Source organism: Colossoma macropomum, unplaced genomic scaffold (assembly GCF_904425465.1).
Source record: "Colossoma macropomum unplaced genomic scaffold, Colossoma_macropomum, whole genome shotgun sequence".
In the NCBI taxonomy this organism is placed as follows: domain Eukaryota; kingdom Metazoa; phylum Chordata; class Actinopteri; order Characiformes; family Serrasalmidae; genus Colossoma; species Colossoma macropomum.
This window is the reverse complement of record NW_023494808.1, coordinates 3,151,348-3,439,705: the sequence shown is the minus strand read 5'-3', so window position 1 is coordinate 3,439,705 and position 288,358 is coordinate 3,151,348. Positions and strand designations below refer to the sequence as shown.

Sequence of the window (288,358 nt, the reverse complement as noted above, 5' to 3'; positions counted from 1 at the left end):
TCTGTCATTATTTAAAAATGGTTATTTTAAATACTAAAACACAGTATTTATCTTATTATTCACCACCTACACTGTAATGTAAATTTACAGTGAATTTTCAACAGCAAGGTACTGTAATTCTGTTTTATATATATATATATATATATATATATATATATATATATATATATATATATATATATATATATATAATACACATTATACACACACACACACATACATATATATATCTATATATAATTGCTCTTCATAGGCTGCCTAACACAGCACTTCTCTGGTTATTTGGAACGTGAGCGTGTGACATTTTTTCTGAAATCGCCTCAGACTGCCAGCTATGCTTCACATGGACTCAACATTTCTTTGTAACTTTTGATGTTATTCTTGGTGTAGGCACGTTAATGATTAAGTCTCGTTTTATGAGAGAAATGTGTTGCTGTTCGCTTGTGTTATATATCGTTTTAACCTCCCGAATATTAGCTAGCAGGTGTTCATCATGCTACCTTAGCAAGCTTGTTAAAGCCTCGCCGCTGGCCGTACACCGCCTTCCCGGCGAGGCAATGAGCTGAAGAAGCGGCCCGAGCTTCGACTTGGGAGGCAGAGCTTGGCCAGAGGCGAGGCTTTAGCAAGCCCTCTCCGTCCTATCTGCAGTGCTCAGACGACAGATTCAAAATGAAAAATACAGAAAGTGAGTTAGTGAACATGCCTGACGTGTACTTTATTTATCTACAAAATAGCTAGCATTAGCTACCTAACATTACTGGTAATAATTGGAAATCGCAGTCGTGCGAGTTAATGTAGGTTCAGTGACTTTAGCTGCATTTATTTAGCTACTGTGACACCCATGATGTGCATTTTGGGGCTCTGAGAAACTTATGGACATGCTGGTGTTTGCTTAGGCTTATTCCACTGTTAGTTGGTGACACGATCAAAGACCCATCAGAAAATGAGGTATGGCAACTGGTACTTCAGCTTAGGCAAATTGTAGAAATGATTTGTGCTCCTGCCATCTCAATGGGGCAGATTATTTGTCAGTTTTGATAAGTGAATACATAGATTCTCGTTCAAAAGCATGACCTAAACATCCACTGAAGCCAAAGCATCACTACCTTTGCCATTATCTGGAACTAATTACTCACTTTGGGCCTTTGGACGTTAAGGTTTAAGAGAAAGCACACGTACTTTAAACAGTATGCCAGAAGACTACACAACTTGTGTGCTACTTTAGCTGAACGGCAGCATATGTTTGTGTAAGTCAGCGCAGTCTGTTGGATTACTATCCTCTGTCCAGCTATACCTTATGTGGTTTACCTGTAATTGTCTTGCATCACTCCCACCTCTCCTTACAGACATGTCAGAATTGACCAGACTGATTAAGGAGGCTATCATCTCAGTCCTCCCTAATCTTCCAGAAGATTGAAATGGTTGCCAAATGGTTGAAAAATTGATAGGCTAGAGACTAGAAAGTACAGACGATTTGGCTTTTGTGAGAAAGGAGGACATTTTGGAGCTTCTACGGCCAATACAGTGCTGCAAGCTGCTCGCAGTTTGGAAACAAGGTAGAGCTGATAGTATGTTATAGTACATTAAGTGAATGTAAATGTCATTAAATGGACAGTGTTTTTTTGTATAGAATCATTCCTCTTGTTTATCAATATCTCATTATAAGAAGGAACTCTTAATTGAATTTTTTTGTTTGTATACCTAGTACCACAGTGCAGCACCCCAGTTCGTCCAGTCATAACCAGCTCATCTGCTCTAAGCTCAAATTCTTCAACCACATCTTCATCCATAACCTGGCCTGAAAGCTTTGTTATCCCTTGGGAGAAAATGCCCTCTTCCTTACAAGCTGCCATTTTTAAAGACGACCCAGTCCTACTGATGAACTGAGGAAGTCAGAGGCTAACCCCACAAGGTCTCAGTGCAAGATAATTGCTCACAATATTATTCAACAGTACCCGAAAAGCTTTGCTGACTACTTGGATGATGGCAAGACAATGATGGGAAAGTGGCTATGAATCACTGTTGACACAACTCAAGGTTCATGTAGAACATGTTAACAGGGGCAACACCCTTGCAAAGCGCAGAGCTCCAAAGTGCGATAATGAATCTCTTACACCCAAGAGAAGACCGAGGACAGTTGTGGATGTTTACGGTGGCAACCAGAAATTCCACCAGAGGAAACAGAAGAAGGGATGGAAGAGAAGAGGCTACAGATGGCTGAACTTCATTCAGAGTGTGGTTCGGCTGCTGCTGATAAAGCTGAAGTCGACAGTCTCCTGAAGAGCCCCTACTTCTTGCAGCGTAGGACAATTAATGCTGATCCCGCTCCTGCCATAAGAGATCTCCGAGCACAGTGGCCGTTGTTATTTGTGCCGAAGTCTTTAAATTCACATTTTGAGCTGCTTACCGGTGTCCCCATCAGATAATGGAGCAGGCAGTTGAGGAAAGAGGCAGACTAATTATTGACTACTTCAAGACCAAACCAACCAATGATGATGTTAAGAAAGTCCTTGGCACACATGGAGAAGAAGAGGTTGCAGCTCTCGTCATTGAACTGCTCATGGCACATTTTAAGGAAAAAACAGAGGACCTCATACTTAAGACAGAGGTACCTAATGCATTTTAATTTGGGATAAATTAAATAATCTTTATACAACCATTTGATATCTAGTGATGTTTTTTCATTAATTTAGCCTGACAACTGAACCTGTTACTTAGAGGGGTAGTTTTTGTTTTTTTGTTTCAAGCACAACTTGCCCAGCTCTGTACACAAAATTGATTTGATGATTGATGATTTCCAAAAGCATCTACAATATAAGACTGTACATGAGACAGAGTGTTTGTTGTTGTGAGTTGGTGTATTGTTATATTATCAACATCTGGAGGATTTTGATTTTAGAAAATGTATGTTTTCTGGATATTGACAAATTAGTTAGCATGCAGAGATAGATAAATTGTGCTCAAATGTGAAATAAGGTGAACTTCCCATTTTAATATTTTTAGTTTATTGTACTCCTTAGTGCTGCTAGACTCTTTGGCATAAAGGATTTCTTTAGAAATTAAAAACTAGGCTGTATGTCTGGTCACCACTCAGTTTGTTTACAGACACTGCTTTTTTGCATTGTGTTTTTATCTTGCAGGAGACAGCTAGTGCTGCTAACACTGAAAGGACCCTTGACCTGGCAGAGAGCCCACGGTTGATCATTGTTGGTATGGCAGACTCACTATCTTGCAAGGACATGCTAAGAAATTATGTTTGAGTTAATGGATGAATTAATCAATTTTGTTGCTTTTAGGTGAAAGGCTTAGTGGACAGAAAAGGATGGTTGGAATTGAAGGCCAGGTGGTGTGTGAAGGGGTGCAGCCCACGTTTTCATCTGGACTGGCAGCACTCTTTGCGTGCTATTACAACTTTAACCTCCAGTATCAAGAGGGTGCTGCCTGTACTCTTGAATTCAAACAAAGGTAAAAATATGGTAATTACCCTCCCAATTACTAGGTGTACAAATAAGTTTTAAAGCGTTTTTGTGTAAAGTATAATTATAGGTCAAAATTCAAACATTCTCCTGCTCTGTTGCCATTTTATTTAAAAAAAACCCTAAAAATTAAGTATTACTACATTATATGTTCACGATCACTAACATTGAAATCACCATCTTTAAATCATCTAAACCAAAACTCACACATGCTTTTGGATACAGTATTATCCCCAAGAACAGAACAAATCAATGCACATGCTTTTGCAGCGCAGGTGGTCAGGACCCCCACAGGACCACCACAGAGCAGGTATTATTTAGATGGTGGGTTATTCTCAGCTCTGCAGTGACACAGATGTGATGGTGGTGTGTTAGTGTGTGTTGCTCATAAAGCAACTTGCAGAACCTTATTAAGTTAACTCATTTAAAAGTGGGAATTCTACAGATTTTGCAAAATTTCTGCATTATTAAATCATTAAGCTTTAAACAAAGTCAAATGATTTTGTAATGATTTCTTGTAATACGCCTTGGTGATGCTAATTTGAGAAGGATTGTATGCTTTGGCTGTCTGGTTCCTGTTACTACCACTGTGAAAATTCTGACTCTGGCTCTGAAATGTAATGATTTGTCTTTTCAAAGATCAGATTTGTCCAGACTAAGGTCTTCTCTGTTGTTATAGATGTAAAAGCTGGACAATTACAGAGTGGGGCAGAAAGAATATTGATGCCTTTTAATTTTAGTGTTGAGAGAACCTCAGATGACAAAGAAAACCAAGAATTAAATTTTCAACCAAATGAAACCTCACATTTCACTCAAATACCAAATAACCTCTCTTATTTTTGATACATTATGAGAATAACCAGTTTACTAGAATATACAGTTATGCTTGGAAGAGTTAAAAGTAAAAAAGGAATAGGGTGGTCAGCATCAAGATGGATGGATACAATCAGAATAATAATGTACTGTTAAGAAACCTTGGCTTTGTTTACTTGTCTGTTTAAATTTTATTATGCGTTATTGATTTCCCATTCTTGAGTACTGTAACATCAAGGGATCAAAGTTCAAGTCATGGTGATAACAGTAATTAATCAGTCCTCAACCTCCCAGCCTTGAATAGTCATTAGAACTTTTGACTAAATTGTGCTGATGTTTAAAAACGGTTCTGCAAGTTTTACAGTGTAACCCTCATAATAACTCATTTACATGTTGGTGTTGAAAACTTACTAAAAAGATGTTTAGAATTCTAGTACTGAGTTTTGAGTAATTTGGGATTTTGGTTTATATGAATGGTTCACCTGGGTTTACTACAGGCACTTATCACCTGTATTTCTATAACAAACAACATCAAATGTATACTTCTGCAGCAAAATTTAGAAAAATTGAACTCTGTCTTGCTTACTGCTGCAGAAGGCTGCCAGCAGAATTGTTTATCACTGCTTCCTTGAAAACAATTGAATATCTGGTCTAAACTTTGTCTACCTACTTCAATGTTGTCATTTACTTGTCAACATGTAAATACTGAATGTAACATCAATAAGCATATAGTCGCTGCCCAAAGAAAAACATATAATCGGGTAACATCCAAGTAATTTTAGAGCATTTTTATTGGTTCATTCATCATGACATGTTCACAGAATGTGAAAATATACATGTTTTTCTTTGGAAACTTTGGTTTTTCTTTCTTTTTTCCAAAAATTTCTTCAGGATCAACCCAGAGAGAGGATTAAAGGCAGGCAGAGGCAAGAGAACCGGGCAGCTAGTTCAGAAAAAGGCTTTGGCCATCAATCCACATGTTTGTTCCCTGATGAAGAAGCTTACAGAATTTGAGTGGGACTTCATCTGAGGTAGCTGTTGCTACTTATTTATTCACTTTACTCTCCTTTTTGTTTGTGCTCCTTTCTTTGTGCTTTAGTTTTGACCCATTTCTAATCCAGGGGGCTGGGACACAGGAGTGAAACATTTTATCCCTGTGTGTGAGATGGAATGAACAACTTGGATGCTGCAGATGAGCTGGTGTCCACTAACTTTGGCCATATTCTGTATTTGAGATTAATTAACTGATACATTCTGTTGCTATAAGCATTCAACCCTGTTGTGCTGTCAGGCTTTGAAGTTGGCTTTGAAGTTGGAGAAGTGCTGGCGATGTAGTTGTACTGAAACGATTTGGACTATTTGATATTCAAGAAAAGATTTTTTATTATTGTGTATTCTTGTCTATTATTTTCAGGACAGACCTGTATGAAAATCAACGAAAGGAATTTTCAGTTGCTATTGCCCATATTGTTAGTGTGAGTGGGCTATTGTTGAGCTCAGTTTTTTCTTTGTGTTTTTTTTTTTTTTGTTTTGTTTTTTGTTTATTCCAGATCCAAAGCCTTTAAATATGTATCACTGTAGATACATGATTTAAATAAATAAAGCAGAACTGTGAAGTTGGAGTTTTTGAGTAATGTCATATCTTGGTGCCAGTAATTTCCTTTGAAATATGCATACAGTAACAGCCTCTTAAAATTACCAGATTATGTAAAATTACAATAATGCCCAGACAGTAAAGTGCTGTAAAAGGCAAGCCAATTCAGTAATTATACTGTAATATGGCAATACAGTAGCACAATGTAAATTTAAATTAGAAACTGTAAATTTGCAGTATGTTACTGGCAACTGTGATGCCAGTAAATAACTGTAAAATTTACAGTAGGAAAACAAATGCTGTAATAAAATAATATAGCAAAATCAGTGAATAAAAGAAGTTACAGTTCAGCTACTGTAAATTTCCAGTACTGTACTGGTGTATGCCATCAGTAAATTACTGTGAAATTTACAGTAGTCAAGGAAATACAATAATTTTACTGTAATAAAATAATAGAGTATCAAGCTGTAAATTAAATTCACAGTATAGCCACTGTTAATTTACAGTACTGTACTGGTGTCTGTGCTGCCAGTAATTTACTGTAAAATTTACAGATTTTTTTTTTACAGTGAAATCTTAACAGTGACCATCACAGTTCCATTCTAAGATCCCTGTTCATTCTGGGCTTCACAGTAGTACAGTTCAGTGTGGTCAGCAGTGATGTTGATGTAGCTATATTTCTGTCCAGATCCTACAGGTGAGGTTCCACCTTCTTTAAACCAGGTGTAGATCTTCACAGGTGGGTTTGCATCACTGCTGTAGGTCAGAGTCACTGAACTGCCCTCCATTATTTCACCAGAGGGATTGATGGACACTGAGATGCTGTTTCGAGGATCTACAGTGAATAAGAAAAAGACATCAAATTTGAGTTTCGCGAAGTTAAATAAAAGAGATTGAAATGATGATAAACTTACACAGAACATTTAACTGTACAGCAGTGGAGTTTCTCTCTCCATGTTCATTCCGACTCTGGCATGTGTATTCTCCACTGTCCTCAGATCTGATGTTGGGAATGCTGTAGGTTTTTCCTTCGTCTACTGATGTTGTTCCCTTAAACCAGGTGTAGATCTTCACAGGTGGGTTTGCATCACTGCTGCAGGTCAGATTCACTGAACTGCCCTCCACTGTTTCACCAGAGAGACTGATGAACACAGAGATACTCTTTGGGGAATCTAGAAATAATTAAATAATTTGTTATATGGTATGTGTGCAGGTTAGCATATTTTAAACTTTTATATTTTGAAACATTTATCACATAGTTGAATATCTTGCTTAAGTTATTCAAATGCTGATTTTAAATGAAATACCACAGAGATAACCAAGCCCTGAAAGCCAGGATTGATTTTTATATATTATATATATATATTATATTATTTATATATATATATATATATATATGACTCTGAGGTTGTGAGCGGTAGACTGGAAATGTTGATATCCTCTTACAGCACAGCTATAACTGCCTGCATCCTCACTGCTGACTGTCTGCAGGTGGAGCTGGTTGTTCTTGATGGTCTTTGTGGTTAAAGGATGTCCATTTTTGTACCAGATGAATGTTGGGTCAGTCAGACTGCAGGTGGTTTTACATGTCAGATCTGCTGTTTCTCCCTCTGTCACTTCTTCAGGAGTTTCTACATGGAGCTCTAAGATCAAAAGTGCTTCTAGACTGTTCTCTAAACTCAAGCCATAAGAAACAGTCAAACTGGATTTCCAACAATGCCTTTATTTCATCAGGAGGTTGAGGAGAGTCACCCTGCTGAAGAGTTGCACCACAGTCTGATGTGGCAGCTCCACTGATGCAGAAATGAAGGCCCTGCAAAGTGTGCTGAAAACTGCCTATCACTGCAGCTGACCTCCCACCCATACAGGACATTCACAATCAAAGATGTCTGAGGAAAACCAGCAGTATCTCCTCAGACCCCACACACCCCAGACACTTACTGTTCCACCTGCTGCAATTGTGGATGAGATATCAGACCATTCGAGCCAAAGCCACCAATTTCAACAACAGTTTCTACCCTCAAGCTGTTAAACTGGTCACACTCACAGCACCCAAAAGATCATGAATACAAACACTATTTGACCTCTGTTCACACTGCACTTTAATTCTGAACTCTCCCTATGTTATTGCTGACTGCTTCGCTGTATATATAGAATAAACACTTAAATTAACACCCATAACATTGTTTACTGAACACTTAAGTTTGATTTACAAACTGGATCTACTTTTCAAAATGCTGCATTTATTTACCATACATTTTGCACATACATTGTACAAACTCTCTAAGCTCCATGTCTTAAGTTTATTCTGTATTTATTGTTTTTGTAGCTATTGTGTATAAATAATGTCTATTATCCCATCAGTACATTTGATCTCTTGAGAGTAAAGTTGAATGTAAATAATTTTTACTGTACAGTAAGCTACAACAATTTTTGATAAACTACTAACAACGTTTTGAACAAAAGAAAATATCTTACTGTTCAGCAAAAAGGCTCATCTCCAATGTCCGAATGAGGAGGTGAGAACAGAGACAGCACTGAGATTATAAACATGTGGTTAAAGCGTCTTTTTACATGTGTAACATTGAACGTGTTGGATTTTACACATGTACTGATGTAGGACCAGTTCCTCCTCTTCTCCTGCTACTGTATGAAGCAGTAATGATCACTGGTGTATTTATCAGTGCTGATCTCAGTACAGTGTTACCCAGCTGATAGAATAAACATCATCAGATCATCTGAAGAACAGAGTGTGTGACCTGCTGCATGTTCCAGTACTATTTTTAACAAGTTCTCGTTGAAACGACCATGCAGTGTCCTCCATGGTGGAATCCAAGATGTTATCTTAACGTTAGTTGAGGGATCAAGTGGATGTTGACTTCAGCAGTAAAACTTCCTCTTAAATCATAGCAACCTGATGCATTTCCTTTTGCAACCCCACCCAAAACAAAATTCAGACAAAGCTGCTTACAAGCCACATCAATAAAATAGAAAGCTTAATATTTCAAAACTAAAACCTTCAGTTTGCTATTTTCACACTGAGGTTCATGTAAAACATGTACACATTACACCACAATTCTAAAAAAAAAAAAGCTCATTAGCAAACAAAGCAGTCATTCATGAACTGTGTTTTATATACATTTTTTTTTCTTTTACTACAGCCACAATTCTCTCACATATCTGACATTTCTCTATTCCACTTTTACCAGTTTCTCCACATAGGAGTCTGTTTAGTGTCTGTACTGTCACTTTAAGAGACAGTAGGGTTTGAGGTCATCACTGGTCTCTGGACTGTCTGTCTGCAGTTTGTGAGTTAACAGGAAGAGAGTGCTGTTTTATCTGCTGTGTGAAATTAGAGACACACTATTTTAATGTTCACATGCAGTTACAAACGTTCATTAAAGCTAAAAGAAAACATTTAGATGTAAAATGCTGAATTCAGTGAACACTTACAATGAACACTTGGAACTTTCAGAACTGTGTCTGTTTATCTGCTTATACAAAAAATCATTTTTAAGTGGGCTCTATGGAGAAGAGCTGATGCAAATGCAGAATGTAGTGAGGATCCTGATACAACAATGAATTAGTTATGTCTGCAGAAAATTAACATTCATTATAAAGTTGTTTTACCAAGCTGCCCATTGGGTTATGTTTTATTATACAAAAATGATTTCCACTCATAGCATTTCATTATCTTCATAGAGGAAAGACGATCTGAATGAACTCATGCAGATATGTTTATATTTACAAAGTAAGGTACAACAAAAGTACAACAAATATTTGAATTCATATTACACATTTTAAAAAACTGATAAAATCTTATGTTACAGTATGGCATTATAAGCAAAATGACACTAAAATGAAATTCTCTGTACAGTTTTAGATTCTCTCAAACATATAAGCGTGACAGCCTGGGACAACTAAAAATGATATGCATATTTACATGAGCTAAAGCTACAGTACATTAGTCCATATGTTACAGTGAATACATCACGAGTAGTTACGTTGATGCTGCATGCATTATTAATGTTTAACTACATGATTATTACGGACATTATAAGAACCTTTGCTGAATAAACAAATCATATTAATTATGTTTATTTACTGACAAAAACAGAGTCTTACAACAGCACCTTGGACAACACTGTCACCCATACACAACTACATATCACAAACCTTAGACCTAACAAGGTATGCAGAGAAACAGATGGACTACAGTCTGTAACTGTAGAACTACAAAGTGCACCTATATAGTAAGTGGAGCTGATAAAATGGACAATGAGTGTAGAAACAAGGAGGTGGTCATAATGTTATACCTGGTCGGTGTATATCTGTACTTTATGTAGTTGTGTGTTATGTGCTGCTGTTTTGTGATGCACCGTGTGGCCTGAAGAATAACTTTGAAATTAATAACATAAAACTAGTGGATATGTATATTTTAAAAGTGAATTTGTGTCTGTATGTCCCTGTAGGTCTGTTTATAGTATGAAGCTTGGCTGCTGCTGCTGGGGCTCTCATAGCATGTCTGAGGTTACTGAGAGAGCACATTCATATGTGTCATGACTTTAGCTAGGCCAGGTGCTCAGAGGCCACATCCGGGTGTGAATGATGTCATTTTCTCTGAAAGTATGAGATGAACAACAGCAGCAGCATCTTTGTTTTCTGGACATAGTTTAAGCTGTTAAGTAGGATCCCAACGCTGTTCCTGGAAATCTAACGCCAGTTTAGTTTAATTTCAGTGCACCTGGCTCTGACACCAAGATGCTCCTGAAGGCCTTGATTACATGGATTGGAATTTTGTTACATTATCCTGTAATAATAATAATAATAATAATAATAATAATAGTTTGGTTGTCTGAGTGGGTGAAGCTAGCTATGGAGCCCTCCAGTGGCCTGGCACAGAAACAGCAGCTCTGGGAACCAGCACAGAAAGAGCGGTCCTAAAAGCTGGCATTGGAACAAGACAGGGAACCACCACTGGAGCAGCAGCTGCTCTGGAAGCCAGCACGGGGGCTGCACAGGGAACCCCCACAGGAGAAGCAGCAGCTTGAGCAGCCAGCACTGGATCAGGATGGGTAGCTGCACAAGATACCAGCCCTGGAGCAACCTAGAGGACTGAAATAGGAGCCCTGTGTAAGCAGGCTCTGGAACCCTACATGAAGCCAGACCAGAGTCAAGCACTGGAGTGGCCCAGGAAGCGTAAACTGAAGTGAAACTGGAGCCTGGAAGCTGGAAAAGGATCTGTCCAAGGAGCAGGAACATGAGCGTCAGCTCCAGTAGTAGCTTCCACTCTAGAGGAGGCACCGAGAAGAGCCACCTCAAGACAGCAGGACCTGCGAGCCACTACAGGCAAGGTAACTTGGGGTCGCAGGATAAGGGCAGATGTCTATGGACCATTGCTTGTACCCTTGATGGTGCCACCCCAGGGACAAGAGGGCCTCTAACCCAGTGACAGTTCAATACTTTCTTTTGAGAGTGTATAGTATCAGGAAAAAATCATCATCATTCTACATGACCTGCTGATGACCTTTTAGAAAGCAGGTCCAGGTCTCACTCTGTTCTTCAGATCTGATCAAGTTTGTTGTCTTTGAATTGTTAATACTGTACTGAGATCAGCACTGATAAACCTACCAGTGATAAACTCTGCTTTTTGCAGTAACAGGAGAAGAGATGGAACTGGGTAAATTATACCAGAACATGCTCTGCACAGAAGACATCACAAACACAATATGACCAGCACATAACTTCGCAGGAGATTCAAGAGAAGCTCATGTTTTGCTGCAGCCGAGAAGGTCACATGCTTCCTGTAGGAGGAAGGATCATGTTAATGAGCCTGGGTATTTTTATTGAGCATGAGATTAATGTTGACCACATGTCAATCAACACAAGTCAGTGCTGCCTGTGTTCTCACCATCTCCCATGAAGATGCTGGAGAATTAGAATTCAGAACCATTAGCCAACTGTGTTTTGCACAAATAAGAATTAGACCACCGCATTTAACCCATCCGTGCAGTGAAACATGCACACTTGCCCGGAGCGGTGGGCAGCCCTATCCACGGCACCCAGGGAGCAGGTGGGGGTTAAGTGTCTTGTTCAAGGGCACTTCAGTCACATACTGTCGGCTGAGGGGATCGATTCAGCGACCTTCTGGTCACAAGTCTGGTTCCCTAACCTCCAGCCAACCACTGCCCCTAATGATGAGACTCGTTAAAGGACGGTAAGGTCATTTTTTTATATTACTAAGTTTTTATTCACTATTAGAAACATAAACATGGTTTTAGATTTATTTTAGAAATGCCTATTTAGGACTATATGCATATCCTCAGTCTGTAATGAGTCTTTATCAAGTTCAAGCCAATATTTTAACATTCCTACAAAATCACGTAGGTATGGTATTCTAGGCTGACAGTTAATTCCTCAGGCAAACACTAGGTTTTTAGTATGTGACAATAATATTGAACGTGTCGTTTGGAGAACAGTTACTCACTGACATCATCTGGGTTTGTCCAGTGCTACTGGGCGCTCCTGTGGGAGTCTAAATGAATGAGTTCCTATTGGGCTTTTGTGCAAAATCATAGTTTGTGCTGAAAGTACACTTTCTTTAAAACACACCATTAAACATTCTCCATTCACCCCTCTTCAATGAGGACTTGCTCACAGGCACCCTCTAGTGTTTTGTCATGTTTTTGATATAACAAGACACACAAGTCCTGAGTCAGGTGATGCACCAAGGAGTTCTGGGAATTGGAGTCCTGGGTGGCCCGCTGGCTGTAGTGTCTGCAAAAAAACATCAAATTTGCCTCAAAATGGGCGTAGAAAGTGTTCAGCTGCCTGGAAGTGCAGCGCTGATGTTATTCACAGAACGACTTTCCCTCTTAAAGTCTGTTATTGTGTTTAACTCCTCCCCCAGGCTTCTTGCGTTGGTGGTATTGAACTGTGATACCAATTTAGCCCTGTACTCTCGTTTGGCTGCTCTTGTGGTTGCTGGCATTTTTATACTCATCCTTGTTTCCTGACTTAAAGCAGTGGTACATGCGTTCAGAGCTGCACTGATTATAGACATTTTATACCACAGATTTCATGTTTGATTTTCATTATCAGATTTTGAGACAATTACAACACAACATAACACAACAACAGATTAATAAGAAGGTTTATTCTGATCTAGAGCTGCTGTACATTAATAACACTAAATGAAACCTCACCTTGCAAAAACTTGAAGATGTCTACACTGGAAATGCAAATGTGGTCATTAAATACAAACATAAGCAAACTATAAACCTGACAGCTAACAATTTGAGAGAACTAGCTACACATTTTACAGGTGTGTAACTCATTTTAAAGCAGTATCTGTAGTTCACAGTGAATTAAAAACATGGTACCAGTAATGAAAACTTCTTGCAGAGCAGAAATGCAGTAAACATTAGAGGAAGAGTCATACAGCTCACTGTTCTCCACCTCATGGATTAGTTTCTCCTCATCTGTTTTTGGCCAGTTTAATCCTGTTTTGAAAATCATGGCTATCTAAACAGTATTTAAGGTGGAACAGCAGCAAAATGCCATGCAATGTGACATATCAAAAATAGAAATGAGGTGTCAGTGAAAATGTGTAATAACTAGTAAAAGTTATTTGCATTATACAAGATTTTTCATTACAAATTACATTATAGTGTGGGGGGTAAATCACTCTTATTTCTGGGGGGAATAAATATCTCTTTAAACCTCAAGCACAGCCAGAATCAGGACCCAAACCTGGATGATAGCAGCCAACACTCCCAAACACAGTACCTTCCCAAACTGCTTTCACATAACCTGAACATTAACATCACATACTTGAAAAGGCAACTGAAAACCTTTACTCAGTGTTTTAGGAACTAAATACAACCTGGTTAAGCTTGTGCAAAGCATCATGAGAACAAAAGCGACAATAACACCACAATATTGCTGCCATAAATATATGCATGGAAAGAGTCTGAAATTCTAACATGAAGTTCAGAATTTTTAAATATGTGGTCCAGTTTGTCCACCTGTTGCTTTAATGACAGTGAGCACTCGAACTGGTAGTGAACTCAGTTTGTGCAAAAGCCTCTGATTCTATATTTTACACTTGTAGCCTGTTATTTTACTGTTATTCACAGTTTTATTCATAGTTCCTATTGTTTTGTTCCTGCATTGTATTTGCACTTTTGATGTTATGTCTATTTTATCACTTTACAATTGTAATATGATCTTAGATCATAAATGAATAAAAGTTATACACATTAAATTATACTTTTTCTTATTATTGTTAATTTTATTATAATTTTTTATAACTACATGTGAATGTATGTGTCAATTTCCACAATAAATATCCAGTTTGTCAGAGCAGAGAAACAGCGCCCTCCCCCTGTCAATTCACAAACTGCAGACAAATACACCAGTGTTGACATCAAACCTCACAGACTCTTAAAGTGACAGTAGAGACACTAATTATACCTCTGAATAGAAAATATTAAAGAAATATCTGGTAAATAACTATCAAAATTAGCACAGTTATTCAACAACATACAACTCTGTTTCCAAAAAAGTTGGGACGCTGTGCAAAATGTAAATAAAAACAGAAAGCAACGATGTGCAAGCAAATTTAAACTAGATTTTTAATTGAACATAGCACAAAGACACAATATCAAATGTTAAAACTGAGAAATTGTACTGTTTTTTGAAAAATATATGCCCATGTTTGAATGAATTTGATGGCAGCAACGCTTTTTAAAAGAAGCTGTGATGGGGACGTGTTTAATGCAGTGCTACCTGAGGGCCTGAAGTTCATGGTCGTCCACTACTGATTTTTTGTACAACCTCTTACCATGATATTACCATGTGATTACCCAATTATTTCTGATGTGTAAAGTAAAATGCTTCTTTTCTGCTTTGTGGTTTTCAGGATTGATAATACACTAAACTGGTTTCTTTAGCAGCTAATCAGACTTGAAGGAAACATTCAATCAGACTGATGAAAAGTAAACAGTGAAAACAGAAGAATATCACTGTTTGACATGTAGGGGGAGCTCTAACACTCTCTAATCAACCTATAGAGTCTCATGTAGAGAGAGAGAAAGAGAGAGACACACCCCCCCCACCCCCCTCTCTCTCAGTCTACTCACTCTGTTTATTCATCATATTGATTGCTTTTCCAGAACAATAAGAAAGGAGTGAAATTAGATCATAAAATCATCTGACAGGAAGCAAATATCCATGTAGATTTACTACAACATTCAACAGAAGTGCAAAATGTTTAACATGATGAAACAGCATCAAACACACGTCAGCTCCACTCACTGTTTAGTCAAATATGACTTTTGTTTATGTGCAAAAGGTTTGGGGTTTTTCTCACAAGGCCGTTTCACAAATTTACAGAATGAGTGAAATTAAACCTCATAAACAACAAACCACTGGAAAGAGGAAGTTGCCATCACCATGGCTACAGATACTGAGCTCACTGAGCAGAGCTGTAATCATGTGCAGTGTTAGAGCTTCTTCATTTAAAAAACACCAGAATAAGAGTGTATAGACCAAAACAGCCACTACAGCATCTTACAGACAAAATTGGTTTTATGCAGTAAATAATACAGTGCATTTTATTCTTAAAATGATATGAGAATGGATTAAAGATGAAAGATATCTACCATTTTGGTAACAAAAAAGCTCCAAGCTATTTGCACATATCCAAAAACAATATCTGAATAGATATAGTGAGGTGGAAAAAAACTTTCCATGCTGTTTTATTCATCTTTCTAAAGATGTTGTGCTTCCACAGTGTGTTACACTTTGGTGAGGTCAGCAATATGCAGACATGTAGGGTGAGAGACCTTGAGGTGAGCAGGTTTAAAAGCTTTTGAGACAGATTTGTATGAAATTCAGACTGTGCATGTACTGTAACTGGTGAAATATCTAGAGATCATATCTGTATTTTAACTCACATCTGAATATCTTCTTCTCCACCATGTTGGCCTGAGAGCTGTAAACAAACCCATCCACTCTGACTGGTCCTAGACTTCATCTCAAGGAATTGTGGGAATGCAGCTGAGGATCAATCAGAGTGGATGGGTTTGTTTACATCTGTCAGACAAATGTGGTGGAGATAAGAATCACATGAGGACTTTATAAGCACAAGTGTGCTACTTAACACAGGGCTTATATCAATGTTTATTGTTTTTAAACATGTCATAGAAGAAGCTGCTTCAATTATTTGTCATGAAAAATTCTGTTCAGTACATTATATAACATTATTATGTTAATTCTTGTAATTATCATGACAGATGCCATAATGTTTGATGTTATGACAGCTTATGCTGATTTTAGCTAAATGTATTTTAGTCAGCCTTCATTACGTAATCTGCCCTGAGAGTCGGTCTCAGAGCAGCTCTCCCAGCTCAGGAAACAAACATGCATGAACACACATTCAAACAAAGTAAAAGGAGGAGGAGCATTCGCTGAGGAAGTAGAGGTCAGAATGAGAGTTGCACTCAACTAAATACTTTAGATGTTAGATTAGAAACAGCAAAACTGATCTCAGATTCTACTCACAATGATGGCTGCATTAAGGAGGAAGTGGCTGACTGGTTACTAAGATGGTGTTAAATTCTTTGGTTTCCAGGACAGGCCAGAGAGGGGTGGGGGTGGGGTAGCAAGTCTGAGAAAATGAGAGAGAGAGAGAGAGAGAGAGAGAGAGATGGTTGGGCCTCTGTCACGTCAGGAAGTCTTAAAGCTCTCATGATAACCTTAAGCGTCATGTATAAAGACACTGCTCACTTTGTCAGGTATAAACTGACCTGTTAGATATTTGAATCATGACCATCATCTGGATCATCATCTTCATTCTGACGCCTGCTGAGTTTTTCCTCTCACATCTGTGTTGAGTTTAAGATGATCTTTACAAACTCAGAGACACACAGTGTGTTAGATCAGTGACTGATAAAGAACAGAATATTTCCTCTTTCTCTCACTCATATTTATCACTGTTACTGTCTTAGTGAGACGTTTCTGTGTAGAGTTTCAGTCACTCGTGTTCTACAGCTGACATTTCAGACTAAACAGTCCTGAGTAACGTCTCAGCCTCAGAGTTTGTTTATTACTCCCTCATACAACATGTTCTCTTTTACAGCTGGAATCAGTGCTGTAACTACTGTAACTGGACACAGAGGACAGTCAGTTCAGATTAAATGCTCCTATGATTCTGGATATGAGAACTTCATAAAGTATCTCTGCAGAGGAGAATGTTCTGCTCTGCCTTGGGGAACTAAACACATTCCTGTTCAGTCTGGATCTGCTGAAGATCAGAGATTCTCTCTGGATGATGACACAGCAGCCAGAGTCTTTACCATCACCATCACTGATCTGAGAACAGAGCATGGAGGAACATACTGGTGTGGGATAAAGAGGCCTAAAGCACTTACTGATCTTTACACAGAGATGCTATTACTGGTTAAACTGGGTGAGTGACAGACAGTTTGGACTGATATCAGTGGTTAATAAACAGAGAAACAAATATGATAAATTGTCCTGTGTGGTCAGTGAGATTTTAATGATAAAAGATGAATTAATAGCATGTCTCTATTTCTCTGCTTTGTGCTTTTCTGGATTGATAATATACTAAACTGTTTTTTAGCAGCTAATCAGACTTGAAGGAAACATTCAATCATTCACCCAGACTGATGAAAAGTAAAAACAGAAGAATATCACGGTTTGACATGTAGGGGGAGCTCTAACACTCTCTAATCAACCTACAGAGTGTCATATAGAGACAGACACAGAGAGAGAGAGATACATCCCCACCCCTACTCCTGCCCCCTTCTTTCTCAGTCTACCCATTCTGTTTATGTGGAGGGTTCATCACATTGATTGCTTTTCCAGAATAATTAGAAAGGAGTGGAACTGAATCATAAAATCGTCTGATAGGAAGAAAATATTCATGCAGATTTACTACAACATTCAACAGAAGTGCAAAAAGTTTAACATGATGAAACAGCATCAAACACACGTCAGCTCCACTCACTGTTTAGTCAAATATGACTTTTTTTATGTGCAAAAGGTTTGGGGTTTTTCTCACAAGTCCGTTTCACAAATTCACAGAATGTGTGCAGTTAAATCTCATAAACAACAAACCACTGGAAAGAGGAAGTTGCCGTCACCATGGCTACAGATACTGAGCTCACTTAGCAGTTCTGTAATCATGTGCAGTGTTAGAGCTTCTTCATTTACAAAACACCAGAATAAGAGTGTGTAGAAGAAAACAGCATCTACAGCATCTTACAGACAAAATTGATATGCAGTTAAACATACAGTGTATTTTATTTTTAGATTAATGTGTATGGATGAAAGATGGAAGTTCTCTACCAATTTTTTGGAATTTAAACTTTATTAGATACTATCTATGATTTTATGAAAAGGCTTTGTGAGAGAAATCCACAAACTCTTTTGCACATATCCAAAAATAATATCTGAATAGAAACAGTCAGGTGGAACTAACCTTTCCATGCTGTTTTATCCATCTTTCTAATCATGTTGTTCGTCCATAGTGTGTGTCACTTTAGTGAGGTCAGCAATATGCAGACGTGTAGGGTGAGAGACCTCGAGTTCAGCAGGTTTAGAAGTACTTGGGACAGATTTAAGTGATTTACAGACTGTGCATGTACTGTAACTGGTGAAATATCTAGAGATCATATCTGTATTTTAACTCACATCTGAATATCTTCTTCTCCACCTTGTTGGTCTGACAGCTGTAAACAAACCCATCCACTCTGACTGGTCCTAGACTTCATCTCAAGGAGTTGTGGGAATGCAGGTGAGGATCAATCAGAGTGGATGGGTTTGTTTACATCTGTCAGACAATCATAGTGGAGATAAGAATCACATGAGGACTTTATAAACACGAGTGCGCTACTTAACACAGGGCTCGTTTTTAGTGTTTTGTAGTCCACTCTGGTAGCACTCTACTAGAACCCAGCTACATAAGCCTTACATAACCATCCATAAACATGTCATAGAAGAAGCTGCAATTATTTGTCATGACAGATTCTGTTCAGTATAACATTATAAAACATTTTTATGTTAATTCTTTTAATTATCATGACAGATGCCATAATGTTTGATGTTATGACAGCTTATGCTGATTTTAGCTAAATGTACTCTAGTCAGCCTTTATTACTGCTGAACATAATCTGCCCTGAGAGTCGGTCTCAGAGCAGCTCTCCCAGCTCAGGAAACAAACATGCATGAACACATTCAAATAAAGTAAAAATACTATAAACTTGAAACTAAACTGTGATACAAACAAAGAACTAAACTACAGCTTAACATCACAGAGTCTTCACATCCAACAACACTGAAAAGCTGATAATTAATTTGCACCTCAAATTGGCAAGACTTGCATGTGAACATTCAAATGGAGGAGGAGGAGGATTTGCTGGGGGAGTAGAGGCCAGAATGAGAGTTGAGGACGGAGAAGCTAATGTTTATTTTTTCTTCTTATTCCCTGCCCTGCAGATTAAATTCCCACCATTAGATATGATTAATCTCTACCAGATTCACGTTGAGGTTTGATCTTTGTGCATCAGTGAGTTCACAAATGTGTTCTTTTCTAGCAGCAGGTTTGTGAATGTCTGTGTTGTCGGTCAGGCTTTGCTGCAAAAAAAATAAATGAATTTAAAAGACTTTTTATCCTGATTCAGAATCAGTTTTGTACACATTCATAATGACTTTAACTGTTAGATTAGAAACAGTAAAACTGATCTCAGATCATTTTCTGCTCACAATGACAAAATCATTCAGGAGGAAGTGGCTGACTGGTTACTAAGTTGGGGTTAAATTCTGTGGTTTCCAAGACGGGCCAGAGAGAGGGTGAGGGGGTGGCGAGAGAGAGAGAGAGAGAGAGAGAGAGAGAGAGAGAGAGAGAGAGAGAGAGATGGTTGGGCCTCTGTCACTTCAGGAAGTCTTAAAGCTCTTATGATAAACTTAAGCGTCATGTATAAAGACACAGCTCACTTTGTCGTCTGTAAACTGGCCTGTTAGATATTTGAATCATGACCATCATCTGGATCATCATCTTCATTCTGACGCCTGGTGAGTTTTTCCTCTCACATCTGTGTTGAGTTTAAGATGATCTTTACAAACTCAGAGACACACAGTGTGTTAGATCAGTGACTGATAAAGAACAGAATATTTCCTCTTTCTCTCACTCATATTTATCACTGTTACTGTCTTAGTGAGACGTTTCTGTGTAGAGTTTCAGTCACTCGTGTTCTACAGCTGACTTTTCAGACTAAACAGTCCTGAGTAACGTCTCAGCCTCAGAGTTTGTTTATTACTCCCTCATACAACATGTTCTCTTTTACAGCTGGAATCAGTGCTGTAATTACTGTAACTGGACACAGAGGACAGTCAGTTCAGATTAAATGCTCCTATGATTCTGGATATGAGACCTTCATAAAGTATCTCTGCAGAGGAGAATGTTCTGCTTGGGGAACTAAACACATTCCTGTTCAGTCTGGATCTGCTGAGGATCAGAGATTCTCTCTGGATGATGACACAGCAGCCAGAGTCTTCACCATCACCATCACTGATCTGAGAACAGAGCATGGAGGAACATACTGGTGTGGGATAAAGAGGCCTAAAGCACTTACTGATCTTTACACAGAGATGCTATTACTGGTTAAACTGGGTGAGTGACAGACAGTTTGGACTGATATCAGTGGTTAATAAACAGAGAAACAAATATGATAAATTGTCCTGTGTGGTCAGTGAGATTTTAATGATAAAAGATGAATTAATAGCATGTCTCTATTTCTCTGCTTTGTGCTTTTCTGGATTGATAATATACTAAACTGTTTTTTAGCAGCTAATCAGACTTGAAGGAAACATTCAATCATTCACCCAGACTGATGAAAAGTAAAAACAGAAGAATATCACGGTTTGACATGTAGGGGGAGCTCTAACACTCTCTAATCAACCTACAGAGTGTCATATAGAGACAGACACAGAGAGAGAGAGATACATCCCCACCCCTACTCCTGCCCCCTTCTTTCTCAGTCTACCCATTCTGTTTATGTGGAGGGTTCATCACATTGATTGCTTTTCCAGAATAATTAGAAAGGAGTGGAACTGAATCATAAAATCGTCTGATAGGAAGAAAATATTCATGCAGATTTACTACAACATTCAACAGAAGTGCAAAAAGTTTAACATGATGAAACAGCATCAAACACACGTCAGCTCCACTCACTGTTTAGTCAAATATGACTTTTTTTATGTGCAAAAGGTTTGGGGTTTTTCTCACAAGTCCGTTTCACAAATTCACAGAATGTGTGCAGTTAAATCTCATAAACAACAAACCACTGGAAAGAGGAAGTTGCCGTCACCATGGCTACAGATACTGAGCTCACTTAGCAGTTCTGTAATCATGTGCAGTGTTAGAGCTTCTTCATTTACAAAACACCAGAATAAGAGTGTGTAGAAGAAAACAGCATCTACAGCATCTTACAGACAAAATTGATATGCAGTTAAACATACAGTGTATTTTATTTTTAGATTAATGTGTATGGATGAAAGATGGAAGTTCTCTACCAATTTTTTGGAATTTAAACTTTATTAGATACTATCTATGATTTTATGAAAAGGCTTTGTGAGAGAAATCCACAAACTCTTTTGCACATATCCAAAAATAATATCTGAATAGAAACAGTCAGGTGGAACTAACCTTTCCATGCTGTTTTATCCATCTTTCTAATCATGTTGTTCGTCCATAGTGTGTGTCACTTTAGTGAGGTCAGCAATATGCAGACGTGTAGGGTGAGAGACCTCGAGTTCAGCAGGTTTAGAAGTACTTGGGACAGATTTAAGTGATTTACAGACTGTGCATGTACTGTAACTGGTGAAATATCTAGAGATCATATCTGTATTTTAACTCACATCTGAATATCTTCTTCTCCACCTTGTTGGTCTGACAGCTGTAAACAAACCCATCCACTCTGACTGGTCCTAGACTTCATCTCAAGGAGTTGTGGGAATGCAGGTGAGGATCAATCAGAGTGGATGGGTTTGTTTACATCTGTCAGACAATCATAGTGGAGATAAGAATCACATGAGGACTTTATAAACACGAGTGCGCTACTTAACACAGGGCTCGTTTTTAGTGTTTTGTAGTCCACTCTGGTAGCACTCTACTAGAACCCAGCTACATAAGCCTTACATAACCATCCATAAACATGTCATAGAAGAAGCTGCAATTATTTGTCATGACAGATTCTGTTCAGTATAACATTATAAAACATTTTTATGTTAATTCTTTTAATTATCATGACAGATGCCATAATGTTTGATGTTATGACAGCTTATGCTGATTTTAGCTAAATGTACTCTAGTCAGCCTTTATTACTGCTGAACATAATCTGCCCTGAGAGTCGGTCTCAGAGCAGCTCTCCCAGCTCAGGAAACAAACATGCATGAACACATTCAAACAAAGTAAAAATACTATAAACTTGAAACTAAACTGTGATACAAACAAAGAACTAAACTATAGCTTAACATCACAGAGTCTTCACATCCAACAACACTGAAAAGCTGATAATTAATTTGCACCTCAAATTGGCAAGACTTGCATGTGAACATTCAAATGGAGGAGGAGGAGGATTTGCTGGGGGAGTAGAGGCCAGAATGAGAGTTGAGGACGGAGAAGCTAATGTTTATTTTTTCTTCTTATTCCCTGCCCTGCAGATTAAATTCCCACCATTAGATATGATTAATCTCTACCAGATTCACGTTGAGGTTTGATCTTTGTGCATCAGTGAGTTCACAAATGTGTTCTTTTCTAGCAGCAGGTTTGTGAATGTCTGTGTTGTCGGTCAGGCTTTGCTGCAAAAAAAATAAATGAATTTAAAAGACTTTTTATCCTGATTCAGAATCAGTTTTGTACACATTCATAATGACTTTAACTGTTAGATTAGAAACAGTAAAACTGATCTCAGATCATTTTCTGCTCACAATGACAAAATCATTCAGGAGGAAGTGGCTGACTGGTTACTAAGTTGGGGTTAAATTCTGTGGTTTCCAAGACGGGCCAGAGAGAGGGTGAGGGGGTGGCGAGAGAGAGAGAGAGAGAGAGAGAGAGAGAGAGAGAGAGAGAGAGAGATGGTTGGGCCTCTGTCACTTCAGGAAGTCTTAAAGCTCTTATGATAAACTTAAGCGTCATGTATAAAGACACAGCTCACTTTGTCGTCTGTAAACTGGCCTGTTAGATATTTGAATCATGACCATCATCTGGATCATCATCTTCATTCTGACGCCTGGTGAGTTTTTCCTCTCACATCTGTGTTGAGTTTAAGATGATCTTTACAAACTCAGAGACACACAGTGTGTTAGATCAGTGACTGATAAAGAACAGAATATTTCCTCTTTCTCTCACTCATATTTATCACTGTTACTGTCTTAGTGAGACGTTTCTGTGTAGAGTTTCAGTCACTCGTGTTCTACGGCTGACTTTTCAGACTAAACAGTCCTGAGTAACGTCTCAGCCTCAGAGTTTGTTTATTACTCCCTCATACAACATGTTCTCTTTTACAGCTGGAATCAGTGCTGTAACTACTGTAACTGGACACAGAGGACAGTCAGTTCAGATTAAATGCTCCTATGATTCTGGATATGAGACCTTCATAAAGTATCTCTGCAGAGGAGAATGTTCTGCTTGGGGAACTAAACACATTCCTGTTCAGTCTGGATCTGCTGAGGATCAGAGATTCTCTCTGGATGATGACACAGCAGCCAGAGTCTTTACCATCACCATCACTGATCTGAGAACAGAGGATGAAGGAACATACTGGTGTGGGATAAAGAGGACTAAACCACTTCCTGATCTTTACACAGAGATGCTATTACTGGTTAAACTGGGTGAGTGACAGACAGTTTGGACTGATATCAGTGGTTAATAAACAGAGAAACAAATATGATAAATTGTCCTGTGTGGTCAGTGAGATTTTAATGATAAAAGATGAATTAATAGCATGTCTCTGTTTCTCTGCTTTGTGTTTTTCTGGATTGATAATATACTAAACTGTTTTTTAGCAGCTAATCAGACTTGAAGGAAACATTCAATCATTCACCCAGACTGATGAAAAGTAAAAACAGAAGAATATCACGGTTTGACATGTAGGGGGAGCTCTAACACTCTCTAATCAACCTACAGAGTGTCATATAGAGACAGACACAGAGAGAGAGAGATACATCCCCACCCCTACTCCTGCCCCCTTCTTTCTCAGTCTACCCATTCTGTTTATGTGGAGGGTTCATCATATTGATTGCTTTTCCAGAATAATTAGAAAGAAGTGAAATTAGATCATAAAATCATCTGACAGGAAGCAAATATCCATGTAGATTTACTACAACATTCAACAGAAGTGCAAAATGTTTAACATGATGAAACAGCATCAAACACACGTCAGCTCCACTCACTGTTTAGTCAAATATGACTTTTGTTTATGTGCAAAAGGTTTGCAGCATTTTTCTCACAAGGCCGTTTCACGAATTTACAGAATGAGTGAAATTAAACCTCATAAACAACAAACCACTGGAAAGAGGAAGTTGCCATCACCATGGCTACAGATACTGAGCTCACTAAGCAGAGCTGTAATCATGTGCAGTGTTAGAGCTTCTTCATTTACAAAACACCAGAATAAGAGTGTGTAGAAGAAAACAGCCACTACACCATCTTACAGACAAAATTGATATGCAGTTAAACATACAGTGTATTTTATTTTTAGATTAATGTGTGTATGAATGAAAGATGGAAGTTCTCTACCCATTTTTTGGAATTTTAACCTTATTAGATACTATATGATTTTATGAAAAGGCTTTGTGAGAGAAATCCACAAACTCTTTTGCACATATCCAAAAATAATATCTGAATAGAAACAGTCAGGTGGAATTAACCTTTCCATGCTGTTTTATCCATCTTTCTAATCATGTTGTTCTTCCATAGTGTGTGTCACTTTAGTGAGGTCAGCAATATGCAGACGTGTAGGGTGAGAGACCTCGAGTTCAGCAGGTTTAGAAGTACTTGGGACGGACTTAAGTGATTTACAGACTGTGCATGTACTGTAACTGGTGAAATATCTAGAGATCATATCTGTATTTTAACTCACATCTGAATATCTTCTTCTCCACCTTGTTGGTCTGACAGCTGTAAACAAACCCATCCACTCTGACTGGTCCTAGACTTCATCTCAAGGAGTTGTGGGAATGCAGGTGAGGATCAATCAGAGTGGATGGGTTTGTTTACATCTGTCAGACAATCATAGTGAAGATAAGAATCACATGAGGACTTTATAAACACGAGTGCGCTACTTAACACAGGGCTCATTTTTAGTGTTTTGTAGTCCACTCTGGTAGCACTCTACTAGAACCCAGCTACATAAGCCTTACATAACCATCCATAAACATGTCATAGAAGAAGCTGCAATTATTTGTCATGACAGATTCTGTTCAGTATAACATTATAAAACATTTTTATGTTAATTCTTTTAATTATCATGACAGATGCCATAATGTTAGATGTTATGACAGCTTATGCTGATTTTAGCTAAATGTACTCTAGTCAGCCTTTATTACTGCTGAACATAATCTGCCCTGAGAGTCAGTTTTAGAGCAGCTCTCCCAGTTCAGGAAACAAACATGCATGAACACATATTCAAACAAAGTAAAAATACTATAAACTTGAAACTAAACTGTGACACAAACAAAGTCAACCAACCGACCGAATCCTCACATCCCACCACACTGAAAAGCTGATAATTAATTTGGGACCTCAAATTGGCAAGACTTGCATATAAACATTCAAAAGGAGGAGGAGGATTTGCTGGGGGAGTAGAGGCCAGAATGAGAGTTGAGGATGGAGGAGCTAATGTTTATATTTTCTTCTTATTCCCTGCCCTGCAGATTAAATTCCCACCATTAGATATGATTAATCTCTACCAGATTCACTTTGATGTTTGATCTTTGTGCATCAGTGAGTTCACAAATGTGTTCTTTTCTAGCAGCAGGTTTGTGAGTGTCTGTGTTATCAGTCAGGCTTTGCTGCAAAAGACTTTATATCCTGATTCAGAATCAGTTTTGTACACATTCATAATGACTTTAACTGTTAGATTAGAAACAGTAAAACTGATCTCAGATCATTTTCTGCTCACAATGACAAAATCATTCAGGAGGAAGTGACTGGTTACCAAGATGTTGTTAAATTCTGTGGTTTCCAAGACGGGCCAGAGAGGGGGTGGACTGCAAGTGAGAGAAAATGAGAGAGAGGAGAGAGAGGAGAGAGAGAGAGAGAGAGAGTTGGGCCTCTGTCACTTCAGGAAGTCTTAAAGCTCCCATGATAAACTTCAACATCATGTATAAGAACACTGCTCACTTTGTCAGGTATAAACTGACCTGTTAGATATTTCGAATCATGACCATCATCTGGATCATCATCTTCATTCTGACGCCTGCTGAGTTTTTCCTCTCACATCTGTGTTGAGTTTAAGATGATCTTTACAAACTCAGAGACACACAGTGTGTTAGATCAGTGACTGATAAAGAACAGAATATTTCCTCTTTCTCTCACTCATATTTATCACTGTTACTGTCTTAGTGAGACGTTTCTGTGTAGAGTTTCAGTCACTCGTGTTCTACAGCTGACTTTTCAGACTAAACAGTCCTGAGTAACGTCTCAGCCTCAGAGTTTGTTTATTACTCCCTCATACAACATGTTCTCTTTTACAGCTGGAATCAGTGCTGTAATTACTGTAGCTGGACACAGAGGACAGTCAGTTCAGATTAAATGCTCCTATGATTCTGGATATGAAACCAACATAAAGTATCTCTGCAGAGGAGAATGTTCTGTATGGGGAACTAAAGACATTCCTGTTCAGTCTGGATCTGCTGAAGATCAGAGATTCTCTCTAGATGATGACACAGCAGCCAGAGTCTTCACCATCACCATCACTGATCTGAGAACAGAGGATGACGGAACATACTGGTGTGGGATACAGAGGACTAAACCACTTGCTGATCTTTACACAGAGATGCTATTACTGGTTAAACTGGTGAGTGACAGACAGTTCAGACTGATATCAATGTTTAATAAACAGAGAAACAAATATGATACATTTTCTGTGTGGTCAGTTAGATATGCTGAATTAATTTTATATTGTCTCTATTTCTTTTCTTTAGATGCCCCTCCTGCTGTCTCTGACTCCACATATTCTCCTACATCAGTGCAGACACAATCTACACCTCTCTCCAGTTTTCCATCTACAGGTATGAGTTTTTATATTTGCATATCCATCAGATCATCCATCAAACCAGTAATGCCTGTTGATGTATTATAAAGTCTGCACTATGACAACTCAAAATTTACTCATCCTCAAAAAATAGCTTAATAGAAAAATCTCAGTTTGCGTTACATCTCACTTAATTGTTTCAGTATAATAATCTTTTTAAAAAGGACGATTTAATCAAGGCACCTGATATGAGCTTGGAGTTCTGCTCTCACACATTTATAAAGTAAATAAATAAATAAATAAACTAATCAGTTATTATTTATTATGTACTAAAATAAATGAGTATACATTTTAAACTGCAAACAATGCCATGTTTAACATTAGGCACATTAATTAATTAGTGCTGGTCTATGCAGTTCTATTCTTCATTACAGGTTAAATTAGTAACGTGTATCGTATCGTGTAAATGACTACATCATGGATGTGAAATGGATCATTATAGAGAAACTTACATACTCAGATTTCAAAACCTAACACTGGCCCTAATCCTAACCCTAACCATAACCAAACCTTAATCCAGTGAAGCTCCAGGTACAGGATGGTGTCAGTGTGTCTATAACAGCTTGTTGAAGACGTTGATGGTCTGTAGTAAAGCTGTTACCTGTTCAGTTCCGCTCAGATTAAACATCTACAAATATAAACTTGGACTCCAAACAAAGTGAAAAACAGCTGAATTATGAAATATGTTGTTGATGTTACTGAGAGTCTGCTGAGTTCTTATTTTATCTAAAAAGGACCACTCAACATAAAGTGTCACCGTAAATCTGAAATTTTACACCATTTTTATGTACATTTTGTTTTATTTATGTTTTCCAATGTGTTAAATCACTCAAAAAGTGTGTGCTAAAATGTGTGTAGAGGATGTCTTAACTGATTTTCACTTAGAAAATCAACAACACATTATTTGATCAGAGTACCAAAACTTTTGCATATGACTTTTATTACATTTAGAAGCATTAAACTCTTTAGACATCTGGTTCCTATCACCACCACTGTAAGCAGTTCTGACTCTGTCAGTTATTCTTAAACAGAGCATTTCACACCAAATCACTCTATCTTTGTTGAGATATTAATGATGGAGAGTCTGATTAATGTATGAAATAACTGAAGGTTAGAGTGTCTCTGTTTTCTGTTCTACAGGAAGTTCTGCTGACAGTGTTCTCTTCCACTCCACTCCATCACTCTCCATCAGTACATCTGTATCTCCAGCTACAAGTAGGTTCAGATCCCATAAACCTCTACTAATCTCATCTTTTTTCTACCCATACTTTGAGATTGATTTCTACTTGTGTGTGTGTGTGTGTGTGTGTGTGTGTGTGTGTTTGTGTGTCTGTGTGATGTGTGTGTGTGTGTGTGTATTTGTGTGTGTGTGTGTGTGTGTGTGTGTCTGTGTGATGTGTGTGTGTGTGTGTGTGTGTATTTGTGTGTGCGTCTTTGTGTGTGTGTGTGTGTGTGTGTGTGTGTGTGTGTGTGTGTGTGTGTTGCATGTTACTTAGATGTGTTTTATCACCTGTGAACACCAAATTTAAAGCTAGAACTGTCTTAAGTAGTATTAAAGTCTGGATAAGTGACTGTAAACCACTGTTAGCTTGGTGCAAACAGTGCTAACATAACACTACAGCTCCCATTAGTGGAAATTAGCATTACTGGAGCAAAGGCTGCTTATGAAGTTGTATCTGTATTAAACACTGCTATATAATTATATGTGCTATGATCAAATGTTTATATGACATCAAATTAAAGTTCATGAAAGGTTCAACTTAAAATATAAAAGTGTTGATACTTGCAGATACCCTGCTTTATTGAATGTGATATCTTATCATGTCATATTGCTCTTTAAAGTTCAAATTTACTTCATTTTTTTTTTTTATTGATACAAACAGAGCAATCACAGGTTTACAGCCCATCTTACCCAAAAAGGTCCCATCTGCAGCCTATTTTAGACCCATTATTGTCCACATTGGCCAACATAAACAGGGTCCCATATATATAAATCTGGGTTGCCCAAAAAGAGCTCAATTATCAGTGCATTTATTAACCCATTTGGCACCTACATGGGCATGTTGACTGGGAATGCGTTTCAATTCAGGGTTTCTTCCAAACTTCCTTATTTACTGACAGAAGTAAATCATGTGAATGCAGAAGTAACACAAAATCCCAAATACCTGTGATCTCTAATGCTTAAATTCTGTATAATCACTGATTCCAGGTTTCATCATTCTGTATGTCTGTGTTGCACTGCTGATCTCAGGAATTGCTCTTGGTGTTTTAGTCTTACTCTGTAAAAGGAGGAAGCCTAGAGGTACGTTAGCAAGTTTCTCACCTGCCACTTGTAAGAAATACTGTTATATATTGATTACAATGTCCACCATTTCACATACTGTACAACAGTAAATGCATTGTCTCTCTTTGTAATGAAAGCTGCAGGGGTTCAATGTTCTTTCAATATTGTTTATATCCATGATATGCTCAAAAAAGAATATTGTGAATATTGTGTATCATGGCGTCATCCATAGGCCACCCCATCACACTACTGGTGTACTTATCATGGTTGTTTTTGTTGTTTAATTAGTTAAATGTGTTTGTGTTGGTTGTGTTTTATTGTGCTCTGTTGCGGGCTAGTTAGTGTGGTTATAGTGTTCCTTCAGTGTTCTATGGCTCTTAGTGACCTTCCCCGCTATGTTCCCTGTGAGTGAGTAGTGCTGGGCATTAGTAGTGCTTGCTGCCTGTGGAAATGTCTGTTCATAAAAAAAGAGCATTTTTCTGTACGCAAAATAGTAACCTAGTAGCGTTGACCATGGCCTTCTGGCACCACTTCAGCCATGTGCGGAGAAGTAGATAGTGTGCTGAGTAGACCCTGAAGGAGTAGCGTGTGAGCTAGAGAGATTTTGTTTGGGCTAACCCTTGAGGGGGGTGCTGTGTGGCGTCTGACATGGGCCACACTGTCGTGAGGAGCTTAGGGGGTGTGGCCATGCAAATTGGCTCTCAGGAGCCGCCTCACTACCGGTATAAAAAGAAACACTTGTTATGGTTGTTGTTGTTATTTATTTAATTGAAATGTATTTACATATTGATTGTGATTTATTGTTTTCTGTTGTGGGCTAATAAGTGTGGTGTTAGTGTTCATCATCAGTGGCTGTTGATGACCGTCCCCGCTGTTTTCCCTGTGAGTCAGTAACACTGGGCTGGGCATTTCTTGATGTCTGTTGAAGTGCCTGTTTAAAATAAAAGAGCATTTGCCCATAGACACATGGTTTTTCATGTCTTTTTTTTACATCGATGCTACAAAACTTTGGCTCTCCACTACTCACACATAAAAATCAACAGAACAACACCACCAACAATGACAACATCAGCAACATAACTGTGCTTTTTTGTTTTCCCTCCAGATGTTCAAAGCTCAGCTACAACTCAGAGAAATGCCAGAAGAGATAAGGTAAGTCAACACTGAACATTGAAAATATAAAATGTATCCTAGAAAATATGAAACTATTGTACTTCTATTATCATTACGGCTATTTTTATAGGACGTACCTGATTGTGAAAACGATACACCTGGAAATCAACACTCTATGGCAATGAGAACACTCTACCAGAGCCTAAATCCCAGCACCAACCGATCAGAATCAGCCTACCAGAGCCTAAACCACAACACCAACCAATCAGACTTAGTCTACCAAAGCCTAAACCCCAAGACCAACCAATCAGATTCAGTCTACCAGAGCCTAAACCCCAACACCAACCAATCAGAATCAGTCTACCAGAGCCTCAACCCCAAAACCAACCAATTAGAATCAGCCTACCAGAGCCTAAACCACAACATCAACCAATCAGACTTAGTCTACCAAAGCCTAAACCCCAAGACCAACCAATCAGATACAATATAACAGAGCTTGAACCCAACACTAACCAATCAGATTCAGTCTACCAGAGCCTAAACCCCAAACCCAACCAATCAGGTTCAGTCAACCAGAGCATAAACCCAAAGGCTAAACAATTAAATTCAGTCTATCGAAGTCTAAACCTCAAAACCACTCAGACCTTATACTGAAGCACTGATGAATCTGAATGTGATAATTTAAAGTTGTAGTTTGTATAATTTTCTCAGATTTCTGTAAAGACATTGATGTTAGTCTTAAAAGTTTTCCTTGAGTGTTGGAGTTAGTTAAGAGTTGAAAGTTGTTCATTACAGATGTGTAACCTGCCTATTGGTTGACTCTGTAACTTCATTTGCCCTGATTGGAGGAAGGGTGTTTCAGCCATTGTATTGTTGTTTTTAAATTGTACTTCCTGTTCTTTATGTATGTAAACAACAATGCACTCATTATTCTCTTCAACCCTGATGAAGGCCTTTGTGCTGAAATTCATTGGTTTTAAATAAAGTGTGGAATATCTTCAGTCATCAAGTGTTGCTGGTTTCACTCTTTTCTATATTTTTTGCTTTTAACAAGTTCCTTGTTGGACAGTGAAGTTGTGCCAGGTCACTCTTTTCCAAGATATTTAGCAGTTTAGATGAAATTTAATCCTGTAGGGATCCAGCATGCACCCCCACCCGCCAGCAGAGGGTGACAGCTGCAAGGTGCCCAGCCTGAACTGCCAGCCACCAGCAGAGGGCGATGACGGCAAGGTGTCCAGCCTGCTCCACCGGCTCCCAGCAGAGGGCGACGGCGGCGAGCTGCCATAACTTAAGGGAACTCCAATTCCCAGAATCTCTCGGGCTGATTAGGCCCAACCTGACACACCTGTGGACTCCTCTACTTAAGCCTGTGGCAAACAACAGCCCTTTTTCACACCTTTGTAGAGGGGTGACCGGTATGCTACTTAGCCCAGATGGGTATGTAAACAAAAAAAGCAAAGAAAAGAGTGATCAAAAAAACAAAAAGAGAGTAATTGCCCCGAAACTACTCAAAAAAAAATATATAAAATAAATACAAGAAGGCTTGAGCTACAAACGGTTCCAAGACATACAAAAGGTGTTTGCTCCACTGAGAGGAAACAAATGAAAGTCTTCCCTTCATAATTACAGCGGAATTGTCTTTTGTTTTCTCATTATCTTTTATTTCAAGTTTCTAGTTCAGCATTTGTTTGAGCTGTTTTCAGCGTCTCCTTTGTTTGCCGTTTTTCCCACCTTTTTATTTCCTGTTCCTTTAGCTTTTTTTTACCCATTGCTTCCTGTGCTCCCCAGTGGCATAGCGGTAACTCAACGGGCTGCCGATCTGTACATTGGTGGTTTGAGCCTGGCTCTGGGTCACTTCAAACCAAACGTGCCAAATTCACACTCCGTTGCCTCAATAAATTTATTTAACACCCTTTCTCATGGTTTTCATCTTTGCACTTGGGTCCGCCTTCCTGCCATCCTTTAACAAATCCTGGAACATTCTCTGATATTGTGCCCAGTGCTGACACAAATCAATAATGATATTTACTAAAACAGAACACAGATCAACAATTTTTTGTAGTGTTTAATTCATATTCAATTTCTTTCTGTCCTCTAGAGGTGGAGATTTGTAGTGACAGAAAAGTAAAGAAGAAATCCATAGAAATCTTCATTGCTTCACACATCTACCATCCAGGTCATGGTGGATGTAAAACTGTACATGTTCTAATTAATGAACCTCATTGTTGATTGTGTCATTGCTCAGAAGTTGCTGTGTGTTCAGAACACTGATCCCTCAGGTAATGAACTCTAACTCTCCACTCTCTCTAATACTAATGCAGCAGTCAGCACCTTCACCCAGAGCACTGCAGAACCTGCAGAGTTCAGTTCCACTGTTCAACATCTGATACAGTCTTCTGTAGAGGATCAATGAGCTTCAGCATTATTTTTACACTTTCTGACATTTTAAATTTGATATTTAAAAATATCATATGAAGCTCATCACTACACTCAACACTCAGAGCTCTGTTGGGATCATTTTGTTGTTCACTACACAAATTAGTAACCCATTGGTTTCAATGTTTCATAAAGAACTGTTGTCAATAAAGCACAAGAAAAAGATTTCTAAATAGCACAGCATTTCAACAAATTAAGATGAGAATATATCTAATCCATCTAATGAAACAATGTTTACAAAAAGTGAGAAATGAATATTAAATGGTAAAGCTTTAATCCTCTTCACTACAGACAGCAGCTGCACCTAAAACAAAGTTCTGCTTTCACTGAAATTTCACTGAAAATCTAAACGTTTTTTCTAACAATGTTAAACTGGTCACTGTGCTGAGTTCAGCTCTGCTGATATTAAACTATAGCTAGAATAAAATAAACATTTTCTACTGCACATTTATGTGTGTTTAATCCATCATAATCCTGTCCACATCATTCTAAATTTCTATTGTTATGATCTCATCAAACCTCGTCAAGAAAATAGATGTAAACGAATTTGTCAAGCTAATAACTGGGTAATTAACTGGCTACTTATTGTTAAGCAGTAATTAAAGATGTATGCATTTCCAGAGCAATTTTATTTGTGTTTTATACATCATAATATTTTGCTCAACCCTTAACTGAGCATTGAGATAAACTGACTCTTTAAAGTAAAGTGAAGGTTGCAATATAAGGAAAGCATTTGTCAACATTGAATTTCTTCAGATTTGCTTAGCAAAACATGTTTAGTGTTTTCTTGTATTATTAAGACATCATAGAAAAGCAGCACATGAGAATAAATGAACTCTTTATATATATATATATACATATATATATATATATATATATATATATATATATATATATATATATATATATATATATATATATATATATTCCTTTATGAACAAACATTATTATAAAACAAACCTCAAAATAGTGTGAATCCAAACTTGTAAGTGGTGAATTAAAGCCTCAGGCAACCTTAAGACACAAGTGCTCTCTAAATCTGTGAATGTTATCTTGTGGGCACACAATATGCACATCTAAAGTTTGGCAAATGAATAACATGTGACTGTCTACATTAATTTCACCAGAACTTCTCTTAACATCTCTTTACTTTCACTGATATTGCTTATCAAACTGAGAGAGATTTTATCAAACAGTCCTGAATGGTCCTACTTTAAGGTCTGAACAACCCAGTGAGTGAAAGTTGGGAAATGGACTGCACACAGCACACTGCACACAACTGCTAGCCTAGTGTTAATGTAACATTAGAAATCCCATAAAGGTGCTTACAGAAAATAGCATTTGTTTCAAAACCTTGAATTCCACTTTGCACTTTACTACGGACAAATGTTTTTTCCCCGGAAAACAAACTGAATTTTCATGTTTTTTGGAGACCTCGCTCCACTGCAGCATTCCAGACTCTGCGATTCTGCTAGAAAGACTAATAGCATTCCAAGCAGACTGAACAGATGATGCCGTGTGCATTGGAGAAAAATGCCTGGTGCAGCAGTGCAGGGACTACTGAATAATTCTGCTCACCAGTTTCTAGCAGTTTCTCCTTTCAGGAGTATGTTTAGTGTCTGTACTGTCACTTTAAGAGACAGTAGGGTTTGATGTCATCACTGTTCTCTCGACAGTCTGTCTGCAGTTTGTGAGTTAACATGAAGAGGGTGCTGTTTTATCCGCTGTGTAAAATTAGGGACTTGAATTGTTTTAAGGTTCACATGCAGTTATACATTTTTATTAGAGTTAAGAGAACATAGAGATGTAAAAAAACTGAAGAATTCAAGTAAAACACTTAAAAACACTTACAGAAAACATGTGACATTTATATATAAATTGTAGCATCTGCTTATAAAAAAGACTATGTTTTAATGGGCTCTGTGGGGAAGAAGTCACGTAAATGCAAAAACTAATGAGGATCCTAATAGAACAATAAATCCATCTGCAGAAAATGAGCTTAATATGTATAAAACCATTTTACATGGCTGCATATTTTAATATACTTTATTAAACAGAAATGTATAATTATAAACATACAGAGAAGCAGAGCTGAGCTCCCCCAGCATGTGAATGTGGTGAGAGAACACAATGCAGATCACTAACAGCCTCACACTGATCTTAACATACTGAGTATAAGAGCTGATACACAACATTTATATCAGAATGATTTCAGCTCTTAGCATTTCATACTCTTCATAGAGAAAAGATGCTCTGCACTAAATCATACAGATATGATTATATTTATAAAAGAAAGGAAAGCTTTTCAATCATTTTAGCAGATATTTGGATTTACAGAAATTAAGTAAAATAGCAGGCTTTATTATAACAATTTGGCATTATAAGCAAAAAAAAAAAGTACTATATGAAAATAAAATGAAATTCTCTGTAGAGTTTTACAGTCTCTACATGGAGCTATGAGTAAATACAGAGGAAAAAAAGAACTTCATTAGTTTTACATCTTAGGAATTTAGATAAAATAAAGAGATCATTTTCTAAATAAAGAAATGACAGAAATTCCAATTAATCTCCAAATAATCAGAGCTCCAGAAACACTGAGCTCACAGATATCATAGAGAAACATGAACAACAAAGAAACAGACAACCTCAGAACAAACATCCACAAACACAGTTCAATACAACATCCTTAATCTTAGTCCTAATCCACCATGTTCACTCACACTGGATCATGATGAAGGGATCTAAAGTGAATCCACTGTATATGGAGTTGATCACCTTCTCTGTTACTGAGTATCACAGTTTAATGTGTAGAACTCACTGCTAGAGTGTCGGACCCAGGAGAACTGGACTGAGGGTCCAGAGCTGTGTACGGGTCATCAGGAGAACTGGACTGAGGGTCCAGAGCTGTGTATGGGTCATCAGGAGAACTGGACTGAGGGTCCAGAGCTGCGTACGGGTCATCAGAAGAACTGGACTGAGGGTCCAGAGCTGCGTACGGGTCATCAGGAGAACCGGACTGAACAGCCTGTGTGAGGGAAAGAGAGAATGAAGCAGAGGAGGAGAAATGAAGACATCCAAAACAATTAAGCTCCTATTTGCATAGGAATCAAATACACGAAAAATTTCAATCTGGTTTTAGGCCACATCATAGTACAGAAACAGCACTAGTAAAAATTGTAAATGATCTATTATTATTTTCTGACCAAGATCATGTGTCCTTGTTAGTCCTCCTTGATCTTTCCACATATAACTAATTTTACTAGAACAGCCTTCCTGCATCTCCGCAATATTGCTAAATTGAGAAATGCATTTTCTCTACAGGATGCAGAAAAGTTAGTGCATGCATTTATTACTTCAAGGCTAGACTACTGTAATGCCCTGCAGGCTGGATGTTCCAGCAAAAGCCTTAACGAGCTTCAGTTGGTCCAGAACGCTGCAGCCAGAGTCCTTACAAGAATCAGAAAGTTCGACCATATCAGCCCAGTTTTATCAACCTTACACTGGTTACCAGTTAAATTTCGGATTGATTATACAATTCTCTTACTGACTTATAAAGCTCTAAACAGAGTGAACTTCTCTCTCACTATGAACCATCACACCTACTTCACAAGGTACTGGCTTACTATTAGTACCCAGAATTAATAAAGTTACGCCAGGGGGGAGAGCTTTCTCATACAAAGCCCCCCAGCTTTGGAATCATCTTCCTGTTAATGTTCGGGACTCAGACACAGCCTCAGTGTTTAAGTCTAGGCTAAAAACTTACTTGTATAGTCAAGCCTTTGGTAATTAGTTTTCCCTGTTAGTTCTATACCTGCCAGAGTCTCTGCTAACACTGTAATTTGTGATCGGTCACCCATTACAGAACTAACTCTGTGTGTTTTTCCTCTTTCTTTTCTTTTGCCGAGTTGAACAGCTGCCCATCCTGATGCTGATGCTGCTGCCTCTTCTGCCTTGATCGGGTGCAAGTGCTCGCCGTGCAAACCTCACCCCCACAACTTGACCCCACTGATGCTGCTGCTGCCGCTGCTGCTGCATGAACTAAACTATTCAAATTAATTGTTTGCTCCACCTTTTTCCCTGTTCTTGTACTATAATACTTTATACTAACAATGTTTACTATCCGGTGTCGACCAGAGGAGGATGGGTTCCCCTTCTGAGTCTTGGTTCCTCTCAAGGTTTCTTCCTGTTTCTCTTAGGGAGTTTTTCCTTGCCACTGTCGCCACTGGCGACGCTCATGGGGGCTTGGACCCGGATTTCTTTTTGTAATGCTCATTTCCTTGTAAAGCTGCTTTGTAACAACACCTGTTGTAAAAAGCGCTATATAAATAAGCTTTACTTACTTACTTACAAATCTGTATTAATATGTTTTTTACTTATTTTACTCATACTAAGTAAAAAAATCATCACTGTAGTTTCATATAGAGCTTGTCTTTCAGACAGTATACCTTTTGGGTAATAATGCATGGCTGTGTGTGATGGAATACGTAGTATTAGTAAGTAAACTAAAGAATAATGGAAAGAATAAAAAAATAATATGAATCTCACCTCATCCAGAAAACTACAGTGAGCAGAGCTGCATTTCCACAGAGACTGACTCCAACAACTACATACAGAACCACTGAACCACATGTAAATCAATGTAAACAATAATGCAACACTAAAGAAAATGTAGGAATGTATTTCTCTTAATATTCACCACCTATTCTTCACAGTGACCTTCACAGTTGTAATTAGAGCTGCATGTTCATTCTGAGCTTCACAGTAGGACAGTCCAGTGTGGTCAGCAGTAATTCTGGTGATGCTGTAACTGTGTCCAGATCCTACAGGTCAGGTTCCACCTTCTTTAAACCAGGTGTAGATCTTCACAAGTGGGTTTGCACTCTTTGGAGAATCTACAACAGATGAAAAATGTAAAAGTTATAATACTTTCATGTTTACTAAGTTCCAGCTGAATTTAAGTTTAACCCCTTAAAAAGCCAGGTCCCAAATTATCATTACACACTTCAAAACGTAAATAGCTGAGCCACATTGGATTGAAGTCCCTGTATTTACTAAAGAATAAGCCTGAGTAATGAGGGTTTTAAGGAGTTAATACCAGAATATTAACTCACATGCAACATTAATCTGCACAGCAGTGGATCTTCTCTCTCCATGATCATTCTGACTCTGGCATGTGTATTCTCCACTGTCCTCAGATCTGATGTTGGGAATGCTGTAGGTTTTTCCTTCTCCTACTGATATTGATCCTTTAAACCAGGTGTAGATCTTCACAGGTGGGTTTGCATCACTGCTGCAGGTCAGAGTTTGACGAGAGGGACTGATGGACACTGAGACACGCTTTGGAAGATCTAGAGACACAAATGATTTGATTTCTTTAATGTTAGTATTTTATTTAGAAATCACAGAAATTACAATAGTGTTTTTCTAGTGCTTGAGGCTTATCACATTTCTGTGAATATTGCTTTGTAAGTTTTCTCATTTTGATATACTTTTGAGGTATAAATAAATAAATAAACAATTAAATAAACAGTTAAACTCACATCTGACTCTGAGGTTGTGAGCAGTAGAGTGGAGGTGTTGATATCCTCTTACAGCACAGCTATAACTGCCTGCATCCTCAATGCTGACTGTCTGCAGGTGGAGCTGGTTGTTCTTGATGGTCTTTGTGGTTAAAGGACGTCCATTTTTGTACCAGATGAATGTTGGGTCAGTCAGATTGCAGGTGGTTTTACATGTCAGATCTGCTGTTTCTCCCTCTGTCACTTCTTCAGGAGTTTCTACATGGAGCTCTAAGACAATAAGAGAACCATCAGATTAGGAGAGAAAAGCTGTAAAAAACAGTGAATCTTATTCATCAAAGTTATAAACGAGTGCAGATTTAACTAAACTGAATGGTGTTTGATCTTCTCTGCTTCTGATTCAGGAAACTGCTGTACACCAACAAAACAAGCAGTGATTTGGGCGCAATTGGTAAATCAGCTTCAGTTCATGGAAACAAGCAAGTATTTTATTAAAATATCATTTGCAAAAAGGCAAGACCCCATTTGGCTTTCATATATATATATATATATATATATATATATATATATATATATATATATATATATATATATATATATATATATATATACACACATATGTTATTTATATTAAAGTTAAAAATTCCTGCAGATGTTTTGGAAGTGAGCCAATGAAACAAAAATATTCAGCATCTCAGGAACCATAGGGGGAGTTACTGGTTGAGTCTTAGCTCTACTGCTCTCCCTACTGGCTAAATATTATATATTTTTATAGTGTTAAATTTACTGCAAGTAAACAAAATAAAATTTGAACAAAGTGTAGCTCTTTTTTCTGATGGGCTGATATGATTGTATATTTTGATTATTTTCATAAAACACTGGGTGACAGTGATAGCCTTGCAGTATATGAGCTTTGCTTTGTATTTTATGGATAAAGTTATTTGCTATTAGTAGTTTACAGTAAAAGACTGTCATTTGAATGTATAGACAAATCATTTGTTTAAATTACTGTGGACATTAAAAAATACATTTATTTTAGTGCCAGAATTGCTGTGTGCAAAGTTATTAGTATTACCATTCTTTTTCAATTTTTAGTTTTAGTGCTAAAATAATTGATGTTATTGAAAATAATTGCTCTAAATGTTCATAACTGAATGACTGTTCTTAAAATCAATAACTAAACAATAAGCCAATCATTTTAAAAGATTAATATTATACATGATTTGACATGGAAATGGTCAAAAGGAAAGGATGAGGAACAGATACAATGATGTATTAGTGAATCAGAACAGAAGCTGAACATCATTAGAGCTGATTTGAATGATAATTCAAAGCCCAGGGTCTTTTAACTGTGTTTATCAGTGCTGATCTCAGTACAGTGTTACCCAGCTGATAGAACAAACATCATCAGATCATCTGAAGAACAAACTGACTGATCTGCTGCACATTTCAATATTGGTTTTAATGGACATTCCATTTCTATATGAAGTGAAATGAAAACCTCGGATGGGTGAGAGATCGAGTGAAAAATGAAACTGAGCTATTTTAAGTGTAATTATTTCAATTTTCTTTAACTGACTAACAATATAAGAGTTTGTTAGTACAGAATGTATTTTTTTTTTTTTCAATGGAACTGGTATAAGTTTAACTCTCAGTGAAAATCAGTCAGACTAAAGTGATGTTATTTACTAAACTAATTTACCGATAACAGAAGACAGAATGGGAGGAAAAATTAGACAAATTGAACTGTGAGTAAAAATTGAGCGATAAAATAATATTTTGTCTAACACTCTGTTGAACCACCAGTAAGCCAACCAAAAAAAAGCTGAGGAAGAAGCCAGAGGGCCACCAAATTTGCCAACAATGAGCTACTATCCTATTACAGGCATGTTGACACTTAAACATATCAAATTGCAGTTCGTATGTTAGCACCTTAGCTAGCACGTTACTAGTGGTTAGTTTGTTGTTAGTGTGTTAGGATGTTAGTTAGCACATTAGCTAGAGCTTATCACTGTACCTCGTAGTAAGCACATTAGTGGGTGGTTAGCACTTAGCTTGTTCCTCCACACACTTGTACAATCACTCTTTTCTGTCAGTCAGCAGAAATAATGCCATGAGAAAAGTCCAGTAAGCAAAGGGACTGCGTGTTCAGGCCTATTCAAACTGCTTTCTAATGATTGTGCTGTGAAGCACCGTTGAAACCACATCCTCAAGTTTGCTGATGATACTACAGTGGTGGTAGAAAAATGTTGAGTGAGCATACAGAGAGGAGGTGGAGCAGTTTACACACTGATGCAGAGACAACAATCTATATTTTAATGTTGATAAGATTAAATAAACGATTCTTGACTTCAGGAGGACTCACAGTGATCACTCTCCACTGCACACCAATGGATCTATCAATGGAGTCAAAAGCTCCAAGTTCCTTGGAGTTTACATCACTGATGACCTCACTTGGACCCTTAACAACACCTGAGTAGCTGAAGAAATGCAGTAGCCTCTTCACTTAATGCAGAGGATGAAAAAAGCAAACCCCCCTCTCCCTTCAAAACTCACTACTTTCTATAGGGGGACAGTAGAGAGCATCATGACCAGCTGTTTCATGGTCTGGTATAGTACCTACACTGTCTCAGGCCGTAGAATCCCACTGCAGATTGTGAGGACAGCTGAGAAGATCATCAGGGTGTCTTTACCCATCAACACCTCCTACCACAAACACTGCATGCACAAGACTGCCAGCATTGTGGACAACCCCTCCCACCCCCCCCTCATGGACTCTTCACCCTCCTGCTGTCTGGCAGAAGGTACCAGAGCATCAGCTCCACCAATAAACTCTGCAACAGCTTCTTCTCTGAGGCAGTCAGTCTACTTAACACACTGTTGTAGACTGATCACAATTAATCATCACTGCACACCTGCACTTTAACTTCTTTAAGTCTTAATCTTTCAGTGATCGTTTCAATTCATGTATATTGTTCTCCAGTCCTGTCTAGTTACAAAACATGTATTTGCCTTGTTTACCTTTTGTTCTGCTCATTTATTGTCTGGTGTATTTATTAAATATTCTGCACTTGTTCCACATTGTTGTGTAACTGCAATTTATGTAGTTATTAATAACACAAAACCAACTGATATGTATATTTTAAAAGTGAATTGTTGTCTGCATGTTCCTGTGGCCTGTTTGTAGAATCAAGCTTGGCTACTGCTGCTGGGGGTCTCGTAGCATGTCTGAGGTTACTGAGAGTGTCAGCGACTGGCACTATGCCTGAGTGTGAATGATGTCATTTTCTCTGAAAGTATGAGATGAACCCCAGCAGCAGTAGCACATATCTTTCTGGATTTTACTTTTAGAACTGAGATCATTATGATTGGAGTCTGATATGCTGATTAACCTAATGATTCATCTTTGCCTATAGTTACTGACTTTCAAAGGGGATCTTGTTGGGCCCCACCCTGTTCCTTAACAGTGTTGGGGTTAGGATAGGTACAAAAGTGTGAAATGGGAGTTATTTAGGTCAGTTGCACGAGGAAGACAACTTTACTTGGGGCAGTCCAACACTCTTAGTCACAATAGGCAGGAGTCAAAACACAGGCAGGCATCATCAGAGACATAAGACAAGGAGAGGGTCAAAACAGGAAAATAACAAACAGAAAACATGGCTTAGTGCTATTAAGAGTTATGGTTTGGCTCCTTAAATGCATGACAGAGGGTGGACCCAGACCAAGTCAATAGAGGGGACAGTGCAGCACCCGCAGTGAGTGTTGCCTGAGTGGGACACGGGGAAGTTGGCTGTGAAGTCATCCAATGGCCTGAGACAGAAGGAGCAGCTCTGGGTGTGAGCACAGAAGGAGCAGTCCTAAAAGCCAGCACTGGTACAGGACAGAAAGCCACCACTGGAGCAGCAGCAGCTCTGGAAGCTGGCAAAGGAGCTGCACAGGGGATCCCCAAAGGAGAAGCAGCAACTCGAGAAACAAGCACTGAATCAAGGTGGGGAGCCGACACAAGATCTGTATGATGAATCACAACCAGACGAGCAGCAGCTGGGGAAGATGGCACCGGATCAGGATGAGGAGACACAGAAGTGAACCAGCACTGAAGAAACCTGGAGGAGTGAAACAGGAGTAGGCTCTGGAACCCTCCTGCCACTGAGGACATTGCTGCAGGCCCTCCTGTCCCCAAGGATGTCACTGTAGGCCCTCCTGCCACTGAGGATGTCGCTGCAGGTCCGCCTGCCTCCATAGATGTTGCTACAGGCCCGTCTGCCTCTGTGATTTGGTTTCAGGATGACTTGCGGTGATCACTCTCCACTGCACATCAATGGCTCAGTGGTGAAGATTGTGGTTTTTGCATCACCAGTGACCTCACTTTGAACATTAACAACACGTGCCTAGCTAAGAAAGCCCAGTAGTATCTTCACTCCATACAGAGGATGAAAAGAACAAAACTCCCCCTTCCATTCTCACTCCCTTCCACAGGGGGACAGTGGAGACTATTATGACCAGCTGTTTCGTGTCTGGTGTGGGAACTGCCCTGTCTGGGTACGCAAAAGGCCCTACTGTAGATTCTGAGGACAGCTGACAAGATCATCAGGGTATCTTTACCCACCATTGACACTTCCTACCACAAATGCTGCACCCACAAGGCCGTCAGCACTGTGGACGACCCCTCACACCCATCTCATGGACTCTTCACCCTCCTGCTGTTTGCCAGAAGATACCAGAGCATCCATTTCACCAACAAGCTGAAATAGCTTCTTTTGTGAGGGAGTCAAACTAATGAACGCACTGCTGTAGACTGATCACTCACCCCATCCCTGCACACCTGCACTTTAAATTCTTTAAGTCTTAATTTCAAACTGTTCAAACTGCTGTTCAAACTACTTTATCATGACCGTGTTGTGAAGCATAGCTACAATCACATCCTGAAGTTTGCTGAAGATACTACAGCGGTGGTGGAACAATGATGAGTGAGCATACAGAGAGGAGGTGGAGCAGTTTACACACTGATGCAGAGACAACAATCTTTTAATGTTGATAAGATGAAATAAATGATTATTGTGTTCACATCACTGATGACCTCACTTGGACCCTTAACAACACCTGACTAGCTGAAAAAGCTCAGGAGCATCTTCACTTCCTGCAGAGGATGAAAAGAGCAAACATTACTTTTCTATTCTCACTATCTTCTATAGGGGGACAGTAGAGAGCATCATGACCAGCTGTTTCACTCTCTGGTATGGTACCTGCATCTCGGACCATAGAATCCCAATGCAGATTGTGACAGCTGAGAAGATCATCATCCCCCCCACCCCCCACCCCTCTCATGAACTCTTCACCCTCCTGCTGTTTGGCAGAAGGTACCAGAGCATCAGCTCCACCAACAGACTCTGCAACAGCTTCTTCCCCTGAGGCAGTCACACTACTGAACACACTGTTGTAGACTGATCACACACCCCTTAATCATCACTGCACACCTGCACTTTAACTTCTTTAAGTCTTAATCTTTCAGTGCTGCCAGCATTGTGGATGACTCTGTGTTATGTGCTGCTTTTTTTTTTTTGATGCACCATGTAGCGTAAAGAATAACTTATCGATTTACAACATAAAACTGATTCATATGTATATTTTAAAAGTGAATTGTTGTCTGCATGTTCCTGTGGCCTGTTTGTAGTATCAAGCTTGGCTACTGCTGCTGGGGTTCTCATAGCATGGCTGAGGTTACTGACTGAGGCTGCACATTCATATGTGTTAGCGACTTTAGCCATGCCTGGGTGTTGATGATGTCATTTTCTCTAAAAGTATGAGATGAACTCCAGCAGCAGTAGCACATATCTCTCTGGATGCTATTTTTAGAACTGAACTCATGATAATAAAAGTCTGATATGCTGATTAACTTAAAGAATGATCTTTGCCTATGATTACTGACTTTAAAAGAGGACATTATCCTCAGTGACTTGTTAGTACTATACAGAGATCAGTACTGATAAACCCTCCATTGATAAGTACTGCTTCATGCAGTAACAGGAGAAGAGATGGAAATGGATAAATTATGCTGGATCATGCTCTCCACAGAAGATATGACAAACAGCTCTAACATTAGACATGAAAAATAAAAAGTCATAGTTTTACTAGTACAGAACTTTTCAGGAGTTTTAAAATGAAGCTCATCTTTTGCTGCAGCTAAGAAGGTCACATGCTTCCTGCAGGACGAAGTAGCATGTTAATGAGCCTGGGCGTTTTTATTGAGCACGAGAACTTACAGTGAAATATTGACCACATGTAAATTAAAGTATGTCAGTGCTGCCTGTGTTCTCACCATTTGTCATGAAGACGCTGGTGATGAGCCTCGTTAAAGGACAGTAAGATCATTTCTTTATATTAAAGTTTTCATTCACTATTATAATGATATACATAGCTTTAGAATGTTTAGAAATGCTTATTCAGGACTAGTAGATTCAAAGACATTTCGGTCAGGAAAGTATTTCTTGGTTGCAAAAAAATTTCGAGCCAAAAAATGTTTTTGAAAAATTTTCATAATAATAATAATAAAATAAAAAATAGGTGTGATATTCTAGGTTGACAGTTAATTCCACTGGCAAATACTTAATTTTTAGTACGTGGATAATATCATTGAACGTACATAGGAAAACTGCTACTCAGTGTCCAGTGCTACTGGCCGCTCCTCAGGGAGTCCAAAATGAATGGGTTCCGATTGTGCATTTGTGCAAAATCATAGTCTGTGATGCTAAATCAATTTTAACAGATTTCTAAACATCATATAATATTTCAGTGCAACTGTTACATTTTTAGATGCTTTTGAACTTGAGTTATAGGACTTTCTAAGAGTCTTCTGTGTGTTCTTGATCTGCTTGCCAACCAATCACCACTTAGTAGAAGTAATGCCAACCAATCAGCACTCAGTATGAGTAGCTGTATCTGTCTATTCACCCCACTTCAATGAGGACTTGCTTACAGGCACCCTCTAGTATCTTGTCATGATTTTGATATAATGAGAGTAATAGGAAGTGGCCAGGCTCTCCTTATGCTGACTCTGATAATGTAAATCTATCCTGATATATTTTGTTTTTAGAGTTTTTTAAATGACATGTTACATTGTGATTAATATTGCTTCTGTTTTTATTTCTGAAGAATTAACATCACAGTAGAATGTTTTGGTGGGAGTGAACTTTATTTATTAACTCTGCTGTCTCTTCAAGACTGACCTTTCAGTGTCTTCATCTTGAGCTTGTTGGCCCCTTTTAAGTAAATAGGCAGGGCTGCACACAGTTTGAATGCTAAGTCACTGTTAGTCAGTGAAATGTTACATTCAGGCGTATTGTGGATGCATATTGCAGTTACATCATGGTACTTTTGAGCGAGCTGTGCAAAGCATCAAGTAATCCAGCTTGAAAAATGACCCAAAATCCACTTCTTTTCCTGATATATTATCTCTGTCTTTAGAAGGGTCTTGAGGGTCTTAACATGATCAGTGGTGTGTTTTGGTGTATTTGTTGGGTTTCAGACAGCAGGAAGGGGAAGGGGGTTTGTCAGTAGTGGGTTATTTCAGAATTAGAATTAGAATTAATTAGAATTGCTCCACAGCCTGTAGGACTTACAAAAATTAATTGATCTTAACTAGCTTTACCTAATTAACTAATGATTTTACAAGAAATAGTATGTGTTACTAGATTTATACAAGTAAGCGTAACAGATAAATAAACCCCAAAATATAAGTAAAATTGTTACATTTTAAAGAGTACATACATGGTTTTTGCCTGGTTACAATACAGTACATGTTTGACATAAAAATACATAAAAATAATGAAACTTAATGAAATTAAATTTGTACATTTCAAATAGCAGACATTAATGTGATGACATCACCCAGAATGGCTCTTCCTCTGATCTTTCTGCTCATAATTATGGGTGAGTCATCAGATCTAAATGTGACATCATCATTACAACAGTATACTTATGTATATGATTAAGTAAGTATAAAATGATTGAAGTTGAATTTGTTTATGGTTAAAAATACAAAATTATATTGAAAATTAGTGCTTCTCTCCAGCTCTCTACCTCAACTCGCAACACTTTCAGAGCTGTTCTCACCTTGTGGGTTTCTCTCAGAATCAGCTCAGTGTTGTAGAGGAGCTGCTGGAGTTGGAGAGGAGAGAAGTGAAGCTGTAAGCTACAGTAACTCTGACTGTCTTATGGGCTCCAGACTCTGTAATCAGCTCTTTCATGCATCATATGTTTCAGGAGCTTTTGGAACAGAGTGGAGTGTGAAGTACAACCAACAGGAAATATGTGCTTTAAAAGGATCCACAGTGTTTATGAATGGAACTTATACTCACCCAGAACATCTTACAGTGACAGAGACTTTTTGGGGCATAATCTAGTTCCAGGGGTGAACTTCTCCCTCAAACCGAGTGATGTAATGAAGAAGGATGAACATCAGTTCTGCTTCAGAATCAAAACAAATGTAGAAAAAGAAAGATGGTTGGGTTATCCTGGAGTTGAACTCAGAGTTACAGGTGAGTTAAGTTTTTCACTGATCACACACAGCTTTAGCTTCAGAGGAATGTTCCTTACTGATGAAGACTCTGCCTCCTGTTGCTTTTTTAAATCAGTCATTACATAAAAGCCTTTTTAATTACACACACAGGTCATTTTCATTTTCAGTCCTGGTTGAGTCCTGCATTGTTTTCTCTGCTTTAAAGCACTTTTTTTTATTTACAGACTAATTTTCTTTTGGGACCTTTTCATACGTTGAAGTTGATTTGAATTTTTTTTCTTTGGTTGTTATTATTATAGGATTTATTCATCTGAAACCAATATTAGTTTTGTAACTATTAAGCAATAATATGAAGATTAATGTGTATGTTATCTAGTGAAAAAGTGATGAATTCAAAATTGGCCCCACCTCAAGATGAAATGTTGGAATCAAAATGCTGCAGAAGTGAAATAGACAATGAAAACTAATTGCAACCATTTCACGTTTTAATCCCTTTATTTCACTTTTTAATCCCTTTATTTCTCAGTGTACAGTAAAAGTAAGAAAGGACTTGAAAATCTAAGCTTTTGTAAAAGGATCACTAACTATATACAGCTTTTCTTTACTGATTGGATGTTTCTCTAATTGTGTCAGACCTCTATGTGGAAACACGTGCAAAAGCACTGAAGCTGAAAGAAAAAAGAAAAAAAAAATGCTGAGAGCACAAATGTGTCTGACTACCTGCAGCTTTTCATTCCTTACCTAATGTTTATCTTACTGTCTTAGAGCTCCGTGTGGAAACTCCTGAAGAAGTGACAGAGGGAGAAACAGCAGATCTGACATGTAAAACCACCTGCAGTCTGACTGACCCAACATTCATCTGGTACAAAAATGGACGTCCTTTACCCACAAAGACCATCAAGAACAACCAGCTCCACCTGCAGACAGTCAGCAGTGAGGATGCAGGCAGTTATAGCTGTGCTGTAAGAGGATATCAACGTCCCCAATCTACTGCTCACAACCTCAGAGTCAGATGTGAGAGTAATTCATATTCTTCACCTGATACCACAGATGTTCATGTTTGATCCAAGTTGCTTCATGTGAGTCTCGAGTCTTTAGCAGGAAATTTCAGTCTTGTTATTAGCTGCACTTTTCAGGATTGATACAGCTTTAAATATCGAGTTTTTCATTACAGAAAAATCTTTAGTCTGAGGAGCAGAACTGAAGCTCTACACGCAATAAAAACAGCACTTAAAACAACAATGGTAAAACAGCTTAAAATGGTTGAAGTTTTTTGTATTTGGTAAGTCTGCTTGCTTGCTTGCTTAATAACTAATTCATCTGAAAAAAGGCATAAATTCCAAAGGATTGTGATCTGTAACTTACTGAACGTTTGCTAGAAAAGCAAATGAAAATGAAAGGCAAATCTGAAACTGTGCTGAACCTGATGCAGCTGTGAGCTGCAAACTAATTAATGCGTGTTTGTTTTTTTTTCTGATTTCTGTCTCTGGTCTGTAGTTGCAAGCACTTAAGATCACTTATTAACAAACAAACAAATAAAAAATAAAAAAAGTGAAAACAAGAAAAAAATAAAGTTTCTGACATCATGGCAGTGACTACTGCTGCCAAGGTACTAACATAAATTCACTACAGTACCCAAAATCCATTGCCTTCAAACCTCAACTCTGGGAGTGACCATAATAAAACTAAAAGGCAAAATCATGCAAAATAAGGTTGGAACCAAAAAGCTTTATTTGTTTGTTGCATCAAGATTCAGAGTCCGAAATGGAAGTCACTTCAGTTTGCACCCGGTTTAAGTCGTGAGTCAGTTAAGCATGTGTCTGATCGAGAGTCAATTTTGTGCTTGTTTAAGTGAAGTCAAGAGTCGGCTAAGTGCAGTCGAGTCGAGTCATGAGTGAGTCAAGTTCCATTTCTTCTTCAGGGTGTAAAGAGGAAACAGGATAATGAATGTCTAGGTAACATACAGTGACTGTAATTTAAAAAAAAAAAAGATCCTCCAAAGAATGTCTCAGTGTCCATCAGTCCCTCTGGACACATAATGGTGGGCTTTTCAGTGACTCTGACCTGCAGCAGTGATGCAAACCCACCTGTGAAGATCTACACCTGGTTTAAAGAAGGTGGAACCTCACTTGTAGGATCTGGACACAGTTACAGTCCTCTACAGAGTGGATCTTACTACTGCGAGGCTCAGAATAAACATGGAGAACAGAGATCAGATCTAGTGTCAGTCGATTTAACAGGTGAGTCACACAACTCTATGAGTTTGTATTTGAATATGTTCCAGTTTCTGTATCACACGATTAATAATTAATTATTTAAGTCATTCATTGTGCTTCACAAATGATGATACTTTATGCAGTTTCTGGTTATATATGTGTTTGTTAGAGTATTGTTGTTCTCAACAGGACACTCAGTGATTCTGTATTCAGTTGCTGGAGTCGGACTTTGTGGGGTTGTAGTTTTTCTCACTGTTTTTTTTCTGGATGAGGTGAGAAAATTATGCTGAGAACATTAAGTTAAATACAGTTGATATTGTTATCACTAATTAAAATTATTTTGTTGAAAAAAAAGCATATAATAGCCTTGATTATTTTATGGACTCTCTGAAGCAATTTATTTTTTTTTGGTAAAAATCTGGTGCTCACCTGCGAATACCTGGAAAGGTATTTGATACATAAAAGGAATGCTCCACATACTTTAAGCGTCTCCATATTATTTTAATAGATTACTTTTTATTTCTTTCTCTTTTTTTGTGAGCAGGAGGAAGAGGCAGAGCAGAAATATGGATGAACCAGACTATGCAGTGAGTTCTTACAGTATTCTAAATATCAGTTTGACCTTCCTGGTTCCCTTGGCTAAACAGTGGCCCATTCCTGACCAGTTCTCTAACTCTCTGTTCTGCAGAACACAGGCCTCAGGGTTAAGCCTCCTGATGACAACTCTTGCAGCGTTAATGTCTATGAGAATATGCCAGTGAGTCAATAATATTTTTAAAAACCTAATACATTGTTATTACACTACACACCAACTATATTATAGAGGATGAAGAAAATGAAGATTTCACTCTTTTAAAATTAACTAAATTTTGTTTTGTTTTTGGTTTATCTACTCTCCATTCTTTTACTGGCCACCATAAATATAGATATGTTTAATATATTCTACACATTAGTATACCTAATATACAGTATTATAACTATTAAGACAATACTAGCTATAATTATGTGAGAGGGAGTGCTGTACTGTGAGATATTGGTTATATGATGAATCTTTGAGCATTTTATTGAGGTTATACTAGTTTCATGTTTGATTTTTATTAATAGTTTTTTATTAATAGATTTTTAAAAGTTTATCACGAAACATTAATTTACACTGCATGAATAAAATAGCCCTGATCTAGTGCTGCTGAGCATAAAGACTACTGGAAGCATATTCATCAGACAAAATGTAAACAAACTATAAACCTGTCAGCAAACAGCTTCAGAGAACCAGCTACATATTTTACATGTGTAACAGATTTTAAAGCAGTATGAGAAACTCAAACATGGCACCACTGACTAAACCTTCCAGCAGGCTAACAATGTCCTTATAAACATTAGAGGAAAGATCATACAACTCACTGTTCTCCACCTCATGGATCAGTTTATCCTCATCAGTTCTTTGGCAAGATTTTCAAAGACAACAGACTTTCCTGCAGTATTTCAGATGGAAATAATGATTTGTATCTGACCTGTTCTCTAAATCTCTGTTCTGCAGAAAGCAGGTCTCAGAGCCCCGCCTCCTGATGATGACGACTCATCCAGTGCTCAAGACTATGAGAATATGACACTGAGTTCGAAATGTTTAGCTGTAATTACAAAACACTCCAACTACATTTTAGAGAATGCAGAAAGCAAGTATTGACACAGATCTCACTCCTTTAAGATGAAGTGAATTATTTATCTACTCTTCATTCTTTCACTGGTCAACAGACATGATAAGGATTATTCGTCCACCTTGAGTGTTTTGTTGGGATTTAATTCTTTATTGGGGTTTCATTCTTGATATTTATGAATAGACTATGACACAAAAATGGATTACTAAGAAAGTTTATTTTTATTCTGTGAAGAAACAAAACTGAGATCTAGCACTGCTGCACATAAACACTACTGAATGAAGTATCATAACACAAAATGTTCAGGATGTTTACACTGGAAGCATATTCATCAGACAAAACATAAACTATGAACTTATCAGCCAACAGCTTAAATAAACAAGTTTTATATATGTGATTTACACATTTTAAATCAATATCAGAAATTCACAATACATTAAATCATGTGACCAAAAACTTACAGCAGGCTAACAATGTCCTTATAAACATTAGAGTCATACAGCTCACTGTTCTCCACCTCATGGATTAGTTTCTCCTCATACGTTTTGGCCCAGTTTATCTGTGTTTTGATTAAAGGTAGCAGGCTTTACTGCAGTGTTTGAGGTGGAACATCAGTGCAGTCCAAGTCCTGGTGTCCTGAGCTGAAATATGACCCATATTGACCTGTTCTCTAACTCTCCGTTCTCAGGATACAGGCCTCAATGCTCCACCTCCTGATGATGACTCATCCAATACTGATGACTATGAGAATATAACAGTGAGTCCCAAACATTAATGTCTTATTACACTGTAATTACACCACAATCCATCTGTATTCTTAGAGAAAAGGAGAAACAAGTGATGACACATATTATAGTACTTTAAGATGAAGTGGATGATTTATCTATTCACCATTCTTTACTGGTCACTGGTAAGGATGAAAATAGCAATATTTTTAACACTAGTTCTACATTAGTGTAACTGTACAGTCTTGCTTTGCTATAATTATGTTAAAGTGAGTGCTGTACTGTGAGAAACACTGAAGGCAGTGTAGATCAGCCCCTCAGTGTGAATATGTCACAGTATAGCATAGCCTCAAGTGCATTATTGTAATTGTACCACATATCACAGATTTAATTTTTGATTTTTAATATCTTGGAAACTTGGAAACTTCTTGCAGGCCAGCAATGCCGTTATAAACATTAGAGGAAGAGCCATACAGCTCACTGTTCTCCACCTCATGGATTAGTTTCTCCTCATCTGTGTTTGGCCAGTTTAATCCTGTTTTGACAAATCATGGCTATCTAAACAGTATATAAGGTGAACACCAGCACAATGCCTTACAATGTGACATGTCAAAAACAGAAATGGGGTGTCAGTGACAATGTGTAGTAAAGAGTAAAAGTGCTTCTATTTGCATTATACAAGGTTTTTCATTATAAATTACATTATAGTGTGGGGGGTAAATCACTCTTATTTCTGGGGGGAATACATATCTCTTTAAACCTCAAGCACAGCCAGAATCAGGACCTGAACCTGGATGATGGTGGCCACAGTACCTTCCCAAACTGCTTTCACACAACCTGAACATTAACATCACATACTTGAAAAGGCAACTGAAAACCTTTACTCAGTGTTTTAGGAACTAAATACGACCTGGTTAAGCTTGTGCAAAGCATCATGGGAACAAAGGCATGCTATAGCACTACAATATTGCTGGCAAAAAATATGCATAAAAAAGATTTTTTTATTTATTTTTTTTTTTTAATATGTGGTCCAGTTTGTCCACCTTTTGCTTTAAAGACAGTGAGCACTCGAGCTGGTAAAGAACTCCACAAGTCTGTGTAAAAGCCTCTGATGAGCAGATCAATCTACCTAAGAGTGGTCCAAACATGAGCTTTAATGAAAAGATAAGAAATAAAAACTCTTCTTATATAAAGGCAGTAATGTGGTCAATGTCACAAAACTTGCTTACATTTGAATAGTGACCTAAAAAAAAGTGCAGAATATTTCTTATTTTTAACTTGTCTTCACTCTTCTTTGTTTTATTTTTTTCAAATGTCTAAATCTTCTTGTTTATTTTCAGGCTTAAAATGAAGATCATCCCAGATTGTCCATGGGGTCTCAGACTTTTCTCAACAAGATTCTCTTCTTTTCAGATGGAACTTACATCATATGCTTTCCTCGGTAATATCACTCATTAAAATGTCATCAAACTGTATCTGTTCCTTTTACACATTCTACATTTTAAGCTTGTGCTCTCTTATTTCACTGTTTTATTCACAGTTCCTCTAGTTTTGTCCGTATATCGTGATTTTTACTTTGTGACATTTTGTCTTATTTTATCATTTTACAGTTGTAATTTTGGGTCATAAATGAATAAAAGTTATATATTCAATGTTTTTATTAAATGTATATTTTCTTATTATTGTTATTTTATTATTATTTCCATGACTACATGTGACTGTATGTGTCGATTTGCACAATAAATATCCAGTTTCTCAGAGGAGAGCGCCCTCCTCCTGTCAATTCACAAACTGCAGACAGAGACACCAGTGATGAGGTCAAACCTCACAGACTCTTAAAGTGGCAGTAAAGACACTTATTATACCTCTGAATAGAAAATATTAAAGAAATATCTGGTAACATTTGAAAAATGTAAATAAATTTACATTTTGCAAATGAAAACAGAGCAATGATGTGAAAATCATTTAAACTTTTAAATTTAAACATTTAAATATTTTTAATCAAAATAGCACAAAGAAAGCATATCAAATGTTGAAACTGAGAAATTGTTTTGTTTTATAATATACATACCCATGTTGAATTTGATGCCAGCAGCACATTTCAAAAAAGCTGTGATGGGGACGTGTTTAATGCAGTGCTGCCAGAGGGCCTGAAGTTCATGACCAGCCAGTATTGGTTTTCGGTCTTGTCCTTTACAAACAGAGATTTCTCTGGATTCTCTAAGTCTTGTGTTCTGTACATGATCTTTGCTCTTTTATATTGATAAACATTATTCTTGAATTGTTGCATTATTTATGTGTGCAGTCTTTCACAGAGTGGTGAACTCCTCCCCATTTTTACTTCTGAAAGCCTCTCTGAGATGCTCTTTTATATCCAATCATGTTACTGACCTGTTGCCAATTATCCACTAGGTGTTTTTCAGCATTACAGAAACATTATCAGGCCTTTGTCACCCCGTCTTTACTTTTTATTTACTATTTTATATACATTTTAACTTATTATTTTTCATAATATGTTTAAATGGTCAGGTGCAGTATGAAGTTCAAACACAGTTACAGGCTGTAATTACAGTGAAACTAAATGTGTTTGCAGCTGTCAAATCCAAACTTACTTCTCTCTATCTTGTTTCTCAGTTACTGTATCTCATATCAGGTGAAAATACCAGTTCATCAGAATAACCTGGCTTTCTGCACTGAAATGATGACTAAATTACTGCATTATATTCACTCATAATTGTTCTATTAGAGTAACGCATATTCCCGCAAGACAGTGCGCGAGCAACAAGATGGCGGCCTACAGATACAGCTCATAGTTTGCAAATACGCCTTACCAAAATCCAGAGCTTCAAACAAAAGCTGCGATACACATAGAGGTCAGTGACATCTTACAGTCCATTGACAATAAACTGTGCGATGCGAGAATCTCACTTGTTGAAGTACTCCACAAAGAATTCCAAGTGCTTTGTGTCACGACTGGCTCAACATCATGACAAATCAAAGGGAAGCACACAGTGAATATGAAACAATGATTTTAATGGGAAATAAACTTAAGGGTCTGGTGCAAAAATCTCAAGGACAAAACTGTAGGCCAAAATAAACAGAAGCATAATAACCAAAATAACAAAAGAAAACTGGCCCAAAAAACCAAAATGCCCAGGACACAAACAACGAAACAAAAGAGGAGCTCCCCCACAAGCACCCCACACAGGTGTAAGTAGTGTTCTTGATGAGGCCTTCAGCCCCACCCACTACAACTCCACCTGTAATGGCACAGGCCTGTCACATTTGTGATAGCCTGGAGTTCAGCCAGCAACAAATCACTGAGCTATCTAAAGAAAACAAAATCCTACAGCATTCCGTTAACAACCTCACGTCCCACCTGTCAACCGTAATAAAAGAAAACAGACAAATGAAGGAGACAATACTAGAGCTACAGGCTCATAGTATGAGAGACAATGTCGTCCTTTCTGGCATTCCTGAAAATCCATCCAAAGACCCCGAGAAAACCTTATAGGAATTCTTAACCACCAAACTAAAACTCCCACCCGATACAGCTAAGAACATAACATTTTACCGCATCCACCACCTCGGAGGGAAAACGCCCAAAACAAACGTCCAAGACCCATTGTCGCCAAAGTGGAGCACTATAAACATAAACAACTAATGATGAGCAAAGGAAAGGTGCTCAAAGGAACAAACTATGGGATTAATGACCAATTCCCTCGCGAAATATGCAAAACTCTTCATTGTAAGAAAGCAAATGATAAAAAAAAGGTAAAAGAGCAGTTATATCTGTGGATAAGCTGTATATTAAAGGGAATTTATTTAGAGATAAGGACACGACACCCTGGCTATATTAAAGAAAGTGTGCTAAGGATGAATGTTCTGTATGGGGAACTAAAGACATTCCTGTTCAGTCTGGATCTGCTGAAGATCAGAGATTCTCTCTGGATGACGAAACAGCAGCCAGAGTCTCCACCATCACTGATCTGAGAACAGAGGATGCAGGAACATACTGGTGTGGGATAAAAAGGACTAAAGCGCTTACTGATCTTTACACAGAGATTCTATTACTGGTTAAAACTGGTGAGTGACAGTCAGTTCAGACTGATATCAGTGGTTAATAAACAGAGAAACAAATACAATACATTTTCCTGTGTAGTCAGTGAGATATTGATGCTATGAGGTGAATTAAATTTATGCTATCCCTATATATTTTCTTTAGATGCCCCAGCAGAGATTTTATCTTTTCAAATTAATAGTGGATTATACCATTTTTCTAAATTTCTGTATAATTCAATCAAGAAGAAAGTCAGAGTGGTTTGGTGTGAAATTGTTTATTATACAGAAACTTACAGACTGATTCCTTCAGAGTGGTGATGAGAGAAACCAGTGATTGGAATGTGTACAAATACAGATATTTTATTAACTATACAAAAACATTTTTGTCTCCTTTGGTGTCCTGATAATGACATTTCTGTAAGGTGGCTTTCACAGGCATTAAACTCTACAGGCGTCTGGTTCCTAAAATCAGTCTGACTTAGTTTGATCTTAATGATGAGAGTCTGATTAATGTATGAAATAACTGAACTTGAGTGTCAGAAGAAGAGTGTCTCTGTTTTCTGTTCCACAGGAAGTTCTGGTGACAGTGTTCTCTTCCACTCCACTCCATCAGTCTACATCAGTACATATGTGAATTCCAGGCTCACTCAACTGCCTCCTTCTCCTGATACAAGTAGGTTACAAACTTGCCAACATAAGAATTTTTACTAGCAGCGTTTTAATGAATGTTCATAGTTTATGAACAAATAAAATTAGTCAAACGGTTCTTTAATCAGAGGAATACTGAGAATATTTAACTCAGCCAGGCTGTCCATGTGGGGCCGATGTAGGTTTTAACTGGGCTGTGTGTGTTTTACCTGAGCCTGAGCTTGTAGAGGGTTATGAACATGAGCTAACAGTTAGACTACAGTCATGGACCTCATTGGGGTCACAGTGGTTGGCCCAGTTAAGCTTCCCATCCTTATCCATGTGTAGGTCTCACATGGGCCCTATTTGCAATAATTGATTGATTCATTGTTGTTTCTGGTAGTTGATAATGTCCTGTATGTAGTTTCATAACATTATGAATTTAACACAACTATGGCAGAACTTAAACCTGATTATAACATTTAGTCTACTGCTGTGTCTGCTATTCCAGCCTGCTTTATTAGATTTAATAGAACATTCTAGGCACCTCCCACTTTAAAAAGCTTAAAGCGAGCCTTCAGCTGCTAAAGAGTATAAAGTTAGTGCTCCTTAAGATAATTTAACACAGCCAGCTAACCAACTGGCTAGGTTAACTGCAGCTAATTGTCTAACATTGTTTTTCTTAGCTGTAAGTAATGATATGTTTTAGTAATTTATATTTTGTTGATGCAAGGAGCTTAATTAAATTACATTTAATTAAAATCAGGTTCATTTGGAGTTTTAATACAAATATGTAAAGAATATGCTTTGCAATATGCAATTTGTCAGATAGCCAATAGGCTAACAAGCTCCCCAGATTATTTTCAGATTTAAGCTTTGAGTTATTTGCTTAATGATTAACTGACAATTGCAACATACCAAGTCTAAAAAAAAGTTATTTGGATGCACTTTATCAGCTTTGAAAGCTCATTTTAAAGCTAGGATTGTCCAAAGTAGGTTTAAACTCAGTGTGGATAAGAGACTGTAAACCACTGTCAGCTTGGTGCTAACATAAAACTGTTTCCCATTGTTGGAAAATAGCATTTTTGCAGCAAAGGCTGCTTATAAAGTGTTATCTGTATTAAGCATGGCATATTATTTGTATGTGCCACAATTAAATATTTATAAGACAAAAAAGTAAAAGCTTAATTAAAATACTGTCTCTGAGACATTTAATCAACAAAGTCTAAAAATGTTGGTACTTGCAGATAACCTGCTTAATGTGGCAACTTATCACAATAATCACTCTTTAAAGTTGACATTTGTTCTGTTTTTTTTTCCTCTTTTATAAGATGTGAAACAGAAGACTCATAGGTTACTATACTGTTATTAAGATGGAAGTATCACAAAATTACTTCTGTATTTTTAGTGAAGTGCGCTAATGAAAATATGCTGACTTGATGTTCTGTGTTTGATTATGTTGTGATTGAAAAGTGATGCCTGTTGACAAATACACATCGTGGAAGGGTTGGTGCCATTTAAAGATCAATGTAATTCATGTGATCACATATCTGGGGCTCAGGTTTACAGCCCATCTTGCCCATAAGAGCTCCACTCTTGGCTCCATTAGTGGCCCATATGGATTAATATGAACAAGGTTTCATATTAATTAATCATTGTTGGGCCCAACTTGGTTGCCCAAAGGCGTCCTAACTGTCAGCCTACTGTTAAACCCTGAGGGAGACCCACGTGGACATATTGGCTGGGAATGCTTTAGCAGGGTCAATTAAATATCTATAATCTTTGAGGCTTCAACTCTGTTTAATCTCTGATTCCAGGTTTCATGATTCTGTATATCTGTGTTTCACTGCTGGTCTCAGGAATCATTCTTGGTGTTTTGGTCTTATTCTGTAAATGCAGGAAGCCTCAAGGTACATTAGACAGTTTCTCATCTGCCACATTTGAGTACAATATTCACTATTTTACATGCTCTGCTATTATGCTCTCTTTGTCATGAAACATGTAGGCAGTCAATGTTATTTCAGTATTGATGATGATATTGATTTCCATGATATACTCAGAAAATAATATTGTGATGTATTTTAGCCCTTCCCTACATAAAAAATAAGCAAACAACAACAGCGACAATGTCAGCAACAAAACTATCATTTATTCATTTTTTCATTCAGATGTTCAAAGCTCAATTACAACTCAGAGAGATGCAGGAAGAGACATGGTAATTCAACAGTGAATGTTTGAAATATATTATATAGCCTATGTGATCATTATGCTGGTAATGATATTTGGTTATTTTTATAGGATGTAATTGATTATGAAAACGATGCACCTGGAAATCAACAATCCATGACAACAAACCCAGTCTACCAGAGCCTAAACTCCAACACCAAACAATCAGATTCAGTCTACCAGAGCCTAAACTGCTGATATCGATCAATCCTGATACTCCATCTCTACTAAAGTCAGAACACAGATTCATACTTTTTGCAGCCTTTCAGTCATATTCCACATTATTCCCTCTAGAGGTGGATGTTTGTAATTACAACAAAATAGAGATCAAAATAGAGATGTCCACTCTCTCTAATACTAATACAGCAGTCACCACCTTCACCCAGAGCACTGCAGAACCTGCAGAGTTTAGTTCCATTGTACAACATCTGATACAGTCTTCTGTAGAGGATCAATGACCTTTAGCATTATTTTTACATCCTCTGACATTTTCAATTTGATTATTTTTACTCAAATAATCACATGAAGCACATTTGCATGTCTCAGTGCTCTGTTGGAATCATTTTGGTGTGCACTCAATCTGATAATGCTTACAAAATGGAAATCAATTAACTGCTACATTTGCTTATACTGCTACATTTGTTCATATCTCAAAACTGTCAAATTAAGATTTAATACTTCTGCAGAAAATTAAGTTCCCAATAAGTGACAGTGACAAAAAAGGTTACTATACAAACACCCACACACTGCATACTGCATAATTTTAAACACACAACTGAAGTTTCAAAAAATGGTAAAACAGAGATGATTGGAGATAAATGGAGATTTGGGTTTCAAATGCATCTAATCCAACTAATGATTTGATATTTATTAAAAGTGAAAAAAAAATGAAATATTAAAGTGTAAAGCTTTTATCCTCTTCACTACTGACAGTTCAGTTTCATGCACAGTAACAACAAAGAACAGCTCAACACTTCAAGAGTTTCACTATTTTCTTACTGTGCTGTAAATCACAGAGATCTTCCACATTCTGAGTTGGTGACCTACAAAACAAAGAAGTTGAAACTTTAACCTTTAATGTCTAAAAAAACAGAAGTTTAAGAAAATTAGTTTATCAGAACAAACCATAACTTCACACTTTTCCATCTTTAATAAACATGTTCACCACTACACTACATTTATTTAACAACACCGTGTTTATCCAGCAGATGATGCTGAGCTGAGAACTGAATTATTCAAACAGTCCATTTAGATTTACAGTGAATTAGTAGAATTATTATGCCTTTATCTTTAACTTTATCAGCTATGTCTTCTCAAGGAAATAGCTGTAAAGAAACATATCAAGCTAATAACTGGATAACCAACTGTCTGCTAGTTGCTAAGCAGTAACTAAAGTTAAGCACTTCTAATATAAGATTTTATTAACCAACAGAGGGAAAGTTTGGGAAATGGAATGCACACTGCAGACTACTCCTAGATTGGTGCTAAAACAACACTGGAAATCCCATAAAGGTGCTTACAGGAAATATTTTATTTCTAAGCCTTAATTTTCTCTTTTACTAAAAAAGTTTCTCTGGGCTGCTTTATGTAAAAGCTCAGTGAAACTCACCCAGTGGCAGCAGTGTGGTGGTGGAATGTAACACTGGCATATTGGGGCTCCCCCTGTTGGTCATTGCTGGTCACATCATCATGCTGAATCCCGACTGTAGCATACAGAACATCATCAGCTCTAGAGTCAGCAGAAGCAGCAGCCTGTACAGGTCTGGATCTGCTGTGTGTAACGGTGCTGTAGAAGACATCATCCTGAGAGTGAAGCATCCATAGAGAACAGTTTAAATGTCTAATGTTCTGAAAATGTGACAGAAAAGACTCTTATCTTACAAACACTTTCTTGAAGTGTTTCAAAGGTCACCTAGTAGTCGACATAATATAAGGTCATTTGGATTGTGCCATATTACCTGTACTGTACTGTACTGTACTGTACTACTATTATTTTGTGAGTTCAGACCATGCCTTTACCATGATGGTAGTATGAAGGAAGACTAATTGAGGGAGGGGGAGAATTCTGAGAATTTGAGCAGGAGTTCTGAGAAGCTCCCCCCCCCCATTGCTGTAGTGGGGCTGATGTAGGATTGAGGAACAGGGAGGAGATAGGGAGGTGGTGGGGATTGTGAACGCTTCATCACAGGAACTGAAGATGAGGACGTGAATTTATAGGGTGTTAGATCGAAAGTAGGAGGGGTTTCAGGCATGTTCCTCCCTCCAAACTTCAATTATAACAAAACTACATTTTGGGAGTTCAGACCATGCCTTTAACATGTGGTGGTAGTACGAGAGAGAAAGACTGATTGAGGGATGGGGGAGAACTCTGGGAACTTCAGGGCTGGAGTTCTGGGCAGGATCTGCCAGTATCTAGAAGGCCAGACCCCAAAAACTCCAGGATGATCTCAGAAACTGTTGAGAACTGTTGAGAAACTCAGAAACTAGGACTGAATGATCTCCACGTGATGAGAAGGACAGATGTCCAGAAATCTGTTTTTCAAGAACTGATCTGAAATGACAAACACTGTAGCAGGTTGGGTAGAAACTGGTATAACTGTATGCCAGTGGAATATGGAGGAGCTGGGTTCAGAATCAGGTTGGTCTAACATTTGAGTATCTGAGGCATAGTATGGTTAGTATGGTTCGGTAGAGATCAAAGCAGAAAAGTGTAGATACAAGGCAGAAAAAATACTATTTAGGTCTAGTTACATTAGCCATTTACATGGTGCTTGGAGTAAGTACTTTGTCTATTAAAGTTGTAAGCTGAGATGTAAAATGGAGCAAATAAATTTTACTCGGTGTGACATGGTGGCACGCTGCATAAAAGACATCCAGGTCTGAACCCCTGATGAGCAAAGGGTGACCAAGATGACAACGGCAAGGAAAGTGTAATCTAAATGTACCTGTTTTGGTTCACTACAATCAGTTCCAGTGGCTCTTTTCGTCATTCTGTGAAAACAGGATCAAATAATGAATACATTATAATTAGTTTAAGGGCAAAATTCTTTTATATGTTAATACATTGTTACAAGGCCTAACAAGTCCCTTTGTCACATGGTAGGAAGATTTGTGCTGCATTTTACTGAACTGCAGATGCAGATTAAGACAGTAATAAGGAGAAAGATTCCTCCTCCCACTGCAATCCAGACTGCAGACAAACTCTGACCTGCAGCAGAGAAGATCATTTATGTCATTTTTTTTCTGTCGTTATTTTAAAAGTCGACAGTGGAATATATTATTTCTCTTTTTATTCACCACCTACTCTTAACAGTGACCATCACAGTTCCATTCTGAGCTCCATGTTCATTCTGAGCTTCACAGTAGTACAGTCCAGTGTGGTCAGCAGTGATGTTGATGATGCTGTCATTCTGTCCAGATCCTACAGGTGAGGTTCCACCTTCTTTAAACCAGGTATAATTCACAGGTGGGTTTGCATCACTGCTGCAGGTCAGAGTCACTGAACTGCCCTCTACTATTTCACCAGAGGGACTGATGGACACTGATATGTTCTTTGGAGGATCTATAAATACAAACTATTTGATTTTCTTTAATATTAGTAGTTTTTAAGAATCAAAATATTCACAGTAGTTTTTTATTTTTTTTTTTCAACTAGTTGAGATTTAACAAGCAAGAAGATTTGCATGCCATTTTTCAGTTTCTCTAAATATTGCTGACTATGTTATCTCAAAAAAATAAATATTACTACTAATAATACTACTACTGCTAATAATAATATAAATAATAATAATATAAATAAATAAATAATAAAAACTCACATCTGACTCTGAGGTTGTGAGCAGTAGAGTGGAAATGTTGATATCCTCTTACAGCACAGCTATAACTGCCTGCATCCTCACTGCTGACTGTCTGCAGGTGGAGCTGGTTGTTCTTGATGGTCTTTGTGGTTAAAGGACGTCCATTTTTGTACCAGATGAATGTTGGGTCAGTCAGACTGCAGGTGGTTTTACATGTCAGATCTGCTGTTTCTCCCTCTGTCACTTCTCCAGGAGTTTCCATATGGAGCTCTAAGACACTAAGAGGACCATCAGATTAGGAGAGAAGAGATTTTTATTTTTCAAAGTTAGTAACAAGTGCAGATTTAAATGTCCTAAATGATGTTTGATTTGCAACAATCAGCCCTAACAAAAATATAATATAACTGAAGTGTGCACTGCATGTTTAATGATGGTCAATCAATATAACAAAAATATTCAGCAGCTCATGAGACATAAAGGGAGTTTTTGATCAGGTAGTAAAATCTATGGCAAAAGCTTAAATGTCTTTAAAGTGTTAAAATTACAGTGATTATAAAGAATAAAACATAACATGAACAAAATGTAGCCTCTTATTCAGATGGTGAAGGTGATTATTTTTAATAAAACACTGGCTGCTTGAGTGACAAAATTGCAGAATATTAGCTTCTACTGTACTAGATAAACAATAATTTGTATGGAACTGTACATATTTACTGTATCAGTAATGAGCTCATTTTCAAATGTGATCTTACATAACTTTGATGAATAAAGTCCAATGAAGAAAACATGGGGGAAAAAAAAATGTTCATAAAATATTCATGTAGACTTTGTAGCATTTTTTTACAGTTTGAATAATTTGTAAGTTATCTTTTGCATTGTGCAATATTTTGAAAGACAAAATAAAGAAAAGTTAAAAATGTTTATCTCTTCTCTTTTAAAATGACCATTTTTGAGACACCAGTTTTTGTTCCCACAGTGATAATGTTTGTGACGGATTCCTTCTTTTCTCCCTCTGAGTGTCTGTTTCTTCCCCTCTGTTGTAGCCATGTGTCTTTTGTTTTCTTGTACCATGTGTTTTTGTTGTTGCTCTGAGTCTCCTCCCTGGTCCTGCCCCCTTGTTATCTGTTCCACCTGCTTGTAGCTCCGCCCCTCATTAGTCCCAGGTGTGTCTCATTTCCCCTCTGTGTATTTATACTCCTGTGTTTGTTCAGTCTTCGTCTTGCATTGTGAATGCAATCTTGTCTCTTGTTTGCTTGTAGTTTGGTTTTGTTTTGTTTTCGTTATGGACTCTCATTTCAATAAAAACTCGCATTTGCATCCCGCCTCCATGCCTCAAACGTTACAGAATGCAAGACCACACAGGGAAGCAGCGAGTTTGCAGGACCTTATCAAGGAGAATGAGGTCAGACTTCAGGAGAGCTACCATCTGCTCTGTCGGCTTCAGCTGTTGCTCCCTAGTAAGGAGAAAGCCTCAGCCATGGACGTCACAGCAGGCCCGCCAGCCTCAGCCATGGACCTCACAGCAGGCCCGCCAGCCTCAGCCATGGATGTCACAGCAGGCCTGCCAGCCTCAGCCAGGGACGTCGCTGCAGGGCCGCCAGCCTCCGAGGACGTCGCTGCAGGGCCGCCTGCCTCCGAGGACGTCGCAGCTTCCCAGCCTGCCTCCGAGGACGTCGCAGCAGGCCCGCCTGCCTCCGAGGACAGCGCTGCGGTCCAGCCTGCCGCCGAGGACGTCGCAGCAGGCCCGCCTGCCTCTGAGGACGTCGCAGCGTCCCAGCCAGCCTCCGAGGACGTCGCAGCGTCCCAGCCAGCCTCCGAGGACGTCGCAGCGTCCCAGCCTGCCTCCGAGGACGTCGCAGCGTCCCAGCCTGCCTCCGAGGACGTCGCAGCAGGCCCGCCTGCCTCCGAGGACGTCACAGCAGGCCCGCCTGCCTCCGAGGACGTCGCTGCGGCCCAGCCTGCCTCCGAGGACGTCGCAGCAGGCCTGCCTGCCTCCGTGGACGTCGCTGTGGCCCAGCCTGCTGCCGAGGACGTTGCTTCCAAGATCCCTGACCTGCTGGTAGCCTCTACATCCCCAGACCTGCCAATGGCCTCAGCGTCACCAGTCCCAGTTCCTGCTCCCTGGGCCACTCCTGCTTCTGCACCCTGGGATGCCACAGTTTCTGCTCCTGCACCGTGGGCCACTCCTTTTCTCATTTCCTGTCCTGGTTCGGTGCTGGCCTCTCAGCATTATGCTCCGCCGCCAACCTCCCAGCGACCCCCTCCTATGCCAATCTTTCAGCGTCCAGTGACGGCCTTCCAGTGTCCTGCTTCAGTGCCGACTTTCCAGTTCCCTGCTCGGTCTGCCACCCAGTTCCTTCGCCTGCATGAACTTCATTCTGTGTTTTCCCCCAAGTCTCTAGTCCATAGTTTTGTTTTTGTCCCTATAACCATGTATATATCTGTACCCGTCTCAATCAGTGTTCCTGTTTCTGTGTTTGGTCTTATTATACCCATTCCTGTCCATATTTCTGTCCCTGTTCCAGTAACCATGTCTGTTCCTGTTTCCATGTCTATGTTAACTCCGTCTCCTGTTTTCACTCCACTTTGGTTTCCAGTCTCATCACTGTCTGGTCCTGTCCAGTTGCGTGTTCCATCTCTTGTCCAGCCCTTTGTTCCGTCTCTTTCCGCTCATGTCTCATCTGTCTCGTCCTTTATCTCATCACCGGTCCAGTCCCATGTTCAGTCTACTATCCATTCTCGTGTCTTGTCATTTCAGGAGTTTCCTGTCCATTCCCCTATCCAATTTCCTGTGTACTCCTCTGTCTGGTTTCCTGTCTGTTTCGTCATTGTCCCTTGTCCAGTCCCTTGCATGGTTTAGTGTATTACCCCGGTCTAGTGTCCTGCCCCCTGTATAGTTTCTTGTTTATGTTCATATGTTCTCCCGGTCCCTCCTCCTACCCGGCTCCCACTTTAGATAGCTTTCGTTTTTCGCGCCTCGGGAGCTGCGTGTTAGGAGGGGGGGTTCTGTCACGGATTCCTTCTTTTCTCCCTCTGAGTGTCTGTTTCTTCCCCTCTGTTGTAGCCATGTGTCTTTTGTTTTCTTGTACCATGTGCTTTTGTTGTTGCTCTGAGTCTCCTCCCTGGTCCTGCCCCCTTGTTATCTGTTCCACCTGCTTGTAGCTCCGCCCCTCATTAGTCCCAGGTGTGTCTCATTTCCCCTCTGTGTATTTATACTCCTGTGTTTGTTCAGTCTTCGTCTTGCATTGTGAATGTAATCTTGTCTCTTGTTTGCTTGTCGCGCTTGTAGTTTGGTTTTGTTTTGTTTTCGTTATGGACTCTCATTTCAATAAAAACTCGCATTTGCATCCTGCCTCCATGCCTCAAACGTTACAATGTTATTTATAACATTTGCTGAAGAATTATTTTCAAGGTTCAGAACTTATTGAACGTTCTTTAAATCAAGAACTTTTAAAAGATATTTTTCTAGGATTTGACGTGGAGAGGGTCAAAATGAAACTCATCAGATAAACTGAATCAGGAGTAAGAACAGAGAAAATGTTGTAGGAGTGAATCAGAACAGAACCTGAACATCATTAGAGCAGATCAATAAAATCAGTGATGAAAAAACATGAATATTCAGAGCAGTCATGAATCAGAAACATTACTCTGAAACCAGAGCTGTGTCTTATAGCTGGACAATGGGATGATTAACTCACCTGTAACTCTGAGCTGAACTCCAGGTTTACCCCACCATTTTCCTGTTTCTTCATTTGTTATGATTCTGAAAACATAATCATGTTCTTCCTTCTTCATCACATCACTCAGTTTGAGGGAGAAGTGTTTCTGTTCATCAGTTAAATACTCAACTCTGCCTGAATAATCTGGGTCTTTAATCAGATCAGTCAGCTTCACACCCTTAACTGGGTCTATGAACCAAAAGGCTGCTCTCACTGTAAGATGTTCTGGGTGAGTATAAGTTCCATTCATAAACACTGTGGATCCTTTTAAAGCACATATTTCCTGTTGGTTGTACTTCACACTCCACTCTGTTCCAAAAGCTCCTGAAACATATGATGCATGAAAGAGCTGATTACAGAGTCTGGAGCCCATAAGACAGTCAGAGTTACTGTAGCTTACAGCTTCACTTCTCTCCTCTCTAACTCCAGCAGCTCCTCTACAACACTGAGCTGATTCTGAGACAAACCACAACAAACACTGACTCACCAACAGTCATGAGCAGAAAGATCAGAGGAAGAGGAGGAGCCATTCTCAATGACCTCATCACAGCAGCCTTTTTATTTTGTCTTATTATACGTTTTTTTTATACTTATTGTATTTTAAAAAAAACAGTGATTAAAGTGACATTCCTGAGTATTTATGACCAGCAGGTTCTTCACAAGGGAAGGTCTATACTGAGCAACATGGATCACCTTCTTCATTCAGAGCTGTTCTCCCCCACAGTGCAGATTTAAGGCATCTTATTATGTTCCTCAAACAAAAACAGAATTTTGCGAACATTTTATTTACAATATATTTGTTTTTATGTTATTTCTTAAGAATCATGTGATCATGTATGTTCTCCAGACTTTCCCCCAAAACAATCCCACAGGAGACAATAAAGATAAACTGAACTTCTTTGAAACTGAAATGGTAGAAACATCAGTCTAAACACAAATACCTAAGTATGCACTGTATCTTTTTCATAAACTGTTAAAATATTCTGAATCAAACTTATATCTTACTGTTCAGTAAAGAAGCTCCTCTTCAATATCCAGATGATAAACGGTGAGAACAGAGACAGAACTGAGATGTAAAACTAGATGTGGTTAACAGATAAGTAGACAGATGAAACTCCCAGAGTTATATGTGGTCATCATAGCTGCAGCAAGAGATGAACTTTACCTTAAACTTCTGCAAGATGCAAAATTATTAGTCATTTAATCATTTCATCATAATTGTGTTATGGTAATCTGATTGTAAAGAACACAAACTTATTACATTTTGAAAACAGCTATTAAAGTGACACTTCTGGGTATTTATGACCAGCAGGTTCTTTACAAGTGAAGGTCTATATTGAGCAACCTGGATCACCTTCATTCAGAGCTATTCTCCCCCACAGTGTAGATTTAAGACATTACATTTGTTCCTCAAACAAAACAGGATTTATCATACATTTTATTTGCAATATATGTGTTTTGTTTGTTATTTCTGAAGCATCATGTGATCATTTATATTCTCCCGACTTTCCCCAAAACAGTCCCACATAAGACAATAAAGATAAACTGAACTTGAAACTGAAATGGTAGAAACATCAGTCTAAACACAAAGACCTAAATTTGTTCTGTTCTAGAAGCTCTTTAAAACTGGACATGCACTGATGTAGGACCAGCTCCTCTTCTTCTCTGCTACTGTATGAAGCAGTAATGATCACTGGTGTGTTTATCAGTGCTGATCTCAGTACAGTGTTACCCAGCTGATAGAATAAACATCATCAGATCATCTGAAGAACAGAGTGACTGATCTGCTGAATGTTCTAGGACAGTTTTTAAGGGATATTCCATTACTGTATGAAGTGAAATGTTTTAAATGAGACCTCAGATGGGTGAGTTTAATTATTTGTGTTTAACTGACTAACAATGTCAGAGTTTGTTGGCTTAAAATGTATTTTGACCCAGAAGTGATGTAAGTCTAACTCTGAGTGAAAATCAATCAGGTTAAAGTGGTTTAATTAAGTAAAGTCAACATGTCTGCTTCTCTGTCTGATCATGTGGAAGAAAAACACTGGACTTTTCCTTTCCCTGCTTTCTTTCAGGCTGATAAACAGGCAATGCAGTGTTTTTACAGAAACTTACACTGCTATTTGTAGCTTACTTTTTTTGTTAGCATGTTGGTTAGCATGTTAGCTCGTTCATTACTTTGAGGTTTTGTATATTAGCATGTAAGCTAGCATGTTAGTTTGCAGTTAGCGCATTCCCAGATAACAAGTATATATCAGTCTCCAGGCTGGATAAGTTCGGCACCCAGCTGACTGTATGTCACTACTTGTCCACCATCATACATTGACGGTCTAACTAGTTTAGATGTAGTGTGATATTCTGCTTAATCACAAGTGGGCCACCTGGACAAAAGCTGAGGAAATTGACCAGAGGGCTGCCACATTTGCCATCGGTGGGCCAATAGTGGCCCACTACCCTACTGCAGAATGGGTTAGTTCAGGCATTAGCACATTTTTAGCAACTTAACTAGCATATTAGTTCATGGTTAATGTGTTAGCACCTCAGCTAGCATATTAGTTGACAGTTGGTGTGTTACCACACTAATTAGCATTAGTTTATATATGTATCTATCTATCTATCTATATATATATATATATATATATATATATGTATGTGTGTGTGTGTGTGTGTGTGTGTGTAAGTAACTATAATGTACTGTTTTTGGCAAGTAAAGGACAAATAAATCAAAGCCCTCTGAAGTTTTCACATATTCCTTTATGCAGCTATAGAACATGACATTACTGATCCAGGTTCAAGATCATGGAGTCACATTAAGAAATTACTTTTAATTGTGATTCGCAGGCCAAAGGATCTTCATTGCTGTTAAAGTTCTTGAACAATAAACGAAAGCAAGAAGGCACAATCATGGACTGCTGTGTCATCAGAGCCTTGGAATTGCTCTAATCCCCACCCTCCACAGCACCCTTTTACAACACTCTTGTCTTGCGACCATGTCAATATTGTTTCTCCAGGATATCTTAGTGACTACTGTTTGGGTCTTTGGGCTTTTTAATGGGAAGTTCATGGTTCCTCTAATTGTATCCCACCATCTTGATGTTTGACTTTTCTCACAACATGCCCAAAATAAGCTTCAGTTTGGTTATCTTTTCAGAATTGACCCAAAGAAGACTGCTGGCCCTGACAACATACCTGGCTGGGTGCTCAGAGGATGTGCTGACCAGATTGTAGCTGTTGTAACAGACATATTTAATGTCTTTCAGAGCCAGGTAGTGTCCAACTACCATCCCTGTGCCAAAGAAATCAACTGTGTCTTGCCTCAATGACTAACATAGTGCTCACTCCAGTCATCATGATGTGCTAAAGAGCAGTCTTGTCCACACTGGATACACTCCAGTTCACATATCACCCTAACGGGTCTACAGAGATGCCTTATTCTCTGTCATTCACCTTTCACTGACGCACTTGGACAAAAAGACAAAAAGAATCGTAAGAAATTTACTGGACTTTAGTTCAACATTCAACACAAGCACCCTTCAACTTACTTATTGGAAAGTACAGACCATCATGATGAGCAGTTCCACTGTCTGGTATGGGAACTGTGCCGTCTCAGATGCAAAGGCCCTACTGCAGATTGTGAGGACAACTGAGAAGATCATCAGGGTGTCTTTACCCACCACTGACACTTCCTACCAAAAACGTTGCACCCACAAGGCCACCAGCACTGTGGATGACCCCTCCCACCCCTCTCTTGGACTCTTTACCAGAACATCCATTCCACAGACTCTGCAACAGACTCTGCAACAGCTTCTTCCCACGAGGCAGTCAGACTACTGAACACACTCTTGTAGACTGATCACACAGGCCTTCATCATCACTGCACACCTGCACTTTAACTTCTTTAAGTCTTAATCTTTCAATGATGCTATTTGACCCCAAGTGTATTATTTTGCAGTCCTGTCTAGTTACATCACATGTTTTTGCCATGTGTATTTATTGTTCTGTACATTTATTGTTTGGTGTATTTGTTGTATATCCTGCACTTGTTCTACGCTATTGTATATCTGTACTTTATGTAGTCCTGTGTCATGTCCTGCTATTTTGTGATGCACCATGTGGCCTGAAGAATAACTTTGAGATCAATAACATTAAAACTAATGAATATGTACATTTGTGAATTTGTTTCTGTTCCTGTGGTCTGTTTGTAGTATCAAGCTTGGCTGCTGCTGCTGGGGCTCTCATAGCTTGTCTGAGGTTACTGAGTGTGCACATTCATATGTGTCATTACTTTAGCCTGGCCAGGTGCTCAGAGGCCACGTCGGGGTATGAATGATGTCATTTTCTCTGAAAGTATGAGACGAACTCCAGCAGCAGCAGCACATATTTTCTGCATTCTACTTTTAGAACTGAACTCATGATGATTGGAGTCTGATATGCTGATTACCTTAATGAATCATTGTTGTCTATAGTTACTGTCTTTCAAAGGGGATCTTTGTTTTCTGGACATAGTTTATGCTGATAAGTAGGATCCCAACCCTGTTCCTGGAAATCTACCACCAGTTTAGTCTAATTTCAGTGCACCTGATGGTGCCGCCCCAGAGACAAGAGGGCCTCCACCCCAGTGACATTTCAATACCTTTTTTTCTGAGAGTGTACAGTATCAGGAGAAAATCATCATTACTCAAAAGAAAATACTACATGACCTGCTGATGACCTTTTCAGAAAGCAGGTCCAGATCTCACTCTGTTCTTCAGATCTGATCAAGTTTATCCCCAGTGACTTGTTAATACTGTACTAAGATCAGCACTGATAAACCCACCCGTGATAAATACTAAACACTGCTTCATGCAGTGACAGGAGAAAAGAAGGAACCGGATAAATTATGCTGGAACATGCTCTGCACAGAAGACATTACAAACAGCCTTAATATTAGACATAAAAATAAAAAAAAAGTCATAGTTTTACTAGTACATAACTTTGCAGAAGTTTCAAGTGAATCTTTTGCTGCAGCTAAGAAGGTCACATGCTTCCTGTAGGAGGACGTAGCATGTTAATGAGCCTGGGTATTTTTATTGAGCATGAGAACTTACAGCTAAGTGTTGACCACATGTAAATTAAAGTACGTCAGTGCTGCCTGTGTTCTCACCATTTCGCATGTAGACGCCGGTGATGAGCCTCGTTAAAGGACGGTAAGATCATTTCTTTATGTTAAAACATTTTTATTCACCATTAGAATCATAAACATAGTTTTAGGTTTTTTAGGAATGTTTATTCAGTGCTAGGAAATGCTTTTAGATTCAAAGCCATTTCAGTGAGAATGGTGTTTTTCTTGGTTACAAATTTTAGCCTTGGTCCATTAGGAGTCTTCATCAAGCCAATATTTGAATTTTCCTACAGAAAACACTTAAGTAAGATATTCTAGGATGACAGTTAATTCCACAGGCAAATCACTTCATTTTAGTGTGGGCATAATATCACTGAACATGTAGTTTTTTTTATTGTTATACAGAAAATACAATTTTTTAAAAACGCATTATTGAATATCATATTTCAGTGCAACTGTTACAATTCTGAGTGCTCTAACAGTGTCTTATGTGTTCTTGATGTCAGTGAGAATGAACTGCTTTTCTCAGCTAATATGATGATCAGCTTGCCAGCCAATCAGCTCTCAGTAGCAGAAAAGCCAACCAATTAGCACTCAGTAGGAGTAATGCCAACCAATCAGCACACAGTAGCAGTAATGCCAACCAAACAGTATTAATTGTGTATCTTCGTTCACCCCTCTTCGATGAGGACTCGCTCACAGGCACCCTCTAGTGTCTTGTCATGTTTTTGCTGTAATTGTTATGTTATTCAAAAAAAGGAGCAGAGGTTTAACCAGCAGGAGCACAAGAAAAAGTGAAATGCAAGGTGAACAAAAACTAACAGCAAACAGTATTCACTACAAGCCAGTTGCATAGCATAATACACAGCAACCGTCAATATGAAGTTAAGGGAAATTCCACACAATTTTCGCAAATTCATTTTAAATTAAAGTGTAAGCCAAAGTTATTTAAAGTGTATTGATGTGAAATGGTTCATTGCTGATACTTACATTTCTTAACAGTGGATGCAGCTGTGTGTTCAGCCTCTATGATATACTAAAAAGGCATAACAGGATAATTTCACTATAAAAGTTTTTCTCTGCTTATTGGATAATTCTGCACCTGCAGCACTGATAACATTACTGTTTGTAACAACATTAACCACTTAATCAAGAACAGGTTCTCCTTGTCTGTTGTCTTATGAAGCTGTGACACATACATTTGAAATGCATTGAAGGATCGAAATGTGCAAATGCACAAATTTTAGAGACACAGCAAAGGACTGACTTTGCTGACATTGTTGCAAATGGTAATGCGTAAGTAACTGAGTGTGATTGTTGGGCGAGGCATCATATAACCTGCATTTCCATTCCATCAGCCAATATGTATGTATATGCATAAACAAAGCTGTGAAAAAAATCCAATACAAATGATTTCTATAAAACATATATCATCACTGGAAAAACTCCCCAAAAACGTGACCAAACAACATTTCATATTGGAAGAAGCTCTGTATTTCCAAAATATCTTTAGTTACTTAATTGGGTTTTTCCACATATATTTTTGCAGCTTTAAATATCACAAAAATGCCATACGTCTTTCTTATAATCTGTTGTCTCATTGATGCCATGTACTTAATTTTTAAAAATATAAATATGACAAGGACATAATATTTGTATGTATCAGACCTATTTTGAAATACTTCAGTGTAGTTTACATTCAGCTTTCCCTCCTATTAATGCAGACACAATAATTTTCTTAGAGCTGCCTTTGAAACATCTTATTTAAGCAATATCTGAACATTTAAAGTATTACTTAGTTATTAATAAAAATAAAATATCACAGGTCACATCAACATATGCATTCTTAGCAGCAAAAACTTTAATTAAAAATCAAGTTAATAGCGAAGACATGCATGTCAAATTGAAATGCAATGCCATTACATGAATTAAGGTTTAAATCCTAGATGTCATGATCTTGTTCTGGCCTGCCCTTCTGCTGTTTTAAGACAATACAGTAAGCATAGTTTTCAAGATATTGTACTATTTTGCTTGCATTTTCTGTTAACATGTCTAAAATAAAATTAATATAAAGTAGTTATTGCATTAGATTCAAAATCCAAAGGCTGTGCATGATTAATGACACCTTGCTGCACCACACAATTGTTTATAGTGTTGTATGTAATGAGCCTGTGCCCACTCCAGCCTAAGATTTCTGTTCTTGGCTGACAGAATTGAAAACTGATATATGGTTTTCTGCTGCTGTAGCCCATCCACCTCAAAGTGTTCTGCATTCTGAGGTGCTTTTCTGCTCACCACAACTGTACAGAGTGTTTATCTGAGTTACTAAAGCCTTTCAGTCAGTGCGAACCTGACAGGCCATTCTCCGCTGACCTCTCTCACCAAAAAGGTGTGTCTGTCTGCAAAACGTTCCCTCATTTTTTAATTTTTTTTTTTTATTTATTGCACCATTCTGAATAAACTCTAGAGCAGAGGTGCATAACTCCGGTCCTGGAGGGCAGGTGTTCAGCAAAGTTTAGTGATTTACCCACTCAAACACACTTGATTACACTTGTCTGTTTGAGTAGGGAAACCTCCAAACCATGCTGGACACTGCCCCACCCAATAGTTGAATTTGTTTATGGTTAAAAATACAAAATTATATTGGAAATTAGTGCTTCTCTCCAGCTCTCTACCTCAACTCGCAACACTTTCAGAGCTGTTCTCACCTTGTGGGTTCTCTCAGAATCAGCTCAGTGTTGTAGAGGAGCTGCTGGAGTTAGAGAGGAGAGAAGTGAAGCTGTAAGCTACAGTAACTCTGACTGTCTTATGGGCTCCAGACTCTGTAATCAGCTCTTTCATGCATCATATGTTTCAGGAGCTTTTGGAACAGAGTGGAGTGTGAAGTACAACCAACAGGAAATATGTGCTTTAAAAGGATCCACAGTGTTTATGAATGGAACTTATACTCACCCAGAAGGTCTTACAGTGACTGAGACATTCTGGACTTTAGATCCAGATAAGATAACTGATCTGAGTAAAGACCCAGATTATTCAGGCAGGGTTGAGTATTTAACTGATGAACAGAAACACTTCTCCCTCAAACTGAGTGATGTAATTAAGAAGGATGAACATCAGTTCTGTTTCAGAATCAGAACAAATGAAGAAAAAGAAAAATGGGTGGGTACACCTGGAGTTCAGCTCAGAGTTACAGGTGAGTTAAATCGTCAGGTTTTCACTGATCACACAAAGCTTTAGTTTCAGAGAACTACTAATGTTTCTTATTAATAAAGACTCTGACTCATGTTGTTTTTCTATTAAATCATTACATTAAAGCGATTTTTTATTACACGCACACTTAATTTACATTTTCAGTCCTGATTTAGTCCTGGACTCTTTACTCTACATTTTCTTTTTTTTATTTACATACTTATTTTCTTTTGGGCTCTATCACACATTTAAGGTCAGTTGATCGGTTATTATTAAGGGATTGAAGAGCTGAAATAGACAATGAAGACCAATGGCAACCATTTCATACATCTTAATCCCCTTATTTCTCAGTGAGAGTATGAAAGAACTTGAAAATCTAAGCTTTTGTGAATGGATGACTGACTATGTATGCTTCTTTCCTGATTAAATGTTTACTCCATTGAGACCTCTCTGTGGAATTGTCGGGACTAAGTGCGATTCACGCTCGCTCAAAGCCCCAACATATGGAAAAAATTATACTAATCTGTTCTATAACTATATTTCCATTCTTCAATTAATCTAATTGCTGGTTCTCATCATAATCGCAAAATAAAATAAAGTTCAGTCAAAAATAAAAGAAAGTTGAAAAAAAGACTTCAGCCGTAGAGTTCTTTGTGAAGGAAGGAAAAGGCCAACTCTTCTTTTATTGAGCTTCAGGTGGCAAGATGGCTCCCAGACAGCCAAATGCAAAGTACATTACAGAAACATCATTTTTTACACCCTGTTTGGTGGCGATGAGGCAATCGCCCCCTCCCTCTCACCTTTTCTCATTTCACTTTGGTTCCTATTGTTTCCCCATCCTTACACTTCAGTTGGAAACCCTTATTTTCAACCGCACGTGTCCTTGATTTTTTAAAAACTTGCATGCTCAGCTATCCTAAGCTGCCCCCATCTTCTCAAGGTTTTTAATTACATTTTATCTTTTTAAACTGGTTCCAACACTGATACTGTTTAGTTTCCTATCAGCTTTACCTCCCCTCTCACAGGCCAACTTGTTCTTGCAACAAAGCACACTAGTTTCTAGAAGCTTCTGAACTTTAGGTACTCTCCATTGCGAAATCCCCTGACCTTCACACAGCATGGCCTTTCCTTAGTGAGAGGATTAATACACTTTTGTCACTGAACTTTTAGTATATGATTATGGATTTCTTATTGATTATAATGGTAATATATTCATTATCCCCTGACAGAAACATCTGCAGAAGCACTCAAATGGTTGAGAGCACAAGTGTATCTGACTATCTGCAGCTTTTCATTCCTGACCTGATGTTTTTCTTAGAGCTCCATGTGGAAACTCCTGAAGAAGTGACAGAGGGAGAAACAGCAGATCTGACATGTAAAACCACCTGCAGTCTGACTGACCCAACATTCATCTGGTACATAAAATGGACATCCTTTAACCACAAAGACCATCAAGAACAACCAGCTCCACCTGCAGACAGTCAGCAGTGAGGATGCAGGCAGTTATAGCTGTGCTGTAAGAGGATATCAACATCTCCACTCTACTGCTCACGAATCTCAGAGTCAGATGTGAGTTTAGTTCATGTTCTTCACTTTATGCCAGAGATATTCAGAGATGTATGAGCCAAGATGCTTCATGTGAGTCTGAGTTGGGTCTCGAGTCTTTAGTAAAGAATTTCAGTCTTTTTATCAGTTGCAGTTTTCAGGTTTGATCCAGCTTTAAATATTGAGCCTTTCATTACAGAAAACACTTCAGTCTAAAGAGCAGCATTGCACACAATAAATAGGGTGCTTAAAATAAAGATTATAAACAACTTAAAATGGTTGATTAGGCTGTACATTATAAGTGTGCTTGCTGTCTAGCTTAACAGCTAATCCAGCTGGAAAAAAGAGTAAATGTTAAAGGAGTGTGATCTATAACTTACTAAAATTTTGCTAGATTATCTGACTAAAGCTAAAGTAGCTGTTGCCAGATTTGTGCTTTTTTTTTTCTTTTGAACACTGCATTTATGCATGTAGAGCTTCATTCTGTCCATCTGACTGATTGTTTTGTTATAACAAAAGGTAGATTAGAATCTGTGCTGAACCTGATGCTGCTGTGAGCTGCAAACTAATTTTTGTTTATTTTTTCTGATTTTTGTCTCTGGGCTGTAGTCACAACCACTTAAGTTCACTCATCAACAAGCAAACCAATAATAATAATAATAAAAACAAGTGCCAATATGAAAAAGATAAAGATAGCTTTTGACATCATGGCAGTGACTACACTGCAGTACCCATAATGCAATGCCTTCAAACCTCAACTGTAGGTGTGACCATAGTAAAACAAAATCATGCATGTATAGTTGGAACCAAAAAGTTCTATTTGTATATTTGCTTAAAGATCAGTGTTTCTAGTTCAATTAGTTTTGTTCACGCTTTATCTATTTAGCTGTAATTTGGCACGTTTTAAGTTTGAAGTCTAAGTGGAGTCACCAGTCAGTTACACTGGTGAATTTTCTAGATTTCTGCATAAATTTGATCTAAAACTTCTTCATCAGAATTTCAAGTCCTAAAAGTACATAAAGAGAACCAAATTAAATGAATAAGACAAATATATCACACTTGGCCATTTATTTATTGAGGAAATATCAGTGAGTGGCAAAAGTATGTGAACCTTGCTTTCAGTGTCTGGTGTGACCCCCTTGTGCAGCAATAACTGCAGTTAACGTTTCCGGTAACTGTTGATTAGTCCTACACATCAGATTGGTGGAATTTTAGCCCATTCTTACATACAAAACAGCTTCAACTCTCTTATGTTGGTGGGTTTCCTCACATGAACTGCTGCTTCAGCTCCTTCCACAACATTTCAATAGGATTAAGGTCAGGACTTTGATTTGGCCATTCCAAAACATTAACTTTACTCTTCTTTAACCATTCTTTGGTACGACTTGTGTGCTTAAGGTCGTTGTCTTGCTGCATGACCCACATCCTCTTGAGTTTCAGTTCGCGGACAGCTGTCCGGACTTTTTCCTTTAGAATTTGCTGGTACAATTCAGAGTTAATTGTTCCATCAATGATGGCAAGCTGTCCTGGCCCAGATGCAGCAAAACAGGCCCAAACCATGATACTAACACCACCATGTTTCACAGATGGAATAAGGTTTTTATGCTGGAATGCAAAGTTTTCCTTTCTCCAAACATTTAAACCAAAAAGATCTATTTTGGTCTCATCCATCCACAAAATCCATTAGCATTCTGGCTTGTTCATGTGACCTTTAACAAACTGCAGATGGGCAGTAATGTTCTTTTTGGAGAACAGCGGCATCTCCTTGCAATGCTGCCATGCACACCACTGTTGTTCCGTGTTCTCCTGATGGTGAAATCGTGAACATTAACATTTGCCACTGTGAGGCCTTTAGTTGCTTAGAAGTTATCTTGGGTTCCTTTGTGACCTCGCAGACTATTACATGTCTTGCTATTGGTGTGATCTTTGTTGGTCATCCACTCCTGAGGAGTATAATAGTGGTCTTGAATTTCCTCCATTTGTACACAATCTGTCTGACTGTGATTGGTGGAATCCAAACTCTTTAGAGATGGTTTTGTAACCTTGTCCTGCCTGAGGAGCATCAACAGCTCTTCTTCTGAGGTCCTCAGAAATCTCCTTGGTTCGTGCCATGATACACTTCCACAAACATGTGTTGTGAAGATGAGACCGTAATAGATCCTTGTTCTTTAAACAAAACAGGGTGGTCATTCACACTTGATTGCCATCCCATTGAGTGAAAACACCTGACTCTAATTTCACTTCAAATGATCTGCTAATCCTAAAGATTCACATACTTTTCACACTCACAGATCTGAAATACTGGATAATTTTCTCAATAAATAAAAGACCAAGTCTAATATTTTTGTCTTGTTTGTTTAATTTGGTTCTCTTTATCTACTATTGAGACTTGGGCAGAAATACAGAAAAAAATACAGAGTTCACAAACGTTCAAGCATCACTGTAAGTGTGTGTTGAGGTGTGAGTCAGTTGAGCACATGTCCAGTTTATGTGTCAGTCAAGTGCACATTTGAGTAGAAACACAAATGAGTAAAGTCCGAAATGGGAGTCAGTTAAGTTTACGCCTGTTTACATTCAAGTTGTGAATCTGTTAAGCACAAGTCTGATTTGAGAGTCAATTATGTGCTTGTTTGAGTGAAGTCGAGAGTCAACTAAGTGCATGGGTGATGCTGAGTCACAAGTGAGTCAAGGACCATCTCTGCTTTATGCAACAGTGATGGAAACCCACCTGTGAAGATCTACATCTGGTTTAAGGGATCAACATCTGTAGGAGAAGGAAAAACCTACAGCATTCCCAACATCAGATCTGAGGACAGTGGAGAATACACATGCCAGAGTCGGAATGAACATGGAGAGAGAAACTCCACTGCTGTACAAATTAATGTTCTGTGTATGTTGATCATGAATTCTAAGGTTCCATTAAGTGATTTCCAGACACTCACTTTCCTCAAAGTTCTTTCTTCTTGTCTGCTGTAGATCCTCCAAAGAATGTCTCAGTGTCCATCAGCTCCTCTGGAGATGTGCTGGTGGGCTTTTCAGTGAATCTGACCTGCAGCAGTGATGGATACCCACCTGTGAAGAACTACACCTGGTTTAAAGAAGGTGGAGCCTCACCTGTAGGATCTGGACACAGTTACAGTCCTCTACAGAGTGGATCTTACTACTGCAAGGCTCAGAATCAACATGGAGCTCAGAGATCAGATCCAGTACCAGTCAGTTTAAATGGTGAGGCAGACGACTTCATGAATTTGTATTCGAATATGTTCCAGTTTCTGTATCACACAATTTATAACTATTTATTTAAGTCATTCATTCTTTGGGCTTTACAAAGGTTTTTGTGCAGTTTCTGATTATGTATGAGTTCTTTAGAGCACTGCTGTTTCTACAGGTTACTCAGTGATTCTGTATGGAGCTTTTGGAGTCGGACTTTCTGGGGTTGCAGTTTTTCTCACAGTTTTTTTCTGGATGAGGTGAGAAAATTATGCAGAGATAATTAAGTTAAATACTGCACAGTTTTTTATTGAAAAACAAAGATCATTATATTATTATTATTTTTTTTTTTGAGCAGGAGGAAGAGGCAGAGCAGAAATATGGATGAACCAGACTATGCGGTGAGTTCTTACAGTATTCTAGATATCAGTCAGTCAGCAGTTTGTCATTTAACCCTCCTGGTTCCCTTGGCTAAAAAATTACCCATTTCTGACCCGGTTCTTTAACTCTCTGTTCTGCAGAACACAGGCCCCAAGATCAAGCCTCCTAATGACGACTCTTGCAGTGTTAATGTCTACGAGAACATGACAGTGAGTCAATGATTTTTTTTTATAAAATGATCACATTGTTATTACACTACACTCCAACTATATTTCATAGGATGAAGAAAATGAAGTAATGTAAGCTGTTGCCCATAGCCGGAAAAAAATGATTTGTATCTGACCCGTTCTCTGATTCTCTGTTCTGCAGAAAGCAGGTCTCAGAGCCCCGCCTCCTGATGATGACTCATCCAGTGCTCAAGACTACGAGAATGTAACAGTGAGTTCCAGATATTTAGCTGTAATTACAAAACAATCCAACTACATTTTAGAGAATGCAGAAAGCAATAATGACACAGATCTCACTCCTTTAAGATAAAGTGAATTATTTATCTACTCTTCATTCTTTCACTGGTCCATAAACATGATGAGGATTATTCATCCGCCTTGAGTGTTTTATTGGGATTTAAAAACAGTTTCATTCTTGATATTTATAAATGGACTATGACACACAAAAAAAATGGATTAATAAGAGTTTATTTTTATTCTGTGAAGAAACAAAACTCTGATCCAGCACTGCTGCATATAAACACTACTGAATAGTATAACACAAAGTGTTCAGGATGTCTACACTGGAAACATATTCATCAGACAAAACACAAACTATGAGCTTATCAGCCAACAGCTTAAGAAAACATAGTTCATATTTTCTATGTGATTTACACATTTTAAATCAATATCAGAAACTCACAGTAGATTAAATCATATTATCACTGACCAAAACTTCCAGCAGTCTAACAATGTCCTTATAAACATTAGAGTCATACAGCTCACTGTTCTCCACCTCATGGATTAGTTTCTCCTCATACGTTTTGGCCAGTTTATCTGTGTTTTGATTAAAGGTAGAAGGCTTAACTGCTGTATTTAGGGTAGAACATCAATGCAGTCCTGGTGTCCTGAACTGAAATATGACTCATATCTGACCTGTTCTCTAACTCTCTGTTCTCAGAACACAGGTCTCAATGCTCCACCTCCTGATGATGACTCTTCCAGTACTGATGACTATGTGAATATAACAGACGACTATGAGAATGTAACAGTGAGTCCCAAACATTAATGTCTTATTACACTGTAATTACACCACAATGCACCTACATTCTTAGAGAAAAGAAAAAAAAGTAATGACACAGATTTTAGTACTTTAAGATGAAGTGGATGATTTATCTACTCACCATTCTTTTACTGCTCACTAGTAAGAATTAAAATATCGATATTTTTAACACTAGTTCTACATTAGTGTGACTGTACAGTCTTGCTTTGCTATAATTATGTTAAAGTGAGTGCTGTACTGTGAGATAAGCTGAAGGCAGTGTAGATCAGCCCCTCAGTGTTAATATGTCACGGTATAGCATAGCATAGCATTATTGTACCTGTACCACATATCACAGATTTAATTTTTGATTTTTAATATCAGATTTTGAGACAATTATGATACAAAAGCACATTGATAAGAAGATTTATTTACTCTCTGTGAAGAAAGATAGCTCTGATCTAGAGATGCTGTACATTAATTACACTAAATGAAGCATCACCTTGCAAAAAACTTGATGTCTACACTGAGGTCATGAAGAGCAAACATAAATAAACTATGAACCTGTCAGCTAACAATTTGAGCGAACTAGCTACACATTTTACAGGTGTGTAACTCAGTTTAAAGCAGTATCTGTAGTTCACAGTATATTAAAAAACATGGTACCACTAATGGAAACTTCTTGCAGGCCAGCAATGTCATTAGAAACTTTAAAGGAAGAGCCATACAGCTCACTGTTCTCCACCTCATGGATTAGTTTCTCCTCATCTGTTTTTGTCCAGTTTCATCCTGTTTTGATAAATCATAGCTATCTAAACTGTATTTAGGGTGGAATGCCAGCACAGTGACATGCAGTGCAACTTGTCAACGTGCTTCTATTTGCATTATACAAGGTTCTTAATTACAAATTACATTACAGTGTGGGGGGTAAATCACTCTTATTTCTGGGGGGGAATAAATATTTCTTTGAACCTCAAGCACAACCAGAATCAGGACTTGAACCTGGATGATGGTGGCCAACACTCCCAAACACAGTGCCTTCCCCAACTGCTTTCACATAACCTGAAAAAAAAATTGCATGAGAAGTGTCTTTGAAATTTTAACATGAAGTTCAGAATTTTTAAATATGTGGTCCACATTTTGCTTTAATGACAGTGAGCACTCGAGCTGGTAAAGAACTCCATAAGTTTGTGTAAAAGCCTCTGATGAGCCGATCAAATCCACCTAAGAGTGGTCCAAACATGAGCTTTAATGAAGAGACCGAAAAACTATTTTTGTACGAAGGCCATAAAATAGTCAATATCACAAATGTTGCTTTAGTTTGAATAGTGAGCTAAAAATAGTGCTGAATCTTCAATATTTCTTTACCTGTCTTCAGTTTTCCTTGTTTTAATTTTGTCAAACTACTAAACTTTTCTGTATTTTATTTTCAGGCTTAAAATGAAAAACCATCCCTTTTTTCCATGTGGTCTCAGACTTTTGGACCCCCAAAGCACAAGATTCTCTTCTTTTAAGATGGAACTTACACCATATCCTTTGCTCAGTAATATTACTCATTGAAATGTCATTAAACTGCATCAATTCATTCTACATATTCTATATTTTAAGCTTGTAGCCTGTTATTTTACTGTTATTCACAGTTCCTCTTGGTTTGTTCCTACATGGTATTTTTACTTTTTGACATTGGGTCTTGTTTTATCATTTCAGTTGTAATATCATAAATGAATAAAACACATACAGTTAATATATACTTTTTCTTATTGTTGTTTTTATTATTATTTCTATGACTATATGTGAATGTATGTGTCAATTTGCACAATAAGCATCCAGTTTCTCAGAGCAGAGAAACTGCGCCCTCCTTCTGTCAATTCACAAACTGCAGACAGAGACATCAGTGATGACATCAAACCTCACAGACTCTCAAAGTGGCAGTAGAGACACTAATTATACCTCTGAATAGAAAATATTAAAGAAATATCTGGTAAATAACTATCAAAATTAGCACAGTTATTCAACAACATAACAACTGTTTCCAAAAAGTTGGGACACTGTGCAAAATGTAAATAAAAACAGAAAGCAACGATGTGCAAATCAATTTAACCCTGTATTATTTTCAGTAAATATAAAGACAGCATATCAACTGTTGAAACTGAGAAATGTTTTTCTTTTTTGAAAAATATATGCCATGTCCATGCCAGCAACGTTTCAAAAAAGTTGTGATGGGGACGTGTTCAATGCAGTGCTGCCTGAAGGCCTGTAGTTCACGGCCATCCACTACTGATTTTTGCCCCATGAATACAAAGATTTCTCTGGATTCTCTAAATCTTTTAATGAAATTATCTTCCATACGGTGATAAAAAATAAAAGTTCTTTGCTATTTTATATTAAGAAACATTATTTTTGAATTGTTATAACCTATGTCTGCACAGTCTTTCACAGAAAGACTGTGAAGAATGTGTGAAGTTAAACCTCAAACAACAAACCACTGGAAAGAGGAAGTTGCCGTCACCATGGCTACAGATACTGAGCTCAGGGAGCAGAGCTGTAATCATGTGCAGTGTTAGAGCTTCTTCATTTACAAAACACCAGAATAAGAGTGTAAAGAAGAAAACAGCCACTACAGCATCTTACAGACAAAATTGATTGTATGCAGTAAAATATGCTGTGTATTTTATTTTTAAATTGATATGAAAATTGATGAAATATGGAAGATATCTACCATTTTTTTGGAATTTTAACTTTATCACAGACTTCCTGTGATTTTGTGAAAGGTTTTAATGAGAAATGCTCCAACTCTTATACATGTATCCAAAAATAATATCTGAAAATATATAGTGAGGTGGAACTAACCTTTCCATGCTGTTTTATCAATGTTTCTAAGCATGTTGTGCTTCCACAGTGTGTTACACTTTAGTGAGGTCAGCAATATGCAGAAATGTAGGGTGAGAGACTTCAAGGTCAGCGGGTTTAAAAGTTTTTGGGACAGACTGGTGTGATATACACACTATGCATGTGCTGTGACTTACGAAATTGCTGCAGATCATCTGTATTTCAACTCATATCCAAATATCTTCTTCTCCACAATGTTGGCCTGACAGCTGTAAACAACCCATCTACTCTGACTGGTCCTAGGCTTCATGTCAAGGAATTTTTAGGAATGCAGGTGAGGATCAATCAGACTGGATGGTTTGTTTACATCTGTCAGAAGATGTAAAGAATCACATGAGGACTGTATAAACACAGGTGTTACTAGAACCCAGCTACACAACATTGACATAACCATCCATAAACATGCCATGGAAGATGCTGTCATTATTTGTCAAGACAAATTTTGTTTAGTATAACCTGATATTACATTATGTTAATTCTGGTAATTATCATGACAGATGCTATAATGTTTGATGTTATGACAGTTTATGCTGATTTTAGCTAAATGTACTCTAGTCAACCTTCAGACTTCTGAACAAATCTGCCCTGAGATTCAGTGTCAGGGCAGCTCTCCCAGCTCAGGAAACAAACATGCATGACCACATATTCAAAGCAAAGTAACGATATTATAAACTTGAAACTAAACTGTGACACAAACCAAGTCAACCAACCAACCAACCAACCGAGTCCTCACATCCCACCACACTGAAAAGCCGACAGTTAATCTGGGACCTCAAATTGGCGAGTCTTGCATGTGAATATTCAAATGGAGGAGGAGGAGGATTTGTTGAGGAAGTAGAGGCCAGAATGAGAGTTGAGGACGGAGAAGCTAATGTTTATTTTTTCTTCTTATTCCCTGCCCTGTAGATTAAATTCCCACCATTAGATATGATTAATCTCTACCAGATTCACTTTGATGTTTGATCTCAGTGCATCAGTGAGTTCACAACTGTTTTCTTTTCCAGCAGCAGGTTTGTGAATGTCTGTGTTATCAGTCAGGCTTTGCTGCAAAAATATGTTTTATCCTGATTCAGAATCAGTTTTGTACACTTTTATTTGAAACAATTAGAAACAAAACTGATCTCAGATCATTTTCTACCCACAATGACGAAATCATTCAGGAGGAAGTGGCTGACTGGTTACTAAGATGGGGTTAAATTCTGTGGTTTCCAAGACGGGCCAGAGAGAGGGTGAGGGGGCGGCGAGAGAGAGAGAGAGAGAGAGAGAGAGAGAGAGAGAGAGAGAGAGAGAGAGAGAGAGAGAGAGATAGAGATGGTTGGGCCTCTGTCACTTCAGGAAGTCTTAAAGCTCTTGTGATAAGCGTCATGTATAAAGACACTGCTCTCTTTGTAAATTTGTAAACTGACCTGTCAAAGGTTTTAAATCATGACCATCATCTGGATCAGCATCTTCATTCTGATGCCTGGTGAGTTTTTCCTCTCACATCTGTGTTGAGTTTAAGATGATCTTTACAAACTCAGAGACACACAGTGTGTTAGATCAGTGACTGATAAAGAACAGAATATTTTCCTCTTTCTCTCACTCATATTTATCACTGTTACTGTCTTAGTGAGACGTTTCTGTGTACAGTTTGTCACTTGTGTTCTACAGCTGACTTTGTGCAAAGTGCAAACTGTTTAACATGAAACAGCATCAAACACACATCAGCTCCACTCACTGTTTAGTCAAATATGACTTTTGTTTATGTGCAAAAGGTTTGCAGCATTTTTCTCACAAAGCTGCTTCACAGAAAGAGGAAGTTGCCATCACCATGTCTACATATATACTCTGAGCTCACTTAGCAGAGCTGTAATTACAGACAATACAGCATCTCAGACAAAATTGATTGTATGCAGTAAATCATAGGGCATTTTATTTTTAAAATGCATGTGAAAATAGATGAAAATATGGAAGATACTTTTTTTTTTCTTTTGAAATGAACATTATTACACACTGTGATTTTGTGAAAAGGCTTTGTGAGAAAAATGATCCAAACAAGTCATATTTGACTAAACAGTGAGTGCACATATGCAAAAATATCTGAATAGATGTAGTGAGGTGGAAATAACCTTTCCATGCTGTTTCATCCATTTTTTCAAACATGCTGTGTTTCCACAGTGTGCTACACTTTAGTGGGGTCAGCAATATGCAGACATGTAGGGTTGAGAGACCTTCAGGTTAGCAGGTTTAAAAGTTTCATATTTTTGCTCACATGCAGTTATCTTCTCCACCATGTCGGCCTGACAGCTGTAAACAAACCCATCCAATCTGATTGGCCCTAGACTTCATCTCAAGGAATTGTGGGAATGCAGGTGAGGATCAATCAGAGTGGATAGGTTTGTTTACATCTGTCAGACAAACGTGGTGGAGATAAGAATCACATGAGGACTGTATAAACACAAGTGTATTAGTTGAGACTGGGCTTAAATCAATGTTTGCTGTTTTATGGTCCACTTTGATAGAAATCTGCTACTGAACATTGACATAACCATCCACAAACATGTCATAGAAGATGCTGTCAAGACAGATTCTGTTCAGTATAACATTATATGCCATTGTTATATTAATTGTCAGATGCCATATGTTTGATGTCATGACAATTTGTCACATACTGATTTTAGCTACATGTACTCTAGTCAGCCTTTATGACATCTGAACATAATCTGTCATGAAAATCTATTGTAATGAATAAGGTGTAACAGGTTACCTTGCAGGAGGTGGGGCTTGAACTCAGACCATCTGGGTGGTGTTCCAGAAGTCAACTGGGTGAGCCACCACAGGGTTTTAGAAGGCAGGACCCAAACGCTAAGCTTCTGTGTGGTTGGAAGGTATGATTGAAATAACATAAAACCACAGAAACCGGGACTCAAATGCACGGCGCCGCGTTGATAAACAGGCGCTCTACCACCGCACTATAGAGGCCGTCTCACGTAGCGCCTGAAAACAGGTAGAAAACAAATGGCAGTTTGAAAACCCACCTGGACTGGCTCTCTCAAACAGGGAGAATTGGATTGGGTGGTTGATTCCCCCTGGTGGCCGATGGTGGCCTAGCCCTGGAGCCAACCCTTACATAAGGTGAGGCAGGAAGCATGAGTGAGAGTTTCACTGTAGGGAATCTAACAGTCTATTTGGAAAAACTTTGGATGGTTTCCATTTACACTTGTCACTAAAATGAATCTGCAGTTTGAATAGATAAGATCTGTTTATACTTTTCTCACATAAAAAGCACATCAACAAATTCATCATTTCTGTTTTAAATTTCTTTACCTTTTTTGTTGTTACAAGCTTGGTGCTAAAATCAGCCTCAGTTTTTTGCTTCATAGTTTATCTTCTTAGTTGCCAGTCAGCGCTCGGCAGACGCACTTATGTACATGTGACTAAATACAGATAATAATGAATGTATTCCATTTACACTCATTAAGTGTGGTCAAAATCATCTCTGACTACCTCCGATTGTGGTTTGAGTGATCCGATTGCATTCACAATGCGTTCTGTGGGTGTTTACATCTAGATTTTCACGCAGTTACCTTTTTTCTTGTTACATGAAACACGAACAATATCCAATCACCAATAATCTGATTGTTCAGTCTCAGTTTAGCTCCCTCAAATCAGGAAACAAGGAGGCACAAACACACTTTTAAACAAAGTAAAGAAAATATAAACTTGAAACTAAACTGTGAAACAAACCAAGAACTAAACTACAGCTTAACTTTATAGACTCTTCACAACCCACCACTCTGAAAAGATGATCATTAATTTGGGACCTCTTGCATGTTAACTTTGACTGTCTACAGATTAAATTCCCTCCATAGACAGAATTAATCTCTACTAGATTCACTTTGATGATGAGTTTACAAGTGTTTTCTTTTCCAGCAGCAGGTTTGTGAATGTCTGTGTTATCAGTCAGGCTTTGCTGCAAAACAGACTTAATATCCTGATTCAGAATCAGTTTTGCACACATTCATAACAACTTTAACTGTTAGAGGAACATACTGGTGTGGGATACAGAGGACTAAAGCACTTACTTAGGATTTCTCAGAGATTCTATTACTGGTTACAACTGGTGAATGACAGACGGTTCAGACTGATATCAGAAATATGATACATTTTCCTTTGTGGTCAGTGAAATATTAATGCCAAAAGATGAATTAAATTTATGCTGTATCTATTTCTTTTCTTTAGATGCCCATCGCTCCACATATTCTCCTCCATCAGTACAGATATAATCCACATATCACTCTCTTTTTCTCTCTGCAGGTATGAGCTCTTCCTCTCTCTGTTTTCTTACTTGTGTCTCCATTAGATAATCTATTAAACCATTAATGCCTGTAAGTCTATTATAACTTCTGTACTATGACAACTCAAGATGAAGTATAAACCTAATAACTGCAAAGAGTGCCATCTTTAACATTAGACACATTAATTAGCATCTGTGTATGTAATTCTATTCAGATATTGTTTATTAGAGGTAAACAAAATAATAGCTAGTGATAATGCATAACTTCAACCAATGTAATCAATCATATATATATATATATATATATATATAAATGTAAATTGCCTCACACATCTACCATCCAGGCTGTGTTGGATGTAAAGCTGCACATTTTCTAATAAGTGAAGCTCATTGTTGATTGCCTCATTGTTCAAAAGTCACTACGCTCTATACTCTCTCTAATGCTAATGCAGCAGTTGCCAAGGTGGTAACTCATGTTTCATTATACTGTACCCTGTATATGTCCAAAGAGAGTAAAGTTGAATATAACTGATTTTTACAGGGTACAGTGTACTGTAAGCTATGAGATTATTGATAAACTACAGTATTCTGAAATAAAGAAAATATCTTAACGTTCTGTAATGAGTCTTATGTCCAACATCCAAATGATCAAAGTGAGAACAGAGACAGCACTGAGATGATAAACATGTGATTAATGCATTTTACTGTTGCACTGAACTTCCTTTTATAGGATGCATGTGTCGTTCTTAGCTGCAGAAAGAGTGTCTGAGATGTGTCTGTACTATCAGTGCAAATATGACGTCTTTCTGTTTTACATGTCTAATATTAAAGTTATTTGATATTAAACATGTAATGATGCAGGACTTTATCCAGTTCCTCCTCTTCTCCTGATACTGTATGAAGCAGTAATGATCACTGGTGTGTTTATCAGTGCTGATCTCAGTACAGTGTTACCCAGCTGATAGAATAAACATCATCAGATCATCTGAAGAACAGAGTGACTGATCTGCTGCACATTTCAATATCATTTTTAACTATTTTAACAATCAAAACCAATTTAACAAAGCTTATTCTTTCAAAACCACAACTTTCAATTTACTGTATTCACACTGAGATTCATGTATAAAACTACTCCATCTGTTATAACTGACTGATGATACAGCTTCATTACTTTACTCTGCCAGCTTGAAAGTTAGTAAACTAAAGACTACACAGATCAAGAGAACAAAACAATGTATAAATTACTCCATAGTTAATAGGAAAAGCTTATTAGCAAACAAAGCAATTATTTACCACATATGGTTGTTTTATGCACATTTTTACCACACTGCTCTCTAAGATCAGATATTTCTCTATTCCTCTTTTACCAGTTTCTCCATTCAGGAGTCTGTTTATTGTCTGTACTGTCACTTTAAGAGACAGTCGAATTTGAGTCATCACTGTTCTCTCAACAGTCTGTCTGCAGTTGGTGAGTTAACAGGAAGAGGGCGCTGTTTTATCTGTTGTGTAAAATTAGGGACTTGAATTGTTTTAATGTTCAAATGCATTTACACATTTTTATTAAAGATAAGAGAACATAGAGATGTTGAAAACTGAAGAATTCAAGTAAAACACTTTAAAAACATCTGACACATATAAACTGTGGCATCTGCTTATAAAAAAGATCATGTTTTTATTGGGCTCTGTGGGGAAAAGCTCATGTAAATGCAAACATTAATGAGCATCCTGATAGAAAAATAAATCAGTTCTATCTGCAGAAAATGAGCTTACTATATATGAAACCATTTTACAAGGCTGCATATTTTTATATATTTTATTAATCAGAAATATACAATCATGAACATACAGAGATGCAGAGCTGAGCTCCACCCAGCATGTGAATGTGGTGAGAGAACACAATGCAGATCACTAACAGCCTCACACTGATCTTAACATGCTGAGAATAAGAGCTGTTACACAACATTTATATCAGAATGATTTCAGCTCTTAGCATTTCATACTCTTCACAGAGAAAAGATGCTCTGCACTGAATCATACAGATATGATTATATTTACAAAGAAAATTAAGCTTTTCACATTTTAGCAGATGTTTGGATTTATGAAGGTATCTACACGGAGTAATGAGTAAGAACAAAGAAACAACATAACATCTGTAGTTTTACATCTGTCATGGAAATCCTGACATCAGAACAAATCACAGGTTTTAAAAAGGAATAGTATTTATTTATGAAATGAAAGTGTTACAGACCAGACAGTGAAGAGATGAGAGCGGGCTCTGAATCGGTTTCCCTTATATAGGGATTTTATACCCTAAACTAGGTGTTGGCTGGATATCAAATAAGGCAGGTTTGACTGCTGTTCTAATCAGTCTTTGGCAGATTTCTGTTAATATAGCCATATTAGGTTGTGAATACATGCAGCATCTTCAGGTCATGCTGTACATGCATGACCAGAGATGCTCTGACTAGAATATCTTATGAAAGCAGAAGTAATGGGGGGTGTAGGACAGGTGACCGAGGTCAATCGCTATATGAGGATACATCCTGTTTTTGTATCTAGGCAGCTAAGCACTTCTATCAGTCAGAGGACAAGGTATTTTGTCCATGATCTTTTGCCTGTACATAGCCTTACACTCTGCAAGCAATAAAGCAAATACATGGAATTGATACAATTTCCATAACACATCTTAGCAGGAACTGAGTTTAAAAGCTAAAATAAAGAGATCATCATGTCTTGTAGATGAAGAACTGATACAGACTCAGACATTCATGTTTATCACATAAAGAGAGCTCCAGAAACACTGAGCTCACAGATATCATAGAGAAACATGAACAACAAAGAAACAGACAACCTCAGAACAAACATCCACAAACACAGTTCAATACAACATCCTTAATCTTAGTCCTAATCCACCATGTTCACTCACACTGGATCATGATGAAGGGATCTAAAGTGAATCCACTGTATATGGAGTTGATCACCTTCTCTGTTACTGAGTATCACAGTTTAATGTGTAGAACTCACTGCTAGAGTGTCGTACTCAGGAGAACTGGACTGAGGGTCCAGAGCTGTGTACAGGGCATCAGGAGAACTGGACTGAACAGCCTGTGTGAGGGAAAGAGAGAATGAAGCAGAGGAGGAGAAATGAAGAACTCCATTTAGTTTTCTGAGTTAGGAATTCTTTACAGATCTAGAGGGAGGATTTGTGAAGAGACACTTACTGCAAGTGTGTGGTACACATCATCAGAGGACCTGGCTGTGGGCTGAAGAGCTGTGTACGTGTCGTCCTTAGCATTACGGTCAGCGTTCTGGACAGAGGATGGTTAGAGAAGGTGTAGAGAGACTGAAGGAGTTTAGCGATCATTAAATAAGTTTACTGTAAGAACTTTTACTGAAGTAGAGAAAATAACTTCATCATGATTTACTGAATGAGAACAGAAGCTCTGTAACTTTAAACAGCACCATCACCTCCTCACAGCTGCATCACACAAACCTCAGTCTTATTGAGCCATCTAGTGTAAATGTTTTGTAATTACAGACATGCTTTACTACATTAAGCTTTTGATGGCAGCACTTTACAGTTACCGTAATGATACAATTATAAAAGCGATAAGTTACACTACTCTAAAAATTTTGAAAAAATGAATGTTAAAAAATAAGGGAATTGATCTTATAACTAATTTGTTATTGAGAAATGTCTATTGTTAAGGAATAAGAAATAATTTAATATTTATCAAAAATAACAATATAAATTTTAGATTTATTTATCTTATTACTACAAAATTACCATGTTATTACCATATTTACAACTCATTAACAATTTATAAATTATTACTAATGTGTTCATGAATGCCTGGAGGTTTACTGAAGCTCACCTCATTATCTTGCTCTTCTAGGTTTCTGTTTTGTCTTTTAGCTCTAAAGAAGAGAAAATCTGTTTCAATATATCTTTATTACTTATTTTATTCATGCCGAGTGAAAATGTATAAACTTGGTTATTTGTAGAGACTGTCTTTCAGAAAATCTCTATTTGAGTATTAAAATTAATAGAAATACTTCATGTGTGTGATAAAAAGAACAGTATTAGTAAGTAAACTAAATAAAGAATAACATAAATAATAAGTGAATAATATGAATCTCACCGCATCCAGAAAACTACAGTGAGCAGAGCTGCATTTCCACAGAGACTGACTCCAACAACTACATACAGAACCACTGAATACAGAACCACTGAACCACCTGCAGTGACACACACACACACACACACACACACACACACACACACACACACACACACACACACACACTGCAGTGTCAGTGTCACACATCGGGAGGACTTCATTTGGACTACATTGGGAGATCACGTGTCAGAGCAACTTCCCTCGGACTCGGAGTTTGTAACAGACTCCCTTGCCCACAATCCTTCAGGAGATCAAATGACATCAGACAATCGCTTGTGCACCTATCAGTGCTCGCAATCTTCAGACTATTAATGTTGTGCGCCTGTGTATGATATCATATGATCAGATTAGTTTAGTATTTAAGCCCAGGCTTAGTTTGAGACATTGCGAGGTATTGCTTCACTAAGAACTTACTAAGCATTCTATTCCAGTTGTCTGTGCCCTGTTATGACCTCTGCTTTGTTTCCCTGACTTTGTCTTTTGCCTAGCCCTTTTTGTACTTTTGCGCATTGTTTTGGATCTGTGTTTTTTGATTATTTGGCTTGTTTTTCGATCACGACTTTTGCTGATTCCCTTTGTTCTCTTCTGCCTGGTGTAATGATCACGATTGTGATCCTGTTGTATTTTTTGGATCTGACCCACAACTGTTTTCTGACCACGGCTTTGCCTGACGCTAATAAAACTACTTTAGCACATTTTATCCGTGACTGTCGGAATTCTGTTGACCCGTCACAGTCAAAATGTAACAAATATAGTCAACAAATATAAAAATTGATTTCAATAACTGTATTTGAAGAATATAAGCAATAATAAAACATTAAAGAAAAAATATTATTTATCACCTACTCTTAAAGGTGACCATCATGGTTCCTTTTAAAGCTCCATGTTCATTCTGAGCTTCACAGTAGTACAGTCCAGTGTGGTCAGCAGTGATGCTGATGATGCTGTAATTCTGTCCAGATCCTACAGGTGAGGTTCCACCTTCTTTAAACCAGGTGTAGATCTTCACAGGTGGGTTTGCATCACTGCTGCAGGTCAGAGTCAATGAACTGCCCTCCACTATTTCACCAGAGGGACTGATTGACACTGAGACATTGTTTGGAGGATCTATAGCAGAAGAAAAATTGAAAAGATATAATATGTTTATGTTTACTAAGATTCAGCTGAATTTAAGTTTAAACACTTTAACAGTCAGGGGCCAGAATTTTAACATAACTTCAAAATGTAAAAAATTGCTCAGCCAGATTGGATTGACATCCCTGTAGTTAATGAATTATAAGCCTGAATAATGAGGATTTTAAGGGGTTAATACCAGAAGATTAACTCACATGTAACATTAATCTGCACAGTGGATCTTCTCTCTCCATGTTCATTATGACTCTGGCATGTGTATTCTCCACTGTCCTCAGATCTGATGTTGGAAATGCTGTAGGTTTTTCCTTCTCCTACTGATGTTGATCCCTTAAACCAGGTGTAGATCTTCACAGGTGGGTTTCCATCACTGCTGCAGGTCAGAGTCACTGAACTGCCCTCCACTATTTCACCAGAGGGACTGATTGACACTGAGACGTTCTTTGGGGGATCTAGATAATTATTTGATTATTATAATTACATGATTTGTATTTGAAAGTTTGAATATTATTAAACGTGAAACATTTATTACATATTTAATATCTTGCTTAATTTATGCAAACAATGCTATTAAACAAGACAAACTGTTAAACAAGCCTGGAAAGCCAGGATACATTTTTAAAGTCAATAAATTTATTTACTCAGGGGGAAAAAAAGATGACATGACTCACATCTGACTCTGAGGTTCTGAGCAGTAGAGTGGAGGTGTTGATATCCTCTTACAGCACAGCTATAACTGCCTGCATCCTCACTGCTGACTGTCTGCAGGTGGAGCTGGTTGTTCTTGATGGTCTTTGTGGTTAAAGGACGTCCATTTTTGTACCAGATGAATGTTGGGTCAGTCAGACTGCAGGTGGTTTTACATGTCAGATCTGCTGTTTCTCCCTCTGTCACTTCTTCAGGAGTTTCCACATGGAGCTCTAAGACAATAAGAGGACCATCAGATCAGGAGAGAAAAGCTGTAAAGACAGTGAACTTCATTCATCAAAGTTATAAACGAGTGTAGATTTAATTAAACTGAATGATGTTTGATCTTCTCTGCTTCTGATTCAGGAAACTGTTGTACATCAAAACAAACAGTGATTTGGGTGCAATTTATAAATCAGCTTCAAGTTCATAGAAACAAACGAGAACCTTATTTTCATATCATCTGCAAAAATTAGGCCTCATGAACATATAATTTAAAAGAAGTGTGTCCTGCAAATGTAAAGATGGTGAATCAATATAACAAAAACATTCAGCAGCTGATGCAACATAAGTGGAGTTTGTGGTCGAGTACAGAAAGCTTTGAAATCTATATAGTGTTGAAACTACAATGACTAAAAAGAATAAAATGTGACATGAACAAAATGTAGCCGTTTTTCAGATCTGAAATTGATGTGATTGTTTAGTGTGATTAATTTTATAAAACACTGACTGCTTGAGTGACAATACAGTATATGAGATTCTACTGTACTCAGTAAACTATGTTTTGTATTGACTGGCAGTATATTTTACTCAAATATTAAATCAGTAATGAGCTAATTTTCAGTTGAGACCTCACACATGTTTGATGAATAAAGGCCAATGAAGGAAAAAAACAAACAAACAAACAAACAAACAAACATGAAAATAAAAAAAAAATAACTGTTCATAAAATATTCATCTAGTCTGGAACATATTTATATATTGTCCTTACATCTCCTTTTTTGTTTTGTTTTTTTACTTTTTTTGAATATTTTAAAAAATATGTCTTTTGCACTGTGTAATACTTTCACTATAAACAGAGAATCAGAAGTAGATTTTAAAAATGTTATAAATATGTAACTCTTCTTTGGTAAAGTTACCATTTTTGAAACAAAAGGTTTTGTTCCAGCAGCGACAATGTGTGTGTTATTTACAACATTTGCTGAATAATTGCTCTAAATGTTCATAACTTCAACATGAAAATTCTTTAAAGCAATATCTAAATAACAAGTTTTTTGAAAGGATTCATGTTTTTCCATGATTTGATGTGGAGAGGGTCAAAAATAAGATGAGCAGATAAACTGAATCAGGTGTAAGAACAGATAAAATGATGTAGAAGTGAATCAGAACAGAAGCTGAACATCATTAGAGCAGATCAATAAAATCAGTGATGAAAAAACAACATGAATATTCAGAGCAGTCATGAATCAGAAACATTACTCTGAAACCAGAGCTGTGTCTTATAGCTGGACAATGGGATGATTAACTCACCTGCAACTCTGAGCTGAACTCCAGATTTACCCAGCCATTTTTCTTTATCTACATCTGTTATGATTCTGAAGCAGAACTGATGTTCATCCTTCTTCATTACATCACTCAGTTTGAGGGAGAAGTGTTTCTGTTCATCAGTGAAATACTCAACTCTGCCTGAATAATCTGGGTCTTTACTCAGATCAGTTAGATCGACCCATGGAACTTCTAGGCACCAGAAAGTCTCATTCACTGTAAGACCTTCTGGGTGAGTATAAGTTCCATTCATAAACACTGTGGATCCTTTTAAAGCACATATTTCCCGTTGGTTGAACTTCACACTCCACTCTGTTCCAAAAGCTCCTGAAACATATGATGCATGAAAGAGCTGATTACAGAGTCTGGAGCCCATAAGACAGTCAGAGTTACTGTAGCTTACAGCTTCACTTCTCTCTAACTCCAGCAGCTACTCTACAACACTGAGCTGATTCTGAGAGAAACCACAAACCACAACAAACACTGACTCACCAACAATCATGAGCAGAAAGATCAGAGGAAGAGGTGGAGCCATTCTCAGTGACCTCATCACAGCAGCCTGGAGGATATTTTTAGTTAATGACAGTTAAATTATTTTTTTCTACATCTTCATCCAAAGTCGTTAAAAAGTCCAAAACGTTAAATGCTGACACTGTAATGAAATCTGTGTTTCATTTAATCAGTTCTTCATTTGTTTCATAATTATGTGTTATGGTAACCTGATTGAGGAACAAGAACTTATTATATTTTGAAAACCGTTATAAGTGATGTTTGAGTATTTATAACCAGCAGGTTCTTCACAAAGAAAGGTCTATACTGAGCAACATGGATCACCTTCTTCATTTAGAGCTATTCTAACCCCACAGTGTAGTTTTAATGCATCTCTTTTTGTTCCTCAAACAAAAACAGGACATTTTATTTGCATTGCATATGTTTTGTTTGTTACTTCTTAAGCATCATGTGATCATATGTTCTCCAGACCTTCCCCCCTAAACAATCCCACATGAGACAGTAAAGATAAACTGAACTTCTATGAAACCGAAATGGTAGAAACATCAGTCTAAACACAAATACCGAAATTTGTACTGCATCTTTCATAAACTATTAAAATATTCTGAATCAAACATACATCTTACCGTTCTGTAACGAGGCTCCTCTTCAACATCCACGTGATAAATGGTGAGAACAGAGACAGAACTGAGATGATAAACTAGATGTGGTTAAAAGATAAGTAGACAAATGAAACTCCCAGAGTTATTAATACACTCATTCCTCTTATAGAATATATGTGGTCATCTTAGCTGCAGCAAGAGATGAACTTTACCATAAACCTCTGAAAGATGCAAAATTATCTCTCAGTGAAACTATGATGTCTTTCTGTTTTAGATGTCTACTGAAGTTCTTTAATATTAGACATGTACTGATGTAGGACCAGTTCCTCCTCAGATGGGCAAGTTTAATTATTTTCCTTGTGTTTAACTGACTAACAATGTCAGAGTTTGTTGGCTTAAATGTATTTTGACCTAGAAGTGATGTAAGTCTAACTCTGAGTGAAAATCATTCGGGTTAAAGTGGTTTAATTAAGTAAAGTCAGCACATCTGCTCCTCTGTCTGCTCATGTGGAAGAAAAACACTGGACTTTTCCTTTCCCTCCTTTCTTTCAGGCTGATAAACAGGTAATGCAGTGTTTTATAGTAACTTCCACTGTTATTTTTTTCTAACTTTTTTTTGGTTAGTATGTTGGTTAGCATGTTAGTTGGTTCATAACTTTGAGATTTTGCATTTTAGCATGTAGTCTAGCACGTTTGTTTGCATTTAGCACATTCCCAGATAAGAAGTCAGCACCGAGCTGCTGTGTCTTATCCACTCGTACCAGCACAACACACACTAACACACCACCACCACGTCAGTGCTACTGCAGTGCTGAGAATGATCCACCACCCAAATAGTACCTGCTCTGTGAGGGTCCATGGGGGTCCTGACCACTGAAGAACAGGGTAAAAGGGGGCTAACAAAGTATGCAGAGAAACAGATGGACTACAGTCTGTAACTGTAGAACTACAAAGTGCACCTATATAGTAAGTGGAGCTGATAAAATGGACACTGAGTGTAGAAACAAGGAGGTGCTCATAATGTTATGCCTGATCTGTGTACATCTGTACTTTATGTAGTTCTGTGTTATGTGCTGCTGTTTTGTGATGCACCGTGTGGCCTGAAGAATAACTTGTAGATTAATAACAAAACTAGTAGATATGTACATTTAAACATTGAATTTGTGTCTGTATGTTCCTATGGCCTGTTTGTAGTATGAAGCTTGGCGTGTAACTTTATATATGTCATGTCTTTAGCCTGGCGGGTGCTCAGAGGCCACATCTGGGTGTGAATGATGTCATTTTCTCTGAAAGTATGAGACGAACAACAGCAGCAGTAGCACATATTTTCAGGATTCTACTTTTAGAACTGAACTCATGATGATGGAAGTCTGATATGCTGATTAACTTAATGAATTGTTGTTGCCTATAGTTACTGTCTTTCAAGGGGGATCTTATTTTCTGTACGTAGTTTAAGCTGTGAAGTAGGATCCCAACCCTGTTCCCAGTCCAGTCATGAAATAAATATTCCACAGTCAACTGTCAGTGGTATTATACCAAAGTGGAAGTGATTGGGAACGACAGCAACTCAGCCAAGAAGTGGTAGGCCACGTAAAATGACAGAGCAGGGTCAGCTATGCTGAGGCGCAAAGTGTGCAGAGGTTGCCGACTTTCTGCAGAGTCAATCGCTATAGACCTCCAAACTTCATGTGGCCTTCAGATTAGCTCAAGAACAGCGTAGAGAGCTTCATGGAATGGGTTTCCATAGCCGAGCAGCTGCATCCAAGCCTGTTACGTTCCTCCCTAAGGGTGTAAGGGTTTACAAAGGGTTTACAAAGAAACAAGCCATATCTCCAGGGGTAAGCCAGGCCAAAATAACAAACCAAATCCACTAACTCCACCCACAAATCTGACTAGCTACTCATCAAACCAAAATCAAACAAAAGACAGGCAACTAACCTATCAGCTGGAGGGGCTTCTGTGGCAGCCTTCAGGGTCAGGGACAGCTCCACCTAGTGACATGGAGGGATACACAAACAGACACCACAAAACAGAAAGAACAAGACACATAGGCACAGCCATAACAAAGCCTTACATCACCAAGCACAATGCAAAGCGTCGAATGCAGTGGTGTAAAGCGCAGACACTTGACTCTAGAGCAGTGGAGACGTGTTCTCTGGAGTGACGAATCACGCTTCTCCGTCTGGCAATCTGCTGGATGAGTCTGGGTTTGGTGGTTGCCAGGAGAACGTTACTTGTCTGACTGCATTGTGCCAAGAGTAAAGTTTAGTGGAGGGGCTGTTATGGTGTGGTGTTGTTTTTCAGAAGTTGGGCTCGGCTCCTTAGTTCCAGTGAAAGGAACTCTTAATGCTTCAGCAGATCAAGAGATTTTGGAGAATTTCATACTCCCAACTTTGTAGGAACAGTTTGGGGACGGCCCCTTCCTGTTCCAACATGACTGAGCACCAGTGAACAAAGCAAGGTCCACAAAGACATGGATGATCAAGTTTGTTGTGGAAGAACTTGACTGGCCTGCACAGAGTCCAGACCTAAACCCGATACAACACCTTTGGGATGAATTAGAGCGGAGACTGTGAGCCAGGCCTTCTCGTCCAACACCAGTGTCTGACCTCACAAATGCGCTTCTGGAAGAATGGTCAAGAATTCCCATGAACACACTCCTAACCCTTGTGGAAAGCCTTCCCAGAAGAGCTGGAGCTGTTATAGCTGCAAAGGGTGAGCTGACATCATATTAAACCCTATGGATTAAGAATGGGATGTCACTCAAGTTCATATGCGTGTGGAGGCAGATGAGCGAATACTTAGTGTATAACATTGTTGTATTAATTCTGGTAATTGTCAGATTTCATAATGTTTGATGTCATGAAAGTTTGTCACATGCTGATTTTAGTTAAATGTACTCAGCATTTAAGACATCTGAACATAATCTGTCATGACGACTTATGAGAGCCTCCATTTCCACTTGTCTCTAAAATGCATCTGCAGTTTGACTAGATCAGATCTGTTTGTACTTTTCTCACATAAAAAGTACATCAACAAATTCATCATTTCTGTTTTAAATTTCTTTACCTTTTTTGTTGTTACATGCTTGGCGCTAAAATCAGCCTCAGTTTTTTGCTTCATAGTTTATCTTCTTAGTTGCCAGTCAGCGCTCAGCAGACGCACTTATGTACATGTGATTGAATACAGATAATAATGAATGTATTCCATTTACACACATTAAGTGTGGTCAAAATCATCTCTGACTACCTCCAAGTGTGGTTTGAGTGATCCGATTGCATTCACAGTGCGTTCTGTGGGTGTTTACATCTAGATTTTCATGCAGTTACCTTTTTTTCTTGTTACATGAAATACAAACAATATCCAATCACCAATAATCTGATTGTTCAGTCTCAGTTTAGCTCCCTCAAATCAGGAAAAAAGGAGGCACAAACACACTTTTAAACAAAGTAAAGAAAATATAAACTTGAAACTAAACTGTGAAACAAACCAAGAACTAAACTACAGCTTAACTTTATAGACTCTTCACAACCCACCACTCTGAAAAGATTATAATTAATTTGGGACCTACAGATTAAATTCCCTCCATAGACAGAATTAATCTCTACTAGATTCACTTTGATGATGAGTTGACAAGTATTTTCTTTTCCAGCAGCAGGTTTGTGAATGTCTGTGTTATCAGTCAGGCTTTGCTGCAAAACAGACTTAATATCCTGATTCAGAATCAGTTTTGCACACATTCATAACAACTTTAACTGTTAGAGGAACATACTAGTGTGGGATACAGAGGACTAAAGCACTTACTTAGGATTTCTCAGAGATTCTATTACTGGTTACAACTGGTGAATGACAGACGGTTCAGACTGATATCAGAAATATGATACATTTTCCTTTGTGGTCAGTGAAATATTAATGCCAAAAGATGAATTAAATTTATGCTGTATCTATTTCTTTTCTTTAGATGCCCATCGCTCCACATATTCTCCTCCATCAGTACAGATATAATCCACATATCGCTCTCTTTTTCTCTCTGCAGGTATGAGCTCTTCCTCTCTCTCTGTTTTCTTACTTGTGTCTCCATTAGATAATCTATTAAACCATTAATGCCTGTAAGTCTATTATAACTTCTGTACTATGACAACTCAAGATGAAGTATAAACCTAATAACTGCAAAGAGTGCCATCTTTAACATTAGACACATTAATTAGCATCTGTGTATGTAATTCTATTCAGATATTGTTTATTAGAGGTAAACAAAATAATAGCTAGTGATAATGCATAACTTCAACCAATGTAATCAATCATATATATTATATATATATATATATATATATCTATATATATATATGCACGTGCCAAAAGTTATGGGACAGGAACTAGTACGGTGTAGGACCCCCTCTAGCCCAGCGAAGTGCAGCAACTCAACATGGCATCAATTATTTTCTTTTGATGGATTTTAATAGACATATATTATATATATTTTTATAATATTTAATAGACATATATATTATATATATATATATATATATATATATAAACATTCCTGCGAAAGGGAGATTTTAGAGGCATTAAACTCCTTAGATATCTGGTTCCTATCACCACCACTGTGAACAGTTCTGAATCAGTAAGTTTGTCTACAAAGAAGATTTCACAGCAAACCACTCTGACTTAGTGATGTTAATTGTGTTAATCATCTTAACGATGGAGAGTCTGATTTAAGTTAAAAATAACTGAAGTTTAGAGTGTCTCTGTTTTCTATTCCACAGGAAGTTCTGCTGACAGTGTTCTCTTCCACTTCACTGCATCAGTCTCCATCAGTACATCTGTATCTCCATCTACAAGTAGGTGCAGATGACTCACATATTCTTGGCTACTGCAGAATACAGTGATGCTGGAAACTTGCATAAGATCTTTTACATATTTTGCCAGCTTACTTACAATGGACACTTAAATCTTCTTACAAAGCATAGTCTACAAATGTCTCTGCTTTTCTGACCTGCTTCATTTGAAGTAAGGATAAGTAACCAGTTTCCATGACTGGTTAAAAATTGGTTAAAAAGACAGAACACAATGTTGCTATTCCCATCCCCAACAGCAGGTGCCTTCCACCTTAAAAAGCATGATGGCTAGCATCCCACTAATAGAATTAAGAAAGTAGTGAAACTTAAAACAATTTCAAAGAGCTAAATGGCTAAGTTAACCGCAGTGAGCTAACATCCTATGTTTTTTTTTTGTTTTTTTTTTTTTCTTAGACATGTGTACATATGTATGTATGTATGTGTATATATTATATATATATATATATATATATATATATACACACACACATATGTGCACATGTCTAAGAAAAAAAAAAAAAACATAGGATGTTAGCTCACTGCGGACTGAAACATGCCTAGTAGCGAACAATCTTCATGAGCATGAATAACAGCTGTGATTCGATTTGGCATAGACTGGACAAGTTTTCTGAATTGTGCACTTTGGCCAGAATTCGTCGATGCCCATCCTAGTTGTTCCAGGTAGTCGTACAGATTTTCAAGAGGATTCAAATCTGGGGATTTTGTGGGGTCACTCCAGATGTCTGAATGCTCCTGAAGGTTCATCATGCTAATCCGACACATTTTCAGACCTGTGAAAGCAAGAATTGTCATCTTGGAATGTTCCTCAGTAAGATGATGAGCAAAAGGCGAAACCAGGTTGTCCAGCAGCTCATTGTCAGCATTGTAGTTCAAATTCGGCATTGTAGTCACCTCAACCAAAGGACCCATTTCTGTGTAATTAAAACACCCCATAACATCACTGAGCTTCTCCAGCTTGAAACACACCCATTCCAGGTTTGATCATGTTGTGATTGAAAAGTGATGCCTGTTGACAAATACATATTGTGGAAACACATTTGTGTTTAAAACATTATAGAAATTTACATGTTGGCCTATGCTAGCTATATGTAATATGTGTGATAACTCATCCTGGGCCCAGGTTTTTTGCCCATCTTGCCCCTAAAAGTCCCTCTTGCAACCTATTTTGGGCCCATAAGTGGTCACACAGTCAGTGTCCCAAATGCATAAATCTGGGTTTCCAAAAGAGGCTTCAATTGTCAATGTGTTATTAACCCATTTGGCACCCACATGGATATGTTGGCTTGGAATGCTTTGGCAGAGTCCGTTTTATTTCAATTCAGAATTTCTTCCAAACTGCATTATTTAATGACAGAAGTAAATCATGTTAATGTGGAAGTAACACAAAATACCAAATATCTATGACCTCTGATGCTTAAACTCTGTTTGATCTCTGATTTCAGGTTCTGTCATTCTGTTTGTTTGTGTTTTACTGCTGGTCTCAGGAATCGCTCTTGGTGTTTTAGTGTTTTTCTGCAAATGGAAGAAGCCTAGAGGTACATTAGCAAGTTTCTCACTAAAAATTACTTATATACTGACTACAATGTCCACCATTTTACATTCTGTGCAACATTAAATGCATTTGAACTTTTCTATTTGTAATCAAACATGCAGGAGGTCAACGTTCTTTAAATACTGTTGATATCAATATGCTCAAAAAAGAATACTGTGAATATTGTCTATTGTGGCATCCTCCGCACATTTTCCAGTATAAAACAAGACAATTATTATGGTTGTTTTTGTTGTTTAATTAGTTAAAATGTGTCTGTTTGGGTGTGTTTTATTGTGTTCCACATTGGGCTAATTAGTGTGCTTTTAGTGTTCACCACCAGTGGGTGTTGTAAGGCTGTTGGTGACCTTCCTTACTGTGAATCAGTAACACTGGATTGGGCAGTTCTTACCGGCTGTTAAAGTGTCTATTCAAAATAAAACAGCATTTGCCCATATGCAACATATTTTCTGTGTATTCTTCTATGCCAATGCTACATTGGATGCATCAGAAGAGGCATATGGCCACCAAGCTGTAAGAAGACCTATGCCTGCCCCCTCCCACAAGTATCTGTAATGCTTTCACCTCCAGGGCCAGACACAGCTGTGTCTCAGTGCCCACCCAGCATTACAGCTGGATGGTGGCCACCACTGCAATGCACCTGTGTCTAGCACTGGAGGGGAAAGCACTACAGATGCTTGTGGAACAATATGATAACCTAGTGGTGTTGACCATGGCCCTCAGGTGCCACTTCAGTCAGGTGCTGGCAGAGAAGGAGACAGTGTGTCGAGTGGACCCTGAGCAAGTGGCAGTGGAGTGACTGGTATGCAGGCAGTGCAGGAAAAGAGGCCATTGCTCCAGTCAATTCGACAAACCCTCACCAGTGTCAACAACTCAGAGGACAATGGAGAAAACAGAAGGTGTCTGAGAGGAGGGCCACCAAGCGCTGGCCAGGACAGAGCTTAGGGTGTGTAGCCAAGCAAAGTGGCTCTCAGGAGCTGCCTCAATACTGGTATAAAAAGAGATACCTGTTGCGGTTGTTGTTGTTGTTGTTGTTGTTATTTATTTAATTAAAATGTATTTACAAATTGATTGTGTTATATTGTGTTCTGTTGTGGGCTAACAAGCGTGGTTTTTGTGTTCATCATCAGTGGCTGTTGATGACCTTCCCTGCTGTTGTCCCTGTGAGTCAGTAACACTCAGAATTAGTCTACCAGAGCCTCAATCCCAACACACAGCAATCAGATTCTGTCTACCAGAGCCTGAACAACAACACCACCCAGCTAACAGATTGTCTACCAGAGCCTGAACCCCACAATGAACCAATCAGATGTAGTCTACCAGAGCCTAAACCCAACACTATCAAATCAGAATCAGTCTACCAGCGCCTAAACCCCAACACCAACCAATCAGATGCAGTCTACCAGTGCCTATACTGCAACACCAACCTATCAGATTCAGTCTACCAGAGCTTAGTCCCAACACCAACCAATCAGATTTAGTCTTCTAGAGTATAAAACCCCAATGCCAACTAATCAGATTCAGTCTACCAAAGCCTAAACCCCAATCAATTAGATTCAGTCTACCAGAGCCTAGTCCCAACAACGACCAATCAGATTGAGTCTTCCAGAGTATAAAACCCCAACCCCAATCAATCAGATTCAGTCTACCAGTCTATACCCCAAGACCAACCAATCAGATTCAGTCTACCAGAGCCCATACCTCAAGACCAACCAATCAGATTCAGTCTATCAGAGTCTAAACCCTAGTTTTTCATTTGTAACTAGTTTGATGCTCCTATTTAGAAAATAATTGTGCCCTAAATGTCAAATTGGCAGTTTGGCACAATTTGTCTTAAATTACTTTAAAAAAAATCTGTCAGTTATAAATCATTTGTGCTTCTGTTCATGTATGTAGATTTTGTCTGCTTGTGGAATAAAGAATAATGGGAAACTTCCTAGCAGTCTTAGCAGTTTCATTAAAGTTCTTTTTTTCTGTAATAATTCTTTTTTCCCTTTGATGTCATGTTGATCTTAAAGGTTTTCCTTTCTTTTATTTTGAATGTTAAAATTCAGTAAGAGCTGGCTGTTTCAGACAATTTATCATTGTTTTTAAAGTACTTCCTGTTCTTTTTAAAGTACTTCCTGTTCTTTGTGTTCAACCCTGATGAAGGCCTTTGTGCTGAAATGCATTGGTTTGAAATAAAGTGTGGAATATCTTCAGTCATCAAGTGTTGCTAGTTTCACTCTTTTCTATGTTTTTTTTTGTTTTTTTGTTTTTAACAAGTTCCTTGGACAGTGAAGTTGTGCCAGGTGGCTCTTTCCAAGATATTTAGCAGTTTAATGTTCACATGCTGTGTTGAGTAAAGATTTCAGATAAAATGTTCACTCTTCTTACTACAACTACTGAAACACTCAAACACTCTACAAAGGAAAGAATTACATGGCTAAGAAAATGACATCACAGAAAGTGAGCTGTTATTGGTCTGGACTGGGTTCGGTCTTTCTTTGCATTTGAAATTTAATCCAGGAACATTCTCTGATATTGTGCCCAGTGCTGACACAAATCAATAATGATTTTTACTAAAACAGAACACAGATCAACATTTTTTCGCAGTGTTTTATTCATATGCAATTTCTTTCTGCACTCTAGAGGTGGAGATTTGTAATAGTTGTGATGACAGAAAAGTAAAGATGAAATCCATGTAAATCTTCATTGCCTCACACATCTACCATCCAGGCTGTGTTGGATGTAAAGCTGCACATTTTCTAATAAGTGAAGCTCATTGTTGATTGCCTCATTGTTCAAAAGTCACTACGCTCTATACCCTCTCTAATGCTAATGCAGCAGTTGCCAAGGTGGTAACTCATGTTTCATTATACTGTACCCTGTATATGTCCAAAGAGAGTAAAGTTGAATATAACTGATTTTTACAGGGTACAGTGTACTGTAAGCTATGAGATTATTGATAAACTACAGTATTCTGAAATAAAGAAAATATCTTAACGTAATGAGTCTTATGTCCAACATCCAAATGATCAAAGTGAGAACAGAGACAGCACTGAGATGATAGACATGTGATTAATGCATTTTACTGTTGCACTGAACTTCCTTTTATAGGATGCATGTGTCGTTCTTAGCTGCAGAAAGAGTGTCTGAGATGTTTCTGTACTATCAGTGCAAATATGACGTCTTTCTGTTTTACATGTCTAATATTAAAGTTATTTGATATTAAACATGTAATGATGCAGGACTTTATCCAGTTCCTCCTCTTCTCCTGATACTGTATGAAGCAGTAATGATCACTGGTGTGTTTTTACCAGTGCTGATCTCAGTACAGTGTTACCCAGCTGATAGAATAAACATCATCAGATCATCTGAAGAACAGAGTGACTGATCTGCTGCACATTTCAATATCATTTTTAACTATTTTAACAATCAAAACCAATTTAACAAAGCTTATTCTTTCAAAAACACAACTTTCAATTTACTGTATTCACACTGAGATTCATGTATAAAACTACTCCATCTGTTATAACTGACTGATGATACAGCTTCATTACTTTACTCTGCCAGCTTGAAAGTTAGTAAACTAAAGACTACACAGATCAAGAGAACAAAACAATTTATAAATTACTCCATAGTTAATAGGAAAAGCTTATTAGCAAACAAAGCAATTATTTACCACATATGGTTGTTTTATGCACATTTTTACCACACTGCTCTCTAAGATCAGATATTTCTCTATTCCTCTTTTACCAGTTTCTCCATTCAGGAGTCTGTTTATTGTCTGTACTGTCACTTTAAGAGACAGTAGAATTTGAGTCATCACTGTTCTTTTGACAGTCTGTCTGCAGTTGGTGAGTTAACAGGAAGAGCGCTGTTTTATCTGTTGTGTGAAATTAGGGACTTGAATTGTTTTAATGTTCACATGCAGCTACACATTTTTATTAAAGATAAGAGAACATAGAGATGTTGAAAACTGAAGAATTCAAGTAAAACACTTTAAAAACACTTACAGAAAACATCTGACACTCATATATAAACTGTGGGATCTGCTTATAAAAAAGATCATGTTTTTATTGGGCTCTGTGGGGAAAAGCTCATGTAAATGCAAACATTAATGAGCATCCTGATATAAAAATAAATCAGTTCTATCTGCAGAAAATGAGCTTAATATATATGAAACCATTTTACAAGGCTGCATATTTTTATATATTTTATTAATCAGAAATATACAATCATGAACATACAGAGATGCAGAGCTGAGCTCCACCCAGCATGTGAATGTGGTGAGAGAACACAATGCAGATCACTGACAGCCTCACACTGATCTTAACATGCTGAGAATAAGAGCTGTTACACAACATTTATATCAGAATGATTTCAGCTCTTAGCATTTCATACTCTTCACAGAGAAAAGATGCTCTGCACTGAATCATACAGATATGATTATATTTACAAAGAAAATTAAGCTTTTCACATTTTAGCAGATGTTTGGATTTATGAAGGTATCTACACGGAGTAATGAGTAAGAACAAAGAAACAACATAACATCTGTAGTTTTACATCTGTCATGGAAATCCTGACATCAGAACAAATCACAGGTTTTAAAAAGGAATAGTATTTATTTATGAAATTAAAGTGTTACAGACCAGACAGTGAAGAGATGAGAGCGGGCTCTGAATCGGTTTCCCTTATATAGGGATTTTATACCCTAAACTAGGTGTTGGCTGGATATCAAATAAGGCAGGTTTGACTGCTGTTCTAATTAGTCTTTGGCAGATTTCTGTTAATATAGCCATATTAGGTTGTGAGTACATGCAGCATCTTCAGGTCATGCTGTACATGCATGACCAGTGATGCCCTGACTAGAATATCTTATGAAAGCAGAAGTAATGGGGGGTGTAGGACAGGTGACCGAGGTCAATCGCTATATGAGGATACATCCTGTTTTTGTATCTAGGTAGCTAAGCACTTCTATCAGTCAGAGAACAAGGTATTTTGTCCATGACCTTTTGCCCATACATAGTCTTATACTCTGCAAGCAATAAAGCAAATACATGGAATTGATACAATTTCCATAACACATCTTAGCAGGAACTGAGTTTAAAAGCTAAAATAAAGAGATCATCATGTTTTGTACATGAAGAACTGATACAGACTCAGACATTCAAGTTTATCTCCAAATAATCAGAGTTACAGAAACACTGAGCTCACAGATATCATAGAGAAACATGAACAACAAAGAAACAGACAACCTCAGAACAAACACCCACAAACACAGTTCAATACAACATCCTTAATCTTAGTCCTAATCCACCATGTTCACTCACACTGGATCATGGTGAAGGGATCTAAAGTGAATCCACTGTATATATGATATATATGGAACAAACATTGATATATATGGAATGAACATTGATATATATATATATGGAATGAACATTGATATATATATGGAATGAACTTTGATATATATACAATGAACTTTGATATATATGAAATGAACATTGATATATATATATATATATATATTGAATAAACATTGATATATATACAATGAACTGTGATATATATGGAACGAACATTGATATATATATACAATGAACATTGATATATATATAAAATGAACATTGATATATATATATATATACAATGAACATTAATATCTATGGATTGAACATTGATATATATATATATATATATATTGAATGAAAGTCGCTGTTGAAGGGTTGAGGATGGCCAAGAAAAACTGTACATCAATAAATGGGCATTAACAAACTCCAGGTGGAGCTTAAAGGAAGGGAATTCTGATAAAGTGACCAGTATCTATACACAGTGATCCTGTGGACAGAGTGACCTGAGAGTGGCTGATATATGATGTGAAGACACAGATGGGTGGAGTTTCAATATATACATAATTTGACATGGTGCAGAAGAAGAGTCAGATGAGGCCATAACTTCTGTTTGAAAAATGCTCTTTTATTGAGAGCAAGGGAAAACAATGGCACTTGAAAAGTGACTGAAAATTGAGGTAGGTCACTCCTAGCCCTACTCTTTCTTCTGATGGTCACCAAACACAAACGCACTCTCCCTAACTCTGAGCTGGACACAACATAACAGAGTAAACACAAACACACACTGTAACATTATATATATATATATATATATATATATATATATATATATATATATATATATATATATATATATATATATATATATTTTATTTTTATTTTTTTAATTATTCAAATTAACCAGTGACTGACCAGAGCTCTAAATGTCAGACTAGCAGTGCAGCACAATGTGTATAAAATGATTTACACTCAGTGTAAATCACTCATGTCTGTTTCTGTGAATGAAGTATTTTTGTATATTGTGCTGCTTTTAAAGTAGAACTCATAAACTTCCCTGCAGTCTGATGTTCAAATGCTGTGTTGAGTAAAGATTTCTAATAGAACCTGCACTCATCTTACTACAGTTACTGAAACACTCAAACACTCTACAAAGGAAAGAAATACACAGTTAACAACATCAATCACAGAATGTGAGAATTCCAAGCTAGGTAGATTCCCTATGGGACCTTGACCCTTGGACCTTTGGACCAGAGGCCCCCTAACTTAAACATTCCAAACTTGCAAAGTCAGATAACACATGGAACTCAGATACTACAATTGTTTAATTCAATTCCCATGTTTTCAGTGTGATTCTGCCCTCTACAGGTGGAGATTTGTAATGTCAGAAAAGTAAAGATCACATCCACAGAAATTTTAGTGATGTGGAGGTGGGCGGTGACGGGGAGGAGGAGCAGTGAGCTCCTTCTTCCTCTTTCAGCTCAGGTGTTCATGCTACCCTTAATGAGATGCTTTGGCAGAGTGGGCACATTTTAAAAGGAGAGAGAGGATGGAGAGGAAAAGCAGAGGGAGAGACGACCAGCCGCTGAAAAAAGGACTGAAAAGTTGTTGTGTAAGAAAAGAGCTGAAAAATCTAGTTAGAACTCACTGAAGTGTCCAGTAGTTATGCTTTATGTTCTTGGTGAAAATTAAAGGAAAATGCTTGCTGTGGCCTCTTGCATCCTTCTTCCTCTTGGGTTAGCACATATTGTGTTACACTGATATTTTACATTGTATCTTTTGAGTCATATTAAAAAAAACACAAAGCACATTTGCAGGTCACACTCAGTGCTCTGTTGGGATCATGTTGGTGTACATTACACAACTTGTTATCTCACTGGTGTCAGTGCAACACCATGACCTTCCTTCTGTCACCAGTTACTAATGAATTTAATGAAATGAATCTGATAGTGTTTAGAAAATGTAAATCAATGAACTGCTACAAAATAGAGTTTAATCAATAAAGACATCTTTATTCACAGAAATCAATAAAGCATTTAAACTCCATGAAGTCAGACTTCAAATAATACAAAGTCAGAATTCATAACTCAAAATAGTCAAAATAAAAATTCATAAATCCCGAGAGAAATATGTTTGTCAAAGAGCACTGAATAAAAAAGAATAACACGATTACTAAATAAAACATTGCTTACTACATAAGTGTAAGAAATACAGATCAGTTAAAAATTGATAAAAAAGACTGGAAAACAAATAAAGATTTGGGTTTCAAATACATCTAATCTAAATAATGTGTCCAAAAAAATGAAAAAAGTGAGAAAATGAAATATTAAACTTTAAAGCTTTCATTTTTCCATGTACAGTAACAACAAAGGCCAGCTCAAGACTTTGAGTCCAGCAGACCAATGTGCTCTCTCTCTCTCTCTCTCTCTCTCTCTCTCTCTCTCTCTCTCTCTCTCTAGCAGTTCTCAGCAGATCTAATCTTTTCTTACTGTGCTGTAAATCACTGAGGGATCTTCCACGTTCTGAGTCGGTGACCTACAAACAAAGAAGGTGACACTTTTAAATTTTAAAACCTAGTTTAAAGTAAGTTAACAAGAACAAATCACAGCTTCACACTTCCCCGTCTTTAATAAACATGTTCACCACTAAACTACATTTATTTAACAACACAAACACAGTTTTATCCAGCAGATGATGCTGAGATGAGAACTGAATTATTCAAACAAGTTCTGCCTCTGAAATTTCACGGTAAATCCAAACGTTTTTTTTTTTTCTAACACTGTTAAACTGGCCACAGTGCTGAGTTCAGTTCTGCTGATATTAAACAATAACTAGCATTAAATAAACATTTTCTTCAGCATCTTTACTTGTTTATAACTCTTCCTAATCTTTTCCACATTATTCTAGGTTTATATTATTATGATCTTTTAAAACCTCATCAAGAAAATAGATGTAAACAAACTTATCAAGCTAATAATTGGCTAATTAACTGGCTGCTCATTGCTGAGCAGTGACTAAACTGGCATAAGTATTTCCAGAGCATATTTCTTTGTGTATTATGCATCATAATATTCTGCTCATCCCTTAACTGAGCACTGAGACAAATCGACACATTGCTGTGAAGTGAAAATTACCATTTGAGTAAACATTAGATTATCAGATTTATTTTACAAATCGTGTTTTTAAATGGATATTTTTAAGAGATCAATAGAAAATCAGTCCTTATCTTTGAATAAAGACGTTTTAAATATACATTAAAAAAAATGTCCTTAATAAACCAGCATATTATTATAAACCAAACCTCAAAACAATGTAAATCCAAAATTGTGAAGGGTGAATTAAAGCCCCAGGCAACCTACAAGCACGAGTGGAAATGCAATGCACACTGCACACGACTGCTAGCCTTTCTCTGGGCAGCTTTATATAAAAGCTCAGTTAAACTCACCCAGTGGCAGCAGTGTGGTAGTGGAATGTAACACTGGCATATTGGGGCTCCCTCTGCTGGTCAGTGCTGGTCACTTCATTATTCTGAATCCTGACTGTATCATACAGAACATCAGCAGCTCCAGAGTCAGCAGAAGCAGCAGCCTGGACAGGTCTGGATCTGCTGTGTGTAATGTTGGTGTAGAGGACATCATCCTGGGAGTGAAGCTTTCATGGAGAACAGTTTAAATGTATAATGTAATGGAAATAAGACAGAAAAGACTCTTATCTTAAACACTTTCTTGAGTTCCAAATTGAAATGCTGTTTTCTGTCATTCTCCAATAATAAACAAACACAGGCTTTAAGTGAAACTGTCACCTACTAGTGGGCAGAATATGTGGTCATTTGGATGGTGGCCACCTTACCTGTGCTTTACTGACCTGCACTAATGGCTTAATCCTGTATCTTTCTTTCTAAGTATCAGCACTGGCTTTTGTCTCTGGTAGAATCTGAGCTCAAGTGTAGTTTGGACTCCAATTTTATTGTACTTACTAAGATAAATTATCTGAGTTGACAACAGAGCATTTTTGTACGTCACTCTGGATTAGAGTGTCGGCTAAATGTCATGAATGTAAATGTACCTGTCTTGCTTTACTGTGATCAGTTACAGCAGCTCTTTTCTTCATTCTGTGAAAACAAAAGAATTAATATATTCTAATTAGTTTAAGGACAAAATCATTATCTGTTAATGTATTGCTACAACCACTAAAAGTTTGTTCATACTGTAGAATAATGTGTGCAAAATTTTGCTAACCTGCAGATGCAGATTAAAGCAATAATAAGGAGAAAGCTTCCTCCTCCCACTGCAATCCAGACTGCAGACAAACTCTGACCTGCAGCAGAGAAGATCATTAATATCACTTTAGTGTGTCATTTTTTTTAAAGGTGGACATGGAAAAACACAGTATATATCTTATAATTCACCACCTACTCTTAACAATGATCATCAGAGTTCCCTTCTGAGCTCCATGTTCATTTTGAGCTTCACAGTAGTACAGTCCAGTGTGGTCAGCAGTGATGCTGTAATTCTGTCCAGATCCTACAGGTGAGGTTCCACCTTCTTTAAACCAGGTGTAGATCTTCACAGGTGGGTTTGCATCACTGCTGCAGCTCAGAGTCAATGAACTGCCCACTGCTATTTCATCAGAGGGATGGATGGACACTGAGACATTCTTTGGAGGATCTACCATAGAAGAAAATTCGAAAAGATATGATACCTTTTTATGTTTACTAAGATTCAGGTGAATTTAAGTTTAACCCTTCAAATATTCAGGGCCCAAAGTTTTTTTATGCACTTATTTTACTCTTGAATAGCTCAAATGGACTGGATTGAAGTCCCTGTAGTTACTGAATAATAAACCTGAGTAATAAGGATTTTGAGGGGTTGATATTTCAGCATTAACTCACATGTAACATTAATCTGCACAGTGGATCTTCTCTCTCCATGTTCATTCCGACTTTGGCATGTGTATTCTCCACTGTCCTCAGATCTGATGGTGGGAATGCTGTAGGTTTTTCCTTCTCCTACTGATGTTGATCCTTAAACCAGGTGTAGTTCTTCACAGGTGGGTTTCCATCACTGCTGCAGGTCAGAGTCACTGAACGGCCCTCCATTATTTCACCAGAGGGACTGACTGAGACTGAGACATTCTTTGGGGGATCTAGATGATTATTTGATTATTATAATTACATGATTTGTATTTGAAAGTTTGAATATTATTAAACATGAAACATTTATTACATATTATCTTGCTTAATTTATGCAAACAATGCTATTAAATAAGACACTGTTTAACAAGCCTGGAAAGCCAGGATACATACAAGTCAATAAATTAATTTACTCTGGGGGAAAAAAGTAATGAGATGACTCACGTCTGACTCTGAGGTTGTGAGCAGTAGAGTGGAGGTGTTGATATCCTCTTACAGCACAGCTATAACTGCCTGCATCCTCACTGCTGACTGTCTGCAGGTGGAGCTGGTTGTTCTTGATGGTCTTTGTGGTTAAAGGATGTCCATTTTTGTACCAGATGAATGCTGGGTCAGTCAGACTGCAGGTGGTTTTACATGTCAGATCTGTTGTTTCTCCCTCTGTCACTTCTTCAGGAGTTTTTACATGGAGCTCTAAGACAGTAAGAGGACCATCAGATTAGGAGAGAAAAGCTGTAAAGACAGTGAACCTTATTCATCCGAGTTATAAACGAGTGTCGATTTAACTAAACTGAATGAAGTTTGATCTTCTCTGCTTCTGATTCAGGAAACTGTTGTACATCAAAACAAGCAGTGATTTGGGTGCAATTTATAAATCAGCTTCAGTTTATAGAAACAAACGAGAACCTTATTTTCATATCATTTGCAACAATTAGGCCTCATAAATACATAATGTAAATGAAGTGTGTCCTGCAGATGTAATGATGGTATATCAATATAACAAAAATATTCAGCAGCTGATGCAACATGAGTGGAGTTTGTGGTTGAGTACAGAAAGCTTTGAAATCTTTATAGTGTTGAAACTACGATGACTGAAAAGAATAAAATGTGAAATTAACAAAATGTAGCCGTTTTTAAGATCTGAAATTGACGTGATTGTTTAGTGTGATTGATTTTATAAAACACTGGCTTCTTGAGTGAAAATATTGCAGTAAATGAGATTCTACTGTACTCAGTAAACTGTTTTTTATTGACTGGCGGTATATTTTACTCAAATATTAAATCAGTAATGAGCTAATTTTCAGTTGAGAACTCACACATGTTTGATGAATAAAGGCCAATGGGGAAAAAAAAAAAAAAAAAAACAAACAACAACAACAACGACATGAAAACAAAAAATAAGTGTTCATAAAATATTCATCTAGTCTGGAACATATTTATATATCATCCTTACATCTCCTTTTTGCATTTTTTTCTTACTTTTTGAATAATTTAAAAATGATCTTTTGCACTTTGTAATACTTTTATTATAAATAGAGAAACAGAAGTAGATTTTAAAAATGTGTAACTCTTCTTCGATAAAGTTACCATTACCATGTTCCAGCAGCATCAATGTGTGTTATTTATTACATTTGATGAATAATTGCTCTTAATGATAATAAATTTAACATTAAAGATCTTTAAATCAATATCTAAATAATAAGACTGTTTTTGAAAGGATTAATGTTTTTCAATGATTTGACATGGAGAGGGTCAAAAAGAAAATGAGCATATAAACTGAATCAGGGGTAAGAACAGATAAAATGATGTAGGAGTGAATCAGAACAGAAGCTGAACATCATTAGAGCAGATTAACAAAATCAGTGATGAAAAAACAACATGAATATTCAGAGCAGTCATGAATAAGAAACATCACTCTGAAACCAGAGCTGTGTATTATAGCTGGACAATGGGATGATTAACTCACCTGTAACTCTGAGCTGAACTCCAGGTGTACCCAGCCATCTTTCTTTTTCTACATTTGTTATGATTCTGAAGTAGTACTGATGCTCATCCTTCTTCATTACATCACTCAGTTTGAGGGAGAAGTGTTTCTGTTCATCAGTGAAATACTCAGCTCTGCCTGAATAAACTGGGACTGCACTCAGATCAGTTATCTTATCTAGGTCTATGAACCAAAAAGTCTCTGTGACTGTAAGATGTTCTGGGTGAGTATAAGTTCCATTCATAAACACTGTGGATCCTTTTAAAGCACATATTCGCTGTTGGTTGTACTTCACACTCCACTCTGTTCCAAAAGCTCCTGAAACATATGATGCATGAAAGAGCTGATTACAGAGTCTGGAGCCCATAAGACAGTCAGAGTTACTGTAGCCTACAGCTTCACTTCTGTCCTCTCTAACTCCAGCAGCTACTCTACAACACTGAGCTGATTCTGAGAGAAACCACAAACCACAACAAACACTGACTCACCGACAATCATGAGCAGAAAGATCAGAGGAAGAGGAGGAGTCATTCTCAATGACCTCATCACAGCAGCCTGGAGGATATTTTTAGTTAATGATAGTTAAATTATTTTTTTTTTACATCCTTATCCAAAGTCATTAAAAAATCCAAAACTTTAAATGCTGACACTGTAATGAAGTCTGTGATTCATTTAATCAGTTCTCCATTTGTTTCATAATTGTGTGTTATGGTAACCTGATTGAGGAACAAGAATTTATTAAATAAAACAGTGATTAAAGTGACATTTCTGAGTATTTATAACCAGCAGGTTCTTCACAAAGGAAGGTCTATACTGAGAATCATGGATCACCTTCTTCATTCAGAGCTGTTCTCCCCCCACACTATAGATTTAAGGCATCTCAAAATGTTCCTCAAACAAAAACAGGACATTTTATTTGCATTATATATGTTTTGTTTATGTTACTTCTTAAGCTTCATGTGATCATTTATGTTCTCCCGACTTTCCCCCAAAACAATTCCACATGAGACAGTAAAGATAAACTGAACTTCTTTGAAACTGAAATGGTAGAAATATCAATAAACACAAATACCTAAATTTGTACTGTATCTTCATCATAAACTATTAAAATATTCTGAATCAAACATACATCTTACCATTCTGTAATGAGGCTCCTCTTCAATGCCCAGGTGATAAATGGTGAGAACAGAGACAGAACTGAGTAAAACTAGATGTGGTTAAAAGATAAGTAGACAAATGAAACTCCCAGAGTTATTAATACACTCATTCCTCTTATAGAATATATGTGGTCATCTTAGCTGCAGCAAGAGATGAACTTTACCATAAACCTCTGCAAGATGCAAAATTATCTCTCAGTGAAACTATGATGTCTTTCTGTTTTACATGTCTATTGAAGTTCTTTAATATTAGACATGTACTGATGTAGGACCAGTTCCTCTTCAGACCTCAGATGGGCAAATTTAATTATTTTCCTTGTGTTTAACTGACTAACAATGTCAGAGTTTGTTGGCTTAAATGTATTTTGACCTAGTAGTGATGTAAGTCTAACTCTGAGTGAAAATCAATCAGGTTAAAGTGGTTTAATTAAGTAAAGTCAACACGTCTGCTTCTCTGTCTGCTCATGTGGAAGAAAAACACTGGACTTTTCCTTTCCCTCCTTTCTTTCAGGCTGATAACCATGTAATGCAATGTTTTTATAGTAACTTCCACTGTAATTTTTTTCTTACCTTGTTTGGTTAGCATGTTAACTGGTTCATTACTTTAAGGTTGCATGTTAGCATGTAAGCTAGCATGTTAGTTTGCAGTTAGCACATTCCCAGATAAGAAGTTAACACCCAGCTGACTTTATGTCACTACTTGTCCACCCCCACACATTGAAAGTCTAGCTAGATTTGGTCTGATATTCTGCTTAATCTTGAGGTGTATTTCAAAAAATAGTTTTATAAAAAGAAGGCGAAAACACTCTTAAACTTCCAGTATAAGTTGAGGTTTGAAGTCCTCTGTATTATCTGTCTTGCAGGATTTGGAATGTTTATGTTAAGGGGCCCCCTGGTCCAAAGGTCTCCCTTAGTTACACATAGATGAGATCAATTTAAAAAGGACCATATGTTCAGTTCCCTTTTTCGTAAACAAGCACCCTATATGTGGTTCAAATCTTACCTTAGTGATCGCTTTGAGTTTGTTAATGTAAATGGTGAACCATCAGCTCTCACAAGAGTAAAGTATGGTGTTCCACAGGGCTCTATCTTAGGACCCATGTTATTTACCTTATATATGCTACCACTAGGTACCATCAGAAAACATTAGAAAACATGGCATCAGTTTCCACTGCTACGCCGATGATACACAATTGCATATTTCAGCGAGAACAGAGGACAAAATTGAACTTAATAAGATAGAGGACTGTGTAAAAGACATTAAAGAATGGATGTCAAGTAACTTCCTCTTGCTAAATTCGGACAAAACAGAAGTTATTCTTCTTGGTCCAAAAGCTGCTAGGGATAATCTGCCTAAGTTAACTCTTAATCTCGATAGTTTCTCAATTGCACCAGGCACATCTGTAAAAAGCCTTGGTGTCACGATTGATCCCAGTCTGGCCTTCGATGAGCATATTATCAATATTACCAGAATAGCTTTCCTCCACCTGCGTAACCTCACCAAATTAAGAAATGCACTGTCGCTACAGGATGCAGAAACATTAGTTCATGCCTTCATCACATCCAGGTTAGATTACTGTAACGCTCTGCTTTCTGGTTGCTCCAGCCAAAACCTTAACAAGCTTCAGTTAGTCCAGAATGCTGCAGCCAGAGTTCTTAGCAAAACCAGGAAATTTGATCACATTAGCCCAATTTTGTGTACCTTACATTGGTTGCCAGTTAAATTCCGCATTGAGTACAAAATTCTTCTACTGACATATAAAGCTTTGAATGGCCTTGCTCCTCAGTACCTCAGTGACCTTATTTCCTATTATCAACCGACATGCCCACTTAGATCACAAGGTGCGGGCTCATTAGTAGTACCCAGAATAAATAAAGTTACGTCAGGGGGAAGAGCCTTTTCATACAAAGCCCCCCCAGCTTTGGAATAGCCTACCAGTCTGTGTTCGGGACTCAGACACAGCCTCCATCTTAAAGTCTAGGCTAAAAACTTACCTGTTTAGTTGAGCCTTTGGTTAATTTGTTTTCCTAACTATGTCCTTCTTATCCCCCCTCCCCCCCTATCCCCCCTTCCCCCCTCTCTTTCCCTGAGCTGAGCGGCTGCCTGTCCTAAGAGGGTCTGACGTGACTGATGCGGCCGGCGCACTGCACAGTGGTGTTAAACTGTATCCACTTATACTGTTTTGTGTCTGTGCTGTTATCCGGTGTCAACCAGAGAAGGATGGGTTCCCCTTTTGAGTCTGGTTCCTCTCGAGGTTTCTTCCTCCTGTTGAGGGGAGTTTTTCCTTGCCACTGTCGCCAAGGCTTGCTCACCGGGGCGTGGACCCGGATTCTTTGTAAAGCTGCTTTGTGACAACATCTGTTGTAAAAGGTGCTATATAAATAAATTTGACTTGACTTGACTATAAGCAGCAGGATATTCTGTTCTGGAGGGGACACTTTAGAATTGGCATGGATCCCCTCTCAGGTACTTTATAGTGCTTCATATGATACTGTTTTACTTTGTAATAAACATCTTATACAAGTAATGCAGTGTGAGCGGAAACTTCATCATCTTCACATCATCGCTACTTAAGAAACAACAACAATCACCAGTGGGCCACCTGGACACAATCTGAGCAACAAGCGAGTGGGTCACCATATTTGCCATTGGTGGGCCAATAGTGGCCCACTACCCTACTGCAGACTGGGTTAGTTCAGGCATTAGCACATTGTTAGCACCTTAACTAGCATATTAGTTCACGGTATATGTGTTAGCATCATTGCTAGCATGTTAGTTGACAGTTCACAGTTGACAGACACAGCAGTGCTGCTGGAGATTTTAAACACCTCAGTGTCACTGCTGGACTGAGAATAGTCCACCAACCAAAAATATCCAGCTCAACAGCGTCCTGTTGGCAGCATCCTGTGACCACTGATGAAGGACTAGAGGATGAATAACAAACTGTGCAGCAGCAGATGAGCTATTGTCTCTGACTTTACATCTACAAGGTGGACTGACAAGGTAGGAGTGTCTAATAGAGTGGACAGAGAGTGGACACAGTGTTTAAAAACTCCAGCAGCACTGCTGTGTCTGATCCACTCATACCAGCACAACAAACACTAACACCACCACCACGTCAGTGTTACTGTAGTGCTGAGAATGATCCACCACCCAAATAGTACCTGCTCTGTGAGGGTCCATGGGGGTCCTGACCACTGAAGAACAGGGTAAAAGGGGGCTAACAAGGTATGCAGAGAAACAGATGGGATACAGTCTGTAATCAAAGAACTACAAAGTGCCCCTATATAGTAAGTGGAACTGATAAGATGGACAATGAGCATAGAAACAAGGAGGTGCTCATAATGTTATGCCTGATCTGTGTATATCTGCACTTTATGTAGTTCTGTGTTATGTGCTGCTGTTTTGTGATGCACTGTGTGGCCTGAAGTACTTTTACATTAATAACATAAAACTAGTGGATATGTACATTTAAACAGTGGATTTGTGTCTGTATGTTTCTATGGCCTGTTTGTAGTGTGAAGCTTGGCGTGTAACTTTTATATATGTCATGTCTTTAGCCTGGCGGGTGCTCAGAGGCCACGTCTGGGTGTGAATGATGTCATTTTCTCCGAAAGTATGAGATGAACAACAGCAGCAGTAGCACATATTTTCGGGATTCTACTTTTAGAACTGAACTCAGGATGATGGGAGTCAGATATGCTGGTTAACTTAATGAATCTTTGTTGCCTATGGTTACTGACTTTCAAAGGAAATCTTGTTTTCTGGACATAGTTTAAGCTGTTAAGTAGGAGCCCAACCCTGTTCTTGGAAATCTACCACCAGTTTAGTTTAATTTCAGTGCACCTGGCTCTGACAACAAGATACTCCTGAAGGCCTTGATTACATGGATTTGAATTGTTACTTTATCCTGTAACAACAACAACAACAACAAGAACAACAGCAAGAACAACAAACAAGTCCAGTCATGAAATAAATATTCCAAAGTCAATGGTCAGTGGTATTATACTAAAGTGGAAGTGATTGGGAACGACAGCAACTCAGCCACGAAGTGGTAGGCCACATAAAATGACAGAGCAGGGTCAGCAGATGCTGAGGCGCATCGTGCGCAGAGGTTGCCGACTTTCTGCAGAGTCAATCGCTGTAGACCTGCAAACTTCATGTGGCCTTCAGATTAGCTCAAGGACAGTGTAGAAAGCTTCATGGAATGGGTTTCCATGGCCAAGCTGCTGCATCCAAGCCTTACATCAACAAGCGCAATGCAAAGCGTCAAATGCAGTGGTGTAAAGCTCCTCCACTGGACTCTAGAGCAGTGGAGATGTGTTCTCTAGAGTGACGAATCACGCTTCTCCCATCTGGCAATTCGATGGACGAGTCTGGGTTTGGTGGTTGCCAGGAGACCGGTACTTTGAATGGTGCATTGTGCTAAGTGTAAAGTTTGGTGGAGGGGGGATTATGGTGTGGGGTTGTTTTTCAGGAGTTGGACTCGGCCCCTTAGTTCCAGTGAAAGGAACTCTTAATGCTTTAGCAGACCAAGAGATTTTGGACAATTTCATGCTCCCAACTCGGTGGGAACAGTTTGGGGATGGCCCCTTCCTGTTCTAACATGACTGTGCACCAGTGCACAAAGCAAGGTCCATAAATACAAGGATGAGCGAGTTTGTTGTGGAAGAACTTGACTGGCCTGCACAGAGTCCTGACCTCAACCCGATAGAACACCTTTGGGATGAATTAGAGTGGAGACTGTGAACCAAGCCTTCTCGTCCAACATCAGTGTCTGACCTCACAAATGCGCTTCTGGAAGATTGGTCAAAAATTCCCATAAACACATTCCTAACCCATTTGGAAAGCCTTCGTAGAAGAGCTGAAGCTGTTACAGCTGCAAAGGGTGGGCCGACATCATATTAAACCCTATGGATTAAGAATGGCATCTCAGTCAAGTTCATATGTGTATAACATGGTTGTATTAATTCTGGTAATTGTCAGATCTCATAATGTTTGATGTCGTGAAAGTTTGTCACATGCTGATTTTAGTTAAATGTACTCAGCATTTATGACATCTGAACATAATCTGTCATGACTCATGAGAGCATATTGTAATGAAAGAGGTGAGGCAGGAAGCATGTGTGTAAGTTTTATTGTAGGGAATCTGAGAGTCTGTTTACACCTTACATTAACATTAACATTCTGTGTCTGGATTGTATTTGGAAAAAACTTTGGATGGTTTCCATTTACACTTGTCACTAAAATGCATCTGCAGTTTGACTAGAGGAGATCTGTTTGTATTTTACTCACATAAAAAGCACATCAACACATTTATCATTTCTGGCTTATGTTTCTTTACCTTTTTTCTTGTTACATGAAATACAAACAATATCAAATCACCAATAATCTGATTGTCAGTCTCAGTTTAGCTCCCCTAGATCAGGAAACAAGGAGGCACAAACACACTTTAAAAACAAAGTAAAGAAAATATAAAGTTGACATTAAACTGTGACACAAATCAGGAACTAAACTACAGCTTAACTTTACAGAGTCTTCACAACCCACCACTCTGAAAACATGATCATTAATTTGAGACCTACAGATTAAATTCCCTCCATAGACAGAATTAATCTCTACCAGATTCACTTTAATGTTTGATCTCAGTGCATCAGTGAGGTCACAAGTGTTTTCTTTTCCAGCAGCAGGTGTGTGAAATGTGTGTGTTATCAGTCAGGCTTTGCTGCAAAACAGACTTAATATCCTTATTCAGAATCAGTTTTGTACACATTCATAATGACTTTAACTGTTAGATTAGAAACAGTAAAACTGATCTCAGATCATTTTCTACCCACAATGACAAAAGTCTGACTGGTTACTAAGATGGTGTTAAATTCTGAGGTTTCCAGGATGGGCCAGAGAAGGGGGAGGACGACATGTGTGAGAATATGAGAGAGAGAGAGAGAGAGAGAGAGAGAGAAGGAAATGGTTGGGCCTCTGTCACTTCAGGAAGTCTTAAAACTCTTGTGATAAGCATCATGTATAAAGACACTGCTCTCTTTGTAATTTGTAAACTGACCTGTTAGTTATTTTAATCATGACCATCATCTGGATCATCATCTTCATTCTGACGTGTTGAGTTTAAGATGATCTTTACAAACTCAGAAACACACAGTGTGTTAGATCAGTGACTGATAAAGAGCAGAATATTTCCTCTTTCTCTCACTCATATTTATCACTGTTACTGTCTTAGTGAGACGTTTCTGTGTAGAGTTTCAGTCACTCGTGTTCTACAGCTGACTTTTCAGACAACATTCAACAGAACTGCAAACTGTTTAACTGGATGAAACAGCATCAAAGACGCACAAGCTCCACTCACTGTTTAGTCAAACATGACTTTTGTTTATGTGCAAAAGGTTTCCAGCATTTTTCTCAAAGCTGCTTCACAAATTCACAGAATGAGTGAAGTTAATCCTCAAAAACAGCAAACAGCAGAAAGAGGAAGTTGCCGTCACCATGTGACGGCATGTCTACATATATACTCTGAGCTCACTTAGCAGTGCTGTAATCATGTGCAGTTTTAGAGCTTCTTCATTTACAAAATACAAGAATAAGACTGTATAGAAGAAAACGGACACTACAGCATCTCACATACGAAACTGATTGTATGCAGGAAATCATGCGGTGCATTTTATTTTTAAATGCATGTGAAAATGGATGAAATATGGAAGATACCTATCTTTTTTTTTTTTTTTGGAAATGTAACACTATTACACCCTTTGTGATTTTGTGAAAAGGCTTTGTGAGAAAAATGATCCAAACTTTTTGCACACAAACAAAAGTCAAGACATACTGATTTTAGCTACATGTACTCTAGTCAGCCTTTATGACATCTGAACATAATCTGTCATGACGACTCATGAGAGCCTATTGTAATTAATAAGGTGAAATGGGGTACCTTGCCAGAGGTGGAGTTTGAACTCAGACCATCTGGGTGGTGTTTCAGAAGTCAACTGGGTGAGCCACCACAGAGTTTCAGAAGGCAGGACCCAAACGCTAAGCTTCTGTGTGTTTGGATGGTATGATTGAAATAACATAAAACCGTGGAGACAGGGACTCGAACCCACAGTTCGAGCTCTAACACCACACTATAGAGGCCGCGTCATGTAGCACCCGAAAACGGGTAGAAAACGAATGGCAGTATGAAACCCCACCTACTAAGTTTAGGCGGGAAAACAAACAAAGGACGCCAGGGGAAAGACTGGCTCTCTCAAACATGGAGGAAAGGCTAACTGAAATAAACTACTTTCCCGACAGAAGAGAATGCCTGAAGGAGAACGAAGAGGAAAAGGGACAAACTTGTTCCTTCTCTTGCTTTCCTCTTTTTAGGAAGAAAGACACAACTTGAGAAAGAGGATAGGCTCGAGAAGTGACAGAGAGAAATAAGCCCCCTGGTGGCCGGTGGTGGCCTAGCCCTTGGAGCCACCCCTAACATAAGATGAGGCAGGAAGCATGAGTGAGAGTTTCATTGTAGTGAATCTAACAGTCTATTTGGAAAAACTTTGGATGGTTTCCATTTACACTTGTCACTAAAATGCATCTGCAGTTTGAATAGATAAGATCTGTTTATACTTTTCTCACATAAAAAGCACATCAACACATTCATCATTTCTGTTTTGAATTTCTTTACCTTTTTTGTTGTTACAAGCTTGGCGCTAAAATCAGCCTCAGTTTTTTGCTTCATAGTTTATCTTCTTAGTTACCAGTCAGCGCTCGGCAGACACACTTATGTACATGTGATTAAATACAGATAATAATAAATGTATTCCATTTACACTCATTAAGTGTGGTCAAAATCATCTCTGACTACCTCTGAGTGTGGTTTGAGTGATCGAATTGCATTGACAGTGCGTTCTGTGGGTGTTTACATCTAGATTTTCATGCAGTTCCTTTTTTTCTTGTTAAATGAAATACGAACAATATCCAATCACCAATAATCTGATTGTTCAGTCTCAGTTTAGCTCCCTCAAATCAGGAACCAAGGAGGCACAAACGCACTTTTAAACAAAGTAAAGAAAATATAAACTTGAAACTAAACTGTGAAACAAACCAAGAACTAATCATAGCTTAACTTTATAGAGTCTTTACAACCCACCACTCTGAAAAGATGATCATTAATTTGAGACCTCCTGCATGTTAACTTTGATTGTCTACAGATTAAATTCCCTCCATAGACATAATTAATCTCTACTAGATTCACTTTGATGATGAGTTTCCAAGTGTTTTCTTTTCCAGCAGCAGGTTTGTGAATGTCTGTGTTATCAGTCAGGCTTTGCTGCAAAACAGACTTAATATCCTGATTCAGAATCAGTTTTGCACACATTCATAACGACTTTAACTGTTAGAGGAACATACTGGTGTGGGATACAGAGGACTAAAGCACTTACTTAGGATTTCTCAGAGATTCTTTTACTGATTTTCCCAAATGCAATCACTCACTTCACCAGTCATTAACATCTACTTCGCGACCCATTTTCCACACACTGAATGAGAAATTCACTGCACTGTACCACCTCTTCTCAATCTATTAATCCTATCGCACCCCTCCCAGGTATTTATTGCCTGATCATACTCATGGAGTGCCATCTGCAGGAGCCTGAAGTTACTATGTGTATTGTGTGTTACTTGAATATGTTTTATCAGATGTAAGTGTCAATTTAAAAGTAAGAATAAACTCAAGTAGCATTAAACCCAGACTGGATAACACTAACTGTAAACCACTGTTAGCTAACATAACACTACAGCTCCCATTAGTGGAAATTAGCATTATTGTAGCAAAGGCTGTTTATGAAGTGGCATCTGTATTAAACACTCGTATATGTGCTATGATCAAGTGTTTATATGAGAGAAAGTTAAAGTTCATGGAATCCTGGTTCTGAGCCATTTCCTCAACTTAAAATGTGTACAAGTTTTGATACTTGCAGAAAATGTGGTATCTTATCATATTGCTCTTTAAAGTTTTTAAAGTTTCATTCATGCTTAAATTTTTATATTTTAGTGCAGTGCACTAATAAAACTACAATGACTTGGCATTCCAGGTTTAATCATGTTGTAATTAAAAAAGTGATGCCTGTTGATGAATACATATTGTGGAAACACATTTGTGTTTAAAATATTAGAGAATTTTACATGTTGGCCTATGCTAGCTACATGTAATATGTGTGATAACTCATCCTTGGGTCAAACAGTAATTTTAAGCCCATCCTGCCCATAAAAGTCCCACTTGCAACCTATTTTGGGCCCATAAGTGGTCACACAGTCAGTGTCCCATATGCATGAATTTGGGTTTCCAAAAGAGGCCTCAATTGACAGTGCGTTATTAACCCATTTGGCACCCACATGGATATGTTGGCTTGGAATGCTTTGGCAGAGTCCGTTTTATTTCAATTCAGAATTTTTTCCAAACTGCATTATTTAATGACAGAAGAAAATCATGTTAATGTGGAAGTAACACAAAATCCCAAATATCTATGATCTCTGATGCTTAAACTCTGTTTGATCTCTGATTTCAGGTTCTGTCATTCTGTTTGTTTGTGTTTTACTGCTGGTCTCAGGAAACGCTCTTGGTGTTTTAGTGTTTTTTCTGCTAATGGTAGAAGCCTAGAGGTACATTAGCAAGTTTATCACTTGCCACATTTAAACATTACTTATATACTGACTACAATGTCCACCATTTTACATTCTGTGCAACATTAAATGCATTTAAACATGATTTTTTTTTTCTCTATTTATAATGAAACATGCAGGGGTCAATGTTCTTTAAATACTGTTGATATCAATATGCTCAAAAAAAAAGAATACTGTACTATACTGAAAAAATAGAATACTATTGTGGCATCCTCCGCAAGCCATGCTGCCACATTTTCCAGCGTAAAACAAGACACTTATTATGGTTGTTTTTGTTGTTTAATTAGTTGAAATGTGTTTGTTCGGGTGTGTTTTATTGTGTCCCATATTGGGCTAATTAGTGTGCTTTTAGTGTTCACCACCAGTGGGTGTTGTAAGGCTGTTGGTGACCTTCTTCTATGCCAATGCTACATTGCTGTCAGAAGAGGGATATAGGACATAGGACATAGCCTGGAGAGAGTTAAAACAGAGCCCTACGCCTGCCCCCTCCCCCAAGTATCTGTAATGCTTTCACCTCCAGGGCCAGACACAGCTGTGTCTCAGCGCCCACCCAGCATTACAGCTGGATGGTGGCCACCACTGCAATGCACCTGTGTCTAGCACTGGAGAGGAAAGCACTACAGGTGCGTGTGGAATAACATGATAACCTAGTGGTGTTGACCATGGCCCTCAGGCACCACTTCAGGAAGACCTTATTCTGAAGCCTTGATGAATCTGAATGTGACAACAATTAATTTCATTTAAAGTTGTTGCTTTTCTTTTCTTTCTTTTCTGAATTTGAATTTGTAACTAGTTTGATGCTCCTATTCAGAAAATAATTCTGCCAGTTTGGCACAATTTGTGTAAAATTACTTCCAAAAAATCTGTCAGTTATAAATCATTTCTGCTTCTGTTCATGTATGTAGATTTTGTCTGCTTGTGAGATAAAGATAAATGGGAAACTTCCTAGCAGTCTTAGCAGTTTCATTAGAGTTCTTTTTTTCTGTAATAATTCTTTCCCTTTGATGTCATATTGATCTTAAAGGTTTTCCATTCTTTTATCTTGAATGTTAGAATTCAGTAAGACCTGGGTGTTTCAGACAATTTATGGTTGTTTTTAAATTGTACTTCCTGTTCTTTGTGTTCAACCCTGATGAAGGCCTTTGTGCTGAAATGCACAAAGGAAAGAATTACATGGCTAAGAACATGACATCACAGAAAGTGAGCAGCTATTGGTCTGGACTGGGTTCGGCCTTTCTTTGCATTTGAAATTTAATCCAGGATCATTATCTGATATTGTGCCCAGTGCTGACACAAATCAATAATGATATTTACTAAAACAGAACACAGATCAACATTTTTTTTTGCCGTGTTTTATTCATATGCAATTTCTTTCTGCACTCTAGAAGTGGAGATTTGTAATGATTGTGACAGAAAAGTAAAGATGAAATCCATGTAAATCTTCATTGCCTCACACATCGCTAATCCAGGCTGTGTTGGATGTAAAGCTGCACATTTTATAATTAGTGAAGCTCATTGTTGATTGTCTCATTGTTCAGAAGTCACTATGAGTTCAGAACATTGATCACTCAGGTAATGAACTCTAATTCTATACTCTCTCTAAAGCTAATGCAGCAGTTACCACCTTCATCCAGAGCACTATAGAACCTGCAGAGTTCGGTTCCACTGTACAACACCTCACACAGTCTTCTGTAGAGGATCAATCTTCAGCATTATTTTTATAATGACATTATAAACATTTTGTCAAATCTGACATTTTAAATTTGATAGATTAACTCATATTTGAAAAGATCACATGAAGCTCATTAGCAAGTCACACTCAGAGCTCTGTTGGGATCATTTTGTTGTTCACTACACAAATTAGTTGATTTCAATGTTTCACAAAGAACTATTGCCAATGGGATACTAATGAAATTGAATATTGTAAATTGATGCAATTAATCTGATGTAAATGTAAATGTAAATTAAAAATATAAATTTTAATCAACAAGAAAGTTTTTATTCACAGAAATCAAACAAACATTTAAAAATCATGAGGTCAGAAATTGGAAATCCCATGACCATAGCATGGTGAACATCAGCAGCTCCAGACTTTGTTTTTACTTATTAATAAAAACCTTATTTCTTTTTTTTATTTTATGTCTAATATTATTTTACTTACATACGTATACCTTATTAATATAATGAAGATGGCTAATTAAGTGATGGGTGCCCAGATTACTGTCCTGCAAACAAGCTCTTACTAGTTTTTAATCTTTTCAAACAGATTTTAAATGCACAGAGCATTTTATTTTGGGGAATAAACTTCTACAAATATTACAAACAACTGAGAGAAACAATAATTACTATGTAAAATGATTTTATAGAAAATGTTATTGCTGACACTGAGCTAGCTTAAATTATTTACTACACTAATTTACAAAGTATACCTAAACAAAGGAAGGAAGGAAAAATAAGTAAACTGGACTGTAAATGGAAAATGAGCAATGACAAGTGGATTTTTGTCTATTACTCAGCTTAACCACTGGTGGGCCACCCGGAAAACACTGCCAGCTTTGCCATCAGTGGACAAAAGTGGTCCGCTATCCTCTTACTATCAGGGTTGGCTTAAGCAAACTACACCTGTCTACCTGTCTACAAAAGACAATCTTTAAAGGATAATGTAAACTAGTGCAAAGCTTTTACACTTAACCTACACCTGGACTCCACTGCAGTACCCATTGTTCAAGCTGGAGGCCTGGAGGCACTCGTGGTCTTTCCTTGAATCAAGCTGACCAGAAGGCCCAGCCTACTACTGGCAAATGTTGGTTTTTTTTGGGGGGTTTTTTTTGGAAAATAAACTGATTTTTCATGTTTTTGGAGACCTGGCTCCACTGCAGCATGCCAGACTCTGCAATTCTGCTAGAAGGACTAACAACATTCCAAGCAAACTGTACAGCTGAATTCCTAAAAACAAACAGAGGCAGCTGTGTACTTTCGAGAACAATGCCTGCTGCAGCAGTGCAGGGACTACTGAATAATTCTGCTCACCTGACCTGAAATTCCTGATGGTAAGATGCTGCCTGTTTTATGTACACAGGGAACTGACAGTATCAAAGTGATACAACATAACGACAGCTCCTGAGATGGTTTAACCCATAACAATCTAGGGGTTAATGTACATTAGCAACCACAGGCTTTCAGGTAGATGGTGAATGAACATGTTACATTTTCTCTGGATTTGTCATGAAATGTGTGGAAGATTTAGTCCAAACAGAGAACCTTCACAGTATTCCAAACCAAAAACCCTGAATGAACAGTGAAGTCCACCCTATGCTTAATACATGTGATGCAGCCTTCATATCTAGTAAGAGGGAAGATCTGAAAGCAGCCAGACAGAGTCTGAAAGCTGGCATCAGGGTTGCCAAGAATGTATATAGGAGGCAAATTTAAGCTGACATTGTCAAGAACTCTGTTCATGTTTCAAGAAATCCAGGCAGTGAATGACTACAAGAGCAAAGTCAACATCTCATCAGCCACAGATTCCTCCTTCCAAAATGAACTCATCTCCTTGTATACCCACTTCAAGATCAGCTGAACTCAGCCTCCAATCCTTTTGCAGAAGTGATGGTACTTACAGTGTCTACAGATGAAGTGAGGAGAGTTCTGTTTAAAGTGCACTCATGCCTAGCTGTCAAACCCGATGGAATCCCTGGATGGGACCTAAAAGCTTATCAACCAGCTGCCTGTCACTATCAGACATTTTCAGCCTCTCTCAGGCAAAGTCTATTGTTCCCACCTGCTTCAAAACCACAATCATCATACCTTTACCAAGGAAACCTAATATCACATGTCTCAGTGATGACCACCTAATTGCACTCACTTCTATCATAATTAAGGGCTTTGAGTGGCTGTTCTTGATTCATCTCCACAGAGCTCTGGAAACTCATTACTTCACCTACCATGTGAACAGATCCACCAAAGATATGGTCTCTCTGGCACCTCTACACAGCATTTAACCATTTGGAGGCAGGAACACCTATGTAAGAATGTTGTTCACTGATTTGAGCTCAGCATTCAGCACAGGTATTCGCTGATGATACAACAGTAGTGGACCTCATTAATAATAACATGGAGGAGTAGAGAGAGGAGGTGAAACTTCTCCAGAGTGGTGCACCAACAACAGTCTCTCCATCAATGTAAGCAAAATAGATGATTGTTGATTTCAGAAAGGGGAGCAGAGTCTGAGCCTTCTGTATTTATTGTTCATTTATTGTTTTTGTACTTATTGTGTATATATAGTGTTTTTATCCCAACAGTATGAACTCGTGTCCTCAGCTTAATGTTTATGCACCAATGCAAGTAGCACAAACATGTTTCATTATACTGTACCCTATATATGTTCAAAAAAAGGAGAGTTGAATGTAACTGATTTTTACAGGGTACAGTAAGATATGATATTATTGATAAACTACTAACAGTATTCTGAAATAAAGAAAATATCTTAACGTTCTGTAATGAGTCTCATCTCCAACATCTAAATGATCCAAGTGAGAACAGAGACAGCACTGAAATGATAGACATGTGATTAATGCATTTTACTGTTGCACTGAACTTCCTCTAATAGGATGCATGTGACATTCTTAGCTGCAGAAAGAGTGTCTGAGATGTTTCTGTACTAACAGTGCAAATATGACGTGTTTATTTTTATATGTCTAATATTAAATATATGTAATATTAGACATTTAATTACGTAGGACTTTATCCAGTTCCTCCTCTTCTCCTGCTACTGTATGAAACACTAATGATCACTGGTGTGTTTATCAGTGCTGATCTCAGTGGCGTTACTACAGAGAACAAACCAATTTATAAATTACTCCACAGTTAACAGGAAAAGCTTATTAGCAAACAGAACAATTATTTACAAAAATTGGGTGTTTTATCCACATTTTTACCACACTGCTCTCTAAGATCAGATCTTTCTCTATTCCTCTTTTACCAGTTTCTCCATTCAGAAGTCTGTTTAGTGTCTGTACTGTCACTTTAAGAGACAGTAGGGTTTGAGTCACCACTGTTCTCTCGACAGTCTGTCTGCAGTTGGTGAGTTAACAGGAAGAGGGCGCTGTTTTATCTGTTGTGTGAAATTAGGGACTTGAATTGTTTTCATGATCACATGCAGTTACACATTTTTATTAAACATATGAGAACATAGAGGTGTTAAAAACTGAAGAACTGAGGAATTCAAGTAAAACACAAACACTTACAGAAAACATCACCATGTCTTGTACATAAAGAACTGATACAGACTCAGACATTCAAGTTTATCTCCAAATAATCAGAGCTCCAGAAACACTGAGCTCACAGATATCATAGAGAAACACGAACAACAAAGAAACTAGAGGAAGGATTTGTGAAGAGGCACTTACTGCAAGTGTGTGGTACACATCATCAGAGCACCTGGCTGTGGGCTGAAGAGCTGTGTACGTGTCATCCTTAGCATTAGGATCAGCGTTCTGGACAGAGGATGGTTAGAGAAGGTGTAGAGAGACTGAAGGAGTTTAGGGATCATTAAATAAGTTTACTGTAAGAACTTTTACTGAAGTAGAGAAAATAACTTCATCATGATTTACTGACTAAGAACAGAAGCTCTGTAGCTTTAAACAGCACCATCACCTCCTCACAGCTGCATCACACAAACCTCAGTCTTAATGACTCAGTCTTATTGAGCCATCTAGTGTAAATGTTTTGTAATTACAGACAAACTTTACTAGATCAAAGGTTTGATGGCAGCACTTTACTGTTTGGGTCATGATCTGATATATTATAAAATGATAAGTTACACTAAACTAAAAATGACATGGTAATTTTGAAATTGGAATTGATCTCTTAACTAACTGTTATTAAGAAATTGCTATTGTTATGAGGAATGACAATATTTATCAAAAAATGAAAAAAAGAATATAATTTCTAGGTTTATTTAGCTTATTACTTCTAAATTAACATTTGCCATAATATAATATATAATATAATTATTGCCATAATATTAAAACTTCATTTGTAAATTACTACTAACGTGTTTAAAAATGTCAGGAGATTTAATGAAGCTCACCTCATAATCTCGCTCTTCCAGGTTTCTGTTTTGTCTTTCGCCCCTAAAGAAAAGAAAATCTGTTTCAATATGTTCACTGACTTTACTCATGCAAATTGAAAATGTATAAACTTACTATAAAGTTATTTGTAGAGACTGTCTTTCAGAAAATAGATATTTCGGTAGTAAAATTAATGACAATAACTTAATTAATAACTTCATGGCTGTGTGTGATAAAAAGAGCAGTATAAGTAAGTAAACTGAATAAAGAATAATGGAAATAATAAGTAAATAATATGAATCGCACCTCATCCAGAAAACTACAGTGAGCAGAGTTGCATTTCCACAGAGACTGACTCCAACAACTACATACAGAACCACTGAATACAGAAACACTGAACCTCCTGCAGTGACACACACACACACACACACATACATACAAACACACACACACACACACACACACACACACACACACACACACACACACTGCAATGACAAAATGTAACTGAGTCAACAAATAATAATAATTAAAAAAAAATCAGTAACTGCATTTGAAGAATATAAGCAATAATAAAACACTAAAGGAAAATTAGGAATATAATTCTCTCATTATTCATCACCTACTCTTAACAGTGACCATCACAGTTCCATTCCGAGCTCCAAGATCATTCTGAGCTTCACAGTAGTACAGTCCAGTGTGGTCAGCAGCGATGTTGATGATGCTGTAACTGTGTCCAGATCCTACAGGTGAGGTTCCACCTTCTTTAAACCAGGTGTAGATCTTCACAGGTGGGTTTGCATCACTGCTGCAGGTCATATTCAATATATGTGAATATTGCTTTGTATTTTTCTCATTTTGAAAAACGTTTGAGGTAAATAAATAGATAAATAAATAAATAAATAAATAAATAAACTCACATCTAACACTGAGGTTGTGAGCAGTAGAGTGGATATGCTGATATCCTCTTACAGCACAGCTATAACTGCCTGCATCCTCACTGCTGACTGTCTGCAGGTGGAGCTGGTCGTTCTTGATGGTCTTTGTGGTTAAAGGATGTCCATTTTTGTACCAGATGAATGTTGGGTCAGTCAGACTGCAGGTGGTTTTACATGTCAGATCTGCTGTTTCTCCCCCTGTCACTTCACAAGGAGTTTCCACATGGAGCTCTAAGACAGTAAGAGGACCATCAGATTAGGACAGAAAAGCTGTAAAGTCAGTGATCCTTATTTCTCAAAGTTACTGAAACATGTAGAAAAATTAGCCAATAAAACAAAAATATTCAGAAGCACATGAGCCATGGGGGCGTTTAGCGTTGATTTGCAGGTCTACTGCTCCCCCTACTGGCCAAAGATTAAATATCTTTATAGTGTTAAAATTACAAAAAGTGAAAAATGTTAAATAATTATTTACTTCTATGTTAATATTTCTGATGGTTTGACATGGATAAAGTCTAAATGAAAATGAGCAGATAAACTGAATCAGGTGTAAGAACAGATAAAATGATTGGGAGTGAATAACAGAACAGAAGAAGAACAGAAGCTGAACATCATTAGAGCAGATTAACAAAATCAGTGATGATAAAACAACAACATGAATATTCAGAGCAGTCATGCATAAGAAACATTACTCTGAAACCAGAGCTGTGTTTTACAGCTGGACAATGGGATGATTAACTCACCTGTAACTCTGAGCTGAACTCCAGGAAAACCTGTCCATTGTTCTTTATCTACATTTGTTTTGATTCTAAAGTAGTACTGATGTTCATCCTTCTTCATTACATCACTCAGTTTGAGGGAGAAGTGTTTCTGTTTATCAGTTAAATACTCAACTCTGCCTGAATAATCTGGGTCTTTACTCAGATCAGGTATCTTATCTGGATCTATGATCCAAAAAGTCTCTGTCACTGTAAGATGTTCTGGGTGAGTATAAGTTCCATTCATAAACACTGTGGATCCTTTTAAAGCACATATTTTCTGTTGGTTGTACTTCACACTCCACTCTGTTCCAAAAGCTCCTGAAACATATGATGCATGAAAGAGCTGATTACAGAGTCTGGAGCCCATAAGACAGTCAGAGTTACTGTAGCTTACAACTTCACTTCTCTCCTCTCTAACTCCAGCAGCTACTCTACAACACTGAGCTGATTCTGAGAGAAACCACAAAGTGTGAAGAGCTCTGAAAGTGTATCAGCAGAGTGAGGGAGGCTGGACAGAAGCACAAACTAACAACTCTCAGCACAGTTAATATGGTGAATGTCTAGACATTATGAAGTAAACAGCGTATTTCTGCATAACAGATTTGTACAAAGAAAATATCCAGTGCGCTGCTGTAGTGACGATGTTACAGGAGGATCTGCTGACTCACCAACAATCATGAGCAGAAAGACCAGAGGAAGAGCCATTCTGAGTGACATCACAGTGAAATACAGCAGAGTTTCAGTGATCTTCAAAAATAAGATATGAATTTACAGTTTAAAGTCACTGAGAGAGCAGAAAGATGGAGAAAGAGACAAAGAGACACATGAGACGTTTTTGTCAAATAAAATTTTTTTAAACCACTAACATGATTTTTATTATCATGGATGTATCTAATTAACCATTTACTGAGGAATATTTTCCACATAATATTTTACACAGCAGAAGATATTCAATAAACACATGCATATTAAAAAAAAATAACTCCTTCTTTCCTCGCTGTACTGAGTGTTATCTACACTGTGAGAACAGGAAGTGAAGACTGAAGAAACGTCTCTGAGGTTTTAAGCTGTTTGAGTAAATGTGTTTATTTTATATTTTGTTCTTCTGCTTTTTTGCTCCCTTGTTCTCTTTTTGTGCAACAGCTGGTCAGTCTAAAACCAACTGTTGGTCTAAAACCAACTGTCTTTCAGCTCAGTCAGTACTTTTAGGACTTTATGTCCTAATCAGCTTGCTGTAAGCTGTGCAGTGAAGCCAAATACTCTAGTGTTGGTAATTAATTATAATGCAGTCATTAGTAGCCAGTTTATAGTTTACAAACTAACATTCATTTTTATAACCAGTTTGCTTATTACTTAATTGAAGGATTATCTAGTACAGTAATTACTTTTACAGTAAATACTGCAAGGCAAGATAAAACATTGACACACATGTAGTAGGAAGGATTACAATCTCCATTTATTCTGGTGAGGAAATCATAGTGAGGTGTATTAAGATGCTCTGCTGAATTGTTTAAATGTTTACAATTTCTGTAATATCCTAATAATGGTCTATTTATTAATCACTTATGCAGACAAACTCTCTCAATATTTTGACCTTTATCTACAAAATCTAGTTTCAAATGATAAAATAATGGTTCTGCAGTGGTAAAGTGTTGGTGTAGACAGAGGTAGAGCTACACCTCCAAAAGTGGCGGTGCAAAATAAATAAATAAATAAATAAATAAATAAATAGATAAATAATTTTTTATGATATTGCAACTTTTTATTTGCTTCGTGTAGTTTTCACTGCAACAGCTGAACGGGACCAAATTCTGTGTTTTTTTTTTAGTTTTTATACCATATAGCATACCTGCTTTTTGGAGGTGCTTCTGATTTACTTTCCTGTTCAATCATGTGAAATTTGATGTAAATATGTACTTATCATCCTTTTACACCAAATATTTTTGTAATATTAATATTCAAAATCAATGTAAACTGAAAGACAGAGTGAAATATTATTATTATTATTTATTGTTGTTTCTGTTAAAACGTGTCTTTGGGCCTGTTTGTGTTGCTGTTTTAAGTCCACTCACTTTAGTGGTTTGTCGTGTTTTCTGCCCCTCTCCCACCCTCTCAGCACAGACACATTTATGGACTGCATGGCTAGCTTTTAGCCTCATTTTTCTAAGTATAATTGCTTTTTGAGTCATTTTTAAATGAATTTAGCTGTAGATGTCTGATTATCACCACTAAACTCAGAGTCAAGGAGGACTGTTTGAGACACAAAGAGAAGTGGAGTACCACCTCAGTGACAGTTTTGTACCTCTTTTCCTGTACCTGGGGCCATATTACAGGAACTTCCTTGTTGTCTTAAGATCTGACAGGTCAAGATAAGACTTTTCAGAAATTCATGTTACAGAAGAAAATCTTATCTTGATTTAGGAATCTTATCTTACAGCATCTCATCTTATCTCAGGTTAAGAAATCGCAACTTATTCGATCGAACACTACAATTAACTGTCATGTCTGTCTTAACAACAGACCACATGTGCACAGCTGAAACGTAAACTCACAATCAAAGTAATCAAGCTAGTTAACCAGGCAGCCAACTACTGATACTGATATAGAAAAAAAGGTCAAATAAAACTAAAGTGCGATAAACTGAAAGTTAAGAATATTGTGTCAGTGCTTTGTGCTGTTTATCAAAGCGTTGCTGCTCCACAGTTTCAGTTTCATTTCCCAAACAATTTAGCTGAGTGCGCTAATGTTATTCATCCTAATAAACAGACACACGTTCAGCTCCGTCTCCTCATTATTCACCACCACCACAGTAATATTTTATCATCAACATTAACACATAAAGGTAATAAAAGGGGATGGTGGAGATCGAGTCTGCAGTGTCTGGGGTTTTTAAAATGCTGTTAAAAAAAGGTCAAAGCACAGTTTTCAGTTTAGAAAAAATGTAGCATCATTATGCTGGTTATAGTGGACTACACAGCACAAAACAATAGAAACAGATGGTTAAAGCAGAAGTTAAGACTCTGGAGTTGTCTAAAAGTTAGGACAGAATTTAGGAAATTTTGTCTAGTTAGGATGTTTCTGTAATACTGTTTTCCTATCTGGCCTTGCGATAGACTGGTGACCAGTCCGGGGTGTTTCCTGCCTTCTGCCAAATGACTGCTGGGATGGGCTCAAGGTCCCCCTGCGACCCAGAAGGATAAGTGGCTTAGAACATGTGTTTGTGTGTTTTCCTATCTGGAGTTAATGGATAAGATTATGAACTTAAGAACTGTTGTACTGTAATAGATTCTGTCCTAAACTCAGTCCTAACTAAAGTTGTCATGGTGATTAAGCAGATAAGGAAAAATTTCAGACTTAAGAAGTTTCTCTAATATGGCCCCTGGTTAATATCTAGAACTTTGTGTAAACCCTGTAAAAGAAAGTATTACCACACTTTAAAAAATATTTTTCTTGTTAGGTTTTCAGGTTGCTCACTTACTGAAATTGATTTCTTAATTCTTCTCCCACCTTTTTAACAACTAATCAGTCTTGATGGGAACATTCAGTCAGACTGATGCAGAGTAAACTCATGTAGGAGAGACACAGAGAGAGAGATACATACACACATCAGTTCAAATACTATTTTTGCTTATGCGCAAAGGTTTTGGTGTTTATCTTATGTAGCTATTTTACATATTCACAGAATGTGTGAAGTTAAACCTCTTAAATAGCAAACCATTGGAAAGAGGAAGTTACTGTAATGACTACAGATACTGAGCAGTGCTGTACACATATGCACATTTAGTGCTTCTTCATTTACAAAATGCAAGAATAAACATATAGAAGAACACAGTAACTACAGAATCTTACAGACAAAATTGACTGTATGCACTAAAATATGCAATGGATTTTTTTTTTTTAAATTGATGTGTGTATGGATGAAAGATGAAAGATATCTACCACTTTTTAAATTTAACTTTATTACACGTTTTTACACAAGCTTTGTGAGAAAAAGGCGTTGTGCACAAAAATAATATTTGAATAGACATGTTGTGCTTCCATGATGTGTTACACTTTAGTGAGATCAGCATGCAGACATGTAGTGTGAGAGACCTTGAGGTCAGTGGGTTTAACAGCATGTTTTTGGGACAGACTTGTGTGATGTACATGCACTATAACTGACAAAATTGCTATAGATCATATCTGTATATTTTTAAAATATCTGTATATCTTGTTCCAGAAGAGTGGAAGCTGTTTTTAGCTGCAACGGGGGGGGGGGTGTCATTAAAGCTCCTGTAGGTGTAACATGTAGGTGTCCCAGTACTTTTGTCCAGATAGTGTATGATGCAGCCTTCAGATCTGGTAACAGGGAAGAGCAGCCAGACACAATATGAAAGCTGCCATCAGCGTTGCTAAGAATGCATTTAGCATGCAAATTTAAGCTGACTTTGTCAACAACTCTCTGCATGTGTCAGAAAATCCAGGCACTGAATGACTACAAGAGCAAAGTCAGCAGCTCATCAGCCACAGATTCCTTCGTCCAAAATGAACTCATCTCTTTGTATAAACTCTTCAAGATGAACCGAGCTCTGCTGACCAGTAAAGTCTCTGGTCCTGCTGCAGAAGAGATGGTACTCACACTGTCTATAGATGGGGTGAGGAGAGGTCTGTTGAAAGTGCACACATGCAAAGCCAGTAGACCTGAGGTCATCCAAGGATGGGTCTGAAAAGCATGTGCCAGCCAGCTGACTGCCACTATCACAGATATTTTCAGCCTCACCCAGGCACAATCTACTGTCCCCACCTGCTTTAACGCCACAATGATGATAGCTACACCAAAGAAACCTAAGTTCACATGCCTCAGTAGTGATCACCTAATTGCACTCACTCCCATCATAATAAAATGCTTTCAGTGACTGTTCTTTACTCATGTTAAAAACTGCCTCCCCAGAACTCTGGATTCTCAAAAATTTACCTACCAATTAAACAGATCTACAAAAGACATGATCTCCCTGGCAATTATACACTGCATTGAACAATCTAGAGGCAGGAACACCTACATAAGAACACTGTTCTTATGAGCTCAGCAGTCAGCACAGTTATCTCATCTAGACTGGTCTCCAAGCTCAAAGACCCCTAGAAACAGTCACACTGTCTGCAGCTGGATTCTGGATTTCCTCACCAGCAGACCTCAGTCTGTTAGAATGGGTGACCAAACTTTCACCAGTCTCACTCTCAGCATTAAAACAGGCTGTGTTTTATCAGACAGACATGCTGTACGCCCTGTACACCAACCTGCATCTCCAAGCACAACTCCAACACCATCATCAAGTTTTCTGATGATACAACAGTAGTGCACCTCATTAATAAGAACATGGAGGAGTAGAGAGAGGAGGTGAAACTTCTCACAGAGTGGTGCACCAACAACAGTCTCTCCAACAATGTAAGCAAAACCAAAGAGATGTTTGCTGATTTCAGGAAGGGGAGCAAAGCACACACATCTCTGAGCACTGACCATTGAGGATCTCACCCTGTCACTCAACACATCACACCTCATCAGAATTGTCTGCATCACAGTCGGGTATGGCAGCTTCACTACTGCAGAAAGGAAGGTCCTGCATAGGATGGTGAAAACTGCCCAGTCCATCACAGCAGCTGCCCTTCCACCCATACAGGACATTTACAATAAAAGATGTCTGAGGAAAACCAGCAATAATTCCTCAGACCCCACACACCCCAGCCAGGTCCTGTTCCACCTGCTGCCATTGTGGATGAGATATCAGACCATTCAAGCCAAAGCCACCAATTTCAACAACAGTTTCTACCCTCAAGCTGTTAACCTAGTCACACTCACAGCACCCAAAAGATCATGAATACAAACACTCCTTGACCTCTGTTCACACTGCACTTTAATTCTGAAATCTGTCCATGTTACTGCTGACTGCATCTCAATATACGTGGAATAAACACTTGAACAAACATCCATAACATTGTTTACTGAACACTAAAGAATAATTTAAAAACTGGATCTACTTCTGAGAATCCTGCACATATTGTAAATATTTTGGACATATGTTGTACACATTATCTAAACTCTAGTACACTTCTTTGTCTTTAGTTTATTCTGTATTTATTGTTTATTTATTGTTTTTGTCCTTATTGTGTATATCTAATGTTTGGTATCCTAGTAAATGTGAACTCATGTCCTTTTCTTAGCATTTATGCACCAGAGAAGTAGCCAAAATGTGTTTCATTATACTGTACTCTGTATATGTATAATGAAGTAAAGCTCAATAGAAATTATTTTTATTTATTCAATATTTTTGATAAACTTTTAATATTTTGAACTAAAGAAAACATCTTACTTTTCTGTAATGAGGCTCATCTGCAGCATCCAAATGATGAATAGTGATAACAGAGACAGCACTGAGATGATAGACATGTGGTTAACGTGTTTTACTGTTGATGCATTATACTGTTGCACTGTAGTTCCTCTTATAGGATGCATGTGACATTCTAAGCTGCAGAGAGAGTGTCTGAGATGTTTCTGCACTATCAGTGAAAATATGATGTCTTTCTGTTTTACATGTGTAACATTGAATGTGTTGGATTTTACACATGTAATGATGTAGGACAGTTTCTCCATTCAGGAGTCTGTTTAGTGTCTGTACTGTCACTTTAAGAGACAGTAGGGTTTGACATCATCACTGGTCTCTGGACTGTCTGTCTGCAGTTTGTAAGTTAACAGGAAGAGGGCGCTGTTCTACTCTGTGAAATTAAGGCCTTAAACTGGGTTGACGAGGATGCCATTTTATCTTCTGTGTGAAATTACAGACCTAAACTGTGTCAATGTTCTCTTTCAGACACACATCTACATTAGAGTTAATAGAATATAGAGATGTAAAGTGCTGATGAATGTTTGTGAAAAAACAAAATAGTTGAGATATGATAAGAAAAAAAAATAAAGATGTATAAAAAATGAGACAGTTCATACAAATTTACAAGTGTTGTTTTTGTTTTTTTTTGTTTTTTTTTGCATCTTCTACTTTTTCTAGTTGGATTCAATGTAAATGCAAAAGTTAAATGAGATCATCATATTTTTTTTTTTTTCACTTTGGAAATTGGTCCTGAATATAAATGCAGCCAAGGTTCTTATACAAGGTTCTTTAGTTTTAAATATTTTATTATACATAAATGTACAAACATAAACATACAGAGATGCAGAGCTGAGCTCCACCCAGCATGTGAATGTGGTGAGAGAACACAATGGAGATCACTGACAGCCTCACACTGAGCTGATACACAATTTATATCAGAATGATTTCAGCTCTTAGCATTTCATACTCTTCATAGAGAAAAGACGCTCTGCACTAAATCATACAGGTATGATTATATTTACAAAATAAGAAAAGCTCACATTTTAACAGATATTTGTATTTACAGCAACTGGTAGGTTGTAAAAATATGACGCTAGTATGTAACTTTGTCATTATATCATCACAGATATCATAGAGAAACATGAACAATAAAGAAACAGACAACCTCAGAACAAACATCCACAAACACAGTTCAATACAACATCCTCAATCGTAGTCCTAATCCACCATGTTCACTCACACTGGATCATGATGAAGGGATATAAAGTGAATCCACTGTATATGGAGTTTATCACCTTCTCTGTTACTGAGTATCACAGTTTAATGTGTAGAACTCACTGCTAGAGTGTCATACTCAGGAGAACTGGATTGAGGGTCCAGAGCTGTGTACGGGTCATCAGGAGAACTGGACTGAAGGTCTAGAGCTGTGTACGGGTCATCAGGAGAACTGGACTAAACAGCCTGTGTGAGGGAAAGAGAGAATGAAGCAGAGGAGGAGAAATGAAGAGCTCCATTTAGTTTTCTGAGTTAGGAATTCTTTACAGATCTAGAGGGAGGATTTGTGAAGAGACACTTACTGCAAGTGTGTGGTACACATCATCAGAGGACCTGGCTGTGGGCTGAAGAGCTGAGTATGTGTCGTCCTTAGCGTTAGGGTCAGTGTTCTGTACAGGGAATGGTTAGAGAAGGTGTAGAGAGACTGAAGGAGTTTAGGAATCACTAGTTTAATAATTTACTGTTTGAAACAAATCATCTCGATCATGATGTACTGACTGAAACCAAAAGTTAAGTAGCTCAGAACGGCACCTTGGACAGCACTCTCACCTTTTCACAGCTCCATCCTAAAACACTTAGTTCTATACTGCCATTTAGAGGAAGAGTTTTGGGTAACACTTTATTTTGCAGTGACATTTTTTACATGAACAATTTAACTAAAATTTATCTGTTGAACAGAGAGCAGTTAATTGGTTCACAATATGTGGGTTATTTCTGTTAAGACAGTTACATTGTGTCAAGACAAGACAAGATCCAGATTAGAGCCTGATATTTTTTGTCATAATTTTATTTTAAAATGTAAGGATTTTAAATTATTTGTTATCCTATTTTATCCTATCTGTACTAAAACCTGAACACATATGCTTTTACGTTAGTTATGTTTTTAAGTTTTTAGGTTAATTTTTATTTTGAATTGTCACTGTCCTATAATCAAAGCACCCCAAATAAAGTATATTTCCCAAATATCACCCCAGTAAAGGAAACTAGGTAGTAAGACAATATTGCAAGATGGCAACAGTAAAGGGTAATTTTTGAGCTCATTGTACTTTTGTCAGTCTTATTCTGTCAGTCAGTCCATCAGGGTGGAGCAGCAGAGCTCTTGGCAGAGAATTTGCAGTGAGGAGAACTGACACTTCATAAAGTCAGATGCTAGAAGGCTCATGAGAAAATCCAAAATGCATGGAACTCTATGGGGCTTTTGTGAACAGTTGTAACATGTAAATGGATAATTTATTCAGACAAATACACTCACAAATACACATTTTCTCAACAGAGAACAACATGAAGTGTTTCGGCAGTGCTGTCAATTTTTTAACTCCAGTTGCAGGACTTTCTAACAGTATCTTATTTAAACTTATGACATCAATGAAAATAAACATAGACATGTAAAACAGAAAGACATCATAGTTTCACTGAGAGATTATTTTGGATCTTGCAGAAGTTTAAGGTAAAGTTCATCTCAAGCTGCAGCTGAGATGACCACAGATATTCTATAAGAGGAATGCATGTATTAATAACTCTGGGAGTTTCATCTGTCTACTTATCTGTTAACCACATCTAGTTTTACATCTCAGTTCTGTCTCTGTTCTCACCATTTATCACTTGGACATTGAAGAAAAGCCTCGTTACTGAACGGTAAGATGGATGTTTGATTCAGAATATTTTAATAGTTTATGAAAAAGATACAGTACGTATTTAGTTATTTGTGTTTAGATTGATGTTTCTTCTATTTCAGTTTCAAAGAAGTTCAGTTTATCTTTATTGTCTCATGTGGAATTGTTTTGGGGGAAAGTCTGGAGAACATATATGATCACATGATGCTTAAGAAATAACAAACAACACACATATATTGCAAATAAAATGTTTGCTAATTCCTGTTTTTGCCTGAGGAAGAAAATGTGATGCCTTAAATCTACACTGTAGGGAGGAGAATAGCTGATCCATGTTGCTCAGTATAGACCTTCCCTTGTGAAGAAACTGCTGGGCATAAATACTCAGAAATGTCTCTTTAATAGCTGTTTTCAAAATGTAATAAGTTTTTCTTTCTCACAATAAGGTTACCATAACACACAGTTATGGAAAAATGAAGAACTGATTAAATGAAACACAGACTTCATTATAGTGTCCACATTTAAAGTTTTGGACTTCTTGGGAAATTTAGATAATGATTTGGAAATATTTCATTTAACACTTTGCTAAAAATATCCTCAATTCAATTCGTTTAAGTCAGTTCAATCTAATGCCCTATAAATTCACACCCTCACCTTACTTTTCTGTGATGAAGTGTTCTCAATCATTTATCTGATGCCAGTGCAGCTACAAGCCACTCTGCCACAGACCTCAGCTCTCTGTCCTGAATTCCCTTCGGCCATCTGCCTGCTCCTTCTGCAGAAACAGTCCCCTCCTCCTCCATTCAGCTCCAATATGTCTCAGCTCTGCAACTTCTGACTCCACTCAGCTCCATCTTGGATCGGCTTTAACACAACTCAGCTCTACAACTAATTTCTGACTCTACCTGGCTCTGCCTCAGATCAGCTCCAATGTACCACAGCTCTGCAACACCTTTCTAATTCATCTCGGCTCCATGTCAGATCAGTCTCATCTTGGATCTGCTTCATTTCAGATCGGTTCCATCTTGGATCAGATCCAACACACTCAGCTCTGCAACTCATTGCTGTCTTAACTCGGCTCCACATTTTTCCCTCTGGAATAACATTGGTTTGTTTGTGAAGGTGCTGCCTGTAACTTGCCACTCTACTTGTCATTTCGGCCGTTCTTCTATTTTGGTTTTATTAGATCTTAGTGCAGCCCTTGATACCGTTGACCACAAGATTTTAATCCAGCATCTTGAATGTTGGGTTGGCCTCTCTGGCACAGTTTTAAAATGGTTTTAAATCATATTTACATAATAGGCAGTTCATGGTTTCACTTGGAAATCATTCATCAAAAAGATTTGCCATTTCTTGTGGAGTCCCTCAAGGTTCAGTCTTAGGGCCTTTGCTTTTCTCTTTGTACATGCTACCTCTAGGTAATTCACGATTTTTATTTTAAGACAGTTTTACGCAGGTTGGTTGTCATGATTTGCTCAACATCATGACAAATAAAAGGGAAGCAAACAATGAATAAATGACGAAAGGATTTTAATAAGAAATAATGGTCTGGTGCAAAAAATCTCAAGGACAAAAAATGTAGGCCAAAATAACTCCAAAATAAAACAAAACAAAAAGAAAAAAACTGAAGCATATTACCCAAAAGAACAAAAGAAAGCTGGCCCAAAAACAAAACTGCCCGGGACACAAACAACAAAACAAAAGAGAAGCTCCCGCCACAAGCACACCACACAGGTGTAAGTAGTCTTCCTGATGAGGCCTTTAGCCCCAACCACTATAAGTCCACCTGTAATGGCACAGGCCCATCACATTTGTGAACCTCTGCTCCTCTTTGCTGAGAGACTCTGCCTCTCTAAAATACTCTTATACTCAGTCATGTGTGTTAGTTGCAAATTGCTCCTTCAGCTGTATTAGTACCACTTACTTTTCCAGTCTTTTGTTGCCACTGTCTCAACTTTTCTGAGATGCATTGCTGCCATTAAGTTCTAAATGAGTTAATGTTTTTCAATAAGTGGTAAAATGTCTCACTTTCAACATCTGATATTTGTTCTATGTTCTGTTGTGAATAAAATATGGGTCTATGAGATTTGCAAATTATTACATTCTGTCAGCAGATAAATAAACTTAGATTCTTGTTTTGGAAGATGACCTCAGTTAAGATGCTGACTGGCTGTAAATGATGTAATTTCCTCTGTAGCTATAATATGAAGCCCAGCAACAGAAGCTGATCTTTGAATAAAGCAGTGAAACATGCATAAACAAAGTTAATGTAATTAAATGTGTTCCAGTAATTGTTAAAAAATATTTATCCTAAACTTCATAGTTATTGGCCTAGTATTTCTTCATTATTCTGCATTAGTCCTATGCAGAGGTATGGTTAGTGCCTGCACTGTTACTTTAAGTGGCCCTGAGGTTTGACGTCATCACTGGTGCGACTGTCTCTCTCTGCGGTTTGTGAATTGACAGGAGGAGGGCGCTGTTTCTCTGCTATGAAAAACAGGGGATGTTTGTTGTGGAAATCAACACATACATTCACATGTAATAATAGTAATAATAATAATCATCATCATAATTAATGTATGTAAGATTTATTTATTTATGATGCAAGATCACGTTACAATTTTAAAAAGGATAAAATACAGGTCGTGTCAAAGAGTGAAAATGAAATGTAAAGGAATTATTTTTATTTGGCATTTGTAGGAGTGCTGGATACTGTTTGATGACATTGTAATGAGTGATATTCCTGAGCAAATTAAATAAGTTTATAACTTATAATAACTTATAACTTATATAATAACTGCAACCAGACAAATCAGTTCACAGAACAAAATAATTGTATGTTTTCAGCTCTAAGCATTTCATAGAGAAAAGACAATTTACAGCAAATCATACAGATATGTTCTTATTCATTTGGGTTTACATTTTTTATCGGTGAAATCTAAGGTCCCCACGTAAAGACTGACGGTTTTACATATTTTAAAATAGATGTTTCAAAGTAATCTCACTCGGGATTGCTGTAGTTTTTATTGAAAATGATGGTGATGGTCTCAGTGATGCTTCTTTGAAGTCTATAATAAAATGATACAAAATACAGTGAGTTGGAGCAGAGCATACACACACACACACACACACACACACACACACACACACACACACTCACACACAAAGCTTTCAGTTTGTGCTTTAGCTTAGCAACTACACTAATATACAATTTTTAAATATTAAAACACATTTAGTTTTAATCTCTCAATGTGAAGCATTATATGGTTGTAATATATCTGGATGATGCTACTCTGAACAAAGATATTTAAGATATCACTCCACTTCAGTTTTTGACTGCAGGGAGTCACATACCACAGATGTTCCACCTTAAATATTGCAGTTAAATCACAACACAGACAAACTGGCCAAAACAGGTGAAGAGAAGCTGACATGGAGAATAATGAGCTGTATGACTCTTCCTCTATTGTTTCTAAAACACAGTTAGCCTGCTGGAAGGTTTAGGTTGTGATACTATGCTTTTAATCTACTGTGAGCTCCTGATATTGCTTTTAACTGTGAAACACACATGCTAGATATGTAGCTAGTTCTTTCAAGCTGTTAGCCGGTATGATATCCTGATGTATTTGCAAGGCAAGACTTTTATATGGATCATGTTTATGCAGCAGCTCTAGATAAAATATATTTTTCTTTCTAAAGTGGAAATAATTTACTTAATCTGTTTTTGTGTCATAACTGTCCAAATTTAATAATGTAAATCAAGAATAAAATTGTGCCATACTATGTGGTACAATCTCAAAAGTGCTCTAATCCTCACCATCCAGTGGCCAGTAATAGAATGATAAGTAAATAAATCATTTGCGTCTTCTCAAAGTCACATCTGTCCACTGCTGGTCCTCCACTGGTCAGAATCAGGACCTCAGGTACTGCTCTCAGTCTACACCTGTGAACTACCACCTTACACACACCTTCATATTGAAGCAGAATTAAAGGATCCTGATATCTAGAGCTCACCACATAGATTTGTTGATCCATATTTCCATCCTGCCTCTTTCTCTTGTTCTCAGAAAACAGCCAGTAATAATCCAATCAATAAACATCAGCACTTATGATACAAATATGAAAGTTTGCAAGAGTGCAATGTTAAATAGACTGTTCATGAAAAATAAAGCTTTTTCGTTGTTATTCTTACCTCCAAAAAACTACAGTGAGAAAAACTAAAAAAATGAAACAAAGGACTCCAACAGCTACACACAGAATCACGGGGTAGCCTGTATAGGGATACACAAACAAGCAACATTCATAAATGAATAAACAGTAATAATAATATGAACAACATAATAATATGATCTACAAAAGAGATCATACGTTCAACTCTAACCGTTAATCTTTCACCTTTTAAAGAGACCGGCACTCCAGCTGACCTCTGAGCTCCATGATCATTCTGAGCTTCACAGTAGTACAGTCCAGTGTGGTCAGCAGTGATGCTGATGATGGTGTAATTCTGTCCAGATCCTACAGGTGAGGTTCCACCTTCTTTAAACCAGGTGTAGTTCCTCACAGATGGGTTTGCATCACTGCTGCAGGTCAGAGTCACTGAACTGCCCTCCGTTATTCCACCAGAGGGACTGATGGACACTAAGACGCTCTTTGGAGGATCTACAGCAGATCAAATAATGATAAGATAAAAATGATAATGATATTTCAGGTTTCTGGGCTTCTGCAAATCATCTAATACAACTTAAAACAATCGCAAGAAGCTTACAAAGAACATTTAAATGCACAGCCGTGGAGTTTCTCTCTCCATGATCATTACGACTCTGGCATGTGTATTCTCCACTGTCCTCAAATGTGATGTTGGGAATGCTGTAGGTTTTTCCTTTTCCTGCTGATGTTGATCCTTTAAACCAGGTGTAGATCTTCACAGGTGGGTTTGCATCACTGCTGCAGGTCAGAGTCACTGAACTGCCCTCCACTATTTCACCAGAGGGACTGATGGACATTCTTTGGAGAATCTGGAGACAGATATGAAATTGTTCAAATTACTACGACATGATGCTACCAAGACATCTATTATCATTTGTCCTGCTAACACCACTGGTTAGTATTTACAGTATGTAGTGTAGTGAACAATATGAATTAAACTCACATCTGACTCTGAGGTTGTGAGCAGTAGAGTGGAGATGCTGATATCCTCTTACAGCACAGCTATAACTGCCTGCATCCTCACTGCTGACTGTCTGCAGGTGGAGCTGGTTGTTCTTGATGGTCTTTGTGGTTAAAGGACGTCCATTTTTGTACCAGATGAATGTTGGGTCAGTCAGACTGCAGGTGGTTTTACATGTCACATCTGTTGTTTCTCCCTCTGTCACTTCTTCAGGAGTTTCTACATGTAAGTCTAAAGCCAGGAAAAACCATCAGGTCAGGAGAGAAATGTGGCAGCTGATCAGCCACTTTTCAATGGTTTCCCGGTTCTGATATTAAATATGTTAGACCAGCATACATTAAATATCTAAGATTTATCAATATATAATAGCAGTTTATCAATTTCTCTTTATTTAAATCTGTATGAACAAATCAGAACACTCAGTAATCAGGCAACGATCTGATTCTGGTCTGGCTAAAGTGAGATGATCGGCTGTGTCTCATACATAGAAAAGTCTATCTTACCTGTAACTCTGAGCTGAACTCCAGGTGTACCCACCCATCTTTGTTTTTCTACATTTGTTTTGATTCTGAAGCAGAACTGATGTTCATCCTTCTTCATTACATCACTCAGTTTGAGGGAGAAGTGTTTCTGTTCATCAGTGAAATACTCAACTCTGCCTGAATAATCTGGGTCTTTACTCAGATCAGGCTTCTTATCTGGATCTAAAGTCCAAAATGTCTCTGTCACTGTAAGATTTTCTGGGTGAGTATAAGTTCCATTCATAAACACTGTGGATCCTTTTAAAGCACATATTTCCTGTTGGTTGAACTTCACACTCCACTCTGTTCCAAAAGCTCCTGAAACATATGATGCATGAAAGAGCTGATTACAGAGTCTGGAGCCCATAAGACAGTCAGAGTTACTGTAGCTTACAGCTTCACTTCTCTCCTCTCCAACTCCAGCAGCTACTCTACAACACTGAGCTGATTCTTAGAGATAACACAAAGTGAGAAGAGCTCTGAAGGTGTTGCAGCAAAGTCAAAGAACTGGTACTAGAGAGAAGCACAAACTACCAACTGAACACAGTGTATAATGTGTAGCTCCAGACATTAATAACTTACTTCACTAACAACTTAGTTCAAGTTTACTTCTACATCACAACTATCCATTTTGCTGTTGTAGTGGTGATGTTTTAATAAGATGTGTTGACTCACCTACAATCATGAGCAGAAACAACAGAGGAAGAGACACTCTGAGTGACACCATCGCATTAAAGCCTGCAATAATAACACATAAGAAATATACTCTTGCAGAGAAAACTTTGAAAACCAATTCATCAATTGTACAAGCACTGCTCCCTCTGTATATAGAAATTAACATTTCTTTATATTTGCACTTTTAATAATATTTATTATTTAAACATACAGACGTGTATAGAGGTTTGTGAAAGCTCCACCCAGTATGTGACTATGCTGAGAGAACACAATGCAGATCACTAAAAGCTGCCTCATAGTGAGTTTAACATACTGAGTTGATAAACAACATATATATCAGAATGGTTTTCAGGTTTTTGCATATCATACACATTAAGGAGAAAAAAAAAATACATTCTGTACTTTCTCATATTTATACCAGGGATTCAGGTTCTCAAAACTGCAAAAACATTTCTGTTTAGTTCTTTTTTTTTATTTTCCTCCATTTTGCATTTATTTTGAAGCTTGTCCTCTTAACAATTTAAGATTTTTTCTTTCGAGTAACGTCATGTTCCAAATGTGCTAGGAGTTTATAGGATGCATGTGACTGTATCCAGAAAAATAAAATATTGAAGTTTGCGAAGGGCCCATAAGAATAAACCGAGGTAGAAAATATCAGAGGTGTGGACTCGTGTCATATGACTTGGACTTGAGTCTGACTTGAGTCACAAATTTGATGACTTTAGACTTGAGAAAATTGAGAAAGACTTGGGACTCAACTTTGACTTCAACACCAGTGATTCTGACTCTATCTTGGACTTAAGCGTTATGACTTGGAAAGACTCAAAGTGGAAGAAACGTGGAGAGTCTGACTGCAAATGGGACTCTACACAGTTGATTATTTCTCATAGGAATGGATTCTTTTCATGCCATAAATTGAATAAACAGCATTGTTGTCAAATGTCTATTACTAGGCTTACGCTTGGTTTATTTTACTTCAGAAGAGAACTGAAGCATTAGAGCTTGCAAAGCATCGACAGCAACAATGCACCCTCGCTCAGCACTTAAACTCCAGTCTTACTTACCAGATGAACTGACCGTTTTTCTCATGGTAACGAAACCGAAGAAACACAGCTCTCTATGTTTGACCAATTTTAATAGCTTCTGCAGGTAAAACAAGCTGAAGTTGTTTTTTTGTTTACCAGCTTCATATTGTAAATTTTCCATTCAAACTTAAATGGTGCAGCAGTTATATTCCAGTGCCTGACTGCTGCACCATTTATAGTTCAATGGAAAATTTAAATAAGAAGCTGGTGAAAAAAGTCAACCTAAGTCATGGTTATCTGTGTACCATGGATTTTGTATTTTAGTTGGAAAGGTAACAAAAATAAGTCCACTGCTATATGTCCATGGCACGTTCCTCCTTTTGAGTGAGCAGATAAACTCTAGATTTGGGAAGAGTAACGTTGTCAACTAGATCAATAGCGCAGTCATAAGACCGGTGTGAGGCAGTCTGGTGGCATTACCCTTATCAAAAACTTCCCTGAGATCTACGTATTCTGAGGGAATGTCTACGTTGGTTTCTGAATTGGGGCTTTCAATACTGGTAGATCTGACTTTTAGTGTGGGGTGAGAGATACAATTCTGTGAACAAAAATCTGACCAGAGACTAATTCACGTTCAGACCAAGAGATGCGGGGGTTGTGTTTCTCTAGCCAGGGCAAACTTAAGATGATGATTTCTGATTTCTAAGAAAATTTCTGATGTATCTAATACTGGAAAGGAAATGAGTTCTGAGTGGTTTCTAGTCTTATAAGTTCAGTTTTACAGGTGATGGCTACAGCTTCTACAGGACTCCCATCCAAAGCTGTTATATTTAAATGAGTCTTCAGCGATTTCACTGGGATATGACAATCTTCTACCAAGCACACTCGGATGAAGTCACCCTCATCTCTGGACTCTATCAAGGCTGGAAAAACAGAAGACTCACATTGGGAACAGATAGTTACAGGTAGTACAAATGATTAAACCAGCCCCTTTGTTAAAATATTAGCCCACTACATTGTATTAATCCACATGCTTTCCAAGGGGTGGCACCCAATGTCTCTGCGGACAATGTGGCATTCACGTAGAACATGATCGGTGCCTCCGCAATACATGCATAGATCTTCTCTCCTGTAGTGTGCCCATTTCACCGGTGAGAGCCTTGATAAGTGACACTGCATTGGTTCTTCATGTTCCAAGTTTACACTAGTCTCTGTGGTGACTGCACATCTTCTCACAGTTATTTGAAAATGAGGGGTTTTACTTTTCCTGATCTTTCAATCATGAATGAGACAGTCTAAATGAAGGGAATAAGTTACCAACTGATCCAAAGTCAGATCATCATCTTTATACACGAGATTGGTGAGAATTTCTGGGTCCTTTATGGAAGATGACAAATAATGCTGGCTCATTCCATCCACTGCTAGCAGCCTGCATAAGAAATTCTAAAGCATATTCAGAGACAGCGCAATTCCATTGCCATAAATTCATTAATACTTCTCCACTCACTTTGCCCTCATATGGATGATCAAACACCAGACAAAACTCTTTAAGAAATTGTTCATAGGATAAGGTACATAAACATGGCCAGCTAGCAGTAGCCCACTCCAATGGTCAGAGAGGCATGATACAACAAGCAGCATTTTTGCCTGAGCTGAACTCTGAGGGAAGTTCTCAAAAAAATACAGGAAACTGATGGAAAAACCTGTCCGGATTATATACTCTCTCTCTTTGTGTGTGTGTGTGTAAAATTATACAGGATATTGTCATTAACTTGCTCTGCAGTTTATACCGTCCTTCCCCGTGAGGTCAGGTTCATGCTTTCCTGTGAATGTTTTAGTTCCCTTGGACTGTGTGTGTGTGAAAGAGAAACACTGCTCACACATACAAGGAGGAGGCATGAACGCTTAACTTTTTACATGTTAATATCATTACTGTTGAGGAACAACAGTGGTGTTACTTTCTAATTGCACAGCAACAACAACTCAGACCAATTGTTTTAGGAATGCCTGAATCAGAAACATGCTGCTGCTAGTGCCCAGAAAACATGTGAACTCAATGGTTTCAAAGATTTTAAATGTTAAAAAAGGAGGCCACTCTCCTTTTTTAACAGTAATAACACAGAAATTATATTCTCTTCAACTGTTGAATGTCCTGTCTGTGTGCTCTCAGATACTGATGTTAGATGAGATGGTAAAAAGATGGAAGCAGAGAATTTATAATGTCTAAAGCCTTGAGATTAATTCAGCCACTCCAAAACCTTAATTTGGTTTCTCTGAGACATGTAGAGGCTGATCATTGTCCTGCTGCATAACTTAACCGCACTTGATCTTTAGGTCACAAATTGAAGTTCAATATAAGTAATTCATAAGTAATTCAAAAAAAAAAGATTTGGTCTAGAGCTTGCTTTCAAGTTTCTGCATGCTCTAGAAGTATAATTGGACTGTAAAAGTGCAACAAGACTTTAAATCTGAAACTCACTGCAGTATTCTTGTAGTCTTGATCACTGGATATGTCAACATCAGGAAGGGTGGTAAGGAAGAGGGGGTCTACATTCTACAGAATAGAAAGTAGAATAGATGAATAATTAACATTATAAACACTTTTACTGTATAACTGCTCTCACTTTACAAATAAGAGCTGCTACACTCATCACACTTCCACATTAAAGTAGGATTTAGGGACACTGATATCTAGAATTTTATAAGAGCACACCACATAGAGATATTCATCTGTGTTTCCATCCTGCCTCTTTTTTCTGCTCTTAGAAAAAGTCAGCATTAATCCAAAAAAAATAAGTGTATTTCTTTTTTCTATAGGTTTTTTCTTTGTTAATGAAACTGATATTTGACAAGATAAACAAACATGGAATGAAACAATTACTGCATTTCACATGCTAATATTTTATATTTAATGTAAAGTTCAAAGTGATTCTCACCTTCTCCAGCAAACAACAGTGAGAAAAGCTATGATTTCACAAAGTCCGACTCCAACAGCTACATATAGGATCATGGAGTAGCCTGATAGAAACACATACCAACATACGCATATGTAAAAAGAAAAACTAAGTCTAAAGAATGAATGAGAAAATCATGTGAATCATGTAAAACAAATAAAATAAAGAAAAAGTCACACGGCGTGAGATGTGGTGACCTTTTGTTGGTACCAATGTCGAATGCTTTGAGCTGTTGGAGGTTCACTGCCATAGTGACAGTCAGAAACTCTATGACCTCCTCTTTCAGTTGGCTTGTAATTGGTTCCTTGGTGACTCATTGTTGTGAAAATATGGTGAAAAAAATATTGAAAACAATAAACAAATAAACAAAATCTTTTTGAATCACCCTGTATATGTATTTTCCAAATCAGTCTCCATATTTATTTTTCTGATTGATTCATTTCACAGCATGGCATATCAGCTTTATGAGAAGGCAAGAATAAAAGAAACTCACATCTGACTCTGAAGTTCTGAACAGTGAAGTGGAGATGTTGATATCCTCTAACAGCACAGCTATAACTGCCTGAATCCCTGGAAAAGGACTATGATTATGGGGGCGGTGCTGCAAGGCTCTACAGGAAAGACAGCTGGGCAATGTTTCATAGCAAGGCAAGGCTGGCGAAGTTTTTATGTTTCCTAGTTTTTCAAACATGCCTTTTATATACTCCAACTGGCCACTTCATTAAAACCACCTCCTTGCTCCACTGACAATATAGGAGCACTCTGTAGTTCTACAGTTACAGACAGTAGTCCACCTGTTTCTCTGTATACTTTCCTACCCTGTTCTTCAATTGGCCCTAGGGTCAATCCGATTATATTTTGAGGTGCCACTGTACTTCAAGTTTCAGAGGGGAATGAACATACTACCATTTTTTTCACATGAAAGCGTCCCGGGCAAATAGGAAAAGTGTGTGTGAGCATCTGAGTGTGTGTGTGTGTGTGTGTGTGTGTGTCTGTGTGCAAAATCCTACAAGTTATTGTCATTAACTTGATCTGCAGTCTACATCACCCCTCCCCGATAGGTCAGGTTTATGCTTTCCTGTGAAAATTTTAGCTCCTATGTACTCTGCGTGTTTGTGTGTGTGTGTGTGTGTGTGTGTGTGTGTGTGTGTGTGTGTGTGTGTGTGTGAAAGAGGTATACTGAACGCACATACAAGGAGAAGGCAGGAACTCTTAACTTTTTACATGTTAATATCATCACTGTTGAGGAACATGATAAGACAGTTAAGGGAAGCTTGAAGTAGATATTAGATAAACTGTGTTTAAACTAAAGCACAAAGTGGTGTAAAAGTGTTCTAGAAGAGTCAGAGTGGAGTCTAGAGCACTGTTTTATGGTCCTGAGCAAACTTTGTGAAGGAAAAAGACATTGAGAGGTGTGCTCAAGTGTTTCAGCTTCACTATATTTCACAGTTTAAAGTCTTTCTCTTATTTTGCCCTTATATTGTATTTTACTCTTTGAAATTATGTCTATGTTATCATTTTGCAATGTGATCTTGAGTCATAAATAAATAAAAACTCATATCTGTTAAAATCTGTATTTCTTCTTAAAGATTCACAGTTTCTCAAAGCAAAGAAACAGTGCCCTCCTCCTCGCACTTCACAAACTGCAGACAAAGACAGTCAGACCAGTGATGATGTCACACCTCACAAGTGACAATGAACTGGAATTAGTATTGGTGAGAGCCAAATATCAAAATCTATTGCTGGGGTGAACTTTATAGCTACAAAGGAAATGATATCATTTACAGCCAGTCAGCATCGAAAATGAGGCCATCTTCCACAATAAGATGATGTGAGGAAATCATTGGCTGTCGGCTCTCCACCCTGAAAGACCTTCCCTCATCTAGGATGAGGAAAAGGTAGGGGGAAATCATGCCTGACCCCTCACACCCTGGTCACTCTCTTCCAGACTCAAAATAACCATCTTCTCCATAGCTTTTCAACAGAGTCAAGTCAAGTCAAGTCAAGTCAAGAGGTTTTATTGTCATTCCATCTATGTACAAGTACACAGTGGAGTGAAATTACATTTGTCGAGGAACAACAAGGTGCAACAAGGAACAAAAAGTACAAAAGTACAAAATTACAAAGTGTGAATGTGCAGACAGTGTGCAAACAAAAAATAAGCTAAAAACAATAGAATAAATATGATAAATTAAACAGACATTAGACACAGTAAACAGACCGGACACTGTAGCACCAACACAGCACAGATTTCTGGACATGAGGTAGTGGAATAAGGTGCAGACATATTTAACATGATGTGATCTGTAAGTTATGTCAGATAACATACATAAACACAGCAGTTACTGAGGTAGTAAAACAATTACTGAGGTAGTGAAAACAGTTTAAACACAGTGTAAACACAGTATTAGCAGCAATGTTCCAGATAGATAGTGCAAGTAGAGCATCAAAAGAGGTGTGTATGAGTGTGTGTGTGTGGGGTGGGGGTGGGGGGGGAGGTTAGTTCAGTCCTTGTGAGTTTAAAAACCTGATTGCTTGAGGAACAAAGCTGTTGCAGAGTCTGGCAGTGATGGCACGGATGCTTCGGTACCTTCTGCCAGATGGCAGCAGTGAAAAAAAGTCTGTGTGAGGGATGGATGGGGTGGTTCACGATGCTGGTGGCTTTGCAGATTCAGCGTGTGGTGTAGATGTCCATGATGGAGGGGAGAGAGACCCCGATGATCTTCTCAGCTGTCCTCACTATGCGCTGTAGGGTCTTGCGGTCGGAGGCGGTGCAATTCCCAAAACAGGCAATGATGCAGCTGCTCAGAATGCTCTCTACAGTCCCCCTGTAGAACATGGTGAGGATGGGAGGGGGGAGATGAACTTTCTTTAGTCTCCATAGGAAGTAGAGGCACTGCTGGGCTCTCTTGGCTATTGAGTTGGTGTTGAGGGACCAGGTGAGATTCTCTGTGATGTGGACACCGAGGAACTTGGTGCTTTGGACGATTTCCAGTGGGGCATGGTCACCCCGCACTCTTCGGAAGTCAACAACCATCTCCTTAGTTTTGTCTACATTCAAAGACAGGTTGTTGGTTCCGCACCAGTCTGTTGGCCGCTGCACCTCCTCTCTGTACGCTGACTCATCATTCTTGCTGATCAGACCCACCACAGTAATGCCATCAGCAAACTTGATGATGTGATTTGAGCTGTACTCTGCAGTCAGCAGGGTAAAGAGCAGCGGACTGTTCACATAATTATTGTGACACTTGATTTGTCATACCCTGTTTTAGCTGTTTGTTATTTTTTGCAGGTTAGCTGGCTGTAATATCATTACAAAATTGATCATCTGGAGGAATTGGAGATTATCACTCTGTGAATTTATGACGCTGAGTGGAAAAACCCTTTTCGCACCTTCAATATGTAGCATTTTACCCACAGGATTTCAATGTGTTCTGTTTTATAGTGAGGATAGACCTACTCGTACATGTATTTATATACAGAAAGATGCATTCTTTACATAATAATTGGTGAAATAACTGAGATAGACATGCATTTATATAAGCTGTGGTACTGTCATCAATCAGTATCACTGAAAACATCACTAGCAGTAATATTGTTGTTGCATGTATTGTTAATGTGTAACTACATTACAGACACTATTATAATTTTTTAAGAAAGATTTAATTGTACTGTGCTGTAATTGTACAGCACAGCTCCATGGAATGATTTGTGTCACTGGTCTGAGGGTGTTGGATATTGTATTACTTTTGAAGTTGTGAACTTACCTGCAGTCTAATGTTCAAATGTGTTGAGTAAAGCTTTCTAATAAAACCTGCACTTTTCTTACTACATGAAACACTCAAACACTCTACAAAGGAAATAAATACACAGTTAACAACATCAATCCCAGTGTGTGTGTGTGTGTGTGTGTGTGTGTGTGTGTGTGTGTGTGGAATTTCAGTTTAGATTAATTACAGTATTGGATTTCTAATCCATCATTTTCTTCTGATATCACTCTGATGCTGATACTCATCAATACTGATACTCAATATCTACAAATATAAAATATTTAGTATTTCATCAACCTCTCTACCAGACTAAATCACTCTGCTCACTCTAGGGTTTTTATACAGCTAAACAGGAAGTGATGTAACATCAGGAAAAAATTCACTATAAAATCTCACCAGACCAAGGCTACTGTTTTCCTCCCTGAATGAAGACATGCCTACCTTTCTCTGGAATCTATTTACAGGTAAGTACATTTTCCTTTCTTATTTCATTTAGTTACTTAATTAAACCTTTTCTAGACTTCCCTCTATTACTGTTCAGAAATACAACAGTGCTTAAACTGTTTAATTGCTAAAACAAGTAACATGAACTCTTAACATTTTTAAATAAAACAGTTCATACTCAACATTTTTTTTTTCTATTTTCTTTCTACTTTCATTCAGTTGCTTTTGTTGAGAGTTCAACTTCAACTTTCCATCTTAAACACTGTCAATTAATAAAGGCTATTCAAACAGCATGTGTCTGTCTGTTTGAATATGAAATGTCCCCATTAAATAGAAAGTCCATGTATATTTATATTGTGGAGGAGAGCAGCTCCATCACAGGTTGTTAATGATCTGATTAGCTCAATCAGGTGTAGAATACTAAAATGCACAGGGTAGTGGGCCTTTAGGATCAAGAGTGTGAAACACTGCTTTAAAAGCCCCAGACACTGCAGAGAAGATCTCCTCTTATCACCTTTAAGTGTTAATGTTGATGAAAACTCATCAGATAATATATTACAGTGACAGTGGTGAATAGTGAGGAGAGAAGTTGAGAAAGTTAAACGTGTCTGTTTATTACTTTATCAGTTTATTGCACTTTAATTGTGTTTGACTTTTTTCACATCAATATTAGTACCTAGCTGTCTGGCTAAGTAACTTGATTATTTTCATTACATGTTTATGTTTCAACTGTGCGCATATGGTCGGTTGCTAGGTAACAGACATGACGGTTGATTGGTGGCTTTGATTGAGTTAAGATTTCCTAACTGGAGAGGAAATAAGATACTGTAACATAAAATTCCTAAATTAGGATAAGATTTGCTTCTGTAATATTTATTTATGTAAAATCTTATTCTGACCTGTCAGATCATAACATAAGACAAAACATAATATGGCTCCTGGTCCTAAGTGAGCCTTCTGAGGGGACTGAGAACAGAGAACATTTTTGAGTAATTTTCTTTTAAGATGAACACATGAAGGTACAATTCAACAATTCATCCAATGAAGGCAAAAAAGGGAAGAAAACAAGGAAATCTGTGACAGATTCAGCCAGTACCAGCATGCTCTTAGAGCTGCTGGACAAAACAGCTTCAGCTTTTAACATTTACACTCACACTTCATTACTGCTCTGTGTTCTAATATGATATCTTTACACTGAACAGTTAGAGCATCTGCACTGAGAGCAGGTTTGACTGGAAAGAGAGACAATCCACATCCAGAAAGAGGAAGACAAACTCGGTGCTTGTGTAAAAATGACGTCTTCAGAGATTATAGACTGATCATCTGTTCTTTGGGTTTTACTGTATCATGGTAAGTTACACACAGTGGTTGTTGATATATTGCATGTATGTACTGATATAATCATCTGCTACTGGTGCTTATAAAGTCATTTCTTATGATGGAGACCACAGTTAGTCAATTAAGAATTTTTCACACCAAGTCTTGACATATTTTTAATGGAGTTGAACCTCCAGTGAGTTTTCTTAAACACTGTGAGAAAACAGGAAGACCTAAATAAAGAGAATAAAGTGTGGAGTTCACAGCCCTGTACAGGAGCTGAGATTGACTCTAACTGTATTTTTGTATGTCATTGCTGGAATTCAGACACTGCTTCTGCTCAGAGCTCCTCTCATTATTTACAAACTACAAGGACCCCACTGACCTCGAGCAGTGTTTGTTGATGGTGATTTGGACTGACACCATAACAACTTGGTTTTACTGTGGTTTAGTCTGATTTTAGTGCATCTGTACAATGCAGAAAACTAACCTTGCAATGATGAAAAATTTAAACATTGCAGTTTGTCAATTTCAGATTTCTTGTGAAAGATGGAATTAATAATAACTTTCATAACTTCTTTGTGTCAATTTTTTTACTTAAAAAAGTATGTTGCTGTGTGTGTGCAGGTGTCTGCTGGTGCAATACAGCTTCCTCTTTACATCAGTCTCATTTGTTTATTTTATGTATTTTTGTATTGTTTGTGGTATGTTTTGAAGTGCCTCACTGGCTGAGTTTTACACTGTATTCAATGAGACAGATTATGGGACAGACAAGAGTAGAACGGGACAGACAAGAGTAATCTTCCGCAATGGCACAGACGCTTCCCAGGCCAGCTGTCTGAGTGATGCTACACTGCAGCTATAAGACTTGGTGGGCTTTATAGAATTGAAATTTTAACAATATCTGTATAACTAAACAACTTTCTGAAGACACTGTACAGATTTCCTGTTGTGGCACCATAAATATCACATAGTTAAGTGGTTGATATCATAGGATGCATGATATAGGATGATTCATAGGATGATGATGATTATGATGATGATGATGATTATTATTATTGTTATTATTATCATTATTATTATTATTATTATTATTATTATTATATAAACATCCACTGTATGCAATTTTTGCACTAAACGGGTTCCTGTCATGAGTTCTTATACTCATCATATGTTTCAGGGGCTTTTGGTCAAGACTGGAGTGTGAAATACAGCCAAACTCAAATATGTGCTTTAAAGGGATCCTCAGTGTTTATGCATGGTCATTACACATACCCATCTTATCTTAAAGTGGTAAAGAAGTTTTAGGCAAAACATCTAGAGAGAAAAGTGGAATCAACTGACCTGACTAAAGATCCAGAATATTCAGGAAGGACTGAGTACTTTGAAGGTGAAAAACAACTTTTCTCTCTCAAACTGATTAATGTGACGGAGGGAGATGAGTATATGTACTGCCATACAATCATAACACACATAGAAGAACAAAGCTTTTTATTTTGTCCTCAATGTCACAGGTCAGTTATATCACAACTTTACATTTCTAATAATGATACAAAATAAATAATATCTGTAAATTTAAATGGTCAGTAATCTGATAATTGTCCTGGACAATTCATGATAGTTGTTTGTTTCCCTACTGTAGCAGATTGCTCTTTTGTGTGAACAATAACAGACAATTAGTTGACCACAGTCTTTTTGTTTGCTTGTATTTTTGTCTTCTCTTTCTTTCTTGCAGATTGTTCTTCTGTTTCACTGTAATGTTTCTCTCATGATGTTCTTTTTCCTCCATCCTCTCAGGCCTCAGAGTGGAGAGTCCTGAATGTGTTTCAGAGGGAAATGCAACACGTCTAACCTGTACGACCACCTGCACTCTGACAGACAGACCAACATACATCTGGTATAAAAAACAGACGCCGTATTGATACAAATGATGAAGAAAACAACACCCTCTCCCTGCAGCTGACTAGAATAGAGGACACAGGCAGTTACAGCTGTGCTGTGAAAGGATATGAACATCTTTCTTCTCCTGCTGTCCCACTCAGTGTCAGATGTGAGTACATGCTGTCAGCTTGTCAGGTTTACAGAATATAAGTACAGTGGCTTTGGCTTATGAGCTGATTTTTATTTGTCTCAACATTTTTTTTTTTTTAACAACAATGTCAATCTTTTGTTTTGAAATTCTACTACCATATTGAATTATATATGGCATTATTTTTTACATTTATTTCGTTTACAGAACATGATATATTAAAATATTAATTTCAGACATTATTAAGTATCAACAACAGTAATAATAATAATAATAATAATAATAATAATAATAATAATAATAAATCAACCTTTAGATCCTTCAAAGAGCATCTCAGAATAACTTTATATTGTTGGTAAGGTGAAGTGAAATGAAAGTTAACTCTGTGATTGTCAGAAAAACTCAGAAACCAGAAAAACGCATTAAATTTTAAATATTTTTAATGCTGAGGTTTATTGAGAAGATTCAGTTAAAAACAGATGAATTAATATATTTCATTATTGTAATAAACTCTATTTCAGCTGTCCCCTCTGTGATCGCGTATGTAGCTGTTGTGGCTGTTCTTTGTGGGCTTGCAGCTCTTCTCACTGTGCTTATCTGGTAAGAGTCTGGTAAGAGTCCATCTCAAAACCTATATGAAAAATAACATTTTTCAGTTTTTAACATTATTAATGTTAATGTAAATAACATTAACAGTTTTTTCTCTGGATAAATACTGATTATTTTCTGAGAGCAGGTACATGAGGCAGAAGAAAAGGACAGATGAACATGACTATCAGGTGAGAAGATACCAAACTCTAGATATCAGTCTGTCTGTAGCCAATAGTAATCCAGGAGGAACGTTTATGTCAGTACTACTTCCTGCCTCTAGATGGCAATGCAGGATTAGGGTATATGAAATTTAACTGCACCCATTACAGGTAAACAGTTAGAGCACTGTCTGAGGCACTGGTTCCAAATGGTGCATTAAAACATGTCCTACAACTGAGACTGTATTTGTCGTTACATTCAAATGTTTATGATTAATTCGTTTGACAATAAGAAATCACATTTCACGCTGTCTGTGCAAAGCACAGAACGACACTTACACAGCTCTTCAGCCCACAGCCAGGTCCTCTGATGATGTGTGAAGTACATGACTTACAGTAAGTCTCTTCAGACTAAAGGTCCACTTGGTTACTTACTCATTTTTCAAGTGGTATTTTTAGGCCGTGGTCAGGATAAAGTTCTTACAGTAAAGTTATTAAACTAGTGATGATTCTTAAACTCATTCCATCTACTCTCTACACCTTCTCTAACCATCCTCTGTCCAGAACGCTGACCCTAATGCTAAGGACGACACGTACACAGCTCTTCAGCCCACAGCCAGGTCCTCTGATGATGTGTACCACACACTTGCAGTAAGTGTCTCTTCACAAATCCTCCCTCTAGATCTGTAAAGAATTCCTAACTCAGAAAACTAAATGGAGAATCTTATACAAGTTTCTCTTCTCAGTTTATACATTGTAGACTTCAGTAGCTCATTATATTACACACTTCTTACTGTATTGAGGAATCCTTATATTAATTCAGAGGAGGTTAATGAAAGCCTGATTTAAAGGAGAAATAATTGTATAAAACACAGTTTTTTTTGCTACATTGTTATTTAAGATGTGTATTACATCTAAATTAAAATAAGTGTTACAATATTAATAAACCTACACATTAGCTAAAGCTAGGCATTTAGTATGCAACTTTGTGAAAAAGCTAGTGTAATATTAGATTGTCTTGATGTCTTGTTAACTTAGTGCTATTTGTCATTTGATGATACCTAAACTTGTCAATTTTTTTTTTTTTTCTGATACATTTCACATCAATGAAACTTCTTTGCACAAACCCAATTCCAAAACAGTTGGCTTAGTAGGTTAAATGCAAGTAAAACCAGAAGGCAATGATTTATGAATGTACTTTGACTTTGTACTTTGTACAAAAATGGTTTGAACAAAAAGTACAAAGACAAAATAGTTCATGATTTATCTTATCAGCTTCATTTTTTTTGCAACTATATATTAATTCTGAAATGGAGGCCTGCAAACACATTTCTAGGAGTTTGCTTTTTAAGATGAGAAAAAAAATAAAAAAAAAAACATCTTAAATAGGTGTTGCAATCATGCTTGGATATAAAACAAGCATTCAAGAAATACTTAGTCCTTTATGAGTGATGATGGGCCGAGGCTCACCACTTTGCCGTAAAATGCATCAGCAAGAAATCTAACAGTTTAAAAATAACATTCTTCAGCCAGTGATTGCAAGGATTATAGGTGTTTCACACTCTGTGGAGCAAAATAACATCAAAAGATTCAGTGAATCTGGAGAAATCTGTAACTGAAAAGGCTGAAAAATCACAAATGAATGCCCTTGACCTTCGACCCCTCAGACGGCACTACATGGGGGTTTGGGAATACTTTGACAAAACATTGACAATAAAAACTGACCATTGCTGCACCCACAAATGTAGGTTAAGACTTATCAATTCACATTGGAAGCCATATGTGAACAATATCCAGAAACGCTTCTAACTGCTCTTGATTCAGGCTCATCTGCAATGAACTGTTGCCCAGTGGAAGTGTGTTTTGAAGTCTGTTGGGTCAAACTTTCAGATTGTCTGTAGAAGTAATGGATGTCGTGCTCTTCAGGCCAAAGAAGAAAACAAACATCCAGATTATTACCAGCGTAAAGTTCAAACGCCAGCATCTACCACAGTATGGTGGGGGTTATTAGTGGGTAACTTGTACAACTGTGAAAGCACCTCACTATTAATGCAGAACACATTTTGGGGAAAATATGCTGCCTTTTAGACGCCGTCTTTTTCAGGGACGTCAATGCATATTTCAAAATGACAACGCAAAGAAACATTCTGCAAGTGTTACAACCGCATAGCTGTGTAATCAGAGATCGTGGGTGCTACACTGTAACGGGTTTTGCAATTTTTAATATTATTATTGCTGGAACCTTATGTGAGGGTGTGAGGTAACCCAGATTTATTTGAAGTCTACAGACCAGGGCAAGAGAGAGAAACGCTCACACCAAGGATGCTTCAGAAAAGAGAATTTATTGGCTAAATATCAAACTACTTTTGGACTACATTCAATGATAAACAATATAAAATAAAACAAGAAAACAAAACAAAACAGAATGATAGTAATGAAAGACAAAACAGCTCGAGTAAGTTAGAGTGATTCACGGCTAAATGGTATGAGGCAGTGTGGTTTGGGGAGTCGCTTGGGAGAGCCTCTAGAGAATTAACCTAAGCCTGGACGGGAAGAACTATATGGCTGGATGTACTTATATAAGTTCTCTTATTAAATAAATTGGCGTCAGGGCCCTGACTGCAAATTGATGGTTCCAGCTTACGTGGGAGTCGGGGGCTGACTTCAGGCGGGGTCGTCTCAGGACAGACTCGATCGAAGGCTGGAGCTCACGTGGTGGTTCCGCTCCTCGCTGGCCGTGGATGCTGCATCTCCATGCGGGCACGCGCCTTCCCGTCAGTGATTGGGCAGAGGCGTCTCGTGGCCGTCTGACGGTGGAGCTTGGGTGGCCTTTCGAGGGTCGATCTGTTCACAGATCAGTGCGTGGCTCTGGGTGCGATGCTGGTGTATAGGCGAACAGGCAAATAAACAAAGGTTTCAGATCTGATAATTTAGCGTCCTAATACTTCTGACCTGTCTTTCTGACCTGTCTTTCTGACCTAGGCCGGCACAAACTTAGAAACTTGTTGCGAATGCAGGAACTCACTGAATTTTGCAGTGCACTCTGGTTTTGTTCGGCTGGAGGCCCTACCCTTTGGAGGTGGTGCCAGAGTGCTGATAGGTTCTCTTCACATAAGGTTCTCTGATTGGTTGTGCATAGTTTGAGAAATGCCTTCCCCAAAATCACTGCCTCCTTTGTTTCAGCTAGTTTAAACAAAGAAAAGAATATTTCTGTATCATCCAATTGGTTTAACTTTCAAAATCAAGGAATGAACAATTTAGATATTCAGGCATGTTTCTAAGAGAGAGTTTAACCTTTGTTACCTGATACACAATACATGTCAAAGAACACAGGTACTACTTGCCTATCAACTCTGAACATGACCCAATGCATGAAAAAAATAAAATCAACAATAAAAGGAAAGGAACAAAGGAAGAAAGAAAAGAAAACCACATTCAGGATACATCTTGGTCAATGGTCTAAACTCATAGCAATTAAATGGTTGGGTCTGACTGTTATCAAAGTTATACTCTACGTATTTCTAGCACTTAACGATAGAAAAAGATACAGGTAATATTTAGGTACTACCCAACAACAATATTAATACCACAAGTAGTATTACTTACAGATCATAGAAACATCGATAATCAAGTAAACAAAGCACGAATCATCAAGCAGAATCAAGCAGACAAAGCACGAAGTTTTCTTGCTTTTTATAAGCACAAGTCCTTACGGTGGTCATGCGGTAATTTGCGGTTTCACCCCTTGGGGGTGCTGTGGGTCCATGCTTGAGATCCCTAGGGAATTTAGAAAGTTGTAATTTTGCCGTCCAAAGTCGTACAAATTCCGTTTTGGTATGTCTAGTTTAGTTAAAAAGAGTTCTAACGAATGGTTGTAGTTTGGAGGGGACAAGTACCTTAGAAATGTACTTTCTGTTACTTGGGATAAGAAGTTGTCCACAGGATTTTGGAGAGCCGTGCAGCTGCATTCCAGTGAAGGGTCCTGTTTTTCTCCAGGTCAAAGGAGAGGGGTGCAGCCTCTTGATTCAGCCATAAATCGACTGATTTTGGGAGTTGGGGGTGATAAGTGACAGATTTACACCTCCAGCTCCAGACTCGCTGGAGCCAAAAGGCTTTTAGCTTTTGGTTGTTGATGAGTTTAAGTAAACATTCAACTTGAGGTCATGTTTCGGCCAGTGTTCGTTTCAGCCAGTGTTCACTACAACACTAACCTGAATGCAGTTCAAAACTGTCTTATTAGGCTCAAAATACAAATTCAAAGAAAGGATCTATATGTTTGTACAGCTGAAGACCTTATACAACAGAATTTGACACTTTCAAAACTGGATCAATTTCAGACTTTATTCCTCAAACAATTATTAAGTGTTGTTGCAAGGAAAGACAATGTAATATAGTAGTAAACATGTTTTTGTCACAACGTTTTTGGAATGCATTGCAGGCATTAACTTCGAAATGAGCATGTATTTACAGGTTCACAAAGGAACGCATCAAATATTTTCATTTTAATACAGACCAAACAGAATTTACAGAATTTACTAATTACTGTTTATGTATGTTTTTATTAGTCTTTCACATACTGTTCCAAGGTTTTTGAAATTGAGTTTGAATGATAGCCAGCTACCAGGGTACACCAAGGAGCCCTGCCAGCATCTCCATGTCGTGCGGCAGGCCAGAAGGCAAGGGGACATGGCCCTGAGAGAGGACCGAGTGTGCTTTCTGCTCAGAAGCAGGCACCCTGGGGCTTTTGGGCAGGCTGGGATGGTGCACAGGCCGGGACTTCAGCCCACACACCTCAAAGACTTTGTTTGTGCTGTGTGGGTCACTGGGACGACTGACCCTCAAGGGTGGAGCTGTGTGGCACCACCACAGGTGCCATGCTATGTGATGAGCTTAGGAGGTGTGGCCATGCAAAGTCTCTCTTGGGAGGTGCATCACTGTGTTTATTGGAGTAATTGTGTCTGAGCAGGCTGGGCTTTGATGTTACAATACATAATAATCATTATATTAATGATCTGTGAAGTAATGTTATGATCTTGATTATTTGTTTATGCTTTGTCAATGTAGGTGTTAAATAAGTGGTGGGCTCTGTTGTGGTTTCACTTCAGGAAGTTTTGGCTCAACTAGCTGAAAGTTAGAGGGGGGCTGTGCTTCAGGCTCATATAGAACTTATTCACATATGCTATATCTGTTGCTCTAGACAACATTAATTATATTCTGAGACAGGATCTAAAAAAATATTAGTTGTAATGGGTTGTTGTTCTTCTCAGTGTGCTGCCCTCAAGGGTGCTCTGAAGTGTGGTTTACAGGAAAATAAATAATATTTGATCTAATTTGGACCTGTTGTTTTCTTTTTTGTGAAATGGTAGGAGTATGGGAATATATGTGTAGAGCAGTTTACTTTACGAATGCATACCTTTAAATAACGCTGTGGAAGTAAAGGTTTGAAGTTAATGCTTCAGTTCACAATACTTTACAAAGTGCATTGTTCACTTCCTCAGACAAACCACGTGTGATCAGTTCTTTCGGTTTAACCTAGTGATGGTCTTCATGTGTCTTTACTTCACCATCACTTCAAACTGCTGAACTTCACTGTAGCTGTAAGGAGTGATGAGCTTTCAGAGAGGAAGTCTGATTATTACTGTCTGCAATGAATATTCTTCAGCTTTTTATTTGTGTCATTCTCTTGGGTAAGTTATACTTCTTTTTTTACAAGAATCTCACTGCATTTTATGCAAAACACTAGAAAAATATGACAGATGGAGATGGATATTGATTTTGTGCATTGACACCCATTTGACAGCAATGAGATACAAAACATCTGGACTTAAAATTAATGGATATGAAAGGGGCTCAGTCTCAATTACATGCTCTCATAATTGGGCTGGCAGTAACTTGAAGTACTTCTGCAAAGACCCGTGTAAAACAGATGAGGATATTCTAATAGACTCTATCAAGAGATCTTCTGGTAGATTTCAGCTGAAGGATTCTGGGACGGGAGTCTTCACTGTGGAAATTGCTCGACTGAATAAGGAAGATGCTGGGAAATACTGGTGTGGAGTGGACAGGGTTTTTTGTGATACATATAATGAAGTGATACTTACAGTCCTTGAAGGTAGGATTTTAATGTTAATGTCTGGATAAAAACAACAAAGCTACAACTTGAGCTACAAAACTAAAACTACCACGGCCATTAATGAACACATGGAGGTCTTCTTTTTACTTCGTTTCCTGCTCTCTCTCTCTCTCTCTCTCTCTCTCTCTCTCTCTCTCTCTCTCTCTCTCTCTTTCTCACATACTCACACAGCACCGCAGACCTCTCCACCACCGAGCTCAAGCACTCATATTCCAACAACAGTTACTTCTCTAGGAAACATTTCAACAACTAATGCCACAGGTACTTGCACAAACACCTACAAACCTGTTATATATTTCAGACACATTTATATGAGCAATTCAAACTGAATAATTATTCTACTCTTATAGTTTCTATTTCAGCCTCAACGGCATCAGATCAGCCAAATGATGCCAAAATACCAGGTGAGAATATTCCAGTTTTTCTTGCTGGCATATTAGGATCTACATCATAGCCAACATTAGAGTACATGAGTCTCAACTTTAGCTTCTGTCACCATGGTTACAGAGTGCAGAGGAACAAGTGTGGTTGACTGACACTCAGTGGCAGCTCTGTTGTGGTTTTACCTCAGGAAGTTGTGGCTCAGCTAGCTGAAAGTTAGAGGGGGGCTGTGCATCAGGCTCATCTGTTGCTCTAGATATCATTATATTCTGAGGCAGGATCATAAAAAGTTCCCTGAAATTAATTCAATTTTGATATATATTTATTTGTTTTGCCAGACTGGCAGATTTACCTCATTGCCTCTGTATGTGTCTTACTGCTGACGTCTGTGATTTGGATTCAGGTGATTTTAGCCTTATATCACAAAGGTAAGATATGGAAATTCACACACACACACAGACTCACAAACTTAGGACAGTATATGTGCAGTTTTAATATATTTTAACATATACAGCACTGTGCCAAAGTCAGAGACCACCATGTTGTTTCTTTACTTTGCATTCACAAAGGTAATTAAGTACAAGTTAATAATTTTTCAGTGTCAGGAAGAAAAGCAGACAAAATACATTTAAGGGAAAATTGCACAAAAGCCTCCGTAATTTGTCCACTCCTTACTTTTGTGCACTCCACCTGCTGCAATTTTAATTGATTGGACATGGTTTGGAAAGGCACACACCTAGTCTTTGTACTGCATTGTGAGGACAAAAAACAAACCATGAAGTCCAAGGAACTGTCTGTGAATCTTCACGATCACATTTACATGTTTCAGATGATCCAACTGATTTTAATACAAGATAAAGACAACATAAATAAACACAAAATGCAGCTTTTATATGATCATTCCATTTATTAAAGATAAAGATTTTTTAAAGACCTATATCACATATGTCAAAAAGGTAACTGCCCCCTTTAGCCTAATGACTGGTTGTGCCACCCTTGGCAGTAACAACTGCAATCAAACATTTGCAAGAACTTGCGATGGGTCTTTTATATCACTGTGGAGGAGTTTTGGCCCACTTTTCTTTGCAGAATTGCTACACTGAAGAGCATGAAACGCCCATTTCCAAGTATGAAACGCCCATTTAATGTCTTGCCACAGTATCTCAATGGGATTCAGGTCAGCACTTTGACTCAGCCACTCCAAAACCTTAATTTAGTTGTTTTGAGCCATTCATAGCGTCACGGTCTTCTCTGTCCCTGTCTTCATCTGTTTTCTTGCCCTGTGTTTTAGCCATGTGCTCTTTATCCATGTGCTTTTGTTTTGGTTCTTGTGCTCCACCCTTTCACGACTTTTAGTATGTCTTTTTATGTCTGTAGTCTGTCTCAGAGGTGGGTAGTAACGTACTACATTTACTCCGTTACAATTACTTAAGTAACTTTTCAAACAAATTGTACTTTTAAGACTTGTTTTAAAAGAGATTACTTTATACTTTTACTCGAGTACATTTGCGAAGTGAAAAATTTACTTTTACTCCGTTACATTTGTAAATAATTTTTAATTTTAATTTGTTTTAATTTGTTTGTGTGGTTTGTTCATACGCATCTTAAATCGCTCCCTTCACCAATCAAAATCATCTAACGCAACTCTGTTCACTAATCAAAAGCATCTTACATGACTTCATTTGACCAACCAATTGCACTCATATGTATACTGAAAACTACAGGTACCTAGTCATTAACTGCCGTGGGCTCTGTGGAACCACAGATTTCAGCTCGTTGCTGGACTGCGATGGCTCAAACAGACGACACTGTGGAAGGAGAGCATGCTTGGCCTCATATCGATGTTTTCTCTACAGGCTACCAAAACCAATAGTTATGTCATGCACTGCCTTCAACCTGAAAAACAGCAAAAAGCAACGAGTATTATGCAGGACACTGATGTTAAAAGTTGTTTTATTTTAGCAGTGATTATATTAGTAATGTTAATAGTGACCACTGCACACAAATTAATCTTGTATTTTAGTTTACGTCTTGAGTGAGCTAAGTTTACCAATGCTGTCTCTAGCTGGCATTTTTTATAAACGGGCCTTTGGAATGAGATGCGGAGCCCCATAGAGAGTCACTAATGAGAAAAATATAGTGAGGAGGAAAATCTGTCCCCGCAGTTTAGTAATCCGTACTCTTAGTTTATAAACTGTGCCGACGGATTTGTAAACTGTACTCTCGGTTAGCAAAACTGTACTGACGGATTTGTGAACTGTGAAAAGCAAACACTGCCTCCCACAGCTACGGTACAGGCCTCATTTATGAGATATTTTGAGAAATAATTTTGTGACATTTCTGAATGAGGGCAGGCAATTGGACGACATAACTTTGTCGACTTTTCATGATGAAAGGATAAACATAAGCAAGTAACGTTAACGTGACATAAGGTGTTTAAGACATTATACGCAAGAATGCAATTTTACCAGCACTGATGCATTTCAGTCAACATAAATTTCAAGTTATGACTGCAAGAAAAATCAAGAGTTCATACATTATATTGCATTTTGCATTTGTTTCAGAAACTGTTTGCAAAATGGGAGTGATGGGAGTAGAATGATTGAAAATAACATTTTTTGTTGGCATGTAAAAGCCAGAGCATAAGATCCAAGAGTTTGAACTTACTGTAGGTTTTGTGGATCTGCAGGTATTTTATTCATGTTATTTATGTTCTTCAAGATTTTTATTATCTGTTGTTTTAAAAGGGTATAGGAATTGGTCCTTATTTAAGTTTGCACATGGCTATTTTACATTTTGTTTATTGTATTACAATAATTTGAAAGGAAAATATGTTTTGGACATTCTTGATTTGGCATTTGTATGTGATAAGGCTATGATTTTGCAGTTCTATTATGATTATTAAACAAAATTGGTGAAGTAACTCTGTAGTTGAGTAATCTTTTGGCTAAATACATTCTTACTTTTGCTTAATAATTTTAATGACTACTTTTACTTGTACTTGAGTAATCATTATTTTAAAGTAACAAAACTTTTACTTGAGTTTAGTTTTTGGCTACTCTACCCACCTCTGGTCTGTCTCCTCCCTCTCTCAGGTGTTCCCCATTTGTTGTAGTCTTTATCAAGCCCTTTGTTTCAGTCAGTGTGGGTCTGGTCTACTTGTCACTTTGTCACATGTGGTGTTTGCCTGCCTACCTCATGTATTTTGTTTGCTTTGTTTAGACCTTGTAGTTTGTTACCTTGTACTTTGTATTTTGCTAGTTTGTGTTGTTCATTAAAGTCTGCTCACACATATATCCAGCTGCCTTGCTCACTACACACATGACACATAGGTGGATATGCTTGTGTGCTTTGGTTCATTGACCTACGTCAAAAATTAACTGCACTTGAGCTTTAGGTCACAAACTGACAGGCAGACATTCTCCTTCAGGATAGAGGTGATGGTTCCATCAATTATGACAAGTCGTCCAGGTCCTGCAGAAACAAAGCAGCCCCAGACCATCACACTACCACCACCTCGTTTCACTGTTGGTATGATGTTCTTATGGTGAAATGCAGTATTAGTTTTATGCCAGATGTACTGGAACCCATGTCTTACAAAAAGTTACACCTTTGACACATGAGTTCACAGAATACTATCCCAGAAGTCTTGGGGGTCACCTAGAAGTTTTTTGGCAAATGCAAGACAAGCCTTTGTGTGCTTTTTAGTCAGCAGTGGTTCCAACTTGCAGCTTCCATTTTTGCCCAGTGTTTTTCTTATTGTGGAATTGTGCACATTAACCTTAACTGAGGCAAGTGAGGTCTGCAGCACTTAGATGCTCAACTGGGTTCTTTCATGACCTCCTGGATGAGTTCTCAATGCGATCTTTGTGTAATTTTAGTAGGCTAGCCACTCCTGGGAAAGTTCAACACAGTTTCGAGTTTTCTCCTTTTGTGAATAAAGGCTCTTACTGTGGTACTGTGCTGGAGTCCTATTTAGGTTCTATTTAAGTAATGTTTAGTTTTAACAGGTCTGGCAGTAATCATGTCTGAGTGTGGATAGTGATATTGAACCCAATATGTTGAATTTGGTTAACTGGTTGATTTTGTAGCTAAGGGGCAGTTACTTTTTAACATAGGGCCCGGTAAGGCTTTCCTTCAAAAAAATGAAACATAAAACTTTAACAAATATGCAAAAACAGAAGAAATTGGGGAGGGGGCAAATACTTCACAGCATTATAGATCAGGGCAAGGATATAAAACAACACCTAAGTGGTTCCAGACTAATTTTGATATGGAAGAAACTTAGTACAACTTTAAACCTTCCTAGAGTTGGCTGTCCAGACAAATTTGGATCCAGGAAATAAGTGCTTTGGTCAAGCAGGTAAAAAAAAAGAACTCAATGTTCACACTAAAATAGCTCCAAAAGTCTTGTGTAGAGATGGGAGCACCATGCAAACTCAGACTGGGATGACTGTTCACAGTTTAACAATCCCAAAGCATAAAAAACAAAAACCACACTGGAGTGGCTTCTGGGAAAGTCACTGAATGTCCTTGCTTGACCCAACCAATGGCCACACTTAAACACCAACAGATCTGTAGCTATAGCTGCTGTCAAAGCGATACATACAAAGTACTGAATAAAGGATCTGAATACTTTTGTGAATAAAATATTTCAGATTTCAATTTTTAAGCCTTTTCTAAAAAAAAAAAAAACTCTAACGTTTTCATATATTTAATTGATGAGTAAAAAGGCGAGCAGTCTGAATACTTTATGAATCCACTGTATGTATACAGGGAGGCATAAAGGAGCTATCTTTAAAAATGATTTAAATATGCAGTGGAAATGGGACTCCTAACAACTATACAAGACCTGTTAGACCACTAGAACGGTCCCCATCAGATAAAAAGCACTTTCATCTTTAAGAGAGAGGAGAACATTTATTCTTGCTTAAGACCTGAAAAATTAACACCACTTCAGCCAACACATGGCATGACATATTGTAGCATTTAACAATTTTAAAGGAGGCAAAGCTGATGCACAAGTCATTGAGCATTATTAAAGGGTTGTAGTTGGCCATGTAGCATTGCAACCAAGGACAGGTGGTTTGCATGTACTTTGCATATACTTCAGCACTAAGTCGTCCCATTCAGTGAGCTTGAGTGGCCTGACACTTCACTGCCGATTTGCTGTTTTCAGACATTTTTTTACTTCGCAATAATAGTATTTAAAGTTGAACAAACATGTTGGAAAAGTGGCATCCTATGATAGTGCCATATTCAAAGTCACTGAGTGTCACGCCTCGGGCGGATTCAGACTACATTTCCCAGAATGTGTTGTGAGATCACGTGGATGAGCAACTTCCCTCAGACTCAGAGTCCAGAGCGGACTCCATTGCCCACAATCCCTTGGGAGATCATATGACTTTGGACAGTCGTTCACGAACCTATCAGCGCTCACAGTCCCCAGAGTATTAAGAATGAGCACCTGTGGTTGTAGTCATATGACTCATTTAGAATAGCATATAAGCCCGGGCTTTAGATATAGTCATTGCGAAGGTATTGCTTCTCTTTGAACATAGTGAGCATTTTTCTGATCTGTCTGTGATTGCCCGTTATGACCCACTTTTGTTAAACTGACCTTGATTTTTCCCTATTCCTTTTTGTACCTTTGCTAATTGTTTTTTGGATCTGTGTTTGGACCTTTTGCCTGCCTTTTGATGATGATTTCGGCTCACTCCCTTGGTTTTTGTCTGCCCATTGTTATGATCACTTCAGTGACATTTTGCTGCCTTTTGGTTATGAGCCACACTTGTTTTTTGACCATGCCTTTGTCACATGTTAATAAAACCCTGTTTGCATTTTTCGCGAGCGTCTGAATTCCGTTGCATCGTCACACTGAGCTTATCAATACCACCCATTCTACACCCGGTGTTTGTCTGTGTAGATTTCATGGCTGTATCTTTGATTTCATGAATGTGACAGTTGGGAGCAGCTGAAAAAGTCTGATTAGGAATGTCCACATATGTTTGGCCATGTAATGTATATGTAAATCACTCTTAGTTTCGATGTATTTTCTGTTATGCAGTATGTGCTCATCCCATATCGGGGTCATTCCAGTGCTGCTTAAGAAGACGAGAGGTGAGTTTAGCTTAGCATAACATCTAAAGAAGGCTTTGGCCATCATATTGATATATTAGATCAAAAGCAATGTCATATTTTACTTTCATTCATGATTTCATTGTGATTGACTAACCATATCTTATATCAAAAGTGTATTGAACAATAACGTTCCTTTTATCTTCTACAGTTTGATGTATCTGAATATGATGGAAATTCATTTGGAAAGAAGAGTTCAGTCACCCAGAGTCATCCTCCAGTTGCTGAAGACACAGAGCCAGACTACGAGAACATCTTTAATGCTACCGCCAAATTCCCTGCAGAGCAGAATATATACTGTAATCAGTAGAAATACAAAGATCACCTACAGAACTGTGCAAATGTCAGAGACCACCTTTCATTTATTCAATTTCCAGCTAACACAGCCATTAAGAACAAGTTATTTATTTTTTCAGCATCAATAAAAAAAAGCAGAAAACCTATTTAGCAGAAAATTACAAATTGTGCACAAATATTGATGATATAGCATTTTTTTGTAGATTTAGTGTCCACTCTTTACCTTTTTTACAGCTTCTATTATTTTCATGAGACCTGCTTTCAGTTTTTTAAAAAGAAATCTGGATCTTTATCAGCTCCACTTACTATATAGGTGCACTTTGTAGTTCTACAATTACAGACTGTAGTCCATCTGTTTCTCTGCATACTTTGTTAGCCCCCTTTTACCCTGTTCTTCAGTGGTCAGGAACCCCCTAGACCCGCACAGAGCAGGTACTATTTGTTTGGTGGATCATTCTCAGCACTGCAGTAACACTGACGTGGTGATGGTGTGTTAGTATATGCTGTGCTGGTATGAGTGGATCAGACACAGCAGTGCTGCTGGAGTTTTTAAACACTGTGTCCAATCGCTGTCCACTATATTAGACGCTCCTACCTTGTCAGTCCACCTTGTAGCAGTAAAGTCAGAGATGATAGCTCATCTGCTGCTGCACAGTTTGTGTTGGTAGTCCTTCATCAGTGGTCACAGGACACTGCCCACAGGACGCTGTTGGCTGTATATTTTTGGTTGGTGGACTATTCTCAGTCCACCAACATACCACCACCACATCAGTGTTACTGCAGTGCTGAGAATGATCCACCACCCAAATAGTACCTGCTCTGTGAGGGTCCATGGGGGGTCCTGTGGTGTATAGAGGTTTGTAGCTGAAGTAGATTATTAAATTTGTGTCACATATTATTAAGAAGGCTTATCTTTACAGGCATGGTAAGATTGTCACTGTAATGTTAAAACTTTTTTTTTAAATGGGAAAATAAGTGTTTAATCTAAAAGAGCTGTGAGGTGGATGGGTGAAAAATGAGTAAAGTGAAGAATATAAGTTCAAGCTTTTCTTTTTACACTGCTGTAAATCACTGAAGGATGGTCTACTGTTTCATCATTGTACCTGCAGAAAAAAAAAGAATTAAAAGGATTTAAAAATACAGCATGCACTCTGAGTTTAGCTACCAGAGCTCTTTATCTGAATCAGTCTTAACAATCAAATGCAAAATTAAAACCAATGGAGGAAAAAAGAATAAAAATGTTGTTTTGTGTTTATTGTGACAATAGTCCACTGTAGATGCTCAGTCTGTCTTTAACTAATGTTTAACTAAGTATCTATTAAATGCGACTGGATTTGAAGTTGAGTGTGGAAGCTTCTATTAAACCTAAACCTAAACCTAACACCAACCTTAACTTCCACACTAAACCTACTCCTAGTCCTAAACCTAACCCTAACCTGAACTTCAATACTAAACCTAACTTCAACACTAAACTTACTCCTACCCCTAAACCTAACCCTAACCTTAACTTCAACACTAAATTATACCTACTTCTAAACCTTAAATTAACCTTAACTTCAACACTAAGCCTACACCTACTCCTAAACCTAACCCTAACCTTAACTTCAATACTAAACCCATACCTTCTTCTAAACCTAACCTTGACCTTAACTTCAACACTAAGCTTACACCTACTCCTAAACCTAAAACTAACCTTAACTTCAACACTAAACCTACACCCCCCCCCAAACCTAACCCTTATTGTAATGCTGTAGATAATGCTGTAGACAACTAAGCATCACCAGAAAGTTTGTTAATAATTTAAATCTTTGTAGATCATCAGTTAAAATAATTCAATTGTGTAGATATTATTGATTTAGTTTTTCAGATGTACTGGGTAGAGTTTTAACTTGAGAACAATTTTAGAATTTCAGAAGCTTTGCTGGGCATACAGAGAGGAATTGTGCAATGAATAGATTTGGATTTCTAAAAACACCTCAGACCCTAAATAAAATGTTTGGTCTCCCTTTATTATTTGGATGGTCCCCTGTAGATGTTCTACAGATACTTAAATCATTAACAAACCTTCTGGTGATGTTCAGTTGATTTTCAACAACATCAAGGTTAAAGTTAGGAGTGGATGTACGTTTTGCCTTGAGGTCAAGGTTAGGATTGGGGTAGATTTAATGAACCCTTTAACATTGAACTTGAAGTTCAGTTGCATTTAATGAATGTATAGTTGAATGTTTCTTAAAGACAGACTGAGCATTCACAAAACACCTACAGTGGACCATCCAAATAAAGTGTTACCAAGAGGCATTGCTCTGTAATCAACTCTTGAGATCCACTGTGTTGTCAAGACTAAATATATTTTTCTAGTCTAAAAAATGTCTGAGACAAACAGCAAGTTTTCTTGCTTTCAGCTCTGAACATTCAGTTTTACACTTCCTGTGTTTATGCTGATCATCTGCTTGTATCTCACCTGTTGGTCGGAGAACAATGATGAAATCTGACACTGCAATCCTGATCTTTGTCTTCCTGAGACTCTTCTTTTACCTCCACCTCCACAGCAGCCATATAGACAGATGTTTTAACTGGAGAACTCTCAGCTTTGGTTTTTTTCTTCAGGTCTACTCGGTGAAAAACTGGCATAAATAACTTCCTGAAAATCTGATCTGTTCAGTGCTGCATCACTGGTCGCAGATCTGGCCCAAATCTCTGAATAAACTGTATTCTGTAATATGAGAAAAGAAGACACTGTAAAAACTCAAACTCTACCTAAAACAATAAAATGGCAGAGGAGATAAAGAGTGATCATAGAGCAAATGTGTGATAGATAAAATGTGTTTCATTTAGAATTTTTGGCCCTATTTAATATTTAATATTAAGTGTATCTATTACCCAATTACACATTTGGGTAATTACACATTAACAATAAATGCAATAACAATGTAACTATTGCTGATGTATTCACTGTTACAGATGGATTACAATAATACAGTTTATGTAAATACACGTGTATCAAGTTCAGTATTGGCTCAATTAATTACACAGGTACATGCTGACATCACATTTTCCCTTATGTAAGTACACATGCATAAGCACAATCCTTTGTCATGAATATGCTCTGAAGAACTCATTTCATTCTTAGAGGTAAGATCCATCACTTTTGCAGTCATTACTGAAAGGAGTTTCAGTTTGGCGCTGCTGCCTCATGTTGCCATGGCCAGTGGAAAAATAACATATGGATTCCACACTGACCCATTCACATTAAGGTAAAAGGTCAAAAGGCAAAAGGTTTTTATTTGTGCCACTTTAATCTGGTAATGTGGAGGTAGTCTCTGACAGTAGGTTTATAACATTCTTGAAAGTTCTCAACAAAATGAAATTGGAGACAAAATGCTGCCATCTAGAGTATGGGAAGAGGAAAGACGGTGTTCATAGCTTAAGGGCAGCAGCAGTATGTAAAGCTTTACTTACCTTTAAAAGGTCTTCGTTCTTTTTAACTCTGCTTTTATTGCTATATTTGAGAAAGAACATGTTATTATTACCATAAGGTCCTTTATTTTACTTCAGATTTTGGAACAGCACTAAAACAGTCTAGGGTTAAGTATCTGTGTGTACATTTCTGTGAAAAAGGCCAGTGTATTTTACTAATTGTTTTGGCCTGTTCAGAGTCCAGATTTAAAGCCTATAGATGAAATTTGGTCTCAAACACAAACTAGCTTGGCAGTGTTAACTCTTCTGTCTGTAAGAGGCCGTCTGCAAGTTTACTCACAAGACCTTAACATTGAAATAAATCAAAGGGAAAATATATTCCATGCTAACGTTCTCTATTTGTCTAATGATTTGTTGTTGAGACCATTAAAATATTAATGTTTTGCCATTTGAGTTGGCCCATTTTTGTTTAAATCAGACTATACATGTGAAAATGAATTATGCATCAGAAAATTAGATATTTGAATACCGTATGAAGAAAATGGAGGTGACTCCAAGGACAAACACTCCACATAAAATTCCAGCGACTGCATAAATAACAGCATGTGGAAACACTGCATGGAAAGGAATGACAATGTCACATTAAAAAAGATGATAAAGGAAAACTGAAAAAAGCAAAGTGCATTAAAAATACTTAAATAATGTGACTATTTATGTAACACAGCTAGTAGAAATCAGATATCATTACTGCACCACACCTTGTACTATCACTGACACAGCTGTTGCATTCTGAGCTCCATGTTGATTCTGAGCCTTGCAGTAGTAAGATCCACTCTGTAGAGGACTGTAACTGTGTCCAGATCCTACAGGTGAGGTTCCACCTTCTTTAAACCAAGTGTAGATCTTCACCGGTGGGTTTGCATCACTGCTGCAGGTCATAGTCACTGAACTGCCCTCCACTATTTCACCAGAGGGACTGATGGACACTGAGACATTCTTTGGGGGATCTACAACAGACAAGGAAAAAGGAAAATAATTTATGAGAAAGCATATGGTGGAGTGTTCAAAAAATGAAACCGAGCCTAATAAATCATCAATAACTTACACAAAACATTTAACTGCACAGCAGTGGATCTCCTCTCTCCATGATCATTCCAACTCTGGCATGTGTATTCTCCACTGTCCTCAGATCTGATGTTGGGAATTCTGTAGGTTTTTCCTTCTCCTATTGATGTTGATCCCTTAAACCAGGTGTAGATCTTCACAGGTGGGTATCCATCACTGCTGCAGGTCAGAGTCACTGAACTGCCCTCTTTGGAGGATCTAGACATAAATAAATAATTAGTTGATTTGTATTCATGCAGGTTTGCATATTTTTCATTTAACACTGAAACATTTACTACATAGTCAAATATATTAATTCAGTTTTGCAAATGCTCCAATAAAATAAGACAACAAACATTTAATCAAGCCCTGAAAGCCAGGATACATTTTTAAAGTACTACTTTGATTTACTTTGGGAAAAATGACATGACTCACATCTGACTCTGAGGTTGTGAGTAGTAGAGTGGAGGTGTTGATATCCTCTTACAGAACAGCTATAACTGCCTGCATCCTCACTGCTGACTGTCTGCAGGTGGAGCTGGTTGTTCTTGAAGGTCTTTGTGGTTAAAGGACGTCCATTTTTGTACCAGATGAATGTTGGGTCAGTCAGACTGCAGGTGGTTTTACATGTCAGATCTGCTGTTTCTCCCTCTGTCACTTCTTCAGGAGTTTCTACATGGAGCTCTAAGACAATGAAATGAACAATAGATCTGAAATGAAAAGCTGCAGCTAGTCAGAGATGTCATGATGTAAAATCATGCTTTCTCTGTCATTTTTCTATCCATCTAGTCCATTTTTTATTCTGCCCACTTTATATTAAGGATCTCTATTAACTGTGTACTTACAGATTATCAAACATGAAACAACAGTATAACTACTGGTAATACATTCACTGTAACAAATGCAGTTATGTAACTAATGAAAATATACATGTATAAACTTTTTACTTATGTAATATACAAATGTATCTTGCTGTTTTTAACAGCATAATTTCTGTAATGTAATTAAACATACTTAATAGGGTGCACTTAAATAAACTTGTATAAATTGTTGTTTTTATAATTATTTTCTGATTGTGACAGGAGGTGTGGAATTACCTACATTATATATTATATATGTTTTGTATTATACTACCTCAAAGCAAAAATTGGATTACCAGTCTGTAATTTCACTGCATCAGGAACTGCCCAGTTATTTTAAATAAACTTTTACAAATTTATTGTGGAACATTTGTGATGTATCATGCTGTCCTGATCAAATCACTTAATTTATTACCAATTTCATGCCTTTATGGACCTTGCTTTGTGCACTGGGGCTCAGTCATGCTGGATGCTTTGTTCCCACAAAGTTGGAAGTGTACAATTGTCCAAAATGTCTTGGTATGCTAAAGCATTAAGATTTCCCTTCACTGGAACTAAGGGTTCTAGGCCAACCCCTGAAAAAACATAGCATTATCCCTCCTCCACCAAGCTTTACAGTTGGCACAATGCAGTCAGGCAGGTAAGGTTCTCCTGGCATTCACCAAACCTAGACTTGTCTATCAGACTGTCAGATAGAGAAGCATGTCACTCCACAGAATATGTTTCAACTGCTCCAGGGTCCAGTGGCAGTGCTTTACACCACTCCCTCCGATGCTTGGCATTGTGCATTTTGATCTTAGGCTTGTGTGTAGCTGCTCGGCCATGGAAACCCAATTTCTGAAGCTCCTAACATGCAGTTCTTTTGCTGATGTTGCTTCCAGGGGCAATTTCGAACTCTGTAGTGAGTGATGTAACAGAGGATAGTCACAGTGCGCTTCAGCAATCAGCAACCCCACTGTGTGAGTTTCCATTGTCTACCACTTTGTGGCTGAGCTGTTGTTGCTCCTAGGGTGCTTCCATTTCACAATAATAGCACTTACAGTTGACAGGGGCAGATCTAGGACAGACATTGCACAAACTAACTTGTGGCAGAGACACGGGATGACCCATTCTACTGACAGTGTTTGTCTATCAAGACTGCAAGGCTATGTGCTTAATTTTGTCTACCTGTTGGCAATGGGTGTGGCTGAAAAACCTGAACTCAATAATTAGGAGGGGTGTCCCAATATTTTTGTCCGTATAGTGTAGCTAAATGTTAGAAAAGTTGGCATTGCCTGTGCAGACGCGATGTTAGTACTCTCATAATGTAGGTAACTACACAACTATTACAATCAGAAAAATCAATCTATTACAAGTGTGTAACTAGATAACAGAAAACATGTTACAATAATCACAACACACTTGTGTAACTACACAGTCATTACACATTTTTTTCAAAGAATGCTGTTATTAGTACTATTATTTTCAGCTCCAATGTTGAGGAACCTTAAATCAAATTCACATTAATGTCATGACAGGCATAGCATTAAGAAAGACTTTGACATCAGTAGACAAACTGTCGACAAAAAAAAATCAGTTGACAAACTGTTAAATACACAAGAGCAGATAAACATATAAAAATACAGGATATTACATAACATCTTAATAAAATTACTGTCATGATGCAGCACACACTTCTAAAGCACTCATTAATCAAGTACATGGACTGTTTCTAATAGCTTAAAAATGTGATAATTTAACTTACCAGTGACACTGAGCTTAATTCCAGGATGACCCAGCCATTTTTCTTTTTCTAGATTGGTTTTGATTCTAAAGCAGTACTGTGTTCATCCTTCTTCATTACATCACTCAGTTTGAGGGAGAAGTGTTTCTGTTCGTCAGTGAAACACTCAACTCTGCCTGAATAATCTAGGTCTTTACTCAGATCAATCAGCTCCTCACCTTGAACTGGGTCTACGACCCAGAAAGTCTCTGTCACAGTAAGACGTTCTGGGTGAGTATAAGTTCCATTCATAAACACTGTGGATCCTTTTAAAGCACATATTTCCTGTTGGTTGAACTTCACACTCCACTCTGTTCCAAAAGCACCTGAAACATATGATGCATGAAAGAGCTGATTACAGAGTCTGGAGCCCATAAGACAGTCAGAGTTACTGTGCACTCTTTAAAATACAGGTTCCTAAAAGGGTTCTTTGGAACAATGCCATAGAAGAGCTACTTATGGTTCCTAAAAGAACTTGTCAATGCTTGGGTCATTAGAAACTACCTTTGTAATTGAGATGGGTGTGTGAAGAATTAAAGTTTTATGAATTTCCAGAAAATGTAATGATTCTCTGCCAATTCAGAGTTTTTTTTTTTCCAAAATGCCAGGAACTGTTATTTTTGTGAGTGTAGCTCACAGATTCTTCTCCTCTTGCCACCTTGTGCTACTACAGTGAAAAGCTGACCTAATTTTGTGCAAAACCACAAAGCACATAAAGCTTGGCGAGTTCTGCAGTCACACGGTGGGTGAAAGGATGTGGGGGGCTCAGCAAACCAATAGAAAATGAGTCTCATTAAGTGTGAATATTGAAGACTATTTCAGCTCTGAGAAACTTGATGGTACATTACATGATCTAGAAGTGCTAGAACAGTTTGCAATATTGTTTTTACAAGTTTATCCCCCAAAAATGTCTTGTTGAAAAGTACAGACTCACCCAGAATCACAGACAGAGAGATCAGAGAGAGGCGTAGAAGAGCTGTTCTTAGAGACATCATCAAACAAATCTGCACAATGAATAAACAGCACTGGACTCATAATCATCATTTTTATTAATTTCTCTTTATTGGCTCATAATCACTGCATATGTAAGGCTGATTTGCTGAAACCACTGAATGTAGCTGTACTATTACTAATTACTATTTAATAAAATGCTATTTGAATAACAGTTTTTCAACCAAACTTTATCATAAAAGAAGCATAATGAACTAAAGTTTAGAAGTATAAGTGCAAAAAATGTCAATTAAAATTCACTGGTTTTAACGGCGTATAGAATATAACTAATATCAATATCATGCACTAATGTAGTTCAATTTTGTTTCAGTTCAGTTATAAAGACAACAGGTATCAGACTCACCATATCAGGACAAGCCTCTTTCTGAACATCCAAATAAAGGCAAAAGACTGAAGTGTCTAAACTAGTGAGAGCAATTCAGTAGCAATGTTAACGTGTGTAATGCTAGACGTGGTCTTCCTCTTCTGTGTGCATGAACCCCCCATTTCATGAGCAAAGACACCAAACCAACCACAGTCAGAGCTTTTCTACAGCAAAGTGAAGGCAAAAGAAAAATAAAAATCACTAGCTGTAAGCTCTTGCTTTCTTGACCAATAGCTAGCTTGTTGTTGTTTTACTGTTAAATACTATCAATGATTTTGTGATCTAAAGCAGTTTTGTCTTGTTTCATCAAAGTGGAAAACCAGAGCTAATTCTGTAAATTTAGCAAAGCTAATGCTAATCCACAGAGGCCATTCATAAACACTGAAAGGTTAAAAGGTTGTTTATTACAATGTCAGTCTTGTACACTGTCTTTAATAATCTGAACTAAACCTGCTTTATCTCACCCTTATTAGTTTAAGGTTTGGTTACTCTTGCTGGCCTGTGGTGCTGCTATAAAAGCCTGACCTTATTTTGAGTTTGAGCTCAAACCACACGAGCTCTACATACAGGCTTTGTAGAGGCTTTACTGAGAACTTTAAATGTGGCACCCCTACACGTCTCAGCTACATTAATAAGCACATACATTCAGTACACAATATAAAGACAAAAAACAGCACGTTATCCATAATCAGAAATGACAAAAGACGTCTTCACAATTGCTCAAAATGTATTCTGGGTTGTTCTGTATCTCTTTACTGGTAACAGGTACCTTTCCTTCATAATGTTTCCTTTTTTTAATTGGTACAGAACTGAAAATCCTAAATGCAACAACATAACTTATTTATTCTTAATAAACACTGCTTTACTTTAATATGAGCTCATGTCCAGGTAATAAACTGTTAAAATGGACTTTAGCTTCCAGACTGTTCAGCTCAACTTAATGACCTAATGTAGTTAAAGAAGTCATTATGCACTTGTTAATTGTATTGTATGTTAAAATGACAGTGTTCAGGGATCCACAATTTATGAAACATGACTATTTACCAGCATATTTGGTCAGTGTGATTTACTTGTTTATAATTTTTGATTAACTTGTTACTAAAACATTTCAAGCATGCTTGTAACTGGATTAAGGATTACAATTAATCAAATTTAACTCATTTGTCTGTTAATAACTAAATTACAGAAGAGCTTATTATTCCATATTATAAATGTATAATTCATTTTAAGCTTGATTACATTAGTAGATAATTATTATAATTACTATAATTACTATAATACTACAGACAAAAGAAGTACAGTTATATACTTATTGAAGCATTTTTTTTCCCACACAATCCAAACATAATGTGCCATTTTGGTGAAAATGCCAATCTGGCAACCCTGGAGCACACAATGATCAGTTCTAATGGGGGGTGGTCATCAGGAAGAAAAACAGGATTTAAAGAAAAGATACTCATTTGTATGGGCAAGTGTGGAATAATACAGTATAATGCTCTAACAGATTCAATACTTCATATATTATCTGATCTAGAGCTGCTGTATATTAATCATGCTAAATTATATATTACCTTGTAAAAATTTGATAATGGCTACATTGGAAATGTCAAGTCTGCTCTTCAAGACAAAATATAAACAACAAACTTGCAACTTATTTAACATTTAAAGCAGTATCTGTAGTTCACAGCAGACTGAAAATGGTACCACTGACTAAAACTTCCAGCCGGCTAGCAATGTCCTTATAAACATTAGAGGAAAAATTATTCTCACTATTCTCCATCTCATAGATTAATGTCTACTCATGTTTTTTGCCAGCTAAACAGTATTAAAGGTGGAGCACCAATGTGATGCTATGCAATGTGATATGTCAAAAAATGGGGTGTTGATCAAAACTTGTTATAAAATTGTGGCCATTAATATACTTTGTAAGGGATTGTCATCATTAAGAGCTGCATTACAGGCAATGGATTTTGAGTGATACCTTAAAGAGATTACTGGGATATATTGGTGCTCATATAATGCTTCACATTGTGAGGTCAGAACTCATTGTACATTGTAGGTATTCTATAGCACTACTCGTGTAATAATGTAATGTTGTTAAGCCAAAGCATTGTGTCTTTGTTACAAATGAACTAAATTTGTGTGTGCTCTGCTCCAACACACTGTATTCTGTATCAACTGTAGCATCACTGAGACCACCACTATCAATATTATTTTAGCATTAAGCCCTCTTATTTTGTCCTTGTATTTTATTTTTACTCTGAATTTTGCATTGCATTTTACAATTGTAATGTGATCTTGAGTCATAAATAAATAAACTTATCATACATTCAGATGTTTACTTCATCTTCTTATGTCTACATGTGAATGTATGTTTTGATTTTCATGGGGGAACAGGAGCCTATCTCAGCAGTCATTGGGCAGAACACAGAAAACACCCTGGACAGGCCACCAGACCATCGCAGGGCTGTCACATACAGACACATACACTCACACCTCGAATTCAGCATGTCCAATTGGCCTGAGTATTATAATTTTCTTTTCTTTGTTGTATTTAACAAGACATTGTGAGTATGCTTGTGTTTATTAAGGCCTTTACAGTACAAGTAGCTGTTAGTCGCCAGCTTGTAATGTACTTCACAGCTGTATGATTTAATTTAGTTGTGTTATCTACATTGTCAGTTGTGTCTGTGGTGAGCAGACTCATGCTTTATAGTGAACAGTGGTGCGGTGTTGGTTGTGTATTTATGAATCCAGCTTTCTGTTTGAATGCTATTGTATTATGTCACCATAGGGTGGAAGTAGAAATGTGCAGTGATGGCTGTACAGCTGTCAGGAACAGGCTAGAGCCTGGTGTAATTGCATTGTAGGACACTGGAGCATTAGTGTATATACCAGGTAGGCCTACCAGAATTTTCACAGGACAATCAACTAATTCATTTCTGTCTATGCCACTGTCACTCGGACTGAAGGCTGGACACCAGTGGAAATCACTTCTTTTACCTGTTTATGGGCTGCCTGACCAATGTAGTGCAGCTACACACTGACATACCACCAACATGTCTCTGAACCTATAAAATACTGCTCAGTGGTGATCCTGTGAAGGATTACTATTGGGTTGAGTTCTGGGCCTCGAATGCCCACTTCAAAACATTGGACATTAGAAATAGTACTTGAGAGTCTTACTGGGATTGTACCACCGGTGACAACATACATTTCTGCAATGCAAAAGATTCAGAATGTTTACACTAGGAACACATTCACAAAATTCAAATAACTATGAATGCATCAGCTAAAAGCTTGAGAGAACTAGCTACACACTATATGTATTTTAAACACGGCAGGCTAGCAATGTCCTTATAAACATTAAAGGAAGATTCTACAGCTCACTATTCTCCACCTCATGGATTAGTTTATCCTCATTTGTTCTGGGCCAGTTTTTCTGTGTTTTCTTTTTTGTTTTCTCAACTTTTTACATGTTAATATCATCACTGTTGAGGAACAAGGCTAGATGGTTAAGGGAGGCTTGATGCAGACATTAAATAAACTGTGTTTAAACTAAAACACAAAGTGGTGTAAAAGTGTGGTGTTCTAGAAGAGTCAGAGTGGAGTCTAGAGCACTGTTTTATGGTCCTGAGAAAAATTTGTGAAGGAAAAAGACATTGAGAGGTGTGCTCAAGTGTTTCAGCTTTTCTATATTTCAACACCTATAACAGCACCATCCTCCTCTCACTTCACAAACTGCAGACAAAGACAGTCAGACCAGTGATGACGTCAAACCTCATGAGTGACAATGAACTGGAATTGGTGAAAACCAAAGATCAAAATCTGTTGCTGGGGTTTACTTTATAGCTACAAAGGAAATGACATCATTTACAGCCAGTCAGCATCTAAAATGAGGCCATCTTTCACAATAAGATGATGTGAGTAAATAATTGGCTGTCGGGTCTCCACTCTGAAAGACCTTCCCTCATCTAGGATGAGGAAGAGACTGGGGGAAATCATGCCTGACCCTTCACACTGTGGTCACTCTCTTCTAGATTCAGACTTCCCTGAAACAGCTGGACCTCAGTAACAATTACTTGCATGATTCAGGAGTGGAGCTGCTCTCTGCTGGACTGCAGAGTTCACACTGTAAAGCACTTTTTTTGATCAAACTGTAATGTACATAACCACTGTATGTACAATGGCATATTCCTTCTGAATAACACCCTCTACTGTCATCAGTGCACATGCACTTTAACTATTGCAATATACATATTTTAGAGATATGTTTACATTTATATTGACATTTGCTGCACAGGTCTTTAAGCTATATATACTGTACATATGTACTCCAGTATTTAACTGTAACTGTATTATCCCACTGGACATCCCCTATATATTTACAGATTGTTTCTGTATTGTCTATTTTATGTTCATGCACAGAAAATAATTTTTCTATACTGAATTTACTGGATTTCATTTTGACACATGCACCAAGAGAACTTCCTTGTATTTTGGTACTTGCTGAGTTTAGATTTTGATTCTGATTCTGATAACTGTCAACTTCAGCAGGAAAACATTCCCCAATAATCAAAATTATGTATTTGGCTTTTCAAACCTGGAAAAATGTCAGTTAAATCTGTTCAAATCTACACCTACACTTTACAGTAGCCTTTTGGTGACACCAGGTTTTGTTCCAACAGTGACAATATATTTGTTATTTAATATTTGCTGAATAATTGATCTTAAGTGTCATAACAGAAGTAAAGTTCTTTAAATCAATAAATAAAATAGAAAAAGAAAAAAAAAAACATGAATATTCAGAGCAGTCATGAATAAGAAACATTACTCTGAAACCAGAGCTGTGTCTTATAGCTGGACAATGGGATGATTTAACTCACCTGGAACTCTGAGCTGAACTCCAGGTTTACCTGCCCATTTTTCTTATTCTGCATAGGTTATTACTCTGCAGCAGTACTGATGTATGATCATCTTTCTTCATTACATCACCCAGTTTGAGGGAGAAGTGTTTCTGTCAGTTAAATACTCAACTCTGCCTGAATTATCTGGGTTTTTACTCAGATCAGTCGGCTCCACATCCTTAACTATATCTATGCCCCAAAAAGTTTCTGTCACTGTAAGATGTTCTGGGTGAGTATAAGTTCCACTCATAAACACTGTGGATCCATTTAAAGCACATATTTCCTGTTGGTTGTACTTCACACTCCAGTCTGTTCCAAAAGCTCCTGAAACATATGATGCATGAAAGAGCTGATAACAGAGTTTGGAGCCCATAAAATAGTCAGCTTTACTGCAGCAAGTGAAGACTAAAGAAACAGCTCTGAGGTTTTAAGTTGCTTGCGTAAATGTGGTTTATTTGACTGATCTACTTGTGGTCTTTTAACATTTTTCTTCTGCTTTTTGCTCCCTTGTTCCCTTTTATTGCAACAGCTGGCCAGTATAAGCCCACCACTCTTTAAACTTCATATCATAATTAGTTTGCTGTAGTGCAGTGAAGCTAAATAATCTTATAGTTACTAGTGACTCACACAGTTTACAGACTAAGTTATTAATGCTTATAACCAGGTTATTATTGTTTATCAGTCTTGTGAATTATCTATTTCAATGTTTACCTTTTCAGTGCATATTTCAATATAAAAGCTATCTACTTCATTTATTCTGGTGAGTGAGAAAACCAAGGTGAGGCGAATTTACAGTGCTGGACTACAGGAAGGTCTGCACTTTCTGTTGTGTCCTAATGCCGGACTTTTTAGTAACCACGTACACAAAGAAACGTTCTCAGTAATTTTTATTTTAAAAAACAAGTTTGCAGTTATAAGGCAAAGCATCTGCAATGTTAAAGTGTCAGTACAGATATGAATAAAACAAATGCCAATTTTTTTGACTCGCAGTTTTTTTGTTTCTAACTCTAGTCAATATTTTTTATGCTATATTTCTCTTTATGATTTACTGGTGTGCTGAACTGTTAAACTGGTGGTGAGCACATTTATCTGTAAGCTGATGGGTTTATCTCTCCTGCTTCTAACAGATTACACATCCTGTTTTGAGCTGAAAAATGTTTTAAACCTCTGCAATTATCTCTCTCTGATCATGTGAGGTCCTATCACTGTGTACCAGGGTAGCAAAATCAATACTAAGCAATGATCTGCCTGCATGCTGGCTTTGTGAGCTTTGCAACGAGTGAAGTAAATATAAATTTTGAGAGATTCTGCATTTGTGCTGTAAGCCAGTGTTGTCCTGAAGGCCCACAACTCTGCATATATAATGCTTTAGCTGCTCCACTTCAACTCAGTAAGGGGTTGTTAATGATCTGATTAGCGTTATCAGGTGCAGAACACCATGTACAGGCAGAGCACAAAGCACTGTCACAACATTCATAACTTTCTGTTTATCGCACTTGAATTGGTTCTTTTTTACACCAGTAATGGTAGGTAACTGTCTGGCTAACTAATTTGATTATTTTGATTGCATGTTTACGCTTCAGCTGTGCATGTGGTTGCTAGGTAATAGACATGTTGATTGTTGACTTAATATTTCCTAACGGGAGATAAGAAAAGATGCTGTAAGATAAGGTAAGATTCCTACATTAGGATAGGATTTGTTTCTGTAATACTAATTTGTGAAAAATCCCATCTTGACTTGTCAGATTTTAACTTAAGAGAAAAATTTCTGTAATGCAGCTCCTGGTCCTAAGTGAGCTTTCTGAAGGGAATAAGAACAGAGGACAGTGTTGAGTAATCTTCTGTTAAGACGAAGACGTTTCTCTCACAGAAAGCAGAAGTTATGAATCAAAAAATACCATGATTCTATCAACTAATGCAAAAGAGGGAAGAGAACAGGAAATGTGTGACAGATACAGCCAGTACCAGCATTACATTAGAGCTACTGGACAAAACAGCTTCAGCTTTTAACATTTACACTCACACTTCATCACTGCTCTGTGCTCGAATATGATACCTTTACCCTGAACAGTTTGAGCCTCTGCACTGAGAGCAGGTTTGACTGGAAGGAGAGACAATCCACATCCAGAAAGAGGAAGAAAAACACTTTGCTTGTGTAAAAGCGACATCTTCAGAGATTACAGACTGATCATCTGTTCTTTGGGTGTTACTGTATCATGGTAAGTTACTCTTATACACAGTGCTTGTTGATATCTTGCATGTATGTACTGATGTAATCATCTGCTACTGGTGCTTATAAAGTCATTTCTTATGATGGAGACCACAGTTAGTTCACATTAAGAATTTTTCAAACCAAGTCTTGACATAATTTTTAATAGAGTTGAACCTCCAATGAGTTTTCTTAAACACTCTGAGAATACAGGAAGACCTTCTAAATAAAGAGAATATAATGTGTTGTTCACTGCCCTGTTCGAGAGCTGAGTATCATGAGAGACTCTAAAGATATTTTTGTATGTCATTGTTCGCATTCAGATGCTGCTTCTGCTCAGAGCTCCTCTCATTATTAACGAACTAGCAAACTGCAAGGAACCCATGGACTTCTAGCAGTGTTTTTTGAAGGTGATTTGGACTGACACCATAACAACTTGGTCAGTTTAGTTTTGGTCCCATCTGTACAACACAGGAAATTAACGCTGATCTGATTAAATTTAAACACCACAGTCTGCTGGTCTCAGACCTCATGTGAAAGACAGCATTGATATGTGTATTTACTCTCGCAGCTTTGCTGTAAAAATGTTTTAATTTAAAGATGTGTAGGTGTCTGCTGGCGCAATAAGGCTTCCTCTTTACATCAGTTTCATTTGTTTTATTTATGTACTGTTTGTATTGTTTGTGGTATGTTTTGATGTCACTCTCTGGCTGAGTTTCACACTGTATTGAATGAGACTTCTGCATGGCTCAGATGCTTCCCAGACTGGCTGTCAGAGTTATGCTATGTTGCGGCTACAAGGGTTCGCAGGTCAGCTGTCTGAGTAATGCTATACTACCCGTACTAGGCTTCCCAGGCCAACTTCCTGAGTGACTATACACCACAGCTATAAGTCTTCCTGGCCCAGAGAAAATGAGAGAATTTTTACAGTAAATGAAGAACTAGACAACTTTGTAAAGTCAATGTATGGTCTTCTTTTTGTGGCAGGATAATTCTTATATAGTTAAGTGGTTGATATCATAGAATGCATTTTAAATAAAAGCAACTAAAAAATTATTCATTTCTGTTTTTTACGGATGTTATTCATATTCACTCTCCAGTTTTTGCTTTTTTTTCAACTGAGAGTTCTAGGTGAGAAATTGCTGTTTCATTTGGTCTTTTTTCCTTTTGTTAATCTTATTGTTTTTATTATTATTTAAAAATCTAGTGTATGCAAATTTTATGCACTCAAAAGTTTCTTCTTCATGTTCATGTAGTGAGTTCTTATATTATCATATGTTTCAGGGGCATTTAAAAAAAAACTGGAGTGTGAAATACAGGCAAAATCAAATATGTACTTTAAAAGGGTCCACAGTGTTTATGTACGGCACTTACAAACATCCATTTTATCTTAAAGTGGTAAAGAAGTTTTGGACAATAGATCTAGCCAAAAATGTGGAACCAACTGACCTGACTAAAGATCCAGAAATATTCCGGCAGGACTGTATACTATGAAGGTGAAAAACAACTTTCCGTTCTCAAACTGATGAACGTGTCAGAGAGGGACGAGCACATGTACTGCCTTAGAATCACAACAAACATAGAAAAACAACGGTATTTATTTTATCCTGGAGTGACCCTCAACGTCACAGGTCAGTTATATCACAACTTTAAATTTCTAATAATGTTCCAAATAAATAATTTCTGGACATTTAAATGGTCATTAATGGCTACTCTGATAATTGTCTTGGACAGTTCATGATAGTTGTTTGTTTCCTGACTGAAATACAAAACAGAAATTACAATTAGTTGACCACAGTCTTTTTGTTTGCATGTATTTTTTTTTTCTCTTTCTTTCTTGCAGATTGTTATTTTGTTTCCCTGACAGTTTCTCTCATGATGTTCTTTATCCTCCATCCTCTCAGGCCTCAGAGTAGAATATCCTGAATGTGTTTCAGAGGGAAATACAACACGTCTAACCTGTACGACCACCTGCACTCTGACAGACAGACATCTGGTATAAAAACGGACACCGTATTGATACAAATGATGAAGAAAACAACACCCTCTCCCTGCAGCCGACTAGAATAGAGGACACAGGCAGTTACAGCTGTGCTGTGAAAGAATATGAACATCTTCCTTCTCCTGCTGTCACACTCAGTGTCAGATGTGAGTACATGCAGTCAGCTTGTCAGGTGTACAGAATATGTTATTAAAATATTATATTAAAATAATTAAGACATTTTTACAGTATTAGATTAATAATCTTTTTGCATACACAAATATTTATCCACAACAACAAAACAACAACAACAATAATGAAAAGAACAATAATAATAATTTAATTTTTAGATCCTCCAAAGAGCATCTCAGTGTCAGTCCCTCTGGTGAAATAGTGGAGGGCAGTTCAGTGACTCTGACCTGCAGCAGTGATGGATACCCACCTGTGGACGAGTACAGCTGGTTTAAGAAGAAACAGTTTCTTGGAAAGGGCAAAGATTACACCATCTCTAAGATCAGCTGTGAGGATGTTGGAGAGTATACGTGCAAATCCAACAATGCAGAGGGTTACCAGTACTCTAGTAGTGTAACTCTGAATGTTGTTGGTAAGGTGAAATGAGCTGAAAGTAAATTCATTGATGCTAATGTTTATTGGAAAGATTCAGTTAAAAATAAATCTTTTTATAAATATATTTCATTATTGTAATAAACTCTATTTCAGCTTTCCCCTCTGTGATCCCTTATGTAGCTATTGTGGCTGTTCTTTGTGGTCTTGCAGCTCTTCTCACTGTGTTTGTCTGGTAAGAGTCTCAGTACATCTCAAAACCTTTAAAAAAATATGGAGCTTTTTCACTGGATAAATACTGATGTTTTCTGAGAGAAGGTGCAGGAGACAGAATAAAAGAACAGATGAACATGACTATCAGGTGAGAAGATACCAAACTCCAGATATCAGTCTCTCTGTAGCCAATAGTAATCCAAGAGGAATGTTGATGTCAATACTACTACAGGATTAGGGTATATGAAATTTAACTGCACCCATTATAGGTAAACAGTTAGAGCACTGTCCAAGGTGCTGGTTCTGATTTGTGCATTAAAACATGTCCTACAACTGGGACTCTATTTATCATTACATTCAAATGTTCATGATTAATTCGTTTGACAGTAAGAAACCACATTTCAAGATGTCTGTGTTTTTTACCCTTCTGCACAGAACACTGACCCTAACGCTAAGGACGACACATACACAGCTCTTCAGCCCACAGCCAGGTCCTCTGATGATGTGTACCACACATTTGCAGTAAGTGTCTCTTCACAAATACTCCCTCTAGATCTGTAAAGAATTCCTAACTCTCTTCTTCATTTCTCCTCCTCTGCTTCATTCTCTCTTTCCCTCACACAAGCTGTTCAGTCCAGTTCTCCTGATGACACATACACAGCTCTGGACCCTCAGTTCAGTTCTCCTGGGTATGACACTCTAGCAGTGAGTTCTACAGGTTAAAGCCATTTAAACGCTGCTAGAGAAGAAAGAAAATCTAATACAGTTTACAAGTGATAATCTTCATTCAAAGAGAATCTTATTATGGCTTTGATAATTTGTGCACATGCTGCTGTTATTGCTCATTATGTACTTCTTATTATGTATAGGAATCAAAACACTACTTTAAATTATATCAAAATTTAATTAAGTTTTCCTAAATATTTCCTGAATCTCATATATCTTAAAATATATTAACAAAAGACTTAAATTACATGTTGTCATTTAGGAAAACGTTAATGATAGAAACTGATTTAAACGACACTTTGAGGACACAGTGTATTTGGTGTTTTGTAAGGAAAAGAAAATTATTTTATAAAACAATATGTTTTGTATTATGTAGATCATTTAAACTGAAGTTAGTGTGAATTCAACAGTATTAACAATCCTAAACATTAGCTAAAGTTAGTATTAAATAATTGTTAGCTTTGTGAAAAAGCTAGTGTAATATTAGTTGTTCTGTTTTTCTTTTCTTTTGGCTATTATGTTTTTCGAGTTTATTTAATGATAACTACCTAAACAGGTCAGCCTGTTTTTATTGTTTTTGATAATAAGTCCAAATGAATGAAACATCATTGTGTGGCTACATTGGTAAACATGTGAGTGATAGATTTGTCTGTTGACTTTATATGTTCAACTGGATTATGTTCAAATAGATTATAATGTGTTGATGTTTTAAAAACATGAAAGCTTAAGCAAGTAACTGTTGAAAGTGTAATTTAACATTAAAAGATAACATAAATATCTATAAACTTTTCACCCCATTTTTTGGCTTTTGTTTGTTGGATAAACTGAAAACTTACCATTAAAAATTCATGATTGTGATATGTTATCCAGCATTTCCAACAGAGGGCAGCATTTCCATTACATGGAACTAACTGTTTAACAACCTTTGCCTACAGGGAAAATGTGCACTCTTCCAGGCAGTTTTGTTAGTAACAGTGAATCCCTTGTTCTGCTGATGTGTCTGATCTCCACACAGCAATTTTCATTGTGCACTAAACTTTACAAGTTGTATCTTAAGAACATGTTCTGTAAGTTCCTTCAAATACATATGTGCATTGTAAGACTTTTTTTCAATTTCACCCTGAATATGTTTGTCTTGTAAAAAAAAAAAAAATGCCACTTATTAGATAAATTATTGATTTTCTGCTTATGCTTTGTTAATGCCGAAGGTAAATGATAGTTATAATGAAGTAAGTGTAACATTGGAAGCGAGGAGACGGAGTGTAAGTCCGAATTGCTTTTATTCAAATCAGATTCAAAAGAATCCAGAAACTGCGTGGCAGAGGTTTGTACAACCGACAAGTTCATAATGAACCATCTAACAACAAAATCCAAGAAAAAAAGCCACAAGGTCACATGCACAATGCAAGACAAAGAGCCTGAACAAACACAGGGGTATAAATACACTGAGGGGAAACAAGAAACTGGGTCTAATGAGGAGGTGGAGCTACCAGCAGGGGACAGGACCAGGGAGGAGACAAAGAACAAAGCAACAACAAAAGCACATGGCACAAGAAAACAAAAGGCACATGGCTACAACAGAGGGGAACAAACAGACACACTCAGAGGAACAATGGGGAAACTGTGACAGTAAGAGGGTCAGTGTCCTTCTCAGTCCCTTCAAACTTCTTAGAGTGTTGAACCCAGGGTGCTTTGAAGTGTGACTCACACAATAAACAAACAAACAAATAAATAAAAATAGCTGTCATGTCAAATGTGAAAGTTGTTATTATTAAAGATCTTATGTGTGGCTGCATTTTGAGAGGGATGCATATAAGATCAGTCCACTTGTGAAGGACTACACTTGGTTAATAGAAAGAGGAACTCATCTGCGGGGTTTGGACAGAATTTCTTTTGTGAATAGAATTTCAGTCCAGTGTAATTTCTTTCTTTTTTTTTTAACATGCTACACATTGAATAGTCGCTTTTGCTTTATGATAACTGGTGCATAGTAACTTCCACTCTTTTATTTTTGTAATGCTTAATCCAGCAGCTTTTTTCAAAGGTTTCTCAGATGGTCTGAGTTTGGGTGTTTATGTGGGTGTTGAGGTTTACTTGATGAATGAAGACCTTGAAATAACTGAACTTTTGAGCTCACACTTAAGCTTGAGTTCACACTACTTTACACAGTGCAGTGTTCACTTCCTCAATAAACCACATGTGATGAGTTTCTGACATTTAACCTAGTGATGTTTATCTTCAAATGTCTTCACCACCATCTCAAACTGCTGAACTTCACTGTAGCTATAAGGTGTGATGAGCTTTCAGAGAGAAAATCTGATTATTACTGGCAGCAGTGAAGGTTCTTCAGCTGTTTATTTGGGTCGTTCTCTTGGGTGAGTTATACTTTTTTTAATAGCTTTAAAAAAAAAAACACAGCAAAAATGTACATTTTGACTTTGTGCATTGTTACCCATTTGAGAGTAATAAGGTACAAAACATCTGGGGAAGAAATTACTGGATATGAAAGTGGCTCAGTCACGATAACGTGCTCGTACTTGGGCTGACAGCAACAGGAAGTACTTCTGCAAAGACCCATGTAAAACAGATGAGGGATATTCTAATAGACTCCATCAAGAATTCTTCTGGTAGATATCAGCTGAAGGATTCTGGGAGGGGAGACTTTACTGTGGACATCGCTCGACTGAGTAAGGAAGATGCTGGGAAATACTGGTGTGGAGTGGACAGAGTTCTTAGTGATACATATAATGAAGTGATCCTTACAGTCCTTGATGGTAAAATTTTAAAGTTATAAAGATCATTTGGATAAAATTGTACAACAAGCTACAAATTTAGCTATAAAACATAAACTACCATGGCCATAAATGACCACATGGAGGTCTTCTTTTTACTTCCTTTCCTGCTCTCTCTCTCTTTCTCACCCACTCGCACAGCACCGCAGACCTCTCCACCACCGAGCTCGACCACTCATATTCCAACAACAGTTACTTCTCTTGGAAACATTTCAACATCTAATGCCGCATTTGCTGCAGGTACTCGCACAAACACCAACAGACCTGTTATATATTTCAGACATAGTTATATGAGCAATTTACTCTCCTCCTGAGTGACCGCTCTGCTCTTGACTGTCGCCCTGTTGCACTCACCCCAATTGTGATGAAGTGCTTTGAGAGAATAGTCATGACTCATATCCAGAAGACCATTCCGAACACTATAGATCCTCTCCAGTTTGCATACCGTCGGAACCGGTCCACAGATGACACAGTCAACACTGCCCTTCACACAGCCCTCACACACCTGGAGGGCAAGGACACGTATGTCAGAATGCTATTTATTGACTACAGCTCAGCATTCAACACGTGTCATCCCACACAAACTCTCAGAAAAGTTCCTCACCCTCGGACTGACACCCACCCTCTGCAACTGGGTGCCTAACTTTCTAACAGACAGACCCCAGTCAGTCAGAGTCGGCAGCCGCACATCCAGCACAAGAACAGTGAGCACAGGGGCTGTGTGCTGAGCCCCCTTCTGTACATGCTCTTCACGTATGACTGCGTGGCCTCCCAGAACAACACCAGCATCATCAAGTTTGCTGATGATACCACAGTCATTGGACTGATCACTGGTGGGGACGAGACAGCGTACAGGAAGGAGGTGGCTGAGCTGGTGGCCTGGTGTCATGACAACAATCTTTCCTTAAATGCAGACAAGACCAAGGAAATGATTGTTGATCCTAGGAGGAAGCGGGAGCTACACACACCCCTGTGCATAGGTGAGGTAGAGGTGGGGAGGGTGAAAACCTTCAAATTCCTTGGCATCCACATCAGTGAGAATCTCACCTGGATTCACAACACACACCTCGTCATCAGGAAGCCCCAGCAGTGAATGTACTTTCTGAGAAGGCTGAGGAAATTTGGCATGCCAGCCAAAATTCTCAGCACCTTCTACAGGAGTACAATCAAGAGTGTTCTTACCAGCTCCATCACAGTCAGGTATGGAACCTGCACTGCTCAGGACAGAAAGGATCTGCAGTGTGTGATCAAAACTGCACAGTCCATCTCAGGAGAAGCCTTCCCCTCACTACAGGACATTTACCACACCAGGGTCATCAGGAGGGCCCACAACATAATCAGGGACAGTACACACCCCCAGCACAGACTCTTCACACTCCTACCTTCAGGCAGACGCTACAGGAGTGTGAAGTCCAGGACTACAAGACTGACGAACAGTTTCTATTCACAGGCCATCAGGCTTGTGAACACCTCACACACTACCTCATCCCCCCTCCCACTCTGAGCTGGTTTAACTTTTGGCCGACTTTGCACTCAATAACGGCACCTTACATACACTGTACTGCTGATGTCAGAATACTATTGTTTACATCTGTTAATACACTTTATGAACCGCTGCTCTACACACTTGCACTGCACACATGTAACTTTAATTTTCTCAACTCTGCACACATAACTGTACTTTACTTTTGTTTTTGTTTTTTTTTAGTACTATTCTTATATTTCATATTTTTCTATTTTTTATTCTAAGATTATAATAAGATTATATTTGGTCAATGGAGGAACAGCAAAGTAAGAATTTCATTGTACAGTGTAACTGCCTGTTTCTGCTGTGCATATGACGATAAAACGCTCTTGAATCTCTTGAATCTTATAGTTTCTATTTCAGCTCCAGCAGCATCAGATCAATCTAATAATGTCAAAACAACAGGTGAGAAAATTCCAGTTTTCTATAACTTTCTAGCATTTTAGGTTCCACATGATAGGAAACATTAGTGAACATGAGCAAGTATCAACGCTAGCTTCTGTCACCATGGTTACAGGGTGTAGAGGAACAAGTGTGGCTGACTGACACTCTGACACACTGACTCAGTGGCAGCTCTTTTGTGGTTTTACTTCAGGAAGTTGTGGCTTAGCAAGCTGAAAGTTAGTGGGGGCTAGCTTAAAGTTAGAGGGGGGTTGTGCATCAGGCTTGTAGAGAACATGACCACATTTATTCTGTTACATGTAATTTATTCTACATGACCAAAGGTACACAGGCACCCAAACATCACATCCAGATGTGCTTATTGAACTTTTCATTCCAAAACCATGGGCATTAAGTGGAAAACAGTGCACAGTCAGCTTTTACTGATTGGTGGTTCATTATCATAATTTCCCAATATTTTGTGCTTTGAGAGGGAAACTCTTACAACTGCATATGTAAATGAGGCAAACACCCTTTGATCTTGTTATGGACACTAAAAGACATTGTACCTTTTTAGTAAACTGCAAAGCCACAAAAGCTTAGTAAACCTGCCCCTTGGTGAGGTTGGGCACTGATGTTCCACTTAACCTCAAAAGTGTTTGTTGGGGTTGAAGTCAGGGCTCTGTAAAGGCCAAACCATTTCTTTGTGGAGATCTTTTTGGGCATGGTTGCATCGTCATGCTGAAACAAGAGAGGGCCTTCCCTAAACTGTTATCACAAAATTGGAAAACAACACAATTCTTTAGAATGTTGTTGTCTGTTGTACTAAGATTTCCCATAACTGCAACCATAAGGCCCAGTCCATATTTTTCACCCAAAATATAATTTCACCCAAAATATAAAGCGGCCCACACACTACCACAATCACACTTTAGACTTAATTCTGACCTTTGGTGTAAACATAGATAACTTAGCCATTCTTCCCCAGAGCACAGCAGTCTCAGACCAATACTTAATCTCATACAAAATTCACTTAAGTGGTAATATGCGTTCATCACCATGTTGTCGTGTTAAGTGGACTATAACTTCCACCACAGCTGGTAGCTTTATTAGAAACCTTCCTCAATTATCAACTTCTGTCAGCTGTCCATCTAATCCTACCAAATTAGATATTATGTAAGTTCTTAGAGGATACTTTACGATCTACTCTAGATAGTGTGGCTCAATTAAAAAGTAAAATAGTAAGGCAGAAAAAACTCGTCCCTTGGTATAATGAACATACTCGAGCTTTAAAAAAAGACTGTCAGACAACTAGAGCGAAAATGGCACCTGACTTAACTAGCAGTGTTCCAGTCCACCTGGAAGGAGAGCCTTATAGACTATAGAAGAGCACTTGCTACAGCATGCTCAGCCTATCTCTCTTCTCTCATAGAAAAAGAATAAGAATAACCCTAGATTATTATTTAGCATGATTTCTAAAATAACATAGAACCAAACATTTACTCAACCCCAGATGCCATTAGCCTATAGCAGCATTGATTTTATGAATTTCTTTAGTGATAAAATTGAAAACAATTAGACAGAAAATTCAGAATACACAATTAAACTCTACAAACCTGCTGCCTTATAATGCCAGTCTAGATCTTGAGAACATTATAATCACTGCAGAGAGGCTGGAATCGTTTACCTTACTACAAGAAAATGAACTAGTTAAAATTATTTCCTCCGCAAAATCTCCTACTCATTACTCACTAGACATTTTGACATAAATAACCAAGCCTATTCTGTCAATAATAAACTCCTCTCTTAGCCTTGGATCCCAAAAACTCTTAAACTAGCAGTAATAAGACCTCTAATTATGAAAGCTACCCTTGATTCCTGCAAACTATCAAATTATAGACCTATCTCAAATCTCCCCTTCATATCTAAGATCTTGGAAAAAGTTGTAGAAGAACAATTAAGTTAATATTTGTGTAGGAATCATATAGATGAAAAATTTCAGTCTGGTTAACTAGTAAAAATGATAAACAATATTTTATTATTCTCTGACCAAGGAAAAGTATTTTTGCCAGTCCTCCTTGATCTTAGTGCAGCATATAGATATACTGGAAAACCTTGTAGGGGTAACAGGAACAGCTCTTTCCTGGTTCAGGTCCTACCTCACTGATCACTCTCAGTTGGTTAAAGTAAACAGTGAATCGTCGGTCCCCGCAAAAGTACAGTATGGTGTTCCACAAGGCTCTGTTTTAGGAACTATATTATTTAGAATATATATGCTACCACTGGGCACCATTATCAGTAAACACGGGATAAATTTCCACTGTCATGCTGATGGCACTCAGTTATATATATCAAGCAAACCGAAGAATAAAATTAAACTTAGCAAGATTGAGGGCTGTATCATAGACATAAATGACTGGATGTCAATTAATTTTCTTCTACTTAACTCGGATAAAACAGAGATTCTGCTTCTTGGTCCAAAAGCAGCTAGAAACAAACTGTCTGATTTTACACTTAAACTTCACAATTTCTCAGTTGCATCAAGCTCATCTGTAAAAACCTTGGTGTCATGATAGACCCTGATCTGTCCTTCAATGGACATATAACTAATATTACTAGAACAGCCTTCCTGCATCTCCGCAAATTGCTAAACTGAGAAATGCATTATCTCTACAGGATGCAGAAAAGTTAGTTCATGCATTTATTACTTCAAGGCTAGACTACTGTAATGCCCTGCTGTCTGGATGTCCCAGCAAAAGCCTTAACAAGCTTCACTCAGTCTGGAATGCTGCAGCCAGAGTCCTTACAAGAACCAGAAAGTTTAACCATATCAGCCCAGTTGTATCAACCTTACACTGGTTGCCAGTTAAATTTCACATTGATTATAAAATTCTCTTACTGACTTATAAAGCTCTAAATGGACTCGCCCCTCAATACCTGAGTGAACTTCTCTCCTACTATAAACCATCACGCCTACTTAGATCACAAGGTGCTGGTTTACTATTAGTACCCAGAATTAATAAAGTTGTGTCAGGGGGGAGAGTCTTCTCATACAATGCCCCCCAGCTTTGGAATAATCTTCCAGTCAGTGTTCGGGACTCAGACACAGCCTCAGTGTTTAAGTCTAAGCTAAAAACTTACTTGTATAGTCAGGCCTTTGGTAATTAGTTTTCCCTGTCAGATCTAGACCTGACGGAGTCTCTGCTGCTCTGTTAATACTGTAACCGGTGATCAGTCACTCTTTACAGAACTAACTCTCTGTGTGCTTTCTTTTCTTTGCCGAGTTGAACAGCTGCCCATCCTGCACGTCTGATGCTGTTGCTTCTTCTGCCTTGATCGGGTGCCCACTGCTCGCCAGCCTTCTTGACCACCATCAAGCTTCATGCTGTACAATGCTGTGTAATCCTCACCCTCATGAACTGATAATGCTGCTGCTGCTGCCGCTGCATAATATAAAACTAATCTCCAACTGATATCTGGCATAGTGCATAGTGATCTGAGACTTGTGTGTGACTGCTCAGCAGAGATGGATTAAGACATTTTGTGGCCCTAGGCTATGAAATATTTGACGATCTTACATGAACATTACATATATGCTATATGAAAACCAATGACAGCATAGCAGAGTTGTCAATTTTGGCGAGAACACTGGAAGCAATTTTCAGCTGGATGTAATTATTTTGCAGATGTTGCTTCAACATGGAATTTGTGAGCTACTGCTTTGCCACTGAGCGTTGCTCCTAGACACTTCCACTTCATAATTACAGCCCTTGCAGTTGACATAGCAGTGATTTGATGAACTGATATAAAGGGTGGTATCCTGTGACTTTTCCAGTTTGAAAGTCACTGGACTCTTCAGTTTGATCCATTCTACTGAGAGTATTCGTCTTTAGAGATTACATGACTAAGTCTTTGATTTTATGCTTCTTTAAGCAATGACTGTATCTGAAATGTCAAAGTTAAAAGGGGTGTCCACACACTTTTAGCCATGTAGTTTATATCTACTTTCTCACTATTTTTTTTGGCTTCTTATCTGCTGTACAGTATGTGCTCATCCCATCTTGGAGTCCCAGTGCTGCTCAAGAAGAAGAGATGAGTGATTGGGGGGCTTCTGCATGCTGATCTAAGAAACACATTAGCAAGCAAAATCACTTCAAACAGTAATGTTTTTACATTTATATTTAATAAATGATAAAAGTGCATTTATACAATAATGTTCCTGTCATCTTCCTACAGTTTGATGTATCTGACTGATGAAAATTCATTTGGAAAGCAGAGTTTAGTCTCCCAGAGTCATCCTCCAGCCGCTGAAGACACTGAGACAGACGATGAAAACATCTTTAACGCTACAACCAAATTCCCTGCAGAGCACAATATATAATCAATAGAAATATAAAGATCACCTACAGAACTGTGCAAAAATCACAGACTACCTTTCATTTATTCAATTTCCAGCTGACTCAGCCTCTAAGTACCAATTTTTAATTCTTTCCAGCATCAGGAAAGAAGTAGAAAACATTTAATTACACACAAGCTTCAATAATTAAATGCGATACATGTTTTTTTTTCAGTATTTAGTGTATCCACTCTTTATATTCATTACAGCTTTCATTCTTTTCAGAGAAAAAAGAGACTCACTTTCAGGTCTTAAACCTGCAGGAATATTTTGCACACCAACAAACTTTAGTCTTTTCAGCAGGTTTTGCATTTTCTGCTTCTCACAATCCAATTAATCCCAAACACATTCAGTGATGTTGAGGTCTGGACTCTGGGGTGGTCAGTCTATTGTTCTGAGAACATCAGCAGCTTCTATGTTTGATTTGCAAATTTTCTTCTTTTTTATAGATTTTCTTTTCTCAGTCCTTCTTGACAGCTGCAAAGAAAATTCTTCTCCTTTTGGACAAAAACACTTCTGAATTTTCTCTGAGACAAAAGTAGAGCTTGATCATCTCAAAGATGGAAGTTTTAAATACTGTTTATCTGATAAGGACAGGTTTTGGTGTCTATAAGATCTTGAGTGGTTAGTAGTTCTATTTTCTTTTTCCCTTTCAAGTTTTGGATTTTTTATCTTTTCACTTTTCCCTTCTTATGAAAGCTTCTTATCTGCTCAAACATACTAGGGGTTAGTAGTTGCCTAGAAACTAAATTAAAATGAACTGCACAACTGTGTCAAACAGAGTTTATCTTGCCCAATTCATAATATTTATAATTATAATATTATTTAAAATATGAAACATTTATTACACAGTTGAATATCTTGCTTAAGTTATGCAAATGCTCCAATTTAATAAGACAACAAACATTTAATCAAGCCCTGACTGCCAGGATACAATTGTAAAATCTTACTTTGATTTACTTTGGGAAAAATGACATGACTCACATCTGACTCTGAGGTTGTGAGCAGTAGAGTGGAGGTGTTGATATCCTCTTACAGCACAGCTATAACTGCCTGCATCCTCACTGCTGACTGTCTGCAGGTGGAGCTGGTTGGTCTTTGTGGTTAAAGGACGTCCATTTTTGTACCAGATGAATGTTGGGTCAGTCAGACTGCAGGTGGTTTTACATGTCAGATCTGCTGTTTCTCCCTCTGTCACTTCATAAGGAGTTTCTACATGGAGCTCTAAGACAATGAGATAAATATTAGATCTGAAGTGAAAAGCTGTATCTAGTCAGAGATGTCTGTGTTAAATCATACTTTCTCAATATTTTCTCTATTAGTCCCTTTTTTATTCTGCCCACTTTATATTAAGGATCTCTATTAACTGTGTACTTACAGATTAACAAACATGCAACAATAGTATAACTACTGGTAATACATTCACTGTAACAGATGCAGTTATGTAGCTTATGAAAATACACATCACGTTTTACTTATGTGATACATTTCTGTTATGTTATCACACATGCTTAATTGGGTACACAATACACTTGTATGAGTTGCTGTTTTTATAATTCTTTTCCAATTGTGACAGGAGATCTGGAATTACCTACATTATAATATATGTTTTGTATTATACTACCTCAAAAGCAATAAATGGATTATCAGTCTGTAATTTGACTGCATCAGGATTGGCATTATATGGATTTGTCCCCCTCATTGCAGCTATAACAGCTTCCGCTTTTCTAGGAAGCTTTCTATAAGATACATTCAGACAAACTGATTTAAATGCACTAGAGCAGATAATTTTTTGTAAGATGCGTGGCTGCCATCAAGTTCTAAATGAGTTTAAATGTCTCACTTTCAACATCTGATATGTGTTCTATGTTCTATGGTGAATGAAATATGGGTCTATGAGATTTGCAAATCATTTCATTCTGTTTTTATTTACATTTTACACAGCATCCCAACTTTTTTTGGAATTGGGATAAAAGTGCAGGATATTACATAACATCTTAATAAAATTACCATCATGATGCAGCACACACTTCTAAAGCACTCATTAATCAAGTACATGGACTGTTTCTAATAGCTTGAAAATGTAATGATTTAACTTACCAGTGACACTGAGCATAATTCCAGGATAACCCAGCCATTTTTCCATCTCTACATTGGTTTTGATTCTGAAGCAGTATTGATGTTCATCCTTCTTCATTACGTCAATCAGTTTGAGGGAGAAGTGTTTGAATTTATCAGTTAAACACTCGACTCTGCCTGAATAATCTGGGTTTTTAGACAGATCAGTCGACTCCACTCCTAAAGCTGGATGTATAACCCAAAATTTCTCTGTCACTGTAAGATGTTCTGGGTGAGTATAAGTTCCATACATAAACACTGTGGATCCTTTTAAAGCACATATTCGCTGTTGGTTGTGCTTCACACTCCACTCTGTTCCAAAAGCTCCTGAAACATATGATGCATGAAAGAGCTGATTACAGAGTCTGGAGCCCATAAGACAGTCAGAGTTACTGTGCACTATTAAAAACACAAGTTCCTCTTGCCACCTTGTGCTACTACAGTGAAAAGCTGACCTAATTTTGTGCAAAACCACAAAGCACATAAAGCTCGGTGAGTTTTGCACTCATGGTGGGTGAGAGGATGTGGGGGGCTCAGCAAACCAATGAAAAAGAGTTTCATTAAGTGTGAACATTCAAGAATATTTCAGCTCTGAGAAGGTTCATGTGAAAACTTTATGTAATGGTACATTACACAAATTATCAGTGAACAGTTTGGAACATTGTTTTGAGAAGTTTGTCCCCCAAAACAGTCTAATTGAAGAGTTCAGACTCACCCAGAATCACAGACAGAGAGATCAGAGAGAGGCGTAGAAGAGTCGTTCTTAGTGACATCATTAAACAAATCTGCACAATAAAAAACAGCACTGGAATCATGATCGTTATTTTTATTATTTCTCTTTATTGGCTCATAATCACTGCATATGTAGGACTGATATGCTGAAACCACTGAATGTAGCTGTAAGGATTTCTTACTCTAATCAGATACAGCAGTTCAGTTCATGTATTACTATTTAATAAAATTTTATTGTTTTTCAACAGACTTTGTCACAAAAAGAAGCTTTACAGAGATTCTGTCCCAGATTTGTAATAAATAAGGTGAATGTGATAGAAGCAAAAGGGCAACGTGTGTCTAAAATTCACTGGTTTCAATAACATAAACAATTCAACTAAAATCATGTACTAATACAGCTGAATTCAATTTCAGTTCAGTTATAAAGGCAACATGGGTTAAACTCACCATATCAGGACAAGCCTCTTTCTGAACATCCAAATAAAGGCAAAAGACTGAAGTGTCTAAACTAGTGAGAACATTTCAGTAGCTATGTTCACATGTGTAATGCTAGATGTGGTCTTCCTCTTCTGTGTGCATGGGCCCCCCACCTCATCTGCAAAGACCAACCACAGTCAGAGCTTTTCTATTGCAAAGTGAATGTGCTTTGGCATCTTTTTTTTCATCCACTTTTAATTCTGAATGTTTTTACAAAAATATGTCAGTGTATATCAATTAAATCTACTGCATCTCAGAATGTGTCGTAATACTAACAAAGCTTAAACTGGTTTCATCAAAGTGGTAACTCAAGGTGATTCTGTAAATTTAGCAAAGCTAATGCTAATCCACAGAGGCCATTCATAAACACTGAAAGGTTAAAAGGTTAAAGGTTAAAAGCTTGAGCTCAAACCACACCAGCTCTACATACAGGCTTTGTAGAGGCTTTACTGAGAACTTCAAATGTGGCTTCCAAACCTGTCTCAGAAACATCTACATTAAAAAAGCAGCACATATTGTACCTAATCATATATGATAAAAGACTTTTTTGGGAATTGCTCATAATGCATCCTGGGTAGTTTTGTACTTAACAAAAGCTTTTCTTTCAAACCACTATACGTCCATTTACTGCTAGCTGAGATCATTTCTAATATTCCTAATATTCATATTCCCCTTTCTTTTATTAGTACAGAACTGAAAATCCTAAATGCAAAAATAGAACTTATTTAATCTTAATAAACACTGCCTTACTTTAGTATGAGCTCATGTCCAGGTAATAAACTGTTAAAATGGACTTTAGCTTCCAGACTGTTCAGCTCAACTTAATGACCTAATGTAATTAAAGAAATCATTATGCCCTTCTTAACTGTACTGCAAGTTAAAGTGACAGTGTTCAGGTATCCACAATTAATGAAACGGGACCATTTACCAGCACATTTGGTCAGTGTGATTTACTTGTTAATATTTCTTGATTAACATGTCACAAAAACACTCAACAAACAGTTAAAAACTAAATTACAGAACAGCTTATTATTCTATTTTATAAAAGTATAATACATGTCTAAGCTTGTTCTATCTATCTATCTATCTATCTATCTATCTATCTATCTGATTACCAAATACATGTTTCTATTTTCTAGATCATTATTAATTGCTTACTACTACTTAAGTAGTTGTTAAGAGACAGACCTTAAAATCAAGTGTTACCAATAAAATAAACTTACTCTCATTACCTGCAGGGTGATTCACAAAGATTCATCCAATTTCAAAATGATTTATATCTTGTAAATCATTACAGAACAATGCAGTAAACTGTAAATGGTTTAAGTGAGCATAAAGTTTATTATGCAATTTTACAAGGTCTCAGTATGAACCTCCTCCAATTCAGTGCGATTTCGGAGATCACCAAGTGCTGTGGAACCAACGACGAACGCTCTGAGCTGTTGGAGGTTCACTGCTGAAGACAATCATGTTGCACAGTAAAGACTGATTGACTCTTATTGAAGTGGAGAACGCAGAACGCTTTCTGCTCAGGGGTCGCATCTCCTCGCAGACTCAAGGGAGCCATCTTACACTGACAGTCAGAAACTCTATGACCCCTGCTTTCAATTGGTATGTGATTGGTTCCTAGGTGCCTCACGTTTGGAAAAATACGGCACTTTGAAATCGAATGAATCTTTTTGAATCACCCTGTATTTATAGTTTTAATAAATTTATGGAGATATGATTTGCTTTTTACACCATTGTGGTCCAGTTTAGGCCATTTTATGTCCATTCTAGGCAAACATCCTCAGTTCTCCAGGGTTATGACAGTCACTTACAATGTTGAACTTTCAATGTAAAAATCCTCCATAAATTGCCTATTCAGGACTGGCAGGCCAGGAGATTCCATATCAGTTTATTTAAGCTTATCTTCATTAATACTTATGAATACATATTTTTTCTTTATTTTTAAATCCAGTGCAAAAAATACTCAGATATGATAGATACAATGTTAGAAAGGAAGAATTATTTTAGCATTTTCTTCTCACTGGAGACAATAAATCCATCATGAAAACTTTAAAAAATATGTTTAAAATAACAACAAACACTATTTTTGCATATTGTGTTAAATTTGTTAAAGTAACACTAAACGTGTTTTCCTTACCGGCACACAAATAAATAAATAAATAAATAAATAAATAAATATCACCAGTTTTAACCAGTAATCTCTGTGTAAATATCAGGAAGATAAGTTCACTCCCCGCACCAGTATGTTCCCCCATCCTCTGGTCTCAGATCAGTGATGGTGATGGTGAAGACTCTGTCTGCTGTGTCATCATCCAGAGAGAATCTCTGATCCTCAGCAGATCCAGACTGAACAGGAATGTCTTTAGTTCCCCATACAGAACATTCTCCTCTGCAGAGATACTTTATGTAGGTTTCATATCCAGAATCATGGGAACATTTAATCTGAGCTGACTCCCGTATGTATCCAGTTACAGTGGTTACAGCACTGATTCCAGCTGTAAAAGAGAACATGTATTAGATATTAATGAACATCTGAGGTCTGAGACGTTACCATCCTGTAGAGAGATATTAGATGAAAAGTAAGTGGAGATCCTCCCTGAAAACCCTGAAAAATCTTGGTAAAAGCTGTTGGTCTAAAAAGCCTGAGATTATGAATGACTGCAAAAGCTACACAGAAACATTTTACTGAGATAATAACAGCATGAAGACACACGAAAGAAGGAGAAAATGTTTAGTTGCTTCTCTGGCACTGAACTAAACCACTGTTGTATGTTACTGAGTCTGTATTAAATAATCTGAAATTTAACACAATAACTGAAAGATGAAACTCACCAGGAGTGATGATGATGATGATGATGATGATCATCATCATCATCATCATCATGTTTAAACTGAAATTAAAATGTCTTACAGGGTCAGTTTACACATCACACACTACCCTTACACATAAAACTAAAGTCTAAACTCATCACAGAGCTTTCAGCACTTCCTCGTTTGTTGTCGAGACCAGCCAAGTCCGACACCTCAGAACAGAAGCTGAATTATTACTGAAAATCACCAACAGTGGGATGAGCAGAACACACAGGGAGGAAGTTATTTATTCATTTTATCTCATCACTGGGCTCTATAAGGGTCACTAACGGGGCTCTGACGAACTGTTTTGCTTTATCAAAATTACCTTTTTCAAATTTTCCTGTTTCACTTTAAATGGTGAAAAACAAGCTGGTGAATAGGAAGCCGACTTCAGCCTTTTATAAAACGGGGCTGAATGTTGCTTTTTGTCTGAAAGTCATTTGTCTCATATGTGTGTTTCTTTTACTCAAGCTTTAATCTATGACCATCAAATGCTGATGGAATTTAGTAAATATGACAAGCCTTTCACACTACCAGTTTTAGTGGCTTGTAAGCAGAGAATGTTGCCTGTAGCAGTGCTTTGTAGCAAAGACATAAAAGTTGTTCCACCAATCATGAAACAAGAGCACAGCAGTCTCAGATCATTACCCAATCTCATATGAAATTCATTTTAGTCGTAATATAACTTCATCGCCACGCTATTGTGTTAAGCAGACTATAACATCCTCCACAGCTAGTAGCTTTATCAGAAACCTCCTACATGCTGTAAATAATTTAGGGCTAATAAAAATGAAAAGAATAAGGCAGAAAATGTTTGCCCCATGATACAGTGATCATACTCAAACTTTAAACCAGACTGTCAGATAATTAGAGAGAAAATGGTGCCTGACTAAACCAGAAGGATTCCAGTCCACCTGGAAGGATAACCTATAGCCTATAGAGGGGCACTTACTGCAGCACTCTCAATGTATTTCTCTTCTCGGATTAAAATAATAAAAATAATCTTAGATTATTATTTAATGCAATTTCTAGATTGACTAATAACCAAACAGCTACTGAACAAACAGTTAAGTTCCTATTTGTAATGATAGTAATGATAGTAATCAAATACATAAAAAATTCAGTCTAGATTTAGGTCTCATCATAGTACAGAGACAGCACTAGTGAAAATTGTAATCGCTTATTATTCTCTGACTAAGGAAATGTATCTTTGCTGGTTCTGCTTGATCTTAGTGCGGCATGTGATACGATAGACCACTCTATCTACATCCTATAAAACTTGTAGGGGTAACAGGAATAGATCTTACCTGACTGACTGCTATAAGTTTGATACGTAAACAGTGAATCATCTGTTCTTACAAACGTAAAGTATGGTGTTCCACAGGGCTCTGTTTTAGGACCTCTATGATTCACATTATATATGCTACCACTAGGTACCCTTATCAGTAAACATAGCATCAATTTCCACTGCTACGCTGATGACACACAATAGTACATATGAACCAAACCAGATGATAAACTTTAACTTAAAGTTTAAAAGACTTAGGCCTGTGTAAAAACCATAAAAGACTGGATGTGAAGTAACTTCCTCCTATTCAACTGAGACAAAACAGAGGTTCTTCTTTTTGGTCCAAAAACTGCTAGAAACAAACTAATCTAATTTAATGCCTAAACTTAATAGTTTCTCAGTTGCATCAGGTACATCTGTAAGAAGTCTTGGTGTCACGATAGATCCTGATCTGTCCCTCTATTCACATATAACTAATATTACAAGAATAGCTTTCCTGCATCTTCGCAATGTTGCCAATCAAGAAATGCATTGTCTTAACAGGATGAGAAAAGCTAGTACATATTTTTTTTTTACCTCAATTCTGGATTACTGTAATGCCCTGCTGTCTGGATGTTCCAGCAAAAGCCTTAACGAGCTATAGTTAATCCAGAATGCTGTCGCCAGCGTCCTCGCAAGAACCAGAAAGTTTGACCATATCAGCCTGGTCTTATCAAACCTACACTGGTTGCCAGTTAAATTTTGCATTGATGACAAAATTCTCTTACTGACTTATAAAGTTCTAAATGGACTCGCCCCTCAGTACCTGAAATGAACTTCTCTCGTACTAGGAACCATCACGCCTACTTAGATCACAAGGTGCTGACTTACTATTAGTACCTAGAATTAATAAAGTTACATCAGGGTATAGAGCCTTTTATACAAAGCCCCCCAGCCTTGCAATAATCTTCCAGTCAGTGTTTAGGACTCAGACACATCCTTAGTCTAGGCTAAAAACTTCTTAGTCAAGGTTTTCCCATGGATAAAAGCTGCAGATCTGGGGGTTCATGGACATAGAGTTTTATGGTAAACTGGGAGTGTTGGTGCTGTCATCCAGCTGCTCTCACATGTTCACTCAAGATTGTGGAGCGGGGGGTCACTGACATCTCAGGGAGCCTCATGTCACTGTTACATTCTGTCTCTCCCTTTTAGTTAGGCTGTAATAGCTCAACCTCCTGGAGTCTCTGCTGCTCTCTGTTAACACTGTATACTGTGATCAGTTTCTCTTAACAGAACTGTTCGTGTGTCTTTGCTGAGCTGAACAACTGTCCATCCTGTGCACTCTGATCTGCCTGGATTGGGTGCCCACTGCTCACCTGCCTTCTGGACCGGCTGCATGTACAGACTTAAACTATTTAATCATAGACATTGCTTCATCTGTGTTTCCCCTTTTCTGTATTTTAATATTTGTATACTAATATTACTAAATTCTCTGTTCATATTGCTCTTGTGTTATTGTTTGCTACATGGTGTCAAGCAGAGGAGGATGGGTTCCCCTTTTGAGTCTTGGTTCCTTTCAAGGTTCCTTACGCTTGCTGTTAGGTAATTTCCCTTGCGCCTGGTGATGCTCATGGGGGCTTGGATCTGGATTTTCCTGTAGAGTTTTTTGTGTAAAGCTGCTTTGTGACAATGGCTGCTAAAAAAACCCAAAAAACAAAACAAACAAAAAAAAAACATTAAATAATTAAACTTTGACTTGAATTGACTTGACTTGAAAATAGATTGGAGTAAGTGGGGATGAACAGAAGTCACTGACTATATCATAGGATGACTATAACTATATATCCTAGACAGAAGACAGAAAATACAAATACATACACAAAACAATGACATAACCTTTTTATCTTTTTACAAGCAATCTGGCATTTTTGCATTGGAGTACGGAATAGACAACAATCGAATGACCAGGCTTAGGACAGTAGGGACAAGATTTACATTCTGTTCATTTAAATATACAACTAAGGGGACAAATAGACAATAATCCAGTTCTTACAGCAAAGTCAGCTCTCTGAGCTGCTTGAAATCTGCCACAGCACTGTCAGCACACCACTGCTCTACCAAGACAGACTTATAATGCACAATCTCAGCAAATTGACTGGCAGTTTTTTGCCAGGTTCCTAAAATGTTGTAGATATGCTTCTGACACTAATTCATAAGCCGGAAGGGCAGAGGCCTTCACAACTTTATAATCTAATCTTTGCTCTAAGGTAAGGCAGAACAAACATGCTGAGACTTCCTTACTAGTGACCCTAGGCTCTTAGGCCAGTTTAACAAAAACAGACTGCGCTAATATTATTCATTCTAATAAACAGATACATGTTCAGATCTGTCTTCTCGTTATTCACCAACATCACTGTAATATTTTGTCTGATTTTTTATCAACATTAACACACTAAGATAATAAGAGGGGATGGTGGGGATCGTGTCTACAGTGTCTGGGATTTTCAAAAACACTGTTAGAGAAAACCTCACAAGTCAATGCACTTTTCAGTGTAAACAAATGTAATGTTGGTTTGCTAGTTACAGTTAACTATGCTGCCTGTCACTGCAGAAATCAACAAAAAACAGACAGTTAGGACAGAAGTTAAGGCACCCCTGGGTTTGTCTTAAAGTTAAGACAGCATTTAGGAAATTTTGTCTAGTTAGGATATTTCTGCAATACCATTTTTTATCTGAAGTTAATGGATGAGATTGTGACCTTAAGAACTGTTGTTCTGTAATACATTCTGTCATAAATTCAGTTCTAACTGAAGTTGTCATGGTGACTAAACAGATTTGAGAGTTGAGAAGTTTCTGTAATGCAGCCCCAGATCTCACTCTGTTCGTCAGATGATCTGATGATGTTTATTCTATCAGCTGGGTAACACTGTACTGAGATCAGCACTGATAAACACACTGGCCATCATTCCTTTTTTTTCAAATGTGTTGATTTTCTCATTGCCTTAGACATCCATGTGGAAACTCCCAAAGAAGTGTCAGAGGGAGAAACAGCAGTTATGACATGTAAAACCACCTGCAGTCTGACTGACCCAACATTCATCTGGTACAAAAATGGACGTCATTTAACCACAAAGACCATTAAGAATAACCAGCTCCACCCGCAGACAGTCAGCAGTGAGGATGCAGGCAGTTATAGCTATGCTATAAGAAAATATCAACATTTCCGGACAGTCTGTAGTGGCACACAGCAAAAACACAACTGGGTGAGCGAGAAATCCGAACAGCTCCCTCTGCGTTAAAGCCAGGTTAGGTCAGGAGTCACAGCACAAATGATAAGAAGAGGCATTTTGTCCTTTCAACAAATTCAAACCACCTTGGGAGCCGCAACATTTAATGTCCAGTATGTCTCAGTATGTGATGATGTCCTAGTATAGGCTAAACAATATAAACGAAAATGCAGATTTACTTTGCTGTGCTTTAAGCTTCGCCTATAGCCGCTTTCCTCCCATCTCCACCAGAAAGCCTTTCCTCAGAAGTAGATCAGTTAAACGTCTCTCAGCGTTCAACTGTTTTACGAGGCTGAAGTCGCTTCTTATTCTCCACCTTCTTGTTCGAATTTACCCGTTCCACCTTAAATTCTGACTGAGGCACCGAATGTGAATGCGGCACCATTTAAGGCGGAACGGGAGAATTCGAAAGAGAAGCGACTTCAGCTTCACCACTTTTTAGTGTTTGACAGTCTCTCATTGCAGACTTAATGTACCAGGAAACCAACTGCACTGCTAATAAATGCAAATAACGCATCACTGCTATGTGACCTGCAGTTCTCAGTCATTGCGAAACAGGGCTTTCGCGCTACGTTGTACACGTCCCGTCTCAAAGATACTTGACTGACACAGCGATCACCCCCCCCCTCCGTCTGTACAATGAGACCAAAACTGAAGTTATAAAATCACTAAAGAAAACGGGTAGAATAGCTGTAACATGTGCTGCGTGGACATCCACTGTCACTGGATCTTATTTCACCATAACTGCACATTTTATCGCATTTTAAGCAGCTTCTTGTGCTCCAAACAAGAGCACTGAATGAGAGCCTTCTAGTTCACTTGCCACATCACTTCCATTTGATTTATTAATAATAAATATTGGAAGTAAATTCATTATCCCAGCTGGCCACCAACGTCAAAAGACGTTGATATGTTGGTCGTGATGTCGGATGACCAAAATTCAACATACACACAACGTCTAATTCCAACGTCAAATTGACGTAGAATAATGACAACAGCCGACGTTGATATTTTGTTGGTTTTAAGTTGTAATGTAAAGTAACCAAAATCCAACGTCTTCCAAACGTTACATGCCAACGTCAGATTGACGTAACATTCTAACATCATTAGACGTTGATATTTTGTTGGTTTTAAGGTGTGATGTTCACTAACCAAGATCCAACATCTTCCAAACGTCACATCCCAATGTCAGACTGACGTAGAAAACTGACATGCAGTCGTAAGGTATGGTGACCAAAACCCAGCATCTATTTAACGTCATAACCTTAACGTCAGATTGATGTAACATTCTAACATCATTAGACGTTGATATTTTGTTGGTTTTAAGTTGTGATGTAAAGTAACCAAAATCCAACATCTTCCAAACGTCACATGCCAACGTCAGATAGACGTAGATTACTGACATGCGGTCGTGAGGTATGGTGACCAAAACCCAACGTCTATTTAACATCATGACCTTAACGTCAGATTGACGTAACATTCTAACATCATTAGACGTTGATATGTTGTTGGTTTTAAGTTGCGATGTTCACTAACCAAGATCCAACGTCTTCCAACCGTCACATCCCAACGTCATACTGATGTAGAAAACTGACATGCAGTCGTGAGGTATGGTGACCAAAACCCAACATCTATTTAACGTCATGACCTTAACGTCAGATTGACGTAACATTCTAACATCATTAGACGTTGACATTTTGTTGGTTTAAGGTGTGATGTAAAGTAACCAAAATCCAACGTCTTCCAAACATCACATGCCAACGTCAGACTGACGTTGAATACTGACATGCAGTCGTGAGGTATGGTGACCAAAACCCAACGTCTATTTAACGTCATAACCTTAACGTCAGATTGACGTAACATTCAAGCATCATTAGACATTGATATTTTGTTGGTTTTAAGTTGTGATGTAAAGTAACCAAAATCCAACGTCTTCCAAACATCACATGCCAACGTCAGATTGACGTAGAATACTGACATGCAGTCGTGAGGTATGGTGACCAAAACCCAACGTCTATTTAACATCATGACCTTAACGTCAGATTGACGTAACATTCTAACATCATTAGACGTTGATATTTTGTTGGTTTTAAGTTGTGATGTAAAGTAACCAAAATCCAACATCTTCCAAACGTCACATGCCAACGTCAGATTGACGTAGAATACTGACATGTGGTCGTGAGGTATGGTGACCAAAACTCAACGTCTATTTAACGTAATAACCTTAACGTCAGATTGACGTAACATTCTAACATCATTAGACGTTGATATTTTGTTGGTTTTAAGTTGTGATGTTCACTAACCAAGATCCAACATCTTCCAACCGTCACATCCCAACGTTATACTGATGTAGAAAACTGACATGCAGTCGTGAGGTATGGTGACCAAAACCCAACATCTATTTAACGTCATGACCTTAAGGTCAGATTGACGTAACATTCTAACATCATTAGACATTGACATTTTGTTGGTTTAAGGTTGTGATGTAAAGTAACCAAAATCCAACGTCTTCCAAACGTCACATGCCAACGTCAGACTGACGTTGAATACTGACATGCAGTCGTGAGGTATGGTGACCAAAACCCAACGTCTATTTAACGTCATAGCCTTAACGTCAGATTAACGTAACATTCTAACATCATTAGACATTGATATTTTGTTGGTTTTAAGTTGTGATGTAAAGTAACCAAAATCCAACATCTTCCAAACGTCACATGCCAACGTCAGATTGTCGTAACATTCTAACATCATTAGACGTTGATATTTTGTTGGTTTTAAGTTGTGATGTTCACTAACCAAGATCCAACATCTTCCAAACGTCACATGCCAACGTCATACTGATGTAGAAAACTGACCTGCAGTCGTAAGGTATGGTGACCAAAACCCAACGTCTATTTAACGTCATAACCTTAACATCAGATTGACGTAACATTCTAACATCATTAGACGTTGATATTCTGTTGGTTTTAATTTGTGATATAAAGTAACCAAAATCCAACGTCTTCCAAACATCACATGCGAACATCAGGTTGACGTAGAAAACTGACATGCGGTCGTGATGTATGTTGACCAAAACCCAACGTCTATTTAACGTCATAACGTTAACGTCAAATTGACGCAACATTCTAACAATGTTAGATGTTCATATTTTGTTGGTTTTAAAGCGTGATGTTCACTAACCAAGATCCAACGTCTTCTAAACATCACATCCCAACATCACATTGATTTCAAATACTGACATGCAGTCATGAGTATGGTGAATTCGACATGACATTCTAACATTATTAGAAGTTGATATTTTGTTGATTTAAAATTTCAGTGTCATGTAACCAAAATCCAACGTCTTCCACACGTCTTATGCCAATGTTGGTTTTAGGCCATGGTGTCAGAGTTTTAACCTTCATGAAACAAAATTCTAACATCAATAGACTATGACATGTTGTTGGCTCTAACTCAGACAGCAGACTGTTCTCGACCGATTCTGGCTTACATCCGTGAGTGTTCGTTGACTTCCAGATAGATATTAGCCAGATGCTGGACAGCTGTGTATGGTTTTAAGTCACATTTACGTGTAAGGGCCACTTCTAGCGTGAACATTATGGCCGATCAGTGTGGATGAAGGAAGAGGACCACAGCACAATTAAGTTGCAGCAGACTTGTGCTCAGTTGATTTACACTTCAGTACTTTTGACCTATGTCTGACATGTCATAAGTAGCTCACCCAAATAGCAGACAGTTCTGGGCCAATTCTGGCTTACATACCCAAGTGTGAGCCAGAATTGGGCCAGATGCTGGACAGCTGTGCATGGTCTTAAATTGTATCTACGTTTAAGGGCCAATTCTGACATGAATGTTGTGGCCCAACAATGTGGATGAAGGAAGAGGGCCACACCTTTATGCTGCAGCTGATTGGCTGATTTACACCTCAGTACCTTTGACCCTAGTCTGGCATGTCATAAGTGCAATTAGAGTTCACCCTTTGAAGGTTAAGACCCTCATTTAATGAATTTTCCAGCACAAGTTCACCTTTTTCATATGGACAAGCTGGCAGCTAGGTTTGAAAAGAAGGCAAATGGAAGAGTAATAAATGAATAATTTCAAATTATAAGGTTCCAGTATGGAAAATGAAAAGTTATAACTAACTTTCTAACAGTACCATTTTAGCATAACACTTGAAAAGCACAGGGTAGCTAGGTTAATGTAACGGCTATCAGCACAAGGTTTAGCTACATTACCCTTAATGCTAATTCATCATGGCTAATGTTAACTTCTTCCTTAGCTAACGTTAGCTAACTACTCTGAGCATTTAAAAGGAATAGCCTGTGCTTTTTGAGCATTATGCCATAATGGTACAGTGCTTTAGTTTGCAGTTAGGACATTAGCTCAAAGTTAGCACGTTAGCTTGGGTCTAGAGCGTTTACTCTGGGCTAGCACATTGTCTTGTGACAGCAGTAGCAGGTCCTCTCGTCTGCACACACATCATCCTTCTGTATAAGTCAGTAGAAGTACAAAATTTTTTAAAAATGGATGCTGTCATTGTTAAAATGAGGCAATATTTCCTGGTTCATATGAGAGTTCACTGCCAGGAGTGCTTTACATTAGTTCGACCTGTAAGTAGCTTAATTTTGATTATGGGTTCCTTAATGTTTGTTAGAACAAAAACTTTCTTGTTGTTACAGATCTTACAGTTGTGGAGTTCCTGCCTCATTATTCAGTTTCTGAAGTAAAACCCATGCCTTCCAGACAAGCTGTTATTGGAGCTATGTGACTGCTTACAGTGAAACAACTACCAAAGTGACTGAGCATATTCAGTCTGTAGAGGGATCTGTTGGAAATGCTGATTGTGGTGTTCCAGATTACTAGGTAAAGGGATTTGTTGTACAGTTTGACACAAAAACTGTGTTATCTGGAAATCAGTTAAATAAGTAAATAATAGTTGAATGCATTTCCTCTTTTCTTAGGCATCAGGAAGTGGACAGGTTTTGATTTATCCAGCTTTGTATTTGTTTACTGTGGAAAAAAAATCCTCCAGTAATCATAAGAATTATTGCAGACAGAATCAGAAAACATAGCTGTTTATCAAATTAAACCGCGAAACAGTGTCTCATACACAGTTGGCTTGATCTCATGTATGCATGTATTTTATGAAGGCACATTGAATGGGTTGACACCTATACTTCAGGGACATACACAAATGTTTTTTATTCCACAGACCGGTTAAGTATGATTTTTTTTAGACATGTTTGCCATCTCTGATTTAAAATAAAATGTCTGTGAAATTACATTTGAACAGTGCTCCAAGGTAGATGTCAGATTTAGCCTGTATTTCAGTGGCCTCTCCACTTTGCTCAAGAACGACCTGTCACAAAGGTGAAGACTTTGTTCCTTCATTCATTTACTGTTTTTATTTATTTAACCAGAATCAACATGGAGTTTTCATTCTAAAATGGCTTTTGACACCTATTGATTATTAAGAAGAAATATTTCTAATACTAATCACAGATATTACTAATATTTTGCATGATCTGCAATAAATGAATGTGGCATCCTGCAGTGCCACACCTGGTTGGGGACTAAAGTGGGTAGCCAAATCTGGCCCACACCTTTATATATACTACAGTATATGGGCCAGAGCTGGACCAGAGCCCTTAGTTCTACCCACTTTACAGTATGTTGGCCAGATCTGGGCCACATTTATTAGTTCTACTCACTTTACAGTATATGGGCCAGAGTTGGGCTACATCTGTTAGTTGTACTAATTTTATAGTGTGTTGGCCTCATCTGGGCCACATCAATTAGTTCTTCTTGTTTTACAGTATATGGACCAGATCTGGGCTGAGGACCCAGCCAGAACTGGGCCAAAACAAAACTAAAGATGAGATAAATATTGCTAACTGGGAAGTCACAGTGTTAACTAACCAAAACCTAACATCTGCTAAACGTCACAGTGCTAAAGTCCTTCTAATGTGGGATACAGACAACTTTAGACCCTGGTATTTTGTGGGATGTCAGTTGTGGTGTTGGGTAAACAAAATGAGTCTGTCAAAATGTCACGCATACTGCTGTTCAATAACTTAAATATATTTATACAAACATAAATATGGTTAAAATATGTCATACCAATAAACTGTGATGTTACTGCTCTTTTAATAAATGTATCTAATGTATTTTCCTGCTGCATGACACGCACACAACCACAGGACACGAATTTCGGTGACAGCACTACAGAGCGACAGAGTGGCATGTTTTGACTGATTGGTCACTCAAAATTCAAGTCACAGTAGTTGCAGGTGATTGGGTGAGGAGGAGGAGGAGGGCGGGGCGCCGTTTGAAAAACCGCGGCCAAGACTGAAGATTCGAACCGAGAGTGGTGGACACACACACTGGGTAAGTATTCAGTAATTATAATTTATTCGGGTTGTACAGAAATGTGTGCTTTACTAAAGTTTAGTCGAGCTAATAAGTTTAGATCGACAGCCAGAAGCTGGGTTTCTGTTACCAGCTAATGCTAGCGCCAAATTAGCCCGGCAGTGTTAGCTAGCATAGCTGCCGCACTGTGCTGAGTCAGTGGAGGTAAACTGGGTTTGTGAGGCTCGGGTGGGTTTGTAGGGTGAAGTCGGACCGTGTGAATGAAGCGCAGACAGGCAGGCGGTGCGGGTTGTCTGTGTTGTTTGTGGCAGTGTAAGCTGAAGCTAGCTAGGTTTCCGTTAGCGGCTAATGCTAGCGCCATATCAGCTCGTCATTGTCAGCCTAGCCAGCATCCTGTATCGCAGCGCTGGAGGGAAACTGGATCTGTGATGCGGGGTTTAGTGTGAAGCTGGTCCGTTTGGATGGAGCGCAGCCAGCCAGGCAGGCAGGTTGTTTGCACCGTTTTTAAAAGTCACTGACGTGCCTGCAGCGTCTGACCCGTGTTTTACTGACCGGTTGGCAGCTGCTGTTTATTTCAGAGAGAGAGACACTTGCTCAGAGAGAGACCTCCGCTCTTTCTTGAGTAAGTTATTTTGAGAGCATGTGTGCAAGGCGCGTTTATGTCTCAGGGAAAAGGGTTCGTGTATCTTTTGGTCATTCGATTTTTATCTCAAATCCAGTTTTATAGAACAGGAAAATGGGTCAGTTGTTGTTTTTGGTTCTGTTATTGTCAGTGGAAAATAAAGAAATAGTTTTGATTGACAGTTTCACAAACGTATGATAAAATAATAAAAAACAGAAGAGGAATAAGGGGTCGTATTTTATGTATTTAATTTTAACATTTTCTATCACTTAAACAATAAATAAATAAAATATATCCTATCAGGAAGAAATCTTAAGTGATCTGGGGAAGAGACTCTACAGAAAAATGAGTCACGCTGCCCAGTAATGATGAGGAAAATGAATACTGTGATGTCACACTGTCAGATGTAAACAGCTCCAGACCTAAGAGTTAAAGCTGTGAGCTGTCCTGTGTTCAGATTGTTCTTATAATACTGTGGCAGCTGCCACTGGTTTTGGGAGGGAGCTTTAGAGGCGCGTTATGCAGAGCTGCGCAGCGGCTCCGCCCCCGTAAAAAGGGACGTTGTCGTGGTTTAATAATGTTAATGTTGTTCTGTAAGTCTAAAATGTATGTATGTGTTATTTGTGTTATTCTGTAGCCTCTCCTGTGTCTCCTTCTTTATCAAGACACCTTCATTACGACAGAAAGCCATTCAGTCCTCCGAGTGCAGCACCGACACCAGCGCCTTCGTTCCATTAAACTAAACTCTCACTGAGAGAGGAGACTCTGTGTTGGGCTTTAGGTCCTGTTGTGCTGTTTGTTGTGAAGAATTGTTGTTTGTTTGTTTGTTTGTTTTGTTTGTTTTTTGATTTTATGATTAGTTTGTGAAACTGTAAAACAAAGCAAATTTTTAGTGTTTGCACTGACAAAAACAAAACCAAAAACGAGAATTGACCCATTTTCCCATTTTTCAATGCTGGTTTTGAAATGACAGTTGAATAACCAAAAGATACACAGACTGAAAAGGTTTCTCTTCTTTTTTTATTTATTTTTTATTTTTTTGTAGTAGTAGTATTGGTAATGCATCCCACTTGTGTGCATTTCTGTGATCTATCCCCCCAGGAACGCCCCTCACGTGATGTCACGGGCACGTGGGCTTGAAGTAAAAGCCACAGTTATGTTCCAGAGTGAACAGAACAGCACGAAAAAGATCAATAAGGTCAAGATTAACGAGTGCCTTCATTAGATTGTGATGTCGGTAAGTTTACTGTTACATTAACATTTTATCATTTTATTTAGTTGCTTGAAAGTCAACAATACCCAACTTTCAGTTATGTTGTGCAAGCTGGCAGCACAACAATAACCCCTGCTGAATAAAGACCATTAGAACCATTAGGATTAAAACCTAATGGTCTTTGCCCCCTAATGGGAATTAGCTTAATATTTACCAATAGAGACCAATATTTTCCAAGTGAAGCATTAGAAATGTATCTGGAATCTGTCACTAGATCACTTGTTAAATCGTTAGGATCGTTTACATTATCAACCCATCAAGAAAAGCCAAAACACATTACAAACCCCCAAGAACCAACAGAAACTCTTAATGGTTTTGATTTTCATCAGGGACATTATAATCCACATTATAATCCATTATTGCACATTAATTTAAATAATGCTTGGTGTGGAGCAGATTGTGTAGTACTGCTGAAAACGCTGCTGATAGCTACCATTAGCAATCATAGGCATTCAGACTGCAAGTTCAAGTCGGGGATCACAAAACCGTGAGACAGTACTCTATACAAATCATAAAAATCGGTACATTTGTGTATATTTTTAAATGCTCATGTAAAACATGTAAAAACAATATTAATTTAGAATGCGTAACGTCTTTACAAATACTGGTGTATTTTCACCATTGAGTCATATCCATCAATGAGAGAAGCCATTCTGCAGACATATCAGCCAATGAAAGTTAAGGGGGTGTTCCTGATGTGGGCGTTCTCATTTTATGGAAACGCCTTTCATTGCCGTTCGACACTATTGTTTGGATTAGCTTAGAAGTGAGCGGCGGCACTGACCTCCAAAAGTTGTGATTATCAGTATTAGCTGTATTTGTTTTCATTTGTAACATTACAGATATGGTTACAAGTTGCATGTTCTGAGTTCTGATGCACAGTGGGGTGGCTTATTATCATAAGGCATGAATTCTAGTTCTGTTTGATGGCTATTTAAGCAATAGAACACTCAAGATCGTGTGTTATTGCATAATAATGTCACGGCTATGATTTGATATATGATTAGATTATCACAGCCGTGATGTTATTCGCTATAACACCACCTTGAGTGTTCTATTGCTTTTATACAGTTTCTACAAAATAAACAAACAAAATAAATCAAAGAGTTTCATACTGAATATGCTTTAATACTGACAATACCTTCTGCCAAAAAGTAGTTCTACAACAAATGAGTTGTTGCTATGCAATGGTAAAATTCCCTAGACCAGGGGTTGGCAACGTAGCTCTTTTACTGCCCTGTTGCAGCCCCACAGCAGAATTAGATTTTTAGGTAAAAAAATAATACTCATTTGCAGTAAAATAAAGCTTTGCTGATCATTCAACACAGTTTAACAATAAATGGTCTTAAACACTGGAGTTAATGTATAACTGCTAATTCACCCTTTAACCCTGAAGATTGGCGCGCAGACTGCTGGTCACCATATCAACACACAACAACCTCACCTAGCTAGTAGCTAACGAAACGGCAGAGAGAGATTTAAGACGAACATTGATAATTTGGAGATGAATGGACTTATTTGCAATTATAATCACTCCAGCTGGTTTCCTGATACGTTTAATCTGTAACAAGAAACTGCCAAACACTAAAGTTGCAAAGCTGAAGTCAGTTTCTCATTCAAATTTTCCCATTCCACCTTAAATGATGCAGCATTTACATTCTGGTACGTCAGGCATCATTTAAGGTGGAATATGAAAATTTGAACATGAAGCTGGCGAATGAGAAGCAACTTCAGCCTCATTAAAAAAAATCAAATATTTAGAGACATTTTTCAAAAACTATTCCTTTTGAGGAAAACTTTCCTGCTAGAGATGTGGGAAAAGCGGCTATAGCTGAGCTAAAGCTTAAAGCAGAGCAAATTAAGCATGTGTTTTCGTTTATATTATATTTTTTAGCCTATACTAGGACATTAGCACGTACTGAGACATATTTACAGCCAAGATGGTAAAATTGACATTGTTGTGGCTCCCAAGGTGGTTTGATTTTTGTCGAAAGGCCAAAATGGCTTTTCTCAGCATTTGGGTTGCCGACCTCTGCCCTAGCTTGTTGTGCCCTGTGCACAGCCCAAGATAACTGCTGATACTATAAAGCTCACCTTTTGTGGTACAGATAGAGCCATAGAACTGTAGAAATATCAAGGTTCAGAATTTGATGTGCGTCTGCAGTCACACTCTTCTGTCCTAACAGGTTGCAGGTCAAATGTTATCTTAAAATCATCCATCTTATCAATGTCTCATTTTGTATGAGCACAAATACAAAACAACTAAGGTTTGCATGCATAAAGCCTGTAAACTTGTTACTTGGCAACACGTCAGCGGAGTGATACAGTTTTGCTGTGGAAAAAAACAGTGCTGTTGTCACAAATATCAGCACGATTACAACACTTCTCAACCAATCAGCTCGGAACCAGGTCGGAACCAAATGTTGCATAATTATTATTAGTATATGGAACAAATGAGACTGTCTAATATAGTCTAATACATAACCGGTGTATAGTGATAAATCAGTGTGATGAGTCAGTTATTAATCTCAGTGTTACTGAACTGATTTGGGGGATGATTAAACTGAACAGTCTTCTGAGTAGTTTAAATGTTCACAAGTGATAAGCGATAGTGTTGTACTGGACTTCTGCATGCATTTGGCCATGTTACATATAACATTATTAACTAAAAATCATACAGCTACCCACGTTACTGTCAAATTAGCAATACAATAGATTTTATTATTGGGATATGGCAAATTTTTGGTGAAAGGGTAGCATGATTATAAGAGCAATAGTGGACTGAAACAGGCCATGAGAGCCAAAATAATGTTGGGAATTTTGTAATCATTTTGCATTCATTTGAATAATTTATTTTTTTCATGAAACATTAACATAATTACATTTACTGCCAACCAGTAACAGTAAGGAACAGTGTGAAATAAAAAGTACTGCAGAGGTTTTCTCAGAATGTGTATGTATTCCAAATGTTTTCTAAATACATTACTTTCTTAAGTATTGTAATGCGGGGGTTCTCAACTTTGTCCACCTCAAGACCCACCTGTTTATCACTAGAAAGCAGGAAGACCCACAAGATAACAAAACTGAACAGTTTTGCTTAAAAATGTAATTTTTGGGAAATTTTCAATACAGTGATATGTGGGGGGCTGCTCGTGCAATATGTGATGTATATCAGTGAACATGAAATATATAAATATATTTATATATTTTAACTGGTGATATAAATATAGAAATTAGCTGGTAAAGGAGTGACATGCACAGTTACACAGACATACACAGTCCATCTCTTGCTCAAATGTTGTTAAACTTCAGGAAAAAGATGTCAAGGTGCTTTTGTCATGAAAGTCTAACAAAAGCGAGAGCAAAATGGATGCTAACAGGCTAGCCTGCTACCTAGCATTTCGCCTCGTCTATGTATTTGAAAGTAAAAAAAAAACCCTTAAAATAAAGCTTTCAGCAGTTAATGAATCATATTACAGAAATGACAACAGTTTTCCCACAGTTATTTCCCACCCAAGTAGTCTGTTTCACTCGGAAATATGTCACGTTAAGAAAAAAAAAATGCATTTTGATTTCCAATTCAACTTTAAGAGCATTTGAGTGTGTAGTTACGAGTACCATCTTAATAGGCCGTTAATAATCCTAATTTTCTGCATTGCATATAAGCAGCCCTAGCTTAGGCTAATTACTTACCTGCACCCTATGTCATGGTCTAATACAATGTTTTTTGTTTTTTTTTTAATTGGCTCCTCTGATTGTAGTCTGTAATCATCATTAGACAAAGACTGATTAGTTTTTCTTTGTCATTGCAGCTTCTGTCAAAAAGTGGTACAGCAAGGATCAGAACATATTTCCTGTGCCGTGGCAGACCACCTTTAACAAGCCCCTGGACAGTTTGGCAGTGGAGGCTACACGTCCAACCCAAAACAGTTAGGAGCACAATATGTATCCAATTTAACGATGTTTTTTTTCTGTTTCTTTGAAAAATGTTGTCTTTAGTTGTCTTACTAAAATAAATAAGCAAATGTTTTATTGGTACTTTTTTGTCAGCTGTCTTATTTTGAGAACAATTATGAATATATGATATAATGAATATAATATGTAAGCATGAATTCATGGTTGAAGTTAGGTTGAATTTAAGTCGCTGAAGAACGTTGGGTTTTGATGTCAGCCCAAACAGCTTGAAAAAGACGTGTTTTCAAGGAGTCGTTGCTTTGTGTTTTTTGTTGTTGTTGTTGTTGTTGTTTGTGTGTGTGTGTGTGTGTGTGTTTAATTTTTTAATTTTATTTTATTTTTTTTCAGACTTTCAGAAAGGCGTTAAGGTGGCCACAGCTAGGATGGGGCAGTCATGGCACAGGTGGTAGAGCAGGTTGTTCACTAATTGCAGGGTTGGCAGTTCAATCCCAGACTCTTCCTATTGGCAACTGTAGTGCACTTGAGCAAGGCACCCAAATGCTCTGTCCGACGTTGGAGGTTGATGCACAGCCAACGCTGGGTTTTGGCGTCAGCCTGATTTTTCATTTGCAACCAAAATTCAACGTCTGTCCAACGTCGGGAGTTGACGTCAAGCCAACGTTGGGTTTTGGCGTCAGCCCGATTTTCATTTTCAACTAAAATTCAACGTCTGTCCAACGTCGGGGATTGACGTCAAGCCAACGTTGGGTTTTGGCGTCAGCCCGATTTTCATTTTCAACGAAAACTCAACCTCTGTCCAACGTCGGGAGTTGACGTCAAGCCAACGTTGGGTTTTGGCGTCAGCCCAATTTTCATTTTCAACCAAAATTCAACGTCTGTCCAACGTCGGAGGGTTGACGTCAAGCCAACGTTGGGTTTTGGCGTCAGCCCGATTTTCATTTTCAACCAAAATTCAACCTCTGTCCAACGTCGGGAGTTGATGCCAAGCCAACGTTGGGTTTTGGCGTCAGCCCGATTTTCATTTTCAACTAAAATTCAACGTCTGTCCAACGTCGGGAGTTGACGTCAAGCCAACGTTGGGTTTTGGCGTCAGCCCGATTTTCATTTTCAACCAAAACTCAACGTCTGTCCAACGTCGGGAGTTGACGTCAAGCCAACGTTGGGTTTTGGCGTCAGCCCGATTTTCATTTTCAACCAAAACTCAATGTCTGTCCAACGTCGGGAGTTGACGTCAAGCCAACATTGGGTTTTGGCGTCAGCCCTATTTTCATTTTCAACCAAAACTCAACGTCTGTCCAACGTTGGAGTCCAACGTCTGTCTGACGGCAAATTGACGTCCTGTGCCTGCAGGGATGGATCATTACAAATACTTTGCTTTTAAAGTACTGAGTCACTTAGTCACTTTAAAATGTATATTGTCTCTATATTCTGTATATATTTTGTGTATATTTAATATATTTCAGTTGGTTTTTTTTTTCTATTTTTATTTTTACTTATTTACCTTCTGTAGAGTGATTAGCTGAGCCTCACCACAAGCATTTCAATGCATAAATGTCCTGACATGTTGTGCAAATGACAAATAAACCTGAAATTGAACTCGAAACTTGAGCTCACACAGTGAGAAAATATAAATGCTATATAAAAAAAAAATCAAGATGCATCAATAATCGTTTTATAATCGCATCACCGCCCTCTGAATCCTAATCGAATCGAATCGAATCGTGAGGTGCCTAGAGATTCCCACCCCTAATTCTATGTATGTTAACGATGATTTGTAAAGTTCAAATAGGTGATTTTTTTGACACACCTTCATCATCTTCATATCTCTTTTTGTCGTCTGCTGTAGATCCTTCAAAGAATGTTTCAGCATTCATCAGCTCCTCTGGTGAAATAGTGGAGGGCAGTTCAGTGACTCTGACCTACAGCAGTGATGCAAACCCACCTGTGGAGATCTACACCTGGTTTAAAGAAGGTGGAACCTGTAGGATCTGGACACAGTTACAGTCCTCTACAGAGTGGATCTTACTACTGCGAGGCTCAGAATCAACATGGAGTTCAGAGATCAGCGTCAGTCCCTGTCATTTTAAATGGTAAGAAAGATGACTATGTATATTTGTGTTTGAATGTGTTCCATTTTGTGCACCATGTGATTAAAAAGTAATTATGCAACTCATTTCTTTATGTTTTACAATTTATGCCAGTTTTATTGTTTTGTGTCCGGTTATATGTGTATTTATTAGAGCACTGTTGTTTTCAGCAGGACACTCAGTGATTCTGTATTCAGCTGCTGGAGTCCGACTTTGTGGAGTTGCAGTTTTTCTTGTATTTTTCTGGAGAAGTTGAGAATAATTTAAGTTAAGTACAGTTACAATATATTATTTCTTCAAATTATTTTGTTGAAACAAAGGAATGTTGTTATATCATAAATCATAAAGAATAATGCACATCTTGTAATCTTAGTTATTTTATGGGGGCTCTTAGGGAACATGAAGTTGTTTTTTTTTTATTTATTTATTTATTTATTTTTTCTCAAGTAAAGTAAGCTTTACTGTGGGCAGCCCAGTCATCTCTGTTCTGGTTGTCCAAACCTTGAATGAAAAGGGCAGGGTCAACTGCAGGAAGGGGGTCTGTGATGGACCTATCCCCCAAGACTTCTGGGCCTTTCCTTACTGCCACTGTCTCATGGGGGCAACATTTTGAGAAAAGATTCCAGGTTTTTGTGGACTCTGGTGCAAACAGTAATTTTATCGATACTACGTTGGCTAAAATTATAGTCTGCTATTTAACCTGGAGACCTCTGTATCAATTTTAGCCATTGACAGGTAAGCCAGCGGACCTGGCCCATCGCTTTGCGGATAGGTCAGCACACAGAGCAGATTTCAATACTGTTCATCCAGGTGCCTGAGAGCTAGTATTAGGGTTCTCCTAGACCTCCACACAGGTCCTATGACTGAACCATTGACCTCCTCCCAGGCACCCCCCCCACCCTTCCTGAGGGAGGCTGTTTTCTCTTTGGGGTCCTGAAAAAACAGCTGTGGAGGAATACATCAGGTAAGCCCTAGGGCTACAGTTCATTTAAACTCCCCCTCACCAATTGGGGCCATTTTTTTCTTGTGGGGAAAAGAATGGCAGCCTTTGTCACTGCATTGAGTATAGGGGGCTAAACAAAATTACAGTTAAGGACCATTACCTTTTGCCACTGATGACCTCAGCATTCAAGGTGCTGCAGCAGGCCTCAGTTTTTTATTAAGCTGGACCAGCGCAGTGCCTACAGTCTTATTCGGGTCTGCCGGGGGATGAATGGAAAACAGCATTCATTACCTCATCTGGTCATTACCAGTACCTCATGATGCTTTTTGGTTTAATGAATGTGCTTGCCATCTTCCAATGCTTTATTAATGAGGGCCCACGCAGAACTCTTAATGACTATGTGTTTGTCTACCTAGATGACATCCTCATCTACATCTGCTCTTGTGTCCAAGAACCATCTGAGCATGAACCAAGTGAAAACCTAGGCCATCACTAAGTGGCCATGTTTCACTTCTCTTCACTTAGTTCAAATCTTTCTGGGCTTCTCCATTTTTTTCTGTAGATTTATGTGGAATTTCAGCACATTAGCCACCCCATCAACAGCCCTCACTAAGAAAAGCATGGGATGCTTTCAGTGGACCCCAGAAGCCCAGAAAGCTCTAGAAGAACTAGCAGAAAAACTAGCGTTTTGCCTTTGCCCTGGTGCTGTGGCTCCCCGATCCTGCATTTTCATTCATAGAAGACATTGATGCCTCTGAATTTGGTGTAGGGGTGATTCTGTCTCAGTGCTCCAAGGACGAGCATAATCTCCAACCCTACACTTTTTTATTCCCATCCTCACACCCCCGCCAAGTGCAAGTGCAATGTTGGTGATCGTGAGTTGCTCTGGAGGAATAGAGACACTAGCTTTAGGGGGTACCAAACATCCTTTCCTTGTCAGGATGGATCACAAAAACTTTACCTATATCCAGCAGGCCAGATGGTTTAAACCACGTCAGACCAGATGGCCTTTGTTCTTCAATCAATTAGATTTTGACTTGTCCTATTGGCTCAGCTGGAAGAAGGTAACGCCTGTAGCACTCTCCAAACAGTGGGACATACCACCTGCTAATCTCCAGAGCCTATCATTCTGGAAGACAGAATCTCCACCCCATTATGCTAGGGACTGGATCCAGGATGCACTTCAGGCTGAACTGGACCCTGGGAGTGGGTCCCATGAATGGCAGTATGTACCTTCTTCTGTTAGGGCCCAGGTTCTCCTGTGGGGGCACTCCTCCCCTTTTGCTAGCCACCTGGAATTGTGAGGACTGGATTGTGAGGACAGCTCACAAGATTATTGAGGTGTCTTTACCCACCATTGCCACCTCCTACCACAATGGCTGCATCTGCAAGGCTGCCAGGATTGTGGACGACCCCTTGTGTGCTAAAGTGTGTTGCACCATCGGGGTCTGATAAATGACTTTTGACTCAAACGTAAGTTACATTCATGGTTTGTGTGACTGAGATTTGCTGGACTAATTGCAGAAGAAAGGTTGATTCCATAAAAGCATGCAATTACAAAGAATGAAAACTTTAACAAAACCAATTATGAAAATCATAAACATGTACAATAAGAATGACCATGTGTTTTAAAAAAGGAAACAAAAACAGTGTTTACCCAGAGCCGTACAATACATTCTTCAACCAAACAAATAGATGCTTTCTAAACAGAAATAGTAAGAAGTCATCTATGTTATCAAAAACAAAAGCTGTTCACTACAGCAGAGGAGCCCAACCCTGTTCCTGCTAATCTATGCTGACTATAGTGTAGAACTGTGGCCATTATAGTGTAAAGCCCGGCCACACTCTGCAGAGCTGTAGGTCACCATAACCATGGTCATCCCTTAATTAAACAATGGTTCTAACCTCTTAAAATCCCAAGCTTATTACATACTAGGCCTTATTATTAAGTAACAACAGGGACGTCAGTGCAAAATGGTTGAGCTATTCTTAGGTTGTAAAAGTGTGTAACAAAACTTTGGGCCCGATGGCAGAACCCGGCCATGTAAGGGGTTAAGATCCAACTGTGTACCTTCAATAGGTTTTTCCCAGGGAAAAGATACAAATGTATACCTTTTTATAATTTAATGTTTTGAAACAGAACCATTCATTGAATTAACATCATAAGACATCATTAAATAATTATCATTTCAATGAAATAAAAAATTTCTAAACTAATGTTACTAAAGACATATCCTTGAGGGTACCACCCCAGTGACAAGAGGGGTACCATCCCGGTGAAAGTTTGGTGCCCATATTCTCTAAGTGTATAGTATCAATAGAAAAGCATCATCATTCAAATGAAAAGCTGCTGATGATGCTGATGACCTTTCAGAAAGTAGGCCCAGATCACACTTTGTTATTAAGATGGTCTTATGGTTTTTATCCTACGAGCTGGGTAATACTCTAAGCACACTCTACACACTCTGGCACTGCTAAGTCCTCCAGTGATAATTTATTAAGTAGAACTAGAAGAGGTGGAACTGGCTAAATTATGCTGAAACATGCTTTCCACAAAATACATCACAAACAACTTTAATATCACATAAAAATGCAAAATAAAACAAAAATAAATAATAATAATAATAATAATAATAAATTTACTAGTAAATAGCTTTACATGAGTTTTAACTTGAGCTTATCTCTTGCTGCATCTAAGAAGGTCACATGCTTCCTGTAGGAGGAAGGAGCATGTTAATGAGCCTGGATATTTTTATTGAGCAAGAGAGCCTGGACTTAAGTGTTGGCCACATCTAAATAAATACTTTAGTGCAGCCTGTGTCCTCACTATTGCTAATGTAGACGCTAGTGGTGAGCATCATTAAAGGACGGTAAGATCATTTCTTTATGATTAAAATGTTTTTATTCACCTTAAGAATCACAAACATAGTTTTCAAATTTTTAAAAATGTGTATTCAGAACTAGTACATATTTTTAGATTCAAAGCTATTTCAGTCAGGATGGTGTTTTTTCCTGACCGGGAATTTCCCTGACAGTTAGATCCACAAGCAAGTACTTCATTTTTATTATGTGCTTAATACTGAATAGGTATAACTGCTACTATGTCTTCTGGGTTGGTTTAATATCAGAGGGCGCTCCTGAGTGAATCTAAATGAATGGGTTCCTGTTTCCTGCAATTGTGCAAAATTATAGTTTGTGAATGCGCAATCATTTTCAGATGGAAAACGCACATTTAAAAAAAACAAAAAAAACATTAAAAAACATAATGTAATATTTCAAAACTACTGTTACATATTTGGGTGCTTTTCAACTCGAGCAGCAGGACCTTCCTATAGCATCTTATATCTGTTATTCATGACAATGAGCGTCAACCCCTTTACTCAGCCAATAGCTGGTTTTCCATTCACCGTTTTTGTTTTTTGTTTTTTTTTGGTAAATTTTGAAAAAGCACCAAAAAATGGAAAAAGTCTGAAAAAAAAAACACCCAGATATCGCAACAAAGTCTTTTACACTACAAAAAGGTGGAAAAGTTGGCATATTACTAAAGCCAAAATGCGAAAAAGGATGATGACGTATCGAGCCATAAGTGAGAAATGATTGGTCCTACAGACAGTCCAATTGTGGCGCATAGCTTTTTGAAGGTTGCTTTTGACATTAGGAAAATGTCTAATCCAAAGTGCATTCAAATGTTGAAACTGAGAAATTTTATTGTTTTGTGAAAAATGTATGGCTATTTTGAATTTGTTTCCAACAACACGTTCCAAAAAGGTTGGGACAAGGTCACGTTTACTATTGTATTTCATCGCCTCTTCTTTTATCAACACTCTGTAAGCATTTGGGACCAATTGGTGGTGACAGGTCTGGACTGCAGGCAGGCCAGTTCAGCACCCGGACTCTTTTAATATGCTGTTATAATACATGCAGAATGTGGTTTGGCATTGTTTTGCTGAAATAAGCAAGGCCTTCTCTGAAAAAGATGTCATCTGGATGGCAGCATATGTTGCCAAAAGATGAATATATCATTCAGGGGCTACCATCCCAGTGAAAGTTTGGTGCCCATTTTCTGAGAGTGTATAGTATCAGTAGAAAGCCATCATCATTCAATAGAAAAGCTGCTGATGACCTTTCAGAAAGCAGGCCCAGATCACACTTTGGTATTAAGATGGTCCTATCATGTTTATTCTATCAGCCGGGTAACACTCTACTGAGATCAGCACTGATAAACCCACCATTGATACTTTATAGACTAGCAGGAGAACAAGCGGAAACAAACTAAACTCTGCTGGAATATGCTTTCCACACAATATTAGACATTAAAAATGACAACAAGAGTTTTAAGTGATGGTAATCTTTTGCTGCAGCTAAGAAGGTCACCTGCTTCCTGTAGGAGGAAGGAGCATGTTAATGAGCCTGGATATTTTTATTGAGCAAGAGAGCCTCGAGTTAAGTGTTAGCCACATCTACATTAATAAATTAACAGCCTATGTCCTCACCATTTCTCATATAGACGCTGGAGATGAGCCTCGTTAAAGGATGGTAAGATCATTTCTTAATCTTAAAAGGTTTCCATTCACGATTAGGTTAAAAAAAAAACACATAGTTTCAGATTTTTTAAAAAATGTATTCAGAACTAGAAAATATTTTTTATTGTGTTTTCCTTGGTAACAAATTCAGGAACACCCTGGTCAATCACAGGCCTTTATCAAATCTGAGCCAATATTAGAATTTTTCATTTAAGTACGATATTCTAGACTGACAATTAATTCCACAGGCAACTACTTAATTTTTTAGTAGGTGCTTCATACTGCATGTGTGGTTAGGAGATCTGCTACTCGATGATGTCTTCCGGGTCTATCCAATGCTACACAAGGCTCCTCAGTGAGTCTAAATGAATAGGTTCCTGTAGTACTTCTGTGCAACATTACAGTTTGTGAATGCTTGATCATTTTTATAAGGAAAATGCACATTTTAAAAAACACGTTATAAAACATAATATAGTATTTCAAAACTACTTTCGAAACTACTGTTACATTTCTGAGTGCTTTTCAAATCGAGTTCTAGGACTGTCTAAAGGTATCTTATATATGTTTCTGATGTCACTGGGAGCCAACCACTTTACTCAGCCAATAGTATCTTTATGAATTTTGAAAAAAAGGGTATCGCAAAAGAGTTTTATGCTAGGTCAAGGTGGAAAAGTGCAAAAAAGGATAATGGAAAAGGATTTTTCGAGTAATTGATGATGTGTCAAGCCAGAAGTAAGTAATAAATGGCCCTACAGTCCAATCGTGGTGCATAGCTTTTTAAAGGTCACTTTTCACATTTGGAAATGCCTAATCCAAAGTGCATTTAAAAAGTGACTCTGCACAATATGCTCCCAGAATTCTCTGGTGTGTCTGCATTCCCAGATGCAAGGTGGACATCACCGAGGTGGCACAGAAGTTTCAGCCTTTAATAGGTGGGCCATTGTTCATCCTGCCCGGCATCTCTGAGCTGCAAACACCATGGCTATGAAAAGATGGCAAAGGGCTGTACAGACAATTCTACTAAAGCAAAAACTGAGATAAATCTCGCCATCTTGCTCGTTTCCATGCAGCGCCTGAACATGGTAGCCTTCATCAGCTAAATTTTCTTTGCATCAGTGTGGTCGATGGAAAAAAGACTGAATTTGCATTCTTTCTGCCAAAATTTCATAAATGCTCTTAACATGTGCAAAACATTTAAATGGAAACAGGAGAGTTGATCAGCTCCAGGCAGTTGTAATGCTAATCAATTCAGCACTCAGTAGCAGCGAGTAGAGAGTTCTCCAGTTTCTCCAGTAAGGCTGTAGTTTAAGCACTGAGAAAGGGTTTATTGATCCTTCACTTGTTTTTAGCTTAAGAAGGTGAACGTCTAAATGCTTCCCTTGTCTTCCAAAATTGAATAAGCCAAGCATCAGCTTATAGTAACAGACATGTGATGATGTTGCTGTATATCAAATTTACAACAGAAAATGAATCCATTCACATGAATAGTAAGCAGCTATGTAGAGTCCCTTCTTCAGTCAGACACCTCTCCATGTTTCTTCCACTTTGGGTCTCAAGTCTTTCTAAGCCATAAGACTGATGTACAAGTTAAAGTCCAAGTCATAGTGCTCAAGTTAAAGTCAAGTAAGTAAGTAAGTAAGTAATTAAAGCTTATTTATATAGCACTTTTTTACAACAGGAGATGTCACAAAGCAGCTTTACAAGGAAATGAGCATTACAAAAAGAAATCCATGTCCAAGCCCCCATGAGCAAGCCAGTGGCGACAGTGGCTAGGAAAAACTCCCTAAGAGAAAGAGGAACCAAGACTCAGAAGGGGAACCCATCCTCCTCTGGTCGACACCGGATAGTAAACATTGTTAGTATAAAGTATTATAGTACAAGAACAGGGAAAAAGGTGGAGCAAACAATTAATTTGAATAGTTTAGGTCATGCAGCGGCAGCAGCATCAGTGTGGTCAGGTTGTGGAGGTGAGGGTTGCACGGCGAGCACTTGCACCCGATCAAAGCAGAAGAGGCAGCAGCATCAGACACACAGGATGGGCAGCTGTTCAACTCGGCAAAGGAAAGAAAGGAAAAACACACAGAGTCAGTTCTGCAATGGGTGATTGATTTATTTGAATTTGTTTAAATGATTGATTGGTTCAAATGAATAACTTTGATTAGTTCACGTAGCAACAGCAGTAGTATCAGTGGGGTCAGGTTGTGAGGGTGAGGTTTGCACAGCATTGTACAGCAGGAGGCTCAATGTTGGTAAGCTGGTCCAGAGGGCTGGCGAGCAGTGGCACCCGATCAAGGCAGAAAAGGCAGCAGCATCAGACGCACAGGATAGGCAGCTGTTCAACTTGCGAAGAAAAGAAAGGAAAACACACAGAGAGTCAGTTCTGTAATGGGTGCCCTATCACAAATTACAGCGTTAGCAGAGACTCTGGCAGGTATAGAACTGGCAGGGAAAACAAATTGCCAAAGGCTTGACTATACAAGTAAGTTTTTAGCTTAGACTTAGTTTTTAGCTTAGACTGAGGCTGTGTCTGATTCCTGAACATTAACAAGAAGAGTATTCCAAAGCCGGGGGGCTTTGTATGAGAAAGCTCTCTCCCCTGACACAACTTTATTAATTCTGGGTACTAATAGTAAGCCAGCACCTTGTGATCTAAGTAGGCGGGATGGTTCATAGTGAAAGAGAAGTTCACTCAGGTACTGAGGGGCGAGTCCATTTAGAGCTTTATAAGTCAGTAAGAGAATTTTATAATCAATCCGAAATGTAACTGGTAACTAGTGTAAGGTTGATAAAACTGGGCTGATATGGTCAAACTTTCTGGTTCTTGTAAGGACTCTGGCTGCAGCGTTCTGGACCAACTGAAGCTTGTTAAGGCTTTTGATAGGACATCCAGACAGCAGGGCATTACAGTAGTCTAGCCTTGAAGTAATAAATGCATTAACTAACTTTTCTGCATCCTGTAGAGATAATGCATTTCTCAATTTAGCAATATTGCAGAGATGCAGGAAGGCTGTTCTAGTAATATTAGTTATATGTGCGTCGACGGACAGATCAGGGTCTATAATGACACCAAGGCTTTTTACAGATAAGCTTGATGCTACTGAGAAATTGTTAAGTTTAAGTGTAAGATTAGACAGTTTGTTTCTAGCTGCTTTTGGACCAAGAAGCAGAACCTCTGTTTTATCCGAGTTTAGAAGGAGAAAGTTACTCGACATCCAGTCCTTTATGTCTTTTCTACAGTCTTCAATCTTGCTAAGTTTAATTCTATCATCTGGGTCGCTTGCTAAATATAACTGAGTGTCATCGGCATAGCAGTGGAAGTTTATGCTGTGTCTACTGATAATGGTCCCCAGTGTTAGCATATATGATGTGAATAATACAGGTCCTAAAACAGAGCCTTGTGGAACACCATACTTTACTTTTGTGAGAAAAGATGATTCACCGTTTATATTAACAAACTGATAGCGATCAGTGAGGTAGGACCTGAACCAGGAAAGAGCTGTTCCTGTTATCCCTACAAGGTTTTCTAGTCTGTCTAGTAAGATAGTGTGGTCTATTGTGTCAAATGCTGCACTAAGATCGAGGAGGACTAACAAGGACACATGATCTTGGTCAGAAAATAATAATAGATCATTTACAATTTTTACTAGTGCTGTTTCTGTAGTATGACATGGCCTAAAGCCAGATTTAAATTTTTAGTGTATTTGATTCCTATGCAAATAGGAGCTTAATTGTTTTGCTACAACTTTTTCCAAGATCTTTGATATAAAGGGGAGATTCGAGATGGGTCTATAATTTGATAGTTCGCAGGGATCGAGGTTCGCTTTCTTAATCAGCAGTCTAATTACTGCTAGTTTAAGAGATTTTGGGATGTACCCAAGGCTAAGAGAAGAGTTTATTATTAACAGAATAGGCTTGGTTATGTCTGTCCAAATTTCCTTGAGTAAACCTGTAGGAATCGGATCTAACATACACGTAGATGATTTTGCGGAAGAGACTATTTTAACTAGTTCATTTTCTTGGAGTAAGGTAAACGATTCCAGCCTCTCTACAGGGATTATAATATTTTCAAGGTTAAGGCTGGCATTATGGGGAAGCAGGTTTGTAGAGTTTAATTGTGTATTCTGAATTTTATGCCTAATTTTTTTCAATTTTATCACTAAAGAAGTTCATAAAATCGTTGCTGCTAGAGGCTGGTGGCATCTGGGGTTCACTAACTGTTTTGTTTCCTGTTAGTTTAGAGATTGTGCTGAAAAGTAATCTAGGATTATTCTTATTGTTTTCTATGAGAGAGGAGAGATAAGCTGAGCGTGCTGTAGCAAGTGCTCTTCTATAGTCTATAAGGCTCTCCTTCCAGGCGGACCGGAACACTTCTAGCTTGGTCAGGCGCCATTTTCGCTCAAGTTGTCTGCCGGTCTGTTTTAAAGCCCGAGTGTGGTCATTATACCAAGGGGCAAGATTTTTCTGCCTTACTATTTTACATTTTAATGGAGCCACACTATCTAGAGTAGATCGAAAATTATCCTCTAAGAGCTTGGTCATAGTATCTAACTCAGTAGGATTAAATGGACAGCTGACAGAAGCTGATAATTTAGGAAGGTTTCTAATAAAGCTACCAGCTGTGGAGGAAGTTATTGTCTGCTTGACACAATAACATGGTGATGAACGCACATTACCACTAAAGTGAATTTCGTAAGAGATTAAGTAATGGTCAGAGACTGCTGTGCTCTGGGGGAGAATGGCTAAGTTATCTATGTCTACACCAAAGGTCAGTATTAATTCTAGAGTGTGGTTGTGGTAGTGTGTGGGCCCCTTTATGATTTGGGTGAAACCTATGGAGTCTATAATAGATATAAATGCCTTGCTTAGTGCATCTTGAGGATTGTCAAATTGGATATTAAAATCTCTGACAACTATTATTTTATTTGAAAGCGTTATTATTCCTGTAAGAGAATTCCTGTGAGAACTGAGAATACGGCCCTGGTAGCCTGTAGACTGTAATTAGTGCAACGGAATTTTTATTTGTTCCTTCATCACTTATATTAAGAAAAAGGACTTCAAAAGAAGAGAATGTATAACCTACTTTCTGGCTCACGCCTAAAGCTTTAGAATGGATGGTTGCTATACCTCCACCTCGGTCGCTTAAACGAGGGTCATGTGCATAGCTGTAGCCTGGGGGTGTGGCTTTGTTTAAACTGAAGTATTCATCAGGTCTAATCCACGTTTCTGTAAGGCACAGAGCATCAAAACCGTGATCGGTAATAATTTCATTTACAACGGCGGCTTTAGGAGTAAGGGATCTTATATTAAGCAGTCCTAGTTTCAGACCAAAGGTGCTGTCACTGCAAACTGCTATAACTGGTCTGATATTAATCAAGTTACTGAAACAAACTTTTCGGGGCTTTTTGATGCTTTGTTCTATTCGGGGAACAGACACAGTCTCTATCAGGAGAAACCTATGAGCATTTATATTTATAGAATGAGTATTTGTATTAGCAGTTACCCTATTTACAGTATAAATGCTAGCAATCACCTTATCTTCAGCAGTAACACTAGCATTATGAGCTGTAGCGTTTCTATCTTTGCTGCTACTTACGTGGCCTTCACTCTGGAGTCAGCGGATGGCCCTCTCAATGTTCCGTGAGAGAACTATGGAACCCAGGTGACTGGGGTGGAGGCCATCCCTCCGGTAGAGCGCTGGCTGTTCCCAAAACGAGGCCCAGTTGTCAACGTAGGCCAAGCCGTTGACCTTAATTGTCTGCACTGGATCTGCATTAGCAAATCAGTATCTTTTAGAAGAAAGAGGAGGGACGAACAATCATGATATCACACATCACAGCTGCTGCTGAGAAACTTTCAGAAAGCAGGTCCAGATCTCACTATGATAAACTGGAGCTCAGATATTGTTACAGAAGGTCAGGTATGTCTGAGACATCCTGTAAGAGGAATTTAGCATTTAAAGAATACGGGAATTTCAGGGGGTAGATCTCAATTAAACATACTCATCATATCCAGTTTAACATGTTAATCTCTGATCTCACAAATCAGCATTGGATGTTGGTGATGAGCCTTGTCACTGAACAGATAGTATTGTTTTTCAGGTTTAATGCACCATTACACATAAAATGTATTCATTCAGTTTTGAGTTATGGTTGGAGTGCCGCACCGGCCACCACAGTGCGGTGCAAGGCTGCTCCTAATCAGAGGAGGTCCACTACACCTGTGGGACGGCCAATTTAAGAGCGAGGCTCAGTTTCAGCCTTGCTCAGTCTTTGTATATTCCTACAAACGACTTGGCCGGTAACTTGGGTAGAGACACCAGGGTTTTTCTGTTGCGTCTCTTTTTGTCCCTCTAGCTTCTTGAGATCTATCCTGTTTCTTCTCGAGTTGCAGCTCTGTTACAACTTTAAGAAAAAAAAAGTTGTCTTTAAGGAAGTTTTCTGTTATGTTCTCACACAACGCTGCCGTTGGATTTTTTTTTCATCTGCTTTGCAGTGGTGCAGCGGTAGCACATGCGCTTCCACCAGTAGTGAGTGAGTTTGATCCCCACCTCAGAAGAACTCGTATTCCTTTGTTTAATTTGTGCTGCATTTGAGTTCTCATTGAGCCTGTGTTGGTGACACACTCGGTTCACCTTGGGGGAATTCAGGGCAATCCTGGGTTTGAACTTCCCTCTGAGTGGGTCACCCATTACATTATTAAAGCAATTTCTACCCTCATTACAATATGGTACAAGTTTTATGTATAAAAACATAAAAAATATTTCAAGTATTACTGCATGATATTCAATTTGCATGTTACAAATCGCAGGCATTAATGTGATGACATCACCCAGAATGTCTCTTCTTCTGATCCCTCTGCTCATGATTGTGGGTGAGTCATCAGATCCAACTGTGACATCATCAGTACAATATCATACACACGTATATGATTTACAAGTGTAAAATGATTGAACACGAATTAGTTCATGGCTTAAAGTATGGATTACTCATCCATCCATCATCTAAACATCGGGCGGAAGGCAGGATACACCCTGGACAGGTCGCCAGTCCATCGCAGGGCAGACAGACAGGCAAACATACACATTTACACACTCATACCTAGGGGCAATTTAGCACGTCCAATCGGCCTGACTGCATGTCTTTGGACTGTGGGAGGAAACCCACATGGACACGGGGAGAGCAGGCAAACTACACGCAGAAATGATCCTGCTCGCCCGGCCATTGAACCCAGGCCGTTCTTGCTGTGAGGCAACAGCGCTACCCACTGCACCACCGTGCCACCCCGGAATACTCATTATAATGATAATTAGTGCTTCTCCCTCCATCACTCTGCTGCTACACCTTCAGAGCTCTTCTCACTTTGTGGTTTCTCTCAGAGAAGTGAAGCTGTAAGCTACAGTAACTCTGACTGTCTTATGGGCTCCAGACTCTGTAATCAGCTCTTTCATGCATCATATGTTTCAGGAGCTTTTGGAACAGAGTGGAGTGTGAAGTACAACCAACAGGAAATATGTGCTTTAAAAGGATCCACTGTGTTTATGAGTGGAACTTATACTCACCCAGAAAATCTTACAGTGACAGAGACATTTTGGGGCATATACCCAGGTAATGGTGAGAAGATGACTGATCTGAGAATAAACCCAGTTTACTCAGGAAGAGTTGAGAATTTCACTGATGAACAGAAACACTTCTCTCTCAAATTGAGTGATGTAATGAAGAACGATGAGCATGAGTACTGCTTCAGAATCAAAACAAATGTAGAAGATGAAAAATGGTTTGGTAGACCTGGAGTTCATCTCAGATTTGCAGGTGAGTTAAGTCATCAGGTTTTCAATGATCACACACAGCCTTAGTTTTAGAGCAGTGTTTCTTATTCATGAGGACTCTGCCCCCTGTTCCTTTATATCAGTCATTATATTAAAGTGATTTTCATTACATACAAAATTGTTTTTTTTTTCTAGTTCTGCACTGTTTTCTCTGTTTTAAACCTTTTTTCATTTACCTTTCAAAATCAAAACTGTTCAGAGCTGCAATATACAAGAAAAAAACAAATGCAACCGTTTAAAACATTTTAAACACAAACCCTTTGGTTCTCAGTGTACAATGAGAGTACGGAAGAAAGCTTTTGTAAATGGATGAATGATTATCTATAGCTTTTCTTTTCTGATCTGGGGCCGTATTACAGAAACTTAGTAACTGTGAAATCTTATTTGTTTAGTCACAACAACAACTTCAATTAGGAGTGAATTTAGGACAGAAGCTATTATAGAACAGCAATTCAGTAGACTAAATCTCATAAATCCTGTTCCAATTTTAAGACAAACTCAGAGCTGTCTAAACTTCGGCTTTAACCATCTGTTTCTGACATTTTATGCAGTGGTAGGCAGCATATTTCATTATAACTAGCATACTGCCACTATATTTCTCCACACTGAAAATGGTGCTTTGCCTTGTGGGTTTTCTTCTTCTTTTGCTAACAGCATTTGCAAATCTCAGACACTGCAAATACAATCGCCTCTTTTATTACCTCTGTGTGTTAATATCGATGATAAAATTTTAGAGTGACGGTGGTGAATAATGAGGAGACAGAGCTGAACATGTGTCTGTTTATTAGGAAGGCAATTCAGTGACTCTAACCTGCAGCAATGATGCAAACCCACCTGTGCAGATCTACTCCTGGTATATAGAAGGTGGAACCTCACCTGTAGGGTCTGGCCACAGTTACAGTCCTCTACAGAGTGGATCTTACTACTGCGAGGCTCAGAATCAACATGGAGCTCAGAGATCAGATCCGATACCAGTTGATTTAAATGGTGAGACACACAACTCTTTGAGTTTGTATTTGAATATGTTCCATTTTCTGCATCATAGGATTAATACGTTTTTTTTTTTGTTTTGTTTTGTTTTTTTTTACAAATTATGGCAGTTCTATGGTCACATTTCTGGTTATATATGTGTTTGCCAGAGTATTGATGTTTTCAGCAGGACACTCAGTGATCCTGTAGGCAGCTGCTGGAGTCGGACTTTGTGGGGTTGCACTTTTTCTCACTGTAATTTTCTGGATGAGGTGAGAATAATTATGCAGATATAATTAAGCTAAATACAGTTGCTAAAATCATATCACTTATTCAGATTGTGTTGTTGAAACAAATATCATTATATCATATATTATGAACAATAATGCACATTTTCTAATCTTAGTTATTTCACGGCGTCTCTGAAGGAACATGGGGCTTCCTATGTAAAAATCTGGTGTCCCCTCATAATATCTGGTACACTCCAGATTGTTATCTAAAAAGAATACACCACATTCAGAGTCTCCATATTTTAATAAATATTAATTTATTTATTTATTTTGAGCAGGTTGAAGAGGCTGACCAGAAATATGAATGAACAAGATTGTGCAGTGAGTTTTTACAGTATTCTAAATATCAGTCAGTCAGTGGTGGGTACTGTTGCACTTGGCCAAACACTGACCAATTTCTGACCTGTTCTCTAACTTTCTGTTCTGAAGATCACAAGCCTCAGTGTAAAGCCTCCTGATGATTACTCTAGCGGTACTGATGTCTACATGAATGTAACAGTAAGTTGCAAACAATAAACACTTAATACTACATTTTAGGTAATGCAGAAAGTAATAATGTCTGATGTAGTGGGAGAAGGCCACTAAAACCACCTATTTTCCCACTTACCATAAAACACACATATTTAAATTAATCTCAGGTTAGTGCCCATGGATAGGGACCAGTAGAACGACTGTGTCAACCAATCACACCCAGACAGCCACAAGTAATAGCTGTAATAAAAGGTTATTTATTATTAGTAGTATATAAGCACTAAATGATGTAATAAAAAGGAATATAAACACTAAATATTAAATTATCAGTTATGATGAGAAACCAGAGTTTCTCATGTAATATAGCAGTGTAAATGAGTCTTAAGACCTGGCGCTTCAGACAGAGCTGTGGTGATGTGTGTGGTGTGTTGAGGAAGAGAAGTCACCTGCTCACATGGGCTGGAGAAGGGTCTGCTGGTCAAAGGCGAGGCCCTCAAGTTTACAGAGTCAGTGAAAACAAAATGAACTGAACAAAGATAAAACCAACTAAGACATAAAACATAAAATAAATCTGCAGACTTAAAAGTGCAAAATGGGAAGGAGAGTGGGCTTCTTTTCTGTTTCTTCATGGTAACATGCTGGCTGTCTCGCTCTCTTCCAACAACTGACTCAAACCTGCTCTCCTATTTAGGAGTTGCATGGGGTGAGAGGCACCAGCTGAGTGTGGGGATAGTTGGAGTTTGTCCCAATCAATGAGATGGTCACCTCAATGCGAATTAAAATTGGAAAAGGAAAACTGACTGCTGTGTGTGCTTATGCACCAAACAACAGTTAGGAGTATTCTGCTTTCTTGGAGTGAGTGGGTGGGGTTCTGGAAAGGGCCCAACCCACAGACTCTATAGTCTTGCTAGGAGATTTTAATGCTCATGTTGGCAGTGACTGTGAGATTAGTGAGGGGTGATTGGGAAGTATGGCCTGCCCGATCTGAACTCGAATGGTGAACTGTTATTGCATTTCTCTGCTAGGCATGGATTGTCCATAACAAACACCAAGTGCAAGCATAAGGATGTTCATAAGTGTATGTGCTACCAGAGCTCCTTTGGTCAAAGGTTAATTATCATCCTTGTTGTCATTTTATGTGACTTGGGACCATATGTTCTGGACACTTGGGTGAAGACAGGTGCTGAACTGTCAATCGATCACCATCTGGTGGTGAGTTGGATCAGATGCCAGGGAAGACTGATAGTCAGACCCAGTAGGCCCAAATGAATAGCGTGGGTGTGCTGGGAATGACTGTCAGTGGCCCCTGTTCTGAATGATTTTAAATTTCACCTCCAGGAGAGCTTTTCTCATGTTCTGGAGGAGATAGGGGACATGGAGTCTGAATGGACCCTGTTCAAAACCTCCATAGTGGAAGCTGCCAGGTGTACACTCTACTTGATAGGGTGAGGAGCTCACTCATCTGGGAGGAGTGCAAAGTAGAGGCGCTACTCCTCCTCTGAGGAGGTGGTTGAGGTGGTTTGTGCATCTGATCAGGAAGCCTCATGGATGCCTCCGGTGGGGGGTCACCAGGTTGGCCTGGGAGTGGCTCAGGGCCCCCCAAAATGAGCTAGAGGAATTTGCAGGGCACAGGGTTGTTTGGAATTATCTGCTCTCCCAACTGCTACTATGAACCTATCTAGACAAAGTGATTACAGACAATGATGTTGATCATGATGATGATGATTTTAATTCTATGACACAAAAAATGAATTAACAGTGACTATTATTTTCACTCTGTGAAGAAACAACATTCCAAATTAGCACTGCTGGATACAAACACTACTGAATGAAATATCATAAAAGAAATGTTAAGGATATCTACTCTTCAAACATATTCATCAGACAAAACATAAACAAACTATCTATCAATGTATCAGTCAACAGCTTAAAGTGAACATCAAGCTGTTGCCCTTGGCTAAAATTGCATAATTCTTGATCTGTTCTATAACTCTGTTCTGCAGAACACAGGCCTTAGAGCCCCGCCTCCTGATGACTCATTCAGTGTTGGTGACTAAATAAAAGTGAGTCCCAATCATTAGAGTTTTATTGCACTGTTAAAACACCACAATCCAACTACATTTTATAGAAGGGAGAAATTAGAAAGCAGATCTCATTACTTTAAGACAAAAACAAATGATTGATCTATTTGTCATTCTTTGATTGGTCATTAGAAATTGCCATTTTTGGCAAACACAGATTAATGAATGTTTATTTACACTCTGTGAAGTAAAGTATCGCAATGCGAAATGTTCAAAATGAATGTTTTGATTAAAAGCAGCAGACTGCCCTGTATTATTTAAGGTGGAACATCAGTGCAATGTAAGCTGCTTCCTTTAGCTAAAATATGACACATGTCTCTCTGTTCTCAGGGCTCAGGCCTCAGTGCTCCACTTCCTGATGATGACTCATCCAGTGTTGATGACTATGAGAGCATCCAAGTAAGTTCCAAAAATTAAAATCTTATTACACTGTTATTACACTACAATCAAACTAGATTTTCTCTCCAACTTTGACAGAAGCAAGTAATGACACTGGTTGTATTACTTTAATATGAAGTCAATGTTTTATCTACTCATCATTCTTTTACTGGTCACTAGAACTGGTAAGGATTCAAATATAGATATTTCTACTAATGCTTCTACATTGGTATGACTATGCAGACTATGCTTGCTACAATTATGTAATAATACACAAGAGGGAGTGCTGTACTGTGAAACATCAGCACTGTTGAGCTGCAGTCATAGGCATGAAGCCACAAGCTGAGTAGATCAGCACAGCAGTCCCAAAATCTCACAGTACAGCCTGTCTTGAGTGTATTACTGTGATTGCACCACAAATTATTGCAGTTTCATTCTTCATTTTTATGATTAGATTTTGAGATCATTTATGCCACAAGAGATTAACAAGAATGTTTATTCACAATATGCTGAGAAACATGGCTCTGATCTAGCGCTGCTGTATTTTAATCATGCTAAATGATGTATTGCCTTGTAAAAACTTGACAGTTGCTGCACTGGAAACATCGCATCTGCTCTTTGAGACAAAATATAAACTACAACCTTGTGACTTATTTCACATTTAAGGCAGTATCTGTAGTTCATGGCAGACTGAAAATGGTACCACTGACAAAAAACTTCCAGCCGGCTAGCAATGCCCTTATACATTAGAGTAAAGATAATACAGCTCACTATTCTTCAACTCATAGATTAGTGTCTCCTGTTTTGCCAGTTTTAATGCTGTTTTGACAAAAGGTGGCTAGCTAAACAGTATTAAAGGAACACCAGAGTGATGGCATGCAATATGATATGTCAAAAAATGGGTTGATCCAAACTAATAATATACTTTGTAAGGGCTGGTCATCATTAAGAGGTGCGTTACAGGCAATGGAGTTTGAGTGACAGCTTAAAGAGAGTACTGGGATGTATTCGTGCTCATATAGTGCTTCAGATAGTTAGGTCAGAACTCGTTGTTCAGTGTTGGTATTATATAGTACTACTTGTGTAATAATGTAATGTTGTTTAATGGGGAGCCTGGCCATTGTAGGTGGTTTCTTCTACTATGAATTAGCTTTTGATGAGCGGCCCTTATGGTTCCCACACTGAGTATTCCTCCTCAGAGCTGTTTATGGCCGCTATGAACAGTATATTTGACCATCCATTCTGTGAAGGAGTGGCTGATTCTTGTGTCTTCTAACTTAGGCAGGGCAAGTGCTCAGTGGCAGATTAGTCCAGAGAAGTTTGCACTCTGACCGCAAAGATTGGATGGAATGTGAATGGATATCTTCCAAAAGGGCCTGAATTCCCATGCTGGATTCCTTGGAAGAGCTCATTGAACAGGGAATAAAATTGAACAACTGTCTACGAGAGTGCTGTACGGAACAGGAGTCTGTGTGCTCATGCTATTATGGCTCCATCCCTGGATGGTCTCAGTCCTGCCCCGTCCCCCATACCTCTTGAGTCTACCAAGCAGCCCATGAAGTTGAGAGGTACCCACCTTTCTTATCCAGAGTGCAAAGCTCATTTGCAAGAGGGCAGTTATCTTAACTGTGGGCAGCCTAGTTATCTCTGTTCTGGTTGTCCAAAGCTTGAAGGAAAATGCCAATATAAATTCCAGGAAGGGAATCTCTGATGGAATAATCGCCAAGACTTCTGGGCCTTTGCTTGCTGCTACTCTCTCAAAGGGGCAATGTTTTGAGAAAATGTTCCTGGTTTTTGTGGACTCTGGTGCAGCCAGCAATTTTATCTGTATTACTCTGGCTGAAATTCTAGTCTGCTAGTCAACCTGGAGACCTCTGTATCAATTTTAGCCACTGACAGGTAAGCCTGCAGACCTGGCCCATCACCTTGTGATAGGTCAGCACACAGAGCAGATTTCATTACTGGCAGGTGCCTGAGTTGCAGCTAGTATTAGGGTTCTCCTGGACCTCCACACAGGTCCTATGACTGAGCCATTGACCTCATCCCAGGCACCACCCCTCCTCGAGGGAGGCTGTTTTCTCTTTTGGGTCCAGAAAAACCAGGAATACATCAGGGAGGCCCTAGCACTATGGCCAGCTGGGGCCTGTATTTTCTTTGTGGGGAAAAGACTGGCAGCCTTTATCCCTGCATTGAGTATAGGAGGCTAAACAAAATTAAAGTTAAGGACCAGTACCCGTTGCTGCTGATAACCTCAGCATTCAAGGTGCTGCAGCAGGCCTCAGTTTTTTACTAAGTTGGACCAGCGCAGTGTCTACAACCTTATTCGGGTATGCCAGGGGGATGAATGGAAGACAGCATTCTTTACCTCATCTGGTCATTACCAGTACCTCATGATTCCTTTTGGTTTGATGAATGCTCCTTCTGTCTTCCAATGCTTTATTAATGAGGTCCTGCACGAAACTCTTAACAACAATGTGTTTGATGACAATGTATCTAGATGACATCCTCATCTACATCTGCTCATGTCCAAGAACCACCTGAACATGTACCCAGTGAAAACCTAGGCCATCACTACGTGGCCATATTTCAAATCTCTTCATTTAGTTCAAATCCTTTTGGGGTTTACAAGATTTTTCTGTATATTTATATGGAATTTCAGCACAGTAGCCACCCCATTAACTGCCTTCGCCAAGAAGGCCATGGGATGCTTTCAGTGGACCCCAGAAGTTCAGAAAGCTTTAGAAGAACTTAAGGATCATTTGATCTCTACCCTGGTGCTGTGGCTCTCCGATCTCACATTATAATTTATAGTAGAGAACAGAATTGTGAACGACCCCTCCCACCATTGTGTGCTATAGTGTGTTGCACCACTGGGACCTAATGATTGACTTTTGACTCAAATGTATACAAGTTACATTCATGGTTTGTGTGACTGAGATTTGCCGAATTACTTTGAGAAGACGGGTTAAAGCATGCACTTGTAAAGAATGGAAGTTATACCCAAAATCATAAGCATGTACAATGAGAATGCCCATGTGTTTTAAAACAGGAGACAAAAACAGTGTTTGTCCAGAGACGTACAAGTTGTTCCACTATATTCTTCAACTAAACAAATAGATGCTTTTTAAACAGGAATAGTAAGAAGGATAAAAATCATCTATGCAATCAAAAAACAAAAACTGTTAACTACAGCAGGGAAGCCCAACCCTGTTCCTGGGAATTTATGCACCCTATGGTGTAGAATAGTTACCATTATAGTGCACGGTTAGGCCAAACTCAGCGAGCAGTAGGTTACCAAAACCAGGGCTGGTCCTCCCATATTAAAACAATGTTTTTAACCTCTTAAAATCCCAAGCTTATTACATACTAGGGCTTATTATTAAGTAACAACAGGGACATCAGTGCAAAATGGTTGAGCTATTCGTAGGATGTAGAAGTGTTTGATAAAACTTTGGGCCCGATGGCAGACCCTGGTCAGGGGTTAAGGTCCAACTGTGTACCTTCAATAAGTTTTTTCCAAGGGAAAAGATACAAATGTATACCTTTTTCCTAATTTAATGTTTAAAAACAGAACAATAAAAAAGTCAATAAAAGCCTGGAGAAGAGAGAGTTTGTGGAGGTAATAATAATTAAATATTTATAATTTCAATGAAACGTAGTACAATTATCTTTCCGAACTAATATCACTAAAGACATACCCTTGAGGGTACCATCCCAGTGAAAGGTTGGTGCCCATTTTCTGAGAGTATATTGTATCAATAGAAAACCATCATCATTCAAAAGAAAAGCTGCTGATGACCTTTCAGAAAGCAGGCTCAAATCACACTTTGTTATTAAGATGGTCTTATCATGTTTATTCTATGAGCTGGCTAACACTCTATTGATATAGCACTGATAAGTCCTCCAGTGATAATTTATTAAGTAGAAGGAGAAGAGGTGGAACTGGCTAAATTATGCTGAAACATGCTTTTCACAAAAGCAACTTTAATATTACCCATGAAAAATGAAAATAAAACATAATTATTTAAAATAATCATAAATTTACTAATAAATAACTTTGCAGAAATTTGAAGTGAAGCTCATCTCTTGCTGCAGCTAAGAAGGTCACATGCTTCCTGTAGGAGGAAGGAGAATGTTAATGAGCCTGGGTATTTTTATTGAGCGAGAGAGCCTAGACTTGTTAGCCACATCTAAATTAATACTTCAGTGCAGCCTGTGTCCTCACCAGTTCTCATGTAGACGCTAGTGTTGAGCATCATTAAAGGACGGTAAGATCATTTCTTTATGGTCAAAATGTTTTTATTCACCTTTCGAATCACAAACATAGTTTTAGAATTTTTAAAAATGTGTATTCAGTACTAGTAAATATTTTTCGATTCAAAGCTATTTCAGTCAGCATGGTGTTTTTCTTGGTAAATTCAGGAACATCCTGGGCCATCACAAGCCTTTATCACATCTGAGCCAATACTTGAATTTTCCTACAAAAACCGCTTAGGTATGACATTCTCGGCTGACAGTTAGTTCCACAAACAAGTACTTCATTTTTAATCATGTGCTTAATATTAACTGAATATGTAGAACTGCTACTTGATGATGTCTTCTTGGTTTGTTCAGTATTAGAGGATGCTCCTGAGTGAATCTAAATGAATGGGTTCCTATAGTGATTTTGTGCAAAATTATAATTTGTGAATGCTTCATCATTTTCATATGGAAAACGCACTTAAAAAAGGGTACCACCCAGTGACAAGAGGGGTACCATCCCAGTGAAAGTTTGGTGCCCATTTTCTGAGAGTGTGTAGTATCAGTAGAAAGCCATCATCATTCAAAAGAAAAGCTGCTGATGACCTTTCAGAAAGCAGGCCCAGATCACACTTTGGTATTAAGATGGTCTTATCATGTTTATTCTATCAGCTGGTTAACACTCTACTGAGATCAGCACTGATAAACCCACCATTGATACTTTATAGACTAGCAGGAGAAGAGGCGGAACTGATTAAATTGTGCTGGAATATGCTTTCCACACAATGTTAAACATTAAAAATGTCAAGAAGAGTTTTAAGTGATCGTAATCTCTTTCTGTGGCTAAGAAGGTCACATGTTTCCTGTAGGAGGAAGGAGCATGTTAATTAGCCTAGATATTTTTATTGAGCGAGAGAGCCTGTAGTTAAGTGTTAGCCACATCTAAATTAATACTGTAGTGCAGCCTGTGTGCTCACTGTCGCTCATGTAGATGCTGGTGATGAGCTCATTAAAGGACGATAAAATCATTTCTTAATCTTAAAAGGTTTCCATGCACCATTAGGTTCATAAAAACACAGTTTCAGAATTATTTTAGAAATGTATTCAGAACTAGTAATTGTTTTCAGATTCAAAGCTATTTCAGTCAGGATGGTGTTTTCCTTGGTAACAAATCCAGGTACATGCTGATCCATCACAAGCCGTTATCAAGTCTGAGCCAATATTTGAATTTTCCTATAACAAACATTTAGGTATGATTTTTTAGGCTGACAGTTAATTCCACAGGCAACCAACATTTTTTTAATAGGTGCTTTATATTGAATGTGTGGTTAGGAGATCTGCTACTCAATGATGTCTTCCTGGTCTGTCCAATGCTACAGGATGCTCCTGAGTGAGTCAAAATGAATGGGTCCCTGTAGTGCTTCTGTGCAAAATTATAGTTTGTGAACGTTTCATTTTTGTACAGAAAATGCACGTTTTTAAAAACACATAACAAAGTATTTTAAAACTACTGTTACATTTCTGAGTGATTTTCAACTCAAGTTACAGAACTTTCTGATAGTATCTTATATGTTCTTGATGTCAGTGAGAGTGAACTACTTTTACTCAGCCAATAGCAGTTTTCCATCCACCAGTTCTTTTGTGACTTTTGAAAATGCACAAAATAATGGAAAAAGCCCCCCTCCCCCAAAAAAAAACACACACACAAATATCGCAAAAAGAGTTCTACTCTAGATCGAGCTGGAAAGGTTAGCATATCGCTACAGCCAAAATGCTTTTTTTTTTGAGAAAACAATGACGTATCAAGCTGTAACTGAGTAAAAGTTGGCCCTACAGTCCAATCGTGGTGCACAGTTTTTTAAACGTTGCTTTTAACATTTGGAAATGCCTAATCCAAATCGCATTTGAAAAATAAGTCTTTACAATGTGCTCCCAGAATTCTCTGGTGTATTTGCATTCCCAGATGCAAGGTGGACGTTGCTGGGGTGGCACAGAGATTTTAGCCCTCATCATGTGGGCCATTGCTCATCCTGACTGGCATTTCTGAGCTGCAAACAACACGGCTATAAAAAGATGGCAAAGGGTGGACAGACAGTTCTACTAAAGCAAAAATGGAGAACACTTAATTTGCATTCTTTCCGCCAAAAGTTTGTAAATGCGCGTAACATGTGCAAAACGTTTGAATGGAAACACAGGAATTGATCAGCTCCAGGCAGAATGGCAACCAATCAGCAGCAATGTTAGTGTATTTACTGCCCAAAATCTTTTTGCTGTAGAAATGCAGAAATTTACACCATCTACATTTTAAAAAGGGATTGTAGAGAGTGTCCTGACCACCTGCCTCAGTGTCTTGTATTGGAACTGCACCATCTCAAACTGCAGGACCCTACAGCAAAATATTAGGACAGCTGAGAAGAATATCTATAGGGCACTGCAGCGCTTCTCGTAATCAGGGGAGACGGCATATTTAAGAGCGAGAAGAAGACCTTGAGAAGAAATTAAGTGTTACACACAAATACAGTGCTTTAAATAAAGGGTGTAAAACAGCTTAAAATGGCTGACTAGGCTGCTAAAATCTTAAAAGACTTAAACTTTTACTAGATTATCTGACTTAAGCTAAACTAGCTCTTGCCTGTCACCACATTTGTTGCATGAAGTGCTTTATTCTGTCCTTCTGACTGAAGATTCTGTCATAATGAAAAGCTCATAAATTTAAAACTGTGCTGAACCTGATGCTGCTGTGAGCTGCAAAGTAATTACTGCTGTTTACTTATTCTGCTTTCTGTCCCTGGGCTGTAGTTGTAGCATTTAAGATCATGCATTAACATTCAAAGAAATAAACACCACCAACAAAGCATCAAATAGAAGGAAAAAAAGCTTTTCGCTTCACTACTATTGCCACGGTAGTAAATTTAAAAAAATCCCATAATGTAATACCCTCAAACCCTAATTCTGGGTATGACCATAATAAAATTGAAAGGCAAAGTCACACTTGTAATCAATGTAGTCAATAATGTAATTGTCTGTGTGGACTGATGACTTAGTTAAGTGCATACCAGAGTTGAATTGCAAGTTAACAAAGTGCATGTGAGCTGAATCATGAGTCAGTTAAGCACATGTCTAAGTCAAGTCATGAATCAGTTAAGTACGCATCTGAGTCGAGGTATGAGTCAATTACCTGCGCATCTGAGATGAGTCTTGAGTCAGTGCACTCTTGTCTGAATCAGGATGCAAATCAGCTAAGTGTGTGTCTGAGTTGAGTCACGAGTCACGAGAAATAGGTGATTTTATGACACTCCGTATCCTCATATCTCTTTTTTTCCTGTCTGCTGTAGATCCTCCAAAGAGTGTCTCAGAATCCATCAGCTCCCCTGGAGAAACAGTACAAGGCAATTCAGTGAAATCTACTCCAGTGCCTGTCATTTGAAATGGTCAACCTCACGACAGTAAGTATTTGTTCTCGCATATGTTCCATTTTCTGCATCATGTGATTAATAAGTAATTATTGAATTTATATGTGTATATGTGTATATAATTGGTAAATATATATATATATATATATATATATATATATATATATATATATACAAATTATGGCAGTTCTATGGTGATATTTCTGGTTATATATGTGTTTGTTAGAGTATTGTTGTTTTCAGCAGGCGATTCTGTATGCAGCTGCTGTATTAGGACTTTGTGAGGTTGCACTTTTTCTCGCTGTAATTTACTGGATGAGGTGAGAATAATTATGCAGAGATAATCAAGCCAAATACAGTTGCTAAAATCATATCACTTATTCAGATTGTGTTGTTGAAACAAATCATTATATAATAAATGATGAACAGTAATGCACATTTTGTAATCTTAGTTATTTTATGAAGTCTCTGAACGAACATGGAGCATTCTTTTTTTTTTTTTTTAGGTAAAAATCTGGTGTCCCCTCATAATATCTGGTGCACTCCAGATTGTTATCTAGAATAATACACCAAATTCAGAGTCTCCATATTTTAATAAATATTAATTTATGTATTTATTTTGAGCAGGTTGAAGAGGCTGACCAGAAATATGAATGAACAGTATTGTGCAGTGAGTTTTTACAGTATTCTCCATATCAGTTAGTCAGTGGTGGGTCCTGTTGCCCTTGGCCAAAAACTGACCAATTTCTGACCTGTTCTCTAACTTTCTGTTCTGAAGATCACAAGCCTCAGTGTAAAGCCTCCTGATGATTACTCTAGCATTGTTGATGTCTACATGTATGAAACAGTAAGTCGCAAACAATAAACACTTAATACTACATTTTAGGTAATGCAGAAAGTAATAATGTCTGATGTAGTGGGAGAAGGCCACTAAAACCACCTATTTTCCCACTTACCATAAAACACACATATTTAGATTAATCTCAGGTTAGTGCCAATGGAAAGGGACCAGTAGAACGCATTGAGGAAGAGAAGCCGCATGCTCAAATGGGCTGGAGAAAGGTCTGCCAGTCAAAGGTGAGGCCCTCAAGATTACAGAGTCAATGAAAACAAAATGAACTAAACAAAGATAAAACGAACTGAGACATGAAACAAAAATAAATCTGCAGACTTAAAAGTGCCAAATGAGAAGGAGACTGGGCTTCTTTTCTTGTTGTTTCTTCATGGTAACACGCTGGCTGTCTCGCTCTCTTCAAACAACTGACTCAAACCTGCTCTCCTATTTAGGAGTTGCATGGGGTGAGAGGCACCAGATGAGTGTGGGGATAGTTGGAGTTTGTCCCAGTCAATGAGATGGTCACCTCAATGCGAAGTAAAATCACAAAAGGAAAACTGACTGTTGTGTGTACTTATGCACCAAACAACAGTTTGGAGTATTCTGCTTTCTTGGAGTGAGTGGGTGGGGTTCTGGAAAGGGCCCCATCAACAGACTCTATAGTGACACCAAGTGCGAGCATAAGGATGTTCATATGTGTATGTGGTACCAGAGCTCCTTTGGTCAAAGGTCAATGATCATATTTGTTATCATTTCATCTGACTTGGGACCATATGTTCTGAACACTTGGGTCAAGAGAGGTGCTGAGCTGTCGATCACCATCTGGTAGTGAGTTGGATCTGATGCCAGGGAAGACTGATGGTCAGACCCAGTAGGCCCAAACAAATAGTGAGGGTGAGCTGGGAATGACTGTCTGATTTTAAATGTCACCTCCAGGAGAGCTTTTCTCATGTTCCGGAGGAGATAAGGGACATGAAGTCTGAATGGACCCTGTTCAAAACCACCTGGTAGCTTCCACTATGGAGTACACTCTACTTGATAGGGTGAGGAGCTCAGTCATCTGGGAGCAGTTCAAAGTAGAGCCGCTACTCCTCCTCCTCCGAGGTGGTTGAGGTGGTTTGTGCATCTTATCAGGATGCCTCCTGGATGCCTCCCAGTGGGGGTTTACCAGGTTGGCCTTGGAATGGAATTAGCTGGGGACAATGTTGTTTGGAATTCTCTGCTCTCCCAACTGCTACCATGAACTTATCTAGACTAAGCGATTACAGACAACGATGATGATGATGATGATGATTTGAATTCTATAACACAAAAAATGAATTAACAGTGACTATTATTTTCACTCTGTGAAGAAACAACTTTCCAATTAAGCACTACTGGATACAAACACTACTGAATGAAATATCATAAAAGAAATGTTAAGGATATTTACACTTCAAACATATTCATCAGACAAAACATGATCAACCTATCTATCTATCAATGTATCAATCAACAGCTTAAAGTGAACATCAAGCTGTTGCCCTTGGCTAAAAGTGCATAATTCTTGATCTGTTCTCTAACTCTGTTCCGCAGAACAAAGGCCGTAGAGCCCCACCTCCTGATGACTTATTCAGTTTTGGTGACTATGAGAATATACAAGTGAGTCCCAATCATTAGAGTCTTATTGCACTGTTATAACACCACAATCCAACTACATTTTATAGAAGGGAGAAATTAGAAAGCAGATCTTAGTACTTTAAGATAGAAACGGAATGATTGATCTGTTTGTCATTCTTTCATTGGTAATTAGAAATGGTAAGGATTAATCGTTGACCTTGAGAGTCTTATTGTGATTATACCATATTTGACTACATACATTTCTGCAATGCAAAACATTCAGGATGTTTATACTGGGAACATATTCACAAAGACAAGAACATTTTAAATAACCACAAATGCGTCAGCTAAAAGATTGAGAGAAGTAGCTACACATATCATTTTAAACCATGGCAAGCTAGCAACTTCCTTATAAAAAAATAGAGGAAGAATCACACAGCTCACTATTCTCCACTTCAAGGATTAGTTTCTCCCTATTTGTTTTGGGACAGTTTCTCTTCTATTTTCTTTTCAGGCAACATGCTTATCTGTAATATTTAAGGTGGAACATGACTGCAATGCAACCTGTTGCCTTTAGCTAAAATATAACCCAATTCTCTCTGTTCTCAGGGCTTAGGCCTCAGATTGCTGCCTCCTGCTGATGACTCAGCCAGTGTTGATGACTATGAGAATATCCCAGTGAGTACCAATATTTAAAGTCTTATTACATTGTCATTACATCACAATGAAACTGCATTTATAGACTATATTTATAGTCTTTTAAGATTAAGTGAATTATTTATGTACTTGTCATTCTTTCACTAAAATTGTAAGGACTAATCAGTGTGTTATTTTGATTGAATCACAGTTTCATTCCTAATTTTTATTATAACATTTTGAGCCATTTTTGGCAAACACTCTGTGAAGAAAAACAGTTCTTAGCTCACGTTAGCATCCTGCATATAACCTACGTAAAGTATCACAAGGCAAAATGTTCAAAATGAATGTTTTGAGTAAAGGCAGCAGAGTGACCTGTATTATTTAAGGTGGAACATCAGTGCAATGTAAGCTGTTGCTTTTAGCTTAAATATGACCCATTTCTCTCTGTTCTCAGGGCTCAGGCCTCAGATTGCTGCCTCCTGCTGATGACTCAACCTGTGTTGATGACTATGAGACAATCCCAGTAAGATCCAAAAATTAAAGTCTTATTACATTGTCATTACATCACAATGAAACTGCATTTATAGACTATATTTATAGTATTTTAAGATGAAGTGAATGATTTATGTACTTGTCATTCTTTCACTGGTCAATAGAAATGGTAAGGACTAATCAGTGTGTTATTTTGATTGTATCACAGTTTAATTCCTAATTTTTATTATTACATTTTGAGCCATTTTTTGGCAAACACCGATTAATGAATTTTTATTTACACTTTGTGAAGAAAAACAGTTCTAAGCTCACGTTAGCATCCTGCATATAACCTATGTAAAGTATCGCAATGCAAAATGTGCAAAATGAATGTTTTGATTAAAGGCAGCAGACTGACCTGTATTATTTAAGGTGGAACATCATTGCAATGTAAGCTGCTTCCTTTACCTAAAATATGACCCATTTCTCTCTGTTCTCAGGGCTCAGGCCTCAGTGTGCTGCCTTCTGCTGATGACTCAACCAGTGTTGATGACTATGAGACTATCCCAGTACGATCCAAAAATTAAAGTCTTATTACATTGTCATTACATCACAATGAAACTGCATTTATAGACTATATTTATAGTATTTTAAGATGAAGTGAATGATTTATGTACTTGTTGTTCTTTCATGGGTCACTAGAAATGGTAAGAACTGATCAGTGTGTTATTCTGATTGTATCACAGTTTAATACCTAATTCTTATTATTATGTTTTGAGCCCTTTGTGGCAAACACAGATTAATGAATGTTTATTTACACTCTTTGAAGAAAAACATTTCTAAGCTCACATTATGCAAAATGTCCAAAATGAATGTTTTGATTAAAGGCAGCAGACTGATCTGTTTTATTTCAGGGTGGAACATCAGTGCAATGTAAGCTGTTGCCTTTAGCTAAAATGTAACCCATTTCACTGTGTTCTCAGGGCTCATCCAGTGTTGATGTCTATGAGAGCATCCCAGTACGTTCCAAAAATTAAAATCTTATTACACTGTCATTACATCACAATGAAACTGCATTTATAGATAATATTTATAGTATTTTAAGATGAAGTGAATGATTTATGTACTTGTCATTCTTTCTCTGGTCAATAGAAATGGTAAGGACTAATCAGTGTGTTATTTTGATTGAATCACAGTTTAATTCCTAATTTTTTTTATTACATTTTGAGCCAATTTGGTAAACACAGATTAATGAACGTTTATTTACACTCTGTGAAGAAAAAACAGTTCTGAGCTCATGTTAGAATCCTGCATATAACCTACGTAATGTATCACAATGCAAAATGTCCAAAATGAATGTTTTGATTAAAGGCAGCAGACTGACCTGTATTATTTAACGTGGAACATCAGTGCAGTGTAAGCTGTTGCCTTTAGCTAAAATATGACCTATTTCTCTCTGTTCTCAGGGCTCAGGCATCAGTGCTCTGCCTCCTGATGATGACTCAACCAGTGTTAATGACTATGAGACCATCCCAGTAAGATCCAAAAATTAAAGTCTCATTACATTCTCATTACATTACAATGAAACTGCATTTATAGACTATATTTATAGTATTTGAAGATGAAGTGAATGATTTATGTACTTGTCGTTCTTTCACTGGTCAATAGAAATGATAAGCACTGATCAGTGTGTTATTTTGACTGTATCACAGTTTACTTCCTAATTTTTATTACATTTTGAGGCATTTTTGGTAAATACAGTTTAATGAACGTTTATTTACACTCTGTGAAGAAAAACAGTTCTTAGCTCACGTTAGCATCCTGCATATAACCTACGTAAAGTATCGCAATGCAAAATGTCCAAATGAATGTTTTGATTAAAGGCAGCAGACTGATCTGTTTTATTTCAGGGTGGAACATCAGTGCAATGTAAGCTGTCGCCTTTAGCTATAATGTAACCCATTTCTCTCTGTTCTCAGGGCTCATCCATTGTTGATGTCTATGAGAGCATCCAAGTAAGTTCCAAAAATTAAAATCTTATTACACTGTTATTACACTACAACTGAACTAGATTTTCTCTCCAACTTTGACAGAAGCAAGTAATGACACTGGTCGTATTACTTTAATATGAAGTCAATGTTTTATCTACTCATCATTCTTTTACTGGTCAATAGAATTGGTAAGGATTCAAATGTAAATATTCCTACCAATGCTCCTACATTGGTATGACTATGCAGACTATGCTTGTTACAATTATGTAATAATACACAAGAGGGAGTGCTGTACTGTGAGATATCAGCACTGTTGAGCTGCACTCATAGGCATGAAGCCCCAAACTGAGTAGATCAGCACAGCAGTCCCAAAATCTTACAGTAGAGCCTGTCTTGAGTGTATTACTGTGATAACACCATAAATTATAGCAGTTTCATTCTTCATTTTTATGATTAGATTTTGAGATCATTTATGCCACAAAAGATTAACAAGAATGTTTATTTACAATTTGCTGAGAAACATGGCTCTGATCTAGCGCTGCTGTATTTTAATCATGCTAAATGATGTATTGCCTTGTAAAAACATGGCACTGGAAACACCGAGTTTGTTCTTCAAGACAAAATATAAACCACAACCTTGTGACTTATTTACCATTTAAAGCAGTATCTGTAGTTCACGGCAGACTGAAAACGGTACCGCTGACAAAAACTTCCAGCTGGCTAGCAATGCCCTTATACATTAGAGGAAAGATCATACAGCTTGCTATTCTTCAACTCATGGATTAGGTGTCTCCTCATCTGTTTTGCCAGTTTTAATACTGTTTTGACAAAAGGTGGCTAGCTAAACAGTATTAAAGGAACACCAGAGTAATGCCATGCAATGTGATATGCCAAAATATGGGGTGTTGATCATAACTTGTAGTAATATTGTGGCTGATAATATTGTTTTTAAGGGCTGGTCATCATTAAGAGCCACATTACAGGCAACTGAGTTTGAGTGATATTTTAAAGAGATTACTGGGAATATTGGTATTCAGAACTTATTGTACATTGTAGGTATTATATAGTACTACTTGTATAATAATATAATTTTGTTAAGCCAAAGCATTGTGTATTTGTGACAAATGAACTAAATGTGTGTGTTCTGCTCTAACACACTGTATTCTGTATCACCTGTAGCATCGCTGAGACCATCACTATCAATATCAACCAACAATCCAATGGATGACCACAACTGAGATAGAAAGAGAGAGAGAAAGAGAGATTTTATATTTTACAACATATTAGTCTTTACATGAAAACAGATTTTACTGCTAAAAAAAATAAATAAATACATTAACCCAAACATATATTCTTTACTGCAGAATGCCTTTTTCTTTGAAACTTTGATATTCAATCATGTGTAACAGGCCTCATTTTATGCTTAATCTCTGTTTTTTATCTGTTTTTTTCAAAAATAACAAATAAAACATAATCTTTGATGTTTTGTCTTTTATATTTTAAAGATTTTGTCCTGTAATTTCATCTTTATCCACAGTTTTAAGCCCTCGTTTTTTGGCCTTATATTGTATTTTTACTCTTTGTTCATGTCTGTTTTATCATTTTACAATTGTAATGTGATCGTGAGTCATAAATAAATAAATCTTTCATACATTAAACTGTTTACTTCATCTTCTTATGACTACATGTGAATGTATGTTTTGATTGTCGTAGTGGGAGCAGGAGCCTATCCCATCAGTCATTAGGCAGAAAGGCACCCTGGACAGGCCACCAGTCCATCGCAGGGCTGTCACATACAGACACATACACTCACACCTAGGGGCAATTCAGCATGTCCAAATGGCCTGAGTATTATAATTTTGTTTTATTTGGAGTATTTAACAAGACAAACAGTATGATTGCATTTATTTGGGCCTTTAGAGTACAAGCAGCCATTAGTTGCCAGCTTTTAATATACTTCACAGCTGTATGATTTAATTTAGTTGTGTTATCTTCATTGGGCGTTGTGTCTGTGGTGAGCAGACTCATGCTTTATAGTGAATGCTGATGGAGTGTTGGTTGTGTAGTCATGAATCCAGCTTTCTCTTAGAATGCTTTTTTTGGTATCACCATAAAGGGGGGGGGAGTAGGAATGTGCAGTGACGACTGTACAGCTGTCAGGAACAGGAACAGATAAACAGTTATACTTGTGCCTTCTCCAAAACCGCAAGTGAGGAACAACATCACTAAAAATAAAACTTCCAAAGTAATTGGGATAACAGTGTTAACATTTACCCCAATAAAGTTAAATGTAGTTTAAGTAACATTCTCATAATTATGTATAGAGTGTTGAATGAACAGTACATTTTATATATGAATAATTTGTTTAAAAAGCAGAAAGAATAGCATATTGCAAAATACAAATGCTTGAGAAAAAAAAAAAAAGTTGAAAGTCTAGGCAAAAAGTTTCAAAACACTTTCTGTCCAAAGGGATAAAGCCAGGTCATTTTATGCTGACAGTCCAGAAATGAGGAGTTTCACTGAAAATAATAAATAAAATGAGGACTTTTATTTTGAAAGAAACAACTTTCAGTAAAATGGCATAGTCGTCCATATTAATATCATGTAAAACATGTAAAGTTTATGAATGTTGCTTTAAGCATTCATGAACATGTTATGAAGTGTTTATGTAAGGTGATATGAATGTGTTATGTAGACACTCTTCAAAGAAAGTGTTACCCTAACTTCTTAGGTAAAATCATTGTTTTACAGTGTGTGCAGCAGCCTCAGGAGCCATATGTCATATCAGGAGGTCCACTGCTCCCCCTACTGGCTAAAGCTCAAACGTCTGTATAGTTTTATTAAATTACAATGAATGAAAAGAATAAAATATGAACTAAACAAAATGTAGCTTTTTCAGATTGTAGTGTGATGTGATTGTGTAATGTGATTATTTTCATAAACACTGGCTTTGATTTCATTACAGTTTACTGTACTTCATTGTTTTCTATTTTAACTGTTATTGTCAGAACTTTACAGTCAGATTTGCCTGTTTAGGCTATTTGACGCTAAAGGCTATTTGACGACAGTGTTTTTGCAAGATTTGACATTAATAAAGTCAAAAAAAGAAAATCAGCATTAAAAAATGAATCAGGTGTAAGAACAGATAAAATGATGTAGGAGGGAATCAGAACAGAAGCTGAACATCATTAGAGCAGATTAATAAAATCAGTGATGAAAAAACAACATGAATATTCAGAGCAGTCATGAATAAGAAACATTACTCTGAAACCAGAGCTGTGTCTTATAGCTGGACAATGGGATGATTAACTCACCTGTAACTCTGAGCTGAACTCCAGGTTTACCCAGCCATCTTTCTTTTTCTACATTTGTTATGATTCTGAAGCAAGACAGATGTTCATCCTTCTTCATTACATCACTCAGTTTGAGGGAGAAGTGTTTCTGTTCATCAGTGAAACTTTGTCAAAGATGTATTATTAGAAATCCTTCACACCCTGAACTAAACAGCAGAAACTGAGCCATTACAGACGGTTTATTCACAATATTACAAACTCTTTTACATCCTAAATCTCAACTTCACTCTATAGTCACCATCTCTTCTTCAGGCGAGACTGAACTGAGCTACTTTACAATAACATTGACTATAATCCGATCCAACTCCAGTAAAGAGGATTACAGATGGTTTATTATCATCTGATCCAACTCCAGTAAAGAGGATTACAGATGGTTTATTATCATCTGATCCAACTCCAGTAAAGAAGATTACAGACGGTTTACTATCATCTGATCCAACTCCAGTAAAGAGGATTACAGACGGTTTACCATCGTCTGATCCAACTGAATTCCGTCAGCGCTGGAAAACTCAAGGTGAAACTGAAAGTGCTGAGCCGCTCTGTTACTGAGCTGATACGCTGATGAGGGTCTAATTGCAACACCATATGAGGGCGTTTCTGTGATGCAGACACCCTCCGGGGAACACCCCTAATGTGACGTCAGAGGGAGGTGGGCTTTGGAGTAAAAGCCACAGTAACGTTGCTGAGTAAACAGAATTACGACGGCGTTTTAGGGCCGCTGTTAGTAACAATAACAACTCCGTTGAATCGTATCCACCAATGAGAGAAGCGATTTTGCAGACATATCAGCCAATGTTTTACGGAAACGCCTTTAATTGCAGTTCGACTCTATTGGATACACTTCATCACTCTCTAGTTTTGTTTTGACTTTCTTTAATAAATCAGTATCTAGTTCACAACTCATACTGTTTCCACTGTTTTGATCACGTGTTTACAGTTCAGCTGTGTGTGTAGCAGAAGAGAGAATTCTGCCCTGAAGGGGGGCTTACAGGCTGAATCCCACATCCTCTGTCACAGCCAATGAAAATACAGCATTACGAAATAAGCCCGCCCTCCAGCACAACCAGTGAGGTCGTGTGTTCAGAAGCTGCTCTTGAATCCGCTTGTTCAGTTCGGTTCATCCTCGCAGTGACTGCAGCTGCAGAGTCCGGGACCTTCTGTTCATCTGAGTTTAATTTCAAAATCATCAGACAGCCTGTAGCTGTTTTAGCTGAGCTTAACTTTTCCTTTGCACTTAGTTATTGTTATTATTATTATTATTATTGTTAATAATAATAATAATAATAATAATAATAATAATGTTTTATTGCAACTGCTTTATTTGATGATAATTCTTTTACTGTTATATTCTAGTAAATAATTGAAAATATTATATATTTTGTTTATAATAAATATTTTTGTGTCGATGATTTTCATTAGTTTTAGTTGGTAATTTTTATTCAAACTTTTTCAATCCCCTCTAATTTGCTTGGCTACACTGTAAATGAGGGTCACCCTCAATATACGTTCTAGTCGACATGAAAGTCGAATCAAAATCCAGCGTTGAAAAACGACAAAAGGGTCGATTCTCGTCGTTGGTTCTGTTATTATGTCGGTAGAAAAAACAAGAAATACCTCCATTTTACAGTTTCACAAACTGATCATAAAATCAATCAACACATTAACAGTAATGGAATAAAGGGTCGTATTTTACTGATACGCATTATCTGGAAATAAACGTGTAGAGAGCAAATTTAGTCGCAGGAGCTCAGAAATCAGGCGGTCTCGGTTAAATTATAAAGACAGGAAACATCGAGCGTTCATGTTGAGAATATGAGACCTAGTTCTGACATTATGTGAGCCTATATGTCGTTTGTGGAGGTATTTGTGTTTTTGACTTTGTTCTATCAGCAAAACTGAAGCGCTATGAAGAGATGCTCGTACTGAACTCCCGCCATTTAACAGCGAAATGAAGAACAAACGAGAGTCACGCTTCTCAGTGATGAGGAGAAAAGTAACACTGTACCGTGATGTGGTCAGAGGTGAAGTGTGTTACAGTCAGTGTGTTACACCTGTTATTGCTGTGTTCATGGTGGTCTTATAACACTGCGGCGGCTGCAGGGGCTCCGTTATGCAGAGCTGCGCCGCCCCCCGTAAAAAAAGAGGCGTCGTTGTGGTTTAATCTGGTCAGAAATTACCATTTTATCATGTTTTAACTTTAAGTATTCATTAATATACAGTTGAAAATGTTTGGACTTTGGCTGCCAATTACTTTAAAACCGTACAGTGGAATCATAATTCATAATTCATATGTACACAGTATGATAAATCCTCAACTGATATCTGTTGTTTTTATGATCTACGTACCAATTCACGTACGTGAATTTGACTTTTTCTGATATGAACTAGGTTTGTGTGTGCTGTGACTCTTACCGCAATATTGTGTGCAGTACTGACGCACTCCAGTGTCACGTGCGGCTGGTTTGGAGAAAGGCGACTAGCTTAACCGCAGTTGTGTGAGGCGCGTGCACGCAGAGTCGGAGTTCGGCACAACACCGACAGAAGACTTACTGAACCTGAGCGCATCAGCAGCTGATCTGGGGAGCACGAAGCCCCCCGTTAAGTGGTGGGAGTTCAGTTTGTTCCTCATATCGTTTTGATACACAAACGCCTATATAAACCCTACTGTAGCTCACTAGTACAGTATCAGAACCGCAGGCCGGATCTCTGAGATTTCTGAGCTTCTGTGACCGAATGTTCGCTTATTTCCGTTCATGATGGGAAATTTTTAACTTAAACCAGTAAAATACGGCACTTAGTCCATTGTGGGGCATGGCTATTTAAATGGCTAAGATAAATATTCATTTAAGATAATCCACATGCGTAGTAAATGATAGTCAAAGGATAATACGCAGAAAAATATGAGTTTCCAAAAGAAATTGATAAAATAATAATAATAAAATGGGACTCTTAACAACCACCTGCAAGACCTGGCAGACATCCACAACCATTCCCCTCAGATAAACAGCACAACAGCTTTCATCTTTGACAAAGAGGAGAAAATCAAACAATTACATAATTATGTAATTGATTAATGGAGTAAATAATAGCAGCATGTTTATATTTTAATATTTGATTTGAAAAAGCAGAACATCTATTGTATTTTTTAGCAGTAATTCATAAAAGCTATAAAATGTTAGACTCTTATGTAACAGTTTGGCATAATGAGCAATTCAAATCTCTGTATCTGCAGTGCGCTCCAAAAATATTGACACCCCTGGTAATCATGAGCAAAATGAGCTGTAAAAATTACTTTGAATACTTTTTGATCTTTCATTTAAAATATTAATACAAATCTGACATCTATTTAATTTATAATGATTGAAAGAAATTTAATCCTATCATAAAAAAACACATGTGCCACAATTATTGCCCCTAGAAATTCTTAAGATAGAAATCCAATCTAGAATCTGTTAGGAAGAGGATATGTGTCTATACTGACCCCACACACAGAGAGGAGGACACTGTGAGAGGACAAATAATCTCCAAGGATCAAAGATGGAGAATTACAGATGTTAGTTTGGTCTTGGGGTCAGAACGTCTCACAAACTACAATCAAACACCACCTAAATAACCAGAAGTCATTTGGAGGGGTATCCAGAAGAAAGCCTCTGCCGTCAAAGACCAACAAACTCCAGCTCATACAGTTTGCCTAACATTACTGGAACTTTCAGTGGGACTGTGTTCTGTGGTCAGATGAAACCAAAACATAGGTTTTTGGCAATAAACACTACAGGCGAGTTTGGTGTGCACACAAAGAGAGCCATGAAGTATGGTGGTGGATCTGTGATACTGTGGGGCTGATTTTCTTCCAAAGGTCCTGGATTTTGTATGTATATAGTTTATTATTATCTCTACTAATACATTGGGTTTAAAGAGATCATAACATAATCCTTATAACTACTTTTCTTTTTTTCTTTAACTCTGAAACTGCAGTATGAAATAATTCAGTAAAATGGTCCATATAGAGTTCATCACCTTCTCTATTACTGAGTATCCCATTTTCTCCACTGTGTAAAAGTGTAACTGAGATTAATGTGTAGAACTCACTGCTAGAGTGTCGTACTCAGGAGAACTGGACTGAGGGTCCAGAGCTGTGTACGGGTCATCAGGAGTATTGGACTGAACAGCCTGTGGTGGGAGAGAAAGAAAGAAGGAAGCAGAAGAGGAGAAATTAACTGACTGGGAACAGAAGGTCTGCAGATCAGACCTTAAAATAGCACCTTGGACAGCAGCCTGACCTTTTTACAGTGACATCCCCAAACATTAGACCTACACTGCCATCTAGAGGAAGAGATGTGTAATCACAGACACACTCTAATAAAACTGAATGTCCTACTCACCACTTTATCATGTTTATCAGCTTTTCTGATCTGCATCATTTCTGCATTCTGCATTTTCCTTCTGCAAAAAAGAAAAACAAATACATAATAATACAAAATAAAACGTGTTTATGTATGTCCCTTAAATAAAGAGGGAATTCAAACATATTTTAATATCTGGTCTTATTATGGATGACAAAGAACGGTTATATATTATAGATCAATAAACAAACCTCATCCAGAAAACTACGGTGAGCAGAGCTGCATTTCTACAGAGACTGACTCCAACAACTACATACAGAACCACAGAATACAGAACCACTGAACCACCTGCTGTGAAACACACACACACACACACACACACACACACACACACACACACACATACATACAAACACACACACACACACACACAAACACACACACACACACACACACAGAAAAAAATGCAGAGCAACATTAAAAATATGATCATTTATCATTTTGAAGGTGCAGTTAATAAACAAGTTGATCATTATGCAGTAAAGAGAACTTTTAGAAAACACGTTTTAAACAATGACATATAAGCAGGTTTCTCACTCTTTAATTCGACTGGCTCTGGAGCTGATCTCTGAGCTCCATGTTGATTCTGAACCTCACAGTATTGAGATCCACTCTGTAGAGACAGCAGCTCTAAACACAGTGAATACGGTGAACATTTACAACTTGATGTTCAGTGTAACTCTGTATTTCTACATCATAGACTTGTACAGAGAAAATATCCAGTGTGCTGCTGTAGTGATGATGTTACAGTAGGATCTGCTGACTCACCTACAATCATGAGCAGAAAGACCAGAGGAAGAGGAGGAGCCATTCTGAGTGACCTCACAGCGAAATACAGCAGAGTTTCAGTGAGCTTCAAAAATGAGATATGAATTTACAGTTTAAAGTCACTGAGAGAGCAGAAAGATGGAAACATAAGAAAATACTAATCAAAGCGAATACTGTCTCTTCAATTTGTCACATGTCAAAGAAGATATTTTACAAAGGAATGCATATTAAAAATAAGCTCTTCTTACCTTGATATACTGAGCGTTATCTACACTGTGAGAACAGCAGTGAAGACAGAAGAAACATCTCTGAGGTTTTAAGCTGTTTGAGTAAATGTGGTTCATTTGGCTTTTGTTCTTTTGGTCTTTTTGTATTTTTCTTCTGCTTTTTTGCTCCCTTGTTCCCTTCTTGTGTAACAGCAGGTCAGTCTAACACCAGCCCTCTTTAAACTTTAAGTCCTAACCAGCTTGCTGTAGTGCAGTGAAGCCAAATACTCTTCTAGTTACTAGTGCCCTCTTATAACCTACAGACTAGCTTATTAATGCTTATAACCAGTTTGTTATTGTGTATTATCCAATAAATGGCTTATCTAGCACTGTATTTACCTTTTCAAGGCATACTATAAGGCAATATAAAGCGTGCACACATGTCCATTAGAATGTGAGTGGCTGCTTCTCTGGTGAGTGAGGAAACATGAAAATGAGCAGTATGTCAAAAATAAGCTGATAGCGTGTAAGACACAGATTCTTGTTCTATTAGAATTCAGTTAACTCAGCCTACTGAACACTGAACAACACTGTTTATTATTAACTGTCTGAGTGTTGGTACCACCTGTGCCATTTGTGTTGACTATCCTCAGGTGCTCGCGAGTTCAGTTCCTGGTGGCACTGGATGTTGGAGCATTCTCCTCCAATGTCCAATGATGTTCCGTTAGTAGCAGTTCAAAAAGATGAGATGCCACTTCACAGGTCTCTGTGGAAGCTTGTGCTTGCCTTCACCCTCCTGTAATTGGGGGAGTCCTAACCATTGGGTGGAATGGTTAAGGCAGCTATACTCCACCTGTATTGAGACGGGCCAAGTGCACATGCGCTGAGTGAGTCATCAAACGTTCAACCTGGTGAGAATGGTGCTTAGAGCTGCTTCTGGAAACTCCGGGAAGTGTCAAAACGCATTTGGTGAGTAATGCTTGGTTTATAGACCACTGTAGTCGTGCGTCATTCTGTAGTCCTCATTATGCCCATATTAGGAACTCCGGGTCTGAGCTCCATTTCTCTATGGCCAGAATGAATAGGGTTTTCGAAAAATCGTCTCTATCGCCCCCTGTGTTAAATACAAATGTTCAAAACCTGATATGTTTCGTTCTGTGAACATTTTTCTCCCGAATATCACTGGATCCTCCGAATTACGAGGTGCTGGTGTTAAAGTTAAAACAGTAAGTCAGTTATCCTAACTAAACTAAGGTATGATTTGGTGCTGCCCTGTGCTTTTACATGCTTAAATTCATATAGCTAAAACAATTAAGTTAGTTCAATGTTCAGATTTTGGATTTCAGCATCTGTTGTATAAACTGGACTGGAGGTCAGTCAGACTAATGTTTCTGAATTCTCCCTCCCTCATGCTCCTTTCTACTTTAATAATAATGATAATGACTTCTATAATAACTTACAGTGCTGTTACTTCTGATACAAAAGTAATTTAAAATCTAGTACAAATATTGATTGAAAACTTTGAATATTTATTAAGTAATATTTTACTAAGAGCCTTTCTGCTTTTACTCTAGTACAGAAGTTGTGTACTTTGTCCACTCTGCTGCTCCTGGCCTACCAGGAGAGGCAAGGATAAAACCCTGTCTGCATAAACCAGAATTTCTCAGCTTTGGAAGCACTATCTACTGGATTTGAAAGGCTTGTATGCTTATGCAAATGCAGTTAGTCAACATAAATATGCCTGTATCTGTTTCAATTATTAAAATTAGTATTTTAAACCTTTACTAAATATATTGTCTTCCTACAGCCATCCATCTGTTGCTTCTGGTTCTTGCCAGATGAGGACTTACAGCTTGTCCCAGGTACTTTTATTTATAGTAACATTTGTAGTGTCGGTCTTTGGATTATTAGTACATATTTCTTTACATATATAACTACATCTGTAGCACAGCATATTGCTAATATTACGTATTTGAAACAAGGGCTCACCTGCTTTGCTTTTTTTTACTGGCTGCTGTTCTTTTAGGATCATTTATAAGCTAACTCTCATTTATCTGGTGAGTGTTTATTACTAATTTTGCTTTTTTAAAATTTTAGATGCAGCCATAAAGAATCCACAATTACAAGCTGCAGGTGACAATAAAAGTGACCAGAGACCTCCACATATGTTAAGTGCAGAGTATATTTAACATTGAAGGGTAGGGATCAGATGTTCATCCTCTGTCTGCCTCTCTCTATCACATATCTATATGTATACATTCACTGGACACTTATACACTAAATAAATTTAACTAGTCTGTTTGCATATGACATCACATTACTGCGTTGCTGTGACAAGAACTGCAGACAGAGGTCAGGAAGTGATTTTCCACATAGGAGGCCTGCTGCACCATTTAAGGTGGAATGCATAAACTGGTGAAAAAGAGGCTGCTGTGGGCGGTCACTAGAGTGGAGGATTGTATTCTGCACAGTTCGTCTGTGGGTGTGTACCGGTGATAAATTTAAAAAATAACTATAAGCAACACCACTAACAATTAAAGCGGAGTTAACGGTTAAACAAACGACAGGTGAGCATAAATTATTTAACCTGTCATGCAATTGCAGTGAGCTCCAGTGACTTCTCTGTCTTGTTCCGCAATGATCCACATAATCACTGGCATTAGTTGAGTAAACAACCATAACATTAATGTTGAGAAGCGCTGCAGCATTGAATGTTTGTTGCTAGGTTAATCCACAGGACGATAAAAGAAAACCAAACAACAGTCATTTTGAAGCACCTTGGTACTGGGGTTGTGGACCCAACTGCCAACAAAAAGGTTGTGTGCCTCAAGAGTTTTATATGCTTTCATTTGCTTTGAGTAGAAGGATCTCTGGAGGAGTTAATTGCTTATCTACTGCCTCAATAGCAGGCAAGGCTTTCAGTTCAGTTTAAAAGTCGCTCACTTCATAACAAAAGGATCATGTTTATCTTTTTATAGTTGTTTTATTGTATGTTTAATATATATATATATATATATATATATATATATATATATATATATATATATATATATATATATATATATATATATATTCACTTTTTAAATGGTTTTAATGTAGTAGGAGTTATATTCTTTATGGAATCAGCCTCTGCCTCCTGTCGAGTGACTGGACCAAGAACAGTTTTCACCCAATTGAACTTTTTTGTATTGGTTATGGTCGGTGATGTAGGAAACGTTTTTGGGGAGTTATGTCACAGCCCAGAAGTTGGTTGCTCTTTTCATTTCATTTCATTTCATTTCATATTTATTTGGTATGTAAAACTGTCTCGCCTTTGTTGTTCGCTATGACCATTCTCCTATCCTTCCTTAGGAATATTTTCTAGGAAAGAGAACAGACTTTAAACTACAACCTTTAATCTTGTCCCTCACCTTTAAAAGAGACTGACACTCCAGCTGACCTCTGAGCTCCATGTTTATTCTGAGCTTCACAGTAGTACAGTCCAGTGTGGTCAGCAGTGATGCTGATGATGCTGTAATTCTGTTCAGATCCTATAGGTGATGTTCCACCTTCTTTAAACCAAGTGTGGATCTTCACAGGTGGGTTTGCATCACTGCTGCAGGTCAGAGTCACTGAACTGCCCTCCACTATTTCACTAGAGGGTCTGCTGGACACTGAGACACTCTTTGGAGGATCTTTGGAGGATGATAAAGTTTTTTGTTTTTTTTTAATGTCAGTAGTGTTTAGTAATCTCATGAAAATAAATGTTAAAACATTATTTGAGGTTTATCAAGTGATATTTATCTGGTTATACCCTTTCTGTAAATATTGGTAAGTATTTTTTTTATTTCTTTCAAGTACAACAACATTTAAACTCACATCTGACTCTGAGGTTGTGAGCAGTAGATTGGAAATGCTGATATCCTCTTACAGCACAGCTATAACTGCCTGCATCCTCACTGCTGACTGTCTGCAGGTGGAGCTGGTTGTTCTTGATGGTCTTTGTGGTTAAAAGACATCCATTTTTGTACCAGATGAATGTTGGGTCAATCAGACTGCAGGTGGTTTTACAGGTCAGATCTGCTGTTTCTCCCTCTGTCACTTTTTCAGAAGTTTCTACATGGATCTCTGAGATAATAAGAGGAACATCAGATTAGGAGAGGAAAGATGTAAAGACATTGAATCTCATTCATCAAAGTTAGTAATGAGTGTATAAATGAGTGCAGATGTAACTAAACTGAATGATGTTTGATCTTCTCTGCTTCTGATTCAGGAAACTGTTGTTTGTCGATGTAAAAAGCAGTGATTTGGGTGCAATTTATAAATCATCTTCAGTGCATGGAAAAAAGCAAGTAGTTAATTTACATATCATTTGCAACAGGCAACCTCAATTTGCCCTTATGAATAATAAATTTACATAAAACAGTGTTCAGCATTTCATGGGGTGGAGGGGGGGGGTTGCTTTTGGGATTGAGTAGCAGGTCCTCTGCTCCCCCTAGTGGCCAATGAATAAACATATTTATGTGTTAAAAATTAACGAATTGAAATGGATAAAAAGTGAAAGGAACAAAATGTAGCCCTTTTTCAGCTGGAAAAGTGGTTTGATTCTGTAGTGTGATTATTTTATAACATACTCTGGCTCCTTCAGTGATGATATTGCAGTATATGAGCTTCTACTTTAGTAGATATGTTTCGTATTTTATTAAGTTATTTGCTATATTTGTAGTATAAGGCAAAAGCCTTTAAATGGAATGTATACACAAAGCACTTGTTTAGATAACTGTATACAATAAAAAAATACATCTACTTTAGTATCAGGATTGCTGTGTGCAAAGTTATTAGTATTACCTTTTTCTTTTCAATTTCAAAAATTGATGTTATTGACAATAATCCAGATCAGGCTGTTAAAATGTTATGCCTAAATTTCCGTACACTTCTACCACACATGAGGTTAGTTGTACAGATACAAAACATTTGGTGAATTTGTCAGTGTTCATTTTTCTATCAGATTTGATGTCACAAAACTTTGTTGAATAAAGGCCAATGAGAGGAGGATCAATAAATATTTTAATATATCATCCTTGTATCTCTGTTTTTGCATGTTTTTCTTTTTGAATAATGTGAAATGTACCCTTTGCATTTAGTAAAATTTCAATTATTAAAGGAGCAACAGAAATAGATTTTGAAAAAAAGTACATTCAATTTCATTAGAAGTGAAGGATTTCTCTTCTGTAAATTTACCATTCTGAAGACACAAGCGTTTTAATAATGATGATTTGTGTGTTATTTATAACATTTGCTGAATATTTGCTCTTAAGGTTCATAACTGATCTCAAAAAGAGTAATTTAAAAATAAGCCATCATTTTAAAGTATTAATTTCTTCCATGATTTGTCAGTGATAAGCTGAAAGAGAAAATGAACAGATAAACTGATACAGGTGTAAGAACAGATAAAATGATGTAGGAGTGAATCAGAACAGAAGCTGAACATCATTAGAGCAGATTAATAAAATCAGTGATAAAAAAACAACATGAATATTCAGAGCAGTCATGAATAAGAAACATTACTCTGAAACCAGAGCTGTGTCTTATAGCTGGACAATGGGATGATTAACTCACCTGGAACTCTGAGCTGAACTCCAGGAAAACCTGACCATCTTTCTTTTTCTACATTTGTTTTGATTCTGAAGCAGTACTGATGTTCATCCTTCTTCATTACATCACTCAGTTTGAGGGAGAAGTGTTTCTGTTCATCAGTGAAATACTCAACTCTGCCTGAATAACCTGGGTTTTTACTCAGATCAGTCGGCTCCACACCCTCAACTGGGTGTATGGTCCAAAAACTCTCTGTCACTGTAAGATGTTCTGGGTGAGTATAAGCTCCATTTATAAACACTGTGGATCCTTTTAAAGCACATATTTCCTGTTGGTTGTACTTCACACTCCACTCCAGCTGATTACAGAGTCTGGAGCCCATAAGACAGTCAGAGTTACTGTAGCTTACAGCTTCACTTCTCCCCTCTCTAACTCCAGCAGCTACTCTACAACACTGAGCTGATTCTGAGAGAAACCACAAACCACAACAAACACTGACTCACCAACAATCATGAGCAGGAAGATCAGAGGAAGAGGAGGAACCATTCTCAATGATCTCATCACAGCAGCCTGGAGGATATTTTTAATTAATGACAGTTAAATTAAATGTTTCCAGATCTTCATCTAACGTCCTCAAGGAGTCAAAAACGTTAAATGATGACACTGTAATGAACTCATTTAATCAATGTTATGGTAACCTGCTTGTGAAAAACAAAAACTTATTCCATTTTGAAAACAGCTAATAAAGTGACATTTCTGAGTATTTATGAGATCTCTCTTGAGCAATATATCAATATATCAATATATCATCTTATTCATTTAGAGCTATTCTCCCACCACGGTGTAGAAGTATACTGTAAGCCTGTATAAGCTGAATTTACTTAAAACATTTGTTGCCTTAAAAAATTAAGTAATGTGTAATGAAAACATGAGTTAGATTCAGTATAATTTTTGTGTTAGGCTAACATAAATACATGTTTGTGCAACTCATAAATTCTAATTATTTTAACTTAACATCTGCAGTTTAACTATATGTTTCATTAGGCAATTGAGAATTTTTTTCTAATTAAGTGATATTGACCACTTTGCTAAACACAGAAGGGTTAACCTTTACTGTGAACTTGGTCACTGACCAACACAAACACCCACTCATCAGCAAAGAGAACGATAACCTTCACTCTTAGCCAACAACACAATGTCAGGCAGCTGAGTAAAGCATTTATAAGACATATATGCCTGAGGAAAGGCAGCCTGGGTGGAATGAAAGCACACTGATGGTGAGTAAAACAAAGGAAAGAAACACCCAATATGCAAATAGATGGAGCCAGAAGCCAATGGGAAAGAAATATGTGTTTTATCTGATAAAATTGTGTTAATAAAACAAACATGTAACTGTATTTTAGAGCTTATTTAGCTTCACTCAGTTTCACACATTTGTTCAGCAACTTTAATGAGAAAGAAACAATTAAAACCAAAAGAAATGTCATCATTTTTTGAATGTGGGGTTTCTAAGTTGCCGTAGCAACAGACTAAACTAAATAGCAATAAGTTAATTCACCTCAAAAATGGCATGTGAGTGTACAAAAATGTTCCCTTAATCATGCTAAATGATATACTACCTTGTAAAAACTTGAGAATGGCTACATTGGAAATATCAAGTCTGCTCTTCAAGACAAAATATAAACAACAAACTTGCAACTTATTTAACATTTAAAGCAGTATCTGTAGTTCACAGCAGACTGAAAATGGTACCACTGACTAAAACTTCCAGCAGGCTAGCAATGTCCTTATAAACGTTAGAGGAAAAATTATACGCACTATTCTCCATCTCATAGATTAAGTGTCTACTCATCTTTTTTGCCAGCTAAACAGTATTAAAGGTGGAGCACCAATGTGATGCTATGCAATGTGATATGTCAAAAAATGGGGTTGTTAAATATTATTTTATTTCATTTCACTTTATTTGTTCCTTATTAACTTTGCGACGAAGGTGGGATCCGAGATCTGCAAGGTTTTTCCAGTTTTTTGAGACGTCTAAAGCTGTAAAAATCCGCTGCAGTTTGACGGAAATCGAGACTCTAGTGACGGTCTGCTGCTGGCTGATCCTGTGCTGTAAAGACGATGAACCTTCACCTCCTACACTAACGGTGAGTGAAAGAAAGCTCAAAACACAGCACACACAGCCAGAGCAGGAGTGTTGTCTGTCTTATATGTAGTTTCCTCCATATGATGTGTATGGAGAGGTTGCAGGACTTATTCCTGTTGGACGGCCGTAAATCCGGTAGAAAGGTGTTTCTGACCGGTGGACAGTTTTTAGACTGTTCTTTTGGTAGATTGTCTCTTCCTTTATCTAGGGAAGGCGCAGAAATATATAGAAATATTTTCTGGTCTTTACACAAGCAATGGCGTTTGCTTTGAATTAGGTGTATCCTAGTTCCTTAGTCCCTGATTAGAGGTTTAAGGTGGCGCCCTTACTCGGGGAAGAGGTCAGATCTACTTTATTGTTTTGTGTTGTTTTTGTTTTGTAATTGTGTAAGTTTAAAATATTAGCACTTAAAATGCAGAAATTCTGTTTTTCCAGAAGTATGGCTGGTTCCACTTCTAGTAATACAGAATCCACATCTCCCCAATATGCAGACAGAAGTGCATTTGAGGTAGATTTAACAAAAATGCTAGACAAATTTTGTCTAAAAAGAAGGGCTAAGCTCTGTAAAAAATTCGATCTTCCAGAAAGTTCAGAGTGGAGTCAGGAGCAGTGTTTCACAGTTCTTGCTAAATGTGTGAAAAAGAAAGATTTTGAGGGGGGTGTTCAAGTCTTCAGACAATGGCATGCTTTGCTTATGGGAGAACAACGTTCCAAAATTGAACAATTAAAAGAAGAATGTGCTAATCACAAACGTGCTGCTATCAGTGCACAGAAAACCTGTGAAAATACACAGCGCTCGCTTGTTCTCCTTGAAGCAAAAGTTGAGGTTCTAGAAAAAGAGAAAGATAACAGAGCAAAACACCAGTTATATCCATCCTTAGATGAATTTAAAACCAAGACAGGGCAATCCATGTCTTCCAGTGACGTAGAGGATGACACGTTTGACCTCTCTGTACTGGAAGCTGCTCCTGTAGTGATAAACCATGTCAAGTTAAAAGATGGACAGGATAAAGCAACTGTGAAATACAAGCCTCTTCCCTCTGAACAAACTGGTCGCATTGCAAAAGAATTCAACCATCCTAAAGTGATGGGTTTGGGTCCTTTTCTGATGCCAATGACACGCAAGACAAAGCTGCACACAGCTACTTTGGTAAAGAATGTGTCCCATGGTTCCGGGAGTAAGCAAAGCAGGGGAACACATGATAATGTATGCCACTACTGTGGTAAAATGGGTCCTTGCACATGCAAGAAGAAGTCTAAAGCAAAGAGTAAAGTGAGTTTAAGGAAAACTCAATCCAACTCTGTGGGTGGGGCTTTCATTCCCAATGTGAAAGATAAATTTGTAAAACTAATCCAGAAAGCAACTTCGTTTTCTGCCATTCCCACAGAGAAGGATCAATTAAAATGACAATAGCTTCTGTGGGGGCGTATTTATAGCCAATTATCCATGAGCAGGATGATAGATGGTAGGTAACACCTACTGTGAATCATAAACCAGCTAGTTAATAACTTTAGCCATGGTAGAAAGTTCAGTCCTTCACCGTTTTAAGGCTGCTGCTTTGGGTTCTGTGTAACCTGTGGGTGCCTTCAATGGTTTTATGGTTTTATGATGATTTTATTGGTTCAGCTCATGTAGATGTAATTACTGCCAAAGAAGTGGCAATTGGCTTTGCTCTCACAGCTTCTAAAAGTTTCTTAAGTGTTGTAGTTTGCCTTCAAAAGAGTTTGACGCCTCATTGTTAATGATGACAGTAATGTCTGATGCTCAAAATGGGGTAGCTCAATAATGCCAGTTAGTTATGTTACAACTTGGTCAAGTGAATCTTTCCCTCAGCTGTAAATGTCTGTGGTAGAAACCTATGAACAATCCTTAACTGATGAGATTATGTTGAGACATAGCTAAAATCTGTTACAGATATTTGGTCCTGTTGAAACATAGGTTGAAAGGATAGCACTAGCAAACTGCTAGCTGACTCTACAGTGGAGGATTAGGCCATGCTCATCACAGTCTGCCATGTTTATGTTAATGAGTGAGGTTCTGATAAGCATAACATTAGCTCATAGTCTGATAATATTACTAGCATCACCTTAGCTAGTCTGGTTCAGATCTTTTAAAACAGATAAAGATTTGTAAGGAGCACTGTTGGTCTGAGATCAGAACAAAAAGGGAAAATGTAACATTTAACAGCAGAGAGACATTTGTCTTTGTAAGAATTAAAGAATGATGTGTGCATTAGCAAGAGCACATAGTCTATTCCTAAACTGGTTTTGAAGGTATGTAATAATGCACAAAACACAGGAGCTAAGACGAATAATGAAGACTAACTGGGGTAATTGGTACTATACGTTTTACTACAATTGATTTTGAATTCAACAGGTTTGAAAATCTCCAAGAAGGGAGAATTTTAACTGATTTCTGGTAAAACTGAAATTGAAATATAATTATGCATCAGGCCAATCAAGAAGTACATATAAAATTCATTTTCATATGTAGATCTTGACTCAGTCCTGCAAGGGTCTCAGCACACAGTCTCAAAGACTGTAAAATGCAGGATGAGTGTTTTTTCACCACATGCAGTGACCAGGTTTCAGCTAAGCTTCCAAGATTAGGATTTAGTCCATGATTTGGCTGCATTTAGCATGATCTGATGGTTCTTTACAGCTGTTGCGGGTGATGCATTTCTTATATCCTGTTAGAGTGTGAACTTCCATTATGTTTTGAGCCTGTTCGGAAAAAGCATGCAATTTTATTACAAGGCTTTAAGGAAGTTCGACTTGAGTTTTTGGCAGAACCCCCGAAGAAAGTGAGGTGTGACTGAACCTTCAAGGGGGGTGGATGCAATTTGCTCAGGACTGTCATGATAAGAATCACACAGCTGTTTTTTCATCAGATGCTAAAAGGTAAAGGCTGTTGTAAATTCTCTTGGTTAAGGTTGCAGCAGTGTTATGGTCAAGGTTGTAAAGCATGGACACATGCTTCATATTGGAAAATTGTACCACCTCCTTAACTAGGGATACATGGGTGGCCTAACTGGAAGGGCTTTGGGGCAGAACTGTTGGCTTGTAGGCTGGCAGGGGTGATCCCCAAAGTGAAGATTTCCCATACCTAAATGACGACTAGCGTCTCCACACTTCCAGTTAGGACCTTAGGACCCAAAAGGTGAGGTAGGGTCAGACTGGTGGCACAAAATACAATGTTAGAGCAAACATCCACAAGTATATTGTGTGTACTATGACAACAAGATACTGCTGATGGTATTTGTGTTTTACAGCTACCAGAAGTGGAAAAACCTCCAAGAACCACACAACCTGAACCAGCCAAGAATACTTCCAGGTCTACTCACAGATGACCATTTGAGTGTTCTACAAAGACAATATCATCAGTCATCAAGACATCAAAGCCAGAAATCTCATCAACTCACAGATGACCAAGATGATCACAATAAATCCAAACTTTGTTTTTAGGACTTTCATTCTGTTCACTACAAACACACCATTCCTGGGTAGTCCTGTCTCTAATGTAGACAGTGACAACACTTTTCAATCTTTATTCAATCTAACAAGACAAACGTTGTTTCCAGGACAAAATGTTTGTATCCCGCACCCGGTAAGTGTATCCGCAGGACTAGCATGGTCTGGACATGCTATTTCTGACTGCGATACATGTGCCGTGTTACATACCAATGTTCAAATTTTCAATGTCAGTTCATGCCACAACGTAACCCGGCCAAAGACCACTCAGTGTTGTACACCTGGTATGCCATTTTGTGACCAAACATATGCTCCATCATATAATATTACAACAAAATAAATTTGCATTTGGACTATGTTTTGGCTCAACAAGGAGGTGTCTGTGCAATAGTTGGTCCTGAATGCTGCTCTGATGTTATTGATCCCACTGCAGATCTTAATGAGTATATTAATGATCTAAATGATCTACGTAATCGTATTACCCACATGGATCAAAACAGAGGAGATTGGCTGAGTGTTTGGTTGGGTTCATGGTGGTTGTACTGTCGTGAAATTTTACTGATCTTTGTCACATGTTGTGTTATTGTACTGATGATTTATTCCATGATACATTGTTGTTGTATCTGTACAGCTAGGAATATGCAACATGTACATATAGCACAAACAGATGTAGAACTTACTATAGTAAGAGATATTTCTGTAGTGACAAATGATTACATTTAAGTTAAAATGCCTATACCTGATGTCCAGACGGGTATATGAATAATTAACCTATGTTGACCACATTTCTGTATGGTCAAAAGGGGGGAATGTTAAATATTATTTCATTTCATTTCACTTTATTTGTTCCTTATTAACTTTGTAACGTCTCTTAAACCTTTTCCCTGTTTTTCCCTTGCCTTTTTGCATTAATCTCGTTCGCATTTTGTATGTTTCTCTTGGGTGATGTGTGGGGGCTGTGGAGAGCAGTCCTTTGTCATTTAACGACCCCCAATGGTTAGCCTATCTCACATCTGGTTATCTATAGCCCCCCAATCTAGCAATGCCATTTGCTGATGGTGATATCTCGGATCCATCCTGGTTCCTAGGGTGGGCCTCAACACCTCTATTTTAATTACAAAGGTACAGGCAGTTGTCCATCCCGTGGGGGGTTCCGGGGGTTCGTTGAGACAAAGAGACAACTGAGGGTGTGGTTTACCTTTCGTGACTATAAGTTTGTCAGTGTGTAAGCTACTTTAGACTTGTTTGGTTAGGAAGACGCGCGTTCAATAAACTTCATTTTCCTCAAGTCTCCACTCCTGTTTGCTTCAAAAAATCAACGCCTGACAGCAGAAGTCAACAGGGTGTTGATCAAAACTTGTTATAAAATTGTGGCCATTAATATACTTTGTAAGGGCTGGTCATCATTAAGAGCTGCATTACAGGCAATGGATTTTGAGTGATACCTTAAAGAGATTACTGGGATATATTGGTGCTCATATAATGCTTCACATTGTGAGGTCAGAACTCATTGTACATTGTAGGTATTCTATAGTACTACTCATGTAATAATGTAATGTTGTTAAGCCAAAGCATTGTGTATTTGTTACAAATGAACTAAATATGTGGGTGCTCTGCTCCAACACACTGTATTCTGTATTAACTGTAGCAGACCATCACTATCAATATCATGTTACCATTAAGCCCTCTTATTTTGTCCTTGTATTTTATTTTTACTCTTTGATTGTTTTTTGTTTTTGTTTTTGTTTTTTTTTTGCTTTGCATTTTACAATTGTAATGTGATCTTGAGTCATAAATAAATAAACTTTTCATACATTCAGATGTTTTCTTCATCTTCTTATGTCTACATGTGAATGTATGTTTTGATTGTCATGGGGGAACAGGAGCCTATCTCAGCAGTCATTGGGCAGAAGGCAGAAAACACCCTGGACAGGCCACCAGACCATCGAAGGGCTGTCACATACAGACACATACACTCACACCTAGGGGCAATTCAGCATGTCCAATTGGCCTGAGTATTATAATTTTCTTTTCTTTGTTGTATTTAACAAGACAACATGAGTATGCTTGTGTTTATTTAGGCCTTTACAGTACAAGTAGCCATTAGTCGCCAGCTTGTAATATACTTCATAGCTGTATGATTTAATTTAGTTGTGTTAGTTGTGTTATCTACATTGTCGGTTGTGTCTGTGGTGAGCAGACTCATGCTTTATAGTAAACAGTGGTGCAGTGTTGGTTGTGTATTTATGAATCCAGCTTTCTGTTTGAATGCAATTGTATTATGTCACCATAGGGTGGAAGTAGAAATGTGCAGTGATAGCTGTACAGCTGTCAGGAACAGGCTATAGCCTGGTGTAATTGCATTGTAGGACACTGGAGCATTAGTGTATATACCAGGTTGGCCTACCAGAATTTTCACAGGACAATCTACTAATTCATTTCTGTCTATGCCACTGTCACTCGGACTGAAGGCTGGACACCAGTGGAAATCACTTCTTTTACCTGTTTATGGGCTGCCTGACCAATGTAATGCAGCTACACACTGACATACCACCAACATGTCTCTGCACCTAAATAATACTGCTCAGTGGTGATCCTGTGAAGGATTACTATTGGGTTGAGTTCTGGGCCTCGAACGTCCACTTCAAAACATGGATTTTATGTTTTTTGGACATTAGAAATGGTCCTTGAGAGTCTTATAGAGATTATACCACAGGTGACAACATACATTTCTGCAATGAAAAACATTCAGAATGTTTACACTAGGAAGACATTCTCAAATACAAAATTCAAATAACTATGAATGCATCAGCTAAAAGCTTAAGAGAACTAGCTACACACTATATGTATTTTAAACATGGCAGGCTAGCAATGTCCTTATAAACATTAAAGGAAGATTCTACAGCTCACTATTCTCCACCTCATGGATTAGTTTATCCTCATTTGTTTTGGGCCGGTTTTTCTGTGTTTTCTTTTAGGGCAACAACCTTACCTGTAGCATTTGAGGTGAAACATCCATGCGATGCAAGCTGTTGCCTTTAACTAAAATATGACCCATTTCTCTCTGTTCTTGGGGCTCAGGCCTTGGTGTGCCACCTCAGTGTGCTGCCTTCTGCTGATGAAAAGTTCCAAAAATTAAAGTTTTATTACATTGTTATTACACCACAATCAAACTGCATTTACAGATAATGTTTATAGTATTTTAAGATGAAGTGAATGATTTATGTACTTGTCATTTTTTCACTGGTCACTAGAAATGGTAAGGACCACCCAGCGAGGGAGACCATCCCTCCTCCCACCAACCAAGTATGTTGTCTTCTCATAGCAGACAACCTTTTCTAGAGTTGACCTCCAGAAGGCTACTGGACCTGACAATATACCTGGCCAGTTGTTTAGGAAATGTGCTAACAGACATCTTCCTCATCTCTGATGAGGCAGTTGTTGCAGTGCACTACAAAAGACTACCACCATCCGTGTGCCAAAGGAATCAACTGTCTTGTCTCAATGACTACCAACCCATAACACTCACTCCAGTCATCATGAAGTGCTTTAAGCGGTAGGTAATGAAACACTGAAAGGGGAATCATGTCCATACTGGATACATTCCAGTTCACATATCACCCTAACTGGTCTATTCCATTCACCTTTTACAGGCACACTTGGACAGAAAAGGCAATTAAATAAGACATTTATTAGACTTTAGTTCAGCATTTACACAATCATCCCTCAGAAACATATTGGAAAGCTGAGATTGCAGAGCCTGCTGTAACTGCAAACTAAATCACTCCATCCACTAACACCCACTCTTCCACATCAGCCAATCAGCAACAAACAATGTAAACAACATTGTAATTAACAACACCGGACAAAAAGAAATCCCTTAGACAAGTACCCAGATGTTACAACCTTTGGTTAAGTCTGGGCTATAGGGGTCACAAACATGAGGCAGGTGTGGAAGATGTGGTGGAAGAAGAGAATATATTTGTATATATTTGTAACCAGAAAAACCAAATCAGAACTGTTCTGTTTCAGGTGTCTATTCTTTGAGTTCACTTTTCAGCTCTGTCCTGCCCCAGATAGGAGGTAGGTCTGGATTATACTTTCTGTGGACGTGTGTGCTGCGATGGACTGGCGACCTGTCCAGGGTGTATCCCGCCTTCCGCCCGATGACAGCTGGGATAGGTTCCAGCACCCCCCGCGACCCAGAAGGAGAAGCAGCTTAAATGATGTGTGTGTGTGTGTGTGTGTGTGTGTGTGTGTGTGTGTGTGTGTGCAAAATCCTACAGGTTATTGTCATTAACTTGATCTGCACTCTATATTTTCCCTCCCTTATAGGTCAGGTTCATGCTTTCCTGTGAAAGTTTTAGTTCCCATGTACTCTGTATGTGTGTGTGTGTGTGTGTGTGAAAGAGGAACACTGCTCACACATACAAGAACGAGGCAGGAACTCAACTTTTTACATGTTAATATCATCACGGTAAGACAGTTAAGGGAGGCTTGAAGCAGATATTAGATAAACTGTGTTTAAACTAAAACACAAAGTGATGTAAAAGTGTGGTGTTCTAGAAGAGTCAGAGTGGAGTCTAGAGCAATGTTTTATGGTCCTGAGCAAACTTTGTGAAGGAAAAAGACATTGAGAGGTGTGCTCAAGTGTTTCAGCTTTTCTATATTTCACAGTTTAAAGACTTTCTCTTATTTTGCCCTTATATTGTATTTTACTCTTTGGAATTATGTCTGTTATCATTTTGCAATGTGATCTTGAGTCATAAATAAATAAAAATTCGTATCTGTTAAAATCTGTATTTCTTCTTAAAAATTCACAGTTTCTCAAAGCAAAGAAACAGTGCCCTCCTCCTCACACTTCACAAACTGCAGACAAAGACAGTCAGACCAGTGATGACATCACACCTCACAAGTGACAATGAACTGGAATTAGTATTGGTGAGATCCAAAGATCAAAATCTGGTACTGGGGTTTACTTTATAGCTACAAAGGAAATGATATCATTTACAGCCAGTCAGCAACTAAAATGAGGCCATCTTCCACAATAAGATGATGTGAGTAAATCATTGGCTGTTGGCTCTCTGCTCTGGAAGACCTTCCCTCATCTAGGATGGGGAAGAGACTGGGGTAAATCATGCCTGACCCCTCACAACGTGGTCACACTCTTCTAGACTCTGACTAATCGCCTTCTCCACAGCTTTTTCCTCCAGGCTATCATCCTCCTAAACTAGGACTCTTCTCACATCCCCCTGCTTTTTTTATGTTAATCTTAATTTAGCTTTATATGTTAGCTTACAGCATCTTATCTCTAGTTAGGGAATACTTAGCTACTCAAAATCAATAATCAGTTGATATGTAAAGAGATGATACATGCAAAGCTGAAATATAAATATGTAATGAAATAACTTAAAATCTAAATCAGTTAGCTAGACAGCTACTGGTGTAACAGTATTAAAATAAAATTAAATTGTGATGATCCGGAAGTTCAAAGTTCAGCTCATTCATTATATGCCTCCATTGCTGCAATTTTGACATAAACAGATACAGGTATCTCTTTCAGGAGTGAAACCAACATTTTGCAATATAAATAAATGTAATATCATTATGTCAGTTATAGTGAATGTTATGCTGATTGTCACAGATGCATGAAAAGTTTCAGTTAGGAGTTTTTTTTTTTGTAAAATATTCACATAATTCTTGTGACACTTGATTTGTCATATGCTGTTTTAACTGCTTATTATGTTTTGCAGGTTAGCTGGCTGTATTATCACCGCAAAATCCTGTTAAAGTCTCTGCTCTGCTTCACAATTAACAAACTCCTCCCTGAAACAGCTGGACCTCAGTAACAATTACTTGCATGATTCAGGAGTGGAGCTGTTCTCTGCTGGACTGCAGAGTTCACACTGTAAAGCACTTTTTTGATCAAACTGTAATGTACATAACCACTGTATGTACAATGGCATATTCATTCTGAATAACACCCTCTACTGTCATCACACATGAACTTTAACTATTGCAATATACATATTTTAGAGATATGTTTACATTTATATTGACATTTGCTGCACAGGTCTTTAAGCTATATATACTGTACATATGTACTCCAGTATTTAACTGTAACTGTATTATCCCACTTGACATCCTCTGTATTATTACAGATTGTTTCTGTACTGTCTTTTATGTTTATGCACAGTAAATATTTTTTTTTTCTATACTTAATTTACTGGATTTCATTTTGACACATGCACCAAGAGCACTTCCTTGTATTTTTGGTACTTGCTGAGTTTCGATTTTGATTCTGATTCTGATAACTGTCAACTTCAGCAGGAAAACATTTCCCAAAAATTAAAATTATGTATTTGGCTTTTCAAACCTGGAAAAATGTCAGATAAATCTGTTCAAATCTACAGCTACACTTGATATTTATTAATCACATGTATCTGTGACTGTCTCTGCAGTTTGTCAACTGAAAGGAAGAGGGTGCTTTTCTGTCTGATGGGTCAAATTGGGGATTTTCACTGTGTGAATTTATGATCCCAATGAATTCAAAAGAAAAACCCTTTTCACACCTTCAATAGGTAACATTTCACGTACAGGATTTCCATCTGTTCTCTTTTATAATGTGGATAGACCAACTCATACATTTTTTATATACAGAAAGATGCATTACTTATGTAACGATTGATGAAATAACTGAGATAGACATTTATTTATATAAGCAGTGGTACTGTAATCAATCGGTAACACTGAAAACATCACCAGCAGTTACATTGTTGTTGCATGTATTGTTAATGTTTAAGAAAGATTTAATTGTGCTGACAGTGCAGCTCCATGGACTGATTTGTGTCACTAGTCTTACTGTGCTGTCTATAGTGCTCCTTTTGAAGTAGGAACTCATTGGGAACTTCCCTGCAGTCTAATGTTCAAATACTGTTTTGAGTAAAGATTATTAAGAAAACCTGCACTTTTCTTACTATAATTACTAAAATGCTCAAACACTGTCTTTTTATGCCTAAATTATTAATTCTTTCAAGCATCAGGAAAGAAGTAGAAAACTTAAGAATTAAATACGATACGTTTTCAGTATTTAGTGTATCCACTCTTTATATTTATTACAACAAAGTTTAGTCTTTTCAGGTGGTTTTGCATTTTCTGCTTCTCACAATCCAATTGATCCCAAACACATTCAGTGATATTGAGGTCTGGACTCTGGGGTGGTCAGTCTATTATTCTGAGAACATCAGCAGCTTCTATGTTTGATTTGCAAATCTTCTTCTTTTTTTATAGATTTTCTTTTCTCAGTCCTTCTTGACAGCTACAAAAAAATTCTTATTATTTTGGGCAAAAACACTTCTGGACTTCTGGACAACAGTAGAGCTTGATCATCTCAAAGATGGAAGCTTTAAGTACAGTTTGTCTGATGAGGACAGTTTTGGTGTCTATAAGATCTTGAGTGGTTAGTAGTTCTTTTTTCTCTTTCTCTTTCATTTTTAACCCAAGTTTTGGATTTTTTTTTTTATTATTATTATTTTTTATCTTTTCACTTTTCCCTTCTTATGAAAGCCTCTAATCTGCTCAAACATGCTAGGGGTTAGCAGTTGCCTAGAAACTAAAGTAAAATGAACTTCAGAACTGTGTCAAACAGAGTTTATTTTGCCCAATTCATAAAATTCATAATTGTTTACGTACAAGATATTCACTTAATCAAAGCAGAAATGGAAAATTTTCCATCTTTTCATTGGGATAAGTATGTCAACAGTTCAGTGGTCTGAAACAAGGTCCTCCCAAGATGCCATTAAAAGTGAACATGACACATGACTTCACTGTATAGAATGAGGTGCATCCAGAATGGACTTACTATGATTTCATTACACAATGAAATCATATGAATGTCAGTGTAATATAAGCCAACATGAAGCTTCTATGTTTTCCTCAGTTCTGTAGCCCAAGCATGTTGGAATGTTCCCTGGAGGACAGCAGAGGGCGCTGCATCCTACTGACGCACTATCAATTCTCAAAGCATAGAAGTGTAATATATCTGTATCAATTAATTGTAATAGTTGTTGTTTTAAAGCACTTTTTACATCAGACATTCAGATCAGTTTTACTTCCAGACTCATGAAGCACATAAGCAGATTATTAATGCAAGACATTATTAAGAAGGTTTATCTTTACAGAAATGATAACACAGTGTCACAGTAACCTTAACCAGCATGTTTTGGGACTTTGTAAAAACAACAAAAACAATCAGGAAACAGGAAAATAAATCTGTGTAATCTAGTGGAGTTGTGAGATGGATAGGTGAAGGTTATGAGTTCAAGCTTTTCTTTTTACACTGCTGTAGATCGCTGAAGGGTTGTCTACTGTTTCACTATTAAATCTGCAGAAAAAAAGAAAAAAGTTTGAAAAACAAGGCATGCACTCTGAGTTGTGCTCCCAGTGCTCTCTATCTGAATTAATCTTTACAATAAAATTCACATTTAACCTGAAGGAGAACAAACTAATTAAAAATGTTTTGTATTAATGGTGACTAGAGTCCACTGTAGACTCAGTCTGTCTTTAATGTTTAACTAACTTAAGTATCTATTAAATGCAACTGAACTTGAAATGCAATGTGAAAAATTCTATTAAATCTTTAAACTTAAACCTAAATCTAACCCTAAGTTTAACTTCAAAACTAAACCTAAACCTACGCCTAAATCTAACCCTAAGTTTAACCTCAAAACTAAACCTAAACCTACTGCTAAACCTAACCCTAACCTTAACTTCAACACTAAACCTACACCTACCCCTAACCTTTCAGCATAATTTCAGCAGCACTGCTGGACAAACAGAGAGGTATTTTGGATAAATTTGGATGTATAAAGACACCTTAGACCCTAAAAAGGTATTATTTAATAGTTGTGTTGTTCTATCATCAGATCTTGAGTTCCACTGTGTTAAAAGAACTAAAAAAAAATTTCTAGTTTAAAACAATTCCAGAGACATTCAGCCATTTTTCTTATTTACAGCTCTGAACATTCCATTTTACACACTTGCTGTGTTTACGCTGATAATCTGTTTGTATCTCACCTGTTAGGTGGAGAAGATTGATGAAATTGGACACTGCAATACTGAACATCATCTTCCTGAGACTCTTCTTTTACCTCCACCTCCATAGCAGCTGTACAGACAGATGTTTTTACTGGAGAACTCTCAGCTTTGCTGTTTTCTTCAGGTCGACTGGGTGAAGCATTGGCATAAATAACTTCCTGAGAGGCTGATCTGTTCATTGCTGCATCACTGGTGGCAGATCTGGCCCAAATCTCTGAATAGATTGTATTCTGTAATATGATAAATGAAGACATTGTAAAAACTCAAATTTTGTTCCACGTCATATTGTGTCTAATAACTGCGTAGTTACACATTAACAATACATGCAATAACTATGTAATTACTGATAATGTATTCACTGTTACACATGGATTACATTACTACTGCTTATGTAAATACACCTGTGTATCAATGTCAGTATTTACTCATTTAATTACATAGGTACATGTTGCTAGTTGACAACATATTTTCTCTTATGTAATTACACATGTGTGAATTGCTATTATTCCAATACGATTTTTCATGACTGTAACAGGATGTGTTACTCCGATGGTAGGTTGAAAAATACTGAAGTATTCTTTGAAGTTCTAAACAAAATGAAGGTGACATAGACATAACACTGCCATCTAGAGGATCAGAAGAGGAAAGACACAGTGTTTTCCTTGAGAGGGCTATTTTTTAGTATGTACAGCTTCACTTACCACTAAGAGGTCTTCATTCTTTTTAACTCTTCTTTTATTCCTGCAGTCAATGGAGAGCATG

General features: G+C 37.8%; 7 protein-coding genes, 3 long non-coding RNA genes and 1 pseudogene across 10 annotated transcripts in view; 6 read left to right on the top strand and 5 right to left on the bottom strand.

The window, feature by feature from the left end:
- The first annotated feature begins 26,353 nt into the window (after positions 1-26,353).
- On the top strand, positions 26,354-31,559 carry LOC118797724. The gene is made up of 6 exons (XM_036556990.1): positions 26,354-26,417; positions 26,668-26,925; positions 27,118-27,204; positions 28,368-28,442; positions 30,617-30,663; positions 30,755-31,559. The coding sequence occupies exons 1-6, from the start codon at positions 26,354-26,356 to the stop codon at positions 31,112-31,114; spliced, it is 891 nt and encodes a 296-aa protein (XP_036412883.1). The 3' UTR covers positions 31,115-31,559.
- A 15,189-nt stretch (positions 31,560-46,748) lies between these two features.
- On the top strand, positions 46,749-51,740 carry LOC118797723 (annotated as a pseudogene).
- Positions 51,741-55,624: 3,884 nt separating this feature from the next.
- LOC118797722 (carcinoembryonic antigen-related cell adhesion molecule 5-like) lies at positions 55,625-66,576 on the bottom strand. The gene is made up of 6 exons (XM_036556988.1): positions 66,101-66,576; positions 62,424-62,672; positions 61,910-62,167; positions 60,625-60,647; positions 60,215-60,408; positions 55,625-55,679 (listed from the first exon to the last, which is right to left on the bottom strand). The coding sequence occupies exons 1-6, from the start codon at positions 66,492-66,494 to the stop codon at positions 55,625-55,627; spliced, it is 1,173 nt and encodes a 390-aa protein (XP_036412881.1). The 5' UTR covers positions 66,495-66,576.
- Positions 66,577-86,624: 20,048 nt separating this feature from the next.
- LOC118797721 (B-cell receptor CD22-like) lies at positions 86,625-115,767 on the bottom strand. Its single transcript, XM_036556987.1, has 7 exons — positions 115,745-115,767; positions 95,490-95,831; positions 93,944-94,192; positions 93,001-93,248; positions 91,182-91,268; positions 90,985-91,065; positions 86,625-86,660 (listed from the first exon to the last, which is right to left on the bottom strand). The coding sequence occupies exons 1-7, from the start codon at positions 115,752-115,754 to the stop codon at positions 86,625-86,627; spliced, it is 1,053 nt and encodes a 350-aa protein (XP_036412880.1). The 5' UTR covers positions 115,755-115,767.
- On the bottom strand, positions 110,835-115,623 carry LOC118798132 (B-cell receptor CD22-like). Its single transcript, XM_036557482.1, has 7 exons — positions 115,239-115,623; positions 113,717-113,965; positions 112,776-113,027; positions 112,599-112,677; positions 112,426-112,471; positions 111,806-112,011; positions 110,835-110,895 (listed from the first exon to the last, which is right to left on the bottom strand). Exons 1-7 carry the CDS (start codon positions 115,621-115,623, stop codon positions 110,835-110,837), a joined length of 1,278 nt encoding a protein of 425 aa, XP_036413375.1.
- Positions 115,768-145,483: 29,716 nt separating the features above from the next.
- On the bottom strand, positions 145,484-273,429 carry LOC118797720 (titin-like). The gene is made up of 15 exons (XM_036556986.1): positions 273,387-273,429; positions 272,908-273,153; positions 271,168-271,416; positions 270,886-270,983; positions 179,214-179,367; positions 178,867-179,115; positions 166,374-166,592; positions 151,262-151,402; positions 149,455-149,517; positions 148,762-149,097; positions 148,293-148,489; positions 147,857-148,106; positions 147,487-147,750; positions 147,324-147,362; positions 145,484-145,578 (listed from the first exon to the last, which is right to left on the bottom strand). The coding sequence occupies exons 1-15, from the start codon at positions 273,427-273,429 to the stop codon at positions 145,484-145,486; spliced, it is 2,643 nt and encodes an 880-aa protein (XP_036412879.1).
- On the top strand, positions 168,004-168,669 carry LOC118798368. Its single transcript, XR_005005995.1, has 3 exons — positions 168,004-168,136; positions 168,226-168,279; positions 168,595-168,669. It is a non-coding gene; the product is annotated as an uncharacterized LOC118798368 (long non-coding RNA).
- Positions 168,660-174,744, top strand: LOC118798370. Its single transcript, XR_005005997.1, has 3 exons — positions 168,660-168,684; positions 174,324-174,376; positions 174,546-174,744. It is a non-coding gene; the product is annotated as an uncharacterized LOC118798370 (long non-coding RNA).
- On the top strand, positions 221,681-225,948 carry LOC118798366. Its single transcript, XR_005005993.1, has 2 exons — positions 221,681-221,874; positions 225,723-225,948. It is a non-coding gene; the product is annotated as an uncharacterized LOC118798366 (long non-coding RNA).
- LOC118798365 lies at positions 249,588-259,861 on the top strand. Its single transcript, XM_036557802.1, has 13 exons — positions 249,588-249,660; positions 252,967-253,077; positions 253,288-253,364; positions 253,672-253,714; positions 253,823-253,891; positions 255,455-255,520; positions 256,088-256,156; positions 256,572-256,640; positions 257,089-257,157; positions 257,572-257,607; positions 258,055-258,123; positions 258,568-258,603; positions 259,759-259,861. Exons 2-13 carry the CDS (start codon positions 253,060-253,062, stop codon positions 259,765-259,767), a joined length of 630 nt encoding a protein of 209 aa, XP_036413695.1. The 5' UTR covers positions 249,588-249,660; positions 252,967-253,059; the 3' UTR covers positions 259,768-259,861.
- Positions 273,430-286,819: 13,390 nt separating the features above from the next.
- Positions 286,820-288,358, bottom strand: part of LOC118797718 (B-cell receptor CD22-like) — a 4,277-nt gene continuing 2,738 nt past the window's right edge. The window contains exons 4-5 of the mRNA XM_036556985.1: positions 287,576-287,810; positions 286,820-286,883 (exon numbers count right to left, since the gene is read on the bottom strand). Coding sequence (XP_036412878.1) covers positions 286,820-286,883; positions 287,576-287,810 — 299 coding nt within the window. The remainder of the gene's footprint in view (positions 286,884-287,575; positions 287,811-288,358) is intronic.

Excerpts from the sequence above, each read along its gene's own strand:
- LOC118797722 (XM_036556988.1), bottom strand. The coding sequence starts at position 66,494 with ATGGGCTCCAGACTCTGTAATCAGCTCTTTCATGCATCATATGTTTCA. Across the intron at positions 62,673-66,100 it reads AGTTCAGCTCAGAGTTACAG|AGCTCCATATGGAAACTCCT; the intron begins GTGAGTTAATCA and ends TTAGTGTCTTAG. Across the intron at positions 62,168-62,423 it reads TCACAACCTCAGAGTCAGAT|ATCCTCCAAAGAACATATCA; the intron begins GTGAGTTTTTAT and ends TTGTATTTATAG.
- LOC118797724 (XM_036556990.1), top strand. The coding sequence starts at position 26,354 with ATGACCATCATCTGGATCATCATCTTCATTCTGACGCCTGCTGAGTTT. Across the intron at positions 27,205-28,367 it reads CTCCAGTTTTCCATCTACAG|GAAGTTCTGCTGACAGTGTT; the intron begins GTATGAGTTTTT and ends TCTGTTCTACAG. Across the intron at positions 28,443-30,616 it reads ATCTGTATCTCCAGCTACAA|ATGTTCAAAGCTCAGCTACA; the intron begins GTAGGTTCAGAT and ends TTTTCCCTCCAG.
- LOC118798132 (XM_036557482.1), bottom strand. The coding sequence starts at position 115,623 with ATGGGCTCCAGACTCTGTAATCAGCTCTTTCATGCATCATATGTTTCA. Across the intron at positions 112,472-112,598 it reads GCTTTAATCTGCATCTGCAG|AATGAAGAAAAGAGCTGCTG; the intron begins GTTAGCAAAATT and ends TTGTTTTCACAG. Across the intron at positions 110,896-111,805 it reads TACCACACTGCTGCCACTGG|GTCACCGACTCAGAACGTGG; the intron begins GTGAGTTTAACT and ends CTTTGTTTGTAG.
- LOC118798365 (XM_036557802.1), top strand. Across the intron at positions 253,892-255,454 it reads ATGTCTACATGTATGAAACA|AACAAAGGCCGTAGAGCCCC; the intron begins GTAAGTCGCAAA and ends TCTGTTCCGCAG. Across the intron at positions 256,641-257,088 it reads ATGACTATGAGACAATCCCA|GGCTCAGGCCTCAGTGTGCT; the intron begins GTAAGATCCAAA and ends CTCTGTTCTCAG.
- LOC118797721 (XM_036556987.1), bottom strand. Across the intron at positions 94,193-95,489 it reads AGTTCAGCTCAGAGTTGCAG|AGCTCCATGTGGAAACTCCT; the intron begins GTGAGTTAATCA and ends TTATTGTCTTAG. Across the intron at positions 91,269-93,000 it reads CTTTAAAAGGAACCATGATG|AACGCTGACCGTAATGCTAA; the intron begins GTCACCTTTAAG and ends TCCTCTGTCCAG.
- LOC118797720 (XM_036556986.1), bottom strand. The coding sequence starts at position 273,429 with ATGGTTCCTCCTCTTCCTCTGATCTTCCTGCTCATGATTGTTG. Across the intron at positions 271,417-272,907 it reads AGTTCAGCTCAGAGTTCCAG|AGATCCATGTAGAAACTTCT; the intron begins GTGAGTTAATCA and ends TTATTATCTCAG. Across the intron at positions 179,368-270,885 it reads GCAGTGATGCAAACCCACCT|ATCTACACCTGGTTTAAGGG; the intron begins GTGAAGATCCAC and ends CCACCTGTGAAG.